General features: G+C 37.0%; 2 protein-coding genes across 3 annotated transcripts; one reads left to right on the plus strand and one right to left on the minus strand.

Annotated features, from left to right (window-relative positions):
• Positions 1 to 11,122: 11,122 nt before the first annotated feature.
• Positions 11,123 to 107,103, minus strand: INTS7 (integrator complex subunit 7). The gene is made up of 20 exons (XM_074222612.1): positions 106,893 to 107,103; positions 97,562 to 97,691; positions 92,799 to 92,945; positions 88,275 to 88,412; positions 86,141 to 86,187; positions 79,148 to 79,347; positions 76,375 to 76,497; positions 71,905 to 72,022; positions 62,595 to 62,729; positions 60,032 to 60,129; positions 57,663 to 57,902; positions 54,523 to 54,660; positions 45,535 to 45,741; positions 38,331 to 38,525; positions 37,435 to 37,538; positions 35,851 to 35,919; positions 27,911 to 28,043; positions 23,112 to 23,210; positions 14,566 to 14,751; positions 11,123 to 12,159 (listed from the first exon to the last, which is right to left on the minus strand). Exons 1-20 carry the CDS (start codon positions 106,984 to 106,986, stop codon positions 11,872 to 11,874), a joined length of 2,889 nt encoding a protein of 962 aa, XP_074078713.1. The 5' UTR covers positions 106,987 to 107,103; the 3' UTR covers positions 11,123 to 11,871.
• On the plus strand, positions 106,893 to 152,346 carry DTL (denticleless E3 ubiquitin protein ligase homolog). 2 transcript variants are annotated; one of them, XM_074222614.1, is made up of 16 exons: positions 106,893 to 106,998; positions 114,135 to 114,260; positions 115,861 to 115,959; positions 117,428 to 117,489; positions 117,564 to 117,684; positions 119,445 to 119,510; positions 120,446 to 120,558; positions 120,985 to 121,058; positions 125,495 to 125,598; positions 125,976 to 126,080; positions 131,443 to 131,555; positions 137,570 to 137,659; positions 140,544 to 140,679; positions 148,745 to 149,580; positions 151,317 to 151,428; positions 151,525 to 152,346. In XM_074222614.1, exons 2-15 carry the CDS (start codon positions 114,218 to 114,220, stop codon positions 151,401 to 151,403), a joined length of 2,049 nt encoding a protein of 682 aa, XP_074078715.1. In that variant the 5' UTR covers positions 106,893 to 106,998; positions 114,135 to 114,217; the 3' UTR covers positions 151,404 to 151,428; positions 151,525 to 152,346. The 2 variants fall into 2 exon arrangements, with proteins under 2 accessions (XP_074078715.1, XP_074078714.1); XM_074222613.1 differs by lacking the exon at positions 106,893 to 106,998 and adding an exon at positions 107,349 to 107,516.
• The last annotated feature ends 101,723 nt before the right edge of the window (positions 152,347 to 254,069 follow it).

Genomic DNA, 254,069 nt, shown 5'->3' on the forward strand with positions numbered 1-254,069 from the left:
TGTGCATATATTTTAGGCATTTCTGTGTTTCTAAACTTTTTCTCTGTTATCTGTAGCATCTGTAAAAGTCCCTCCCAAATTCACATCCAATTTATAATGTCAACTCATGATATAATATAAATGCAATGGGAAAGTTGTTATGTAGACAGGATAACTATTGCCTTTCCATGAACTACTGATGTCTGAGATTTAGTAATTTTCTAGTCTCAACCAAAAAATTGGGAGTTCACCGGAGAAATGGTTGGGGAGATGACTAGAATTAGATGGCTGTATCTAAGAACACTGAATCTTTTTATTTTCCCTTTTCATTATGACCAATAAATTATATGGCTACAATGTGTTGAATTGTTGAGTCCTTTGACTTTGGGAGAGTAATGATCCGAATAAGGAGAGTCTAGATGTGGGGTGGAGATTCTCGAGCTAAGGATTTCACTTTTTTATTTCATATTTTGAACAATATTCCATATCATCCTTTAGTCAAATTCTGAACTGGGATAAATTGTGGATTTAAACTGGTCAGACCTAAGCCAACAACTTGGTGACAGTGGGAGAGCTACCTAAGGGTTTGCAGGCTGAGCATAGTCAGATAGAGAAGATACTGAAATCTTTAGATGGTTAACACTGGAATCTGCCAGAAATAATCAAGGTGGCATCTGGCTAATATAATATACTTCCTCAATAGATAATTAATACAGTGACATGCTATTATCCCATAGACTTAAGGAAAGGAGCCAATGCGCCAATTTAAACAGCTGACACTTGCAGTAATCTAAGTGCTATATGTAGGCCAAACAAGTCATTACATTTGTAACCCATATGGGAAACAGTGAGATATAATGGAAAAGTGAATTGTGAATCAGCAGGCTACATTTCTTTGATTCCTGTCTCTTTCACTAATGCTTTATGATTTTTGCTAAATAATTTTGCTTCTCTGTAAAAGTAAGTGATTAGGCTACATGAGCACTTGGGATCCTCCCAGCTCTAGAACTTTCTAAACCAAAATCAGTAGTGACTTTTCACCAGGCCTCAGGTACTCAGGTACATAAGTTTCATGATGATGATATCTAGAGGCATGGGCATTGATTAGATCTTTTGCAACATGGAGTCCCTTTGGCAGTCAGATGGAGCCTCTAGATCCCCTCTCATAATATTTTTAATTGTGTAAAATAAAATGCATAGGATTATAAAAGAAATTCAATTACATTAATCAAAATATGATAAAAACAAGTTCACAGAATCTAAGTTAAGAAACTCTGGACTTGATGACCTATGAGACCAGGTAAAGATTATGTTTTAATTATATGGAAAATATCACATCACTCTCTCAGAGAGCTGAAGAATGGAGTGAGTTTTTATATTGATTATTAATCAGCTTCTGTCTTTTAAAAGGGGTAGCAAACTAATCTAGAACAGAGGAAAGGCTGGGCTTTTAACAGGAAGACAGCATTACAGAATTGAGAAGACTTGAGGTACAAACCTTCCTGCTAACACAAACCAAATTATTTTTCAATAATAGCCTGGCATGAGCTTTTCTCACCCCCTGCCCCCCCCACCATGCCCACATCTAGCCCAACAGGGGTTGATGGCTTAGGCTTTTATAATTCTCAATTCCTGTTCCAAAGAGCTATTGTGGTTTAAATCAATGTGCTTCTGAAATAAGTATGCTTATTATTCCTGGTCTACATTCTTTGTCATGTTTTTATACCACTGTGACATAATAGTCTTTGTATTGTGGTACAATGCTAGTCTTTTCAAGAAATCTCTAAGGGCTTTCAAATCAAGACCCACAGCCACCTGACAGATGGAGATACTAAGCTGAAGCCTGAGAGAGGAGTCACCAGGCCTGCCTATACCGAGGAGGCTGGGGAATGGAGAAATCTAATCTGGGGCTCCAATGCTGGCTCTACACCATCCCTGACACTAAAGAGTATTTTATATAGGAATTACAGAAAATTCAATTGTAGTTATTAGAACAATATGATTTCTTTAGATGATTATTTTTTTTTTTGCAAGGCAAACGGGGTTAAGTGGCTTGCCCAAGGCCACACGGCTAGGTAATAATTATTAAGTGTCTGAGACCGGATTTGAACCCAGGTACTCCTGACTTCAGGGCCAGTGCTTTATCCACTATGCCACCTAGCCGCCCCTTAGATGATTATTTCTAAACCGATCTATCTTCCACAATCTCTCTCACATTCATCTAATCCTCCTTTCTATTCATGTGACCCTAACTATTAATATAGACTCTTGAAATAGTCTTCTAACTGGTCACCTACCTTGAATCAAATATAAGCTTCTTGAGGGCAGTTATAGCTTTAGTTTCACTCCAATCTTCATGCTACTGTTTGAAACCATACAAAGGCTTTCTTCTTGTCTATCAAAAAGGTAGATCTCAGTCCTGAGACTCTGCTTCCTGACTGGCAGTGACTGCCTGCATACAGCAATATTTCCCAAAGGACTTGGCTATGCTTTATCTCACTCCCAGTTGGATCTCTGGACATCCACATGCAGAGTGGATTCTTTTTGGATGGTGTAATCAGGCAGGGTGAGATCATTTTCTAGTTGCTTTTCAGAAAATATCAATTGCTTGTCTGGGGAAATGCTTTCCTTATCTTGAATTTCTTACTGGGCTTCACTTCAAGTGTTATGGTCTTCCTAATCAAGTTTTTCACAAGAGATCTGCATCCCTAGGGCAAAGGACTAAGTGAAAAGTTAATTGTTTTTGGATATTGTAGTCAGGGTGTAATCAATCATCTACTAGAAGCTTTCTGGCAAAGACTAATCTCTGCAGGTCTGAGGAGATGCTTTCTTTGTCCCATATCTTTTGAGATTTTCAATGGTCTCAATGGATTTGGCTTCATCAATGATGGTAGTGCCAGTTTCCAGTAGTATGCCAGAGAGTCCTTGGTTTTGTCTTGTTCAAAATTTAATCAATAATTTGGCTAAAGAAATGGCTAGTACACTAATAAAACTGATAATGATGCTGGTCAAAGGGTACTTCACTTTGAAGACAGCTACAGAAAAACTACAAAAATACTGAAGGGGTTTATATCTATGCCTTTTACAGAACGGTTAAAAGAATCAAGAATGACCAGACTTGAGTAGGCAGGCTCTTGTGGTGATTGTCTCTGGGCATCTGAAGGGCCATCATGGGCAAGGGGAATTGGATTTCCTCATTGAGTGCAGGAGACAGAGGTGGAAATTATCTAGGGGTATATTTTTGACCAAATATAAAGAACTAATATAAAAAACAAAAATTGAACAGATGACCTTTGGTGAGAGTGAGCTGTAGTCTGTCCTTCCTACCTCATTCCACTTTTAAGCCAATGCCAGCTGACATAGAAGCGAGATGAGGGGAAGTTAGGCATCAATAGAAAAAGTTGAACAAAATGGCCATAAGGCTCCAAGATACTAATGCTGCTAATTCTATGAGTCTTCCCAGATACAAATACTGTAAAGAAATAGTACTGCTTTACACAATACATATTTCGTATCTATACAGGGATAAGTATTCAAAAATAGGACAGTTCTCTACACAAACTCAACCACACGCAAATTGCTTAGGTAGGGAGGCACCTTCTCTCTCACTGCTGCATCAGCACTCTCCTCACCATCATTAACAATCTGTCCTTCCTTGCTTCCCCTGGGCTTAATGCTCCAGCTGTCCCCGTCATCCCCCTCACCCCCCACCCAGTTCCAACCCAGGCAGAGGCTGGAGGCCCTCATTCTAAGGACAGAAATAGCTGTGCCTGGGCTCTGGATTATTTATATCTCCTTCTAACCGAGCACTCTGCCTGGAGGGCATTTACACTGTAGGGAAGCAGAGCCACATTCCCAAACTCTCAGGCACCTCTGAGTTCTTCCGTGGAGGGTTTATAGCAGTGACCATCAGAGAATCATTGATCTGGAAAGGGAGCTCAGGCAGGAAGGTCTCTAGTGGTTAACCAGAGGGTCCTTGGATTTACCCCTTTCAATATTTTGAATGACAATTTGGTTGAAGGTAAATATTTATAATTTACAAATTATAATTTAATGATTAAAAATCTATTAAAATGATGATGACCTGGTTAAGTGCTCAACTCAGAAAGGTCCTCTGTGGGGAAAAAACTAAATAAACCAGGATTAGGATCAACCCTGAGTTGGTGGTATAGTTGGGAAATCTTGGTTATTCCACACCCCATTCCCTTCTTCTGAAAGGATGGAAACTTTCCTTCATAGGATCAGAGTAAGATTTTTAAAAGACCTTCAAATTCATCTGTCTTTCCTGTTTTATAGAAGAGGAATGGGGACCCAAAGAAGGGGTGGGAGGCAGACCTGGAAATGAAATAAAACCCAGGATACCCAACTTCAAATCTCATTTTTTCTTTTTCATCAAACAGAATCTCTTCCTTTAATTCTTCCTTCCTTCCCTTTACTTTAAAGAATAAACATTTCAAGAAATCCACTAGAATCCTTATTCTTTCCAAAGGAACCTTGAGGACCCAAGAGTCTGCTTCATTTTCTCTCTCTCTCTCTCATTTGGTTTTTGATTTTTCATCAATGGGGCAATGGGTTAAGTGACTTGCCCAAGTTCACACAGTTAATAAGTACAAATGTCTGAGGTCACATTTGAACTCAGTCCTTCTGATTCCAGGACTGGTCTCCAACCACTGAGCTACCTAGCTGCCCCAAATCCAAAAAGATTGGATTTCCACCAGAATCACTTTCACTTTGCTTTATTTTCTGAATACAACCTCCACCCTAGACCACCCAAACATAGAGCATCTTCTCACTATTGAAGGGCATTAGTCAAAAGGAGGCAATGTAAGTGAATCAGAAGTCAACCTATCTATACAGAGAAGAAAAAAAAAGATACTCAAGTGCCCCTTTTATTGATGGGAGGAATCAATAATTTTCATATTTATTAAACTTCTATACTGTTAAGGGGCTGGGGTTACAAATACTGCACAAAGAATGAAATGATCCCCACTTCCAAGAGTTTGTTTTCTAATGGGTGAAACATTAAGTACATGTATTAATATAGACATCATAAATTAATGTTTACTCAATCTATAACCAATCTTTATGTTCCTAGAAGTAGTTAAACACAAGATAGAGAGGGAGGGTATTAGCAATTGGATAGATCCAGTTAAGTTTCTGCAGAAAGTAGTACTTGAGCTGTGAATAAAAGAAGATAAAAAGTCCATGAGGCAGAGGTAAGAAGCGAATGCATTCCAGCTATGTGGAATGGCCAGGGCAAAAGCAATGAAGGAGTTGGTATATTGTTGCCAGTTTGTCTAGGTTGTACAGTATGGGTGGAAAAGAAAGGTCTGATGAGACTGGAAAGACAGGTTTAGCTGGGTTATGAAGGGCTAAATAGCTAGACAGAATTTATAGTTTATCTCAGAAGCAATTAGGAAGCCACTGGGATTGAGTAGGAGAGTCACATGGTCAGAAAGGCCCTTGTGGAAAATCATTTTTTGCAGCTTTGTGTTGGATGATCTAGAGTGAGAAATTTGAGTCAGAGACCCCTTACAAGACTTTTGAAATAATCCAAGGGAGAAGTGATGGGGACTTGAACTAAAGTTTAATCTGGGGCCCATAGATTTGAACACATTAGCTATGTGGAAGAAGGGAAGATGAGGAATCAAGGATGATGCTGAGATTATGAACTGGGAGACTAGAAGGGCAGTGAGATGTCTTTGATATAAAGAGGGAAGATGAGAAGAGAGGAGAGTTTGGAGGGAAAATAATAAATTTAATTTGGGATATGCTGAGCTTGAGATGTTTCTGAGACTTCGTTTGAAATGTCCAACAGGCAAATGAGTGATACAGAATTGAAGCTCAGAGGAGACAGTGAGACTGTATGTATATACACATACATATATACCCATATATTTGGTATATGCTTGTGTGTGTGTGTGTGTGTGTGTGTGTGTGTACACTTCACTTCAACCTAAAGTTGAGGCAGTTTTCCTGAGACACAGTCCTGCTATGTACAGGTACAAGACTCCTGAATCTCTGGGAGAATGGTGAGCTGTGAAGTTGGGTCCCTGTATGAGTGAAGAAAGGATCTACAAGAGGCAGCTATATGATGCAGAGGAGAAAGTCCTTGTTAGATCAAACTGAGTTAAAATCCAGCCTCAGATTAGATGACTGACCCTGGGCAAATCACTTAATCTCTGTCTGTTTTCTAATCTGTAAAGAAGATAAAAAATAATAAGCAAAATAAAAAGAAAAGTAATTACCTAGCTGTGTGGTCTTGGGCAAACCACTTAACCCCATTGCCTTGCAAAAGCCTTAAAAAAAAACTCTTTTATTCTTTTCTATTCTCTGGTCTATTCTAATCTGTATACTTCTAATTTCTTTTTATTGTTTCCTTTGATAAAGATATGTACAAGGTATCTGTGATAATCTGTTGGGAAAACGGTATTTATAGTGAGGGAGCTAAGTTGGCAAAAGATCTTCCCTTTGGAAGTGATCAAATTGAAAATGACCAAAATATATGCCTAGACTTCGGATGGTTGTTTTAGATAGCTCTAATTCTAGGCTTCATAATTCTTTTGAACATGGGCAAGGATATAAGCAAGTACCCTGCCATAGTTTCCTTCAGAGGCAGAAATAAGGGACAATGTGGAGCAAATCCAGAACAGATATCTATCAATGCCATATGTTATATATATATATATATATATATATATATATATATATATATATATATATATATAAAGATATTCATGACCACATATTCCACATTTTTATATTTACATATAGAGATGATAGTTAAGTCCATGGGAATTTAAGAGGTTATCAAGAGAAAGACAGGAGAGAAAAGACCAATGACAGACCCTTGGAGAACACCACAGTGATGGGATATGTGATATACATATAGATATATGTATATACATATATGTATATTGCCAGAGAGGCAGTGGAAAGTGGTTTCACAAAGACCTAGAGAGAAAGAATGTCCAGAATACAGTGGTCAGGAGGTCAAAAGTAGCAGAAGTTGAAAACTGGGAAAAGATCATTATATACAGCAACTTTGGAGGTTGTGATTAGAACTGAGATAAGAAATTAGATTGCAATGAGTTGAATGAGCATTGAGAGGAAGTTGAGAAAGCCAGTTAGGACAGGATAGCTTTTTCAGGTCTTTGAGGAAGGGAGAAGCTTACAATCTACTAAAAAAAGGTGGGAGGGAATAGGATTGAATCCACATGGAGAGAGAGAGAGATGGGGTGGCCTTGTCAAGGACAGGCTGCCTTCATCAGAGATTGGGGGAAAGGATGGCAAGTAAGATGCTGTTAAAACTGAATTTCTTCTCAAGCCATTTTCTTTACAAGGGAGGTGACGCTGTGTGTAGCATTGATATATTCTCATAGAAGCAATGGAATGTCCAGTAATACTAGGCTATTGCTGTCTGAACTACTCTTTCCAAAGAGTAACACTTAAAAACACCTAAGAGTCCATTTTGTCAGACACATTCCCTAGAATCAGTGATTTAGCTCCCTAAAGGCAGAAGTTCATATATTCTTCAGACACCTCAGGTCATGACTCCTGGAAGAAGAGCCCACTGCTCTTAAAGCCTCCAGTGTGAACAAATGAGAGAGTAAGATGAAAAGTTAATGCTGCCTAAGTGGCTTCCCACTTCCAGCTGTTTCTATCTTTTCACCTTAAAAAATTAAATACTGAGATTTTTATATCACACCAGCTAAGGGAAAATTTAAACAAAATCTCTGGAAGTCCTTAACACTTTTTTGGAAGTATATTTTGTGTGTGTGTGTGTGTGTGTGTGTGTGTGTGTGTGTGTGTGTGTGTGTGTGTGTGTTATTCTACTTGGAGCTCCCTGAGGAACCTTCCTTTATATTCATTTTTTTCCTGTATCTTCCTTGAGAATAACCTACCATTGGGATACTTGGGCTAATTGCAGAAAAATATCAAATGACCTGTTCCTAAGTACCCAAGGTCTTCTATTTGTTAAGCTACTAGAAACAATATTTTTCTAAGGCAAGAACATCTGCTCCATCCTCAGTCTCTATTCCATGAACTTAACTATATGCCCTAGACTGGTAGGCTCCTCGAGAACAGACTATTTAGGCTTTTTTGCACTCCCTTTCCCAACCATCTCATGGCCCATATCTAGAACAGCCCCTTCTGACTTCTTTCTCCTTTTCTGCCTTCTGCTTCCCATTCCAACTCCCTTGTTTTGTTACCTGGGCAGCACTTTCACACACCTCCCATCATGTAGGAGACAGCTGCCAGGATACATTCTTCTCTTATCTAAGTCTGTCATCTTGACAGTGGGGGAAGAGAACTGGACAGTGGAGGAGAAAATTGGTAAAACAAAACTCAACACCAGCTTGACCATCCCACTGTTTCCTTGGCTCCAGACACCAAGATTCTACACAGCAAACTTAACAGTAGCTATAACAAGCAATTGGTTTTGAAATTTTAAGTAGGGAGAGGTCAGGAGTAAAGACAGAAAGCAAAGACCTTTAGAAGGGAACAGAGAAGGTAACAAGATCTCAATTACCATGATCAGAGGAGATAATAGTTTGATAGTATATACAAATGAAACTGAGACTTTAATGCTCTCTCTTCCTTGTCAAGCCCTCACCTCATTTTAAACTCTTGGAAATAAATTTTGTTAATTGGCTTTATTTCTTAAAATCTCGATTATTAACTCAATTTAATTAATTTTATCTTCCCCTTCCTAATTTTGTGGAAGATAGAGGTAATATGAGAGCCATAGGTACAGCACAGTATAAGGGATTTTTGGATTTAAAGGACTTGAGGTGGAATTCCATAGGTGCATCACTTCTCTTCTCCTGCCCACATGTGTAAAGAAGGGGTGGGGGAGGGTCAGATTTTATGATCTTGAAGATCCTTCCACTCTAAAATCAATGATTCTACAATTAATGAAATAGTCAATAAGCAGAGCAGGGAGAAGAGGCATCAAAGATTTTAGTGTATAATCTCACAGACGAAAGATACTCTAAGCAAAGAGTAGGAAGGGAAAATAGGAAAGCTGTAAGAAGGGGGAAAAACTCTGAATAGGCGATAAAAGAATCATTAATATTTTGCATTTTTAACTTTTATGACCGTAACAAAAGTTGGACTCAGACATTAATATAATTAGGAAAGAAAGAAAATAACTTCTACTTAAATCCCTATTTAAGAAGAAAAATGTACTTAGAATTGTTATTTCTGACTGGGACATATCATAGTAAGGGGAGGATGGCTATGTAATTAAAACTGAGCCAATAAAACAATCTGCTGTATTAAAAAGACCCAAACTTTGGTTTGTACTTTCCTGTTAACATGAGGAACGGTCATACCATGCCACCTGCTGGAAGGGCTTGGCAGACAGGCAGCAGCCGACAGCCACTGTGCATGCAGTAGCCAAGTAGATTCCTGGAGAGAATGGCCAAGTCAAGAGAACCAAGGCTATAGTTCAAATCAATGCTTTTGATTGGAGTTGGGTCCAAGAAGCAACTTTTAAGAGGCAGGGCTGGACAAATTTAGCTGGATAAGGAGGCTGATGACTTGGTATAACTCTTCCCAACCACATTCTTCTACCTTATTATTGCATAGAAATCTACTATAAACATGTCATTCTAGAAAACTTCAGTACTTTACTACCTTGAATCTATCTTACAATGATCCCCCAAAACCATTATTTCCTAATATCCCTTAAGGGTGTTAAGAATTAATCAAATCATCAATGTGAATTCACTCTTGCAACTGTGAAATCAAGGGACTTGTCTACATATACACACACATTCACACACGATTTTCATTTTTTTTAAAAATTATTTTACTTTCAATTAATATTTTCTTTCCTTCTCATCTCCGCCCCCATTGTAAAAACAAAACAAATGCCTTGTAACAAATGTGGAGTCAAGCAAAACATATTTTCACATTGACCATGTTTTAAAAAAAGAAGTGTCCCATTCTGTACCTTGAGATCATCACCTCAGGAAACTGGAAGTTCAATCCATGATGGTATAAGTCATTGTAATTATCAGGATTTTTAACAATAGGATTTTACAGTATTGCTATATAAATGATTTTTGGGTCTGTTCCTTTCACTCTATCAGTTCAAACATCTGCCCAGGTTTCTCCAAATACAGCTTTTTCATTATTTCTTAAAAGATAAAAGCAAATCATCACACTCACATATCACACTTCTTTCTTCAGCTATTCCCCAACTGATGGCTATCTACTTTATGTCCAGTTTCTTTACACTATAAAAAGAGATGCTACAAATATTTTTATACATGAGTTCTTTCCCTCTTTCTTTGATATCTTTGGTGTACAGTCCTAGTAGGGTATCATTGGGTATATACAAACTTAGTGGGGTACCCACAAACTTTTGGGCCAGTTTCAAATTGTTTTTCAGAGTGACTAGACTAACTGTGCATTAGCTTCCCACAATTAACATTTTCCTTTCAACTCTAGAACTATGATCTGGTTATTATCAACACTGATAAAAACTAACACACACCCTTCCCTGGAGCTAATCTTTCTTCTCTCATGTTAGGCCAGGCTCCAAGGGTATGCCTTTCTCTGCCCAAATCCTCATCTTTATTCATACTATGGTTCTACCTAGAATGCCCTCAGTTAACATACCCCTGATAATTTATTTTATCTCTGTTACAAATGCTGTCTCTGTCTAGAAATTACTGCTTTACTTTGTCCTTACTTACTTGTGGACACCTTTTATTTCTCACTCTAAGTAAGAGACTCCTCTTTTCTTCCTCACTCCAAGAGAATACTAAGCTCCAAGAGGGGAAGGGACTGTTTCTTTTCTTCGTTTTGATCCTCAAAGCCTAACTCATGGTAGGCACTAAAGTCTGATAAATTTAATTAAAATTGTTGAATGGAGGGGTACAGCTGTACAAAAATTCAATATTTATTTCTGTGTGGCTTTGCAAATTAATTTTTAATTTTTTCAAAATTTGAAACTGATGTAATTTTTGTTCAATAAACATTCAATTAGACACCATATATATATATATATATATGTATATATGTATATATATATATACATATATATGCATATATATGTATGTATATATATGTGTATATATATATATATATATATATATATATATATATATGTATATATGTATATAACTCATGAAACAGATAAACACACATAGGGATGATAATGTGGCCAAAACATAGATACCCAAATCCTATACTTTGTATAGTATTTACAAATTGCTGAGCTTTAAGAAATGGGATGCCTGGTTCTCTAGATCGAGACTTGGCTCTGAGTCCAAATAAAAGTAATGATAATGTGAATTTCATCAAAATAGTTTATCAAAAAATTATTTTCATTATACTATGAAAAGACATGGAAATATTTCTGGAAGTTTTTTCAACAAGTACTGAAACATATATCCAATTCCCTGAGTTCTACAGCTAAATGAAGTTTTAGTGTATAAGGAGCATTCTTACTAGACAAAAGTCCCATATTCAATGACCCAAAGACATTCCTCCAAAACAAAAACAATACAGTCAATTCACAAAAAATAGGAGTCGTATAGAATGCAAATTCTTATGAAAAATGAATATAAAACTTAGGATGGACTTGTCTACATTAATAAAAAAGAAAAACCAAAACACATACTATCACCTATTTCTTTGCTACCTTGCCTTTCCTCAAGGAAATTATACACATGGAAAAAATTAAAATTAGAGAAACATTACTCTGTATGGCAAATTGCCTTAGACATCTCTACAATGTTTTAGAAATTTTTGATGAACATTATTCTCAATTGATGAGGTAGGCAGGAAAGACATTTTCTTCCTTTTCTCATTCCCATACCATTTAAAAATGGAAGAGAGAAATCAAAAGTTCTGTTACAGATGAACATGTGGTGGCTAAAACCGAGAATATGCATTGCGCTGCTGCTGCTGCTGCAAGGGCTGCTGGGCCTGCTGCTGCTGAAGGCGCACTTGCTGGGAATAAGGGTCTTCAAGAGATTTCACAATGATGGTAGTTTTAGGCCCAGTCTTCCACACAATACCATTGGAGTCCTTTACTGATGACTCAACTGTGATGTTGTGAGTCCCAAGGATAGCAAAGTTCAGCAGAAACTGAGTGCTGAAGTAGTCATTGTGAGGCTCCACATTCTGCTCCATCTCATTGGTTATACTGTCCAAGGGGATCTGAAAGAGAGCAAGCATACATTATGACGAATTGTATTACAGTTAAATTAAAAAAAATTTTTTTCTATGCACAATTCAACTTGTAGGGCATATTTCTTTGGATAAAATATATATGTTTACCAATATTATTCCAAAAATGTGGAACTCCCTTAACAGATTACGAATAAACTTGAAGAAGTTGCCTGAGTCACAGAGTTTCAGGAACTTGTCTAGGGTCATCCATTTAGTAACTGTTAGAATCTGGATCTGAACTCTAGTCTTCCTTATTCCAAGTCTAGAACTAAGGCTATGCCGATAAATGTTTAATATCTGGTTCTCCAGGAGGAAAAAACATACAACAGGACAAGATTAGGTTTAGCCTGCATGCCTCTAGAACAAGTCTCCTGGGGTCCTTGAGGTCCTGGTTGATGAAATTCTGCTCCAACCATGATTTACCACCTTTTAGGAATGACACTCTTCCAAATGCTACTAGTCCCCCTCTCTTTTCCAATTCTGGAACCAAAGTCAAACCAGAACTTCCAGAGGCTACTACAAAGGTTGTATCAAGGTCAATCTACTTTACTAAGGCTCTACTCATTACTCCAAACCAAAACATCTGCTCCTGGCTGCTCCCCCTGCCTCCACTCCTTCACGGGGTGCAGGACCCTCTGTTAAAATGTAAGCCCCTAGGGCAGCTAGGTGGTGTAGTGGATAAAGCACCGGCCTTGGAGTCAGGAGTACCTGGGTTCAAATCCAGTCTCAGACACTTAATAATTACCTAGCTGTGTGGCCTTGGGCAAGCCACTTAACCCCATCTGCCTTGCAAAAATAAATAAATGAATGAATGAATGAATGAACTAATGAATGAATAAATGAATAAATAAATAAGATGTAAGCCCCTAAGGGAAGGGCCTGGCTTTGTCATTTCCCCAGTAGTTAGCCCAGTTCACAGCACAAGAAAGCACTGAATTAGCTCATTCATTCATTCATTCATTCATTCACAAACAGTGTCCATGACAAGCTTTGCTCTTGGAAATATGATTCCATAATATATAGTGGGATACCACTACTACAATCTTTTCTTCAGTCTGGTGCTAGTTTTGAATCACAGAAAATATGCTGATGAGTGTTTCCAGGTAAGTATAACATCTTCCTGGTGATGGAAATAGTACTAGAAGGTATTAGAGGGTGACATCAATTAGAGTTACTGATCTGTTCAAATAGAGAACTGCAAACAAATAGAAGCAGCTGGAATTTCTACTTAATATATGCCTTGAGTACAAGAATTGCACAAAACTGGTTTTATTTCAATACTCCTGCAGAGCAGTGCATTATACATAATAGGTGCTCAACAGATAATTATTAAAAGTGATTTTCTGAGTACAAGAAAACAGGAGAGAAAGTGAGACTACACTTTTCACTATATGAGTTGAAACTTTTAAAAAAATGCGTTAAAAGCTTAAATAAGTGTTCTTGTTTGTTTCAGAATCCATCCTTGTGCTTAGCTTGATGCCCTTGCCATCTCTGTACTGCTCTTTTACTCCATTTCTCATCTTTCCTTTCACAGTCTTTTATTATAATCCTGGATTCTCAAACTACTAGCCCAAATTCACAGAGGTATTCTTATGCCTGCATAAATAAACCTTATTCTCAACTAATTTGAGAATTACAGCAGCTACATCTACAATCACATCTGTTCCTTTACTCCTTTTCTCTATGACAGGAGATTCAAAATGGAGCATGGAAAGGGTTGCTGAGGACAAATAACTTTAGTTCAGAACACTCCTATATCCTAGCTTTGGCTTACAAAGTAAGCTTAGTTTCTAACCAAGTTAGCTAATAATACTAATACTAATATTTATATAACATTGGCTGTGCTAAGCAGTGTGCTAAGAGCTTTAAGAATATTATCTTATTTGATTCTCAGATCAACTTTGGGAGGTAGGTGCTATTATTATTCTCATTTTACAGTTGAGGAAATGGAGGCAAGCAGAGGTTAACTGACTTGCCCAAAGTCACACAGGTATCCAACTGTCTAAGGCCTGATAAAAACTCAGGGCTCCTGACTTCGGATCCAGTGCTCTATCTCTGGGTCATGTAGCTGCTTCTAAGGCTAAGATAGAAAATTCTTAATAAGTTGATTTCCAAACTTATATGTGTAACCTACAAAGAAGATATTAGTGTCTTAAGTTTTCCTTTTGCTAAAAATGATTTTATATATGTTTGTGTGTGTGTGTGTATATGTTTGTGTGTGTGTGTGTGTATATATATGTATGTATGTATGTATGTATGTATATCAAAATAAAACAGAAGGGGGTTCTGAAATTAATGTCAACCAGACCCAGAGATTTTAATATGGTGCTTACACGAAGGTACAATTTGGGAACATAAGTTTTCTTCTCAAAACAGCAATGGGTCTCTCCTTACCTTATAGTCTTGTATAGATTTGCTTTGTAAAGTTGAAGAGACATTTAAACAGACAGACTGAATTTTACGAAAGAGTCCTGGTTTAGATCCGTGCTGAACCACTCCTTCTACTTTTAGAGCCAGTTGCTGATTATTCTGGACTGCAATGGGTTCTGTTGGGTTGCGTGGGGATGGTGACAAAGCAAGCTGAAACATACCAACATTAAGATTAACTCCAATAATGATGAGAAAGTTTTTTTATTTAATTTTCAATTTCCAATTCTCTTCTTCCCCCCCCAACCCAACTGAGACAACAAGAAATAAACAAAAACAAACCCACTACAAATATGTGTATACAAACCAAATTTCCATTTTAGCTATCCTCCTCACCCTTGAGAGAAAATGAAATAAATAAAAGAAATATGCTTTAATCTGCACTTCATATCCAACAGCTCTCTAACTGGAGGTGGGTGGTGAGTGTCATCATGAGTCCTGGGTTACTGTGCTGATTAGTTATTAAATCTTTCAAAGGTGATTAAAATATTGCTTTTATTATACAAATTGTTCTTCTAGTTCTGCTCCCTTTTCTTTGTATCAGTTCAAAGAAGTCTTCTGAAGTCTTTCTGAAGCCATCTCTTTCATCATTTCTTACAGTACAATAGTATATTATCACATTCATACATCAAACTTGTTCAATTCAGTTTCCAATTCTTTGCTACAGCTAAAAGAATTGATATAAATATTTTTTTATATGAACTCTTCTTTCTTTGACCTCTCTGAGATATAGACCTAGTAAGATCATAACTGGGTCAAGAATTATATATTAAAGGCAGAGCCAAAAAGACAATTTGGAAGACTGGCAAGAAGGGCCTATTACACTGGGGTTAGAAAGAGCCCACAGCACAGCCTGGGCCACAGCAAAGCAGATCAGCTCCAGTCATCCAGGAATAGACCCTGGGTCCCTGAATCCGTAACAGTGGTGGCATTTCCAAACCTCACAGCCCAGGGATTGATAAGGACAACTGGTAAGGGCAGCAGGAAAACTCTGCTGCGAGAGAGAGAGAGAGAGAGAGAGAGAGAGAGAAGAGCCCAGTCCAGCACAGGCCCCAAAGGACAGGAGTGGGTCTGGGTATCCACCCAGCAGCTGCTTCCAGAGTAGCCATGAATGGAAGGGGGAACTGGAGAGATTGCAGAGGTCTCTTTGCTATCCCTGAGGCAGGACTCTGATGCTTTGCCTATACTTAGATCCAGATCACAGTCTGGGGCCCCAATCTCAGGAAAAGGAGCAGAAACCACAACAGAGCTCATTGCCTGAGGCAGAGTAGGGACCCCCTCTCATGGATACAGGGAAGAGGAGAGTGCTTGTGATCATTCACAGACTAGAGCACAGGCCAGTAGAGCAGTCAGAGCTTCTCCTAAGACCTTGGAGGAAGTGAAAACTTGCAGGTCCCTGGGGAGTGTCCCTGAAAACAGCTGCAAAAACCCTCAAAAGCTTGGGACAGTGCATCCTCCATTCCTGGAAGCAGAGCCCCACCTTAAAAGAGAGTTTAAATCTAGTCATAGGTTGAAAAATGTGCAAGCAACAGAAGAAAAAAATGGCCATACACAACTACTTTGGTCCTATGCAGGATCAAAATATTCAAAACCTGCATCCAAAAGCCTCCAAGAAAAATATGAATTGGTTTCAGGCTATGGAAGAGCTCAAAAAAGATTTCGAAAATCAAGTAAGGGAGGTAGAGGAGAAATTGGGAAGAGAAATGTGAGCAGTGCAGGAAAAAATAAAAACTGAGTCAGCAGCTTGATGAAGTAGAAAAATTCTGAAGAAAATATCTTAAAAACCAGTTTTTTTTGGGGGGGGGGGGCTAGGTGATGCAGTGGATAGAGCACTGGCCCCAGAGTCAAGAGTACTTTTGTTCAAATCTGGCCTCAGACACTTAATAATTATCTAGCTGTGTGGCCTTGGGCAAGCCACTTAAACCCATTGCCTTGCAAAACCCTAAAAAAACAACCCCCCAAACCAAAACAAAACGAAACCAGTTTGGGTCAAATGGAAAAAAAAGCAGTCCAAAAGGCCAATGAGGAGAAGAATGTCTTAAAAAGCAGAATTGACCAGATGGAAACAGAGATACAAAAGGTCTCTGAAGAAAATAATTCCTTGAAATGTAGAATGGAGCTAAGGGAAGCTGATGACTTTGTAAGAAATCAAGAAACAATAAAACAAAACCAAAAGAATGAAAAACTAGAAGAAAATGTGAAATATCTCACTGGAAAGGGGTGGCTAGGTGGTGCAGTGAATAGAGCACCAGCCTTGGAGTCAGAAGTACCTGGGTTCAAATTTGGTCTCAGACACTTAATAATTACCTAGCTGTGTGCCCTTGGGCAAGCCACTTAACCTCATTGCCTTGAAAAATCTTTAAAAAAAAACTCACTGGAAAAACAACTGATCTGGAAAACATATCCAGGAGAGATAATTTAAAAATTATAGGACAAAAATCTTGACCAAAAAAAGACCCTGGAATTCATTTTTCAAGAAATGCTCCAGTAAAATTGCCCTGATATCCTTGAAGCAGAGGGTAAAATAAAAATTGAGGAAATTCACCTATCAGCTCCTGAAAAAGATCTCAAAATGAAAACTCCCAGGAATATTATAGCCAAATTCCAAAACTCCCAAGTCAAGGAGAAAATATTAGAAGTAGCCAGAAAGAAACATTCAAATGTTGTGAAGCTGCAGTCAGAATTATACAAGTTTTAGCAGTGTCTACATTAAGGGCTCCAAGGGCTTGGAATATTATAATCTATAAGGTAAAAGAGCTTGTATTACAACAGAGAATCAACTATCTAGCAAAACTGAACATCTTCTTTCAGGGGAAAAGATGAACATTCAATGAAATAGGGGACTTTCAAACTTTTCAAAGTCAAGAGCTAAACAGAAAGTTTGCTCTCCAAGTACAGGACTCAGGTGAAGCAAAGAGAGGTGGATAGGAAGGGCAAGTTAAGAGGGATTTAATGATCTTGAACTATGTGTATTCCTGCACGTGAAAGAGATATTGATAACTCCTATGAACTTTCTCATTTATTAGGGCAGTTAGAAGGAACAAATATAGACAAGGCACAGGAAGGAGTTGACTATGAAGGTATATTATATTAAAAAGATGGAGTTGATGGAGGAGAAAGGAATGTACTGGGAGAAAGGGAAAGGAGAGCTAGAATGGGCTAAGTTATTTAACATAAAAGAGGCAAGAAAAAGCTTCTGCAGTGTAGTGGGAGGGGGGAGTAAGTGAACTTTACTCTCATAAGAATTGGCTCAGAGAGGGAATAAAATACATAGAATTCTATCCTACCCTAGAGATAAGGGATGGGAGAAAGGGGTTGGGGAAGGTGGAGGTGGGTGTAGATGATAGAAAAGAGGAAAGATTATGGGAATGGTAGTCAGATGCATCACACTTTTGAGGAGGTCAACAGAGAAGGAGAGAAAAAGAGAATAAATGGGGGTGGGTGGGAATAAGATCGAAGAAAATATAGCTAACAATAGCAACTATATTACTATTGTTGAAACAATTTCTCTGATGGATTGATGATAAAGAATGCTATCCATCCCAAAGACAGAGCTGATGGCATCTGAATCCAGATTGAAGCATACTTTTTTCCCTCACTTTATTTTTCTTGAGGCGTGTGTGTGTGTGTGTGTGTGTGTGTGTGTGTGTGTGTGTGTGTGTAGGGGATGGGTTTTTTTGGCAAGACAATGGGATTAAGTGACTTGCCCAAGGTCACACAGTTAAATGAGTATTAAGTGTCTGAAGCTGGATTTGAACTCAGGTCCTCCTGACTTTAGGGTCAGTGCTCTATCCATTGGGCCACCTAGCTGCCCCTGGTGATATTTACTTTTACAATATGACTATTGTAGTAATGTCTTTCATGGCTACACATTTTTAACCTAAATCAAGTAACTTGCTTTCTAAAAGGGGGGGAATGGGGTGGGAGGAAGGGAGAGAATTTGGAACTCAGGGTTTTGGATGAAACCTACTTTTGCATGTAGCTGGGGGAAAATTTAAAAAAAAGTATATAGAGTTTAAGAGCTTTGGGGGCATAATTCCAAATTGCTTTCCAAATGATTGGACAAATGTGGTGGCTAGGTGGTGTAGTGGATAAAGCACTGGCCTTGGAGTCAGGAGTACCTGGGTTCAAATGCAGTCTCAGACACTTAACAATTACCTAGCTGTGTGGCCTTGGGCAAGCCACTTAACCCCATTTGCCTTGCAAAAAAAACCTAAAAAAAACAAAACAAAACAAAAAAACCCCAATGACTGGACTAATTTACAGCTTATCCAACAGTGCATTAGTATAACTATTTCCCAATATCCCTTTCAATATTTGTCAAAACTACCTATGCATGTCCTTTGACCATTTATCAAAATGAACTCTTCCCCTAGCCATAGATCTGACATCAACCACTAATTTTCCTATGTCATCCTTTATATCTAAATTATGTTCCCATCTTGAGCTATTTTGATATATGATCTTGGTCTAAGCCTAGTGTTTGCCAGATGACTTTCTAGTTTTCTCACTAGTATCAAATAATTATAAGTTCTTGCCCCAGTGGCTAGGACCTTTGGATTTACCAAACACAAATGCCAAGCAAGCATCCATATTCATAAGTAGATACTGAAGATACAAACCAAAATCTCCTTATGAAAAAGCCCTTTTCCAACATCATCCCAGATACAAGCTTTAAGGACCTCTGTTTTGCTTGAGTAGGCTAGTAGAATAGTTACCATATAATATTATTCCCTTTTAGGCATTTAGTGAAAGAGTTACATTAGTGTTCATATTCCATAATGTTCTACTTTTGAACTTAAGTAATTCTAAATATATAAACCTTGAATGACTGTATGGAGACTTAAAATTACAGGGCAATTTTACACACAAGTTGTCATAGTATAGATGACAATTTAAAATGAATGTTTCGCAAGTCCATTTTAATACTATCAATAAGAATAAGTTATCTTGATATTGAATGGGTTACAACTTTTGGGGGCAGCTGGGTATAGAGTGAAGAGAGTGCTGTCCCTGATGTCAGGAAGATTTGAGTTTAAATCCAGTCTCAGACACTTTCTAGATGTGTAACTCTGGGCAAGGTACCTAATTCCCGCCTGCCTCAGTATCGTCACCTGTAAGATGGGAATAATAACAGGACCTCCCAGGGTCATTGTAAAGATCAAATGAGAAAATAAGTATAAAGTGCTGAGAGCATAGCACCTGGCACATACAAAGTGTTACATAAATATTAGCTATCAAGTTTTATTTATATATCACTAAAAGTTTTCAAAGTCTTCTGATTTTTTCTAATGTGAAATTGAATCTATATACTCATATTTTTACATGATGAATTTGAAGAAGGCTTCTAACCAATGAAACAAATGAATATTACTGAATTTTAACTGAATACATATTACATGGAAACCACAAATTCAAATCAGAAACACAAATATGAGTTCCCAAATAGTGAAAAGCTTCTTTAAAATTTTACCTGGTACATTAATAAATTAGTAATAATCAAATTAGCAAAAATTACACATTCCATTAAGTTAAGCAAATACCTAAAGATATAACAATATTTCTTTACAAGGTAAGGAAACAAGACAATTCTTGAACTTATAGTACTAACTGTAATTCTACTCTAATAAGCAGCAATACTTCAATTTGTGAATCTGTTCAGACTTGTGCCAAAAAAACACAATAAAAGAGCATGATGGAGAAAATTCACTATAGAATGCCCATCTCTTAGAAATTTTATTTCCCCCCCCTTCCCCACAATATTTTTTAAAAAGTGAGTTATTAGACCTTATGAGTGGCTAAAGAGAAATCACTCTAATAAGGCAAGAATTTCGTATTCTGTTGAACTGTTTTAGGTTTAGATGCAGCAAAAGGAAGAATATGTCTAAAATGCAGAGATAATTTTTTCCATTTTAGAAAGACTTTCACTCTGGATATAATCTTTGAATCCTCAAGGCTCTGCCAGAAGAGCAGAAGTTTTGACAAAATTTACAATCCAATGAAAGAACTTTGACTGGCCAAAGACTGGAATTTATTGTCCAAGGACCAGACCAGAAGAGCTAAAAATACACAAGCTCTGGCCACTCACTGATGTAATCTTTGGTCCTGACAATTTCAATGAAACAGAAACATTAAAAATGTTAATCTGTGAACCACTGACTATCTTCAATAGCTGGTCTGTACCTAGAGGTTGTCTCTCCTATTAGACATGAGCTCCTTGAGAGCAGGGAATTTCTTCTGATATCCCTTGTATGCCAAGCAGTTAGGTGAGTACAGTGCTTATTATACATGTTTGACTTAAACAATTTAAGGCACTTTATATTACCTCAATACTTGACATACTACATCAATGAATAAAATTAACACTTAAGATGAAATCAGAAAGAATAGACAGACCAGATCAACTACACATCAGTACCAGAGAAGACATCTACCAACCTATAATGCCTACCTTTTTTTTCTCTTTTTGCAAGGCAGTGGGGTTAAGTGATTTGCCCAAGGTCACACAGTTAAATAATTATTAAGTGTCTGAGGCTAGATTTGAATTCAGTTCCTCCTGACTTCAGGGCTGGTGCTCTATCCCCACTGGGCCACCGAGCTACCCCCCATTAGCCTACTTTCTCGTTTCTGTAAAAATTTTTGAGATTGATTGATTATGCATATACTAAAGATATCCTTGATGAAAATGATAAGGTTTTACAGACAATTTCCTAGAGTTAGTCATCTTGCATTTTATAAGCACCTACTTTATGCTGTGAAACAGGGATAGAAAGAGGCAAAAAATAGTCTCTTCTCAAGGACCTCATAGAATCTAGAGACAAACAAGATGCATATTCCCCCAAAAATAAATTGGAGAAAACCAATAAAAGGAAAGCATGAAGATGAAGGAAGACTAGGAAAGGTTTAGTAATTTAACAAACTTTCCTTAAGAATGGAAAGAGTATTGGATTCAAACGTTGGTTCTGATATTTACTATTATAGTAGGCCACATCTCCACAGTTCCACAATGAACTAAAAATCACAGAGAATAGAATACAAGATCCTGTTGAATTTATCATTTAATTACCAAAAGAGTGGGGAAAAAGGTCTTCCAGTTTTGTAACCTTGGCATATCACTATATATATCATGATCTATGCCAAATCTTTTCATTTATATTTTTGTCACCTTTTCAACTCATACAGTTAATCACCTCATTGCCTTTTACTTAGAATGTTGTGATAATTTCCTTCTTAGGTCTTCATCTCAATCCCCCACACTGCTGTCAAAGTGATTTTCCACTAGGGGAGGTCTGATCATGTCACTCCTCTACACTTCGTTAACTACACTGGTTTCCTATATTGCCTCTAGGATAAACTATAAACTCCTTTGTTTAGCTTTTAAAGTCTTTGAAAACCTGCTCCCAACATAGTATTCCAACCACATTTCCACCCTCACTCTATGATCCAGTTGACCTAGTCTCTCTGTTCCTCAAACTCAACACTTTTCTTTTTCTGTACCTTTTTACTGTTGATTTCTCCTTGGCTGTAATGTGGCCCTTTCCTGACCTCTGCCTCACAATCTTGTTTTAAGATACTACCTTCTACATGAAACTTTTCCCAAATCTTCTCTTTTGAACTGCATTTGATTATTCTACTTTGTATTTAATTGCCAAGAGAAATTATCAACAATTTCAGATTTCATCTGCAGATGAGACTACTCTGATGACAGAAAGTGAAGAGGAATTAAGAAGCCTTCTAATAAAGTTGAAAGAGGAGAGTGTAAAAGTTGACTTGAAGCTTAACATAAAAAAAAAACAAACAAACAAACCAGATCTCAGCATCTGGTTCCATCACTTTCTGGCAAACAGAGGGAGAAATGGAAGCAGTGTCAGATACTTGGGTCCAATGATCACCTCAGTCAATAGAATCAGAAGACATTTACTTCTTAGAAGCAAAGTTCTGGCAAATCTGGATAGCATACTGAAAAGCAACTTCATCACTTTGCTGACTAAAGACTACAGTCAAGGCTATGGTTTTCTAGTAGCAATGGTTGGCTGTGAGAGTTGGAGCATAAAGAAAGCTGAGCCCTGTATAATCGATGCTTGCAAACTGTGGTGCAGGTGTACATGGTGATAACTTGGGTCCAATCATACTGGGTTTCTTTAGATAAGAAAATTGCAACTGTTACCCTGCTTGAAGGCTTCCTAGGACCAGAGAGGAAAAGTCTGATTCACTCAAATATTTGTTCAAGAGCCCAAGACATTAACATAACAAGGAAAAGAGAAGAACTAAGTCCCTCTGATCCCCACCCCCAACACCTTGTTATGTCAACCCAAGAGGTAAGAAAAAAAAGGATGGTCAGATCAATCTGTTTGTTGACAGCATAGCTGGAACACTCAAAGAGACAACTGCCACTACCGAATACTTAGAAAACAATAACTTTTATAACTCTAATAGCAAAGCATTAACTAAGTTCAAGCTTTTAACAAATTTACTTAATATGTAACCTACAGCTCCCAAGAAAACTGTCTTACCTTTATGCTGGTGGACTGCAGTTTCTGGAAAAAATATCTCTGAAACGAAAGGGGAACTTTCAGCAAGGCAATGATAGCATTGCAGAGACAAGCTGTGTGCTGCAAAAGAAAATAAAAAGAAGTCAAATCAGATGAAAAGAAATCCAATACTGAAAGAAATCCAATCTGTAATTCTTCCATTTAGAAAATTAAAATGAGATACACATTTTGATTCAATTCAACAGACTTTATAAACTGTATACTACAAGAAAGGTCCTGTGCTGGTTACTGGGAAAATTACAATAAAATCAGAACATGTTCAGCCCTCAAGAAGCTTGCATTCTCTTGAACAACAACAAAACAAAACAAAAGCAGCTTAATTAGACACTAACCCAACAGAGAAACTGTAGATTTCTACTGAATCTTTCTGGTCAAGATATACAGACAGTCATTTTTAGCTAATTGGGTTTTTCTTTCTTTTTTTTTTTTAGGTTTTTGCAAGGCAAATGGGGTTAAGTGGCTTGCCCAAGGCCACACAGCTAGGTAATTAAGTGTCTGAGACCGGACTTGAACTCAGGTACTCCTGACTCCAAGGCCAGTGCTTTATCCACTAAGCCATCTAGCTGCCCCCACTAATTGGGTTTTAAACATTACAGCAGGAGAGAGGAAATTCATATCCCTTCATATCCAAAGAACACACTTAATTTTCATTTACTTCGGAATCTAGTACCACTATATGGGGTGATTATACAGTCAGTCTACAAACATTCCTCAAACATGACAAAATACCTGGCACTGTCCTAAATAAATGTGCTGGGGATAGAAAAGAGGCAGAAGGCAATCCCTGTCTTAAGAAGCTCATAGTCCAATGGGGGGGGGGGGGAAGATAGGAAGCAAATCATTCTGTACAAATAAGCTATATATGGGCAAAATGGAAATAATTAGAAGAGGGAAGGCACTAGAATGAAGGGTTCCTGTAGAAAATGATATTTTTTTGTTGGGACCAAAAGGAGAGAAAGCATTCTAGGCATGAGAGAGATGAGACAAGGAGCAGATGAAGTGTCCTCTTCATGACAGTCAAGGCCAGTATCACTGGTTGGAGAATAAGGTATAAGCAAGAAGCTTGGGGAAGGTAGGAAGGGGCTAGGTTATCAGGGGGTTTGAATGACAATCACAGCATTTCTATATACTCCTGGGGGCACCTGGAAGTCACTGGAATGGGGCAGGGAGTGACATGGTCAGAGCTTTAGTGACTGAATGAAGAGTTGGCTAGGGTGGAAGAGACTTGAGGCCAGCAAGGGCACCGGAAAGTCATCACAATAGATCAAATAATAGGAGTTAGAGGCTCCTAGGACTGGTAACAGTAATAAGGAGAGAGGAAAGTGCACTTGAGAGATATTGCAAAGGTAAAACTAACAGACCTTGGCAACAGTTTGGATATGGGGAGTGATAGTGAGTAATCTATCTGTGAGACCGAAAGATTGAAAGAATGATATTGGTTTTGGCAGTAATACAGAACTTAAGAAGAAGAAAGAACTAATGAGAGATAATGAAGTCAGTTTTGAACATGTTAAATTTAAGATGTCTACCATACATCCAGTAAAATGTTCAAAACTGGAGATCAGCAGAGATTGGGGAGCAGAGGAGATCAAAGTAGAAAGGAAAAGAAAACAAACAGTACAAGATAGGGTTTCATCTACAGGAGGATTCAGCAAAGGAGACAAAAGAATGCTGATAGGTAGGGGGAAAACCAGGAGAGTGGTGTCTTGAAAACCTATTAAGAAGTGATCAATAATATCAGAAGCTGCAGAGATGTCAAGGAGAATGAAGACTGAGAAAAGGCCACTGAATTTGGCAATTAAGAGATCATTGGTTACTTTGGAGAGAGCAATGCCAGTGGAAAAATAAGGTCAGAAGTCAGATTATAAGGGATAAAGAAAAAAGTAAGAGGAGAGAGAGCATGGAGGCATCTATTGAAGAAAGCCTCTTCAAGAAGTTTAGCTACAAAGGGCAGAAGAGAAACAGGACAATTGCAGAGTCCCACTTCTGGACTCCTTTATCTTTCCCAGGCCAGGGTTGGAGGGGCGGGAGACAAGGATTACAAAGGAGACAAGTACTCCATCAAGATCTCCAAGTGCTCCAAGTGCTCCATTCATTTACCAGAATAAAAGTGCTTAAATACATTTCTAGTCTCTAATCCACTCCCACGGTACTTAGCCAAACAAGATTCTGATACTCAAAGGCATTAAGTGATAATAATTTACAGCATTCCCAATACACAACGGTTGCCAACTGATAATGATTAGCAAGGATGAAGGATCAAGTGGTTTTTTTCAGGAAAGGGGAGGCATGCACATGTTTGAAGATAGTGAAAAAATTGGTAGTGGTGGTGGGGAATCTGTTGGAGGAGAAAGGACAGAAGGGTTGTCAAAGTTCATGTGAGATAGATGAAAAAGGATACTGTGGCAAAAGGCATATGGATGACATGAGAAGTAAGAAGGGAAAAAAAAGATGAAAGGTCTCAACTTTTTTCTGTATTTTACAGAAATCCTATTTTAGGAGGCAAGGTTCTTAGCTGAAAAGGTGAATGGAGGGGGACCCATGGGAAGTTTGAGGAGGGATGAAAAGGTGGAAGAACTACTGTGGAGAGCAGAACTGTGAGCTCCAAAGGGAAGCATAGTAGAATTGTCTAGCAACAGTGAAGTTCCAGTGCAGTTGCACAAATATAAACTTGTAATGGACTCAAAATATTGCAAGATTTTCTCCACCTTCATTCTGCAATACATATGTATGTATAAGACTAAAGGTAACAGATGGTTGGAATGATCCAAGGCTAACAGTTACTTGTCAACATAAAAGGCCCAGGGCGGCTAGGTGGCATAGTGGATAAAGCACCAGCCTTGGAGTCAAGAGCACCTGGGTTCAAATCCGGTCTCAGACACTTAATAATTACCTAGCTGTGTGGCCTTGGGAAAGCCACTTAACCCCATTTGCCTTGCAAAAAAACCTAAAAAAAAAAACACATAAAAGGCCCAGCGACTTGAAGGGACAGGGTAGAATTGAATTGGTTCATTAAGTCAAGATGGGAGGAAAGCAAAAAACAGTAAAAGCAGGGGAGATGATCTGGGAGAGAACTGAGATGTAAGTGAGATGACTACAGTAACCCTAGGCAGATAAAAAGGCAAAAAACCCAATAGATTATGGTCAGATTTGGGGATTACAGAATCCTTGTATTTGGAGGTGAGCATTTGTGACTGCTGGCAAGACCAAGGCTATGACTTATCTTTGTGAGTGCGGCAGAAGTAGAATGGAGGAGGGGGTCATGGGAAGTAAGCAGATTGAGGAATTGAGTGGTTAGGGGGCTTGAGGGAGAGTTATTAGTTTGTCTGCTGGAGTCCCTGAGAATGAGGAAAGTAATTGGGAAGGAAAAGAAAATGTGAGGTGGTACCAAACATATTGAGGAAAGGGGGTGGTGACCTGGAGGGGTGTGGGGTGGTGACCTGGAAGCCTACCTACAACAGCAACATCAATGTCAGTGCTCTGGTGTCCATATTGCCTTCTTCCCCACCATACTAAAAGGTATGACAGCTGATGGAAAGGAAGAATGATAGTGGATATGAAAGGAGAAAGAAGAGTAACTGGGATATATTCTTTCAATTCTGCAACCTCAGTCTGGTGAAGTTTTCTTTCCATCTTTTATTTCCATTTCCAGTTCTCCTAAAGTCATGAATCCATACAAGAGTGAGTAAGAAGTGGAGAGAACTGGAGTACAGATTCTTTGAGTTTGTGTATTTCAGCTATCTCCAATTTTGTCACTTAAAATATATTAATATTAAAACTTTATTTCTAAAATAAGGTTTGAAATAATGAGGTTAAATTTTGAGCAAGACATTTTTCTATCCAGGAGAAGTACACAATGAACTGTTCAAATTTTAGGAGTAGATATGTTATTGAATTTTCAAGCTGAAATAACCTTAGAGATTACTATCTATTTTAAGCTCTTCTTTAAGAGATGAAATATCAATAGACACAAATCGCTTAATGATTTCCTGGAGAAAAAAATGTCTAGAATACAATTTCTTGGCTTTCAATTCAGTGTTTTTATTACTAGACAAGCCTTTGGACATTGCCTAGCCCAGAGTTCTGCTACTTAGTACAGAAGTAAATAAGCCTGTCCAGACAGACAACAGATATCTATCCTCACCTGAACAATGCAGAAAGGAAACTCTTAATATCAACCAGGCAGGGTTGATGTAGTTCACTGTTTTACCCTCATTACAAATTCTGAAAAGACAATTTTGAACTGCTAAAATAAACTTTAGGAAGTCTTTAAAAAAGATTTTAAACCACAATTAACTATAGAACTTGTACAGATGGCAATTAGAAAGAATTTACCACTGGACAAATATAGCTATTATTCTAAGGAATTTAGAATTCAGAAACCATGTAAAGATTTTAGGGTCAGAGGATAGCAAATTTTTTGGTTACAAAACTGATACAATCATTTACTGTTCAGAACAATTTGTATTTTTTATCTTTGAGAACCAAAGAGAAGAAACATACAGCTCAAAGAGATTTAGCATTCATTTGCTCCTCCATTTCTATTCACAATATATAGATACTTCAGGGGATAGGATTAAGATAAGAATGAATTTAAATTAGAATGGTAGAAATCCATTCAGGTGTAAGTATTAGTTTTCATATTTTAGCTATATTTATCTGATAATTTGCTAGGGTAAGATGGTTCCATTTAAAATTTATTTAAGGGCAAAAGATCACTGTAACAAATAATTCACCAACACAGTAAAAATACTGCTTACCATATAAGAAACAGGAGCATATTTCCTGTTCAGGGATTCCACCTCTTCTAGGACATGATTATATACCGACATCATTCTTCTTTCATATTCACTATCAGCATGCAATGATCCTGTGGAACCATATTCCTGAAAACTGAAAAAAAACATCCAATCAATCAGCAAATTGATTAAATACTATATAATAAGGCAGAGGTGTCAAACTTATAGGCTGCATATGGCATGGGAGTGAAGAATAAACCAGATAAAAATGTTAACTAAATGTTTAGTAAAAATAAATAAAAATTTCTAATAAATGTGAAAACAGCAGGTATCCATTTCTACTTGAGTTTAATACCATTACTCTAGGAGATAGAAAGATGTATAAATTGCAGTTCCTACCTTCAAGTGGTCTACAGTTTTATTGGAGAGACAAAATAAAATATGCAACAATAAACTGTGCTAACAATACAAGACAATATAGAAATGAAATATGATAGATTCACCTCGAAAATACAATAGTAATTCATATAATGAAAGAATCAACATGGTATCCAGGGCAGAAGGTAGGACTTAAATGTAGCTACTGGGGCAAGGACTCACTAGTCAGTAAGAAGACAAGAAAACTGGGAAGCAACCTGGCAGAAACTAGGTATAGACCAATATCTATATTGTATACCAAAATAAGCTTCAAATGGGTACATTACTTAGACATAAAGGAAAAAATAATAATAATAATAATAATAAACTGGAGGAGCAGGGATGAAATTCCTGGTAGGGCTATGAACTGAGAAGAGTTCATGAAGAGATAAAGAGGGTCACAGAAGCTAAAATGAGAAATCATGATTTCATAAAATTAAAAAGTTTTTGCACAAACAAAAACAATGCATCTAAAATTAGAAGAGAAGCAAGTTCGGTTGTTTCAGTCGTGTCCAACTCTTCATGACCCCATTTGGGGTTTTCTTGGCAAAAATAACAGTGATTTGCCACTTCCTCATCCAGCTCATTTTATAGATGAGGAAATAGGCAAACAGGATCATATAGCTAGTAAGTGTCTTGAGGTCACATTTGAACTCAGGGAGATGAGTCTTTCTAATTTCAGACCCAGTGCTATATATATCTACTGTTCCATCTAGCTGCCCACTAATAATTAGAGAAATGAAAATCAAAAAACCTATGAGGATTCACCTGAAAAGATTAGCAAAGCTGACAAAAGTGATAAGTAAGATGTTGGAGGAACTATGGAAAAACAGGTACATTAATGTACTGTTGATAAGATTTTGTCAAGTCTTCTGGAAAACAATTTAGAACTATAAGCTATGCCCCCAAAGTTATTAGATAACAAATTTCTTCTGACCCAACAATATTAATACTTTGTCTAACAGGTCCTAAAGAGTTGAAAGAATTAAAAGGAGTCACGTTAAATATAAAAACCAAAAAACCCCAACACATGTATATTGCATATGTGTGCTTAAAATGTATGTATATGTAATAAACTTTTTCCTGCACTATTTTATTTTTATAGCAGCCCTGATTGCAGTAACAAAAATTTGAAAACCAAAGAGGTATTATCAACTGGGAAATGGCTGAGCAAGTTAGTACATATTACTGTAAAAGAATACTATTGTGCTAATTAAATAATGAAGAGGATGATTTCATCAAAGATATGTGAGTAGACTTATACGAATGGATACGGAGTGAAATGAAGAGAACTGGGAGAACAATTTATACAAATAACATCAATCTTGTAAAAGTGAACAAGCTGAAAATACTTAAGAACACTTAAATTAAGTGACCAGTCATGATTCCAGAAGACAGATGATGAAGCATGCTACTCATCAACTGACAGATTGGCTCATACAGAATGAGATAATAACAACAATATTGTACAGACATTCAATCCATTTAAAAAGTCTTAGGAACTTTGATCAATACAGTGATAAACTACAATTCTAAAGGAGTCATGATGAAAAAGGTTATCAATCTCCTAATAAAGATGTGATATTCAAGAGTACAGATTAAGATATGTATGTTTTTGGACATGGTCAATGCAGAAATTTATTCTGCTTGCTTTCTCGGGGGCAGAGGGGTGGGGGTGGGGTGGGATGGAGATGGAGTAGAAAGGAAGAAAGGAAGACAGAAGGAGGATAATATTTCAGGTAGAACCTGAATTGGACAGTTGAGGAGCCAGCGTAGATAAGAGTAATGGGTCTGAAGTTAGGAAGACTCTTATTTTACCTCTTTCTGAGGTAAAATCTGGTTTCAGACACTAGCTGTGTGACTCTGGGAAGAGCACTTCATCATTAATTTCTTCTGTTAAATGAGCTGGAGAAGAAAATGGCATACTATTCTAGTAACTTTGTCAATAGAACCCTGAATGGGATCATGAATGGACAACCACTACTTGAAAGTACTGAACAACAAGAAGACTTGAATTTGGCCTTGAGTAATGATAAAAGCTAATGTGTATGTAGTATTTTAAGGTTTGTAAAGTGCTTCATCAACATAATTTTTCATTTTATCCTCATAACAATGCTGTGAAATATTTATCACAAATATTTTTCTTATTTTACAGATAAAGTGAGGCTCAGGGAGAAATGACTTTGGTCATCCAGTTAGTGAAAGAAGTAGAATTTAAATCCAACATTTTTTTCATTCCCAGGCACTTCCAGCTATTCTTATATTAAATGCTCCTGAAGCCATCATCTCCATTTCCCTTCCAATGCAGATGAAACCAGCTTTGGTTCAAGACTTGCATGACCCCATTTCTAAGCTATCTAAAGACAAACTAAGCATAAACCATCTGGTTTCTTTTTCTTTTTTATATTTTTTCTGTTAGAATGTAAGCTCCTTGAAAACAAGGTCAGCCTAGCTTTTTTTTTTGTGTCTCCTGGTATTTAGTACAATGCTTGGCACAGAATAAGTACTTAATAAATGCTCTTTCATATTACTTTTGAAGAAAGGAGTAAACTTTGGTTAGATGGGAGGATAAAGATTGTGTGAGTGAAGAATGAGGGTGAACATTATCCAATGAATATTTGCCCATTCCTACCACCATGAACTAACATTTATGCTGTGGCATTTACACAGCACTTTAAGGCTTGCAAAGCTCTTTATAAGCATTATCTTATCTTATCCTCACAACTATCCTGGGTGTTATCATCACCATTCCCAATGGCAGACAGGTAACTTGTCCAGGGTCAGATGGTTGCTAAATCTCTGAAGTCAGCTTTAAATTCAGATCTTTCTGATTCCAAGTCCAGCTGTCTCTCCATTCAGGAATGGAGATATGAAATGGTACAAGTTTGGGAGACAATTGAGCAGGCAAACCTGGCTGGAATAAATGATTTCAATTGGCAATAGAGGAATATTAAGTTTAATCTAACCCCCCCCATATTTTTTATCAAAAAAATCTTAAACTTAACAACCATCTTCTTACACTCTACATTGGGTTCAAGGTGGGGAGGGTTGAGTACAACACTTGTAGGTAACATGTTAACTTGTTATTGATAGTAACTGATATATAAATGCCACCCATCAATTCTGTGTATAATGAGAGAACACACAAAGATTCATTTATACCACACAATTTTTTTTTTTAGATTTTTGCAAGGCAAATGGAGTTAAGTGGCTTGCCCAAGGCCACACAGCTAGGTAATTATTAAGTATCTGAGACCATATCTGAACCCAGGTACTCCTGACTCCAAGGCCGGTGCTTTATCCACTACGCCACCTAGCCGCCTCTATACCACACAAATTTTAAGGAAAATTCTAACACAAAACCAAAGTGATGAGACAAAGGGCCACTTGCCCACTAGATCTAGTGCACCTTGCTGTTTCTCCTCAGTCAACCTCCCAAACTGTGTTGTGTGCATCTTGGGACAGGCTAGCTAAGATGCCAGTGACAGCTCTATCCTGTGTCATCACTCCTCAACTGGCTGAAGGAGTATAGCTATGCTAAGGCATGGGACTCCATATGTCCTCATCTGGGCTCAAATTCTTGGCTCTATTTTAAAGGACCAGTACAAAAGGGGATGGCTTGAGACAAGAGGTCCTGCTCATTCTCGAAACTCCATTCACAAACATGAAGTTCTACTCTCTTCCTACCAAAAAAAGAAAAATAATGTAGCAGTTCAATTCTGCTGGAAGTTTACTTTGATAGAAGACTGGTCTTCTTTATGCCCTAGGTCTGGTCACAGCTAATGTACTCACACCCTGAATGGCCTAAAAAGCTTTGCCTTTAGGAGTCTGGTCAATATATTTCAAACCTAAATGTTCTTAAACTAAATTAGTTTGGGAAATACTGTTCTGTGGCATTGCCAAAGAAGTTATCTTTTCTGTTTCCTTCTCCCTCCCCAACCAAGGAAGCCAAGACAAAATTAATAAGAATGAAGAATGGGAAAAGAGGGACAATAGGAACTAGTTCAGTCTCCCTAAATATGCAATAAAGTTATAATCAATTTTTATTTGTTTTTTCCCCTGACAAATTCATTATATTTTGTTTTTCTAGATACATTATTGGAAAAAACCATGAGGTAAGAAGTAGATAATAACACTTTATAACTGCACCATGTTCATAAGAACATAGAAGTATAGATACAATGAACTTATGAAGTCACTTAATCCAACTTGTTCTTTTTATAGCCCAAAGGATTTAAGTTTTAAGTGACTTGCTCAAAGTTATATTGACAACATGTATGAAAAGTATTTATTTCAACCCAGGATGCCTGATTCTAAATGTTTTAGGGATTTTTTGATTTAATTATTTGTAAGGATTCAAATAGTCCTTCTATAAGACTCAGTTCCTTTTTTTTTTTTGAGAGTCACTATGTCTAAAAATTCATCTTTATATCTGATTATTAACTTCTTTGAACTTAGATAAGCTGATCCTTGGACAATGGATATAAAGTTTTATGTTGGGTCCATCAATGTGAAATATAGAAGCCAAATAACTTGGCTGAATTGTACTAATAAGTATCATTTCATGATAAACAATTCCATTATTGAAAACACATGTATTCGGAAGCAGCTAGGTGAATAGAGCACCAGCCCTAGAGTCAGGAGTACCTGAGTTCAAATCTGACCTCAGCCACTTAATAATTGCCTAGTTGTGTGGCCTTGGGCAAGTCACTTAACCCCATGGCCTTAAATAAGGTTTGAAGGATTTCTGACATATTTCTGACAATTTCAGTGATAATTAGATGTTACCATGGGACAATAATACTATATTTTATTTTCATTTATGTAGCAGGCCTTGAAATTTAAAAATGTCATTTTGCTATTGGCATTTATATATTTCAAACTGAAGACAATGATAAGAATAATTTAGTGATAGTGTTGCTGATGAGTTGTTAAGAGGCATATCCAACTCTTTGCGACCACTCTTGGGTTTTTATTGGCAAAGATACTAAAGGAGTTTGCCATTTGGTCTCCAGCTCATTTTCCAGATGAAGAAACTGTGGCCAACATGGTTAAGTGATTTGTCTAAGGTCACACAGCTAGTAAATGTCTGAGGCTGGAATGGAATTCAGAAAGATGAGTTGTACAGGTTTCAAGCCCAGGGTTCTATCTACTCTGCCATCCAGCTGCCCCTAATTAGTACAATTCAGCCAAAAGAGACAACCTTGGAGTCAGGAAAGTCTATACTTAATTCCTGCCTCTGACACATATTGTGACTTTAAGCAAATGATTTAGATGTTCAGTTTCCTGGGAGATTATTACTTTATAGAGCTGTTACTAATAATTGTATTGGTAGAGGAAATTGCTTAAGCTGGAGTTCCCTACACGAATGAAAGAGGCAACTTGGAAATGTGTAAAATATAAGATACAGAGTTAAGAACATCTGGGTTCAAACACTGTATCAGATTCTGGGCACACAACCACTGCTCTGAACCTCAGTTTTTCTCAATTGTAAAATGAGGGGCAGAGGTGGATTTGTTATTTTATAAAGGCCTTTCTAGATCTAAATCTATGATTCTACAATACCTCCAGGCTCCCCTCAAACCCTGCTACTCTTCCAAAGGACCATGACTTTAGTCAAACTTCCTCCTCCTAAGGAGGAGAAGGGAAGGAACTAAGTATTTGAACAGGATTTATTATGTGCTAGATCCAGTGCTAAGTGTTTTACATATATCTCATTTGAACATTATTACAACCCTCCAAGATAAGTTGCTATCCCCCCCAATTTTACACCTGAGGAAACTGAGGCAAAGGGAAGCCAGTGACTTTCCCAAAGCCATACAGTGACAAAGTTTGAGAGGCTAGATCTGAACACCAGATTCTCCTGAGCCTAAGTCTGGCTCACGCAGCCTCAGCAGCTCCCATCTCAGGGAAGCAGGTACTTCCAGGGCTTCAGTTTGGCCCAGGAGACCCTGGGCCACCTCCATTGGTCCCAGCAGGGGACCTGGAAGGTCTGGGGGTGGTGTAAAGGCCAATCAATCAAGAAGTGCCTGGTATGCTGTACCATGCTTTAGGAATACAAAGCCAAAAGCCCAAAGAGCTCAGGTGTGGTCTGGAATACAATATATCTGCATATAAGTAGATATCCAAGTAAATACAGGGAAATTCCAAGGGGAAAGAAGCCAGATGTTGGAGAGGATGGGGCCAGGGTGCTTGCTGGGGTGCCCTAAGAGGAAGAGTGAGCAGGTGACAAGAACTAGCAGGAGATGGAAAGTCTTGAGTAGGGACAGCAACATCAAGCATGGCAAGCCCATGAAGGCTGTGAAAGGGAGCAGCGTCAGTCTGGGAAGGTCCACTACAGCCAAATCACAAACATTATTAAATGGGAAAATGAAAGAGTTAGCATCTGATCCTGAAACTTTTTAAGCAGAGAAATGATGTGATTAGGTCTAGTTCTAAGAAATATCACTTTAGCACTGACTGGAAGGGGGAAGGAAGGTTTTTGCAATAACTCAGCTAAGAAGTGATGAAGAACTTTGGTGAGAGAGGTGAGAAATGTTGCAGAAACAGAACAGGAAAGATTTGGCAACAGGAAGTTGGACCAAAACAGAAGTTTAAGTCAACAGCAAGGACATATTTAAGGTGAAGAATGAGGGAGTACAGAAACTGAACAGTCAGAGAGCATGGGAGACATAGTTCTTTACTAATAGATGGGAAAGGGGCAGCTAGGTGGTACAGTGGATAGAGTATTGGCCCTGGACTCAAGAGGGACCTGAGTTCAGACACCTGACACTAGCTGAGCAAATCACTTAACCCCAATTGCATCACCAAAAAAAGAAGGAAAAAAGACTAATAGATGGGAAAGGTTATGTCATTGAAAAGTGAGTTTAAGAACTGCTTGAAATTAAGCAGGGCAGGAGGTAAGTAAAAATGGATTGCACTTATATAAGAACATGAAATAGTTGACTGCATAAAGGCAGTAAGAATTAGTATGACTAAATGAGAATTAGTCTAAGTGAATGAGGCAAGAGCACATAAGCAATGAGACACAATCTGAAGGTCAACTGGTGAAGCCTTATTATGTAGTGATGGGAAGTCAATAACTGAGGTAGAGATGTTGAAATTACTGACGATACTCATATTCTTTTTTGAGAAATTTTAGTTTGCAACTTCAATTTTAAATGCCTAATCCAAATCATAGAATACAACAAAGACAAAACATCGCACAGGTTCCTATTATTCAGGGAAGGAGAATTTTAACAAAGAATTCAAATTTTCTTTTTTTTTCTTTTTTTGTTTGTTTTTGCAAGGTAATGGGTTTAAGTGACATGCCCAAGGTCACACAGCTAGGTAATTAAGTGTCTGAGGCTGGATTTGAACTCAGGGTCTCCTGACCAGGGCTGGTGCTCTATCCACTTCACCACATAGCCACCCCTCAAATTTTTTTTTGATTTGGAAAGCTAAAGGATGTGTTTCAAGCTAAAGCCACAAGAGTATACTTAACTTGATTTTTTAATATTAAAGCTTTACCATATGGTAGATATAAACACTTCCATTAGACTTACCTTGCTGATTCTGGATCCAAAATCAGGGCTTCTATTGCATGAGAGATCAGCAAACAACTCTGCTGCTGTCTAGAGTAACATTAAGGATTTTTTTCTTTTTGTCCAAACCTGCTGATCTGTGATTTCATTGAAAAACTCTCCAGTGAAGGAGGTTTGTAACTCATAAAAAATGGTCATGCTATCACTCAATATTAAAGGAATACATTAAAATAAAGAATTTCATTATGAAATAAAAATCATAAGCATTTTAAGCTGGCAGGAAATGAGTTTTGCTCAGATGAGTCAACTTTTAAGAGATTTACTGGCCCTGGGCAAATTGCTTACGATTTTCTGAGCTTTGGTTTCCTCAGCTGTAAAATAGAAATAATCTCATAGGGTTGTGATGGTCAAATGTGTCTGTACATATGAAGCATATGGTTATAAAACATAGCATTCAGCCCAATGATCTAATTTTACAAACGAGAAAGCTAAGTTTCAAAAAGATTACATCATTCAATGTTATAAGGCATTTGAGAGACTGAATCTTTTTTTTTCTTTTTTGTAAGGCAATGGGGTTAAAGTGACTTACCCAAAGTCACACAGCTAGGTAATTATTAAGTATCTGAGGCTGGATTTGAACTCAGTCCTCCTGACTCCAGAGCTGGTTGGTTCTCTTGTCCACTGCACCACCTAGCTGCCCAGAAAGACTGAATCTTAATGAGTGCTCTAGATTTCTAAATCCCATGCAAGCGCTCATTTGGAATATATCACATTTTCTTCCTGGATATATGAAAAGTCAGTATGATAATGAAAAGTTTCAGTAATACTGATAGGAGCAACATCATCATTCTCTCAAAATAAAACAGGTTAGGGAGCTATTTTCCTTATTAAGAAATATAGGCCGAATAAATAGAAATTATTCTAACCTTAGTTTACAGCAAGGGTTAACCTTTATTATGTCATAGACTCCCTTCTCATAATAGCATTTTAAAATAACTGAAGGGATGTTTAATTTCTGTTAGAAGTTAGTGAAAATAAAAACGCAATTTTCTCCACTCAAGCTTACTGCCTCCTTGAAATCTTTGTACTCACCCCTTAGAAGTCCATGGAGCAGGTTTAAGAATCCCTGGTTTAATCATACATTTATATATTCTACAACTTGATGCACAGTTAACTCAGAAGTTTCAGGGAACAATGATGATTAAAGGATAAGAAATGTTGGATCTTTAAACTTAGAGATCTAATGTTAAATCTATGATCTTATATACTAAAGTTTTTAGTATGAAGTAAAGAAAGCAGTAGAGATACAAAAATGGCTTTCTAGAAAAAAATTTAGCCTTTTGTAGTAGTTTAAGGGACATGACTGATTATCATCAGAAAGAAACATACTTAGGATTCTGACTCCCCTTTTTAAAAGTCCTCAATAAGAGAACAAATTCTCTTATATTCCTAAGGCAGAACTTACTAGAAATAATACCTATTATTTTAAAAATGCTATGCTCCTTTTGATAAGATACATATGTTGTCAAATAAGCATTATCAAACAATACTTAGCATATAAAAGAATGTTTTAAAAGTACAATAACTTTGGGGCCAGCAGGATACAACTCAACGTTCCTCAATGTTGCTGAGTCTGCATCAAAAGATGCTTGATAAAGATCCTCATAACGAGAAGCTAGGCTTCGGAATTCTTCCATAGACTGTTTCATCTATAAAGAAAGAAAAATGCAATGACAACAAAAAATTTGTTATGTAAACAAGAAAGCCAAAAGAAATAAAACCCTTCATATATATATATATATATATATATATATATATATATATATATATATATATATATATATATATATATATGTTCTGGTGAATGTTTAATTCTTAGATCATTTACTTTTAGAAAGTTTTAAAGCAGAATGTTAGCTAAGCATTTTTAAGAAAGGCAAAAAAGTGGAGATGGCATAAATAATAAGTACAATAATCTACATATGAAATAATTATATTATATATGATGTAAAATATTTCTTTCTTTGGTTATTTTACAACTTAAAATAATTTAATGCTTCCTAAATTAAATCTCCACATCCATTAAGTGAAAACAATCTTTCATCACTAAGAAGTTAATGCTTCATTATCTTTATAGAATAAAAAGCACAAAACACATGCACATCTACTTTTTCCACATGAAAGTATTTTCCTTTGTGAAAATCTGAAATAAAAAATTTGCAAAGAGACAAAGGAAAAAGAACATACTAGGCAATTGTAAGCAATAAATAGACCCTCTAAACTTATTTCTAGAATAAAAGACATCACCAACTGGCAAGCAAAAATTTTTTTACCTTTAAAAAACCTTCAAGAGGGAAGCTCTTTTTGGCCTCAAACACTTAATATTTATCTATGTGACCTTGGGCAAGTCACTTAACCCCATTGCCTTACAAAAAACAAAAACAAAAGAAAAGAAAAAACATTGCAAGATAAACCTATTCAAGGAAAGAGCTGAGACATGCCTGGTTGGAGATGCGGCCACATCTCTGAAGGTCATTCCCCAAAGTCATGGCTATGGTTGTAGCAATAGCAGGTGGAGGACTTGTCTTTAGGCTATTACAAGTGCAGAAAAGTTGAGAAAAGGCCTGCAGAAGGTCAATTCTGAGTTTTACAAACTCACACTGAAAACTCAAAGGATTCAATGGTGTGCTGGCAGCCTAGAAAAGTAAATATAAGTTTAAGACATGAGGTAAACCATAATATAACTGTTACAGTTCATGCAATAATAATAATGAAGAATAATCCAAACCATGATAATTTAATTTCCTTGCAGATGTATAAATGCCTACATTTATAAGGAAGAGACCTAATGTAAAAAAACAAAGTTTCCTGAAATAAACAGGAGACATTATTATCCTAAGAAATATGGATCTGAATGAAATATGTGAGACACTCCTCCATTAAAGATTGGGTATGATGTATAGGAAGAACAGGTAGCAATCTATAAGGAGCCACAACATATAAGGTATGATTTGAGGGGTGATAGAGGTTGTAGATATTAAAACTTTTTTTCCTTATCTACCTGTCATGATATAGCATCATCTCTTACAAGTGGAACTAAAATTCATTTCACTAATCAGTAATGGTAGGAAATATAAAAATTAAAGACGAAGGGTATCTGAGGAAGGGTGTCCTTAGGAGGCCATTGCTAACAAGTACAATCACCAACAGAAGATAAGTTATCTTCTCCCCCCCTAGAATGGACTCATTTGCCAAACTAGCTAGCTAATGAGAAGATCCAAAATCTAAAGAAGAATAAAATTTGATATAGATAAGTTTAAAAGTGGATGTGTATATCTAAAGAAATGAAAGGTAAATACCAAGACCAGAGTATAAATTGACTAAGGAGAGCAGGGCCAGAAAGATGAATGACCCAAGGTGAGTGGCTTTGCCAGCTGGGGCAGGAGGCATCAAAGATAAATTTCATTTAGGTATGATCTGAATTAGAACAGCATCTCACATATGGCAGCCAAAACAAATATTTATTGATTTGGTCTATGTAAATAAAGTATATCTCAGGGATTCACCTGTTCTCCATGGTATGAAGGGCTTACAATTCTCTGGTGATATTACTGGGATACAAATACAAATAAGCAATATTCTTTTTTTGCAATAGGATCAAACATCTAACTTCAGGACCCTAGAAACAGGATATCATACTGTCTATTAAGTAAAGTACAATAGATTGAAGACTGCATAGCTTATACTTTAACTTTCACAAACTGCTCTCCTCAGATGCTAATCTCGGCCTCTATAAATTCAACCAATTCAACAAGTATTTATTTACTAAGTGCTTATCACACATAAAAGACAGTGCTAGATTCTGCAAGAAATATCACTGAGGGGCGGCTAGGTGGCACAGTGGATAGAGCACTGGCCTTGGAGTCAGGAGTACCTAAGTTCAAATCCAGCCTCAGACACTTAATAATTACCTAGCTGTGTGGCCTTGGGCAAGCCACTTAACCCCATTGCCTTGCAAAAGAAGTAAAAAAAAAGAAAAAAGAAATATCACTGAAGGGATTCAAAAGATCTCATTGAAAAAATATGGCCTTTAACCAATAAGGGACAGTCCCTCAACTAGAAAATGGATAATAACATCTCTTGAAGGACTGTTGTGAAATAGGGGACAGAATCTAAAAAGGGGTCTTTGCATAGGTTCTCTTAAGACAACAGAGACCCTTGATGAAAACTTCTACTCAATCTAGATTTTAATTTTGCATAAGTTTAGATAAAACTGTAATTTTCAATAGGTTATAGAATTAGGATTCAAAATTACCTAGAGAAGCAGAATCAGTTATATAGTTGAAACTAATAAAATGAAAATTAGGATAAAAATGTGGAGTTTGAAAGCACTCATGTAAAAAACATCTGAGAATTTAGATTACTATACACTCAAAAAAAAAGATACAGTCTTGGGTTAGGTAATTATAAGTATAATATCTAGATCAAAGTAAGGAATAATCCCACAGTACTGAACTTTTAGAGGCAGCAAGGTGGCTCAATGGATGGAGTGCTGGGCCTGGAGTCAGGAAGACCTGAGTTCAAATGGCACCAGACACTTAATAGTTATGTGACCCTGGGCTTAACTTAACCCTATTTGCCTTAACCTACTGGAGAAGGAAATGATAAACCACCCCAGTATCTTTGTCAAGAACACCCATGGATAGTATTGGCATGCTATGTAGTTCATGGAGTCACAAAGACAAGACAATACAACCAAACAACAGCAGCGTAACTGCACCTATGTACTATAGCAGCATTATGTCCAGTTCTGGAAGTCGGAATTAAAAGGCAAACTAAAACATTTTGAGAAAGGGATTGTGTTGGTTGGATTCTTTAAATTATATCAAATGAAGAAATGCTGAAAATAAATGGACATGTTTAACCTGGGGAAACAAAGATTTAACAAAGAAATGACAATTGTTTTCAAATAGCTGAAGAGTAGATATGTGGAAAGCAGAATAAACTTATTCTGTGTTGCTCCTGAGAATAAAGAAGGATAATGATCGATCCTGTAATTTCACTGGTAAGGAAACTCCAACCCATGCTAGCCATAATCTTCTCTGCCTGGAGCAAGGGTGAGGAACATCCAGGCTACAGGCCCAAGAAATCACTTGTCTGGTGTTGCCAAGGTAACTGCAAGGAGGATTCAAAATTCAATAAATCTAGGAGCTTTTTAGGGGTGAATTAATAAAATCTTTGACCAAATATAGCAGTCTAATAAGTTTTTGGTCCTTGGCACAAAAAAGGATCCCTACCCCTGGTCTGGAGCATTGAAAAGCTAAGTGATTTTCCAGCACCATGGAATCAGAGCTTGAACCCAGACTTTCCTGGCTTTAAAATTAGCTCTTTTTCTACTATGCCATGCCACAGAGCTAGGACCAAAAGATGGGAAATGACAAGGAAAAGTGAAAAATTTGATAGGAGAAAATAACTATTTCCAAAGGTATGAGCTTTCCTCAATAGATGTGTTTAGGCAGAAATTAGGTGGTCACTTATTAAAGAGAATCCAATTTTGCCTTAGGATGAAAATCAGACTGGGAACACTACCTTGAAACTCCCTTCTAATTTTCTGAATCCTGATTCTGAATTTTCTTATGAAGAGTTTTCATTCAGTCTATGCTTAAATCAATTAATTAATCTATCTAACTAAACAGTTATATAATATTTCTAGTCTGATTTATTAAAGAAACCCAGGGCTTAAAAAGAATGTTAGAGGATAACCAGGTCATTGCTTATTTGAAACATGAATCCCTTTTATAATATTCCAGATAAGTGACTGCTTGAATTCTAAACATTTTAATTTAAGAGCAGTCCACAGGTTTAGCTTATATGAAAGATTATACTTCAAAAGTATGTGCCTACTTCATTGAAATGGCTAGGATTAGTGTTATTCAAAGTACTTGATGTTATTTCTAAAGAGAATTTTGCAAAACAGAATATATTAATTGATAAAATCATCATTATGTCTCAAGTCCTTGGTCAGCGAATTTAGGTGACCTTCACATACTTAGTTTTCTATTTTTCTAAATGCTTTCAGTAGTAAACTTATTGTTCCCTCAAGTACAATGGATAATAATATCTCCCTTGAAGGATTGTTGTGAAACTCAAATGAGATAATACTTGTAAAGCACTCAGCAGAATACCTGGCACATCTAAAGACTCTTCAATGAGAAACATGGTAATCTTTTAACAGATTATAAATACATTCCCAATTTCCCCTTTTCTGAAACTGTTGTTGAAAAACCAATCATATGACATTAGAATTGGAAGGAACTTTAGGGATTAATTAGTTGAAGACTACATTTTATCTGAGGAATCTGAAATCATATGTGAAGTCATTTGTCTAAAATCATGAAGTTAGCTGCTGCCTAGATAGAATGAGTCTCCTGAATATCAAAAGAGCTCACATTTATTTTATTCATGTTTCCCCTTTTTCTTTTTCTTTACAATATTTTCTTGCCAGGCCACTAGGAGGTAGGGAATAGAATACAGTCAGGAAGATATGATTTCAACTCAAACTGATTTACTATCTGCATGACTCTTAGAAGTCACTTACTTGGGGTGGCTAGGTGGCACAGTGGATAGAGCACTGGCCTTGGAGTCAGGAGTCCCTGAGTTCAAATCCGGCCTCAGACACTAATTACCTAGCTGTGTGGCTTTGGGCAAGCCACTTAACCCCATTTGCCTTGCAAAAACTAAAAAAAAAAAAAAAAAAAGTCACTTAACTGCTATCTGCCTCAGTTTCCTCAGCTGTAAAATGGAGATAATAACAATCTTCAAGGATTGATTGTTAAGGATGAAATGAGACATTTGCCAAGTGCTTAGTATAGGGCCTGGCACAGAGTTGGTGCTTGTTTCTTTCTTCCCCTCCCCCCCTTTTTTTGAGGGGGAGGTAAAGCAATGGGGTCAAGTTGACTTGTCCAAGGTCACACAGCTAGGCAATTAAAAAGTGTCTGAGGTCATATTTGAATTCAGGTCCTCCTGACTCCAGGGCAGGTGCTCTATCCACTTTGCCACCTAACTGGCCCCTCCCTCCCATAAAAAAATAACAAAATCCAGAATTTTTAACATTAGCACATCTGTTAGAATGTTTATGAGAAACTAAAAAGCTGAAAAATACTTCAGGATCTGAGTCAAAGCAATAATTAGAAAAATTTTTTTCAGTGACCTAATTTCACATCACTGTCAATATTATGTACAATGAATAACAATTGTTACCATTACATATGTTCAAGAAAAAATCCTTTTGAAAAAGGAATCATTTATGTCCATATAGAATACAAGTTATTATTAGGTGAAAATAGCTAATAAGTAGCTTTACCAATGTAGACATATCCCCAAGAATGTTTCCCAAATATTGGGGAATTAAACACCTAGAGTTCAAAAAAGCCTCCTAACCCTGAAAACTTGCCAACTCTAATTGTTTTGGCAGAAACAGCTAAAACTCAGTCACTTTCACAGATGTGCTAATAAGGACATGAATGGATCTTTCATTAATTGGGATGTAAACAGGGCTTTGCTCTAATGAATCAAATAAGATGTTTAATAGAGAGCTGTTCAAACTTTTAAATGCTAACTAAATAAATATTATTATTATTATTATTATTATGCTCCTTTCAATTTATTTTTTGCTCTTTAAGTAAGAGACACGAAGGTTCCACAAATCAGGATTTACAAAATGAAATCAATAAATATTAATTTCAAATTTTATAAAATAATTTTTAATAAAAATTTCTTAAGCAGATCAAAAAGGTACCAACAAAAATTTCAATTCATAACTGCCTCCCTATGTTGTTATTCTATTTCACATTTTTCAGTGTCATTATATAAAACAATTAAGAAATTTTCTGCTCTACATAAGTTACACAATACTACTGTAGTTCTGTTTATCCTGAAATAATAGTTCTCTTTACTGAGAAAGATTGATTTTTTTTTACTTTCATTATTTGATTCTTAATCCATTTTCTGAATATCTAGCCAGATTAGATTGTTAAATTAAAATTCTTGGTCATTCAATAGAAATAAATGAATTGCTAAATACCTTTTAAAATGTCACCCACACAGCTAACCTTTATAGAACAGATAATGTACTCCTTTCTTCAATCAATAATGAAAATAAAATTTCAAAAAGTATGGACTGGAATAAAAACCATGTTCTTCCATTTTCACCTGTCAGAGCTTCTAGGTAAGGAAATACTATGTATTCTCCATCTTCTGATTGCTCCTTTCCCACAAGACTCCATCTTCTTACTTCAGCTTGTCCCCTGTGCTTGGAATGATCTTCCTCTTCACCTCCACTTCCTGGTTTCTCTGACTTTCTTCAAATTTAAACTCAAATCCCACCTTCCACAAGAGGTCTTTGTCAGTCCCTTCTACTGATATTGAGTTCCTTAATATTACCTTCCATTTACCCTATAATTCTCATTCTCCCCTTGACCCCTCTTTCTCTCATTCAAACATCTAATTGGCTGTTATTGTGGCAAATAGTCATTATTACTCAAGAACAGCACTATGACTAATAAGTTTTCTAGTTTAACATAAAGAAAAACAGTTAATGCTTCAGTTAAAAATGGGAAGGACTGTTTTGCCAGATGATGAATTCTAGGCTGTCCCCCCCCCCATATGGTATTTTCTTCCTCAAGTCCGAGGTAAAACCCCACCTTCCATGAGAAACCTTTCCCAATCCTCCTTAATTCTAATGCTTCCCCTCTGTTGATAACCTTCTGCTATTTATCCTGATTATAGCTTGTCAGAACATCATGGGGCCATATCAACTCTCCTTTAAGGATTGTAAGCTCCTTCAGCACAGGAACTTTTTCTTTTTTACTTTGCATCAGCAATGCTTAGCATAGTGCCAAGCACATTATAGGCCCTTGATAAATATTAACTGATTGTTTAGGTCTATACTGGAATTCTTTTCAAGAATTTTGAGGAAAGGAAAACAGAATTGGGTATAGGGTTAGCCTACATGACCTGAAAGGTCTCTTAACTGTAAGATTTTGAAATTTCTAGTTATTAATTTTGTTTGGCTCTTTCTTCATTAATTGTAAGATGACTTTGTTTTTTTTAGGTTTTTGCAAGGCAGTGGGGTTAAGTGGCTTGCCCAAGGCCACACACACAGTGTCTGAGACCAGATTTGAACCCAGGCTCCTGACTCCAGGGCTGGTGCTTTATCCACTACGCCACCTAGCCACCCCTCATTAACTGTAAGAAAAGATAACTAGAATAAGCTATTTCCAGTATTTTGTCTTTCCCAACAGGATACCAAGCATAGGTAGATGCTTCACCAATGGAGTTTGCTGTTAATAATACTGTTAATGACTTGGGTAAAGTGCTGTGTAGCAGAATGCTAGAAGGGAGGACTGTTACATGTTTTCCATTCAACCCTATACACATATCTGGCATTCTTCTGACTTGCTCTTAAAATAATTACATAAACTTTGATTCCCTTTGCATGCTTTAAAAGGGGATTCATTATCAATATTCTACTAAATAGTAATATAAATGAGTATAAAGTTGATAAATAATAAATTTCATTCTTATTCATGTATAAGTAATTAAAAATTTATTAAACCAAGTCTTTGGAAAAGGTAATTAAAAGATAATTCAAGATAACTGTCTATTTTCACCTATGCCATCATCATTATAGCAAAAGAGACTTACTGTTAAGGATGCTATCCCTTTGTGGTAGAATTTTAAAGATTCAGCAATGCAGGAAAGTGCTGAACTATAATCCTCTTCTTGCAACCCTGTAAGACACTGCTCTGCATGGGAGAATTCCTTCAAACTGTTTAGCCAAAAGTAGAAATGTTCTGAGGCTACCTGAGTCAGCAGACTTTGATAAAGTTCTCTGGCCATGTCATGATTACCCTAAGAAAGGACAAAAAGGAGCAAGTGAACATTCATAAACTTAAAATAGTTAATGGTGCTGTGAAAAAGAAAACCCCAAATTTGGATAAGTTTCAATGACCTTTATTCATATCATATACTTTGAGTCTCAGTCAAAACATTCCTTTAGGATAAATAAACCAAGTTATTCTTAAATAACACAAATTTAAATAGAAAGAAATAAGAAATATAATTATTAATTGAAGTCTCCAAAAAACCTATTAGATAAAAACTACTGGGAAAACTGAAAAACAGCCCGACAGAAATTAGATTTAAACCAATATCCTATAGTATATTCCAAAAATATTAGAAGGGAAGTATATCATTTACATTTCATAGTTACAGGTTGGAGATGTATTCTTCTTAAAAATATTTTTATTTCTTTTTCAAACTACACGAAGCAGTAGTTTTTACCAATCTTTCTTTTTTTTTTGCAAAGTTCTGAATTTTACAATTTTTCTCCTTCCCTTCTTTCGTTCCCCTCTCCCTCTGACAGAAAGCAATCTGATATAGGCTCTTTATCACCATGCTAAACATAGATCATATTGAACATGTTGTGAGAGAAGAATCAGATCCAAATGGAAGAAAGAAAACAAAGAGGGAAAAAAAGGCATAAACATAAGATAATGTTTTCTTTTAGGTTTTTGCAAGGCAATGGGGTTAAGCAGCTTGCCCAAGGCCACACAGCTAGATAATTATTAAGTGTGTGAGTCTGGATTTGAACTCAGGTACTCCTGACTCCAGGGCTGGTGCTCTATCCACTGTGCCACCTAGCCGCCCCAACATAACTTTTAAAAATTGAAGATGAAGAAAGGATCCTGTCTTAGGCGCTCTCTCATAAAACTCATAAACTAAGGACTCTAACTAAATTTTGAGCAGAACCCACAGAGGGACCCAGTGCGGCAGTTCTCCTACTCAAGGTAACCTGGAAAAGAGCAGAAAGGCTCTGCTCCCCGGGTCGGAGGGGCAGCCCGCCAAAGAATTTCAGCCTCCCAGAGGCAGCACCAGGGCGCTGGGAGCCGCGGCTCACAGCAGCGGGGGAGTCTCCTGAGCTGCACCCTGGGGAGCACCGGGCACAAAGTGGGGGAACAGAGGGGGACCTCTGCCAGAGCGAGCAGGTGGAACCCAGCCCTCAGGGCACACAGGGAGCAGCATGGCCAGCAAAGCCCAGATCCAAGAACAGAAGCAGGCTGAACCGGTAAGCAGGAGCCCCCAGGGCATGAGCCCATTGAGCTGAGGGAGGGGAGTGAAGAGAGAGACACTGCCCAGCTCTGTCCTCTGCCCCTGGAACAGGACTCTGGGGCTCTGACCACATTCAGATCCTGATCCCAGTTTAGGCCCCCCCCATAGAACAGCAGGGCCTCCCCCACCTCAGCCCTGTGGCAGGGGGGGGTGCTTATGGTCATAGGAGGGAGGACAGAGCCTCACACACTGAGACCCTTGTGGGAGTGCCCCAAAAGCTCAGGAAGCATCCCCAAAACAGGCTAAGGCTGGGAAAATGAGTAAGCAGAGAAAAAAAGGAACACCATTGAGAAATATTTTGCACATGAGCCCAAGAAAGATCAAAATACTCAGTCTGAAGATGAGGAAGCACAAGCTCCTACATCTAAAGACTCCAAGAAAAAACAGAAATTGGGTTCAGACTATGACAGTTTCAAAAAAGACTTTGAAAATCAAGTGAGAGAGATAGAAGGAAAATTGGGAAAAGAAATGAGAGAGATGCAGGAAAAACATGACAATGAAGTCAGCAGCTTAGTCAAGGAAATCCAAAAAAATGCTGAAGAAAATAGCATGCTAAAAAACAGCTTAGGTCAAATGGATAGAACAGTTCAAAAAGTTATTGAGGAGAAGAATGCTTTAAAAAGCAAACTTGGCCAGATGGAAAAAGAGATAAGAAAACTCTCTGAGGAGAACAAATCCTTCAGACAAAGAACAGAATTCAGGGAGATTGATGAATTTAACAGAAATCAGGAATCAATACTTCAAAACCAAAAAAATGAAAACTTAGAAGAAAATGTGAAATATCTCATTGAAAAAACAACTGATATGGAAAACAGACTTAGGAAAGATAATTTAAAAATTATTGGAATACCTGAAAGTCATGACCAGGAAAAGAGCCTTGACATCATTTTCAAAGAATTACTACAGGAAAATTGCCCTGATATTCTAGAAGCAGAGGGCAAAATAGAAATGGAGAGAATCCACCGATCCCCCAGAGAAAGAGATCCCAAAAAACCAACCCCTAGGAATATTATAGTCAAGTTCCAGAACTCCCAAGTCAAAGAGAAAATATTACAAGCAGCCAGAAGGACACAGTTCAAATATTGTGGGGCTACAATCAGGATCTCACAGGACTTAGCAGCAACTACATTGGAAGCTCATAGGGCTTGGAATGTAATATACCGGAAGGCAAAAGAGCTTAGAATGCAGCCAAGAATCAACTACCCAGCAAAGCTGAATATCCTCTTCCAGGGAAAAAGATGGACTTTCAATGAACCAGGGGAATTTCAAATGTTCCTGTTGGAATGGCCAGAGCTCAACGGAAGGTTTGATCTTCAGATACAGGACTCAAGTGAAGCATAGAGACTGAAGGAGAGGGGGGAAATATGAGGGACTTAATGATGATGAACTGCATGTATTCCTGCACAGAAAAATGACACTGATAATACTCATATGAGCCTTCTCAGTTAATAGAGCAGGTAGAGGGAGCTTTTATAGTTGAAGCACAGGAGAAAGCTGAATTTGAAGATGAAATATGGTATAAAAATGGAGTCAATAGAAAAAAGGGAAATGTAATGGGAGAAAGAAAAAGGAGAGGGAATAGGCCAAGATATTTCATATAATAAGATTTTTCTTTATTACAATGAGCTATTGCAATGATATGGAAGGGGGGAAGGCAAGGGGGAATGAGGGAATCTTCGCTCTCATCAGAGGTGGCTAGGAGAGGAAACAGCATATATACTCAATGGGGTATAGGCATCTGGAGTAAGAAGCGGGGAGCAGGGGGAAGGGGTGGGGATGTGAATAAAGGAGGAGAGGATGGACCATGGGGGGAGAGTGGTCAGATATAACACATTTTCTTTTTTACTTCTTGCAAGGGGCCGGAATTGGAAGGCCTGCCCAGGACCATAGGGCCAGGTGGATGCTGAACCTAAGGGGTGGTATGGGGGCTCAGGGCCTCTTGGCTCCAGGACCAGGGGTCTGTCTGCTGCGCCACTCAGCGACCCTACAGCAGAGTCAGAGTGAAAGGAGAGAGAAAATATAGTACATGGTAGTGGAGAAATATGAAAGGAGGGAGTTGCAATCAGCAATGGCAACAATGGAAAAATATGGAAGTAACTTTTGTCATGGACTTATCATAAAGAACGTGATCCACTCGCAACAGAGGTGTTGGTGTTGGAACAAAGACTCAAGCACATTTTTTATTATTATTATTTTTTTTGGGGGGGTGCAGGGCAAATGGGGCTGGATGACCTGCCTGGGGCCGCATAGCAGGGTGATTATTGGGTGTCTGAGGCCGGATTTGGACCCAGGTGCTCCTGGCTCAAGGGCCAATGCTCTGTCTGCCACCCTGCCATCCCTACTATTATTACTATTTTATTTTATTTTGGTTCTTTTCTTTTTTTTTTGTTTTTTGCAGGGCAGTGGATTTGGGGTGGCTTGCATGTCAGATGTGGGCTCAGGTGCTCATGGCTCCAGGGCTGGTGCTCCATCCATTGCGCCACCTGGCCATACCTATAATTATTACTATTATTTTTTTAATTTTAATTTTTTTCTCTCCCCTTTACTTTATCGCTCAAGCAAGTCTATATTTATGGGGGACAGGGGGTATTTCATTTACTCTTAAACATGAATATTTTATTAATGTAAAAAAATTATTTGTACAAAATGAGAATAAATATTAAATAAAAAGAATAAAATTTTAAAAAATTAAAAAAATAAAAATTGAAGGTAATAAGCTTTGGTCTGCATTTAACTTCACAAATCCTTCTCTGGACATGGATATGTTTTCCATCACAAGTCTTTGCCACCACAAACAGGGCTGCTATGAATATATTTGTACATGTGGAATTTTTACACTTTTTCATGATCTCTTCAGGCTACAGACCCTGTAGTGGTGTTGCTGGATTAAAGGGAATGCACATTTTTATTGCCCTTTGGGTGTAATTACTAATTACTTGCCAGAAAGCTTAGATAAATTCACAACTCGGAGATGTATTCTTAACCAAAGAAAGGCAATTATGAAAAATAAAAATATATAATTCTGATTGCATGAAACTGAAAATCTTTTGCATAGACAAAACTAATGCAGCTAAGAAGGAAAGCAATTGAATGTGAAAAAGAATTCTTGTATCAAATTTTTCAAATATGGGTTTAGTATCTAATATATAAACAATGAAGATATATACATACATATACTATACAAAGAGCACACACTCACATATCTATGTGTATGTGTAATAATAGATAAATGGTCAAAGGATATGAAGTTATCAAAAGAATTACAAACTATTAGCAACCATAGGAAAGAATATTCTAATTCACTAATAGCAAAAGAAATGCAAATTCAAATATCCCTGAAGTTTCATCTCACCTCATGTTCATCAAATTGACAAAAATCACAAGAGATAGGAAAAAAATATTGGAAGGGCTATGAAAAGATAGATACAGTGATATGCTGTAGGTGGAGCTGTGATTCAGTACAACCACTTTGTAAAGCAATTTAGAGTTAAGCAAATAAAGTGATTGAAATGAACTTTCCTTTTGACCCAGCAATTCCACTAATAGGCTTATACCCCAAAGAGGTCACTGATAAAAACAAAGTCCCCCATGTATATCAAAAATATTTATAGCAGCATTTTTTGCTACCACAAAATAGTTATCAATTGGGAAATAACCAAACAAAAAGTAGCATATGAATGCTCAGAAGATGAAGGGTCAGAATTCCAAGCTCTCCAGATTTCTTCTACCAACAAGCCAGAAACATACCTCAGGGTGAAAGTAGAGCGACAAAACCAAATAAAAGTTGTACTTTTTCTTCTGGGATAGCCTGAGAATATCCAAAGCAAGATTCTAGATCAAGGCTCTACTAGCTGAGTGAAATACAAGCTCCTTGAAACAAGAAGAAGCAAGCTCTAGGGGCAGCCAGGTTGGGAGGTATCCTGTCTCAGCCTCAGAAATTGTGTCCTTTCTGGATAGTGAGGACCACTGGATGTTTGAGCAAGGAAAGAGAGAGAACCTCTTCTGATAAGGACACCAGTCCTAGCTGCGTAGGTAAGATGCAGTTCTGGACATAAGTCTGATGATTGTAGAGGCAATGGCAGGGGGTGGGGAGGGAAGGGGACCAGACAATGGTGATTGTGGACACTTACAATAGAATTGAGTTCTCTGTCTTGTTTCCAGTTCAGAGGGGTGAACTAAAGATTATAGCCACTTAAGAGTTCTCAGAGTTCTTAAGAGTTTCCAACACAGTGTACAGAGACCACCCAGTTATGGCTTGGAGTGGGAAAGGAGTTGCAGAGGTTGGGCCCAGGACAAAGTTCCTGAGGTCAGAGACACCATCCCCCACAATGCAGGACTTAAGGTGAAAAAAAAAGCTGTTAAAAAAAGTTTTTAAGTAACCAAGCAAAGGAGAAAGAAGTCAACCACAGAAAGTTACCATGGGAATAGAGAACACAAGAGTTCATCTTTAGAGGAAGATGCTGAAACAAAAAAATAAAGCCTTTCCTACCCCAAAGAGTAATATCAAATGGCAATGGCTATGGGGCAACTAGGTGGCACAATGGATAGGGCATGAGCCCTGAAATCAGGAGGACCTGAGTTCAAATCCAGCCTCAGACATATATTATCTAGCTGTGTGACCTTGGGCAGGTCACTTAGCCCCACTGTCTTGCAAAAACCAAAAAGAAGGGGCGGCTAGGTAGCATAGTGGATAAAGCACAGGCCCTGGAGTCAGGAGTATCTGGGTTCAAATCTGGTCTCAGACACTTAATAATTACCTAGCTGTGTGGCCTTGGGCAAGCCACTTAACCCTGTTTGTCTTGCAAAAACCTAAAAAAAAAAAAACCCAAAAAGAAAAAAAGGGTCCCAACTCAAAAAGAATTCACAGAGGAACTCAAAAAAGATTTTAAAAATCAAATAAGAGAGATGGTGGAAACTAAAAAAGAAAGTAAGACAATTCAAGAAAAACAAGAAAATTATGAAAAGAAAGTAAACCAACTAGAAAAGGAGATCCAGAATCTTAAGGTAGAAAAATGACTCTTTGAAAATTAGAACTGGGAAGGGGAAGTCAGTGAAGTTAAAAGAGAACAAGAAATAATAAAACAAAATATAAAGAATGAAAAAATAAAAGGTCAAACACTTCACAAGAAAAACAACAAATTAAAAAAAAGAAAAATAAAGAAAAAAAAAGAAAAACAACAAATTTGGAGAAAAGATCAAGAGAAAACATAGGAATAATCAAACTACCTGAAAGCTAAGATCAAAAATGTATGCGGGGAGGTGGAAGGAAAAAAAATAAAATAGTAGGCAACAGAGAACAGAAGAAAACTTATAAGGAAGCAAGAAAAGAGGTCAATTTTGAATAAATGCTTAATATTTATTGTCTTTTTTTGTTTGTTTGTTTTGCAAGGCAATGGGGTTAAAGTGGTTTGCTCAAGGCCACACAGCTAGGTAATAATTATCCATTGTGCCACCTAGCTGCCCCCATAATATTTATTATATAGGCTTTCTTGAAGTTGAAATTTATTACTTTTTATTATGAATCCTCTCTTAGGTTTTATTGTGCACATGACTTTTTTATTTTATAAAATTTTTAAAAATACCTTTAAAGAAAGAGAATGGAAAAAGCTGGATCAAGAAAACACTATAATGACATAAAAATATCAAATGGAAAGAATATTCTCCACAAAATTATAAAAGATAAACAAAGCTCCAAAGAAGAAACACGAAAAGACACCTCAATCCAATTCCTATGAAGAAATGGATTGGATGTGAAACCTTTTATATAATTAAAAGATTTTTTAAATTTATTGGTTTCTTTTCTTCCTCTTTTTCTCTAAAAAATATAATTTGCCATGTACAATGGCTCTCTGGGAGGTAAGCATACTAAAAGAAATTATTAGCGCTATAAGAGCAAAACATAGTAATAAAAATTTGTTTGAAAAAATAAACTGGAGCGGCAGTGGATACAACACTGGCCCTGGAGTCAGAGGGAACCAAGTTCAAATCTGATCTCAGACATTTAATAATTACCTAGCTGTGTGGCTTTGGGCAAGCCACTTAATCCCATTGCCTTGCAAAAAAACTAAAAAAATAAAATAAAATAAAAAATAAACTGAAGGCTAGTTATTTTGGCTTTACTTTGAAAATCAACATTACCTTTTTCTTACCAATCTGGAAAATGAGGAGGTGGTAGGGAATTGTAACTATGATTTCACTTTTGTAAGCAAGTCTCTAGGTAGACAGCTGGTATGTTTCAGAGGTTAAGGCTTGAATTTAGACTTTCCTTACTCCAAAAATCTCCTACTAACTCTACCACTATTTTTTTTTATCTATTTACTATTCTGGAGAACAACTTGTCAAAAGACTCTGGAAACTATTAGGGATAGAAAAATATAAAAAGATGAATAATTCACAATCTAATTGTCTCAAACTTTCCTTTAAGTGTTTCTTAAACTTTATTATCCCAAGACCTTTATAATAAAGATCTCTGGAATGCTGATGCCCTATATTCCCTTAAAACAAAACAGAATAGTAACATTTTCCTTTGGTTTATTTCCACTTTAGACAGGACAGGTGAAGGAGTTTTACTGAGTGTTGGGAAATGACAGTTAGATACACAGAAATTTATTTCTTATATACAGAGATTAATGAATTATTTTGAGCATGGGAAAAGGAAGAGGTGGGGTTTAAGGAAAGTAGAGAGTAATGATGATGCAATAATAAAGAAAGATTATGTTAACAAGATTTAGTTAACTCAGACTCAAATCTTTAGTACTCCAACAGAAGCTCTCAATGACTTGTGGTATATAGGTCAGTATATTACCTATTTTATTAAGAAAAAAAGAGTTTATCAACCTCGATAGACTTGCTCATCCCTTCAGTGCAACAACCAGGGACTATTTTGGGCTATCTGCAATGGAGAATGCCATCTGTATCCAGAGAAAGAATTATGGACTTTGAACAAAGACCAAAGACCATTACCATCAAATTAAGAAAAAAAAACATTTTCCATTATGTAATTTTACTATCTCATACTTTATTTTTCTTCCTTAAGGATATGATTTCTCTGTCATCACATTCAACTGAGATCAATGTATAACAACATGGAATCAATGTAAAGACTAACAGAATTCCTTCGGGGGGGGGGGGGAAGAAAGAATGGGAGAAAATTTGTAAAACTCAAAATAAATAAAATCTTTAAAAAAAATTTTTTTTTAAAAATATTTGGGGCAGCTAGGTGGCGCAGTGTACAGAGCACCGGCCCTGAAGTCAGGAGTACCTGAGTTCAAATCTGGCCTCAGACGCTTAATAATTATCTAGCTGTGTGGCCTTGGGCAAGCCACTTAACCCCATTTGCCTTGCAAAAACCTAACAAAAAGAAAAAGAATTTAAAATCCCTTTCCCCACAACATTCAAATTCTTAAGCCAAGCCTTGAAACTCATATTTTTATCTTAAGCAGTAAACATGGTTGGTAATGCTCATTCTTGAGGGTTGCTTTATTTATCTCAACATAGGCCTTTTGGAAGGTTGGTACCTACCATCCGAGATGCCTGTCTGGCAATCCGATATGCTGTCCAACCATTAGAGACATTCTCAAGTTGTTGCTTAATAACAGTTTTAACTTCAGCTGATAATGTTTTCTGACTGGCTACAAAAATCACAGTAGCCAAAGAAACCTAATGTTAAACAAAAGAAAAAAGTTAATATAATTATCCATATGATGGCATAGATATTCCATGATATGCTCCTAAAGAGGCAAATTACTCCTGAATGTTCCTCTTCCCTTTCTCATTCTGGTATGCCATTTTCATCAATACTTCAAGAATCCATTATTTCATTTTTAACAAGCAGACTATGATTCCTACTATTTCTTAGTAAGCAGTCTTTCTGTGGTTGAAACAAAGCTGGTAACAAGTCTCTCCAAATTTATCTAGAATATCATATAGATTTTTTTACTCAAGCTTGGTCATCCCTGGAAGGGTATGTCAAACACTGGAAGAACCCCCAAGAACTTTGAATCCATTCATCTCCATGTCAAGATGTAAAACTTGCATAAGACTTCAATGAAGACATGAATATCAATAATGTTTGAAGATTGTAATTCCAGTTCAATTTTAATTAAAAGTAACAAGGAAGGCAGTTACTTCTGAGTCATAAATCGTTTTCATGAGAATCATAAAGGCTAAAAAAATTTAAACTACTTAAGCAAGAAGAACAAATATTCCTCACTGAGTGCTTATAATATGAAAGATTCATTTAGTTATACTAGCCGTCAATTCCATCATTAAGCTTACTGAGATGACACCAAATAACAATCATCTGCCAAAATGATTAGGAACATCAGCTGTCTTCAAGATGAAAACATCATTTCAACTAGAAATGAGCTAAGCTAGTTATTTCAGACTAACTACAAATACCAATGTATTCACAGACTGCCTTAACTGGGATCTATCTGTTTTACTACTCAAACTTTGCTACTAGAAAGCACTACTCAATGGAGTGTGGACACGTAGTGCCCTCTTGTGGATGAAACAGCGAATAGTTTTTTTGGTCATTGGTGACCAAACCATTTAAGAGGGTTGTTTCTATCAGCATTTTTTCAAGTGTTCAATTGATTAATTCAATGGATTTAAATCCCTACTATGTGCTAGGCAATGTGCTAGGAGGTGGGGATACAAATGCAATAAATGGATAATCCCTCCTCTATGTGCAAGTAGCAATCATGTACTTCCCACAGACTAGGGAAGATTCACTTACTTGCCCCAAGCTACACAAAAGAGTACAACTGAGCTTTACTAAGAAAAATGGGAGATGGAATGGAATTCAAACCCAGCTCCCTAGTGTTCAAATACAGAACTGGAGATGGGTGGGAGTGGGGATGGGGATGGGGAAGAAGAAAGTAATTAATTTTATGTGGCCCAACATAGTCAGCAAGTTAAACTATATATGCTGCTGCACCAGGACTCCCTGCCCCTGCCTCTTCTCTACTCCTGGTTACGCCCTTCACCAATACCTTCTGACTTTCTGATCTTAGGGAGGTAGAATTCTCCCTGCTCCCCACCCATGCTAACTTTGAGACTTCCTCTTTAACACATTCACTCAGGATTTAACACACTCACTCTAAGATTCAGTCTCAAAATTTCCCACCCAATCTATATTATGGGAGTTAGTACATTCTCATGGACATGATTCCCCCTCCTGAACTCTAATTCAAGCAGAATGAACTTTTCCTTTCCTCACTCGGGACACTCCATCTCTCATCCTTGTGCCTTTGCAATTGATTTTCCACACACCTGGAATGCATTCCCTTTTTATCTCCACCTCAATGATGCATTTTAGGGCCACCTTCAACATTGCCCTCATTCTCAAATTACCCTCTATCTTCTTTTCCTGTTCAATTGTACTTATGAAGATCTAATAGAACTTTGTATTTGAATTTTGTTTATATTATCTTTTACCCACATCTTAAGGGGTTTGTTGTCTCCATTAGAATATAAATTCCCTATTGGTAGGGAATGCTTGGTATGCCCAGGGCTTAGCCATGGCATTTGGAACACACCTGCTTACTATTAATGCCTATTGATTTATTAGTTGATGGATATTTTAGCCCATTGTTTTAATTTACTTGTTTCATATATAGAAAAAAAGTTTTTTTGGTCACTTGGAATTTAAGAGCAACACTATCATGTAAAAAAGGACAATGAGAGCAATAAATGGATAAACTCTCTCACAAGACTGTTGTGAGAATCAAAAGAGATCTTTGTAAAGTCCTTAGCATAATGCCTGTGACAGACTAGGCAATATAAAAATGTTGTTCCCAACTATTTCCCTGAAGGTTCTTAGGAAAAAAGGTAGTTTAAGAAGTAGCCTGATGTGTCCGAAGTGGAAGAAGGACTTTAATGATCATGACTGATCACCAAATTCAAATAATGTACAATATTCACAGTTAGTCATATATCATGCTTCTAATGCCAGCTTCAAAATCAGTTCTCTCTAGATGGTGTTCCTATGGACTTTCTTCTTTCACATACACAATCCCTGACTCTTTACCAATGCCTAATAAAATATAAGATCAAATACTATGAGGTATTTACTTCAGAGCACTGGAGTTAGAATCAAAAAAGACTAGGAGCTGCCACCTAGTCTAATTTCATCATTTTTTATGTAAGGAAACTGAGGCATGACAAGGAATGGAAAGGGTGAAGGAACTTGCCCAAGATCACAGAGGTAAGCTGTGGAATACTTGAAACAGCGTGAGCACCTTGAAGGCAGGAGCTTCTTTGGTCTCTTTTTGTCACCCCAGTGGACACTAAATAAATATTTTCTGACTGTATGTCTATCTATAGTATTTTACAAAACCTTAATATGTTATGCAAATATCATCTTGATTATTATTAATCCATTGGTTTCACTTAAGTTGTATAGTAGTCTTCTTCCTCAACAGTGCATTCCAGGGGCGGCTAGGTGGCGTAGTGGATAAAGCACTGGCCTTGGAGTCAGGAGTACCTGGGTTCAAATCCAGTCTCAGATGCTTAATAATTACCTAGCTGTGTGGCCCATGGGCAAGCCACTTAACCCCATTTGTCTTGCAAAAACCTAAAAACAAACAAACAAACAAAAAAAACACCACAAAAAACCCCCAACAAAAAAAACAGTGCATTCCAAAGAGGTTTCCTACCAAAAGCTCCTGCTGCTTATCTGTAGCTGAACGTCCAATCACTTTGTAGAGTTCCATTAAGTCTCCAAGCATTCCATCGCCCAACACTGGTAGCTGCATGGCAATGGAAGCCAGACAGTGGCACATGAGAATCCGGGATGCATCCTGAGCGCTGTGCAACTGAGTCAGCAGAGACTCCACCACTGACTGGCTGAGATGAGGACGGCACTTGGCTAGCTTCACCATACAAGTCAATGCAATCTGCATGTTAAAAAAAACCAAACTCAGAGTTCGGTCAATTCTCATCTTCGAGTGCCTAAATTCATCTTTTATGCAAGGGAATTATGTGCACTGATTATGAGCAACCTGTGGGCTTGAAGACAGAATTTCATTTTCTTTTATGAATATTTAATGCATTGAATCAATGTACTTCTATAATAAAATTTACCAACTTCACCATGCTTAACACTAAATTAAGAAATAAAAGTAAAGTCAATGTCTTATTGATATATCTGGAACTAAACCTGAGGAGCTACTACAGAATTAAAAGGAAAAGATATTTTATGGCCAAATCTAAACATCATCATCTCTGGGCCTTTCCTCATAGAATCAGAGAAGCTCATGGGTAGAACAGGACCTCAGTAAACTACATGGAATAAAAAAGCTGAGTGAGGAAAATCTTCATCTTCTGGAAACAAAGGATTTCAGAATTGGAGGGGAATCAGTAACCTGGGACGTGTTATCATTTGACTCTCAAAATGAGGGTTGACTTTTCACATCTGTAAGATGAGTTGGATCAAATGATCTCAATGACTTTTTTTAGTGATATGAAACTATTTAATTTAAGTAGACCCTTAGCAATTACTCCAATACAGTAGATGAATAAACTAAAGTGTCTTCTTTATGGCTGTCAACTGGACTTTCTTTTTTTGTTTGTTTTTGTAATGCAATGGGGTTAAGGGACTTGCCCAAGACTACACAGCTAGGTAATTATTAAGTGTCTGAGGCCAGATTTGAATGCAGATCCTCCTGACTCCACAGCCAGTGCACTATCCACTGTGCCACCTAGCTGACTCCTGTCAACTGGACTTTCTTGCTCATCACTATAACTAAGTTTCCACTCTTAGAAATAACAATTCTGAAGGAAGCCATGCTAGAGAGAAATAGTTGTATGTTGTTGGAGTCACTATGTCCCAAGACATGAGCCAAGTCTTATTTTGCTTGTGCTCTTATACCTTGTTTATTCTTCACTCCTAAGTGAAGGTTATCCTATCTCTGGTTGTTAATTTCTGCTTATATCTCTGGATATTGCTTCTATAGTAATATTTGTAATTACTGTACTAAATACTGTAATAGAACCAGATATTTGCAACTCTCTTCCTCTTTTTCTTCTAATTTGCAAGTTTCTTTGTTCTTTCTTTCTTCTACCTCTTTTAAATGATAGCCTATAAACCTAAGAATTAACTTAGTTTTTCTTATAATTTTATTTATTTAGTTTCTATGTTTTTGTTATTTGCAAGTAGAATAATCTACCCATCTTTCTGTTTTGTTTTCAAAAAAATACCTTGAATGATTCTCTTCTGGAAAACTATCAGTGTTGCTTTGATTAAAATGCTCAGGATATCATCTGGGTTGCTTTTAAAAAATTCCTTTCTCTGATTTCTGTGATTATGAAGTCATCTTGGGATAATCAAATTGGTCTCTCTTCATATCTGAATTTTTCTCAAATTGCAAATTTGTTATTACTGAAATTGTGAAATTTGACCATTGTGTCCTTTAAAGTTTGAAGCATGAAAGTTAAAAAATATACCTTATATGACAGTTCTCTCATCATATAGATTCAGCTTTAGGTACTCAATATCTAATGCATAATTCCTTTTTATAAGGTTTTTTTTTTAGGTTTCTGAAAGTTGCAGAAAACAACTGACTAGCTCTCTAAGATCTCTAAGAAGCTTTTCCTAGCTGTTCATTAGCACTACAGTATCAAAATCCAGCATCATGAAACTTCATATATAACAAATATTTATATTCACTTCTTTATATTTATATCCATGTGACTAAATGTAGCATTCCATCAACTGTTATAAAATATAGTTAATATGCCTTTACATATTTAATTGTGCCATCAATGTTGTAAATTTTAGATTTTAAATTTAGATTTTAAACTCCACATCAGAGTACACTGTCAACTTCATTTGCTTAATAGTTTTCAAGACTTTACCAGGTAACCTTATGTTTAATCATGATGAAAAAAGTTAGCTTAAATATTTACTCTGTACATCTTTTTGAGTTACTTTAGATTACAAGACTAGGTTTTTAAAAGTAAAGATTAAAATAACATTTTTTGTTTATGTAATATAAGTAAATATGTTAAGCAAGTAATTTTTTACCTTTAAAGTTGCTTGAGCACCTGGACTATCATCTTGACTACAAAGCACCAGGAGAGATTCAAGGCCAAAGACTGCATCCTGCTCCAGGGTCAAAAGTTCTATAGAAATGAATTGCACATTCTGATGTTATCAAATATTAAAAATAAAATATAAGTATACTGGAAACAAATGGCCTGAGAAACAGAAGGGCCTAAAATTCATAAGGCTACTAACAAAGTAGTAATTAGAACTGCAATCATTTCACAGAAGAAAGTCAGTGTATCATTTCTGCTGAAATTCAACTATTAATACTTTATTTCCTTCATCATTACTTTAATAAAAATAGGGAAAATTCCCCACATTTATTAAACTCATATGTCAATATCACAAAGTTAGAAACTCTTAGGTGGGCAATATGACAAGAAACAGTAAGCATAAAGTATACTTTATGTCTTTTCATGGATAGCATGCTTATTATCTATATGCCTAATAAACCCTCTAAGAGACATAATATGTGCAGATTACACTAATTGTTTTTTGGTTTTTTGCAAGGCAATGGCATTAAGTAACTTGCCCAAGATCACACAGCTAGGTAATTATTAAGTGTCTGAGGTCACATCTGAACTCAGGTCCTCCTGACTCCAGAGCCAGTGCTCTATCCACCGTGCCACCTAGCTGCTCCCACTCTAATTTCTAAGGAAATATTATTCAGGAAAGTTCCTAATGAAAGCTGAATTATACTTGTAAGATATAAATATAAAGCAAACCAGAACCCTTGTAATCTCATTAGCTTGCAATCTCAGAAAAAGAATGAAATTCTTTGTGTTAAAAATGCTATCTAAATACCCTTTCACTACTTAAGAGTGACAATTCTGTAGTCATTTGACAACTCTAATATCAACAATTTGTGATTCTTAACATCTTTCATTGGCAGCTCGGTGGCACAGTGGATAGAGCACTGGTCCTGAAGTCAGAAGGACCAGACCTGAGTTCAAATCTGAGCTCAAACACTTAATTACCTAGCTGTATGACCTTGGGCAAGTCACTTGACCCCCCCCCCCCCCACTGCCTTGCCAAAAAAACAAAACAAAACCAAATGGGCTGCTAGGTGGTGTAGTGGATAGAGCACTGGCCCTGGAATCAGGAGGACCTGAATTCAAATTGGATCTCAAAACAGTTAATAATTACCCGTGTGGCCTTGGGCAAGTCACTTAACTCCATTGTCTTGCAAAAAAAAACCCTTAAAAAAAACAAACCAACACCTTTCATTGGTGGACTCTTACCTCAGATTAGAAGGTTGGAGGTAAGGCACTAAATTCCTCCCTATGACTTTCTTAAAAGGGACCTGAGATCTGAACTTTCTAGGGAACTCTCCACTTTCTTTCAGAAAATGGTTCCACTCCACAAAACATCTTGGCCCTGTGCCTGGTAACTACCCTTCATCCCAGTCCCCACAACCCTATATCCATAACCTTCCACTTTTCAACTTCCTTTTTGTATGTTGTCTTCCCCCATTAGATCTTATGCTCTTTGAGGGCAAGGACTGCCTTTTTTCTGTGCACCAAGTGGTTGCACAGTATCTGACAGGAGGTACTGAATAAATGTTTTTTTTTAAATAAACTTAGTCCTTCTTTTTTTTAATTTTTTTTTTTTTTTAGATTTTTCAAGGCAATGGGGTTAAGTGGCTTGCCCAAAGCCACACGGCTAGGTAATTACTAAGTGTCTGAGGTCAGATTTGAACCCAGGTACTCCTGACTCCAAGGCCGGTGCTCTATCCACTGTGTCACCTAGCCACCCCTGAATAAATGTTTAATGAATTGAATTTTAATTTGGCAATTGTACTTAAGATAGGGTGTTATCTATAATATATTTCATAGAATCTGCTCTGGGCACAGGGATTTTCATATGATCTTGCAAAACCAGTAAACAGATCTGATTATTCAAATCAGAACAACATACAAATCTATAGATACTGGAAGGCCAAATGACAGTCTATGTATTTAAACTTTCTTATGTATTTAAAAGAGGGACTATGTATTTCTAATTTATTAATAAAAGATCAAAGGTAGCAACCAATATAACTGGATATTCTAATAGACACTGATTATGGAAACTCAGTGGCTGTGTACAATGTAGGCATAAAAATAAAAGATTTAGGATCAGGAAAAAAATAGTTAAAAATTCCACCTCTAAAGGAAATATCTTTTTGCTCAGGAAATTTTTAGAAATTTGTATGTAGGAACACTGGTAAAGTTAAAACCAAGAGAGATATTGTGCTGTGGAGTAAGGAGTATTAGACTTAGGACTAAAAGTCAGAAAGATCTAGGTTTAAAATCCACCTGCGACACTTACTAGCTTTGTGACCCCTTTGTGACAAGTCACAACTTCACTGATTCTGCATCAATAAGGTCAGATCATGAGACTAGACAGGCTCCCCTTCATCTCTAAATTTATCAATTACATCCTATGATAGAAGAAACTACTTAAGGTGATAATGACAGGAGGGTAGGGGGAAAAAAGCCAAAAAACAAAACAAGCTCAGATAAATGTGTAAATCAGCAACCCCAAAACTGCTTAAATTTACCTTTCTCTTGACAAGAAGCTGTTATATTAGTTAAGACCCTTACTCCATGAACTGCAATACCTCGGTTGTTATGGTAACAACATTCTTGTGCCAATCTGACTAAATCAGATGATCTTGGTGAAGTAATTGTATTTCCTAAAGGAATAGAGAAAAAACAGTCAAAAAGTACATCTAATTCAGTGTTAATTCCCTAAATATGTAATTCATCAGTAATTTCCTAATATGGATTTTATATCCTTTTTTATTTTTTAAATTTTTATTTTTTTAGATTTTATTTATTTTGAGTTTTACAATCCCCCCCATTCTTGCTTTCTCCCCCCCCCAAGGCATTCTGGTTACATTGTTTCCATAGTATACAATGATCTCAGTTGAATGCTCAGTTCTGCTCATCTCACTCAGTATAAGTTCATGGAAATCTCTTCAGCTCCCCTGAATTCCCATCCCTCCTGGTTTCTAATAGAACAATAGTGTTCCATGACAAACATAGACCACAGTTTGTTAAGCCATTTCCCCGATTGAAGGACATTCATTTAATTTCCAATTCTTTGCCATCACCAACAGAGCTGCTATAAATATTTTTGTACAAGTGATGTTTTTACCCTTTTTCATAATCTCTTCAGGATAAAGACCCAGTAGTGGTATTGCTGGATCAAAGAGTATGCGACATTTTTTGTTGCCCTTTGGACATAATTCCAAATTGCTCTCCAGAAAGTTTGAATGAGTTCACAGCTCCATCCAGGATGTATTAGTGTCCCAGTTTTCCTACATCCCTTCCAACATTGATCATTGTCCTTTCTGGTCATATTGGCCAGTCTGAGAGGTGTGAGGTGGTACCTCAGTGATGCTTTAACTTGCATTTCTCTAATAAGTAATGATTTGGAGCAATTTTTCATATGACTATGGATTGCTTTGATTTTTCTCAGCTGTAAATTGCCTTTGCATATCCTTTGACCATTTGTCAATTGGGGAATGGCTTTTTTTAAAAATTTGACTCAGTTCTCTGTATATTTTAGAAATGAATCCTTTGTCAGAAATGCTAGTTGCAAAAAATGTTTCCCACTTTACTACATTTGTTTTGATGTTTGTAACAGTGGTTTTATCTGCGCAAAAGCTTTTTAATTTAATGTAATCGAAATTATCTACTTTGTTTTTAATGATGTTCTCTATCTCTTCCTTGGTCATAAACTGCTTTCCTTTCCATAGATCTGACAGGTAAACTACTCCTTGATCTTCTAGTTTGCTTATAATATATTTTTTGTATGTTTAAATCCTGTATCCATTTGGATCTTATCTTAGTATAGGGTGTGAGGTGTTGGTCTAATCTAAGTTTCTTCCATACTAACTTCCAATTTTCCCAACAGTTTTTATCAAAGAGAGAGTTTTTACCCAATAGCTGGACTCCTTGGATTTATCAAACAGCAGATTACTATAATCGTTTCCTGCTATTGCACCTAGTCTATTCCACTGATCCACAATTCTATTTCTTAGCTAACACCAGTTTTGATGACTGATGCTTTATAATATAATTTTAGATCTGGTAAGGCTAAGCCACCTTCTTTTTGTACTGAATCCCTGGAAATTCTTGACTTTTTATTTCTCCATATAAATTTACTTACAACTTTTTCTAACTCATTTAAGTAATATTTTTTTTTTTTGGAATTTTGATTGGAAGGGCACTAAACAGGTAGTTTAGTTTTTGTAGAATTGTCATTTTTATTATATTAGCTTGACCTATCCATGAACAGTTGATGTTTGCCCAGGTATTTAAATCTGATTTTATTTGTGTGGCAGGTAGACTCCCAGGTATTTTATTTTGTCTAAGGTTACTTTGAATGAATTTCTCTTTCTAGTTCTTTCTGCTATATCTTGCTAGCCATATATAGAAATGCTAAGGATTTATGAGGGTTTATTTTATATCCTGCTACTTTGCTAAAGTTGCCAACTGTTTCCAGTAGCTTTTAGATGATTTTGGGGGGGATTCTCTAGGTATACATCATGTCATCTGCAAAGAGTGAGAGTTTTGGCTCTTCCTTCCCTATTCTAATTGCTTCAATTTCTTTTTCTTCTCTTATTGTTGAAGCCATTATTTATAATATGATATTGAATAGTAGTGGTGATAATGGGCATCCTTGTTTCACCCCTGATCTTACTGGGAATGCCTCAAGCATATCCCCATTGCATATAATGCTTGAGAATGGTTTCAGATAGATACTGCTTATTATTCTAAGGAACAAACCATTTATTCCTATACTCTCTAGTGTTTTTATTAGGAGTGGGTGCTGTATTTTGTCAAAAGCTTTTTCATTTTTCAGCATCTATAGATATAATAATATGATTTCTGATAGGTATGTTATTGACATAATTAGTTACACTAACAGTTTTTCTAATATTGAACTAACCCTGTATTCCTGGGATAAATCCTACTTGATCATAATGTATTAACCTAGTGATAACTTGTAATCGTTTTCCTAACATTTTATTTAAGATTTTTGTATCTATATTCATTAGGGAGATAGGTCTATAATTTTCTTTCTCTGTTTTAACTTCCTGGTTTAGATATCAGCACCATTTTGGTGTCATAGAAAGAGTTAGGCTGAATTCTGTCTTAACCTATTTTTCCAAAGAGTTTATATAGAATTGGAACCAATTGTTCCTTAAATGTTTGATAGAATTCACTTGTGAATCCATCTGGCCCTGGAGATGTTTTCTTAGGGAGTTCAATAATGGCTTGCTGAGTTTCTTTTTCTGAGATAGGGTTAGATTTTTAATTTCCTCTTCATTTAATCACCTTTTTCATTTATGATACTAGCAATTTGTCTTTCTTTTTTTTAATCAAACTGACCAGAGGTTTATCAATTTTACTGGTTTTTTTCCATAAAACCAGTTCTTGGTTTTATTTATTAGTTCAATAGTTGTCTTGCTTTCAATTTTATCAATTTCTCCTTTAAGTTTTAGAATTTCTAATTTGGTATTTATTCAGGAGGTTTTGTTTTCTCTAATTTTTTTAGTTGTATATTTAGTTCACTGATTTCTTCTCTAATTTATTCATGTAAGCATTTAAAGATATAATATATCCCCTGACAGCCGCCTTGAGTATATCCCTAGGTTTTGGTATGTTGTTTCATTATTGTCATTATCTAGGATGAAATAACTAATTCTTTCTATAATTTGTTGCTTGATCCACTCACTTTTTAAAATGAGGTTAGTTTCCAATTAGTTCTGGGTCTATATCTCCCTGGCCCAGTATTGCATATGATTTTTATTGCATTATGAGCTGAGAAAGATGTATTCACTATTTCTGCCTTTCTCCAGTTGTTCAATAGGTTTTTATGCCCTAGTACATGGTCAATTTTGGTGCGCCATGTACTGCAGAGAAAAAGGTATATTCTTTCCATCCCCATTCAGTTTCCTCCATAAGTCTATCATATCCAGGTTTTCTAAAAATCTATTTACACCCTTAACTTCATTCTTGCTTATTTTATGGCTAGATTTATCTAAATCTGAGATTGGCAGGTTGAGGTCTCCTACCAGTAGAGTTTGCTGTCTATGTCTTCCTGTAGCTCTTTCAACTTCTTCTCTAAGAATCTGGATGCCTAACCACTGAGTACATATGTATATTTAGTATTGAAATTACTTTATTATCTATGGTACCTTTTAAGAGGATACAGTTTCCTTATCTCTTTTAACACTATCTATTTTTGCAGCTGCTTTGTCTGATTTAAGGATCACTATTCCTGGTGTTTTCACTTCAGCTGAAGCAAAATATATTTTGCTCCAACCTTTTTACCTTTACTCTATATGTATCTTTCTGCTTCAAATGAGTTTCTTGTAAGCAGCATATTGTAGGATTCTAGTTTTTAATCCAGTCTGCTATTTGCTTACATTTTAAGGGAGAGTTCATCCCATTCACATTCAAAGTTATAATTACTAACTCTTCATTGCCCTCCATGCTATCTTCCGTTTGTATTTTTCCCCTTTATCCATATTCCCCAGTGTTTTGTTTCTGAATACTGCCACCTTCAGTGTTTGCCCTCTTATATCAATCACCCTCCCCTTTCTTTCCCCATTCCCTTTTCCCCTTCTTCCCTTCCTTCTGTTAGTTCACCTTTTTCTCCCCCTCCCCTTTTAATGCTTGAAAAATAAGATAACTTTCTTAAGTTAACCAAGTATGTCTAAATAAAGCCAAATCTGATGAGATGGAGATTCAGGTGGTTCTCACCTCCTCCCTTCTTCCCCTCAATTAACAATAGGTTTTTTGTACCTCTTGATGTAATGAGATTTACGCCATTCAGTCTCTTCCATCCTCCCTTCTCCTTACTGTCCCTCTTTTTAAGGAGGTATTGTTTTTAAATCATTCTGAGTCACAGAAAAGTCATGAGTGTCCATCACTTCTGGCTATGTATATTCTCTCTAATAGAGTTACAATTCTCAAGAGTTATGAGATTCTTTCTCTCAAGCCAGTTTCATCTTACTGGATAGCAGGTTTTTTTTTTTTAACCTTTTCATGTATCTCTTAAGCCTCCTGTTTGAAGTCCAAATTTTCTATTTAGGTCTGGTCTTTTCATCATAAAATCTTGGAAGTCTCCCATTTCATTAAATGTCTATCTTTTCCCCTGGAAGAGAAGACTCAGCTTTGCCGCGTAGTGGATTCTTGGCTGCATTCCAAGCTCCCCTGATATTCAGAATATCTCATCCCACGCCCTTCCATCCCTTAATGGTGCTGTGGCCAGGTCCAGTGTAATCCTTACTGTGGCTCCTTTGTATTTAAATTTTTTCTTTCTGGTTGCTTGCAGGATTTTTTCTTTAATCTGATAGTTCTGGAATTGGGCCACAATATTCCTTGGTGTTTTCATTTTAGGATCTCTCTCCATAGGGGATTGATGTAGTCTTTCTTTCTTTTTTTTTAAAGTTTTTTTGCAAGGCAAATGGGGTTAAGTGGCTTGCCCAGGGTCACACAGCTAGGTAATTATTAACTGTCTGAGGTCGGATTTGAACTCAGGCACTCCTGACTCCAGGGCCAGTGCTCTATCCACTGCGCCACCTAGCCACCCCAATGTATTCTTTCAATAACTATTTTGCTCTCTGGTTCCATGATATCAGGACAATTTTCCATCACCAAATCCTCTAAGTCCAGGCTTTTGTTTCTCTTAAATGTTTTAGGAGGGCCTATAATTCTCAGGTTCTCCCTTCTTGATCTGTTCTCAAGGTCAGTGGTTTTGCTGATGAGGTATTTTACATTTTCTTCTATTTTTTTGATCTTTTGGTTTGTTTAACACAATCTTGTCTCATGAAGTCATTAGTTTTCACTGGTTCTCTTTTCTTAAGAGAAGATTTTTCTTCATTTATCTTTTGCAACTCCTTTTCCAGTTGGTCAATTCTATTTTTGAAGTTTTCCATTTGCCCAAGTGTAGTTTTGAGAGAATCATTTTCTTTTTGCATATGCCCAATTTAACATCTGAGAGTTAGTCTCATTTTGTATTTATCCAACTATGTTTTCCAAGGATTTGTTTTCTTGTTCCAAAATGTTAATTTTCTCTTGAGTTTCTTTTCCCAATTTTTCCAACTGATTTTTAAACTCCTTGATTTCTTCAAGGAAGTCTTTCTGGGCTGGAGACTAATTCATATTCTCTTCAGCAGTGCTAGATTTCTCTGGGTTAGAATCTGTTTCTTCTAAGTATTTCTCCATGGGGCCCCCTTTTCTCTGACTTTTTTTCATCTTTCTAGGATCTTGTGTTGGGGGTGGGGGGAGCTGGTTCTCAGAGGTTTGCTTTTGAAGATCCTAGAGGCTTTGTTCACTTGGCTTAGTAATTCCATAGGCCAGCCAGTAGGGGGCGCTGGTTGCTTTCTCTGGAGTATTTGAGGTCTAGCAGCAGGGTCTAAGTTGACCTTGAACACTGGGCTGGGCCCTGGGGAGGGGCTGTTTATTGTTTGTTCTGAGCAAAGGGCTCTGCTGTAAGTATGCTGCTCAGGTCCCTGCCCAGCTGGTTGTTCTCCAGGTGTGCTCTGAGACTGTGCTCCCACAGCTCCTCTCCACCCGGCCAAAGGCTCCTCAGCTAAAGTTGGCTCTTGTACTCGCCACTCACTGAAGTCTCTACAGCTGAGGCTGGTCCTCTGGCTTCCCCTAGCTGCTGTCCCCGCTGATCCTCTGCTCTCATCTTCTGGTTCACCCACAGTCCCCTGAGACAAACCTTCTTTGTAGGTGTTCTTCTCTTAGCTTCTCTTTCTAGGTTTTGTTGATGGCATTTCTGTTAAGAGGTTTCTCTCATGTTGTTTTTGAAGGGAAAGCGAAGCACTTATCATAGTGCTTCTCTTCTCTCTACCATCTTGGCCAGAAGTCCCTTTTTTTATTTTTAAATTAAAATCTCTTTCCTTACTTTCATCTCATTTTTCCATTCCTAACAGTATACTATCTACTTTTTTCTTCCTTTGTCAGGAAGAAAAAAATCGCTATGTAAAAGTATTTTTAAAAGGACCTCCCAGCCTAAGTCTACTCTGAGCTTGCCTTCAAAAACAAATCTAACAAGAACTAATGTAAAAACTAAATAATAGAAGTATGAATATATACTGTAGGAATCAGTATTTCACATTTTCAAAATGGACAATATTAAAATAAATGATACTACAAACCTAATACTGGAAAAAGTCTAACAGAATAGAATTCACTGGAAGGCACTTTAGCCTAATTCACTTTGATTTCTAGATGTTGAAATTTAAGCACATACCTGGTGAGTAGGCTAGTCAGATCTACAACTCCAGAACACTATTCCCTTCATGCACATCATGCTTCCCTTATAGTTTACTCTAGGCCATAAGTTACAGCATTTCTTTTGACATATGAATATTGATGGTGAAATGACTGCATTGTATGGATATAGTTTGGGATCTGGATTTAAAGTCAAACTCCAAAGGAAGACAGGAAAAGAGAGATGGATGTAATGTCTTAAAATGGTCCCTTCTTTGAGACTGAGTCAGAACTGTGTACCCTGGCCTCTCTTTCTATCCCCTATGATAGATTTTCAAATTATAATTCTTTGAAAATAATGTCCTTGGTTATATTTTAGGGCCTATCAATAATAATTTTACTATTACTTATATTAATATCTTAATATTGTTTAATAACACAATTATAATTCAAGTAAAAAAATTATCTTGACAAAATGACAATTTCTTGTGAAATAAGCAACCATGCTTACAAAAAAAGCATTGGTATAATGGAAAGAAAACTTGACAGACAGTCCAAAGACAAGGGGTTTTGAGTTCTAGCCCTGACACCTATTAGAGGACAGTCACAATCAGTTGCAAAACTGTGGTACTCTTCCTCCTAATACTTATAGAGCAAATACCAAGTGTTGTGGACCATGTCAAGTCCTTTATAATTATCATCTCATTTGATCCTCATAACAACTCTGGAGGTAGTACTATTATTCTCTCCATTTTACAGTTGAGGAACTAAGGTAAACAGAGGTTTAGTAATTTGCACAGGGTCATAATGTTTCAGATGGCATCTGAACTCAGGTCTAGAAATCTATCTAGTAGCTGGAAAGAAAATACATGTAAACTTCAAAGTGAGAAAAAGTAGAAGTCATTGTTGTTGAGAGATATTTTCTTTTTATTTATTTCTTGTACACAGTTGTAAAATCAAACTGTCTCCTTATCATTGTTGCTCTCCTGCCCTCATAGAAGTATGAGTCAGAAAGATGGCAAACCAAAGGTGACCCATTAAGTGAAATGGCTAAATTTGGTATTTTGTGCTTATGAGAAATGTCTTTCACTTCTAGTATTTGGGAAGTAAAAAAAAAAAAAGTTGAATGGAGAATGAGGCAAATGACTAACTTTCTAACTGAATAAAGCCATTATAACATGGTCTTATTACTAGATTTAAAGTGTCACTTATCTAGAGCACTGGGCACACTAATTATATTCAAATATAAATTAAAAATGTTCAACAAAGTCAAATGTGAATGATTCTGGATGGAAGTCATCATTACTCCCCTCCTTTCGAATGAACAAAAAAAGAACAATTACTAAATAAAAGTACTTCTATAGACTTAAACACACATTTTATACAATGGCAGTTATCCCTTCCACATCTTGACTGTCCCCATCATGGTTTTGGTATATGGTGGGTTGGTATAAGAAATTCAATGGGAATTTTTTTGGCTGTTTTGTGGAAGTTATAGATGACATGTGAAAATGGGCAGAAGACAGAGTCAATGCCAAATATTTAACCCAAATTTTACAATAAGGCACTGTAAACACCCCATAAAAGGAAAAAAATCAGACTTCTTCTCTGGTATAGAGGGGCCAAAAAATTTCATGTGGATTTTCCAGATCTCAAGGGGAATCACACTCCTTTCCTGACATAGTAAAAAGAACCACTGAGTTTTGAAGTCAGAGAACCCAGGGTCAACTCCTGACTATTATTTACTCTTGGTGTGATATTAGAAAAGTAATTTTACATCTTAGGACTCAATTTCTTCACCTGTAAATTGTGGCGATTGGGATAAACTCTTAAGGTCCCTTCCAGTTCTAAATCATATGATAAATGGAATCAACTGAAAGAAATATCAAGCCTAAGTATATTTGACACATCGTTTTACTTTCTCTAGAATATTTTTAAAAAGAATATTGTCTTACATGTGAGTCAAAATCTGGTCTACTGAAACCAATGACAACAGAGGTGTTTAATTACATGACTTAACTGGTCATAAAAGCGAAACCAAACAAAACATCCCATATTCTTGCTGGAAAAATAAATTCAGGATAACACTCTTATTGGTAGGCAAACTACTACTTTTAGAGTACAAGTTAACATGTGTCTTTGTACTGTGCCAGAGATGGGATTTAATACATTTTGTTGGTTATAATATTTCTTTGTAAGTATAATGATTATCCATTTATCAGGTTAAGTATAAAATTACATCACCATTTTAAGCATTCATAAAATTACTGTTCTACCTACAAAAGAAATTTTTTAATAGGTCAGAGGAGGGTAATGCACTTGAATTGTAACCCAGATCCATTGTCAATCATTAGCAATTGATGGCCTATTTGGTAACTATAATGCAAGTTGAATATCATTTCAGGATTTGAATACTTTCTTTTATAAACTCAAGACAATTAAACATAGAATATAATTTTATGGGGGGCGGCTAGGTGGCACAATGGATAGACTGACCTCAGACACTTAATAATTACCTAGCCATGTGGCCTTGGGCAAGCCACTTAACCCCACTGCCTTGAAAAAAAAAAAGAATATAATTTTATGAAAGTGAATAATAACCTGCAGAACACCTCTCATCCTCCTTACCTGGAGCAGCGCTGAAGTAATGCTTGATTGCTATGGTCCCTGACAGTGTGGACAGGACAGAGAGCATTCCTAGCTTCAAACTGTCATAAGGAGTTTGGAGGGCACATTCACAGAGTACCTGAAATTCAAAATTAATATAAATAAAAGGGTTAAACTACTTCCCACTCCCATTCTGGTATAATCCATTCAGTTTAATTTTTCTACATTCTAGACAAATTAAGTAGTAGTTATACCATTTTATATGAGGGAAAATCAGAATCGCTTTGGCACTTTTAAAAAAATTACAATGAACATAATGAATCCAATACTTTGCTTGGACCTCCTTTCTACTCCTATCATTATCATATCTAGTCCTTATAAACCATCTACTATGTGCCAGGTACTGTGTTAAGCATTTTACAAATATAATCTTCTTTGATCTTCACAATAATCCTAGAAATCAAGTGCTATTATTATCATTGTCATTTTAAAGTTGAGGAAACTGAGGCAAGGAAAACTTAAGGGTCACATATCTAGTCCATGTCTGAGGCTGGATGTGAACTCAGATCTTTTTTATTTCCCACCATTGGCTGCCTAGTTACCTACATTTATGGATTAGTATTAATTATGTGTTATATCCATCTATTTATTGGACTCTAAACCCCTTGAAAGCAGGTTCAGTGTCTCAAGATACCTACATCTCTCCTAGCAATGAACACAGTGCCCTGCATAACAGGTATTTAAATGCTTGGTAAGTTGAAGTGATAAGATAAGTGATATAAGAGATGTGAAATATCCCAAAACTTACAGTTTTGTCAATAAGTCATAATAAACTCAAGTAGCAAACATTTATTAAACACCTACCAGGCAACAAGATACTTGCAAGATACAAATCTTTCCCACCAAGTCCCCCCTCTTCCTAACTTTCCCATTACTGTAGAGAATATCACCACATGCCCAGTTATCCAGGCTCACAACTTAGGTATCATTCAAGACTGTCTTTCACTCTTCATAACCAATTATTGCCAAGTACTATCTATCTGTTTTCCAATTTTTAAAAATTAAAAATTTTTTTTAAATTTTCATCCACTTCTACATGCATATTTCTAAGTTACAAAATTTCCCTCCACTCTTCCTTCCCACCCCCCCTCCCCTCAGTAGGGAACAGTCAGGTTAGCATTTTATATAAATATTTTGTTAAACATATTTACAAATTAGTAATTTTTGGCATGAGAAATTATGATTTAAGGGAAAGAGATACATAAGAGATAATTTTTATAAAGTGTTCATAAGATTTAGTAGGGGTTTTTTTTTCTATGTGTTTTCTTTTGTTTTGTTTTACTTTGGTTTGGGGATAATACAGACCATTACCAGTCTAATACAGTTGTCCTAGCTCTCTGGACTGTCTAGAGGAGCTGCCTACATCAAGGCTGTTCATCTCCTAATGTTGTTAATGTGAACATTGTTCTCTTGGCTCTACTCCCTTCATTCAACATCAGATCTGCCAAATACTATCAATTCTACCCTCCTGTTATTTAAGCTCCTTTCACCACGACCCCCAGCCTTGCTTTTTCTGACACTTTTACCACCCTAGTTCAGACTTTATCATCACATTACTACACTTAAGCACTATATAAATATGAGTAAAGATTATCTTAATAGTATGTATATCTCCCCACATAATCCTAATAGGCTTAGAGAGAGAGAATTTGACTTAGGGGAAAAGAAAAGAGTTGAGTATTATTCTAACTGTACAACTTCCTAAATAATAACTGGATAAACTGGATTCCCATACGTAAATTGGGGACAATCAGGTAAAAAGAATAAAGGTTTTTTTTAATGTCCTGATTGGCTGTGATGAATTTTTTTCCTTTTTCTTTTTTTAGGTTTTTGCAAGGTAAATGGGGTGAAGTGGCTTGCCCAAGGCCACACAGCTAGGTCTTTCTTTTTATTTTTAAAAAAATTCTGGAGCAGTTAGGTAGTACAGTGCCTACAGCACTGGCCCTGAAGTCAGGAGGACCTGAGTTCAAATCCAGCCTCAGACATTCAATAATGGCCTAGCTGAGTGACTTTGGGCAAGCCATCTAACCCCATTGCTGTAAATAAAAATTTTAAAAATTCTCTAGGGGGCGACTAGGTGGCACAGTGGATAGAGCACCAGCCCTTGGAGTCAGGGGTACCTGAGTTCAAATCCGACCTCAGACACTTAATAATTACCTAGCTGTGTGGCCTTGGGCAAGCCACTTCACCCCATTTGCCTTGCAAAAACCTAAAAAAAAAAATTCTCTGTTAAAAGGGATAGCTCTCTGAGAATGGGAAGAAGAGCAGTACAGAGGTAACCTCAGTGATGTAAAGACAAATGTTTTCCATAGAAATTATTTTTTAAAAATTCTGCATCACTTGTAAAAAATATTTACAGCAGCCCTGTTCGTAGTGGCAAAGAACTGGAAATCAAGTAAATGTCCTTCAATTGGGGAATGACTTAACAAACTGTGGTATATGTATGTCATGGAACACTACTGTTCTATTAGAAACCAGGAGGGATGGGAATTCAGGGAAGCCTGAAGGGATTTGCATGAACTGATGCTGAGCGAGATGAACAGAACCAGTAAAACACTGTACATCCTAACAGCAACATGGGGGTGATGTTCACCCTTGAAGGACTCCCTCATTCCATCAGTGTAACAATCAGGGCCAATTTGGGGCTGTCTGCAATGATGAATACCACCTGTATCCAGAGAAAGAACTGTGGAGTTTGAACAAAGACCGAGGTCTATTACCTTTAATTTAGAAAAAAAAAAACCTGTTATCTTATTGTCTGGTCTTGCTATCTCTTATACTTTATGTTTCTTCCTTAAGGATATGATTTCTCTCTCATCACATTCAATTTGGATCAATGTATAGCATGGAAACAATGTAAAGACTGACAAACTGCCTTCTCTGTGGGGGGTGGGGGGAGGGAAGCAAGATTAGGGGAAAAATTGTAAAACAAAATAAAATCTTCAAAAAATAATATTAGTTTTGTTCTACTGAGTTTATGTATGTACTGTTCTTTTTATTCAGGGGCAGCTAGGTGGCGCAGTGGATAGAGCACCAGCCCTGGAGTCAGGAAGACCTGAGTTCAAATCCGACCTCAGACAATAATTACCTAGCTGTGTGGCCTTGGGCAAGCCACTTAACCCCATTGCCTTGCAAAAACTAAAAAAACAAAACAAAACTCTGAAACAATGGAGAATCCTCCAGCTAGGAAAGCATTTCATAGAGTTAAAGCCAAAAAAAAAGAGGTCAATTTTGCTTCTGCTGCTTCTAGTATAAAAGACCAGCCTGGGGTATAGTTTATGTTAAAACCTTTTTTTTTTTTGGTTTTAACTCTATGAAATGCTTTCCTAGCTGGAGGATTCTCCATTGTTTCAGAGGTTTTTTTTTTTTTAGTTTTTGCAAGGCAATGGGGTTAAGTGGCTTGTCCAAGGCCACACAGCTAGGCAAAAGTGTCTGAGGTCGGATTTGAAATCAGATACTCCTGACTCCAGGGCTGATGCTCTAACCACTGCACCCCCTAGTCGCCCCTAGAGTTTTCATTCTTTAACTTGTTTCTTTTAATCTTTGATTTAACTGATTTTTAATTAGCTTTTATCTTTTATATGTGTTTACTGTAATTTTTAAGCCTTTGAACCTGTTTTAGGTTTAGTCTAAAGCAAGGATAGGATAGTCTAGTTCACACCTAGTGGCATGAGGATGAAAATTTTGTTCATGAAATATAAAAATCAATTCCCTTAGGATTTGACTAAGTAGTTATATCTGGTTAATTAAACTGCAGCATTCTTTATAATGAATATATAAATTTTAAAGGGACAATAGGTCAACCTGATAAAACATCAAAAACTAGAAATAAAAAATATGATTAACATTTTTGAGAAAATTTGAAATAGAAGCAAAAGAAAATTCCATAACATCTTTTCTACATGAAAAAGAATAATGCCTCTTGGACAGGAATAGAAAAATGTTAGTGAGTACATTTTTCCTCAAATTTGCTCAAAAAGGAAAAGATAAAGGGGAAAAAAATAGCTTTTGCCCAATACTTAAGAGATTAACAATGGCAAACTGCAGCAGAAAGTTTGTAGAAAAACAGACACTGTCTTTATGTCACTGGTAAGTGGTTAGCAGTAGGATGGAGACAGGAAGGGGAGGGTTAGCATAAGAGATGTGATGCTATACAACCAAGCATTTTTTAGATCTTGAATCCTAGCCATATGTTAAATTCACAAATGAAGATATACCTTAATACGTAATACCTTAATACAAAAATTCTGATTTAAGCCTACTGAATTAGCAATTTCTGGCACAAATGTAGATTATTCTCTTAGAAGGTTGATCATAGAGACTGTATCACTTGAAAAAAGGAACAAAAACAACAAAATTATTGTCCCTGACAAAATTTTAAATCACATAAGACTTCATGCAGGTTTTCTATGAAAAATATTGTCTACATGCCTGAATGTTATCTTTGCTCCATGTATGTGGTGTTTTATTTGCAAGTAACTTCAAGTCCTGAATAGCAAGTCTCTTTACTGCTTTCCTGGGATCATTCTTCAAGTATTGTAATAGAAGTTGAATCTGTAAAGGAAGAAAGTTATTCATAAATATTATAAAGCAAATTAAGGTTTAAAAATTTTTATTTAGGAATAATTATAAATCACCAAGGAATCTTTTAATAAAATATTTTCTGTTTTTTCATGCACAAGGCATTAAGAGATTTCATTCAACTTAAAAACACAGGCATACCACAGAGATATTGCAGGTTTGATTCTAGTTTACCATGATAAAGCAAATATCACAATAATCGAGTCACATGAATTGTTTGGTTTCCCTGTGCATATAAAAGTTAAATTTAGACTATACTGTACTACTAAGTGTGATAGTATTATGTCTAAAAAAAACCAATGTAAATACCTTAATACTTTACTGCTAAAAAAATGCTAACCATCATCTGAACCTTTATTGAGTCATAATCTGTTTGCTGGTAGAGGGTCTTGCCTCACTATTGATGGCTGCTGACTGATCAGGATGGTGTTTATTGAAGCTTGGGGTGATTGTGGAAATTTCTTAAAATCAGACAACAATGAAGTTGCATATCAACTAACTCTTCCTTTTACTTGAACACTTAAAGGTCCTTCTAGGATTGTTAACTGGCTTAATTTTTCAATAATTTGTCTCTTAGGGAATAGGTAGACCCAAGGAAAGGGAGAGAGACAAGGGAATGGTCAGCAGAGCAATTAGAACACATACATTTTTTGATTAAGTTGGCTGTCTTATATGGGTGGGGTTCATGATACCCACCCCAAAACAACTACAATAGTAACATCAAAGATCTTTAGTCTCAGACCATCATAACAGACTTAACAGCAATAAAAAAAGGCTAAAATATTTTGAGAATTACAAAAATGTGACACAGAGGCATGACATGAGCACATGTTGGAAAAATGTCATTAACAGATTTGCTTGATAGAGTTGCTACAAATCTTCAATTTGTAAAAAAAAGGCAATAACTATGAAGCACAATAAAGCAAAGTGCAATAAAATGAAGTTTGGCTGTAAGTTCTATTTATTTAATTAATTAGTTTGGAAATCAAGAAAGTCAATTTCCCACAGAAATCTCACTTTAATAGTTAAGTTCTATGGCAAGGCAAAAACAATGATTTAGTTCATGATAAAGATTTAACAGCATACCTTTGCTATGAAACATAAAGACAATTCTGCTATACTATTGATTAAAGCATGTTAAATTTGAATAGAACAGCTTCAAAAAATTTTTTGAATGCTATTAAGTGAGGAAAAATATCTTTGATTAGAGACAGAGGAGGAAGTAAATAGAAACCTACAGAATTTGAAGGGAATTTCTGGGCATTATTAAGAGTGTATAATAGCACAATCACTGTGGAATGGGGTGTTCCCTTCCAACAAGGGATCTGAAGACTGAATTTGAAACTGAAGCTAATGAGAACCAACTTAAACTCACTTAAACTTAGAGGTTGGTTTGTAAATGTGTTTCTGATGAACTAGGGTAACCCTAAAAATAGAAGTTACCAGAAAATTCTAAGTTTGTAATTGTAATATCTGTTATCAAGGACTATATGAAATTGCAGAAGCTTACGTAACTGATAAGGAAATAAAAGGAAAAAATAAATAGTAATAAATTACTAGTATTCATTGAAACACTGTTAACTTATTATCAGTCCCAACTAGAATTGTTTTTTGGCTCACAAATGGTACAAAAAAAAGATAAAATGAAAACTGGGGCAGCAGAGAAAATTTCTATGAAGTAGCAGAAAACAGAAAACAGAAAAGGAGGCAGTTGGTCAAAATGAGATATGAGATATGAGTTAACTGAGCTATAAGAGTTGAATAATAAAGGAAATAGGTAGGTGTATGCTCGAGTGGGAAGAAAAGTAAAGAAATGGGTCAAAGCCCCCTACTCCTGATGTAATCTATGGACCCAGAAACTTTGTTACTATTTGAAGGAAATAGTGGAGTAGGAAGATACCTTCTGGTATTACAAATGCCATATTAGGTAAAGGCCTATTTAATATACCTGCAATTTGGATAATCCTATCTCTATCAATATCTGTACAACCCTCAAGTTATGGACCATAAACTAAATAAAAATTACCAATCTTATTCAAACCTTTTAACTCCCCCATAATAGACAAAGATTAAAGGTCTTGAATGTGCAAAGGAGATGTATGCTATCTTTCAGTATGTCTTTTTATAGTCACTAGAGAAATGAAAATGTTTCAACTGGGAATAAATGACTTTCAAATGATGAGATGTGAAATGACTACTTATTATCTTAAAAATTTACAAGTAGGGGGGCAGCTAGTTGGCACAGTGGATAGAGCACCGGCCCTGGAGTCAGGAGGACCTGAGTTCAATTCTGATCTCAGACACTTAGTAATTACCTAGCTGTGTGACCTTGGGCAAGTCACTTAATCCCACTGCCTTTTAAAAATAAAAAAGAATTTACAAGTAATGGTAAAACAATCACAATGAAGTAAAGGGCAAATCTACGGCAGTTTAACTGACAACTACTAGAGAATACAATGTTAAAATAGAATCATCAAAAATGAAATACCTATTTTCATTGTATCTACAAGGTGCAAAGAACAAATTTATTAACTCATTAAGTGTCTAAGGAAATGACTTTTAAATAAAGAAAATTAAAATTAGCTGCTTTAAAAAAATAAAAATAAAAAATAAATAAAATTACCTGCTTTGGTGTATCAACCAAAGATGAAGCAGCAAGTAGGGTAAAAGTGTGCAGGGTAACAATGACCATCTTGGTGGAAGGATAGGATGTGACCAACTGTTGTAGGAGTTGCCGAGCACTGGAAGCCAGACTTGCATCATGATGCATGTGTTGCAATATGGGTATCAATTTCAGTTTCAAGTCTACTGGCGTGGCTAAACCTAGGTTCAAAAAGAAATGTCATGGTTCCTAGATAACCAAAATTACTCTTTGTCCCAAGTAATTCATACACCATTAAACAGTCAAACTAACTAAGGAGATAAAAAAAATTAGCCCAGACCCTAAAGCTTTAACAAGGCAAAACAAAATTAATCAATAACAAAGAAAGAAAAGGCTTTTATTTTATGTCTCCTTCCAAGTCTAGTCACCTGTAAGTGTAGTCCTAATTTTCTTTCTTCCTTCTTTAAAAAAAAATTTATTGACATTTTCCATTTTTTATTCCATGAATTCTTCTCCCAGCTCCTCCCCAAGAACCATCCTATATGAAAAAATAGTATTTTTAAGAGGGGGGGGAAAATCTAATTGACACATTGAAATTGAAAAGTCCAGAAGCATGTACAATGGATGACATTTAGGAACCCCCCCCCCAGGGGATAGGTTGGGAGTGTCTTCTTTTTCCTTCATTTGAGTCCTACTTGATATTAATAGTTTTTAAATTTACTTTTAATTTTTTTCTGTGTCATTCTTTCAATATACATTGTTATAGTCACTGTTTTCTAGGCTCTACTTACTTCACTCAGCATCAGTGCAAATAAGTTTTCCATGTTTCTCTGTATGTGTTATACATTTCATTTCTTATAGCAGTTATAGTCAATCTACATTCATATATCACAATTTGTTTAGCTATTCTCCAAATGGTCTAAAATGATGGTGTAAAATGTTGGTCTAAGCCCAATTTCTGGATTGCTTTCTAGTTTATCAAACTTTCCCTTTTTTTCACTTTATCAAACACTGTGTTACTGAGTTCTTGTTTCAGGATCTTCCTTGTCCAATACACCAAAAGGTTTTGATGATTATTGTTTTTTAATTCCTTTTTTTTTAACGTCAAAGACTATATGATACAGTTCTGGTTATAGATTCAAACTACAATTTTCAGAGTTTTAATTGAATTTTCAATTCCCTAATGTTTTTACAAGTGTAGCTAGGTGGCTCAGTGGATAGAGTGCAGAGGGTTAACTCATCTTTGATCTCAGGCAGTAATCAGCTGCGTGACCCCAAGCAAGTTTCAATCCTGTGTGCCTTAGTTCTTCATCCATCAAATGAGCTAAGGAAATGGCAAATCACTCCAGTAGCTTTGCCAAGAAAACTCTAAATGGGTCACAAAGAGTAAGACATGACAGAACAATATTTTTTTAAATAATGTATTTATCATTTACAAATCTTTCTTATTCACTGGTTCATTTGCAGGGATCTCTATAGTCTTGATTTGCTTCATTATTTTTTTCAGTACCAGACAGTTCTAAAAATTGTTTTATGGTATGTTTTCATGTTTAGTGGGGCTAGCCTACATTCCTCCCCACTGCTTATTCTGTTTTATAATGGTTTTTCTTGATACTATTTTTCCAAGTGAATCCTGACTTGATAATTTTATGAAATAATTGTATTATTTTATGAAATGCAATAATTATATTAAAAGAGTAAGTTAGTCAAGCATTGGTGTTCATTTACTCTATTTTACTATTTATTTAGTTCTTGGTTGATTTCTAACAGAACCATTTTTAAGTTATTATAGCTACTGGTCTCAGATATTTTATATGTCAATGCTAAAATATTCAATATTTTATTGCTATGTAAAGGATGTTACTTTATCAGTTCAATTCTTGACATTAATCTATAGGAATAAGTAGCTGTGTGGTTTTAAAACTTACCTGCTTATCTTGTGGGCATTGTAAATAAAGCCATTTTAACTTCTTCAGTGCACAAGTTTCTTCCTTTTATTCCGCCCCCCCACCATGACTAATTCTGATTGCTAAGATTTCTAATACTGATAAATATGTATATACACACACACAAATATATACCATACTTTATATGTTTTTATGTATATTTATGTAGATAAATAGTAATTTCAGAGCTTTGTAAAGGTGAGGGATCAGGATGCATTTCATGTAGCTATGGCAAAGAAGCTAAGCTGTGAAGGAAGCTAGGGATTCTGAGAGGCAGAAGTGAGGGACTGCAATCCAGTCACTGAGTTCACTCAAAAGGAGAGTTAAAAAGAAGGAAGCCCAGGACTAATTACTAATAACTCCTAAGTGCCTCAGGAGTAATAATTGTTAGCAATTGTAAAGTACTTTACAAATATGATCTCACTTATCCTCAAGGCTATCCTGGGGAATAAGTGCTATGGTCACCTCCATTTTATGGAAGAGTAAACTGAGGCAAATAAAAAGACTTGCTCACGGTCATACAATTATTAAACCAAGGCAGAATATGAACTTTAATCTTCTGACTCCAGGTTCATTACTATGCACTGTACCAACTTGCTGCCAAGGAATGAAAAGATAAGTAGGAAGAAAACTAGAAGAAAGCAGTATCACAAAAATTTAGAGAGAAAAGTGTCTTCTAATTAGAAGAGGGTGATCAAAAAAAAAAAAAGAGGGTGATCAGCCAAATGCTGTAGAAAGTATGAGGATTGAAAAAAGGTCTTTGAAATCAACAACTGAGAACTCATCCATAATTCTAAAAGGAGAGAAACAGAAAAAAAGCTGGCAGGAGTAACAGGACAAAGTGAGTTTTTTTTTTCCAAAAAGGAGAAGAGGATACAAATATATTTTCCTGGTAAAAGAAAATAAGCTAGCAGATTAAGAGTCTGTAGAAAGGAAGAATCAGTCAAAAGAATGAGTTATTATGAAAGGGTTTTGGTGTGTGGAGAAGAAAAAAACATAGAGGTCCCTGTGAATGCCTTAACTTTCTCAGTAAAGTTCCAAAGGAGGTTTCCTACTAAGAAGATGAAAAAGCCAGGTGGTTTTTGAGTCTTTAGGAGATTCTAGAAGGTATGAACCTCTGTACAATGGAGTCACAACAGTAAAAATATTACCAAGACAGTGAAGGCCCAATTTGACATTAATGTGTATTTGTAGTGGACATAAAACAAGATATATGGGTGATTTCCTCCAACACTGTTCAGCAGCATCTGAATAGAAATGGAGGAGGCAGATGGTGGTGGTCGTAATGACAGTAGAGAGTGCAGAAACTTGCTGGGAAGAAGACAGGTAGGTCTTTTTTGTCATGTCATCTCACCCAGCCAATTCTTCAAGACCACATCTCCCTTGCCCACCACCCCCACCCCCAGTTCTTTCCTTCCTTCAAGAGGCTGATTGAATTAACAATGAGGTGAGGAAAAGGGTACCCATTCAGACCCTGAAGCAAAAGCCTTTAAGTTTTAAGTCTGCTTGCTGTGGTTATGCTCAGGGCTGTGGTGGATATTCCACATTAGGTTCATGTCTAAATATTTTAGTTGTTCATGTTACTTCATGAATTTTTTCTGTATTACATTTGTGGATTTGCCTTAAGTTAAATTTCTCTTTTTTTGTTTCTGAAATGGAGAATGTCGCAGAAAACAGCCACTGTCACCTTGCCAATTACATGATTACCAAACCTTTTAACTTTAAAGATGAAACAACTGAGGCTTATGGAATCTAATTTGTCTCAGAACCCACAGGAGTAGACCTGACAACTGAATCCAGATATAGAGGTGAAAAAAAGCCTCAGGGATCATCTTTAACCATCTTATTTTACAAAGAGGATAATGAGGCCCCAGGACCTTTAAAGGCTTGCCTGAGGTCTTTCAGATAGTAAGATCCTGACTTCCAGGGTAAAGACTCTTTTCACCATATGCACAACATTTCCTTTCTATTTCTGAGACCAGCACTTTTTTTCCATACCATATGAAAGAAACCTTTGCTTGGCTCTTGGTTATTTCTTTTTTCCTTCTTTTTCATTTGCAAGGTAATGGAGATATTTGCCCAAGATCACACAGGTAGGTAATTTTTAAGTGTCTGAGGCCAAATTTGAACTCAAGTCCTCCTGACTCCAGGGCTGGTACTCTATCCACTGCTGCCTCTCTTGGTTATTTCTTAATCAGGGTATTTTGCTGGTTAGTTCCTCTTCTAAATTTTTAAATGCATACTTTGCTAAAGTTTTTTCTTATTTATTGAGCACTTAAAGCTAAGTACTACTTTGGTCAGATTCTGTACCTATGTTTCTATTACTTTTTTTTTTTTTGCAAGGCAATAGAGTTAAGTGATTTGCCCAAGGTCACACAGCTAGGTGTTTGGAACATCTGCTAATGTTTCAAAAATATCTCTTTTTATCCAGTAATTATGTATGAAGTGATTTAAATTTTCCAAGGTGGGGGAGGGGAGGGAGAGAGAAGGGAAGAGAAAAAGTTTCTCTTTTACTAACTATATCATTATTTATTACTAGTTTGAATGCACTGTGGTTTTTACATTTAAGAATGAGTATATCATACTTTTCTGAATTTGTACACATTTTCTTTATGGCTGAGCATGTCATTAATTCTCTACAAGTGCTGAAAATGCTAGAATAAAAAAGGCACATTGTTATTTGTTAAATTGAAATCTTTTTTTCCCTATTAGATCTAATATACTTAATATTTTCTTTAATTCTGCAATTTTTCTCATTGATCATTTTATTGATAATGATATTAAATCTACTTTCTAAAAATCTAGCTCTAATAAAATCTTCTGTTGTGAACTTTGCTAGAAAATCATTAAGTAAACATGATTCCACTGAAAATTGATATTCTCATTTTATGATAAACATTTATGATAAACATATCATAACATTTTCCCTTCTCTCAATATCTTCTCATCTAAAACACATTTCTTTTTTTTAGGTTTTTGCAAGGCAAATGGGATTAAGTGGCTTGCCCAAGACCACACAGCTAGGTAATTATTAAATGTCTGAGGCCAGATTTGAACCCAGGTAGTCCTGACTCCAAGGCCAGTATTCGATCCACTGTGCCACCTAGGCACCCCTCTAAAACACATATGACCAAAAGTCATTAACTCTACAAGAATATATGCTTCAGACACTTATTACCTAGCTATGTGATTCTGGGTAAGTCACTTAACTCCTTTGCCTTGCAAAAACTTCAAAAAAAAAAAAAAAAGAGAAACGAATATAATCATTAGAATGCAGTTCCCCTTATGGCAAAAAACAGAATAATACTTGCACTAGCTCTCTCATTAGAGGTGATTAAATGAGAAGGTAAAGACACACTATAATCCTAACCTATTATATAAATGCGTTACTTTTAAGATAAGACTAAGTTTGACTAAAGAATATCTTATTTCTTGCTTTTACTATAATTAGCAACCATTTGCTAAAACTAACAATATGTACAAAGAATAAAAAATTATATACAAAGCCTCAAACTGTATGTGCATGAGTATACACAAATTCTAATTATTAATAATAAAAATCATCCTATATGCTTCTTTGTCTCCTAAACTCTTTCTTTTGGAAAACATTTTTCATGTTCAAGCACAGAACAATGACACAAACACAATGGCCTTAAAATATTGACACAAGTATACAAAATTATCAAGAATCTAAGGGAAGATATGCTTTTAATGATGATAAGCACAAGCCAAGGTCTAGGAAATGATGGCCAGGGCCACCTCCCAAAAAATGTAAAAAGGTGGGGGTTTTTTACTGTTGACACAAAGCAAGCATGTTTTTATCATTAATGATAATTAAAAAGCTTTGAGCTGCATCTTATTTTAGGATTAGGTTCTAAAGTCAGTGTAAAATCAACAATAGTTAAAAAATTATCCTTGAAAATTCCTTTAATCATCCACAACAGAGATTCTAGTATCTTTAACATTAGTAGTTAGATTCTAGGGTCTTTTTAAAAAGAAGAAAGTCCATATGAAAAAGCAGATGGATCGGAGAGGATGACTATAAAAATAACTGAATGTAAATTTTATTTTCCATATTTTCATTATATCCAGTGAAGGCACTGATTAGGAAGAGGCAGAAGTAAGGAATTCTCCTCAAAAAGAAAACAATAACAGGTAAATATTTAACTAGCATAAAAAATGATGATGAGGAGAAAAATATTTTTGAAGAGGCTCCTTAGTACATAAATGTGATTGTATAAGAGGGTGATCATATCTATCCCATAATTGTTCCTTCTTCCTATTAACCATCAGGCAAGTAAGGACATAAAAAAAACAAAGAAAACATAGCAGATGGTTTCTGGCTGACCAGAAAAGCTAGGAAGACCAAATAAGGCTGTCTTAGTTCTACCATCATAAATAGAATGGACTGTCAGTAGGTATGATAAAGAGAATATTCTAAAATTATCCTTAATAGGGCAAGATGCTTTCTCTACAAGATGTGATAATCTGTCCTTCATTTTCAACAATGACCATGACATTAAGGAGGTGATGCCATGACAAGCACATGAATTGGATTTGAATGAGGGGGTACTGTGCTAAGTCACAAGCCTCACTTTCTCCTCTAGAGCCATCTAGGTTCAGTGACCAGATGTGAATCAGAATGACTGGAGATGACCCTGGATGTGAGGCAATCAGAGATAAGCAACTTGCCCAAGATCACACAGTTAGTGACTGTCAAGGGTCTGAATCCACATTTGAACTTAGGTCCTCTTGATTCTAGGGCTGCTGATCTAGCCATTGCACCACCTATGAAAGGTACCCATTGAGTACTACATAAGTGGTATTATTATCTCCCATCTCATACTTGCTCTGAGGTATATGCTCACAGAGTGTTTAATTTTTTCCATCCCGTTTTTTTTAGCTAGGTGCATGCATACGGGCAAAACAACTACAATATTAAATTATAATTTATATTTACATATAAGTTATAATTAAAGTTATAATTAAATTATTTAAACTAATAGTGCATTAAGTCAATATAAAGAAAAACAGACTTGTTTCTTATTACTATACGGAATGTACACACCTTGAATCATTTCACTGATTTTGTTACAGATTCCTGCAGCAAAATCCCTGTGGAAACAGAAAATAGACACTTTTACTTAAGTTCATTTTCATAGATTTGAAATCACCTCATAGATAACCCAAAACAACTACTGATCCCTAAGATAGAAACCCCCCAAAGATAACCTTTAAGTCTAATATAATGGTATGCAAGAGTTTTCAAGCATATAAAATGTGGACATCTATCACAGAATTGGAAGGAAACTAACAAATTATCTCTAGTCCAACCCATCTAGCAGATGAGAAAATGAAAGTTTGGAGAGACTTCATGATTTGACTGTGGTCAACTAAATAATAAGCAATCAGGAGAGAATTCAAACAAAGTCACTTTAACTCTAAATTCAGAGCTCTTTCCACTGTACTACATTATCTCTTAATTCAAGTCCTTTAATGAAATGGTCTCCTTTCTTTCCTGTCTTAGAACTTCCTCTCTCAAATTGTCAATTTAATTCAACTAGATCAATTTAATTCAACAAACATTTACCAAGTAGCTACATTGTGCAATCTAGTGTTAGGTATTAGGAATTAAAAAAAAAAGTCCCTGCACCTTCAAGGAATTTAGTCTAACAAAAAAAAATAAGACATATAACTAGTAACTATAACAAGTTAGACTATGATAAATTCAGAGAAGTTTAAGGGAAAGGGTTCAGTCTCACTTTTAGATACTTAATAAGCTAAGTATGACAACTCAAGTCAGCCTTGATTTCATTTATAAAATAGTATAACAGCAGCTACACCTCAGAGGATTATTATGAAGACCAAATGAAATAATACACGCAAAGCACTTTGAAACTTTTAAAGCACTTTATAAATAATTAATGCTCTCCGAATTTAAGGTTTCCTCAGCAAATTGGAAAAAAGGAATAAATGCGCAAGAGTTTAGTTTCTTAATTTAAAAAAAACACATAATTAAGTGTTGTTTTTACTTTAGCATAAATTCTATTTTAAGCAGTAAATAATTTTTTCACACAATTTTGCTTTCTTACTCCCAAAAAAGGACTTGTGAATATGTTGGTCAGTCAAATAGTCCTGACACTCTTAACAGTTCAATAAAAATAGATCAACAGGAGAAAAGTATTAAAAATCTGATTAATAAAAATAAATGAAAATTTGGTTCACACCATTATATATGTCTTTTCAAGTTGCTTTAAAATGCCTTTAGAGAGGTACTGTTTTTGAAAGCAGTCAATGGTAGTATTAATATTTCTATTTAAAAAAGGAAGAAATATATTGGTTGTTGTAAGAGAAAGTTCAATTTTTTTGGTGGGGGAATTGATATTTCCAAAAATCATGTACAAAATACAAAGCAATAAAATTTATTTTAGGGGTGGCTAGGTGGCGTACTGGATAGAGCACTGGCTCTGGAGTCAGGAGTACCTGAGTTCAAATCTGGCCTCGGACACTTAATAATTACCTAGCTGTGTGGCCTTGGGCAAGCCACTTAACCCAATTGCCTAGCAAAAAAACCTAAAAAAAAATTCATTTTTAAATTAAATGGAAGAAATGGTTAATTTTGACTGAAGAGAAGATAGAAGAAACTATTTTCCTTTTCTTCAATGAAAGAAATTATTTTACTTTATAAAGTATTTTTGCCCTTCTTTGTATATCTTCTGTATACATTCACACACAGGTGAAGTGTGTTCTTCATTATCTGAAAAGGGAAGTGATGTCATGACAAGCAAATGAACTGGATTTGAGTGAGAGGATACTGTATTAAGTCACCAGCCTCACTATCTCCTAGAACTATCTAGGTGCAGTGGCCAGATATGAATAAAGACAACTGGAGATGGCCCAAGGTTACACAGCTATTAAGTAGAAAGTGTCTGAGGCCGGATTCGAACTCCTGTCCTCCTGACTCCAAGGCTAGTGCTCTATCCACTATGCCACCTAGCTGCCCTATTCACCACACAGAGTTTGGTACTGAATATTTTGTGTATTTCATCCTGAGTGATCTTTTCTCCCCAACTAAACTATTTAATCCTTAAGGGTCTTGATAGTTCTTTTATATTTTCAACGTACTGGACATTTTCTACGTGCTTGAAACTCATTGAAATATTATACTTGGTGAAACCAACAAGTTACAAGTTTGTACTCACTTGGACTGTGCAGAGAAATTGGCAGCCGCAAACACAGCAGCTTCAACTTCTACATTATCATGTGAATCGAGGCTCTGACGAATACTATGATGAGCATTCTTTCTCTCAGGAATGATAGATGCCAAACTTCCCAACATCCTAGAGCAATCACAAGAAAAGAGTAGACAAAGTAAATTCAGAGTTTTTAAAAAAGGGAGGGGTTTAAGCTTTATTAACAAAAATTGAATACTCAAGTATTTTCATAGACCAAAGTTGAAAAAAAATACTAATTTTGGTTATGAAAATGATGCTGTAAATTTCAAATATTTCTAGAAGAAACCAGATCTATCTAGTAGATAAAAGAAAACTTTTGAAACATACTAGGAATCAGTTGTATTAAATTCTTTTTTTTTTTAAAGGCAATGGCATTAAGTAACTTGCCCAAGGTCACAGAGCTAGGCAATTATTTAGTGTTTGAGGTTGGATTTGAACTCAGGTATTCCTGACTGCAGGGCCAGTGCTTTATCCACTGGGCCACCTAGCTGCCCCAAATTCTTTTTTAATAATGAAAATAAAGATGCAAATGTTTTCTATCCCCATCATAGACCCCCTAGGATTAAAGACTGATTTGGTCCTTTAGGATAATCAATTTGGCATCTGTATAAAGGATGGGTTAGAAAAGGGAGAGCCTGGGATACAGGAAAACCAACTGGAAGACAACTGAAAAAAAATCCAGATGAAAGGTGATGAAGGTTTGGATCAAGGTGACTATGATAAGAATGGAAAAAAGAACATATGTACAAGATGTCATAGAGATTGAATCCGCAAAGATCAGCAATTGATTGGATAAGGAGAAAGGGAATAGTGAGAAAGTAAAAAGTCAATGATGGTTTTTAGCTTTTGAAGCTTGGAGACTTAAGAATGAATGAACTGGGGCAGCTAGGTGGCGCAGTGGATAGAGCACTGGCCCTGGAGTCAGGAGTACCTGAGTTCTGATTCGGCCTTAGACACTTAATAATTTACCTAGCTGTGTGGCCTTGGGCAAGTCACTTAACCCCATTTGCCTTGAAAAGGAAAAAAAAAGAATGAATAAAAAAGCTCTTTTTAATAAACATTAAGTGCTTACTATGTGTGAAGTGTGGTAGCCTTGACTGAAAGAAAAAAGTTAGGAAAAGAAATGGGTTTAGGGAAAGAGAATGAATTCAGTTTGAACATGCTAAGTTTGAGAAGAGATATGTAGAGCAGGTCCTTGGAAATTTAAGAGTATAGCTGAGGACAAAGAAAAGGACTATAAAGTAGATATGGAAGTTAAATAAATGAGAGCTCAAGAAATTAGCAAATTTTTAAAAGGGAAAACGAGGGAGTGGAATCCTCCCTTTTTTTTTTAACCTTCTTTTTCTTACTATAGCTAAAGAACCTTGCTGGTTTTCTGTAAGTTCCTCTGAAAGATTGCTCATTCTGACCTTTAGTCTCCTAAAAATATTGTGACAGGGAAAGCACTTATGCTTTTGTACATGCCCTCTGTGACCTGACTATGCTTTCCTCCTTTGTATGTTTATTTTAGATTTCTAAGTTAAATAGTTGAGTCTTCTATACATTCACAGTCTCTTTAGCCAATTTCTGTTTTTCCTCACTGGAACTGTAAATTACTCCTTTATCACACTAAAAGAGTGCATTTGTTAAATAAATTAAGGAAAAAAACAAATTAACCAAATAAAATGTGGAGGCAAGGAAGGCCTTGCTCTCTGAGGCAAGGTCCATAGATCATAAAACAGCGTTTTTCAGGCCACTTTAAAAAATTGCTAATATGATCTGATATTTTTAATAATATCAGATATATTTATATTTCTATATCAGATATATTTAATAATATTTTAATAATAAACCTCAAAATAAATAAAAATAAATAAAATAAAAAATAAAATAAACCTCATCTTCAAAATGACTTAAAATTTGAAAATTTTGAAGATTTATGTTGAATTTATTTTATGTAGTTATAAAGAAAAACTATAAGACCCACATATATAAAGATATTTTAAGCAGCTCTTTTTGCAGTGGCAAAGAATTGGAAATTGTTCTGTAAGAAATTATGAGAGGTCTGACTTCTGAAAAGTACAGAAAGACTAGTATGATCTGATGCTGAGAAAAGTGGACAGAACCAGAAGAGCTGTGTACACACCACCAGCAACATTGTGAGATGATCAACTATGATTCAGCAATTCCTCTCAATAGTTTAGTGATCAAGGACAATCCTGAAAGACCTGTTAAGGAAAATGCCATCCACATTCAGCGATAAAGTTATGGATTCTGAAAGCAGAGCAAAACATGCTATATTCACTTCATAAAACTTCTTTTATATTTTACTTTTTTTCCTCAAGTTCCCCCCTCTTAATTCTAATCCTTCATTCACAATATTACTAATATAGAAATATGTTAAAACATGATTGTACATATTCAATCTATATTAGATTGTTTACTGCCATAGGGAGGGGAGTTGGAAGGTTGGGTGGCAAAAAAAATGTAGAACTCAAAAGTTTGCAAAAAAGATAAATGTTGACAACTATTGTTGCATTTAACTGGGGAAAAATGTTTGGAGTCATTAAAAAATAAACAAAAAACCTTGCAATTTTATGTATAATTCTCTTTTTTCTATTCTATAATATATATGGAAATGCTCATTTTATTTAATGTTTAAATTAGAATCTTAAAAAATTCCAACTCCTACCCAAATTTGGAATAATTTTTAAAATATAAACTTAATTGTTATCTGATGTCAAAAGTCTTGAGTACAAGTTACTTTCCTACTGAGGTAAAGTTTCATCAGAAATTTTAAAAACTATATAATACATAGAATTTTTGAAACATTTTAATACTGTGTATTATCCTTTGTACCATCATCTCCCCACCACCATTCTATTTAAAATTTTTAATACCTTTTCTTTGTGGCATATGTATTCTTCTATAAATAAATCATTGTTCTCAGGACTATCATTGCCTTTTCCCATCATGATGTGAAATAATGTAAGAAGGAATAATATTCTTGGTCTATCTAAAAGGGTCTATATAAGGATCAAATACAGGAAAAGGGACCTCCTGGTGTGCAATCTCATAGCTCAGATAGTGATTAATCTATGACTCAGCAGATGGGCCCCAGAAAATTGTCTAAGGTTCAGAAAACTGACTTTTCCAGGTCCTCAGTCAGTCAGGATGAGGAGAAAAATTTCAATTTGGATCTTCTGGATTAATTCTAGAATTCTTTCCACACAACTCTGTGAGGATTACTTGTAAGACATTATCAGCACCCTGCAGAAATAAGAATAACTCTGGAATATTGGGTCCCAAACATGGATATGCTGGATGAGTCTGCAAAGGAAGGCTACTAGAAAGGTAAAGATTTGGCAACTCTGTTATACAGGAATGGTTGCGATGAATTGGGGCTGACTGACTCTAAGAGAAGATGGGCGAGCACATTAGAGTCATATCAAGATATGTGAAGGTCTATCAGATAAAAGAGATTTAATCCAAAGGGTAGAAAGTTACAGAAAGATAGATGTAGAGTCAACATACTTAGAATTTTCTCTCTTCAGAGTCATCTAAAAATGGAGCAGCCTACCTCATAAAGATAGGAAGTGCTCCCTCACTAAAAAAGGGGAGTAGAAGTTGGATGATTATTTACCATGTTGTAGAGTAGGTTTCTGCTGTGGAAGGAAACGAAGATTTCTCTCCAATGTTCCTTCCAATTTTTAAGCATCTATGATTTTATAAGCTATACTATGACTTGTTTTCACATTTAAATTTATAAAAGAGGAGTATGATTTTGTTTCATTTCAAAACTGGTTTTAGAGTAATACATCATCTACAAGCTAAAGACATACAAACTTAGTTTTACTTTTAAAGCAATACAAGTCTAAATTTGTGACAAAACAAGAATATTACCAGTCAATACTGGAGCACAGATATCAAGTGTCTTCTGTAATGCAACAAAAGTCAGATCTACATAGCAATCTGAAATAGTAATTACAAGCTTAAGAAGCATGCAGCTTTAAATGAAAAAATAACTGGGCCTTCAATAAACAGTTTACATATTACTTCTTGATATTTAATAATGAAGCAATAATAAAACTGATCCATCTAACACACCTGCATGAGAAAATATATACAACTTATACTACTATTTAGATATGTTATATCTGGGGTAGCTAGGTGGTGCAATGGATAGAAAGAACACTGGCCCTGGAGTCAGGAGTACCTGAGTTCAAATCCAGCCTCAGACACTTAATAATTACCTAGCTGTGCGGCCTTGAGCAAGCCACTTAACCCCATTGCCTTGCAAAAACTTAAAAAAAAAAGATATGTTATATCTTAGGACACATTCTAATATATCACAGCTAGAATTAGTTCATCTTCCTTATTACTTGAGCTTTAATTTCACAAATACAAATCCCTAAAATTCAAAAAAGAAACAAAACTCTAGCTTCCTTGTTTTAAACAGATAAAGAATTTAATCATGTGAATAATGTTAAATGTAAAGTGAAACTACCATACCGAAGCGTAATAGCTCTTGCCACAGGGTCATTGCTATGAATCACAGAGAAAATCCTCTTCACAAACTCATCCACATTCAGAATCTTCTCCAAATGCTTTTCACTTTGTTGAGTAACTTTAAGTACACATAGCCTGAGGAAGTTGTTTCTAAAAAAAGAGGAAAAAAAGATGAAATATCTTGTCTGTTTAAGATAGTTTAAAAAAAAACAACAACCAAAGATTGGGGGCAGCTAGGTAGCGCACTGGCCCTGGAGTCAGGAGGATTAGGGTTCAAATCTGACCTCAGCCACTTAATAATTACCTAGCTGTGTGACCTTGGGCAAGTCATTTAACCCCACTGCCTTAAATAAATATTTTTTAAAATGTAAAAAAACCCACAAGGATCAATATATAATCTTTCATTCTCCATTTTTAAATCTATTGTTTTGTCTTATTATTAAAGGAAAAAGAGTAGAAAGAACTAACAATGACCCACTTTTATTTCCTGAGTGACATGAATTTTTTAATCAATTTGACTAGTTAAAGCCATTAGGTCAGTCCAAATTAGGAAGTCTTATTTTTCAGTGTGTGTACACATTTTTGTGCACAAAACTCCACCAGTAGTTGATCAGAATGTATCATTCACAATTCAGCAAGTAATATTTATACATTATATGAAACAAAGAAAATAGCAAGATGGCTATTCATCACATTGTGGGAAAAAAATCAGAATACTTAAGAAAAATGTTTATCATTTGTTGTAGTAAATACATAAGGAAGTTAATTTTCTTACTATAGCTATTTTCACTAAATCAAAGAGAACTGTCCATCAGGTGAGACCAAGGAGGCCATCCCAAGGACTCTGGAATCCTCCACCTTCAGCTACTAAGTTGTTCTGTACTGATAAGAGGAGAGAAGACACTGAAGGACACCAAGCTGCTGCAGCTGGTGTTGCAGTTCATTAGGGGTCACATACAGCAAAAAAGGCTGACAAAGAATAAGATGGAGTAAGTTATATTCTCCCCTCAAAATTCACTTTCAATATATTTCTAACCCATGGCCCCACCAGGGTAGCAAATCATGGAAGAAGCATTCTGTTAGCTAGTGTCCCCTCCCAAAATGTAAATGAGACATACACATAAATAAATGAATGAATGAATGCACACATATCAGCATATACAAACATGTGTACATGCAAATAAGCAATCAGGTGACTGTTTAGTCATTCCCACACCTCTTCAGGTTGTTTCTGTGACACATTTTTCTCCTTCAAAGTAAAGTATATGATAGAAGAAGAAAAGAGAGCCTAAATCAGCATATTAGTTTTTTTTAGATTTTGAAAATTTTTTTTAAGAACAGAGTTTATGTGCTATATTATGTGTTCATCCTTATAATACATTAAGAACTCTTCTATAACCAACATGCATGGAACTTTATGCCTATTTTAAGATATAAAAGCAGAAATGTGCAAACTAATATAAAGCATTCAGTTAGGAATCAGGAGACTTGGACTCTGGTCTCAGTTCTGATACTAATCAGATTTTGGCCAAGTTACTTCAATTCTATGAGCTTTGAGCTCTTTATCTGTTAAAAAAAGGCTAGACAAGTTGGGAGTACAATTAACCAAACAACTACTACCTGTGTATAAGGAATTTTGCTAGCAGTATAAAGACAAAAACAAATTGCTATTAAGTAACTAATATTCTACATAATAAAAGTACATAGAAAAGATGTAATATGAGATAGAGAGTAAAGGAGGCAAGGGTGAGATCAAACAAGATAATCTAGAAAACCTGAGGAGGATGAAAGTGTTTACAAAGAAGAGAGTGAATGAGAGAAGTTTTGGAGGAAATGCTGAAAGGTAGAGGGAGGTGATTTGTGCAAATGCATAGAGGCAGGGATAGAATTGGTAATTCAGAGAACAGTAGCCTAGTTTGGCTAAAAAAATTGGAAAAGTAGATTGAACAGTATTTTCTACTATACTTAGAAAGAAATGGAGAAATTGGGCTAGACAATGATTCACAATTAGATGGAAAAAGAACTGACTAAATGGCTAAATTCATAGAATTAATGGTTTTTGATCTCTCAGCACAAAATCTGTAAGCCTATATAAATATGGTCAGAAGTCAATTTGAGCGGGGCAGCTAGGTGGCATAGTGGATAGAGCACCAGTCCTGGAGTCAGGAGTCCTTGAGTTCAAATTCGGCCTCAGACACTTAATAATTACCTAGCTGTGTGGCCTCGGACAAGCCACTTAACCCCATTTGCCTTGCAAAAAAACCCAAAACTGCTAAAAAAAAAAGTCAATTTGATTGGATGTATTTGGTGGAATGCTCCAAGGATCTGTGTTTTACCTTTTGTTGTGTAGCATTTTATTAGTGACTTGGATAAAGGAATAGATGTCATGTCATCATATCTGTAGATGACTCAAAACTGGATGTAGATGTAGATGACTCAAAGCTAACACAGAAGATGACAGAGATGGGATCACAAAAGATCCAACAGCCCAGAGCACTGGACTAAATATAACAAAATGACATTTTATAACAGCAAACATAAAGTCTTACATTTAGGTAATTTAAAAAAAAATCAACTTCCCAGGCATAATATGGGGAAGACATAATTAGATAGTACTTTGTCAAAAAAGATCTAATTTCAACAAACATTTAATAAGCATTTACTTTGTGCTAGGTATTGTACTAGGCCCTGAGGGTATAAAGACAAAAACAATCAGTCCCAAGGTGGGGGGCAGAGGGTGGTGAAAAGTGGGATGTGGAGTCAAAGAGTGAAGGTGATCTCAAGATGTATTAAAAAGATAGCCTCCAGGAATAGGGAAATGTTACGTCTGAGCTACTGTGGGCTGGCATTTTATAGATGAGGAAAATGAGGCAAAGACATGACTTGCCCAGAGCCATACAACTAGCAAATGGTCTAAGGCCAGATGTGAACTCAAGTTTCTCTGATTTCATGTCCTGAACTTTATCTACTGTGCAATCTATCTGCCTAGAAAAACAACTGACTTTTACCCAAGATGGGAGAATTTATAAACTATTGGGTAAACACTGCAAAGAGATCAATTTAGATTTGTCATCAGGAAAAACTTTCTAACACTTAAGAACATCCAAATCTAGAATGGCTTGCTTTGCAAAGTAGGTTTCTCTTCAATGGACAGTTTTAAGCCTACCTTAGAAGACTATTTCTTTTTTTTTTATTTTTAAATTAATTACTTTTTTCATCCATTTGCACAAGTATATTTTTAAGTTACAAAATTTCCTTCCACCCTCCTTTCCGACCCCCCCTCCCCTCAGCAGTGAACAGTCAGGTTGGCATTATACATACATATTTTTGATAAACATGTTTACAGATTAGTCATTTTCAGTATGAGGAATTAGGATTAAGGGAAGGAGATATATAAGAGATTCTGAAGGGTTCGTTAATAATACAAGACTATTTCTCAGGTTTGGCTATGGATTGAACTGAATTCATTTCAAATTCTGTGAATGACTGTACTTATTTTAGTCTTTTCTTTTAATCTGAAAAGTAATTTCCTTTGTTGACTCTTCAAAATTCTTTTAAGTATTACTTTTATTGTTTTTAAATAGACATACTAACTTCATGTAGATGAATTTTAAGTTTATTACCTATTGTGTTTTACAATTTATTCAGAAGAAAACAGGTGGTAACAGTTGTTCACCTTTAAAAATTGCGTGTACTTTTTTTTTAACATTAACTGAATAAAATAAAAAATATCTAATGGGGGTAGTGGTGGAGAGAAAGGCTTATAAATTCAGATTAGGAAGCACTGATTCAGTACATAGTATATGTTAGATACTTAGGATCAAAACCAAGAGTAAATTATTGTTGCCTTAAAAATTTTATATAATTCTGGAAGAAACAACATGCACATAATGAAGAAAATATAAAATAAATACAATAAAAAAGCAATATGAGAGTAAAGAAGCTCTAAAACCTTGGGAAATAAAGAAAAATTTTGCGTAGGAGATAAGACATAAACTGAGTTTTGATGAAAGCCAGAGGCTTCAAGAGGCAGGGCAGTGTATGGAGAACATTCCAAGCCTGGAGGACAGTCTGTGCAAAGGCTCAGAGATGGAAAATGGAATCCTATAACAATAATAATAATACTGACATTTACAGACTGCTTTAAAGTTTTCAAAATGTTTTACATATAGTATCACATTTCATTATTACAACAAACTGGCAAGATAAGTACCACAGTTATGACTATCCCCATTTTCCTGGAAAGCAAAATGAATCTAGGAAAGGCTAAATACTTTGCCCTAGTACACACATTGAATAAAGGAGGCAGAACTGAACCAGATCTTTGTGGCCTCTATACCAGTCTGCCTCTCAATGCCCTAAGACATTGAAAAAATATATGAATATATAGATTTGAGAGTCACCTGCAAAAAGATGATAATTGAACTGATGAAAGTAAATCATAAACAAACAAAAAAGTGAATCAGATAATAGATTATGGTAAAAGAGAGTCTAAGAACAGAGTTCAAGAAAAAAGGCAATCATCCCAAACCAAAAGAAATAACTTTAGAACACTGACACTTTAGGGGGCAGCTAGGTGGTGTAGTGGATAAAGCACTGGCCCTGGAGTCAGGAGTACCTGGGTTCAAATCCGGTCTCAGACACTTAATAATTACCTAGCTGTGTGGCCTTGGGCAAGCCACCTAACCCCATTTGCCTTGCAAAAAAACCCTAAAAAAGAAAAAAAAGAACATTGTGACACTTTAGAAAAGGCATATTAGACTTACCCAACTCTGAATACATCAGCCAGCTTTAGGAATGCAGAATTGATGAGAATAGGGAATGGATATTTTTGAAAGAGTCTAGGAAAACGTACAACTGCTTCACACTGCTCTCCAAGTTTGCCAGATCTCAATCCTATAAAAAGCAATAGGGAAGGTATACACCTTGCAATGTTAAAAGTACTCTTCAATTTTGGACCCTAAAGAGCTTGCATATTACTAAATGTATGTTAATAATTATAGAAATATAATGTGATGTAATAGCAATATAATAATGTAAAACAGGTTTTAAATTAAATTAATATTTAAATTTAAAAAATTCTAAAGTTTTCTTGAAAAATCTATCAATGAGAACTATTTGGAAACATCCAAGATATTATTACTCACCAGATGAGGATAGCAAAATAAAATGGAAGCACAGAATTAAGTTTTAAAGAATTATTTCCTATGTTATTTTCATCAATGCCTATTCAAAGGCTTCCTCTTTTAATGTTGCTTAGAATCACTAGATAAAGAATAGCCTTCTGTTTCTCTGACCAATTATGATATGACCTATAAATTTTGATCAGGACTATTATATGTGTCATTACTCACATAAACAAATATCACATTTATACACTCCTTTAAGGTATGGAAAGTGCTTTCTCCATTAGGATTCTATGAGTGACGAATATATTCTGGAAGGATTAACTCTCCCCATTTTGTAAATGAGGAAATTAAAACTGGGAGAGGGGAATTAATTTGCTCTATAGATCTATTTAGAATTCTTATCAGCTATCTCTTTTTAAATAGCTATATCTATAAGACAAACTTAGGGTACACAGGTATTACTACCCAATTTGCAACCTGGTTATATAGGGTTAGTAATGTGTATGCTTAGAACTTATTTCCCCATAAAATTAGCATTATAAATGTTGGTAAGGTTCCCAATATTTATTATGTTCACAGTAACCTCTGAACTTTTCTCCCAAAGCATCCTAATGGTGGTTAGGGGATAAACTTCAAGTACTTATCTCCCTCACTTCATTCCCAGACAAAATTTAGAGAAGTGATGTGTGACAAGGGCAAATGGGGGTAGTGGCAGTAGATGGGGACTTACTCAGATACATGAGACTTTTATAACCTAAAAAAAAAAACCAAAACACATTCTTTCTGGAAAAAAGTTTCCAGATCTCTAAAATGGGAGTGGTAACATCATCTCTAGAGTTGTTTCTAACTTCAAATCTACGATCCTAAAATGGATTGCTTGGAGGTAGTGTGATGAGTGGTCAGTGTTGAAAACTGAGACCAGGTTCTGAGAAAGGTAAAAAGTTAGACAGGACCAGAAGTGAGAAATAAAAATAAATAGGGATTTCCCTTCTCTGCTCCAAGGTTGTTATAGCGTCAAAACTGGCCAGGGTGGGAGTAGGAGAGAGGATGGCATAAGGAGTGTAAGTTGGAGATCTACCCATCCCTTCTATCCAATCAAGATGGAATGACAATGAACAAAGGGAGGCAAAAGGCAAAGGAAAGAAGGACCAAAAAGATGATGTAGTAAAAAAGTCACATCTGTATTTTGAGGGTCCCTGTTTTTATCTCCCCTTTAAAACTGACCTTGATCAACTGGTACTGGTGAGAAACCAGGAACATGACAAGTGAAGTCTTAACAGAGTTGTTGGCAAGCTTCAAGTGGCATGGGGAAGGTGGGGGAAGGTGGAGGAGGGGAAATTCCCAAGAGCCTGGGGAAGACAAGGCCTGCAGCCACTGTTACAGGCGTACCCCATCCCCCAACTCTAGAATACCCTCTCTCCGCAACTCTGCCTCCAGAATCCCAAGTTTCTTTAAAAGCAGAACTCAAGCACTACTCCTCCCACAAACTCTTTCCTTATCCCCCACTCCCCAGATTACAGTCTCTGAGGCCCAGTCAGTTACCTCCAACTTCACTATTTGTTCATGTTTTCAATAGAATGGAGGCTCCTGGAGGGCAGGAACTACTTCCACCTTTGTCTTTTCCATTCCCAATGCTAGACAAGTACCTGGCACATAAGAGACCCTTAATGAATGCCCACTGACAGACAGATGCTGAACTGGGGCAGGCAATATGTAAGCTGAATTCTCAAAGCTGATATCCTTTAGTAATGTTTAATAACAGTTATACATTACCTAATTTGAGCCACACAACAGTGTGGAAAGGATTTTACTGAGAGGCTGAGAGAAATTAAGTGACTTTAAGATCACACTTTGCTAGAAAGGGTGTGAGGCAGAATTCAAACCTGGGTCTTTTTAACCACAAGTTCAGATATCTCTCTACTCATTATGCCACACTGCCTCCTAAATAGTATAGAAGTTAAGAGCACTAATCCTGGAGTCAGAAGGATCATAGTTCAAATCTGGCCTCTGTCACTTAATAATTACCTTAGCTGTGACCTTGGGCAAGTCACTTAACCCCAATGCCTTGCAAAAACCAAGAACAAATATATAAATAATAGAAGATTTTAATGAAATATAAACCAATTTTGTTTTAAGTTGTCATGAAGTAAGCAGGAAACTATAAAATTTTATATAAAGTATAATAACTCTGGGAAAAATGACCCAGATTATTAAATAACCTTTAAAATAGGAAAGTATGCTGTCAATTCCTCAAAAAAAGCAAGATACTAGGTTAAATTAATGATTTCCTCAAAATGCCTTTAAAATATACTAGTTAAAAAAAAACTTTGGATACTATACAAGCTTCATTTCCTTCATTTCTGTTATACAAGGTCCCCTCTCTAGCTCTAACATTCTTTGAACATATTTACATATGCATTATCTAACAAAGGAATAAAAAAAATGCATTTTAGGTATAAGACTGAAACTGAGAGAAAGCTGTCAATCTATAAAAATCACAAACTTCCCTTTCAGCTTCCTTTTGTGTGTTTTCTTCCCCCATTACAGAGAGGACAAGGATTACCTTTTCTTTGTAATTATATTCCCTGTACTGAGAAAAGTGCCTGGCACATATATAGGCCCTTAATAAATGTTGATTTACTATTCACTAACTCCCTTCCTCTTAGTCTTAACTCTTTCCAGACTGGCTTTCAGTTTCATCATGCCATTCAAACTGTTCTCCTCAAAGTTACTGATGATCTTTTAAACTGCCAAATCCAAAGGTCTTTTTTCAATCTTTATCCTTCTTGACCTGTCTGTAGCCTTAGACACTATTGATTCCTTTCTTTTCCTAACACTGTTCTCTAGGTTTTTGTGACACAAGTGCCCCGGCTGAGAGAAATGATTCTTAATAACCAATGATTTAGGGAGAGTTCCCCCCCCCCCCAATCTGATCTAAAGTTCCGACTTTTTAAAATACTTGAAAGGCAGTACTGATGATGAGCTAGTAGTATTCAGAGCCCATCCAAATAGGAAAGCCATTATACCCTACTTGGATCTGGGTGGGGATAATGCAGAAGTAAATGACATATCAAAGATCAGTCCTCTCATTTTAATATTCATTATCTCATAATTGTTAGCCAATCACAGTTTAGCACCTGGTGAGAACAGCCCTCTTCCAATGATCATATCAATTGTGAGCCAGAAAGCCAAATGATTATCCTTTTATTAAAATATTGGCATTATCTGTAAAGAGAGGGAGAAAGACAGGGAGGAATAACAGAAATCTTCACCCCTGTACCCTTCTTACTGCGGGCCATTTTCCCACCAATCTCGGGGCAGTCAGTTTACTCTCAGATGACTGATTTTCCTTTGGAGAATGCCTCTTGTCACTCAAAACAAAACCCTTGAAGATGGCGACAAGAAAGGATCCTGTCTTAGGCTTTCTCTCATAAAACTTCAATACTAAGGACTCTAACTAAATTTTCGAGAGACAGAACCCACAAAGGGATCCAATAAGGCAATTCTCCTACTCAGGGTGACCTGGAAAAGAGCAGAAAGGCTCTGGTCCCTGGGGTTGGAGGGGCGGCCCGCCAGAGTGAAAGAACTTCAGCCTCCCGGAGGCAGCCCCAGGGAGCTGGGAGCCATGGCTCACAGAACTGGGGGAGTCTCCTGAGCTGCACCCCAAGGAGCACGGGGCACAAAGTGGGGGAACAGCGGGGACCTCTGCCAGAGGGAGCACTTGGAGCCCAGCCCTCAGGGCACACAGAGAGCAGCGAAGCCAGTAAGCAGGAGCCCCCAGGGCATGAGCCCATTGAGCTGAGGGAGGGGAGTGAAGAGAGACTGCCAAGCTCGGTCCTCTGCCCCTGGAACAGGACTCTGGAGCTCTGACCACATTCAGATCCTGATCCCAGTCTAGGCCCCCCCCCATAGAACAGCAGCGGCCCCCCCACCTCAGCCCTGTGGCAGAGGGGGGCGCTTATGGTCATTCACAGACCAGGAGGGAGGACAGAACCTCACACACTGAGACCCTTCTGGGAGTGTCCCAAAAGCTCAGGAAGCACCCCAAAACCAGGCCCAAGGGGGGAAAATGAGCAAGCAGAGAAAAAAAGAGGAACACCATTGAGAAATATTTTGCATATGAGCCAAAGAAGGATCAAAATATTCAGTCTGAAGATAAGGAAGCACAAGCTCCTACATCTAAAGACTCCAAGAAAAACAGATGTTGGGCTGAGGCTATAACAAAGCTCAAAAAAGACTCTGAAAATCAAATGAGGGAGTTAGAAGAAAAACTGGGAAAAGAAATGAGAAGCAAGGAAAAACATGAAAATGAAGTCAGCAGCCTAGTCAAAGAAATCCAAAAAACTGCTGAAGAAAATAGCATGCTAAAAACCAGCTTAGGTCAAATGGATAAAACAGTTCAAAAAGTGATTGAGGAGAATAATACTTTAAAAAGCAAAATTGGCCCGATGGAAAGAGATAAGAAAACTCTGAGGAAAACAAATCCTTCAGACAAAGAATAGAACTCAGGGAGATTGATGAATTTACCAGAAATCAGGAATCAATACTTCAAAACCAAAAAAGTGAAAAATTAGAAGAAAATGTGAAACATCTCATTGAAAAAACAAGTGATATGGAAAACAGACTTAGGAAAGATAATTTAAAAATTATTGGAATACCTGAAAGTCATGACCAGGAAAAGAAACTTGACATCATTTTCAAAGAATGACTACAGGAAAATTGCCCTGATATCCTTAGAAGAAGAGGGCAAAATAGAAATGGAGAGAATCCACTGATCCCCCCCAAGAAAGAGATCCCAAAAAATCAACCCCTAGGAATACTATAGCCAAGTTCCAGAACTCCCAAGTCAAAGAGAAAATATTACAAGCAGCCAGAAGAACACAGTTCAAATACTGTGGAGCTGCAATCAGGATCTCACAGGACTTAGCAGCAACTACATTAAAAGCTCGTAGGGCTTGGAATATAATATACCGGAAGGCAAAAGAGCTTAGGATGCAGCCGAGAATCAACTACCCAGCAAGACTGAATGTCCTCTTCCAGGGAAAAAGATGGGCTTTCAATGAACCAGGGAAATTTCAAATGTTCCTGTTGGAATGGCCAGAGCTGAACAGAAGGTTTGATCTTCAGATACAGGACTCAGGTGAAGCATGGAGATTGGAGGAGAGGGGGAAAATAAGAGGGACTTAATGATGATGATGAACTGCATGTATTCCTGCATAGAAAAAATGACAGATAATACTCATATGAACCTTCTCAGTTAATAGAGCAGGTAGAAGGAGTTTTTATAGATGAAGCACAAAAGAAAGCTGAATTTGAAGATGAAATATGGTATAAAAATGGAGTCAATAGAAAAAAGGGAAATGTAATGGGAGAAAGATAAAGGAGAGGGGGAATAGGCCAAGATATTTCATATAATAAGATTTTTCTTTATTACAATGAGCTATTGCAATGATATGGAAGGGGGGAGACAAGGGGGAATGAGGGAACCTTTGCTCTCACCAGAGGTGGCTAGGAGAGGAAATAGCATATATACTCAATGGGGTATAGGCATCTGGAGTAAGAAGTGGGGGAGCAAGGGGAAGGGGTGGGAATGTGAATAAAGGAGGAGAGGATGGACCATGGGGGGACAGTGGTCAGATATAACACATTTTCTTTTTTACTTCTTGCAAGGGACTGGGATTGGAAGGCCTCTCTGGGACCATAGGCTAGGTGGATTCTGGACCTAAGGGGTGGTATGGGGGCTCAGGGCTTCTTGGCCCCAGTACCAGGGATCTGTCTGCTGCGCCACTCAGCGACCCTACAGCAGAGTCAGAGTGAAAGGAGAGAGAAAATATAGTACATGGTAGTGGAGAAATAAGAAAGGAGGGAGTAACTTTTGTGATGGACTTATAAAGAATGTGATCCACCCGTGACAGAGTTGTTGGTGTTGGAACAAAGACTGAAGCACATTTTTTGTTATTATTATTTGGGGGAGGGTGAAGGGCAAGTGGGGCTGGGTGGCCTGACTGGGGCCACATAGCAGGGTGATCTTTGGGTGTCTGAGGCCAGATTTGGACCCAGGTGCTCCTGGCTCAAGGGCCAATGCTCTGTCTGCCACCCAGCCACCCCTACTATTATTACTATTTTATTTTATTTTGGGTCTTTTTTTTTCTTCTTTTTAGTTTTTGCAGGGCAGTGGGGATCGGGTGGCTTGCATGTCACATGGCTGGGTGATTGTTGGGTTTACGAGGCTGGATATGTGCTTCGTCCATTGTACCACCTGGCCATACCTACAATTATTACTATTATTTTAATTTTAATTTTTTTTCTCTCCCCTTTACTTTTTTTGCCCAAGCAAGTCTATCTATATTCATGGGGGGAGGGGTATTTTGTTTACTTGTAAAGAATATTTTATTAATGTAAAAAAAATTTGTACAAAATGAGAATAAAAAAAATTTTTAAAAAAAGAATGCAATCCACCCATGACAGAGTTGTTGGTGTTGGAACAAAGACTCAAGCACATTTTTTATTATTATTATTTGGGGTTGGGGGTACAGGGAAAATGGGGCTGGGTGGCCTGCCTGGGGCCACATAGCAGGGTTATCGTTGGTTGTCTGAGGCCAGATTTGGACCCAGGTGCTCCTGGCTCAAGGGCCAATGCTCTGTCTGCCACCCAGCCACCCCTACTATTATTACTATTTTATTTTATTTTGGGTCTTTTTTTCTTTTTTTTTTGTTTTTTGCAGGACAGTGGGGATCAGGTGGCTTGCATGTCACATGGCTGGGGGCTGGGTGATTGTTGGATGTACGGGGCTGGATGTGGCCTTGGGTGCTCCTGGCTCCAGGGCTGGTGCTCCATCCATTGCGCCACCTGGCCATACCTACAATTATTACTATTAGTTTAATTTTTTTCTTTCCCCTTTACTTTATCGCTTAAGCAAGTCTATATTTATGGGGGAAGGGGTATTTTGTTTACTCTTATACAAAAATATTTTATTAATGTAAAAAAATTTGTACAAAATGAGAATAAATATTAAAGAAAAAACAAAATAAAATACTGGCATTATTAATTAAATAATTAAAATACCCAAAAATGTCTCTTGAACTTTTTTAAAGGCCACATGGTTCACTTGCCAATCTATTCCTTTTCTGCCTTTTTGGCTGGCTTTTCATCCAAATCATACCTACTAAGTGAGGGTCCCCCAAGGTTTTCATCCTAGATAGAACCTAACTCCCTTCCTGCTTCACATCCCTTCGGTTATATGCCAATGATTCTCAAATCCATTTATCCAGTCTGCACTCTCAGCCACCATATTAAAATTTTGTCTCTGTCCCCATTCTCTCTGATAATACTACAACCAGCCTGATCACCTGGAGCACTGCAATAATGTCCTTCTTAGTCTCCCTGCCTCCAGTCTCTCCTACTCCAGTCCAACCTTCACTCTATTATCAAATCTGTCTTCTTGAAGTAGCTTGGACTACATCTTCCCCTATTCAATTAACACCAGAGGCTCCCTCCAGGATCAAATATAAAATCCTTTGTTCCAAGGGCTTTTAAAATCTTTTTAAGGTTTCTTACACCTTAATCCTTCCCTTCTATCTCTGCAATTCAATCCTCACACAGGACACTCCACAAATTTTCCTCAGCTCTTTACTATTCCTGGAAGTCTTTCATTCCTCAATTCTGTATCACTTTCTGCAAACAAGCCTTCTCTTTTTTTCTTTTTTAGGTTTTTTGCAAGGCAATGGGGTTAAGTGACTTGTCCAAGACCACACAGCTGGTCATTATTAAGTGTCTGAGGCTGGATCAGAACTCAGGTACTCCTGACTCCAAGGCTGGTGCTCTATCTACTGCAAAGAAACCTTCTCAAGAGTTCCTTTAGTCTTGGTGCCATTGTCTTCACCTATTATTGTCTTCCAGTTCAGAAAACTGGTCTTATTTTTCCCCTAGCCCTTTATGGAGCATGGCAAATGTTTGCCTTGACCTGGAGAGGGAGGCTGACTGTGGAAGGCTTATAGAACCAAAATAAATAAAATACCAAATAGAAAGAATTTTGATTTTATCCTAGAAGTGAAAAGGATTCACTATAAGCTTCTTGAAATGCAGACTTAATAGTTCCAAATCGCTCTGCTGAACGGTTGCATCAGTTCACAGCACCAACATGCTTTATTGTCCCCGCTTCCCCTCCAACATTGATCATTTTCCTTTCTTGTCACATGTTTGATAGGAGGAAGGAGGTACCTCTGAGATTCTAATTTGCATTTCTCTAATCCATAGTGATTTGGAGCATTTTTTCATGACTATAGACAGCCTTTGATTTCTTCATCTGAAAACTGCGGTCCATGTCTGTCTGTGCCCAAGGGTAACTGGGGAATGACTCCAGAAATAAAATCCTGGTTATGATTTCTTTCTCATCACCCTCAATTTGGAGCAATGTACAACATGGAAACGAAGTAAAGACTGACAAATTGCTTTCTGTGGAGGGAGGTAAAATTGGGGGAAAAAATTGTACAACTCAAATAAAATATTTAATAATGAATGAATGAATGAATGAATAAAATCCTGGGGCCGCTAGGCACCGGCCCTGGAGTACCTGGGTTCAGATCCTGTCTCAGACACTTAATAATGACCCAGCCGGGTGGCCTTCGGCAAGCCACTTAACCCCATTTGCCTTGCAAAAAAATGAAACAAAAAGAAATAAAATCCGCTGGTTCCGTCCCGCCGTCCCGGCGAGTCCCCGCAAGAACGGCGGCCCCTCGGGGGCCTCACGGCGTCCGGCCCCGCTTCCACTCGGGTCTCCTCGGCCCTGGCCTCCGACCGGCTGGAGCCCCCCCAGGACGCTCCTCCCGCCTCCCGGGCCGAGGGACCGCCCCGCCGCGGCAGCCGCTGCGCATGCGCCGCCAGGCCCGCCTCGAGGCCTCGACCGGCTGGTGGCGCCGTTCCTTCCCCCTCCCTCCCCCCCCCCCGGACCGCCAGCTTCCGTGATACCTTTATCCAGCTCCATGAGGGCTGAGTTCGCGTCCAGTTCTTGTTCGCCGTAGCCGGCGTCCGCCAAGAAGGACTTGGTCGAATTCGACGCCATGGCGCTGTGACTGTAAGCCGATGAGCCTTTTCAGGATAGGAAGCTCGGCCGCAGCGCGACCATCGCCCTCCAATTTGTTCTCGCGTGTTTTGTTGCCCCCTCCCCCCCCCCACTCCGGCTCGCCGCCCGCCGATACCGCGCATGCGGCCTAGGCGCTTCGCCGTTCGGGTCGTCTTCTTCCCCGGGCGCACGCGCGAGGGGAGCCAATCGCCGCCCGCCCTGGGGTTTCTTCAGTGGGGGAAGGGGGAGCGGGAGATGAAGAGGCGGGGACACGGGGGTGGGCGTGGCTTGCGCCTCGGAGATGGGCCCGCGTCGGCCAATCAGAGGGCGTAGCGTCAGTTTGGCGCGGAGTTTGTTGGCCGGGCCGGGCGGTGGCGGGAGTTAGCCGCTATAAATGAGCGGGCGGCGGGCGCGCGGCTCGTGGTGGCCGGGGACCCGCACCTCCGCTCCGCTGCCCGCCGCTTCCCCGCCGCCCCAGATGCTGTTCCATTCGCTCCTCCGCCAGCCCCGCCTGGGCGCGATCGGGAACGGTGAGTAACGGTTCCAACGGGCGATCGCCGGGGGTCTCCGGGAGCGCGAGCAAGCGCGGCGGCCCGGAGCGGGCTTCGGAAATGGGGGGCGGGAGCAGGCAGGGCGGCCTCGGGGGTCGCCGCCGCGCCCTGGAGCTCCCCGAGTGATGCTCTCACCCTTCTCATGACAATCTGACTCACTTCCGATGCTGGGCGCAGATCCCACCCGGGGGGGGGGGTGTCCTAGACCCCCCCCCGTGCCGACCCTCTCCAGACACCTCGCAGCCACATCTTTGTCTTGTTTGAACGAAGTTTGTGGGGTTTTTATGTTAAAAGCTCTGGGGCGGTGAGCCCCTTGAGGGTCAGGGACCCCCAGCTGAAATCGCAGCTTCTGCAAGAAGCCTTTCTTCATTCTGATGCCTTCTAGATCTTGTTTGTACCCACTTGTGTGCCGCCTCTCTGGGAGTCGGGGGGTTCCTGGAGAAGAGGGGAGTCCGGAGGTTAGCCCAGGCCCAGCCCCACGGAGGACCCAGTAAATGGTTAAAACCGTGCTGAGTGCCTGGTGGGGCTCCCCTGCCTCCCCCAGACTGAGCCAAAGAAGCCTTGTCCTTCCTTATCTGCCTGAAAGATTCCTCCCCAACATTCTAACTCGACTCCCGGGCCGAAAAGTTAATTCTTTCCTTATCTCTTGCCTGTGAAGAACACTCCCTTCCAACTCCCTGATTCCCATGTTCCCACTCCCATGATTTATATACATTTTTAGAGCACTCCTTTAGTATTATTATTATTATTAGCGCATTTATTGTGACATACTTTTGTGAATACATGGCATATCACTCCTTTATTATCATTTTTTATACTTTAGTCATGCTTTTGTGAATATATCATGTACGATTCTCCTTTATTATTATCATACACTTTTTATCCTTAAATCATGCTTTTGTGAAGATATGATAGACCACTCTCCTTTATGTCATATACTTTTTATACTTAAATCATGCTTTTGTATTATATCATACACTTTTTATCCTTAAATCATGCTTTTGTGAAGATATGATAGGCCATTCTCCTTTATTATATCATACACTTTTTATCCTTAAATCATGCTTCTGTGAAGATATGATAGGCCATTCTCCTTTATTATATCATACACTTTTTATACTTAAATCATGCTTTTTGTATTATATCATACATTTTTTATACTTAAATCATGCTTTTGTGAAGATATGATAGACCACTCTCCTTTATTATATCATACACGTTTTATCCTTAAATCATGCTTTTGTGAAGATATAATAGACCACTCTCCTATATTAATACATTTTTATACTTCTACATTTGTGACTAGATGATATCACTCTCCTTTATTATTACCATTCATTTTTATAAACTTAAATCATGCTTTTTGTGAATATATGATATACCACTCCTTTATTAATACATTTTTGTACTTTGACATTTGTGAACAGATGGTATATCACTCTCCTTCATTATTATCATACATTTTTATACTTATATCACGCTTTTGTGAATAGATGATATGCTACTCTCCTTTATTATCACACTTTTATACTTTTATCATAATTTTGTGAATACATGATTTGCCACTCTCCTTTACTATCATCACACATTTATTAGACTTATATACATGGTATACCACTCCCCTCATTCCATTACAAACCTCTTGGAGACTGAGGCCCCCATCATTTTTCATCATTATATTTCTAATTCAGTGACTTAAAAATATAAGGTCTCCTTTGTAAGGTATACTTTTGGAACATCCTATATTAGGCTCTTAACAAATATTTGTTGGATTGATAGATTTATTTAGAATTAAAATATCTCTAGTATTGAGGTGGGCATTTTTTGTTTTGGGCAGACATTTTTACAGGGGAATCAAATGCTCAATCAAATTAAATTAATGCTCAATCAAAAATATGAGATATTTTTGGACAGTTAGGTGGAACAGTAGATAGAATACTGCCTGGCCTGAGACATTTTTCAGCCTTAAACCCTTGGCCCCACAAAAAAAGAAAAAGAAAAAATATAGAATACTTGTTAAGCAAATAGGTGTTAATTTTATGTCACTAAGTACTCCAGGTGCCTGTTTTGATTAATGTACAAATAACTTGTGTTCCAAAAGTTCTTTGAAAAGTGGTTGAGTTGTCACCTTTCCCCTTGGAAAAATATCATAAAAGGCTTAGTTTTCTAGACTAAGTCTTCAAACATTTGTTTAATCTACAATAAAAGAGGAAATAGTACCAAATGATATTATTCTGGAACTTAATAAGCACTATATGATATTGTGTCTATGGGAAATGAGAATATGAATTGTGATAGCATTGAATGAGGGTTTTTCTCTTCTCTTCTCATCATAATGGTGAAATAGAGCAGCTTCGCACCAATCCCAACCAATTCATGGTTGTCCATATTTTTCAGTGCAGCTATAGTGACCTTTTTCCTGTTGTCTACACACGCCATGCTGTTCCTTTTCCATCTTCCATTTCTTTGCCCAGATTGCCCTTTGGGACTGGAATGCAATTCTCATCTGGAGTTCTTCAGAATCTCTACTTTTCAAGGTTTAGCTCAAGACCTTTTCTGATTCTCCACCCCACCCCCTTCGTTCCCTATTCTATCATTGCTTGTGTTTTACTTTGTACATGTTACTTAATAAGTACTGTTGTGGAGAGTAAAGTTGGTAGACTAATACTCCTTTTTCTTCCTTTTTTTAGAGGAAAACTCTATAAGAGAAATTCAGACCACAGCTATATTCTCTCACTGAGATAGCTAGAAACTGGACTTTTCCTCCTTTGTATGAGGTATTATCTCAGCCAAATTGAGATCTGGGAAAGACCTTAGCTTAAAAAAGACCAGGGTCTCCCATTGCATTCAAGTCCATCTCCAGGGATCTTGATCCATATCTGGCCACTGGACTCAGATGGCTCCAGAGGAAAAAGTGAAGCTGGTGATTTTGCACAGATTTTGCACAGCCCTGCCTCACTTAAATTCAATTCACTTGCTTGTCATGGCTTCACCTTCATCACAGTCTTCTTTGAGAATGAAGGACGGGGGTGGGGGGTGGGGTGGCTAGGTGGTGCAGTGGATAGATCTCCAGCCCTGGGGTCAGGAGGACCTGAGTTCAAATGCGGCCTCAGACACTTAATAATTACCTAGCTGTGTGGCCTTGGACAAGTCACTTAACCCCATTTGCCTTGCAAAAACCTAAAAAAAAGAAGGAAGAACAAAAACAATAAGGGAATTATTTGCCTTACAGAATTCTTTCAAAGAAAGGTTGTTTCTGGCACAGTATAGTATAGTATAGATTGATCATTTTTATAGATGAGGGACTTGTGTATCAGGGAATTCTTATTTAAGATATAGGCTCTTGGATCTCTCTCATCTACTTAATCAGTTACAGTTCCATATGTCTAAAATTAAACTTTCATCTTTCCTTAAAACCTACTGTCTAATCTGGAGTTCCTTTTCTTTCTCTAAGTCTCCTCTTCCACTCTTTCTAATCTATTAGAATGTAAACTCTTTGAGGACAAAATCTGTCTCTGCTTTTGATTTTGTATTCCCAAGACAGCACAGTGCTTTGTTAAGAACTGTTAAGGAGACCCCTGAACTTGTCTTTTTGAGTTGCCATATTTTCCAGAAACACTGGGTGCAGCACATACAGGATGCCCTGAGTGTGTCAAGAACAAACTGCTATCACCACCCTCCGCCTCCAACTGATAAAATTTGTTGTTTGCACCCCAAGCTGGATGCATCCTTGGGAGGCAAGAAAAGTACCAGCCAATCTGGAAAAGAACTTATGCCCTTGGGGTCCTTTGCAGATAAATGGACCCTCCCATCTTCATTGTCTAGCAGTTTCCAAGGGGAAAGAATGTTGCTTTTGCCATTGCCTTGATCCTCCCCTTTGGGAGGATTTTTGTCCTTTTTCCATCTTGGCTGCACGTTTCCCCTCCCATACCATTCTCCTTTAGGTGGAAATGCGTGTTTTCTCTTCCTTTTGTTGTACTGTCATTATATACAAACTTCAGTAAGGACTGAACTTTTTGGATTCTACATGCATGTTTCTCTTTTAATAAACCTGGTTTTCACACAAGCCTTAATTGATCTGTCTGTCTCTAGTTCATCCTGTATTCTTTAACTGGTATTCAAAGTCTTCTATCACCACTCTCCTGCATCTATTTAAAATGAAAAAAAGAATTGTATCTTTTGCTTTTAGGTCATGTATATTTCCCAAAGTATCCTTTCTGGAGAATCATCCCTTATAACTAATTTCAACAGGGAAGAGGGGAACAATTCAACTAGCCAGTTTTTGAAGAAAGAGTTTTTGTGCAGTATTCCTCATTGGTAGTCCTTACCTTTGCAAGGAGGACAGGGGGAGGACACACCTCTTAACTTTTTATGCAACTTGCTCTTTTCATGTTGACCACATTCCTGTCTCACTGTCCATGCTCATACTAACATACCTGGGATGCTTCCCTTTTTCTCTTTTTGTCTCAGGGAGGTAAAATTGTTAAAAGATAAGTTAGAAGATGTGCATCCTCCATGGAGGACTTGGTGAAAAAAACTTTCACCTATAATAAGGCAAGGGGTTGGGGAATGGACTCTGTTCTACATTGATGGAGAAACCTCCTGGATCTATATAAAGAGCCAAGTCTTAGGTCCTGACTTTCAAAATGAATTTAAATGGTGTGGTGGATAGAGCACTGGCTTTGGCGTCAGGAGGGTGGTAGCTCAAATCCAGCCTCAGACACTTAATAGTTACCTAGCTGTGTGACCTTGGACAAGTCATTTAATCCTGATTGCCTTGCTTCCAAGGCCATCTCTAATCCTCCAAATTCATATCAGGCCACGGGATTCATATGGCTCTGGAGGAGAAAATGAGGCTGGTGACTTAGCATAGCCCCCCTCACTCAAATCCAAGTTGTGTTCTTGTCATGGCATCAACTTTCAGATATCTTTTTTGAGAATAAAGGACAAACATCATCATCATCATCATCAAATTTCATCTCCCAATTTCTCCAATGCTCTCTTTCTTTTTTTATTTTTAGTTTTGGCAAAGTAATAGGGTTAAGTGATTTGTCCAAGGTAATTAAGTGTCTGAAGCCGAATTTGAACTCAGTCCTCCTGACTTCAGGGTTAGTGCTGTGCTACCTCGGTGCCTCTCCAATGCTCACTCTCACTGCCTGTAGCACGCTTGTACCATTCTTTTGTCATTGATATTCTACTAAGAAATAGTATTTGTTAAAACCAAATCTATCATAATATTTCTTCATATCTATGTGTGTAAGTGTAAGACTTAACGTCATATTACTTGGTATTCCTAATACATGATCCAAAAAAGCTTGTTGAAGATTTCCATTTACTTTGGAAATAAGATTAATAAGCTGCAACTAGTGTAATAACAGTAGTGTAAATAATAAAATAGGGTGTTGTTAGTTTGTAAAATAGAAGAATTCATGAGGAAAAAAAGGAGAGAAGCAGTGGTTAGTGAAGATTAATATCAGATCCTGTACTTTTCTCCTTCATCATTCCTTAAGAATTCCTTAAAGGATTGATACTTTGCTGATGCAGATGAGACATGAGGGGGAAACATAAAAAGGCATGAAAAATGATAGCAGAATTAACAAAGATGGATGATTTTTATTTGGGTATGTATCTTTGTATACCTCCATGAAGATGCAGCAAAGGAACTAGAGAGGGTGACCCACAATGTCAAAGGCTGCAGAGAGGTCAAGAAGAAAGAGGACTGGGAAAAGGTCATTGAAATTGGCCACAGAGAAGTCATTAGTAACTTTGGAGAGAGCCACTGAAGTGGAATCATATGGTCAGAAACTGGATTGTAAGGGATTAAGAAGAGAATGAAAGGAGAGAAAGTGGAGGCATCTATTGTAGATCACCCTTACAAGTTTAACCACAAAGGATAAGAGATACCTAGGAAGATAATGGAGGTGGAAAGATCAAGTGAAGGATGGGAAAATTTAGGCATATTTGTAGGTTGTAAGGAAGGAGCCCAGCTGTAAGAAAAGATTGACAATAAGTGATAGAGTGGTGATGACAGGGAGCACTGTGCTAGGAGGAGACGGGTTGGGATGGAATTGCTTATTGAGCAAGTGGAGTTAACCTTGGTATAAATAATGACATTTCTTCTTGTGAGACAGAAGGCATAGGAATGATATAAGATGAGGTATAGTGGCTCATTGCTTTTTTGTGACATGTATACAGTTTAAATGTGTATGAAAAGTACTGGTTCAAGAAAGTGACCTTTTGTGTGAAATGTTTAAGCATATTATTTATGAAAAGTGTTGACTCTTGAGAAAAGCCTTTTGTGGGAAGGATATGGATATATCTAATCTCTGGAGGAGATGTGGAATAATGTTGTATCTGAAACTGGTAGTGTAGTACAGTAGAATAATTGCTAAATCTAGATTCAGAGCACCCTGGCTCAAAAGTACCAGTTGGCTGTCTCTTGTTACCTTTACAATATCAGGTGAATTCCTTAACCAACCTCTTTGGGCCTAAATTTCTTAATCTCTAAGATTAGGGGGTTTATTAAATGGCCTCTGAGAACCCATTGAGCTCTAAGTTCATTATCTCTTTAAGGAATTTACTGGGTTTTTTTTGTAGGGTGGTCTTCACCGTATCCTCTCCAGTCACTCCTAGTTGGCTACCAGTGCAATTATAATGATGATCACATTTCTTACGGAGAGATGGGAGTTCCAGTTCCTCCTTTCGGATGTTCCTTTTCTACTGGTAAGGCCTTTGCCACCTTAAAGGGGGTAAAATCCAGGTTAGGCCTAAGTCGAAATTGTCTCATTCTTATGCTACCTTTTTTGGTTTGTTTCAAACATATCTCCATATTTTACTAATGTTGTGAAAGAAGAAACAAAAGGAAAAATCACAAAAAAAGAAAATTTAAAAAAATTTTAAATCTACATTCAGACTGGATGTAGATGTTATTTTCTGTGATAAAAGTTATAAATAAATATATATATATATATGTATATATATATATATATATATATATATATATATATATATATATATATATATATATATATATATATTCTCTGAACAAGTTAACTATGTCAGCCCTTTCCTCAGAGCTGGTACAGAAAAAGGTGACACTTTTCTACTTATTTATTTATTTGCTTGTTTGTTTGTTTGTTGGCAAGGCAATGGGATTAAGTGGCTTGCCAAGGCCACACAGCTAGGTAATTATTAAGTGTCTGAGGCCTGATTTGAACTCAGGTACTCCTGACTCCAGGGCCGGTGCTCTAGCCACTGTGCCACCTAGCTGCCCCTATTTATTTTTAAATAAAGGACTTTAATCAAAAAAGAAATGTTAGAAATTGCCAAACTCTAAAAGTCCCCAATTCTTGGTGGGGTGTGTGATAAAGCAAGAGCTTAGCCTGGAAATCAGAAAGACACAAGTCAGTTCTTGCCTTTGAATGGCCATGGGCAAGGGCCCGTCGGTGCTCAAAACAACCCTATGAGCTGGTTGCCAGTCTGTATCTATGAAGGATTCTCCACACTGACAAAATCACAGATATGAACCAAAAAAAGTCTTTATCAGGCAGGTAGATTATTTGGTTTTACTTTTTAACTGTTGGCAAATTTTTAGTGAATCTTTCTGTTCTTGGTCAATTCCATATATTTTCCTAAATCATAATTTATGCATAGGCAAAAACAGATATAGTTAATAGAGAAAAATGGAGGGTTTATAAAAGAAAAACCTGAAATTATAACTCAATCCATGTAACTGAAGTCATAAATTGATTATACCCTGGTGACCCAACAATCCCATTAGAGGGAACGTGTTCAAGGAAAAGAAAAAAATGCCTGTTCTTACCAAGATGTTTATGGATGCATCTGGTTTTTGGTCTGATCAGACTAGAGCAACTGACTGACTAGTCACAAAGAATAGCAAAGAAGAATACTATGATGAAGTAAGGGAAAGTCTTTATAAAATGATAGAAAATAATATATATAATAAAGAATGCCATAAAATTAGATTAAAAATTTATTAGATTTTACAATCTTAAGGATTCCAAGAGGTTATAGTATTATTTATAAATTGCCATCAATAAGTGAGTTCATTGTTAACTGGATTTAGGTTTTATTGGAAATTTGAATAAACAGAAGGAGGCATTGTGGAAATCTAAGGAAACTTAGTCTTCAAATTAATCCCTATCTTAACTCCTAGCATTTGACTTGTATTATATATTATATGTATATTACATTTTTCTCAGTCTCAAGTAGATTTCTTCAGTAGTTTTATTTTATTTGACCATCTTCAACCTATACTTTTGGTGGTAGTGTTCATATTGTTCTTCACCTTTTTCATCTGTAGCTCCCAATGTAGAGCACGTCCTTGCAGTGGCCAATGAAGAAGGCTTTGTAAGACTATATAACACAGAATCTCACAGTTGCAAAAGAAAGTTCTTCCAAGGTAAATCTTTATAGTTCGTAGACTTAAAACACATTGAGAAAAACATTAATTCACAACTTCAAAATTTTGTGGTCCTAAGTACTGAGTGCCATTGGAGATTACAAAGCACATGAGGATATAATAGCTCTCCTTAAGAAGCTTACAGTCTAATTGGGAAGGTGGAGTGGAAAAATAGAAATAGCTATAGATTACAAAGTAGAATATAATAAATGTCATAGATGGTAAGAAAAATATTATGGAAGTTTAGAGGGAAAACTTATGAAAGATAGGACATTTAAATTGGATTTAAAGACAGGTTAAATTTCAATAAGTGGAGATTATTGGGGGCTGGGATACTGCAGAGAGAAGAAATGGCAGGGATAAAGATCCAGAGAAGGGAAAGTGTAGAAAAGTGTCCCCAATAATAAAGGAGCGGTATGTGGAAAGCCTTGCCTGCCAAGGCAGTGAATTAAGATATAATAGCTCCCTTTAACATTGAAGGTTTTTAAGTACTTCAAATATTTGTTAAGGAGTCCATTCATTATTGGATGAATTCAAGAGTGATATGACCATAAATAGGAAATTAGTTAAAAGATTAATACTTTAGATTAGATAATATCAGCATAAGCTAATATGGTCATTGTGGAGATTGGGTAGAAGAAGTGGATTTGAGAGTTTCATTGTTTTTATTATTTAAGACAATGGGGTTAAGTGATTTGCCCAAGGTTACACAGCTAGGCAATTAAGTGTCTGAGGTCGAATTTGAACTCAGGTCCTCCTGACTCCACCAGGCCTAGTGCTCTATTCACTGCTCCACCTAGCTGCCCCTGATTTGAGAGACTTTTGAAGGGATATTTGATAGGATTGGACAATTTTTGCTGAATTATATTTGAATGCTATGGAAATGGTGGAGAGATTGTGCCAGAAATAAGAAATTTGAATTTTAATGTCAAATTTGCAGCAAAATTACAATATAACTTTGATATCATTTGCATTCTGATTGCTCAGAAAATGGACCTATTATTCATTCATTCAACATTTATTTGAATTAATAGTGGTTGTTGCTCCAATTACTGATAGCATGCTGCTTTTCTAATTTTTTAATTAAAAAAATTGATGAGTTTGTCTAGGACAAAGACCAGAGTCAAGATAGTCGTGATAAAATATGACTAATATGGAAATTTGTTAAACCTTTCAGATTACTTGGGGGGGAAGGGGGGAAGGAAGGATGTAAAAAAAATATGGAACTCAAAAGCTTACCAAAAGATAAATGGAAAGCTATCATTGCATGTAATTGGAAAAAATAATGTTAAAAAGATAGTGATGACAGTGGGAGCAAGACCCTAAACTAGTGTAGAAGTGGCATTGAAGCAGTGAGAGACAGATCACCTGTCCTCAGCTTGTCTCCAGAACTGTCAGAATAGTTATTTACTATTAGTGTGGTTCCCAAAATCACTATTCTAGTTTGTTCTCTCTTTTCTTTGTGTAGAGTGGATGGCCCATTGGAATGCTATCTTTGACTTGGCCTGGGTCCCTGGAGAGCACAGACTTGTAAGTGACTTTCTTTTTGGTTCTAAATAAAGACTGGTAAGTCTCTGACTAAACTGGTTCCTTATTTCTGGAAGGTCACAGCATCAGGAGATCAGACAGCCAAGATTTGGGATGTGAAAACTGGTGAGCTGATGGGAGTTTGCAAAGGACATCAATGCAGCCTCAAGTCAGTTGCCTTCTCTAAATTTGGGAAAGGTGAGTGTTTGTACCTAATTTTTCATTGTACGTGATGAACAGTTTGATTAGGAGTCAACGAATTTGCAACTTATGATTTAGGTTGCTATAGGCAAGTCAATTGTATTCTACAACTACTAAGACCGATAACAACATTAAATACAGATAGTTCATTCAACAGAGGGAAGGGACTCACACTGAATCCACTCAGCTTGGGTCTGGTATTCAGCTAGATGGGCTGCAGGGGGAGGTGAGGTTGTCTATAGTAAACAAGAACATGCTGTAAAGGAGAGGCCTTACTTAAAGGACAGAAATGCAGAGAATTTATGTTCAACTCTGTAAACAGTCAACCTCATTCTCCTTTTCTTTCTATGAGCCCTAAATCTCAGAAATTTAAAAAGTCCTTTGGGCTTTTAGTACTGGATTTGTTCCTGTTATTTCTTCCAGCCAAGAGTGAGCTAATTCCATTGCCTACTAGCTCAAATTCCAGCCCCTCCTGGCTTGATCCTGACAGTTACTATTTTGCCATTGCTGCCTTAGTCCATTCACAGGCCTCTCTCTGAACAACTTAATTTATTCTCTAGGTTTAGTCCCTTTCATTGTCTTTCTATCTATATGTTTTTGCTTTTTTAAAAAGTCAAGTCCAAAATTTTAGCCCCTTATCAATGAATCAACCAATCAGGGCTGATACCATGTGCACAAAAATATGTAATATTGGTCACCATCTAATCAATGAGTTAATTTTTTTTGAGGGGTGTAAAGAGAGCACCTTCCCCTAGATATACCCTCCACTCAGAGCAATTTTGAAAGTTTCATTACTATGGAAATGTACTTTTAGGTAAAGATATACAGTGAACTATTATACTTGATTGTTTATGGAAAGGTCACTTCATATTTGTTTGCCTGCTACTGATGTTAACAGCACAGCCCATAGAGGGGCAAATACAGTTTTGATTTTTTTCACCGCTTTTCAGAAGCAAAGTTATTTTGCAAAGTAAGATATACTTACTCCTTAATAGACATACACATCTTTTTTGTAAAAAAAAATTTTTTTATTTTAAAAAATAACCTAAATTTGATCCCTAAAGTCCCTAAGAAGAATTGACAAAAGAAGAAAAACTTGTCTAAAGCTTTGTTTCCTTCAAGATATCTTTTTGATAATTTTCATTTGTGGGGTGGAAAGAATTACTGGTTTTATACTTTTAGTCAGTGGCTTACATTTTAGGATTATTCATTCTCTTGCATTTTCTGAGTACCATTCTTGATTCACTATTTATGGAGAAGATGATAGAAATGAGTCTGGTTTTAAGCAGGTTTAATAGAACAAATCCTGGATTTGGAGTCAGAGAACTGAAATTGAATCTGTGCTCTGAACTGTGGGCAAAGTATTTAATAATTGCTTATTTTGTCCTCATTCAAAAACAAGGTCCGAACTAGATTTCCCTTTCAAAGGAGATTCTGTGATTAAGTGATCTCTTAGATCCCTTCCAATGATGAATCCTGTAATTTCCTTAGCTAATAAAGAACTTGACTATGTGTGTATGTATATATGTATTTATACATATACATAGAGCTCAGTTGATCAGCAAGCATTTATTTAAATGTCTACAATGTACTAGGCACCATGTTGGTCATTGGGAATTCATGTGGAGGAGTTATAATAGCCCATGACTTCAAGAGGCTTAAAGTGTGTACACACACACACACTCACGCGCGCGCGTGTGTGCAAACAGTATTTCTTTAATATTGACATTTCTTTAACAGTGATTTTTTTTTGTTAGCTGTCTTTTGTACAGGTGGAAGAGATGGTAACATTATGGTTTGGGATACTAGATGCAATAAGAAAGGTAACAACTCTTTTAACTTTGCTTAAACATGGGAACTCTTTAATCTAATTACAGTATCTAGAATGAAATGTAGAATAATTTTTTCTAATGACCACTAGGGGGAATGTGTGTTCACATAACTGTTAAGAGATTCCTATTGATCTAGGAGCATCACCAGTTGGAAATTTTTAGATTTCCTTCAGATCCCAGTTTATAAGGGACTACAGTAGATTCAAAATGATGCATATTTTATCAAATGTAGTCACTGTGGGGTGGCTAGGTGGTGTAGTGGATAAAGTACTGGCCTTGGAGTCAGGAGTACCTGGGTTCAAATCCAATCTCAAGACACTTGATAATTACCTAGCTGTGTGGCCTTGGGCAAGCCACTTAACCCCATTTGCCTTACAAAAAAAAACCAGCTAAAAAAATGTATTCACTGTCTGTTAATTTTCTTTTATTGCTTTTATTTATTACAAAGGAAGACTTGTTGGGTAAGAGGTGTATCCAGCAATGACAGTAGTAAAAACAATGACCATCATTAGAACAAATTAATTTATCAAAGCAAATTCATTTTTAAACTGACAAAAGAGTTAAAGTTATAAAATAGAATGAAAAAGAGTAAAAAAATTACCTTAGTTTTAATTTAAATGCTTGCTTTTGAAGATTTGGACTAAAGTAATGCACAGTCAAATTACTTTGTTATCCTCTTAATAATTTAGAAAGCCTCGTAATAGCATCTTTCTGTTATTTTACACCTAGTCACTTTTATTGATCCTATCATTTTCTATGTACCTTTTTCTTTAGTACACTAAGAACATTTCACTAAATGTAATACAGTTCTTTCTAGCACTAATTTCACTTACCTAATCACAAACAAATGAATTCACAGGGAAACCCTTTCTATTTTGTTTTCACTATTAAATATCAACATGAGACCAAATATCAATATTTTACAGATGGATTTTATAGACAAGTGAATCAGATCAGTGGAGCTCACAACACTTTGGACAAATCAACCCCATTGAAATCCAAGAAGAAGCAGATTTCAAGAGGACTTGCTCCTTCTGTGGTAGGTGCTATAGATTTTTAAACTATTTTAGATCTTATGAAGGAATTGTTTTCTAGGTTGTTTTGTTCTTGAATGGGACCAAAATGACATCACTATGTTGGAGTCAAGTCACACGCATATTGTGTCTGACTGTGACTGATCAGACCCATGCAAGAGTGAAATAGTCTACCACAGGATCAGGCTCAAATAGTCCATATGAACATTTGGGGTAGATTTCAAGAATATCTTAATTATAAAGAAGAGCTATTGATAGGACATTAGATTTTAAGGTACTATACTATAAATAGGGTGTAGACTAGAAGCCATTTCTGCCAGATTCTAGTTGTTGAAAGAAGATAAGAGAAAACTAGGTAGTTAATGAAATCATTAATGCTATCAACATCAGAATCAAAAGGAACTATTCGCTTTTTTCTTTCCTGTTTTCAGGATTTCCAACAGAGTGTAACAGTGGTCCTGTTTCAGGATGAGCACACTCTTGTGTCAGCAGGAGCTGTGGATGGGTAAGAATATAGTTTATACTACCTTTGAACCAACAAAACCCATTACAATTCAGTTTGTATCCTCTGATAGGATAGCCTAACTGAAACCAGAGAAACAGTAAATCAATCCAGTTAGGTTTCTTCTACTTTGAGAATAAGAGAGAAAAAATAGTTCACACACTTATGGTGCCTTTAAGATTTACAAAGTACTTTTCCTCGTGCCAAACCTGTGAGGTGGATCACTGAAGTATTTTCATCTTCATTTCATCTATGAGGAAATGGCTTCATAGAGACTTTGGTTGCACAGCTCATAAGGATTAAAGTCAGGACTGTAATTCATTCAGAAATTATGACTCTTTAAGACTAGTACATTTTGATAATCTTAAGTGAAATGGATGACTATTGACAAAAATATAAGTTGCCCAGGTTAAATGAAGAGGAGATTAAATACCTAAACAACCCTATTGCAGAAAAAGAAATTCAACAAGCCATCATTGAACTCCCTTAAGAAAAAATCTCCAGGGCCTGATGGATTCACAAGCGAATTCTACCAAACATTTAAGGAACGATTGGTTCCAATTCTATATAAACTCTTTGGAAAAATAGGGAAATATGGAACTCTGCCTAACTCTTTCTATGAAACCAATATGGTGCTGTCACCTTAACCAGGAGGAGTTAAAACAGAGAAAGAAAATTATAGACTTACTTCCCTGATGAATATAGATGCAAAAATCTTAAATAAAATCTTAGCAAAATGATTACAAGTTATCACTAGGATAATACATTATGATCAAGTAGGTGAAACAAGGGTGCCCATTATCACCACTACTATTCAATATCATTAGAAATGTTAGCTTCAGCAATTAGAGAAGAAAATAGAAATTGAAAAGGAAGTGACAAAACTCTCACTCTTTGCACATGACATGATGGTACCTAGAGAATCCCAAGAAATCATCCAAAAAACTACTGGAAAAAATTAGCAATTTTAGCAAAGTTGCAGGTTATAAAAATAAATCCTCATAAATCCTCAACTTTTCTATATATGTCTAGCAAGATACAGCAGGAAGAGCTAGAAAGAGAAAGCCCATTCAAGGTAAACTCAGACAATATAAAATACCTGGGAGTTTATTTGCCAAGACAGACTCAGAAACTCAGAAATACTTCTCACACAAATTAAATCAGATTTAAATAACTGGGCAAATATCAACTGCTCTTGGATAGGTAGAGCTAATATAATAAAAATGACAATTCTACCAAAACTAAACTACCTGTTTAGTGCCCTAGCAATCAAAATCCAAAAAAATTAATGAGTTAGAAAAAATTGTAAGTAAATTCATATAGAGAAATAAAAATTCAAGAATTTCCAGGAATTTAATGAAAAAAATGCAAAAGAAGGGGGCTTAGCCCTACCTGATTTAAAATTGTTATAAAGCATCAGTCATCAAAACTGTTTGGTATTGGCTAAGAAATAGAGTGGTGGACCAGTGGAATAGACTAGGTGCAAAAACAGGAGACAATTATAGTAATCTGCTTTTTGATAAACCCAAAGAGTCCAGCTATTGGGATAAAAACTCTCCCTTTGATAAAAACTGCTGGGAAAATTGGAAGTTAGTATGGAAAAAACTTAGATTAGACCAACACCTAATACCCTTTACCAAGAAAAGATCCAAATGCTTACAGGATTTAGAAATAAAAAACAATACTATAAGCAAATTAGAAGATCAAGGACTAGTTTACCTGTCAGATCTATGGAAAGGGGAGCAGTTTATGACTAAGGAAGAGTTGGAGAACATCACCAAAAACCAACTAGATGATTTCGATTACATTAAATTAAAAAGCTCTTGCACAGATAAAACCACTGTAACCAAGATCAAAAGAAAATGTAGTAAACTGGGAAACAATCTTTACAACTAATGATTCTGACAAAGTACTCATTTCTAAAATATACAGAGAACTGAGTCATATTTTTAAAACAAAAAGCCATTCCCCAATTGACAAATGGTCAAAGGATATGCAAAGGCAATTTACAGATGAGATCAAAGCAATCCATAGCCATATGAAAAATTGCTCTAAATCATTAATCATTAGAGAAATGCAAATCAAAGCTTCTCTGAGGTACCACCTCACACCTCTCAGACTGGCCAATATCATTGTTGGAAGGGTTGTGGGAAATCTGGGACACTATTACACTGTTGTAGAGCTGTGAACTCATCCAACATTTCTGGAGAGAAATTTGTAACTACACCCAAAGGGCAACAAAAATGAGCATACGCTTTGACCCAGTAATACCACTACTGGGTCTATTCCCTGAAGAGATGATGAAAAAGGGTAAAAATATCACTTGAACAAAAATATTGATAGCAGCTCTGTTTGTAGTGGCAAAGAATTGGAAATCAAGTAAATGTCTTTCAATTGGGGAATGGTTTAGCAAATTGTGGTATATATGTGTGTCATAGAACACTATTGTTCTATTAGAAACCAGGAGGGATGGGATTTCAGGGAAGCCTGGAGGGATTTGCATGAACTGATGCTGAGTGAAATGAGCAGAACCAGAAAACACTGTACACCCTAACAGCAACATGAGGGTCATGATCAACCTTGATGGACTTGCTCATCCCTTCAGTGCAACAATCGGGAACAATTTTGGACTGTCTGCAAAGGAGAGTGCCATCTGTATCCAGATAAAGAGCTGTGAATAAAATTCAAAGACTATTCCCTTTAATTTGGGGGGAGGGGCTGATATCTTATTGTCTGATCTTGTTATCTCTTAGACTTTTTGCCTCTTAAGGATATGATTTCTCTCTCATCACACTCAATTTGGATCAATGTACAACATGGAAACAAAATAAAGACTGGCAGATTGCTTTCTGTGGGGGAGGAGGGAAGTAAGATTGGGAGAAAAATTGTAAAACTCAAATAATATCTTTAATAAAAAAAGAAAAAAAGACTAGTAAATTTAATTCTGTATTGCAGTAATCTTTATTTTAACTGCCAAAGTTCCTAGAGTTTGAGGATTAGACATTTATCTCCCTGGATTTAAGAACAGAATATTTCTGTAACCCGAAAGAAGAAAATTGATTATTTCAGGGTTTTTTTTTTTGTTTGTTTACATTTTTGATTGGAACCCTTACAAAAGCTGACTGCTTTTCCAACCTAACAATAAGGCCTCAGTGTCTTATAGGTATATATATATTTCAGGGATCTGAGATTTTGTTGAGGTGTGTACTCAATCCCCTGATGCAGAGCCTAATCACTTTAATGACTTAGTAAGCCATTTTTGTAAATTATTGACCAGTGTGATGATGAGTCTCTTTACATGGAATTAGATTAATCCTAGACAATTCCACCACTATTACTTTAAGCTTTTTCAATATTGTCGGGAACTTTTCAGACATTCTCTGGAGGAGTAACCTTAGAGAAACAAGGTTTTCTGAGGCCTTGGGTAAGAGTAAAATGTCTACAATAATGCTTTTGCTATTTCTGCATTTCTAAAAAAAAATAGTCTGCTTGGATTTGCTGGTAACTATTGATAATGTTACTCTATTGGGAGGGGGGAAGGTCAAAAATCATTTTACTGCATGGATGTGTATTTGCTTCACTAGAGCTGTGGTTTTTTTTTCTTGCTGTCTTATTATTTGTAGCATCTATTGGAAGACAACATTTTTTTTGTAGTCTCTGAAATGTTTAGACTTTATACCTTCTAAAACTTGGCGTCTTTCTAGAGAAATTATTAGCTAGGTTTGGTTGGCTCCTCTTTCTTAATCAGATTTTGTACAAATTTACTAACCCTAATTATTTCAAATTGTCAATAAGTGGAAGATTAAGACAATTATATCATTTATGATGTTATTTAAACATTTCAAGGGACAGCTTATGGTCTTTATTATTTAAGATCTCATGAATATAAAAATAGCCTTGGCTAGTACTCCATTAACCAGTGTTGAAGGATATATACTGAATATTATAGACTTGGAAAATGCTTGCAGAAAACGATGTATTGGGGCGGCTAGGTGGCTCAGTGGATAAAGCACCAGCCCTGGAGTCAGAAGTACCTGAGTTCAAATCTGGCCTCAGACACTTAATAATTACCTAGCTATGTAGCCTTGGGCAAGCCATTTAACCCCATTTGCCTTGCAAAAAAAAAAAACCTTAAAAAAAGAAAACAATGTATTATCAAGAGCAACCTTCTTCCTTTTCCTTTCCCTTCAAGTAAACTTCAAGGTGACTGCTATCATTGGGTAAGATCACATCTGTTTCCCTTTTATCAAACAGCTTCACAGTGGTCTATCTATATAAACTCTCGGGCAACACTTCTCAATGAGATTTTTTCAGTGTACCTGAAGGAAGATGCCCAAGAAGTTCTGCCAAAAGTCATCCTATACTTAGTAAATGATAAGCAAATCAGAGAGGGGAAGAAACTGTTCTAAAAGTCTCCTGTTTCCTATCTTTTCTTTTAGAGTGGTCAAAGTATGGGATTTGCGCAAGAATTATACTACCTTTCGACAGGAGCCTATGGCTTACAAATCCTTCCCATACCCAGGCAGCAGCACACGAAAACTAGGTGAGTAAACCCTTTCTTGGGCACCCTGACCTCAGGGGAACCAGGGGGATTTCAAGTTTGTTCCAAAGCTTTAAAAGTAAAAATGTCATATTAACCAACCACCTTTATAGTTATATAAATGGAATCATTGCCCTTGGGAATTTTTGGTTTATACACCTGTGGCATTGTTGTATTATTGTTGTTTGATCTTTTTGGAACATGAAAGGCTAATAAGAAATTTCTGAAATTTGGAGATTGTTCTCTTCCCATTAAAGAAAAGATTCTTTTTCCTGGAAGAAGCAGAAATCGGATCATTCTTTTGGAATGATCTATTCATAGCCATGATCCATTTTTAACACTGACCAAGTGACCTGCTGATAGAAGTCTTCTTTCTTCAGGGTACTCAAGTTTAATTTTGGACTCTACTGGCTCTACTTTGTTTGCTAACTGCACAGATGACAATATCTACATGTTCAATATGACAGGATTAAAGACTTCTCCAGGTAAAGTAGTGGTGTCTTCGAAATAGTGTTTCTGGAAGTATTTTTGTTCAAAGTCAACTGCTTGTTTTCATCATAACAGTATACTTGCTAGGAACATATCTCAGATAGGATATGAAGTACGAAATCAGGATTCTAATTTACCTGTTAGTCATCTTAAATAATATCCACCTTAGTCCCAATTGGCTGAGATCAGAGGAATGACTTTTTTTGTTGTTTGTATTTCCATGCTATTTAGAAAAGCATGTACTGTTAAGGTTGCTCTGCTGAGATTAAGGCCCAAATGGCAGTTTCTCTAGGAACTAGGGTACTGACCTCCATCCATGCTCCATAATAGATCTATTTAATTATTAAAAGCATGCTTGATATTTTATTTTCAAAAATCTATGAAAATTCATATTTACAGACCAGATTAATTTTTTAGTACTTACATATTTATGTTTCAGAAGGTTTCTCTCAAAATGAGAAGTTTCCTGCAAGTATTCATTCAAATGGCAAGTTTTCCAAATTTACTTTTAAGACATAATTTAGGGATGGCTAGGTGGCACAGTGGATAAAGTACCGGCCCTGGAGTCAGGAGTACCTGGGTTCAAATCCGGTCTCAGACTCTTAATAATTACCCAGCTGTGTGGCTTTGGGCAAGCCACTTAACCCCATTTACCTTGCAAAATACCTAAAAAAAAAAGACATAATTTAATATACCTTTCCAGGAATGTACCAATTATTTAAAGCAAGATATACCTTTACTTGGACCTGATTAGAGCACAACTCTGCAGGGAGAGAACTTCTAATTCCTTTACCAGTCCTTAGAGCCATACAGTCCTCACTAAAACTAAAATGATAAGAGTAATAAACAAGAAACCTTAAAACAGTAAAGAATGTTAGCGGTTGCAGTTGAGCTCTTAGAAAAGATTCCAGAGACAGAATTTTCTATTTGACTGTTGTTAGGATATTATTATCAAAAGCAGAATCAAGACTGGCACTTAAGATGCTCTGGATTATTTCTGATGTTGTCTAAACACAAGTTAAGAGGATTTTGAAAGAGAGTTTATGATATTTATTTTGCTTATTCCCTAAATAAAACCAGAACTTGGACCCCTAATGGCTTCCAGCTCATTTATATACACAGTAGACTTTTCAGAAAATTTTTTTGTAAATATAACACCTTGACTTTTTTACCAAAAATATTTAAGACTTGTTTGTATGGTACATAATGGTCCACGGAGGTAAAATAGCCTAAAAACACGTTTATTATCTTCTTCTACCATTTATATTATACTCTAGCTTTAAATTTAGACTTAATATTTCATTTACTCTGTTTCTGGGCTCCTGAAATAATTTGAGTGTTTATAATCTCCTTATATAAGAAAATGAAATTATTCCTCAGGAAGCAAATGATGCCCAAACATTTGATTATTCACTAAAAAATTTCTTGAGCATCTAATAAGTACAGTGCACTATTCTGGTACTTTGGACCATACAGAGATGAATAATATATAGCCCTAGGTCATAAGCCCTAGGAGCTTAGAGTCGACTAGGAGGTTCACACTTCTGACAAGAGTGCTGTTAACTTTTTTGATTACTGTCTTTTTTTTTTCTTTTTTGCAAGGAAACAGGGTTAAATAACTTGCCCAGGGTCACATAGCTAAGTAATTATTAAGTGTCTGGGGTCAAATTTGAACTCAAGTCCCCTTCTGACTCCAGGGCCAGTGTTCTGCTCACTGAGCTACCAAGCTACCTTCCTAGAGTTATTAGGAAGATAAAAAAAAATCAGGAAGATTATTGCCTTATGTTATGTGTACATGTTCTAAATACACAATCCTAACTGAAAGAGTCAAGGAAGGCTGAGAAGAGGAAGCAGTATATAAAGTAACCCTTCAAGGAGATGAGTGGAGTTTAAACAGGAGGAGATGAGATAAAGGGTATAGAACAATTGAATCAGAGAAAGTGAAACAGCCAAGAAATAAAAGTGTGATTATGAGTTAGTTTATCTAGTTTGGCTAATATGAAAAGGGGGGGCAGGGTTAAGGTCAAAAGAGTTGTTTGTTTAGATCATGGAAGAAAGACCCTGAATGGTATGCTATGATTTTGGAGATTATTCTATAGTAAGTATTTAAGAAATTTCCCCTGGATAAAGTATATAAAATGGATTGAGGAGGGAGACTAAAAGTGACTCCTTAATGGTCTATTCCCTGAGTTGAATGTAATGAAAATTTGAACTAGAACCATGGCCATGGCAAAGGAGAATCTGGAAATGGGTGTGAAAAAGATTTAGAAGTAAGGACTGGCAGTTGGAAGGACTCTGGATGTTTAGCTAGAGAACAGAAATTTAAGTTGGGACGTGACTGCTATCAGTCATTTTTCATTTATCTATTTTTTTATTTGGGTTTTTTCAAGGCAATGGGGTTAAGTGACTTGCCCAGGGTCACACAGCTAGGCAACTATTAAGTGTCTGAGGCTACATTTGAACTCAGGTTCTCCTGACTCCAGGGCCGGTGCTCTATCCATTTTGCCACCTAGCTGCCCCTGCTATCAGTTATTTAAGGAACTCATGAAGGAAAGAGTTGAAGATTGCCCATAGAGGGCAGTAGGAGTAATTGGTGAAAGCCATAAAAGGTAGGTTTAGATTTAATAAAAGGAAATATTTCATCGAAGTTAAGAGTTTTTCAAAAGTCAATTGAGGGTAGCTAGGTGGTGCAGTGGATAGAGCACCGGCCCTGGAGTCAGTACCTGAGTTCAAATCTGGCCTCAGACACTTAATAGTTGCCTAGCTGTGTGGCCCTGGGAAAGCCACTTAACCCTATTTGCCTTGCAAAAACCTAAAAAAGAAAAAGTGAATTGAACTTTCTGAAGAAGTTGTAATAGGTCCCCTGTCACTGAAAGTCCTCAAGTGGGGATCAGATAAATTACTTTTCAAAGATATCATAAGAGGGGGTGGTGTAGGGATTAGATTATACCTCTATATACTTCTATAAATCTGTGACTTAGTGACTGATTAGATATAAGAGTAGAGGAGAAGGAAAATTCCAAAGTTGTTTGTGGCCTTGATGAATAAAAAAATTTAATAGAAATTGGGTATTTTTAATAAAAATAGGAGTGGCTATTTGGTTTGGAGAAAGAGATTATAATATGGATAGACTAAATTTCAAATGCTGACAGATCATTCAGATAACAAAGTTCAGTTAAAGATACAGTTCTCGAGCTTAGGAAAAAGAATTTGAGAAGATGCAGATTTATGACATTCATATAAAAGAGATAGTTAAAACCTTGAAAATGGATGAACTTGCTAAGAGAATGCATGTAGAGAAAAGGAGCTTATGACTCCAGAACTCTGGAATATATCTCCATTTTAGGGTTAGTGGGGAAAGAAACAGCTAAAGAAGAGAGATAAGATAGAAATTAGGAAGAACAGAAAATTGAAGGAGTTCAAGATCTCAATAAATATGTGAGATCATAGATCTGGGTGGAGAGAAGAAATGTAAAAAAGTCCAGCCTCCACTGAAAATGGTTTCAAAGCAAAATAAATGATGGCTTCAGGAAACAACCAGGTTTTGACAGTCACAAGATGAAGAAAATTCTGACAGTGTTTAACAGTTGAAATTTCTTTCTTATTCTTTTAAATATCTGAGAACCCTTGAGGGCATATTCTGAGGTCAGTATATATTGGGCATAATGTCTTCATCCAGTATATTATAATACTAGCTGATTGAGGATAACCCTGAAAACAATGTTAAGAGCCCAAATAAGCACATGAAGATTAAATTTATCCCAACCTTTAGAGTGAAACAAATGATGTAACCACTTCAATTTTACTGAAATCCAGAAGGGGGCAGTAAACACTTATGGACTTGCTGGAAAGTTGGTTTTAGGGTAGAAGGTGAGAAGAAAATAACAAATCTAACTTTAAAGCTATATTCAGAGCAAGGGAACCAGTTTTTCCATAGTCTGTCACAGTAATTATATTAATAAAAATCTTTGTGCAAAGAAAAATGAAGACTTCTGGAAATTTGTGTGTGTGTGTGTGTGTGTGTGTGTGTGTGTGTGTGTGTGTGTATACATAAAATCTTCCTGAATTAATTAAGTTATATCCTACTTAATTTTCATCTGGAAAATGAAGGTATAAGATTAAGCTTTCTTCTGCCTAAAAGAGGGCTCTCTTAAGTTCTTTCAAAGTAGTTTTGAACTTCAGTATCCCTGCTATGATAACTTAGTGCAGGATTCTGCCAATCCATTGTGTTCGATTTTCCTCCAATAACTGGAAGAGCTTTTTCTAGCCTCCTAGAGTAGAACCCTTCAAGTACATTAATGTTAAAATTGAGTAATATGATTTGCCTGTATACTGGGAAGTTCATTATCTGAAGACTAAGCCCAATTTTGTTTCCTTGTTATGTATTTGAATATACCATTTGTACTTTTCCTACTCCCAACCCCAACTGACCACTGACATTTCTGGTCTCTGAGCTAACCATAACCAGAATTCAAATGATGCTTTTACAAAAAAAAGGAATGTTGTCCATCTTGAAGATGTTTAATCTTGTCATTAAAAAAGACCTGCTTCCTTGGTAGTTGAGCATATGTTGCAGCTTTTTTTTCCCCTACCCTGCTCAGAAAGGTCCCAGAACCCAGAGCAGTCTTAATGTCTATGTCTCTGATCAGCTTCAGTACAGCTAGATGGTGAAGTAGAAAACTCCTCTTCCTGTGGCCTCATTGGTAGTATGTTATACAACTCTTGTATTAGGTGCTTTTCAAAAGATGTTCTTTACTGAACCATGATCAAGTTGTCCAGAAAAGAGTTTAGGGGGGTGGATAGAATCCAGCCTCAGATACTGACTAGCTGTGTGATTCCTTTCACTCTATTTACCTTGGTTTCCTCAACTGTAATGTTTCTGCCCAGAAAGCTCCCATTTGGGAGCCATGAAGGAATTGGAAATGATTGCAAAACAATTGAAATTATTGGCACCAGATTAATTGATAATGACACCATATTAATATTCCCTAGTCTTTTTTCCTTTTGGAAGTGAACTAATAGAGGAGTATGAACTAGTGCTTATACACTGAACTAAATACTTGTTACTAATATTATCTCATTTGATTCTCACAATTACTCCATGAGAAAGATACTATTATATTCCCATTTTGCAGTTGAGACTGAGGCAAAGAAAGGCTGTGACTTGACCAAGGCCACAAAGCCAGTAAGTGTCTAAAGTGGGATTTGAACCCAAGTCTTCCTATTTCCAAGGCTAGAACTTTGACTGCTATACTGCCTGGGGATGAAAAGAGGGGCGTGTTTTAGAAAATGTTAGGCATCTTTAGTTGTCTCCCATGAGTAACAGGAGCTGGCCCTTTTGTTTTCTTCCTTTGGCAGTGTCCGTCTTCAATGGGCATCAGAACTCAACCTTTTATGTCAAATCCAGCATTAGCCCAGATGATCAGTTTCTGATTAGTGGCTCAAGTGACGAGTCTGCCTACATCTGGAAGGTGAGTGACCAAACTTGGCTGCAAATGTAACACTCAAAGAGAATATCAATTACTTTTTCTTCTGACAAAAACATGCTGCCTCCTGTGCCCTCTGTATGGAGCTATTAATTTCTTTACCATGGTTAGGATTCTAGATAATATTCTTCCCTTTCCCAGTTGGGCATAGAAAGATCCAGACCCTGTGGCTACTCTTGCAGTCTTATTGCTACACTTAACCCTAATGAAATATGATTGTTTGGTTTTTAAACATCCAGCACTCACATTAAGCTTAATTGCTTGAGGCCTATTTTTCTGCTTTTTACTTAATTTAATTAAAGCTTTGTGGCAAAGTTATCAGCTGTCAGAATGTCACTTAATAATAAACTTTTGCTGGTTATTGAGGGATGTCTGGGGAGAGGAAAATGGGAGGAAAGACTGGGAATTGGTTACAGCAATATTTTGGTAGCTCAGGCATGGAAAATTACGGATAGACTTTATAAAATCTGAAAATTGAGAAGTTTCCACAGCATTTCCCAAGTATTAATGGGAAATTAGTGGAAAAGAAGTTAATCTAAGCAGTGACTAAAGATTACAGAGTCTAAATCTCATCTTCATATCCTGTCCAAATCCCATCAAGTCCTCCTTCCCAAGATAGAGCTGGGGTGACTTTAAAGCTTTCCAAAGGTGACAGGAGGGCACTGGCCCTGGAGTCAGGAGTACCTGAGTTCAAATCCAGCCTAAGACACTTAATAATTACCTAGCTGTGTGGTTTGGGCAAGCCACTTAACCCCATTGCCTTGTAAAAATCTTTAAAAAAAAAAAAAGGTGACAGGAGCTGAAAATTTAGAACTCTGCTGAATCTAGCCCTTTGATTCATTTCATTTGCTGGTGTTAGGGAATGGGTGTGATCATGTTCAACAGGTGACAATTTATATGTACCTAGAATTGTGAAAATAACCTTTTTAGAAGTCTGTAGCTATATTCTAAGTGTCCACAAGATGATGGTAATACTTCACTGAAAGAATGTCACATTCTATTCTCTGTTAATTTAATGAAGTTGTATGTTGTTCTTAATTGAAAGCTAGAAAAGTAAAATGTCTAAATTTCTTTTGATAGATTAATAAATTGCTTTTTAATTTATGTAATTCTCTTTCTTCCACCTAAGTAAAAAAAAATTCTCTATCCTGACCTTTGAGGTCAGAATGTCTCTTTTGTCAGAAAAGTTATTAGATCCATGTCAGATAGCCTGTGCTTCAGAACTCTACCTTTACCCCATCACTGCTTTATAAAATTTATTTGATTTTGTGTCCTGAGATTTACTCATGTTCTTGACAACAGCAGCTGATTCTCTTATTGAAGTGAAAGTTAAATGACCCCCCCCCCAAAGATTGTATTTCTAACTCAAGGTTAGGTTCCCTTAGCTTCTTATTTTTTATTTGTTTTACCCCCTTCATTTTTCCTTCATTGTCTTATCTACATTCCTTTTCCTACTTTAGTATTATTCTGGCTCTCATCTCCACAAAGTGACCTTTTTTTGGTATGATTTTTTTGCAGGCATTTTTTAGCAGTTTTTGCTCACCGAATGCATGCTGAGTCTTTTTTCCTCCTCTGTGGGTATTCAGGGACTTCTTCCTCTCTTATAAGAATTGTGATAAAAATTATTTTTTATGGGTTTCTTGTAACCCATTTTCAGGGCATTGCATATGTGTGATCTGTGATCTGTTCTGATTTTCATTGCTTGGTCTCACATCAGTGTTGATTGACATGGTTTGGGTGATATACTTTCCCGCCAGTCTGCACATAATTCAGTGTGAGCCTCTGATATTTGAGACTCTGGCAAAGTTTCTGTTCCTAAAATTGAACCTGCCTGGTTGAGTGGTTCAGTTTCTCTTATCCATTGTGAAAAAAAAAAGAAAGACTTTTTCAAGGTCCAAAATTATCTAAATCTAAGGGCAAAGTTTTCCACCTCCTCGATAAGACTTAGAAAACACATAGATGCAGAAGAATGAAGTTTTAAATCTTAGGAACCAAGTTGAACTTACTACTTTGTGAAAATTAGCAAAAGGGAAAATATGATTTTAAAAGACAGTGTCCAGGCTTGTTTCTGTGTTGTGTTTAATGTGAGGGTTTTAGTGATAGTTTTTTCCTAATTTCTTCTCCCTCCTGACTCTTTTTTGATGTAGCCATTGAATAGTATAAAGATGACTATAAATATACTGTTTTTGGCACAATCCCCTGACTGCCACTGACTGGCAAAACATTGAGCCTGACACTTTAGGAAGTGTAAATGATCTCATAGCGGGAATAAAGATTAGTCTTGTTTCCAACTGGACAGGGTAAGGAGATTCAATAGGGAAAGATACTGATCTGATTGCATCCTCAAGTGTGAAAATTGATTTGATGAGGGTTAGAGAGGAGAGTCAAAGTAAGATACTGATGGAGGTAGCTAAGTAGTTCTAGGGGTTTGGAAATTTTGAATCCCTGTGTGGAAATTACACGTGTATGAATCAGAATGATCAGGGAGAACCCTCTGCATTTCCTTTTAGCATCTTACGTGTTCTGAATACAGGTAAGAGTGAAGTTGGGCCTTGGACCTCAAAATGCTTCTCCTTTCAACTTGGAAGCAAAGCATAAAACACAGAATGATTTTATATAATATATATATATATATATAAGTTCAATGTTGTTGAATATTATGTATACAATACATATATCAATGTATATTTAATTAACATATATATGTATATTATATATTGTATATAATGTATATTAAGTTCAATAATGTTGTTAGCAAAAAAAGGACCTATGTTTTCATCAGAGAAAGTTGATCCTCAAGTGAAATGGGTCCCAATCTTACCTTCTAAATAATCAAATATCTAAAATGATGGATCCCTTTGATGTTCAAGACTATAAATATTTGTCAGACAGTTTTTTACAAATCAATGATCCCGGGGTAGCTAGGATAAAACACTGGCCCTGGAGTCAGGAGTACCTGGGTTCAAATCCGGTCTCAGACACTTGGTAATTACCTAGCTGTGTGGCCTCGAGCAAGCCACTTAACCCCTTTTGCCTTGCAAAAAAACAAAAAAAAAAAATAATAATAATCAATGATCCAGAACTCTAAGTTGTTAAAAACAGCCTGATTTAATTTGGGATTGCCCTTTTTAAAAATGAATTTTATCCCTTTATCATCCTGTTAAACATGGATTTATTATTATATTTCTGATCCCTAGAAAGAAAGACTTTACATGAGATATATTTATGCAAACAAATTAAGCAAACATCTGAAGGAACTGGTATTGTTGTTTCCATAGCCTTATAGACTTAAGCAGTGAAGATGTTTGTTATGGATAACATTCAATGCAAAAGCTCCCTTTGAAGTAGCAGATATTAGAAAATCTATTTAGATAATTGATTCCATTTTTTAATTTTTTGATTCACTGAGTAAATGCTGTATACATGGAGAGAAGTAAGTTCATTAAAACTCAACAGGTTCCTCCAAAAAATTGAGTTGTGTATACCCTTTCAAATCAGTGTGCTAAATCCCTCTGCCACAAGCTGCAGGATTCTATTAAGTTCACTTAGTCATCATCACAAATATCCTTTTCACTGTTGCCTACACTTTTTCTTGAAATGAGCTGTGATGGATAGGTCAAGCTAATATAATAAAAATGACAATTCTACCAAAACTAAACTACCTGTTTGGTGCCCTATCAATCAAAATTCCAAAAACTTACTTTAAAGAGTTAGAAAAAGTTGTAAGTAAATTCATATGGAGAAATAAAAAGTCAAGAATTTCCAGGGCTTCAACAAAAAAAAAGTACAGAAGAAAGTGGCTTAGCCGTCTACCTGATCTAAAATTATATAAAGCATCAGTCATCAAAACTGTCTGGTATTGGCTAAGAAATAGAGTGGTGGACCAGTGGGATAGACTAAGTACAATAGCAGGAAAATGATTATAGTAATCTGCTGTTTGATAAACCCAAAGAGTCTAGCTATTGGGATAAACTCTCTCTTCGATAAAAACTGCTGGGAAAATTCGAAGTTAGTGCAGCAGAAAGTTAGATTAGACTAACACCTCACACCCTATACCAAGATAAGATCTAAATGGATACAGGATTTAGACATAAAAAACAATATTATAAGCAAGCTAGAAGATCAAGGACTAGTTTACCTGTCAGATCTGTGGAAAGGGAAGCAATTTATGACCAAGGAAGAGATGGAGGACTTCATTAAAAACAAACTAGATGGTTTTGATTACATTAAATTAAACAGGTTTTGCACAGACAAAACCACTGTAACCAAGATCAAAAGAAATGTAGTAAACTGAGAAACAATCTTTACAACTAATGTTACTGACAAAGGACTCATTTCTAAAATATACAGAGAACTGAGTCAATTAAGGAAAAAAAGCCATTCCCCAATTAACAAATGGTCAAAGGATATGCAAAGGTGATTTACAGATGAGGAGATCAAAGTAATCCATAGACATATGTTCTAAATCAATACTTATTAGAGAAATGCATATTAAAGTTTCTCTGAAGTTCTACTTCACACCTCTCAGACTGGCCAATATGAGCAGAAAGGACAATGATCATTGTTGGAAGGGTTGTGTGAAATCTGGGACACTATTACATTGTTGGTGGAGCTGTGAACTCATCCAACCTTTCTGGAGAGAAATTTGGAACTACACCCAAAGGGCAACAGAAATGTGCATGACTTTTGATCCAGCAATACCACTACTAGTTCTATACCCTGAAAAGATGATGAAAAAGGGTAAGAACATCACTTGTACAAAAATATTTTTAACAGCCCTGTTTGTGGTGGCAAAGAATTGGAAATCAAGTAAATGTCCTTCCATTGGGAAATGGCTTAGCAAACTGTGGTGTATGTATGTATGTATGTATGTATGTATGTATGTATGTCATGGAACACTTGTTCTATTAGAAACTAGGAGGGATGGAAATTCAGGGAAGCCTGGAGGGATTTGCATGAACCGATGCTGAGTGAGATGAACGGAACCAGAAAAACATTGTACACCCTAAACAGCAACATGGGGGTGATGATCAACCTTGATGGACTTGCTCATTCCATCAGTGCATCAGGGACAATTTGGAGCTGTCTGCAAAGGAGAATGCCATCTGTGTCCAAAGAAAGACCAAGGACTATTACCTTTAATTTAGGGAAAAAAACTGATATCTTATTGTCTGATCTTGCTATCTCTTATACTTTGTTTCTCAACTTAAAGATATGATTTCTCTCTCATCACATTCAATTTGGATTCAGTGTATACCATGGAAACAATTTAAAGACTGACAAATTGCCTTCTGTGGGGGTTGGGGGGAGGGAAGTAAAATTATAAATAAATAAAATAAATATAAATATAAAATCTTATAATTCAGAAATAAAAAAAGGAAAGAAATGAGCCATGATCCAATTCCTCAGAATGATAAGAATCTTAGCCTTTGTCCCTGTGTCTCTTACCAACTTTCCTCCTAGTAATTTTCTAAATTCATGTGCTAATAATAGTTACATGAAATTGCATATATTCTTTTCTACTGATTAATTCTCATGACCTGTAAAAAAGGAACAATTGACAGTTATTGCATGAATCAGTTGAAAGAAGCTATCAAAAAATATCACTAGTAACATTCAGCAAAGGAGAATGAATCTCTTAGTCAAAGAAATAGCATTGTACAACATGACCCATCTTTAAAAATCACACTGAAAATTACAAAGATGATGACACATCCTTAGGTATATTAAAATTTGAATAAGAAAATTAGCTAGAATGAATTTTACTGAAGACATTTCTAACCTGCCTAAAAGGAATCTAGGATAAAGCATAAACTCCTAGCTTCTATCTCATAGGATTAAATAATTAAATTTATTTTGCCTATGATAAAATCAATATTTAACTTATTATAATATATAACCTGTCTATCTTATCTATCTCCATCCATCCCTAGATGAATGGATAGATAGATACATTATTGCTATTATTAACTTTGTTTTCTTTTTTGTGGGGAGAATAGATATCTGAGCCTTGGTGTCCTCCTACTTTGCTCCTGGGTCATTCTCAAGAAGTCACATCTGTCTGCTGGTGTCCAGCTGATTTTACTAAGGTTTGTAACTATATCTTCATGGGTTTTTTGAGATTTGGCTTAAGAATTATTTAAAGTTAGTTTCAGCATCTCCTTCAGCATGAAATGTTAATCCGAAGCCTGGATTGGCATTAGTCACGCAGATTCTAATTTTGCTTACTGTTTTAGAAAAACCTTATTCTCCAGTCATGAATAGGAATGAATTCCAAGTCTCTTTGACAGCTCAACCTAAGCAAAAATACCCCCAAATTTTAATTGAATATACTTTCAATAATAATTCAACATTTTTGCTTTTTTGCATATTCTTAGTGTTATGTCAGTAAAAATGACAACTTGATTATTAATAGTCTAATTTGGACTATGAGTTGTAAATATTAAGTGTGTTAGACCTTTCTGAAAAGAGCTAACTATACTAATAGCTTCTTTTATGAAGCCTCATTGTGCTACTAATTATACTTAAGGTAACTCATACTTGAGTGATTTTTAAAAGTTTTTAGGGAATTAATAGGGTTGCATTTACTCTGCACTTCTCAGACATAACATTTGTTGTATGTTTGATAATGGACACCACGTTTTAAGAGATGACAAACTATAGTATATGTAGAGAAAGGTCACCAGGATGACAAGGGCCCTGGAAATCAATTATGAAAACAGTTGAGGGAATTAGAGAGCTCTAGTTCTTTTTGGTTATAAAGAGCATTACCTACATTTTTTCATTTGGTCCTTTCCCTGGCATTGTGAGTTTAAGTAGTAGTGTCCCTATTTTATAACTGGGAACTGAGCAAAGTGATTTGCCCAGTGTGATATTAGGTAGTGATAGGACTTGAATTGAAACTAAAGTATTATGTGGATCAATGTTCTTTCTTCTAGATGAAATTGTTTCTAATATGGACTGTTAAACTCTGAACTAAATATTAAATGCAAAGCCATTATATTTGGGGGGAATTATTTTTCTCTTCAACTAAATTTAATAATCCTTAGAGTCCTTAAAGTTTGGGTTGTATACAAATATCAAAAGGTTTAAACAAATATGGTATCTCTTTCTATCAGTCCACACTGACACTTCCATCTGGTAACCACATTTTAGACATCTCCCTAAGAGGACTTCATCCTAATCCTAGGATGAATAGAGCTAAAGACTACTCAGATTCCAGGCATTTTTTCCATACCAGTTATGGAGTCCTGGAGTTCTGGTAGGGAAAGGAAAAAGCTAACCTTTTCTTGGGGGCCAGAGTTTTGGAGGACACGTGAGGTTCTCCCCCCTTTGGTTACTGAATTAGAGAAATTGTATAAACAAATACTCAAGAGCAGCTTTTGCATTGATGGCCAATTGCCATATTTCTTCCAGGCCAAACTTTCTTTGCCATAAAAGGCCTGGGCAATGGAATGGTCAGATATTTTTAAAGGGGCAAAGATTATTTTTAACTTCCTTAAGTCTAAGGAGCCAGATGTTTTCTTATTTGTTTTTGTACCTATTGGAAGATGGACCTCACAGGAACCTTCTCCCTCTGCCTGTCACATTTTACCAGTCCTGAGCTCTGCTGATGGGTGAGCCTTGGAGAACTGGCCAGGAGTTGGAAGAGAGCTACCTGTAAATACTTTGAGCTGACTTGAAAAGATCTGTGATTTTCTTGGTGTGGGCACTTCCTTTATGGACAAAGAACTCAAATCTCTTAAGATGAAGGAGGCTGTTGATGAGATACTGCTGTCAAAAAATGCTCATCACCTACTACCCCAACCTCCAGGTCATGAATGTGGTTCATGTGGTCCTTGGGCAGCATCCTGTTGCTAATGCTTTAGGTGCTGTTAGCCTTGCAGCCTGGAAGCATTTTCTGGAACTTGTACTATCCTGTCATGGCCTTCAGGAACCTAGGGCTACTTCCATACCATGAGGAATCATTGTAGAACTTGAGTAGCAAGAAGATGTGATGAGTTGTGAAGTAAAAAATACTTCAGAAGAAGCTAGGGAAGAAATTGGATGCCTTGACAGGATTTCATATTGATATAAAAGGTGTTAATATCTCTCATACTATGACTTGACAAAAATGAATTGTAGCATAAATAATTTTCATTAAATTGCAGGAAGAATTTTCTGACTTGAAATGGAATGAATGAATGAATGCAGTACATCTAAGGTAGAATAACATAGTCTAAGTAGTCTAATATAGTTTTTAAAATGAGGGAGAAGTGAGAATTCTCTGTACATTTCATAGATTATCCAATAGAGAGGGATCAAAATTATTCTTCTTGATGCAAAGGCAAACTAGAAGCAAATGGGGAAATCGTAAGTGAGGAAGATTTCTATTTGATAGAAAAACTTTCAAACACTTAAGTGGAATGAACTGCCCCAGGAATAATCTTTTCACTATTAGAGGTCTTTAACTAGAGGTTGGATAACCACTCATTGGAGAAGGTAGAAAGGATATTTCTGTTCAGGCATGGATCATAGACTTAGGTGGCCTCTAATGTCTTTTTTAATTTTGAAAGAAAAGGTATTTAGTCTTTTTGTAGATCAAAAGGAGCAAAGAACTATTTTCATATAAATAAGTTGTCAAGTCATAGACCTACCTGAAAACAATTTAGGGCAAGAGATTTTCAGTCAAGCAAAATGCTACCCAAGTTGGTTCTAAAGACCTAGCTTGATTTGCTTTGTTGCAAGTCTTTGACTCAATTGGAAGATACATAATGACCTGAGTCTCTCAGGAAGACCTGATTCAAATCCTGGCCTTTGACAAATTACTTGCATTGACTACTTTACCTTGAGCTGCAGAATGGAGATGATGATAATAATAATAATAATACTTGTAGTGTTTATTATACAGAACTGTTATGAGACTCATGAGACAATATTTGTGAAGCACTTATAAACTTTAAAGCCTATATAAATGTTGCCTTTCCCTCCCAGATTGCTACATGCTCTGATGATAATACCATGAAAGTTTGGCGATTGAATCCTGGCCTCGAAGAAAAGCCAACACTAGACAAACATACTTTAGTGGGTTGGGCATATCAAAAGAAAACAGAGGAGAGAGCTGGCCTAGGTAGGTATACCATTCACTTCATAATTTGTTTGGTAGTTTGAGGAGGGGAGGTTTGTTTACCTGCTCTTAAAGATAGTTTGAATCCAAACTTCATCTTGTTTCCATTTATATGTAAGTCAAGGAAAGAACTGTTACCTCCTCAGCATAAATAAATCAGTTCCAAGCTACTGAATTTGACCTAAGTACATTCAGTAATAAAAATAGTCATTGTGATGGTCAGAGAATAGCTTACACCTTCCAGGTGCTGAGGAGAAATAACAGGAAATTTTCAGCTACCAGTCATTTGGAAAGGCTCTGTGATCTGTGTGGTACAGTGGCAAAGCAGTTGGTAATATGTCTTCTTTGGTGTCATTTCCATTAGTAAAACCATAACTTTCTGATGTTGAACTATTTGAACGTACCAAGACCTATGGTGACAGGACCTTTCTTTTCTGTTTCTTAAATAGCTCTGACTACTAGGAGGCAGAGCCTGTAGAACTGGCAGAAGTAGTGGCCAGGTCTTTGTTGTGAACGCTTGCTCTTTGGAGAGTGTCTTGGGCTTTTCTACCTGTGGGGGTGGTGCTGAAAGCTCCTGGGCCACTGTAATTCTTGGGTCTCTTGGACTCTTGAGTTCTAAGCTGTTTATAAAGAGGTAACTCCCCTGATCCATCTTCTGTCTCTTCCACAGGACACCTGGCTGCTTCCTTCACAAAGCCTATATAATTACAAAGGTCTTTCAGGAAGTAGAAAGTAAAATGGAAAGATGTATAACAGGCACACACTCATTTTCTGATGTGGGGGAATAAGAATTCACTCATTTGTAAGCAGAGCCGATTAGATTTTCAACCCCGAATTCTTATCCTCAACAGGTTACTTGGTATTGTGTGGAGTTTTGTGCATCATCAAATAACATTTAATGATTTGTAAGATTTGACCTTAATGAGACCTTTATAAATAGCCTAGTTCAGCTCTCCTTTTACAGATAAAGAAAAAGAGGCGAATGAGTTGTCATAGTCACACAGTACATAGCAGAGCTGAGATTTGAATATAGGTTTTCTTACTCCAAATGCAGTCACTTTCCATTACAATTTAAAAGGTCTTTTTACCTTTTAACCAGTTTTACAGCACTGTTCAGTTATTATTTACTAGTAAGGATTTATCTAAGACCTGGGTTCAAATCTTATCTTGTTTCCTTATTATCTCTTTGACTTTGGGCAAATCTCTTAATTTCCCTATTTCTCACCTTTCTCATCTGCAAAATTATGAGGTTAGATTTGGCCTCTGGGGCCCCTTCCTGAACTAAATCTAAGAAATCATTCTGTGCCTCCAGTTGTTTGCTACAGGCTTAGGAAGAAAAGTTGTTTATTCCTATCTGGTACATAATACTTTCTTTGATTTTGTCTCTACTTTGTATTCACTTAGTTTTGTACAGATCAGTACAGTAGAGCGTAAGCTCCTGGTGGGCAGAAGATAAATGTCTTTTCTTTAGATTGCAAGCATCTAACACATTTCTAGCATTTAATGAATGTTTGAAGTGAAATGAATCTGACCCTTTTATAAAAATGTAGCAGAATTCTTTCCTAATAAAAAAATGAATTCTGTAAGAACCTTTAATGGATAGCTGTCATTCAGGAAGTCTGCAAAACCCTTGTCCCCTCTATGCCAGCTCTTCTCCCATATCCAGAACATGCTCAGCCTGGGTTAGTGAGCAAGGGGTGGGGAGGTAGAAAGTGCCATCTTTCATTCTGTGAAGAGCAATCTCACCAACTGTCTCTGGAGCAGGTTTTACACTAGTACCGGACCAGATCAGTCTGTCTTCCTCTCCATCCCCTCGCCCTGTCTCCTTCACCTCAAAAACCCAATAGGCTGTCTTGGGGAGAGAACATAAACTGAGTGCTTAGAGAGCATCAAAGAATTTAAAATCCAAACTACCCTTGGCTCTTTCCCCTTTTCCTAAAATTGTCATATCACAAAGCCCATACAAACTGTTTTAGGACCTTGGTTGAAATGTTCATCAAACTGTTCTCCCACCCACTTGAATGGAACAAATGACTCCTCTGTGGCTGTACAGTGACTATTGACCTGGGCTGAGGCGCCCAGCAAAGGAAAACTTCCTTCCCTCCTGAAATAATAAGAGTACCTGATCTCCAGAACATAACCTCTTACATAACCAGGAAGTTCTGTGGCAAGAGTTCCTGCTAACTTTTAACTCCTTTTTCCTATGTGCTCTGTGTATTTGATATAAACTGGATTTTTAGTTGCCTTTTCTAATTGATGTAACACTGTGCATTTGGCTATAACTTGCAGCTGGAGAGGGTGATTTGGGCATTCATAAGAATAATTGTAAATCTCATCAACTAAAGGAGATCTGGATTTAAGTTAATGTAAGTTAATGTCCTATGGGAAATCTTAAGCTTTTTCCTAACATCTAGACTGAAATATTTGGTTTAGAGGACTCTCACTTTTTCTAGAAATGTAATGTGAGGATTTGTGTTCTATATTGACTGATGGGACTTCTTTGGGGACTTTATGATTTCTGCTTGAACTGAAAGTTAACCTCTTTTCTTTCCATATAAATTCTCAAAAGGTATTAGTGGCTAGAAAGAGAATTGGCAGGTATCTACTCTTAGAGGAAAATCTACCTAAATAGTAAAAAAGTTTGTAATTCAAGATGGCTAAGTCCTGTCTGGTTCGTTCTAATTTAAATGTTCATTTATTTAGACCAGGAGGAAAAAGTCATGCTTGCATATTAACCTTCTTGCAAATCCAGATCTGTATGGGTCCAATTCAGTAATTAAACTAATCTAAGTTCTAATTCAAAAGCCTTACAGCTATAATATGAATAATCCCTTCTGCATGCCATTTAAAGCAAGAATACAATTGTAGAGTCTGAAGTTGGGGGGAAAAAATTTAAAGGTTGAATGAGTGTGAAGAAGACAAGATGATGTATAGAATATAGATTTTTTTCAAAGTAATTGCCAAGCTTCCGCTCCTACTCCACACCAGAATATCAGAACACAGGACTTGCACAGAACTGTTGCGTCAAAACCAGAATTGCATGGCTTTACAGAAAATAGATAAACTTTAAAGCACATATTCCCATATCACTGGTAATTCCATCAACAGCTTGACATTTCTTATAGGCATTAAAGACTGACTGACCTGTATTATAACTCCCAAGTGCATGAACTCTCGGTGTCAGAACAAGAGGACCCCCCCCCCCCACAAAGAAAAAGAAAGTTAATATGTTCAAGGAGATTTTTGTTAGACTCAGAGTTTCTCTACCTCCTTTTAGCTTGAAGGCCATCTGTACCAAAGGAAAAAAAAGTTAACAAACAGGTTTTTCAGATTTCCATTTTGCCTCTTAGATCACATTCTTGCACAGATTTCTCTAGCTTCTCCCTTGATGCAAAGCATCCTGGACTACTGCCATGTGACAAATGCAAAAGTTGAATGCAATTCAATAAAGATTAAGCACCTAATGTGTTTCAGGTACTGTGCCAGGGAGGCAAAGGTGAAAACAAATGAGCCCCCACCCCAGAGTTGATGTTGTAAATCAATGTAAAAATAAGATAGAGGAGCAGAGAGTGTGGTGGAGGGGGAGGAGAGGTCACAGGCAGACTTGAGGAGGAGCTGGTATTTGTCATTGATCCCTCCTTTCTGACTTGTGATTCCCATTGGAAGTTTTCTTGGCAAAGATATTGGAGTTATTTTCCATTTCCTTTTTCAGCCCCCTTTACAGATGACTGGAAGTCAGGAAAATCTGAGTTTCACTCTAGCCTCAGACACTTAATAGCTCTGAACTTAGACAAGGCATTTAACGTACTTGCTGCCTCAGTTTCCTCAGTTGTAAAACAGGACTAATAATATCACTTATTTTCCAGTCTTGTGAAGATAAATGAAATGATAGTAGTAAAGCATTTAGGACCAGTGCCTGCTACTGCACTTAGTAAATATTTGTTCCTTTCCTCTAGAAAAAGGGAAGTTTGGAGGAAGGGTTTGTCCAATTAGTAAGATAGAAGATACCCAATAGGCAGCTGATGACCTGGGAGTTGAGGAGAGACATTCTAGATTGATTTGAGAGTCTAAAGTATATATCTGATATTTGAACCTTTGAGATAATGAGATGATAGGGCAGAGGAATGGCATCTTCAGGGATGACCATATTCTCATGTGGTCCTATCTGTCACATCTTCAGAACTCTTGATTTCCTATAGATCATCATCTAAATCTAAATTCTTCACCCATCTCCATCCCCAAAGTTTCAGCATAACTTCACCTACTCCTTCCACTTCACATTCTGGAATGCCATTCCATAGGCAACAAACTTCCCTTCATCTTAAATATTTTCCTCTCCCTCTCCTTCGATCTGCCAACTTTTATTGAAACCTGACTTTATTCTGATGATACTACGTCCCTGACTGCCCTTTCTGGTCCTGGCTGCACTTTTCACTCTCTGGTTGAGGCAAGAAATTGAAAGATTCTTTGCCTATCATTTTCACTTCCAGGTTCTCCCCCGCTGTCATCTCTTTTTGAAGTATGTGCTACTTATGTCATCAAAATTCTAAGAGCTGTTATTTAAAAACCCCTTCACACTTCACCTCCCTACTCCTCCCCTCTACCTTCCCAATGAGTTTGATACTTGGATCACAATTTTTTCCCTCAACTTCTCCCCTCATACTTGGGTCTTCCAATTTACATATTGGTTCTTTCTTAAATACTCTTAACACTCACTTTCTCAGACAACTCATTTCCCACCAATTGTTCTTCTACCCAACTCAGCCACCTACAAAGAAAGTCTTATCTCTTTGATCTTGCCCTCCGCCATAAATGTATGTAGGGTACAATAATTTTGAAATCCCTGACTGTAATCTAGGATCACAGTCTATGATATTTTGACTCCCTTTGCCTTTCTTTACATAACCCTGCTCTTTATCTGCACCATGACCTCCTGACTTGTATTACCTCTGAATTCTCTCTCAGGCCATCTTTCCTGCACTAGCCATTTTCTCCTCTTCTCCCCATCTTGATCCTTGATGAACATTTTCAACTCTGCACTGTCCTCCTCTCTTAAATCCCTAGCTCCCTTATGTCAAGAGTCTCAGCTTTAGATGACTTCAATCTATTTTGTCTCCTCCACATGTGCTCCTGAACAAAGATGGAGAAAAATGTCCTACTTCCTACCAAAATGCCCATGTCTCCCCATCCTGAGAAAGCCCTCACTTGATCCCACCATCCCCACTATTGTCCTATAGCTCTTCTGACCTTTGTAGCTAAACTCCTGAAAAAGGCCATCTACAATAAGTGCTTTTTTTCTCTCCTCTCACTTCTGACCTTGCCCTCTCCAAAGTTACTAATGATGTCTTAATTTCCAGATCCAGTGACCTTTTCTTAGCCTCATTCTTCTATCAGATCTCTTCTCTCTCTCTCTCTCTCTCTCTCTCTCTCTCTCTCTCTCTCTCTCCTTTGCTGGACCATCTGCTAGATTATGTCTTCTAATATCTTTCAGGGTACTGTCCTGGATCCTCTTTTCTTCTCTCTGAATACATTGTCACCTGATTATCTCATCAAGTCCTGTGAATTTAGGTACCATCTCTATTCTGATTACCTTCAAATCTGCCTATCTTGCCCCCAATATCTCTGCTGACTTCTGATTTCCCTTCACCTGCTTTTTCATACATCTCAAACTAGATATCCAGCAGATATCTTGAGCTCAGTATGTCTAAAATAGTTCTTCATGCTTAGGACACTCTGTCTTATTTCTCAACTGTTGTCCTTCTGGCTTTTTTTAAATCCCAACTAAAATCATCCCTCCTTCAACAGGACACCTTCCCAACCTTTCTAATTCTGTTTTTTCCCCTATTTATCCTGTATTTAACTTGTCTTGTATATATTTGTATGTTGTCTCCCTTATTAGATTGCCTCTTCATGTATCTCGAGTGCTTAGCAAATAATAGGTGCTTAATAAATGTATAGTGATTGATAATAAAGAGAAAAGAACCTAGGACAGAACCTGATTTTAAGGAGGTTGGAAATGGGTTATGTTCTACCAAAGTTAACTGGAATCAAGAAAGGGCAATGTCAGAGAAATCAAGGAAAGAAAAAAGGTCATGGAGGAGTGTTCAGCAATCTTAGTAGCTTCAAAGAAGTTAAAGAAAATGAGGTCCAAAAAAAATGAAGTCATAAAAAAGAAAGAGACCATTGGCATGTGCAGTGACTTTTTTTTTGTTTTTGCAAGGCAAATGGGGTTAAGTAGCTTGCCCAAGGCCACACAGCTAAGTAATAAGTGTCTGAGACTGGATTTGAACCCAGGTACTCCTGACTCCAGGACCAGTGCTTTATCCACTTCACCACCTAGCCGCCCCTGCAGTGACTTTTTGAGAGAACAAACCTAAATATATTTGTAGGCATCAGAGAAGAAAATTTACAAATGAAACACAAAAGAGGAATTGTTAAAAAGATTGAATCAAATTCCTGAAGAAAATAGGATTGTGGATATATGTAGGGGTGTTGAACTTGGCATGGAGAAGGGTCATTTCATTAGAAACAGAGATAGGGAAGGACAAGATGGAGGAGGAATTTTGGGTTTCTCAGTGGGAATTCAAGATGGAAATCCTCAGTTTCCCTTGTAAAGCAAAGACATCTGCTAAGAGAGGGGTGACTGGAATGGCATTGTTATCAACTCTGCTGGTTATATGCCAAGAGAAAAGAAGGGAAGATTTTGAATAGGTCCTGGGGAGAGGAGAAAAATCAATCAAAGCAGAATCAAATGTGCAACACTGAGGTTCCAGTGAAGATTAGATGATGAATTTGTAGTGGGCCTAATTTTTCATTTCTTACAGGGCCATTCAAAAGAAATGTATGTTAAAAGAACTTTGGGAAATTTAAAATACTTTTATATGCCAACTATTATCATCATCATCTTCATCTTCATTATTGCGCCAGTGACATTCAATAACTTAAGAGTAAAGGAAGTGGTGACCCAGGATTGAATATTGATAAAGTATGCCATGACTACAGAACAGGGTGTCAAAGAATTGAAGACTGGAGTATTTTGTACAATAATCACATAGCACATGTAAGGGTTGCTGCAGAGCACCTTGTCTACATTCACTCCTTTGAACCTCACAATCACCCTATGAAGTCCCCATTTTTGGATGGTTAAGTGACTTGGTTTGGGTCACTCAACTAGTGAGTTGTTCAATTCAGTGGATTTAACCAAGGTTTTTCTGACTCCAAGTCTAGCATTTTATTCAGTTACTAAATTGAATAACTTAAATAAAACTGAAGAGAGAAACATGAGACTAAAGTAGAACTAGAAGATTAGGAATTAATGGAAGAACTGAAGGTCATAGAGATGAAGGCCTTGAAGCAGTAGAGGGAGAGATAGGACAAAAGATAGTGATCAGAACATGATTTCAGAGTTCAAAATCATGGAGTTACTTACACTAAAGTATGACTATCTCTGTGGGTGGCTGGGATGGAGTAAAGTTTTAAGTCATGGGAATTGAGGAGGTTGGTTCATGGGGAGGTCACAGCATTTGAGAGGATTTGTATTTTGAAATTCCTAAGTATGAAATAATGGATTTGGGGAAGATAAACTGTGAGTCAGGTCCTGAAATCCTTGATAGAAAAGGAAGGTGACCAAATACTGGTAGATCACAGCAATGCATATCTGTGCCAACATAAGAGAGATAAATGGAATGAATCTCAAAGGACAAGAGGATTCTGAGTGGTGACAAAGGGAGGATCTGGAAGTGTTGGTAGTGAAGCAGAGCAAGGAGGAGTATATTAACTCTTCTTCCTGTTCCAAGTAATACACCCTAAAGTTTGAATATTTCTGATCTTAGGCAATTCTTGCTTACTAGTTGTATGTGGGCATAAACGTGGATAATGGAGAACCCGAGGAGATCTCATGCTAATTTTTAGTAACAATCTCTTTACCTCCTCAGTCTTTCATTAGAGCACCTGATAAAAACCCTTTACTTACTCCTATTCCCATATTGCTCTTGTATAAAGGAATAGGAAAAAAATTACTCATTCAGAAAAGATTTGATGTTTGACTTGTGACTTATCTCTTCCTCAGGAGCAATGACAAGCAATCAGATGACTCCTGCCAAAGCTCCTAGAGTAAAGAGCAGTCCACTCATTTCTTCTCCATGGTCAGCAGCTTGTGCTCCAAATTGTGCAGGGGATCTTCCTCTCCCTTCTAATACCCCTACATCCTCTCTGAAAACCCCTCCTGCCAAGGTCCAGACCAGTCAAAAGGACTCTCTCTATTCCATTTCTCCCAAGCCACCTTCATCTTCCAAGATTTTCTTTCAAAACTGGGTGAACAAAACACCCTCTTCATCTCCATCGAACACACCACCTGTCCCTGAGATCCTGATTCCATCTCCCAGAAAAGCCCTCATTCCTGTGAGCCAGACTCTATCCCAAGCAACGAGCATTCCTGAAACAGCAGCCTTATCTAGAAATAAAGCGAAGAGGAGGCTGGATTCAAGCTGTCTGGAAAACACAGAGCAGAAGTGTATAAAGAGCTGCAGCTGTGTCACAGAACTGGAGGGGAAGGCTAAAAAATCTCATCTAGATCTATGCTGCCTGTCGGGGAACCAGGAGACCAGTGGTAAAGACCTTCTTGGACTCTGCAAATTAAATGAAGTGGAAAAGGCCAGTGAGACTGCTACAACTCCCTCATCTCCTGCCATTGCCAGTGCTCCAGCAGGCTTTGGATCCCCCCCTCTTTCTTTAAAGCCTTGTGGAGGAGGGCCTGAAGTGGTGGACAAAGAGAATAGTTCCCCTGAGAGAAAAAACTGGTTGTTGGCTATGGGGGCAAGATGGAGGACTGAAAAAGGTGGGACCCGGAGCCCTTCCAGTGGTTCATCTTCTCAACCTAAGAGACAAGATGGAAAGACTTCTCCAGTAAGTCAATCTGGCATCTTGGTTAAAGATGGTTAAAAAATCTTCAATAGGTTTTTCTAAGCTTAAATGGTGCTGCATACAAATCTTTTGGGGAACCAGATTCATTAAGGAAAGAGAGCCCATTTACCTCCTTTGTTGAGCTGTTTTCCACAGTTAATTGCCTTCCCTTGTATATTAAGGGATTGTAGCCTCGTGATAACTGACATGGAAGAGACTTCCTGGCAGTTCAGGATAGGAGATGGATTTATTATCATTATTATTATTAATTCTTATTTTAGCAGTAGGGGAAAAACTACATTGAGGTCTCATGCACTAGGAACAGGGCAGAGAGGAATTTGTTTTGATAGACTGTGACTGAGCACGTTGCAGAGAGAATATTTGCCATAATCTCTACCCTGTTCAAATTTAAATACTCTTGCATATAATAGACATTTTTCTATATCTTCTAGCAAATAAATTGGTCAGAAATATGTCATCTTATAAAATTTCAGACTGTTCTCAACTCCCTACCTTGTTACTCTAGTACCATTCAGCTCCTTAGTAACTAGGTCAGAATGAGCAAAAGAAAGCTAGTTCCTTAAGTGTAAAACATTTGAAGAAGCCCATCTTGAAATTTCTTTGTGCCATGTTATAGAAAGGGGCAAAGGGCAAGTAATTGCAGAAAGCACAGAACTCCATCTGCTCCCAAGTCTTATATTAAGAAGGGGGGGTTTGGTGATCAGGCTTTGCCATTGGTAGCTGCCTTGCCAGAGAAACTTTTAGCTCACTTGTGTGGTTTACAAGGTTCCTGCAATCCTGAAAGGTCAAAGAGACTTAGCCAGTCTTTCAGGGACTCCACATTAAGGTTTGCAAAGTGCTTTAAATATACATGTGTGAATTGTATGTGAACATATATATACAGTTAGCCAGTTTGTAATAGAACTAAGTCCGAACAACTTCATAATTCTTAATTGTCCGTAATTGCTTAATTGTCCATAATTGCTATAAGTATGTATAAGACTAACATAGAACTATCAGTAATATCTTCCAACTAGTAGTTTTGTTCTCCACCCCAAATAGTAAAACTAAGTGAAGTGAAATAAAGGTGATAAAAGAGCAAAAATTCAAGAAATAAATTCCAACTCAGAGATAAAAGGAAGAGTTAACTAGGACTTGAATTAAGGAATCATTAACTCTGTATGATTAGCAACTCCAAGTACAGTGCTCTATCCATTAGACTATGCTTCATTATAATATAGTATTAGCCTGAAATCTGTTACCAGAGGGCCATGTGGAACAAGATGGGGAATAGTTTCCTCCCCATTTCCTGGCCACAGGGCAATCTAATTTGATTATATCATGAGCCAACAGTCCCATAAGCCTCTCTAAAAGTTTTTTTAAAGGTTGCTTATTAAAATGATTTGTCCATTGGTGGAATTTCAGGCAGTATAATGCAAGGGAGAGGGACAATCAAGCAGCTTCAGGAAATCAAACGTATTTATTTGAAGGTATCATAAGGTTGTTAATATTGGTCAAATGAGAATATACATAAAACATGTTGCAGATCTTCAAATACGAATACAATAGCTGGGTCAATCTTTGATCCACAATTTTTTTTAAGATATTTAATACTGAAAACTGAGAGGGTAACTGACCATATCAATATCAAAGTTACCTTGAATTTGCTTTTTTCTTAACTTACTGAGAAGATTAAGAAGCATTGTACAAACAACAGACCCTATATTTGCCACTTTCAGGTTTCAACTACACCTGGTTCCATGAGGAAAATCTGTACATACTTTCACCGAAAATCCCAAGAAGAATACCGTAGTAAGGAGCTGTAGATCATTCATTCAGAACCTGAACATGGTGAGTTTTTTAGTTTTCTGCAGGAACAATTCTGATGACCTAAAGCAATTATAGTCATTGATAAAACTAACTCCCCCCCCTTTTTTTTTTTTAAAGGAAATACCTCAACATTGAAAATCAGCACGAAAAGCTATGTCCTGGAAGTAGCTAGCACCTGGTTCTGTTATTATAGTGTAGATTCTGCATCTGTAAGGGGAATGCAGGCCTGTATTCTTAAGGCTTGTTTTCACAAAAATTAATTACTTGGTATAGAACATATTTGAACATATTTCTCTTTGGAGAAATGACGTAGCTGCTCTGTAATGACAATTTAGCAACTTCTAGTCACAGGACCTAGCCATCTAGGTAGCACTCTGTTCCAAGGTCCACGTTGCCAGGTGAAATCCTCTGAAGCTCTCTGGATCTGTTCAGTGTTGTATACCTTTGTATAGCAAAAATGCTTGGCTATCTGTAAAGAAATCTTGTAATTTGTTGTAAATATGAAACTTCCATTTGGGTGACTTTTAGTATTACCATCCCCTCTGCTTAAATTAATAAATAAAAAGTATTTGATTTTTACATTTACCTTGACATAATATAAAATACTGGAAAGAGACAGAATTTTTTCTTAAAAGTTTGAATTGGTAAATTATTCTTACCATAAGGCTAATGATCAGTAACAATTTCATCTGAGTCTCACTTCCTCTTTAATGAAATAGAGATCAGTTGTTGTAAAGAAACTGTTTTGAAAACCTTAAAATATCCAGTGAGTTCTTTTTTGAAACAATAAGAGGAAGAGAAGTTTGAGATTTCTTTCTTTGCTTAATTATTCATATAGAAGATAGTTGTTTTAATGCTGCTGGAGTATTCCAAGAGCTGGGATACAAAGACAAAATTGTTCCTGCCCCCATAGAGCTTATATTTTATCGGGGGGGGGGGACATAAAACAGATCAACAAATATGATAATATACAAATTAATTTCTGAAGGATAAAGAAGGACTCTTAACAGCTGGGAGGATCAGATCAGTTCTTGTAAAGAAGATAGTCCTTGAGTGAGACTCAAGAGGGACAATCTGGACAAGGACCCAGAGGGAAGTAGTCAATTAGTCCAGTTTGAATGTGAAGCAGAATCATGTGTATTAAGCCTGAAAAGATAGATTGCAACCAAATTATGAAGGACTTTGAATGATAGAGATTCCTGTATTTTATTGTAGAGGCAATAGGGAGCCATTGACAATTCTTTAGCAAAGGAATGACATCAGCCCCACCATAATCTAACATTTATGTGGGCTTACTATTTGACTGGAACCTGGGCTGAGTACTTTACAATTAATTCATTTCATCCTCACAACCACCCTTAGGAGGGTAGGTGCTACTATTATCCCCATTTTACAGATGAGGAAGTTGTGACTTTTTTTAGGATCACACAGTATGTGAGGCCAAATTTGAACCCAGGTTTTCCTGGCTCCACATACTGAATTTTAGCTACTGTGCCTTCTAGCAGCTCCTAGTTGAAACCTTGGTTGATACTTGATCAATAGCAAATACATGTTCATCTTGGAAGTAAACATTAGAGTGCAAAATGTTTAAGCATATATACAAAGTAGTCTACTTCACTGTTGTACCTATATTGCTTTTATTTTTAGTTCAAAATTCTTCAATACAGGAAGAATATATAATGCATAAATCACATGGTGAAACTGGATTAGAATATAGCTTTATTGCTTAGCTTTATTGGTGAATTACAACCATCCCTCTTCAAATCTGAAGTCTGATTTTTGGGAAAAAAAAAAACCCCAGGTAGCCAAGACCTGGTTTTTCAATCAGCTGAAGGCAAAACCCTCAGACTCTGAGACCCTATTCCAGTCAAATTCTAGTTTTCTTAGCTAGGTATTATATTTCTAACTTTCTCCCTACTAAGGAAGTTTGCCTGCAGGCTAGACTACTTGCCTGTCATGTCATATAATTTTCTTTTTTCTGGTTTTCTAACTTATAATGCCACCTTGACCTCAGGAACACAGAAGTTATAAAATTTGCAAAAAATGTGTTAAATGGACATAACTTCTTAATAAACTTAATGACTTAACTGAGAAATTGATGCTTCTTTTACTCTGGTATGTTTTCAACAGGTAATTTATAGATATTTAAACTGTCATCTTCTATCAACAGGAACCATTTGATTTTGTGAAAAGGTTATGCTAGCTCTTTGTGTTTACTGATAAAATTCTGAAAATGTGCTTCATTTCAGAGAATGTCTGTCCCCCCTCAGTTTGAGAGTCCTAGGAATTAATTTTGTTCTATCTCATCTCCTAAATTTGTTTATAGACTTTGTTTACTTTTCTTTGTTCTTTTACTGTTTATCTTAAAAATAATCTCAGTTCTACTATTTAGCAGGTTTGTGTTTTTAAGTCACTTACCATTTCTAGGTCTTAGTTTCCTCCTCTCTAAAATAGGAATAATATTTAACATAAGCGTTGTGAGAATTCAGTGAGGGGAATGTGTGTAAACACTTTGTAAAGTAAAGCATGATATTAATGACATCTATTAATTTTAATTGTCCTTTTTTTAATTCTATTATATCTAGTTAAAATAACCAGTACTGCACATTTAACTATGAAGGAATATACTGAAAATGATCCAGTTACTATTCACCTTATACGTGCGCACACACACACACGCACACACACACGTCATGTTAACTGAATCTTTTTGTTAGGTTTCTGGTATAAGATTCTTCCCCTTTATTTACATTTCGACCAAGCTCACCTACAATTTCCTGACTGGCCTTCCATCTCCCCCCCTCTGCCTTTGCCCACACTGTCCCTGTGCCTGTATTCATTTGTACCAGTTTATCCTGGTTTCCCCTGAGTCTGAGGGCATGGACCACCTTCTCACATAAACCTCTATATTCCTTGGTTTTTATATTTTCTACCACCACAGTAGAATGTAAGTTTTGTATTTGTATCAGTAGCACCTAATCAATGTCTGCTACATAATAGGTTCTTAATAAATACTTGTTGGATTTAATTTATGGAAAATGGTTATTAGTTTCTGTTAGGTCTTTTTTCTTGTTGGGGAAGGAGTGATTTACCAACATTTGCCCAGGGTAGTAGTTGTCACTGTTTTCAAAAAAAGGTCTAAGTAAGAAGAAGAACAGAAGATAATTTGACTGATTCTAGAAACATGACTAAAAATTGGGAGGAATGAGTCCATAACCATGCCTGCAATACTGTTTGGAAAACAAACATTTTAATTGGTTGGCAGAAATCAGATTTAATGAAATGTTACCCCAATTGTGTTGGTGCTAGACTTTGAACCCATCAAAAATAATGGTAGTCATAAATCCTCTTACTTGGTTAGTGTCCCTTTCTGATACTGCATTTAGTTTAAAGAGTCCTGGGTTTTACAGAATAGCAAGATCTTTCAATAAAGTTGACTCATTTCTAAGGATATGATCTAAGGTTGAATGAGGTTTCAGTAAAACTTAACTTGCCTAATCAAGATTTGGACAATTAAGATGCTTTTTACTTTATCCCCATTATGCTGACAGTAGGGCATTTGTCATGTCCTCTTTATAAAGGACTGTGGTAACCCAGGAGAGGAGAGCCAAATACTTGATTATCTAACCAGAAACCTAGCTATTAATGTTCCTAGCTTCCCCTGAGCCACCAATGCTCCCTTCTACAGTCTCCTGCTGACTGTCACACATTTGGTAGGTATTAGCCAAGGATGGAGAGAAAACTCTACCTCCCATGCAAGTATTTCTAGGTTGTAAATTACTTTTATCAGCCTCAGACTTGGGTCCCTGCCATCTCCCTGGCAACCATCCATCCATCTAGTTGTGGGCCATTGATGGAGACCAGTTATTTTCTCTCTAATGTTGGGTGATTATAAGCTATGCTCCTTTAGCATCTTATTTTCCTATTAGATGCAAGATGATTTTTTGACACTTTATGATACTAGTTGCCAAGACTTGGTTAGAATTTTATTTCTTTGTTTCCTGACGTGGTGGGAAGACTGGATCAATTCCTGGGCTAAGTTTTGAGTGAACACTAGAAACTAGGGGTAGAATTGTGGAGAGAGTTAAGATAGCTATATGAAGAATCTCAAATTTATTATAACTAGGAACAAGTGAGATTTTTACAATAAGAAGAGGAGGTGAGTTGGATTCTCATAACTTCTTGATGACCTAGGGGAGAAAATTTCAAGAACACATAGAATCCCTTTTATTCTGAGTTTCAAAGATATAATCGTGTTCTATTTTTAACATTTCTGTAATCTCAGAATTGATTGCATTCTATGTACCTTCCTAGTTTGGCCTATTGGATTTATGTTCAGGCTATTATAGGAAATGGGAATAACATTTATTCCCAAACATAGCTTTCGTGAGAGTCTTTTTATTAAACACTTATACTTAAAGGTACTGTGCTAAGAATTAGGCATTCAAAGAAAGATTAAAAAACCAACAAATCTGTTCATACCACATGGAGCTCATATTCTAATAGAAGAAAAAGAATGTGTAAATGATGTTCAGACAAAATATATACACAGTAGATGGAAGGTAATCTTAAGAGAACACTAGCAGCAGAGACAGAAAAAGACCTAGAGGGGTGGCTAGGTGCCACAGTGGATAGAGCACCGGCCCTGGAGTCAGGAATACCTGAGTTCAAATCCGGTCTCAGACACTTAATAATTACCTAGCTTTGTGGTCTTGGGCAAGCCACATTTGCCTTGCAAAAAAAAAAAAGACCTAGGATGTAGGTTTTTAGTTGAATTTCGAAGCTAAGAGATAGAGAACAGAGCATTTCGGACATTGTGGACAAACTGGACAAAAGCATGGAGTTGGGAGATAGTGTCAAAGCAGCAGACCTGTGTGGTTGTATTCTACCTGGATTGGGCTAAAACAGAAGTCTGGGCAGGCAAGAAGGGACCATGTTGTTAAGGACTTTAGATGCCAATGAAAGGACTTTAATTTGAGCGTAAAAGTAATAGGAAGTAATAGGGGCTTACTGAGTGTGGAGGAAGGGGCTGGGAGAAGGGGAGGGACACAATGAGACCAGTACTTTAGGAAAAACATTTTTGTAGCTGATCAAAGGATCAATTGGAATGGGAAGAGATGAGGCAGGAAGAACAATTAGAAGATATTGCAGTAGTCCAAGTGAAAGGTGATAAGGCTCTGCATTAGGATGATGGCTGTGTGAGGTAGAGAGTAGGGATGTATAGGAGGAAGACATAACAGTCAGTAGATCTGTGGGGTGAGTTCAACTGAGGAGCTGAAGATGAAGGAGAGGAGGGAGATGAGTTGTTTTGAACATAATGAGTTTGTGATGCCTGCATAACAACCAAATCCAGATGCCCAAAAGGCAGTTGACAATTAGGGACTGTAGCTCTTAAAAGAAATTGTGTTGAGTATAAAGATCTGAAAATCATTTGCATAGCTATAATTGAACCCAGGGGAGCAGATGAGATCACCAAGTAAAAGTCTTTCTAGGACAGAACATTAGTGGATATGACCTGGATGAAGATACTGCAAAGGAAACCTTTTTCTAACGAGATAGTAGTATACAATCTCCATATGTTCCTTCTGTTTCCTCCTCCCCATGCCCTCTCCTTCAATCCCCTTGTTGTATTTTTATAGAGGGGCAACAAAAATTGCACTGTAGTGGTTAGAGCACTGACTCTGGATCCAGGAGGATCAGTTCAATCTAATCTCATACATTTGACACATACTAGCTGTGTGACCCTGGGCAAGTCACTTAATCCAGTTGCCTCGGGGAGAGAAGTTTATTTCCCCTTCATTACATCATCACCTCTCAATGACAACCACTCTCCATTTCTTCTTTCCCATCAAATCTCCCCATGTCACCAAGTAATATGGTTCACCTAAGAGTTTTCAAGTCCACCCAATCCTGCTGTAGTAAAAAGAGTAATAATGCAACAAGGCCATTAGGAGGAGTAAAAAATCTATATATAAAGGGAAATAATTTATCACAAAGGATTTGTGAATCTTTGGGACTACATTTCATTTGGTGAAGAGATCAGGTGTTCCCTTTGTGCAAGGTAAGGTCTCTGTCTTTGAATAGTTTTAAGGTAACTTGCCCCAGTAGTTAGATTTCATGGAAGAAAAGGTAGAGATCCAACTCCTTGCCTGCTTGATCAAATTAAAACTCTAACTCAGTTTCCACAAGGTAATCAGGCCTGTTGTTTGGGTTGCTGTCATTTATATTTGAACATGATACTGCAAACCAATCATTGAGAGTGATGAAGTCACATTGTGATAGAGGGAAATGTGAGACAGATTTTAGAAAAACTTGAGCTTATACCCTAAACACTTATTTACCTGGTGATTATGGGCCTGAGAATCATTTTCTTCATGTTTAAAATGGAAACAATAATACCTGTACTGTCCAGCCTAGAGTGCTGTAAGCATGAGGTTCTTTGTACTATATAAATGTGGCCTATTGTTTTAACTTCACCCTGCTGTTTATTATATACATTATCTAACCCGTCATCATAAGCCTGTCAGATTGGAAGGGTTAGTATTACTACCCCTGTTTTAACAGCTGAGGGAACAGACATAAAGAGTTTAAGTACTAAAGGTGGGTAGGTGATTCAGTGATAGAGAACTGCAATTGGAGTCAGGAAGACCTGAAGTCAAAACCAACCTTGGACACTTAAAAGCCATATGATTTTTGGCACTTAAATTTTGTCTGCCTTCATTTCCTCATCTGTAAAATTGGAATAATGACAATAATGATGATACCTCATGGGTGTTTTGAGAATAAAATGGGATATTTATAAAACATTTTGCAAACCTCAAAGCTCTATAGAAAACTATAAACGATGATGTTATTAATTATTGGGCAGCTAGGTGGCACAATGGATAGTGTGTCAGTCCGGAAATTCTCATCTTTGTAAATTCAAATCTGGCCTCAGACACTAGGCAAGTCACTTAATCCTATTTGCCTCAGTTTCCTAATCTGTAAAATGAACTGGAGAAGAAAAATGGCAAATCTCTTCAGTCTCTTTATCAAGAAAATCCCAAGAAAAATCAGACACAAGTGAAACAAAACAAGCCTCATAAGGTTAGTCATCCTCATTTATAGGAGGATTGCTATGCATCAGTCTTCCTCCTATATATCCCTATTCTACTAACACACATCAGATCATGGATCCTTAAAGGATTAGAATGTGGAAGCTGATTATCTGTTATATAATTGTCTAGGCACCTTGGTCTTTCCTCCTCACTGCCCATTGCCCACTCTTAACCCCTTTTTCCCAATCAATAAAACTGACTAGGAAAAGAAGTTAAAATTTGTGGTTAGTGAAAATTATGTTATTAGAATGTTATTATTATATCACAAATTTATATTAGAATTTTTATTACATTATGTAATATTAATTACAAAATTATAATTATTTTGATTTCTTGGATTTAGATAGATAGGCTCTTAGAGGTCACCTCATCCAGTCTCCCCATTTTTCAGTTTAGGAAACTTGAGGCCCAGAGAGGTTAAGTAACTTGCCAAAAAACAACACAGGCAGTAAATAGGAACAGGAATTCAAACTCAGGTCCTGTGACTTCAAGTTCAGTGCCCCTATTGCCCTACCACACAACTTCCCCATTCAGCCCTCATTGAATGAGATCTAACCCATGCTCTGCTTTTCTTATTTTCTCTCACTACCCTGTGTGCAATATATATTGGGGCACACTACAGAGCCCACTCTATGTTCCAAGTCATGTTTTCTCTGATGTACCATTTCACCAGATCAGCAATGGTAACTCGGACTCCTGCTCTGATTCCCTTGGCTCTGACCTCCACAGGACTTCCCAGACAGACCCACACACTGTCGTATCCCCCCTTCCCCCCCCCATGCCACTTGAAGCTCCCCTTTATGTACTGTCTTTTCCTTCATTCCATTAGAATGTCAATTCCTTCAGCAGAGAGTAAGGCAGGGACTGTTCTTGCTTATATTTCTATCAGTCTTAGCACAGTGCCTTAATTAATGTACTTAATAAATATTTTTTCTATCAGAGCTAAAAATGCCTGTCATGAAAGTCACTTTAACATCTTCCTGGTAAAACCCCACCCTGGGGACTTGGTGGGCAGGAGAGCCTCTATTACTGCTGCTGCTGCTATTTTAGGACCTTTGGTTCCAAGTTCATAGGGCAGCTCCTGCAATGTGACTCTTATCAGGAGGCAGGATCTGTAGCTCTGCAAACAAGGTGGGGAGCCTTCTCAAATTGCCTTCCCCCGAACTATTGTGATAAAGTTATCCTTTCAAACTGAGGACTTAAGGGTTGAATATTTTTTCTTGCTCCCATTCCTGATCAGAGTCTAGAAAAGTTATCCCACAAACAGTATTGCCATAGAATAGAGTTCTATGCTATTGAAATAGTGAACTAGAAATAAAACCATCTGGCCCTGCTGTGTTGACAAGAAGTTAGCAAATATTGTCATACCAAATCACTCTGATTACTCAGCACCACTCTCTTCCTCTTCATAATTTCTTAAGGTTTCTGCCCTCTTACACACAACATACTCCAGAGTGGAAGTACCTGAGAAGGGTGAGGAGCTTGCTAAATGGGACTGATAAACCTTTTGTATTTGGAAAAACAGTCTGAGAGTCTTTGAGGAGGGAACCATGCAGAGGGGAAAAAGCCATCCCAGCAAGCATTACTTGTGGTGTTGCATGTCTCTGGCTCCAGGTGCTTGAAGGTGGCTAATTGTAGCTACAGCTGCCTCCAAAGGTTTGCTTAGTTTGGACAGCTTAATTTAGTAATAAGGAGCTATAACATGAAAACTGATGTCTGTGATGAGGCAAGCAAGACCATCCTTGACCTCAAACAACTGTCCTGGGGAGAGATAAGACATTAAAGGGAGCTAGGGAAAAGGAGGGGATGGAATAGGGTGTGGGAGAACCTGGTGGTAAGATGACCAAGAATTCAAGGGCAGAGTCCAAAGTCCTGGTGGGAATGAAAGTTAAAGAGGAAAGCCAGAACTGAGGCAGCGTAGAACAGATGTCTGGGAAGTGTTGGCTCTGGACAAGAAAAGATCAGCTATCAGAGCATGGAATCCAAGATTCCAAAGGGATTGGGGTTGGGTGATGGGGATGATGGCCAAAGTAGATGCAATATGGTATAAAGATGCTCAGGAATTAAATGCAAATATGATTTTCATCTCGAGGATATGTAATTTTGTTAATATATAAATATGGGGGGGCGGCTAGGTGGCGTAGTGGATAAAGCACTGGCCCTGGAGTTAGGAGTAACTGAGTTCAAATCCGGTCTCAGACACTTAGTAATTACCTAGGTAATTACCTAGTAATTACCTGTTTGCCTTGCAAAAACCTAAAAAAAAAAATATGTAAATATGAGGGACCAAGGTATCTAAAAGAAGAGAAAATACAAAGAGAAAAAAAAACTCAGATCCTTTTAACACTGAAACAGGGACAAAGAGGTCGTTAAAAAGTTCTATAATCACATCTTACCATCACATAATTGCCTGAAAGATGAAGAACATAAGAAACCATTGTGCTTATGATTTATTGGTTATCTAAAAGGCATTAAATGAGTAGAGCAAAATGCTATCTTAAATATGCTTTTCTCCAGGAGGGATAAGAATTCAGGGAAGTCTGGAAAGATTTGAATGAACTGATGCTGAGTGAGATGAGCAGAACCAGAAAAACATTGTACACCCCAACAGCAACGTGGGGGTGATGGTCAACCTTCATGGACTTGCTCATTCCATCAAAGTTACCTTATGTAATTTTGCTATCTCTTATACTTTATTTTTCTTCCTCAAGGATATGACATCTCTCTCATCACATTCAACTTAGATCAATGTATACCATGGAAACAGACTAACAGAATGCCTTCTGTAGGAGTGGGGGGGGAGCCAGATTAGGGGGGAAATTGCAAAATTCAAAATAAAAAAGTAAATTTTTTTAAAAAAATGCTTTTCTTTTAGAGTCTCACATTCATACATCAAAATGATTCCAGGTTCATTTAAAGACATAATCTTATTAGATGGCCCCCTCCAATCATAAATATTAGATAAGGCATAAAATAGGAAATGTATATTTGTCAAAGTTGTTTGCCACTATTACAAAGACTCAGGGCAGAGTCCAAGTTGAAGAGGAATTTTATGTGGACCGAAAGGCCATGTTTGTGGAAGACATGCTATTTGCTTTAATACTGCAGGGTCTTTTGTAAGAGATTTATGACCACTCAAAAGAATTGGATCAGATCATCCACACAGGAAGAGCCAAGCAGAAGAAGAATGTTTGTTGCCCGATTTTGATTCTATTCGATAGATAAACTTTAGAATAGCAGGACTCTTAAACTTTTTTTATCCTAGTCTCTAATGAAACCTATGGACCCCCTCCTCAGAATAATGTTTTAAATGGATAAATTAAATGCATAGGATTACAAAGGAAGCCAATTACGTTGGGAAAACATTTATAGAAATATTTTTTGAAAACCCAGGCTTGAATTCAAGAAGATCTAATTTCAGGTCTGGCTTTAGACACTAGCTGTGTGACCCTGAGCAAGTCACTTAACCACTGTCAACCTCAATTTTCTCAACTTAAATAATAATAGCTTCTTTCTTCTTCCCTCCCTCCTGTCCTTTCCTCCCTTCCCTCCCTCCTCCTTCCTTTTCCCTTACTCCCTCCCCCCTTTCTTCCTCCTTTCCTTCTCTCCCTTCTTTCTCTTCCCTCCTCCCTTTTCCTTTCTTTCCTCTTTCCTTTCTCCCTTCCTTTCTTTCCTTCCTTCTTCCCTTTCTTTCCTCCTTCTCTTCCTCCCATCTTAAAAAAAGAGAAACCTATATTCTGTTAATGTAAAGTTTTGAGTTAGCATTATCATTGCCAAAGAATTAAAAATAAATGTCTTACAAAAGGAAATGGAAACATGTATGGTGGGTGTGAGCAGTTTGCAAAATAGAACAAAGAAAGGACTTCAAAGAAGAACTGGAGTAAAGGAAGTTATTAGGAAAGTGTATAAGCAAAAAAAAATGAATTGGTTGGTCCCATGATAGGAGTAAAGAGTAATAAATAAATGAAAGCCAGAGGCTCCCCTGGGTGGTAGCAGAAAGGAAGATATGGCAAGAGTCTTATGGGATGGGCAGATATGAATGGATTAGCAATCTGCATCACTGGGGTAACATTCACATCATCAGGATTTCACATCTATTTGAATATTTTAGAATATTTGAGTACATTGAGTACATTTACCTGTTCAAAAGTCTTCAGTGATTCCTCATTTCCTCTGTTCCAGCATTCAAATCCCTTTTTAACCTGCCTCCAAACCTACTTTCTGGTCTAATGTCACAGTACTCCCCTTCATGCCCATCAGATTAAAAAGAATGTACAAATGTTAGCTCTTTGCCTTCCCCATCAAATCAAAACCACTCTAGGAGAGTTCATTTACTGAGTCTGTAGAAAGCAAAGGATATAGGATATGTACCAAATTTTTATCACTGTTCTTTGAATTTGGAGAAGACACCATAAACTGATACCATCAGCTAATTGATCAACCTCTGATATTTTTACCTTCATTTACTCCCTTCTTATGACAAAAGCGAATGTTCTATCCCATTGACCCCCCGCATCTTCACCTGTCAAAATTATTTTAATGCCCAACATGGGTACAATTCCTCCATGAAGTCTTATTAGAACCTTAGCTGGAAGGGGTCTCGTCTCTCTGAGTTTTTCTTAGTATTTAATATGAACCTTTCCTTTGTACTTAACTTTATAAATACAGTCAATCTTCAAGTTTTGTGGAAATAACATTCTTAGAAAATGGCATGGAAGTCTATAACATGAATATTAATACATGGAATCTATGGGAAATAGGGGATCATGTTCTCATGACTGACAAAAAACTTCAAATTGCTAGTTTGCTGAAAAAACTTTTTTGCATGCAATTTTAATTCTGGTAACAGGCACTTTTCATGACACAGTTACCATGAAGTAACCCATAAGAAGATGCAGCACACAAAATAAAATTGGTAACATGCAAAACATTTTTCCTCTCTGGTAATTCCCTAGAAATCTGTGACCTTTTGTCCTAATATCTCAAGAGAAAAAAAAAATTGATTTCAGATAATATTCACTTTTCATAAGACATGAAATCTACAATGTTATAAATATTATACAGTAAATGAACTTAAAACTAAAGCATTTTTTACCCATATCTTACTCTCCACCATATCAGATGGTGGTCTGAGGGGGTTGTAACATTATTATACTGCTGTAAACCTCTGAAAACCAAGAGAGATGTTGCTGGAATTCCCTGCTATCTGAAGATTCTGAGACTGCCAAGGGCTCTACATCTTCTCTATCTGACCTTCTGTCCTTCACAGTGGATGAATGCCACTGGAGATTGTAAAGGATGTACCATCTTCTTGTGCTGTTTGAGATCCCTGTGGGTCTTGGAGTATGGCAACATAGCAAGAAGTTTAACCTTGGCTGCAGCCATTGTTGGGACTGGCGCCTGTTTGATTAGGCCACCAGTGGCTCTGGACATTCCTACATGAAGTTTGTCTAATACCTTTATTTTTTCAGTAAACCTCATCACTGACTTTGCACAAAGGACTTGCACTAGGCTTTAGGGACATAATTGCAACAAAAACTTGAGTCCTCAAGGCAAACATTGAAAATATGGAACAAATATAAGAGGAACTTTTTACAAAGAAAGATTGAACAAGACTAGTGAAGCACTGACTGCCAGTCACTCTGCAAGTTGGGCACATTACCCCTCTTTATTTTTCCCTACTGTGTTAAATTAGGAACGTGTGGGGTTGCCCACTTGAAAGTGAAAATGAAATTACTAATAAAAATCACATGAATACTTGAAGACACAAAAGTAGAATGTGTGTTGAAAATAGATTGTACTTTGCATTATCTTGTCATCTGTATATAGATGTCTTACCTCCCCCACTAGATTACAAGCTCCAGAAAGAACTGTTTCTAATTACATCTTTGTGTGTTCAGAACTAAAACTGTATGGCATAAACGTTTTTTATGTAAAGTTGAATGCATTTTAGAATAACTCATTGATTCTTATTGTCCTATGGTGGCCTCTTCCTGTTTACTCTGACAGTAGTTCCAGTTTCATTCATTATCTCCTTTTCTATTTCATTTTGGCCATTGAAATCAGTTGGTTTGCATATGAAGCCAAGCTTTGACTTCAATTCCCCAGTGAGACCGGTTAGTTTCATTCTGTTTTGCTGCCTGAGATGTCTCACAAATGCATGTCATGGCCCTAGTCCACATTCTTGGATCCCAAAGCCACTGCTTTGGCACAATAGAATCATTCTGGCATCCCCAGGACTAACTGGGCTAGTCCATATAAAGATCACCAGCATCTGACCTGGCTCTCATTTTGCCTTAAATAACCCCACTACTAAATGAGTAATGCTAAGGAATGGCAATCTCTGATGGCAGGTTGGTCTGGTCCACTCTTCACCCATGTCTGTTTTTATCTCCATATTTAGGGGATATGTTAACCTTGTCTTCCACTCTATGCTGTTATGAGACATTGCCCTTTTTTCATTATATTCCTTTGAAATAAATGATTGTCCTGTGTGACTACTGTTTGTTAGATACTTCCTTTTCCGTATTCCTGGCATTAACTTTCTAGTCAACTAGGTATTACATTGGGCGATTAAAATGAAATTCTGAATTCAAATCCCTTCTCAGACACTTAATAGTTTTGTGATCCTGAACTATTCACTTCAGTTTCCTTACCCCTAAAATGGGCAATTTATGGGGTTGGTTTTTTTTGGGGGGGGGATGACAATATTTTCTTTTAGATATGGTGAGTTGGAGATGTCTCTAGGACATTCAAATTGAAATTTATAATCTGCAGTTGATGAAAGATTTAGACCTTAGAAACAAAAACTTGGGCTCAGTGTATGAATCTAGAAATCATTTACATAGAGACAGTTATTGAATCCTTGAGAACTAATGAAATCACCAAAAGAGAATATAGAGAGAAAAGAGGAGAGGCATAATCTGACATGAATAAGCAAAAATTGAGAAGGAACAGATAGAATTGAACAGATAACACTAGGGAATTGGGGGTTGTAAGATTTAAGTCAGTAGCAATTACAAATGAGCTATGGAAATAATAAGGTGAAAATTATATGGAGACAATTCAAAGTTGAAAGCACTCGTAATGCAAATATTCAGTAACATCAAGTAAAAACTAGATTGACTTGGGGTTAAAAAGAATTTATTAAAAATTTGGTTACATTCATTAAAAAAAACTTGTTTACAAAGATTAACATCTGATGTACAGGTAATTCTTTCCCAACTTTCTGTACACACACCTACAGAATTACTTGCATATATAAACAATATACCAACAACTAACTGATGTCTCTAAACCAGCAACCATCAAGTCTTTAGAGAAAACAGTATACTCAAAATGAAAGCTCATTTTTCAAAATAATATTAAATCAATTATTAAACTGGGAATTTTTTATCAAAGCCTGTATAGTAAACAAGTTTTTAATATTCTGAGTTCCATCATTAGTTAGCAAACTAAGTATTTTTTTATGACACCCCAAATATTTTTGTTAAGCTATGCAGCTTCCTAGAAGAAAAGGAAATAGGCATAAATTACTTAGTCTATTCTGGAATAAGAGTACAAGTTTACAAAAGAGAAGAATTTTCATGGAATTCCTAGCTTAAAGTGGCTGCATCATTATTAAAAAAAAGTTGTTTCAAAATACACTACAATTTATTTCATAATTATTGGGAAACAGGCAAGGAAGGAACACAAAATGAAAATATGACATACATATATGAACTATAATCCCATAGTGACAAGTCACTAACCAGCTACCTACACATACTGATATAGAACTGAATCTCTCCCAGAGTTCTATTATTTCAGTCAGTAGAGGGCAAGGACATACCAAATAAAGCAATATGCAATACTCAGCATAGCCGTTGCATAATTCACTGATATAAAAAATTGTCATTATTTTTATACCTATAGTCCCTTTTGCTATGGGGTTGTTTTTGAGGTCCAAATGAAATGACATGTATATAGTGCTTTTCAAATCTTAAAGAGCTATATAAATTCTATCATTATTATTATTAAACTTCTTAACTTTCTAGTGATTTCCCTTCATTATTGTGTTAATTAAACTCAGGACCTGAAAATTACTGCCTACTTCTACCTTTTGTGGCTCAATATCATCAGAATATGAGAATTGGAAGGGACTTCACTGACAATTCAGTCCAACCTGAACATGAAAAGAATCCTTACCATAACATACTGACATATGGAGGCAGAGAGATGGTCATGGTAATAGCTCAATATCATAGAATCATAAATCTAGGACTGAAAAGGTACTTAGATGTCATCTAGTCAAATTCCCCATTTTACAGATAAACTAGGTCCTACAAAAGTCCTACCCAACATCATATAGTTGGTAAGGACAGAACTGGGTGTCTCCTCCAGATTTAATATTTAGTCATTCAATTCAGATAAAACTGACTAAGTATGATTGAGACACCCTGTGGTTGTGAATGGTTTACCCTTCTTTGTCTATGCCAGCATATTGTCCTAGATGGAGGTGGTGAGGAGAATGCCAGGGACTGCCAAAAAGGACCCAAGACTTAAGAGAGACAGGATATGCTACATTTGCTGACGTCTGTATCCTGTTCTATTGCATTTCCCAAATTTTATCTCTATATTGACAACTCATTTTCCTGCTTATTGTATTCAAATATTCAAGTGGATGTGATACATCATTGACCAGGAAACTCTCTACAACAAAGCATTTTACAATTCTTCCATGCTTTATCCTGTAAGTTGCTTGACCATGTCTTAACAAAAGTTCTCCACAATGGGTCTTCCATGCAGGATGCCTTCCTTTCTTCTGACACTGAAAATACTAGTGGAATACTCACAGAACCTACTTATAATCCCTCCTTGTCATATGATTAGCTCATCTTTTCTTCCCTTCATACAAGTCTTTGATGACACCTTTTACTCCTGTTCTTCTTCAGGGTTTTTTACCACTGATGTTTCAGCCAGCTCACATTCACCATGGGCCTTTTCCTTACCCCTTTATGAAATGGCAATTTTTAGTTCTTTTTAAGACAATTTTATATCATGTCTTAGTGCCATAGAGAAATAGAGTAGAATGTTAGTATTAAAGAGATAAGTCCTTGTTTATATGGTAAGTTTGGGGTCAGTAAAAGAGCTTTGTAATTTCCCGAAGGTAGTCCAGTCCAATCGTTCAACTTTGGAACTCACTCTCTACCTATGTTGTTGTTGTTCAGGTGTTTCAGTTGTGTATCACTCTTCATTTGGAGTTTTCTTGGCAGAGATACTGGGCAATTTGCCATGTCCTTCTGTTGCTCACTTTACAGATGAGGAACTGAGGGGACAAGTTAAGTGACTTGCCCAAAGTCATACAGTTGGTAAGTGTCTTAATGTCAAATTTGAACTCAAAGTTGAAGCATTCTATCCACCAAACCAACTAGTTGCTCTTATTTGGGCGGCCCCCCAGAGTGAAAGAACTTCAGCCTCCCGGAGGCAGCCCCAGGGTGCTAGGAGCTGAGGCTCACAGCAGCAGGGGAGTTTCCTGACCTTTGCCCTGGGGAGCACTGGGCACAAATTGGGGTAACAGCTGGGGGACCTCTGCCAGAGCAAGCTCATGAAGCCCAGCCCTCAGGGCACACAGCAAGCAGCATGGCCAGCACAGCCCAGATCCAGGAAACAAGCAGGCAGAGCAGGTAAGCAGGAGCCCCCAGGGCATGAGACCATTGAACCTAAGGAGGGGAGTGAAGAGAGACTGCAGAGCTCTGTCCTCTGCCTCTGGAACAGGACTCTGGGGCTCTGATCACACTCAGATCCTGATCTCAGTCTAGGCCCCCCCATAGAACAGCAGCCCCCCCCCAACCTCAGCCCCATGGCAGAAGGGGGCACATATGTTCATTCACAGACCAGGAGGCAGGACAGAGCCTCACACACTGAGATCCTTGTGGGAGTGTCCCAAAAGCTCAGGAAGCACCCCAAAAACAGGCTTAGGCTGGGAAAATGAGCAAGCAGAGAAACAAGAACACCATTGAGAAATATATTGCATATGAGCCCAAGAAGGATCAAAATACTCACATGAGGAAGCACAAGCTCCAGCATCTAAAGACTCCAAGAAAAAACAGAAAATGGCCTCAGGCTATGACAGAGCTCAAAAAAGACTGAAAATCAAATGAGGGAGTTAGAAGAAAAACTGGGAAAAGAAATGAGAGAGATGCAGGATAAACATGAAAATGAAGTCAGCAGCTTAATCAAGGAAATCCAAAAAAATGCTGAAGAAAATAGCATGCTAAAAACCAGCCTAGGTCAAATGGATAAAACAGTTCAAAAAATTATTGAGGAGAAGAATGCTTTAAAAAGCAAAATTGGCCAGATGGAAAAAGAGATAAGAAAACTCTCTGAGGAAAACAAATCCTTCAGACAAAGAATAGAACTCAGGAAGATTGATAAATTTATAAGAAATCAGGACTCCATACTTCAAAACCAAAAGAATGAAAAATTAGAAAAAAATATAAAACATCTCATTGAAAAAACAACTGATATGGAAAACAGATTTAGGAAAGATAATTTAAAAAATTATTGTAATACCTGAAAGTCATGATCAGGAAAAGAGCCTTGACATCATTTTCAAAGAATTACTACAGGAAAATTTCCCTGATATTCTAGAAGCAGAAGGCAAAATAGAAATAGAGAGAATCCACCGATCCCCCCAAGAAATAGATCCAAAAAAACAACCCCTAGGAATATTATAGCCAAGTTCTAGAACTCCCAAGTCAAAGAGAAAAATATTACAAGCAACCAGAAGGACACAATTCAAATATCATAGAGCTGCAATCAGTATCTCACAAGATTTAGCAGCAACTACATTAAAACTCGTAGGGCTTGCAATATAATATACCGGAAGGCAAAAGAGCTTAGAATGCAACTGAGAATCAACTACCCAGCAAGGCTGAATGTCCTCTTCCAGGGGAAAAGATGGACTTTCAATGAACCAGGGGAATTTCAAATGTTCCTGTTGGAATGGCCAGAGCTGAACAGAAGGTTTGATCTTCAGATACAGGACTCAGGTGAAGCATAGAGATTGGAGGAGAAGGGGAAAATATGAGGGACTTAATGATGATGAACTACATGTATTCCTGCATAGAAAAATGACACTGATAATACTCATATGAACCTTCTCAGTTAATAGAGCAGGTAGAGGGAGATTTTATAGTTGAAGCACAGGAGAAAGCTGAATTTGAAGATAAAATATGGTATAAAAATGGAGCCAATAGGAAAAAAAAGGGAAATGTAATGGGAGAAAAAAAGGAGGGGAGAATAGGCCAAGATATTTCATATAATAAGATTTTTCTTTATTACAATGAGCTATTGAGGGGCGGCTAGGTGGCGCAGTGGATAAAGCACAGGCCCTGGAGTCAGGAGGACCTGAGTTCAAATATGGCCTCAGACACTTAATAATGACCTAGTTGTGTGACCTTGGGTAAGCCACTTAACTCCATTTGCCTTGCAAAAACCTAAAAAAAAACTCAAACAAACATACAATGAGCTATTGCAATGATATGGAAGGGGGGAGGCAAGGGGGAATGAGGGAATCTTTGCTCTCATCAGAAGTGGCTAGGAGAGTAAACAGCATATGCATGCACTCAATGGAGTATAGGCATCTGGAATAAGAAGGTGGGGAGCAGGGGGAAGGGGTGGATGTGAGTGATGGAGGAGAGGATGGACCAAGGCGGGACAGTGGTCAGATATAACACATTTTCTTTTTTACTTCTTGCAAGGGGCTGGGATTGGAAGGCCTGTCCAGGACCATAGGGCCAGGTGGATTCTGGGCCTAAGGGGTGGTATGGGGGCTTGGGCCCTCTTGGCCCCAGGGCCAGGGATCTGTCTGCTGCACCACTCAGTGACCCTACAGCAGAGTCAGAGTGAAAGGAGAGAGAGAAAATATAGTATATGATAGTGGAGAAGTACGAAAGGAGGGAGCTACTATCAGCAATGGCAATGGCGGAAAGATAAGGAAGTAACTTTTGCAATGGACTTATCATAAAGAATGTGATCCAGGGGCGGCTAGGTGGTGTAGTGTATAAAGCACCAGCCTTGGATTCAGGAGTACCTGGGTTCAAATCCGGTCTCAGACACTTAATAATTACCTAGCTGTGTGGCCTTAGCCAAGACACTTAACCCCATTTGCCTTGCAAAAACCTAAAAAAAAAAAAAAGAAAGAATGTGATCCACCCACAACAGAGGTGTTGGTGTTGGAACAAAGACTCAAGCACATTTTTTATTATTATTATTATTTGGCGGGGGGTGGGGGGGGTGCAAGGCAAATGGGGCTGGGTGGCCTGCCTGGGGCTGCATATCAGGGTGATCCTTGGGTGTCTGAGGCCAGATTTGGACCTGGGTGCTCCTGGCTCAAGGGCCAATGCTCTGTCCACTACCCAGCCACCCCTACTATTATTACTATTTTATTTTATTTTGGGTCTTTTTTTTTCTTTTTTTGGTTTTTGCAGGGCAGTGGAGTTGGGGTGGCTTGCGTGTCACACGGCTGGGTGAGTATTGGGTGTACGGGGCCGGATGTGGGCTCGGGTGCTCATGGCTCCAGGGCTGGTGCGCCATCCATTGCGCCACCTGTCCATACTTACAATTATTACTATTTTTTTATTTTAATTTTTTTCTCTCCCCTTTATCACTCAAGTGAGTCTACATTTTTTGGGGGGGGTATTTTGTTTACTCTTAAGAATATTTTATTAATATATAAAAAAATTTGTACAAAATGAGAGTAAATAAATATTAAATAAAAAAAGAGAAAATCTGTACAATGTATCTTTTTCAGCTACTTGGTATTTCCTGAGTAGACAGAAAGGTCAAACTTCTTTAAGTGATTATAGATTTCTTTTAGGATGCTCTTTGGTGTTCTGAGGTTTAATGAAATCAGGACAATATCATCTGCAACCAGAAACATCTTCAGTTCTTCCCTATCATCTACAAGAGATTCCTCTTAGACTTATCCATTTAACAATGATCAATCAATAAGCATTTATTAAACTTTTTTTTTTAGGTTTTTGCAAGGCAAATGGGGTTAAGTGGCTTGCCCAAGGTCACACAGCTAGGTAATTATTTAAGTGTCTGAGGCCAGATTTGAACTCGGGTACTCCTGACTCCAGGGCCAGTGCTCTATCCACTGTACCACCTAGCTGCCCCCCATTTATTAAACTCTTATTATGTGCTAATAACATAAAGACAAAGCAAGGAGAAGACATTATCACGAGGGAGACAAAATAAATGTCAATTGGTCTCTACTAAATAAAGTAGATTCAAAGTAACAGACGGAGAGGCAGTAAAAGTCAGGGGAGAGGGAGGGGACTGGGAAAACCTGCAGAAAGTGATTTTACAATGGAGTTTTTGAAGGAAATTAGGCATTCTGGGTCATCTCCAGTAATCCTGATCTCTATCTGGCCACTGGATCCAGATGGAGGAGAAAGTGAGGCTGATGACTTAGCATAGCACCCAATTCACATGCTTTTCATGGCATCACCTCCCTGATGTCATGGTCTTCTTGAGAAATGAAGGATAAGCAGGAAGCAGAGTTGAGGAGGGAGAGAATTCTAGTCAAGGGATAGCCCTAGTCCAGAGGCACAGAGATGGAGATGGAGCATGCTATATAAGGAATTATAAGGAAAAAATATCTGAAGGGGAATAAAATGAATCTAATATAGGCTGAACATGTAAAATCACTAATATTTCTATATTAGTCAAGCTATGAAAGAACAGCTAGAAGTAAGGGGCAGGGGGAAACATGAGAAAGAAAAACATAAAAGAAGTTACAAAAAGTGATCATAGTATGCTTTGCTCTGAATTCAGAATCCATAGCTTTTTCCTCTGGATGTGAAAGGCATTTTCCTTACCAGGTCTCCCAGGATTGTCCTTGATCACTGAACTGCTGTGAGGGGTTGCGTAAAACATAGTTGGTTTCATCACAGTGTTGCTGTTGGTATGTAAAATGTTCTCCTGGTTCTGCTCACTTCACACAGCATCAGTTCAGACAAATCTTTCCAGGCTTTTCTGAAGTCAGATCTCTCTTGATTTCTTTCAAAACAACAGTACTCCATAGTATTCATATACTATAACTTGTTCAGTCATTCCTCAATTGATGGGCATCCCCTCAATTTCCAATTCTTTGCCACTACCAAAAGAGTTGTTTTAAATAATTTTGTTCAGGTGGGTTCTCTTCCCTTTTTTTATGATCTTTTTGGGATATAAACCTAGTAGTGGTATTGCTGGATCAAAAGTTATATACAGTTTTATTGTCCTTTGGGCATAATTCCAAATTGCTCTGCAGAAGGGTTGAATCAGTTCACAACTCCACCAACAGTACTTTAGTGTCCCAGTTTTCTCACACCCTCTTCAGATGTTGGGATTATCTCAAAAGAAGATTGGAAAGGTGAGAAAGAGGGATGCACTCGGAGAAGGGGGAAGAAAAAGTAATAATCAAAACATTATCTCACATAAAAGTGGTACACAAGAAAGAGTTTTTACCAACAGAGAGGAAAAGGGCAGGTGGAGTGGGTAATGTTTGACCCTCACTCTCATCTCAGTTGGTTCAAAGAGGGAATAAGATATATTCATACACATTTAAGTATAGAAATTCATCTTACCCAAGAGGGAAGGACTAAGAGAAAAGGAGGAGTGACATAGGACAAATAGAGAGGATAAGGACAGTGATCAGAAAGATATTTGAGGAGGGGACAGGGTTAAAAAAGAGAAGGATAGAGACCAGAGCCAAGGTGGCCAAGAAACAGCAAGGACTCACCTGAAACCTCACCAAAAAACTTTGTATGTGACCCAACCCACAAAAAGAGGGGATGAAACAACTTTTCAGTCCAAGACAACTTAGAAAGTCAGTAAGAAAGGTCCATTGCATCAGGGTAAGAGTGGAGTGCAATTGTGTCCCAAGGAACCAGCACTCGGCTTTGGGGGCAGTGGAAATTTCTGGACCTCTTAGATCACAGGTTGGGGGGAGTCAGATGACTGGTAGAAGATTACGGGGTTCTCTGTTGGCACAAGGGACAGGACGCTTGTATTTTTCATATTTGGATCTGGGTCACAGTCACCCTAGGCTAAGGAGGAATACTAGCACACCAGAGCTTGCCACTGCAGGGGAGCAGATCACAATTCTAGGCCAGAAAAGAGTGCTTGTGGTCACTCATAGACCAGAGTGCAGGCCAAGAGAGTAGTAAACATGTTACTTTCCATGAACCAAAAATGTACAGTTCCCCAAATTTACCTGTGAAAATAGCTGCTCAAAAAACCTGAAGCTTAGGATGGTTTCTGCTCTGCTCCAGAAGCAAAGCCTCACTTTAATATAGAATTAAAGGTCAAGAAATAGGCTAGAAAAATGAGAAAACAGAACAGAAAGGATTCTGACTATGGAAAGCTCCTATGGTAATAGGAAGATCAAAACACAAACTCAGAAGAAGACAACAAAGTCAAAACTATTACATCCAAGACCTCAAAAAAAAGTATGAACTGGTTTCAGACCATGGAAAAACACAAAAAGCATTTAAAAAATCAGGTGAATGAGGTAGAGGAAAAATTGGAAAGGGAAATGAGAATGGTACAAGAAAATCATGAAAAAAAGAGTCAATAGTTTGGTAAGTGAGTCAAGGCATACAAAAATAATGAAGAAAATGACACTTTAAAACATAATAAGCCAAATGATAAAAGAAGAGCAAAAATTAAATGAAGAGAAGAATTCCTGGAAAAGTATAACTGGCCAAGTGGAAAAAGCAACACAAAAATTCACTAAAGAGAATAAACTAGGGACAGCTAGATGGATGGTGTAGTGGATAGAGCATTGGCCCTGGAGTAAAGAGGACCTGATAATATTCACTTAGCTGTGTGACCTTGGGCAAGTCACTTAACCCCATAGCTTTGCAAAAATCAGAGAGAGAGAGAATAAACTCTTTTCCAAAAGTTAATGTGATATCAACTGGTTGATTTTTGGAAAGCATATTAGATTGGGGGATTCAGGAGTAACTGAGAAGCCATGATTCTTTAGTATTATCTCTAGAATCATGAGGAGAGAATTGCCATTTCCCCCCCCCCGGGAATCTAACCTATTATGAAGTGCAATCTATGACCCAAAGGAAATAAATAAGGACATTATATTATGCTAAATAGTTCTATGCTGGGGGCGGAGCCAAGATGGCAGCATGAAGGCAGTATTTCCCAGGAACTCCTTCCCCAAAATACTCCAAAAGCCATCAAATTATGACTCTAGCCATAATTTAGAGGGGCAGAACCCACAGAAATACTGAGTGATACATTTTCCCCCAAGATAACTTAGAAGTTCTGCAGGAAAGGTGTGTTTCACCAGGACCAGGAGTTGAAAAAAGTCACAGTGCAGCCCAGGAACAGCTTGAAGGGAAAGTGAGGGAATGAGTGTAGAGTGAGGAAAACTGGCCACAGAACCTGCAGTGAAAATCAGTAGAAACCAGCCTGCACCTCCAGAACCCAGCCCACAGATGGTAAGGGGTCAGAGGAGACTGTAGAAATTTCTCTGCTCTCCCTGGGGCAGGACTCTGCTGTTTGCCCACACTCAGATCCAGGTTGCAGTTTGGACTTCCGTACTAAGATAGTTGAACAGGGCTCTTCCTTACAACTCCAGGGCAGAGGTGAGTACTGTGGTCATCTACATATCAAAGCACAGGCAAGAGAGCATAAGACCTTGGAGGAATAAAGGCCCCAGTGGGGTCTCCTAAAAAACTCCCAAAGCCTTGGAAGTGCTATAAATTAGTCTTGGGCTGAGGAAATGAATAAACAACAGAAAAAGAAGAATCTGACCATAGAAAATTACTTTAGTCCCATGGAAGATCAAAACACATACTCAGATAATGACAAAATTGAAGCTTCCATATCCAAAACCTCCAGGAGAAATAGAAAATGGGCTCAGACTATGGATGAGCTCAAAAAAGACTTTGAAAAGCAATTAAGGGGGGGTGGCTCGGTAGCACAGTGGAAGTACCTGAGTTCAAATCCAGCTTCAGACACTTAATAATTACCTATCTGTGTGGCCTTGGGCAAGCCACTTAACCCCATTGCCTTGAAAAATCTAAAAAAAAAAAGAAAAGCAATTAAGGGAGGTGAAGGAAAAATTGGGAGGAGAAATAAGAGTGATGCAGAAAAATCATGAAAACCAAGATCAAAGACAAACTCAGAAGAAGACAACAAAGTCAAAACTATTACATCCAAGACCTGAAAGAAAAGTATGAACTGGTGAAAGAAATACAAAAAATATATACTGAAGAAAATAATGTGTTAAAAAACCAGTTTGGGTCAAATGGAAAAAGCAAAACAAAAGGCAAATGAGGAGAAGAATGCCTTAAAAAACAGAACTGGACAGCTGGAAAAGGAGATAAAAAAGTTCTCTGAAGAAAATAACTCCTTCAAATGCTGAATGGAACAAAAGGAAGCTGATGACTTTGCAAGAAAGCAGGAAGAAATAAAACTCTTCCAAAAAAACAAAAAATTAGAAGAAAATGTGGAATATCTCCTTGGAAAAGTTCTATGCTTAATGAAAGTAGATTTGTCTTAAAACTATATTCACTTATCTGTAGAAAAACTTATAAAGAATAATATCAGGAAGGAATATATTTTTAAAGCCAATAATAGTGGAAAATTTTAATGCATCACTTTAAATGCAGAAAAATTAAACAAATATATATATATATCAGAAATAAATCATTAAATAGAGTACTAAACAAATTGAGCTAAGATGTGTGGAGATAATTTAATGTGAAAAACAGAAAATACATTTGAGTGTTCATGAAGCATCACATGTCACAAAAAAGATAAAGGTAAATGTAGAAAAGCAGAGCTTGAATATGATACATATGTATTCCATAATGAAATAGCACTTTAAAAAACAAATAAAATAGCACTTTAATATTGTTTAACCCCTTACTATCTTTCAAAGCTAAAACTCTTGTGGAATTAGTAGGTTATTTCTCATCTCTGAATGTGCCAGTTGGTCCTTGGGTCTTAGTTTCTTTACATAAAACTTGAAAAATATGTTTTGTTAACTTCTACCTACCTTGTTGGGGAAAAGGTAATAATTTCTAAAAGTATTTTGATACCATGATTCCAGAGAATGAATTTTGAAGCATGTTATTCCTAACAAAGAAATCATGATATACATCTTCAGCCCTGACCAATATGGAACTTTGCTTTCCTTGATTTTACATATCAGTTTTAAGGGCTTTTCAGAGTTGTCTTCCTTTATATTGTTGTGTAGATTATTCTCTGGTTTTACTTAATTCACTTTGCATACAAGTTCATACAAGTCTTTCCAGGTTTCCCTCAATTTTTCATATCCCTCATCTCTTACATCCAATAATTTCCATTCCATTCGCATGTCACAAATTGTTTATCTGATCCCCAATATCTTAAATCATTCCAGAATAGTTTTTTTTTAATTTTGGGGGGTCTAAGAACTTGGGTTTGTTTTCTTAAAGAAAATATTTTTATAATTCTATTTCAATATAATTGAGTTCCTTTGTGATCTTGCATTTTTATTTTGTGCGTTCAAAAAATATTCTTTGGAGAAGGAATCAATAAGTTTTCCCAGATTTCCAAAGGGACCTATGACACAAAAAAGATTAAGAAAGTCTGGCCTAGAAACACATTTTTTTTTTTGTAAGAGGGAGTGGAGACAGCTGGGTGAAGATGCAGTGTATAGAGCAAGGACTCTGGAGTCGGGAAGACCTAAATTCAAATTGGACCTGACACTTGATACTTATTAGTTGTGTGGTCTTGGACAAATCCCTTAACCCTATTGCCTTACCAGAAACAAACTAAAAAATTAAAAGGGGGGGAGGGGAATTGTTGTAACCAGGGGCTAAAATCATTGGGGAACGTAGAAGAGGGTCCTTGAAGTCTGGGGAGAAAGTGATATGAACTTCAAAATGGGAGAGTTTGTTGAAAGGTAGGGAGAAATCATGGCAGCTCTAAAGTCTAATGTCTTCCTCCTCTATGAGTGGAGAAGGGGTAATAGTGATGAATGTGGTAGAAGAAGACTCCAGTGAAAATAAAGTCATGACTATAGTGGCATGATCCAAAGAAAATGGGATTTCAGGTCAGAGAAATGATAGAAGCAGTAGATGTGGTAAAAATGGAGGACAGATTTATAATGGATTTAGGTACCACCCCTAAATCATCCCAGAATACAAGTTTTAGATTTGGGGGTCTTTGAATTTGGGTTTGTTTTAAAGAAAATAGCTTGATAACTATATTTCAATATAATTTAGAACTTTGTAATCTTGCATTTTTGCTTTATGCATTTAAAAAACATTCTTTAAAGAAAGAATCCATAGTTTTCTCCATACTTCCAAAGGGATCTATGATACACAAAAAGATTAAGAAGTCCTGGCCTAAATTTACAGCTGAGAAAATCAAAGCAAACCATAGTCATATGAAAAATTGCTCCAAATCATTACTTATTAGAGAAATACAAATTAAAGCTTCTCTGAGGTACTACCTCACACCTCTCAGACTGGCCAATATGACCAGAAAGGACAATGATCAATGTTGGAAGGGATATGGGAAATCTGGAACACTAATGCATTGTTGGTGGAGCTGTGAACTCATCCAACTTTTCTGGAGAACAATTTGGAATTATGCCCAAAGAGCAACAAAAACATGCATACCCTTTGATCCAGCAATACTACTACTGGGTCTGTACCCTGAAGAGATTATAAAAAAGGGCAAAAACATCACTTGTACAAAAATATTCATAGCAGCCCTGTTTGTGGTGGCAAAGAATTGGAAATCAAGTGAATGTCCTTCAATTGGGAAATGGCTTAACAAACTGTGGTATATGTATGTCATGGAACACTATTGTTCTATCAGAAACCAGGAGGGATAGGAATTCAGGGAAGCCTGGAGGGATTTGCATAAACTGATGCTGAGCGAGATGAGTAGAACCAGAAAAACATTGTACACCCTAACAGCAACATGGGGGTGATGATCACCCTTGATGGACTTGCTCATTCCATCAGTGCAACAACCAGGGACAATTTGGGGCTGTCTGCAATGAAGAATACCACCTGTATCCACAGAAAGAATTATGGATTTGGACAAAGACCAAAGATTATTACCTTGAAATTAGAAAAAAAAAACCATTATTTTATTATGTAATTTTTCTATCTCATACTTTATTTTTCTTCCTTAAGGATATGATTTCTCTCTCATCATCACAGTCAGCTGAGATCAATGTATACCATGGAAACAATGTAAAGGCCTTCTGTGGAGGTTGGGAGGAGGGAAGCAAGAATGGGGGGAAAATTATAAAACTCAAAATAGATAAAATCTTCTTAAAAAATGATAAAAAAAAAAAGTTTTAAAAAGTCTTGGCCTAGGAATAAGCTGCAGCTTGGCCCCATTTGGTTTGCAGCATCAAAGTATTGACAAGAAGAGAGGGAAAGAGTAGTCACCTTTTGATTGGATATGTCCCTTCCTCTTACTGGGTCTCAGTTTCTCATCTGGAAAATGAAAAGGTGAGATTAAGTAGCCTTCGAGTTCCTTTCCTGATCCAATGAGCCTTTTGGAATGAATGAATGACTGCTAAAAACTCACCTTGATATAAAACCTTCCAGGCTTTCAAAGTGCTTTTTCTAACAATGGCTTTAAAAGTGGGAGTCATAGGGGGGTGGCTAGGTGGCTAGGTGGCATAGTGGATAAAGCACCGACCTTGGAGTCAGGAGTACCTGGGTTCAAATTCTGCCTCAGACACTTAATAATTACTGAGCTGTGTGGCCTTGGGCAAGCCACTTAACCCCATTTGCCTTGCAAAAATCTAAAAAAAAAAAAAGTGGCAGTCATGAACCAGCATCATGATCCTTCTGTAGATGATGAAATGACCAGGTCATAATGGCTCCCCTTTCCTATGGAACTACAGGATTCACAAGACGCTGTACAACAGCCATATAAGATTAGAAGGTAAAAAGAGTATTACCCTCAACTTATGGATGAAGAAGTAGGAGATAAATTCAGTTTGGTGGGACACATTTATGTGTCTGTCCTCAAAGATTTACATTCTCTTGGAGCTATTTCCTCTCTGTCTCAATGACTTGCCCATAGCCACTGGGTTACTTTTGATGGATCTGCTATCTGATAGGTGGTGTGGTGAATAGCATACTGACTATAGAGTCAGGAAGATCCTGGTTCAAATTCTGCCTCAGACAGTGTGTTGCAATGGGCAAGTCACTTCTGCTGGCCTCAGTTTCTTCAACTATAAAATGGGGATAATAATAACACTTCCCTATCTCCTCGAGTTATTATGAGTCTGAAATGAGATAATATTTGTAAAACACCACTGTGGTGTCTGTTAAATAGTAGATGCTTAATAATTCACAAGGGTGCATTGTGCCTTTCAACAAAGAAGATAGCAACCCATTCAATCTCATCCTCTTTTACTCTTGTTTGTCTTCTTGTCTTCCTTTGTAAGGGTTTGCTCGACGTGTTTGGGGACTTTTTCTCTCAATTATTGCTCTTTAGACACAAGAATACAGAGCCAGCTCTAGAATTCTTTAATTTCTTGCCCCACCATTTCTCATGTCCCATTTGTTGTACCCCCTGCCAGAAGTAGACATTTTCAACACAGGCATCCCTGCTGTTAGCATGGAAACATCGAGGCCTCCTCTTCTAGGTCAGCAGCCCTGTCCTATTTCTGCACATTCAGTTTGCTGACTAATGGCTTGTCCATCGGCGCCAGTTTCCCATACTGAAGCAAGGGGGAAAGTGAGAAGTCTGGATCGGCACCTTATTTTGGGAGCTGTCGTCAAAGGCCCAGATCTTGGGTTTTGCAAGCCTGGCAATCAGCAGCAGCTATTACTGCCAGCCTGGACAACTAGTCTTTGGGCTTGGCTGGGGAACCTAATGATTTTAATCCCTAGTTACAATGTTCCATACACAGCAAGCACTCACTAAGTGTTGGCTGGCCAGTGGATGCATTGCCCAACTTCATTGGTGCCTTGACACACACGCACACACAAATTATATATCCATATATACAAATATATAATGTATATTTTGTTATATTAGTATGCATCATCATATATAATATAATATAATAATAACATAGCATATTACCTATCTTAATTTATTTAGATATACACATAAGTTGTATAGCCTGACATCGCACAGATTCCGAGGCAGGCTTTGAACTCAGGTCTTCCTTACTCCAAAATCAGTATTCTAAAACCTCCATACCATCTGGCTGCCTACATTTTACATATGGGGCAATTGAGGCAGACAAGTTAAGTGACGTACTCAGGATCACATAGCTAGTCAGTGCTTGAGGCCAGATTTGAATCTAGGTCTTCCTGACTCCAGGTCCTAAGCTCTATCCACTGTACCACTGAAGTGACTCTAATGAGGACAAATGATGATGATGACAACTATTAGAATATGTTACCCCTGTGTGATGACACTTACTCTTCATCTGATCTGACAGTTGGTTTTCTGGCTATTTTTCTCTAGCAGTGGAAATGATTCTCACACTCACCTACTCCCCTCTATGTCCAATGACACACATTTTCAAAACAGCTGGTGAAGGCTAGAGAGTGTTCTGGCTGGATTTGGAAATAGAGTAGAGTTAATTGTCCTATATAAGGATCAAACCTGTGACCTTGGCCTGATGAACACCATGTTCTGACCGACTGAGCTAACTACCCATGGACAGACTTTAAAAATAGGTTTGTAGGAATTGTAACAGAGTATATCTGTATAACCGACTATTCTAGGGACACCATTAGGCAGATGGCTCTTTGATTTCAGGGGCAACAGACTCATTTAGATTTCCTTTGAAATTTACTCGTCTCCCTCAAAAAACTGTTTCAAGTGGCTCTCCTGCCTTGATTTTCATTTCCTTATTTCACTCCCTTAAAAATGAAATCTTAAAATTACTTCTTACCCCCTTTTGCAATATTTCATTTGGTATTTAGTATTAGTATTCAGTGCCTCAAAAGATTTTTTATTTCATTGGTATGCATTTTTCTTCCAATAGAAGAACATATCCATAAAATAAAGAGATTATAGGAGATGGGGGAAGCAGCATAAAAAAAAATTGGATTTAGAGATAAAAGACCTGAGTTTAAATCCAGGCTGTGCCATTTGTTAATGGGAAAGTCTCTTCATATCTCTGAACCTCAGCATTCATCTATAAAATGAGGGGGATTCAATTATAATTTCAGTTTGCTGACCATAAAGCATATCTTTCTTTAAAAAAGGGAATAGGGGGTGGCTAGGTGGCGTAGTAGATAAAGCACCGACCTTGGAGTCAGGAGTACCTGGGTTCAAATCCGGTCTCAGACACTTAATAATTACCTAGCTGTGTGGCCTTGGGCAAGCCACTTAACCCCGTTTGCCTTGCAAAAAACCTAAAAAAAAAAGGGGGCATAGGATATTGATTGAAAGCTAGATCATTGAATCCAATGGCCTTAGAGATCTTTGAGTCCTATAATCTCATTAGAGACTTATTAGAGAAATGAGGAAACTGAGACCCAGAGAGGGGAAGTGGACAATCCACTATCACACAGCTAGTTAGTTTTTGAGGCAGGAAATGAACCCAGGTCCTCCTAATATCTAAGTCAGGCTCTATCTACTGTACTGCATCTGTCTTGGCAGATATTCATTCAGCAAATATTTATTTGTTTATTTTTAAAAAGATCATCTTATTTATTGTCTTAGAGTGGGATGAGGGAAGGATGGGAAGGAGAAAATTTTACAAAAATGAATGTTGAAAGCTATTTTTACATATGATTTGCTAATTAATTAAAAAATAAAGATGATCTACAAAACAATAAATGAGGGAACTTAGACTGGGTGACCTCTAAGATCCTTTCAGCTCTAACTTTACTGTGAAGCCTTCTAAAGGTGTCTTGCTGTTCTGACATTTAATGAATCTAAGTAAATGGTCCTTTGTTTATATTAACTCTGTCTCTGCTGGAATTTCACACAGACAGAAAATAATTGTCCCTAAATCCAAAACCTCTACTAAGAACTTCATTGTTTCCCTTTCACTGACAAGCAGGAACTACCCTAGGGGCAAGGCAAGCTTACACGTGGTGCAAGTGTCTATCTCAGGCCAGGATGTACTGGCTTCATTCCCCAGAGACCTGGCTTTGGGCTTTGCTGATGTACAATGACTGTATGCATCCACAATTTGTACATTTGTCCAGAGGAACATAATAACCTTACCACAGGGTCTGCCTGCCTCTTGGGTTTCTATGGCATCATTACTCTGAAAGGCCCAAAGTATTTCTGGGGCCATTTTGCTTGCTCAGTTTCAGTTCTAAGATCATTGTGACTGGGTGTTGACTCTACCTGTGTATGGAAGCAAGTTTTCTGTCTCTTAGCTATACACTAATTCTAGGATGGCAGAGCTGGAAGATAATACCAATTCAATTCAATTCCACAAACAGTTATGTACAATTAATATATTCAGAGTTAGATTCTTAGTTATGGTCTTAGACCATGATCTTAGGGACCACATACTCCCTTGGAGAAGAGGGATACATAGGAGTTATTTCAATGGATCCAGGAATCCATATGCTCACCAAGCATTGTCATTTTTGTCTTTATTAAGCAAATATACTTCCTGTAGACTATGGAAATGTTTTCCAAATTGCCACTTTTGTCTTTATTAAAAGCTTTCTGTAGCCTAAAGAATGTCTTAGAAATTGCTGTTTTTTTCAAATATATGTAGAAGCTATTGAAATTAATGTATTAACTCAAAAACTGATGTCACTCTATTTTTTTCAACATCCTTGATATTTTTTGGTATTAAAAATACAAAAAATTGGGAAGCAAAGTGGCAGTCACTAAGGGGATAGAAAAATTAGAAAGGAAAGAGGAAAGAAGGAAGGAAGGAAGGAAGGAAGGAAGGGAGGGAGGGAGAGAGGGAGGATGAGAGGAGGAAGGATGAAAGACAGAAAAAGAGAAGGGAAGGAAGGAAGGAAGAAGGAGAAAAAAAGAAAACACATCCTCCTGACTTCATGGTGCTTACAGTCTAATCAGGACTTACACAAATTCTCTAGGAACTAAAGTCCCTAGTGATATAAATAAAATACTATCTATGGTCCAAAGAAGGGAAGACAATTTCCAACTAGGAGTATCAGGGAAGATTTGATAGATATGCCCAAAGTTCAGAGTCACAAACAAGAACAAGAGATCATAAGACAAGTCAATAAATTTGACCTCAGTGGGATGAAACCAATGATCTAAATGGGTCGACACACTTATAAAAAGAAATAGGATAAATAAAGGGGGTGAAAGTGGGGCTTCTATAAGCAAATCTAGGATCAAGAGTAAGAAAACATGATGGAGAATATTGAGGTGAAGGTCAACAGAAGGAGAAACAAATGATTTTAAAATTAATATATATTACAGACTTATCTGGGCAGCAAGAGGAAATGATTAGGAGTTTGGGAAACTAACCTGGCACAGACATAGGATATAGTAGAGCTGAGAAAATTCAGTTATCCTAACGTCATCTGGAGCTTTCTCTCAGCCAAAAGCAGGGCAGCTAATAACTTCTTGACTCACCTTAATGATGATTTCATCTTTCAAAAAATGAAGAAATCCACAAGAGGGGAACTCTGCTCTAGATCTGATTTGCCCTAACAGAGAAAAACTGGTTATTGGAGTAGAAATGATGGGAAATAGATTTCAAAAAGTTTAGAAGAAAGATGGGTAGGATCTCATGGACTAAACTGTCTAACCAAGAGGGATGGGAGATCCTCAGGAATGAAATTTTGAAGATACAAAGATGAAGAGAAAGAATGAGCTTTGTCCCAAGAGATTAATGTGGTTTCACAAGGAACTAACTCAACAAATAACTTAAATTTGAAAGAAGAAATGTAGAGAAGATGGAAGAAGAAAGACCAACCTCCAAAATGATTTTCCTAAAGCACAGTTCTGAAAACATCACCTCTGTAACTTTAATCAATTCCCTGTGACCTCCAAGATCAAATTAGGAAAAAATTCTCCATTTGGCATGTAAAATCCTTAATAACCTAGCATTCTCCCATCTTTCTAGATTTTTTTCAACCTAAACCTCTCTTTACCATGACTTTTCAGTTCAGTGACACTGGCCTCCTTGATGTCTCCTCACTCCAAGCATTTTTAGCAGCTTTCCTTCATGCATTTTCCTCTTTCTCTTTGCCTTTTGGATTTACTGGCTTTCTTCAAGTTCCAGCTAAAATCTACAGAAAACCTTTCCCAATCTCTCTTAATTCAAGTGTCTTGTCTCCATTGGTTATTTCTTATATATCCTGTAATAGCTTGCTTGCATATAGTTCTTTGCCTGTTGTCTACCCCCATTAGGTTGTGAGCTCCTTGAAGACTGGAACTACCTTTTACTTTCTTTGCATCCCCAATGATTAGTATAGTGACTTGCACATAGTAGGTGTTTAATAAATGTTTAGTAGTCAGCCAATAAACATTATTAAACACCTACTATTTGCCAGGTTTAGAGAAGTTGCCCAGGATCACACAATTAATAAATATTAGAGATGAAATGTTAACTGTTGCTTCTGAGTCCAAGTCTCCAGCTATTGGGTTGTTTAGAGATGTTATAGATGTGTTTCCTATTCCTTTATGGATTGGCTCTGAGATCTCTTCTAAATATGAAATTCTGTGACATACTGAGGACTGAACTTGATTTATTATATATTCTGATCTTGCGGAAATGAAACGAGACTGCCAGTACATCAGCAGCCCATGTTTCCTGAGAGCTTGTACAAACAATACTGTGAGGGCAGGGGTGATTAAAAAAAAAAGCAGAATTTGCTTCAGGGAAATTAGAGCCTGGATGAAGAGACAGAAGATGTAGAAGGCAGACTTAACAAGAATGAAATAGTATCAATAAGAGCACATTATCAAGGCCAGTCCAGGAGGAAAATATGCACAATGAATATAATAATAATAATATAGATCAAAATCACACTAAAAAGAAGTCAAACTCTTAAGTAATTACGATAACTGCTGAAGGCCATTGAGCACAAATAAACATATTCTCCTCTTGTCAGAGCAGTGAAGAACTTTGGGGGTAGATTGTGACATACTATCAAATATGGTCCCTGTATCATTGGGCTTTTTGCTGTTGTTTTATTTTATTTTTGTGAGGTAATGAGGTTAACTGATTTGTCTAAGGTCACGCAGCTAATAAGTATCAATCATCTGAAGTCAGTTTTGAATTCGGATGCTCCTGACTCCAGGGTCCATGTTCTCTCTTGGTGTGCTGCCTAGCTACTCCCTCATTGGTTTTTTAAAAAGCTGTTATTTTCCTTTAAAAAAATGACCTTTTTACAAAATTATTTATAATAGCTATCTTTGTGCAGACAAAGTTTTAGAAATTGAAGCAATGCCCATCAATTGAGGAATAGTTGACTGAACCTTGGTATATGTTTGTGAAGGAGTACTATTGTGTTATTAAAAAAAATGATCAAATCTGGCCTCAGACACTTAATAATTACCTAGCCATGTGACCTTGTCCAAGTCACTTAACCCCATTGCCTTGCCAAATAAAAAAGAAAACAGAAAAAATGATGAGCAGTAAAACCTGAGATTTATATGAACTAATGGAAAGTGAAGTGAGCAGAACCAGGAGACTATTGTACACAGTAATATCAACAATATAGTAATATCAATTGCAAAAAAGAGTTATCTACTCTGATCAAAACAATTGATATAATTCCAGAAGACCCATGATGAAAAATGCTCTCCATTGCCAAAGAGATCTAATAAACTCTGATTGTAGATTGAAACATACTTTCTTTTCACTTTTTACATTTTTCCTTGTTTATGTGCATTTTCATTTGCAACATAGGTAATATGGAAAATGTTATGCATGATTTCACATATTTCATCAATATCATATTGCTTGCCTTCTAAATGGGAGAGAACAGGAGTGGGAGGTTAGAAGAGAATTTGGAACTTGAATTTTTAAAAAAAGAATAGATTTTTTTAAAATTTCTGATTTCTACATTGGGAAAAATTTTATCAAATAAAAACATTTTTAAAAGAGTTTATTTTAAGGGAAGGTTCAATGATGAGGTAATAGTTATAATTTTTTTGTAAAAGATATCAAAATTTATTTGGAAAATATATTTATATATATAAACATAAATATAATGTTAAATATTATTATTTATAGTTTACTAGTGTTACTAGTCAGAAGAGAGGCCAAAATTTAGGGCTAATCAGGAAAGAAATTCAAATGATAGTTAATTTATCAAGTCAGTGTCTCTTCCAAATCATCTGCAGATAAAGTCCCTTTGGCTAAATCCACTTGATATTTATACAATGATTCCAGCCAGCCTTAAAACAATGTCAAACACCACAAACAAAAAGCAAAGTCCCATCTATGTTCTTTGTAGCTAACACAGGAAAAGATGGATTTCCTTACACTCTTCAAATCTCTTCTCTGTTTAGCTTTAAGATTAAACCTTTCATAGCACATCCTTAGCAAGGAGAATTTGTAAAGCCAGCATCCCCTTTTATGGTGTCTCTAGTTAGCTGAACATCACTTGTCATTGCATTAGGAATTGGACTGACTGCAGTTAGGACTCCCTTAGTCATGGTTGTGAGTCTGTTCTACAAAGAGAGAACAGTAGAAGGTAAAGTCCATTTTATGGCTGTTTGATTCCAGACAGGCTCAAGGGGAAAGAAGTGGGAGGAAGTACCCAAAATTAGTTAAAAAAATAAATTCATGCATATTATCCTGATCATTGCATATACATATATATGTGTATATATATATATATATATATATATATATATATATATATATATATATACATATATATATATATATCTTACTCCTTTATCCATCTCACAAATTCTTAACATCTTAAATTTGGGAGGTGCCTCAAAAGCCATCATTCCTGATGTAATACACTACTATTTCTTCTATACCAAGCTTCCTTTTAGAAAATACTTTGGTCTCTTGGTCTTCCACCTTGGTCTCCATCTTTTCCCTACTTGAATTCACTTTCCAAATAATTGCCTAGTTGATAATTGTTAAAAAACAAATGTCTGACCCAATGACTCTACTGCTCATGATTTGCTAGAATTGTCCTAAGTATGAGATTACAAATAAGAAACAGTTCCAACACTTAAGGAGTTTACAATCTAATGGGAGAAGATGAAGTATATCATGATGATGTTGTTTGTCCTTTGTTCTTGAAGAAGACCATGACTTCAGGGAGATGATGCCAAGACAAGCAAGGGATTTGGATTTGAGTGAGAAGTGACTAAGTCACCAACCTCACTTTCTCCTTTGAACTCATCTGGGTCCAGTGGTCAGATATTGGATCATGATGACTGGAGATATACCTTAATACCAGTTGGCACAGTGGATAGAGCCTTCATTAGATAAAGGCTTTGGGAGAATTTATTTCTTTTGCTTTGCTCTTTAGCCCTCCAATCAGAAGGACTAAAGCAATTGATAATACTAATGAAGTAGGAGTAACAAAGTTAATGCAATCAAAATGATAAATTTGTTGGTGACAAGGTCTTCCTTCTCCACCAGAGGCCCCTTTCCTGCTTTGAAGCTTCTTTATCACTCAGCAAATGGGCTAAACACAACTTGTCTTTTCTGAATCCCCTTCTTCCTCTTCCTCTCTCTGGACTTCATATCCACTGCCATCATAAATAAGAAACATTGGGGATATTCATCAAAATATAATGGTGTCTCTTGGGGAGGCTAGGTGGTGCAGTGGATAGAGCACTGGCCCTGGAGTCAGGAGTACCTGAGTTCAAATTTGACCTCAAACACTTAAGAATTACCTAGCTGTGTGGACTTGGGCAAGTCACTTAACCCCATTTGCCTTACAAATTATATATATGTCTCTCTCTCTCCTTTTCTTTTTTTTTTTTGACTTCTGTTCTCCATCCTCTTCCTAAGCCTAGCATCTGAGGACAGGATAGAGAAAAATACAATTGTGGCTTTAGGGCTTTCTTGGTACTGTAATGCCTTCTGTGAAGGAGATACCTGAAGAGCCTGGAATCTTACATGTGGCCCAATAGGCAATAGTTGTGAGTTTAAATTCCATATTCCCAAGTAATATTGGTTAAAAATTCTTCTCCCCTCCATCTTGGTGAACGAAGGGACTTTCTATTAAGGATTTCCCAGCAGAGGCAACTTGTGTAGGAGTGGCACCCATGTCTTTGGGTCTTTGGCTGGGTGCAATGAGTTTCTGTGAAGTAAAAGCTAAAGGAAAAGTAAGAAACCATTTCTTTTTTTCTATGCCTGTAGACTTCATTCTGTTCTAGGCAGTTCCCCTTTTCTGCAAAGTGGAAAAGGACTTTATTTACAAACCTCCACTCCTTGGGGGACCTGGCCCTTAGTTTGATGGATTCCCCAGGTAGTACTTCTTCCTCTTGTTGGACCTGGGCCCATGATTTGATGTATACTGCTTTTGCAGGCTTCTCAGGGTTCAATTGTTTTTCAGTTGGAATAATCTTTTAACAAACAAAGCTTCTTAATTCAAACAGGGTGTGTGTTGGGGGAGGGGGAGTCCAACTTCACACTGAGTGAATAATACCTTATTTGCTGATGTGGTAGACTGAGAGCCTGTATCACAGAATCTAATCCAGATTTGAATAATTTGTTGATTGGTTTTGCTGAAATGGTTTCTCACCACCCCCCATTTAAAAAATTCTGTTTTAAGAGATAGCTGTCTGAAGGGAAAAAGGATATATAATGGAAAAGGAAAGTGAGGTGAAACAAAAAATTATCAATACGACTTTAATTAAAAAATAAAATCATGTGTTAAGAAAAACACCTGGCAAGGTTATTTGTTTGACCTAGATTAATATTTCTGTTATAGTTACCTTCTAGGGAGCCTTAAACATAAAAAGATCTACATTTGAATTGCAGTGCTTCCATAGCACCAGATTAGCAAGAAGTTCTGAGTTTAAGATCAAAGCCAATGGTAGTTCAATATAAAATCTTGGGGAGTGAAACCAAGGATGATTCACACCTCTTCCCACCTTGGCAAAGGGAAAGGCAATCTGGGTAGAGTAATCCTAGTAGCTTCTTTTCTATTCCCCAAGGACTCTGTGATATCCAAGATTATCCTTGTGACACCCTGTCAGTCCTAAAATAGGAGTGTCGAGAAATAGGAATCACAGAATTTCTAGGGTACGCTGCTACCCTCTCCAGCTTGTAGTGAATAGGAATACTCTTTATATTGCCCAAAAATGATCATTCAGTTTCTACTCCAAGATCTCCATTTAGGAAGTTTTTATTTTTGTTTTAAATTTCAACTTTTATTGATGTTTTTATTTTAACATTACAAACATTTATAGGTTACTGTCACTTCAAGAGAGATCTCTTGAAATGAAATAAAACAGAATCAAAACTATAATATATAGACCTCATTTGAAAGTTCATGCAATACTTCACAAGAAGCAACTCTCACCTTTACTTTTTAATTAACAGAAATCAATTTTCTCTTCTTCCCATCTCCAACTAAATTAAAAAAAAAGAAAAAGCAAACAAAAACCAATTTCTTATAACATACATGCATAGTCAAGCAAAACAAATCCCCTACACAGTTATGGAAAAATATAGGTTTCATTCCATATCTAAATCCATCAGCTTTCTGTAATGGATAGCATGTTTCCTCCTCAGTTCTCTAGAAAAGAGGTGTCAGACATGCCTATCTATGGTCCACAACACTCCTGGTGCAGCTAGAATAAGATTATAAGATAATTGGGAAATGTTTAATAAAATAAATAAAAATTCAATAAAGCATGTGTGGTTTTCTAAGTCAATATGTCCCCAAAGGCAGTCTTTTTACACAGTTTAATGGCCCTGTTTCTATTTGAATTTGATACCACTGCTAAAGAATCATGAATGATCTTTGAATTGATCATAAGTATTACAGTTTCCAAAATTTGTTTTACTGTATGACTTGTTTTCCTGGTTCTCTCCTGCAGTTTTATATCACTTTATAAAATTTCTCAAAACTGTTCATTTTTATAATTTCTCAAAACTATTCATTTTTATAATATTGATGTCATAATTAATTTTGGAGAAGGAAATGGCAACCTACTCCAGGAACTTTGACAAGAAAATCCAAATGGGGACACAAAGAATTGGACACAACTGAAAATAACTGAACAACAACAAAAGTATTCACTATTCTTCTGTTCTTGCTCATTTTACTCTGAATCAATTCCTATGTCTTTCCATGTTTTTTTGAAATCATCTATTATTTAATTTCTTGCAGCACAATAATACTCTCACTTTCATTTGCTACAACTTATTCAAACATTCTTCAATCATTGGACATTTTCTTAGTTTCCAGATTTTAGCTACTTTAAGCTGACACATTTTCTCTTTCTTTTTTTGGGGGGGGTGGTGGAGAGTAGGCCTAGTGATGGTATAGCTGAATCAAAGGGCACATATTATTTTGCTTTGTTTTGTTTTGTTTTTTTAGGTTTTTGCAAGGCAAATGGAGTTAAGTGGCTTGCCCAAGGCCACACAGCTAGGTAATTATTAAGTGTCTGAGACTGGATTAGAACCCAGGTACTCCTGACTCCAGGGCTGGTGCTTTATCCACTCCGCCCTGGCACATATCATTTAGTAATTTTTTGTGTATAATTCCAACTTTTTTCCAGAATGGTTATGCTCATTTCAAGGTTTGCCAACAGTGATGCAGCAATATACCTGTTTTTTCCTTAGCCCTTCCAACTTTGATCATTTCCCCTTTATGGTTTTCTTTTGGCTACTCTGATGAGTATGAGGTAGAATCTCAGAAATGCTTTAATTTTCATTAAGTAGTTGTTCTTGACATTAAACCTTAATACATTCCCTTCAGCTTCCACCAACTCCTAGCTCTGCCCTTGGGTCATGGTTGAATACTCCTAATACCTTTTCTTTATTACAGGTCTGTGAATCCTTAACACAAATAAGATAGTCACCCTCCACTAACTTCCAATAATCTGGCTCTTCTTTATGCTAAATATCCTTCATTTCTTTGACAAATTCTCCCAATCTTCCATCTCTTCACCATTACTCCAACTTATCAATGGTCTTTTAAAAATGTAGAGTGCTTAGAACTAAATATAATATCCCACAGGTGATCTGATCAGAGCATTGGAAAATGGGGCTATCATCTCCTAAATCTTAGGAATTGACTTTCTTAATGTAGTCAAACTTTACTTCTTTTTTGCTGCCATATCACCCTGTTGGTTCATTACCAACTTTCAATCTCCTAAAAAGCCCAACTCTTTTTTAATGTATCGTATTGCTGTGAATGGATGGATGGATGGATGGATGAAAAAGCATTTTTCAAACATTTAAGAGGTGGCTAGGTGGCACAGTGGATAGAGCACCGGCCCTGGAGTCAGGAGTACCTGAGTTCAAATCCGGTCTCAGACATTTAATGCTTACCTAGCTGTGTGGTCTTGGGCAAGCCACTTAACCCCATTTGCCTTGCAAAAAAAAATAGCAATAGCTAAACATTTACCATGTGCAAAACACTGGGGATATAAATGAAAAAGGAAAACAGTCCAACTTTCAAGGAGTTCACATTCTAATAGGACAAGGGTTCTTAACATGAGGTGCATGGATAGATTACAGGGGACCCATGAATTTGTATGAAGAAAAAAAAAGGCAAATCTTCACTTTAATTAACTGTTAATTGAAATTTAATATTTCCTTCAATTATTTTAAAATATTATCCTGAGAAGGGAATTCCTAGGCTTTACTAGATGGTCAAAGGATCTTGTCAAAAGGTAAAAAAAGGTAAAGAAATCTTGGAACAGATTTCAGAGGCAAATCAGATGGAAGTCCTATGGTCCTCAGAATCCACTAGTAAAGCAGTGGTAATGTACTTTCTTCAATGTCATTTTCACTGATAAAACCATATCTATTTTTGATGTTAAATCATTTCACAGTGCCAATGACTTTGGGGGGGGGGCATGTTGTAGAACCTGTAGAAACAGTTGCCTGGTTGAATTTTCATGAGGGTTGATTCCCTAGTTGATGGCATACTAAGGATGATATGGAAGCAGGCCAATGGTTTAGAGATACTGAAGTACTTACTATTCCTGGATCTCTTGGGTTCAAGGTCTAGAGCTGTCTTCAATGGAAAGTGATAGTTGAGTTGGTTGCATTTGTTTGACTTGCTTGACCTGTCTGTCTCTTCTTCAAGGTGTCTATTCTTTGGGTCAAACTTTAGCAGACGTTGAAGGTGGCTAGTCATGCCTATTCCATCTTGTAGGAATACAATTTTGATAGACAATAATGGAATAGACCAAGGGAAGTTATGATGGGAATCAAGCAGACCAATGGGATTGATAAAAGTCAGAATATTAGATGGAAAAGGGGCATAGTTGTAGAAGGTCTTCAGCAATAGAGAAGATGTATGAGTACCATACAGGAGTAAATAGGTCACAAACCCCAGGTAAGTAGAACAAACTCTATGTCCGTCATTTGAATTGGGTAGCAGAATGAAGACAGAAAGTAGATTCCTGCTCTGTAAGTTACAGAATTTAAAATTTTGTAACAGGTGGTAGGGGGAGAGGGGAAAGGAATAGAACAGATATTGGACAGGTGAAGAGAAGGATGGTGAGGTCTAAGTGAACAGTCTGATTAAGACAGTCAAACAGAGATCAGCACCTAGGCAATTTGGAGGAGGGTTTGAGGACACAGACAAAAGACCAATGGAAACAGGCATAGGGATACAATTACACAGGTTCTAAGTGATAAATGAGCATTTAGGATCTGGTTCCAAGGCAGCTAGGATACAGGAATTAGAATTCAGACCTGAAATTGGAATGATAGACCATAAACTAAACGGCAACTCACAATTTTTATAATATTTTAATTTACAAAGTGAGGCAACATGACCAACCTTAGAGTCAGGAAGACCTGAATTCAAATTTTAGGTCTAATGCATATGAGCTGCATTATCTTGGCTAAGTCAGTTCACCTCTTAGTAGTTTAATACTTGAAGTTTCTGAGGAGGTCCTCTTCTGTACTGGTAAAGGGAATTTCCCATGCCAGTAACATCACAGGTCCAATCCCATCCTGTTCTATCTCCAAGCTTGCAAAGCAGTTTTTCACCACAACTTCTAAGAGGCAAAGATTGCAAAATGATCATCCCCATTTCTATAGAGGAGACACAGAGAGGTTCAACAAGTTCCCCAAGGTCACACAACAAGCAAGCCAGTATTTTTTCCAGGACACAATGCTGCCTCTCAGACTTCCCTGGGCATGTCGAATCAAAACCATAGACAATGAAATCAGCTCTCAGGCAAGACTTGATAACAGATTCCAGGGCAGTTGTCTTCTGAGGACCCTTACCTCAAGAGCTGCTTTAGCCCCAGAGAAGAATTGACATTGAGAGGAGAAAGGTGTGTTTAGTAGAAATCGAATCAACATGCTCTCTTTTTGAATCAATATTGACAAGTCAAGGATTTGGGGTTTTCCCTGCTTTGTTCTCTAGCTAACTTGAAGTAAATTCCAGCAGAGGTGATCTTGTTCTGCATTCCACCCTCACAAGACTCAGTTAGGAATGGCCTTTGGAGCCAGGTCAGTCAATAACTCTTTTCTTACCCATCATCACACCTTGATTCTCCACCAGATCTGTCATGGAGATGGAAAACAGTTGTGTTTGGTTCCCTTTGAGTACAGGGTAAAAGAGTGTGTGTGTAGAAAGTGGTATACAGCCACAAAGACTCAGGTTAGAGAGCAGTAAAACTAACCTTGGAGTTTCATGAGACAAGAGATTGAGTTCCCAAGGTAGAATTCCCATAATCTTTAAGAGAAAGACAGAATATTAATTTTAGTAAATGGTGTGAGAAAGAATGAGATACAGTGGGAAGAACTTTGGATTTAGAAGACCTAGAGGACCTGGATCAAAATTCTGGTTCTGGTTAGTGTTACCTAAGTAACTTTGGGCTTAACCTCTTTGAGTCTCAATTGATGATAAAGATGATGTTTGTCCTTCATTTTTGAAGAAGACCATGACATCAGGGAGGTGATGTTGAACTGAGTGGACAACAGAGGAAGTGGTGCTCTGCTAAGTCACCAGCCTCACTTTCTCCTAGGGTCTCAGTTACCTCATGCAAAAAATGAGTGGATTGAACTAAATAACTTTTTTTTTTTTACAAATGGGGTTAAGTGGCTTGCCCAAGGCCACACAGCTAGGTAATTATTAAGTGTCTGAGACCGGATTTGAACCCAGGTACTCCTGACGTCAGGGCCGGTGCTTTATCCACTATGCCACCTAGTCACCCCTGTTCTAAATAATAACTTCTAATGTAATTTACTACTCTGAATTTGTGGTCCTATTAAGTCCTATTTAGAGACTATGGGTTGTACTAGATATTCAATAAAGTCCCATTAAAGTTAAAGGATTCCATGAATGCCAGCAATTTGGGGCTGACAAAGGGCCCTGGTAGTTTATATTAGATTTTGAAAATAAACAGGGAAATAATAGGTTATTCAACAGTAAATAAAAGGAAATTTTACTTAGCCACAGAAGAGAAGTCTATTCAACAAGATGACAACACCAAGTTTTTCAGTGTAGGTCCAAGTAACTGTTTTGATTCCTCTGAGTGATTGACATCACTCAGGAAGTAAAATCAATAATAGTCTGACTTTTAATTCCTCTAGTTAACTAAGTCTTGAAGATTATTTTAATATTTTTTAAAGGAAAAGTTAGTTCAACTTTCACTAGTAGAGTTAGGATATTTCTCCTTAGTGGTAAGGTCCTTCTAGGGAATCTTTCATCATTTAAATGATTTTAGGGCTGTTACTGTTAACCTTGACTTTGGGAATTCAATAAACCTGATATAAATTAATTAAAAGAGAAAAGAAAAACTTAAACAGAAGTATAGCTCACACAACAATGTAATAGATCCTTGCACTAACTAAAGATCTGAAACCAGAAGCTTCACATTTTTTAGTCTCCTTGGTTTTATCCCTTCACCTCCCTCACTCCTTCCTGATTTTGAAGGATTAAATCCCTATCTGATCCATGTGGTTGATGCAAAATCTTTGCAGTTCATAGTGGGGCTCCTAAGCAGGAAGTAGTGCCAGGAACAGTAGCAAAGATGATGATATTCCAGGAGTGGCTAGGTGGCGCAGTGGATAAAGCACCGGCCCTGAAGTCAGGAATACCTGGGTTCAAATCTGGTCTCAGACACTTAATAATTACCTAGCTGTGTGGCCTTGGGCAAGCCACCTAACCCCATTTGCCTTACAAAAACCTAAAAAAAAAAAAGATGATGATGATATTCCATAACCAGTGATCCACACCACATGTCAGGAAGATGTACCACCATCTACTTAGTCTTCTCTGACACATGAGTTACGAGTTCCTCTCTAAGAGTCCCCTGCGAGAGGGAGAAAGATATATCAAGTCTTTACTCCATTAGATGTCTCTGAGGGACCATTGTCTTTTGTGGTATCTGGGTAGACATTTCCACCTCCCCTTTGTTGTTAAAAAACAAACCATCTTCTAGCAATGCCATCTCTTGTTCCCCAAGTCCTCTAGCTGTCAAGTCAAAAAGAATGGGAGATACCCAAGAATGAAATTCTGAAAACCCAAAGGGAAATTATTCTAATGAAGAGGAAAACTAGCATTGCTGACATCAAATCTAGGAATGCTGGGGCTCAGGATTGCCCTCAGATACTCAGGGAAGCTAGTAATGGGGCAATTGGAAGAGACCTACCGAAGGTAGATACTTAGGGCAGATTAAGGAAACCATAAAAAGTATGCTGGGATGAGGGTCATGATGTTTGTCCTTCATTCTGGAAGATGACCATGACATCAGGGAGGTGATGCCATGACAAGCACATGAATTGAATTTGAATGAGGGAGGCTGTGCTAAGTCACTTTTTCCTCCAGAGTCATCTGGGTGTAGTGGCCAGATATGAATCGGGATGACTGGAGATAGATGGTCCTGGATATGAGGCAGTTAGCATTAAGTGATTTGTCCAAGGTCACACAGCTAGAAAATGGTAAGTATCTAAGATCAAGTTTGAACTCAGATCCTTCTGACTCCAGGACTGGTGTCCTAGTCATTATACCATCTCCCCTTGGGAGGAGGGAGAACATGGGGGCTGTCTCATGAAAAAAAGAGATTAAGCATCATGTCTGAAGAACAATTTAAAGCCAGTTTGACTATTCTTTAGATTTCATTTGATATTAATCAGATGAAATAAATCTGATGCTTTTTAAAATAACCAATAAACACACTAAGATCTTTTGTTCACCATGTCTTTCAGGTGAGTATATGACTGAAGACATGGTTTGCTATAGGTGATATTTTGTGAAAGCCTGCCTAATTCATTAGAGAGACCATATAAAGCATTGTGTATTGTTATGTTTTTCAAACATCTCTCAAAAACTTGTTAACTAGACAATGATTTGATTATACAGACAATAAATGCAGGAACGACTTCCATATCCAAAATCAGTCATATCTTATCTGTTAAAATATAGCAAATTTTACTTTCTTGGGGAAGTTAGAGCACTGGCCCTGGAGTCAGGAGAACCTGAGTTCAAAGCCAGCCTCAGACATTTAATCATCTTGCCCCGTGATCACCTTGAAATCACCAAGTATTGAAGTAAAGACAGTTCTCCCTTTATGAAAGTAGATTGTCCTGCAGAACTGTATGCAAAACAATTTTTATATAATTCAAATTTGCCTGGGGAGGTGGGGAAGAGAAGCTAGAAGGGTCCCTCTTCCCCCCCATCCCAATCTATGGAGGGAGGGGGCAGGGATAGAAAGGAGAGAGCAAGAAGAGGGACATGGACTGGAACCAGTCACTTGGAACTTGGCCAGAATGAAGAGGAAGAACATATGCAAAGGTAGGCTCCCAGGCTGGTGAGTGGAAGGGGCAAAAGTCTCCTCTCTGAGTGAAGGTCTTAGGTCGAGCTCCTGAACCTATCCTTTCTTCAGCTTTCACTTGGAAGGATTTTTTTTAGGGGTTGGAAGGTCACAAAGCACAGATCAAGGAGCAGGAGACAGAGACAGAGAGAGAGACAGAAAGAGAGAGTGCAAAGAACTGTACAGTAAAAGTTAACATAGCTGTTTTTTCTGGAATGCAGATTTCTTTCAGATTACTTTACATAATATCTAAATCTAATTCCTGTAATGTCAGTTTATATAAAGTGAGAAATGTCAGTACATATTGACTTGGTTTGAAGGATATTATAGAATTTCTGTAGTAGATTTTGACTCATAGGCTGCAATTATCTTCATAGAATTCTTTTTTAGCTTGTGTTCATAAACACTACAAGAAGAAATAAATGTTTCCCATGAAATGGTGTTTCTTGTGGTCTTTGTGCACACCATCAAACCATTCCCCAAACTTTTCTCTTTGTCTCTCCAAAGAGAGCCAGGGAGCAATCCTTCCAATAACTTCCTTATGTCTTCTAGTTTCCTTTATTTCAAGAATATTAATATTGGTGTGGGTCAGATCTTCCAACAGTAGAGTATTTGATTGTCTTTGGGTAGAGCTCATGTTTAGAGTACAGTGAACTAAATGTTTGCAAATGGTCTAAAAGCTTAGTACCCCTGCCTTCTTTTTCAGACATGCTGCCACCATCCATATCAAAACAAAAAGGGCCACATAGAACTAAGGGTCATTTTGTATTTTTCTTTGCTTCAATGCATGGCCTTAGCCGAAGAATTCATTAGGTAGCAGCCAACCTGCTGATGATTAACTTTTCTATTTTTAGCTAGGTTGTTCTTTGGCTTCTAGCATTAGTCTGTTGCTAGGGCCATATTCAAAGCATTTTCTACCATAGTGAAACCTGCCAGAGCTTATATTCTGCTGGCATAGCTACCAAGAACCTCAGATCAACTCTGTGACATGATAAGGCATCAGAATACAACTTTATAGGATGCATAAACTGAGTAAAATAATAATTTATAAACCAATATAGATGAAGCTGATATAAAATTTTCCCAGTATCTATTTTTTTAAAATTATTTATGAAATGTAATGTTTCACAAAATATAAACTACTTGCTTCTTACCATAGAACTGAGTCCTGGTTGCTCTGTTTTGTTTAGTGAAAAGCATTCTGGACTTAAAATCAAAAGATCTGGCTTCAAATTTTGACTCTAATATTTACTAACTTAGCAAGGCACCAACTCCCTAAGCTAAGGAATCAGTAAAATGAAGAGAAAATGAATTCTACTCTCTACTCAGTAAGAAAGATTTAGAGCTAGAAGGGACCATAGAGGTTGTCAAGTCCAACACCATTATGCTGTAGATGAGGAAACGAAAAAAAGCCATTTCCTTCTCCTCCAAAAGCAAAGAGAAATTGACTTGCCAGGGTCATACAGCTAGTTAAGGGAACTAGTTAAGAGATAATTTGCATAGGATAACAGTAAATGTCCAAGGCTGGATTTGAACTCTGGTCTTCTTGACTCCAGACCCATGTCTTTATTCTCTAAGCTACTCAACTTCCTCTTATCTAGTTCATACTATTTGAAAACAAAAACAAACAAAAAAAAAGCAAAAACTGTAGGATTGGAGAATTGTTTTCCAACTTCAGGCTACCCACTCACTAATTCTTTGACTTTAAGCAAATCACTTTCTATCATAGACTTCAGTTTACCATCTGAAAAGTGGAGAGTGTTCATTAACTTACTTATCCTACAGAAGTTTTATTAGGATAAAATAATAGATGAAAATGAAAGTAATACTATAATCTAAATTCAAGGGTTTGGTATTTTTATTCCTTGGACTATTCTAATAATTAGCAAAGGCATTAACAAAGTTGGTATATTATTGAATAAAAAGTACTGGATTTGGAGTCAAGAGATCTAGATTCAAATTATAGCTTCACTACTTATGAGATGACTCAGTTTCTCACTCCTTGTCTGTGAAAAGTATTTTTTTTTTTAGATAATCCCTATAGGATCCTTCTAGTACTGAATCACTCTAATTTTAAATTGGGACAGCTGGGTGGTGCAGTGAACAGTGCCTGAAGTCAGGAGGAAGTCAAAGCTGGCCTCAGACACTTACTGGTGTGACCCTGGGCAAGTCACTTAACACTGCTTATCTCAGTTTCCTCATCTGGAAAATGAACTGGAGAAGGAAATGGCAAGCCACCCCAGTATTTTTGCCAAGAAAACCCAAGAAGGGATCACAAAGACCTGACCAACTGATAAAAAAAAAATCTAAATCAAGAATATTAACATTCTAAATCAAGAATATCAACATTAAGGTTAACCCTGGGCAACTAGTACAGTTAACAAAGTTTGTTTTGGGTAAGCTTCTACTTCTCTTTTAAACACTTTTCCTTCCTCATGATGTTTTTACCTATAGCCAGATGGGGGTCCATGAATTTAAAAAGAAATTTTTCTTTTAATAGCTATATTTCAATATAATTGATTTCCTTTGGAATTTTGTGTATTTTATTTTACAGACCTAAAAATATTCTTTTGAGAAGGAGTAGATAGATTTAACCAGATTGCCAGAGGGTTCCATTGACTCAGAAAAAGCCAAGGGTTTCTGTTTCTTTGCTACAAAAGCCTCTATCACTCAGCTAGCTATCTTGGTTCACTTGGTTCACTTACTCATCCACTCAACAAATCCCACGATGTTTCTCCACACCATACAGACATTATGGGACATACAGGAATAAAACTGGAGGACTTTTGATGTCCCAAAGGACTGTGATCAAAGGCAAACACACAAGTCATATATAAAAGTAGCAAAAGTGGAATAACTGGATGGTATAGTGGATGGAACCCTGGGATGGGAAACAGGAGGACATGAATTCAAATTAAATCTTATATACTTATTAGCTTTGTGACCCTTGCAAGTTGTCACCCAACAAGTTTCCTCAATTGATAAATGGAAATAATAACAGCATCTATTTCACAAGGCTGAGACAATACAGTTAACCTTTCCATATTGAGACTTTACTGATGGTTTATTTCAAAATATTGTCACATAAGAAATTAAATGAGAATTTTAGGGGGAGTTTTTGTAGAAGTTGCAAACACAGAAAAAGTGAGAAAGTCCGGAATGCACAAACTTTATGTATAGTATAGTATAATATCAATGTATATTTTAGTACTATAATAATTCAGGCTTCTTCTCTGGTTTGAAGGAAAAGTTAAAAATTTTTACACAGATTTTCCAGATCTCAGGTGCACCACATCCCTAACCCCTCGTGATGTGTAAAGAATAATTGTATCTGTAAAACCTATTTAACATCAAGCCTGCACATAGTAAGGCACTTGAGGAATAACTATTTCTTCCTTATTCTCTTCCCAAGCATCAACATCCAACAACCTCTAACAGTTTGCAATCAAGTGCATCTGACACGCTGACAAGGAGAGAGAGAGGGCCTGTCTGTCTCCATGGTTGTTAACCTAGCTAAACCCTTCTTTGGTTACCCCAACACCCTTGTAGGTTAGGTATTATTATTATTCACTCTTTTTTGTTGTTTTTAAGTCATTTTCAGTCATGTCTGACTGTGATCCCCATTTGGGATTTTCTTGGCAAAGATAATAGAGTGGTTTACCATTTTCCTTCTCTAACAGATTAAGCAAACAGAGATTAAGTGATTTGCCCATGGTCACACAGGGAGTTAGTATCTGAGATCTGAATTCTGGCCTTCCTGACTAATGGGCTCTGTCTACTGGACCACCAAGGTACCATTTCATCCCCTTATTTCACAGATGAGGAAATGAAAATTCAGAAAAATTAAGTGACTTGTTTAAGGTCACTCAAATAGTAAGTCACTTCCCAGCCATCTCAGAACCATGCTGCCTGCTCTCTAGCCATCATCCCCATGACCTTATTGCTGAAAACTTGGATTCTGCCTCTGGCACCACCTTAAGTTTTCCTCCTCCCTATTTTTAACTCCCCCTTTTTATGCTATCTTCTTCCTTTAGAATGTAAGCACCCAGAGGATGAGTAGGTAACCATTCATGTAATATGATTGTAAGGGGCTCCAGAAAGATATCCCTGCTTTCAAAATATTGCTTTTTACATTGTCACAATGCTTGAAAAACTATTATTAAGAATGAATTTCTTTGACTCTTAAAGGATTTTTGTTTTTTGGGGGGAAGGAAGCCCCTTTAAAAATTATCAATAACTACCAAAAAATTACTTTATTGAACTAGAAAAATAGTAACTAATTTTTTTTTTAAGTTTTTCTTGCCCAAGGCCACACAGCTAGGTAATTATTAAGTGTCTGAGGCTGGATTTGAACTCAGGTATCCTGACTCCAGGGCCAGTGCTCTATCCACTGGGCCACCTAGCTGCCCCAGTAACTTAGTTCTTATGGAGGGACAAAAGATCAATAATATCAAGGGAATTAATGAAAAAAAAATGCAAAGGAAGGTGCCCTAGCCATACCAGATCTAATATATTGTAAAGCATAAGTCATCCGGCTAAGAAATAGAATGGTAGGTCAGTGGAATAGATTAAGTCAAAAGAAACAGTAGAAAATTATTATAGTAATCTGCTGTTTGATAAATCCAAAAATTCTGGAATAAGAACTCACTCTTTAATTAAAACCTGGGAAAACTGGAAGATAGTATAGCAGAAACTAACCATAGACTAACATCCCACACCCTTTACCAAGATAAAGTTGAAATGGATACAGGATTTGGACATAGAAGATAATAAGCCAATTAGGAGAACAAGGAATAGTTTATCTGTCCGATTTGTGAAAAGGGGAGCAGTTTTTATGTTCAAAGCAGAGATAGAGAACATTACAAAATGCAAAATGAATAATTTTGATTACAGTAAATTGGAAAGTTTTTGCACAAATAAAACCAATGCAACCAAGATTAAAAGGAAGCTAGTAAATTGGAAAACTAGTGTTTCTGACAAAGGACTCATTTCTAAACTATATAGAGTCAAATTTATAAGAATTTAAGTCATTCCCCAATTGATAAATGGTCAAAGGATATGAAAAGGCAATTCTCAGATGAAGAAATTAAAGCTATCTATGGTCATATGAAAAAATGCTCTAAGTCATTATTGATCAGAGAAATGCAAATTAAAACAACTCTGAGATACCACCTCATACCTATCAGATTGACCAATATGACTAAAAAAGGAAAATGATCAATATTAAAAGGAATGTGAGAAAACTGGACACTAATGCACTGTTGGTGGAGTTATGAACTTATCTAATCTTTCTGGAGAACAATTTGGAATTTAGAAAACCATGCATACCCTTTGATTCAGCACTATCACTACTAGGTCTGTATCATAAAGAGATCACAAAAAAGGGTAAATCACATTTATAAAAATATTTATAGCAACTCTTTTTTGTAATGGCAAAGAATTGGAAATTGAGGAGATGCTCATCAATTGGGCAAATGACTAAACAAATTGTGGTATATAAAAGTGATGGAATACTGCTGTTCTTTTAAAAAATCATGAACTGGGGCTGGCTAGGTGGCGCAGTGGATAGAGCACTGGCCCTGGAGTCAGGAGTACTTGAGTTCAAATCCAACCTCAGACACTTAATAATTACCTAGCTGTGTGGCCTTGGGCAAGCCACTTAACCCCATTGCCTTGCAAAAACCTTAAAAAAAAAGAAAGAAAGAAATCATGAACTAATGCTGAGTGAAATGAGCAGTACCAGAGGAACATTGTACACTCTAACTGCAAAACTGGATGATGATCAATCAACTATGATGGACTTGTTCACTTCAGCAGTACAATGATCAAAGACAATTCTAAAGGACTTGAGATGGAAAATACCATCCATATCCAGAGAAGGAACTATGGGGTTTAAATGCAGACCAAAGCTTAGGATCTTCAATTTTTAAAAGTCTTATGTATTGTTTTTTCTTTCTATTTTTTTCCTGTTTTAATTTGATTCTTCTTTTACAACATGATTATTTATATGGATTTATGTTTAGCATGGTTATACGTGTATAGCCAGTATTAGATTGCTTTCTGTCAGTAGCGGGGGAAGGAAGGGAGAGAGAAAAGTGTGGAAACTCAAAACCTTGTAGAAAAATGATTGTGGGGGAGTGGCTAGGTGGTGTAGTAGATAAAGCACAGGCCTTGGAGTCAGGAGTACCTGGGTTCAAATCCAGTCTCAGACACTTAAAAATTCCTAGCTGTGTGGCCTTGGGCAAGCCACTTAACCACCCTGTTTGCCTTGCAAAAACCTAAAAACAAACAAACAAAAAAAATGATTGTGGAAAAGCTCAGGAAGCACCCAAAATCAGGCACAGGCTGGAGAAATGAATAAACAGAGAAAATAAAGAGGAACACCACTGAGAAATACATTGTCTATGATCCCAAGAAGGATCAAAATATTCAGTCTGAAGATGAGGAAGTATAAAAGCTCCTGCATCTAAAGACTCCAAGAAAAACAGAAATTGTGTTCAGGCTATGACAGAGCTCAAAAAAGATTTTGAAAATCAAGTAAGGGAGATAGAAGAAAAAATCCTTTCTTATTTCTGGTTCTGACCCTATTCCTGCATCAGAGATTGCCAACTAACTGATCTTTCTCTATCCATGACTTTTTCAGCTAGTCACAGAGACCTACTTGGGGCTTCTTGTGCCCATGGCAAATTCATTTGAATGGGTGGTGATGGTGGGAGGAAGGATGATGACCCAGAGAATAGTATTCTTCATTTCTTCAATGGAGTAGTTCATTCCTCCAGGGAGTTCAAACCATGCCTTTGTGGTTCAATCAATGCTGACTCTTCTCTGTCCAACCCCTATTCTTTCTCTACTCCTCAGAAGGTGGTGAAGGGGCATGATGGTAGAACTCAAGCTTCAGCCCTAGAAAAAGGTTGTCAAGCATCACACTAAGAAGTATAGGCAAGTTGGCTCATCGTTTCTATGCCTCATGTCTTCTGGCAAGAGGGTTATCATGGAGAAGATTCTTCTCGGTGGGTGTTTGTATTCTCCAGCTTCCCCATCCTAGTTATGGGTGTCAAACCTGCTCTTGAACTTGGCTCTTTGGTGCCAAGATTCTTACCCTTACCTGCTGAGATTTTTTTAGGCTTTAATTCCTTTTTCCTTCCCAGAGAATGTTCACTACATAACATAGACTCTGCCTTCAAGGACTGAGCTCAGAGTTATTATTGAATCATTTCAGTTGTGTCCAACTCTTTAAGACCCTATTTTGGAGTTTTCTTGGCAAAGATTCTGGAGTAGTTTGTCATTTCCTTCTCCAGCTCATTTTATAGATGAGAAACTTAGGTCAAGAGTTAAGTGACTTGCCCAGAGTCACACAACTAGTAAGTATCTGAAGCCAGATATGAATTCAGGAAAATTAGTCATCCTGGTTCCAAGCCCAGTGCTCTAAAATCTTTGTTTTTCAAATACCCCAACTAGTATGAGGAAACATCCTTCCAACAAATACACAAATCAATCTTAAGGGTCAAAAATTAGCTTTGCTTTGATAGCTTTTCAATAGTCACATGTGTTTCAGCTCTATGGCCAAACACATATACTTAAATCATCTTTTATCAATAAGCTTTACTTTAACACTATTTTAACCACTACCTGCTATTGTCTCCCCTGCTCCATCTTCTTGGGTCTATTTTCTATCCCTCTTGGGTTCATACTAGTGTTAATCCAATTACTAAATCACATTGGCAGGCAAACTGTTGATTGTGGTAATTATTTACCTTCTTGGGCATCAATCAAGATTCTGTCTGGACTAAGGAAGGACCTAGAGACAGGAGAACCCCAAGCCAGAACATTTCTGGTGGGAATGCATTTGATTTATAAAAGAAAATGTGGCCCAAACAGCCTTGACAAGGAATGAGGAAATGGGAAAGTTCTTTCATGAACTTTTAAATAATCCATTAGATTACTAGCCCTAGAGTCTGGAGGACCTGAGTTTCAAAGCTAATTTACTAATTGTGTGACCTTGGGCAAGTCATTTAACTCTGCTTTTCATTCAGGGCCATCTCCAGTCATCCTGATTCATATCTAGCTACTGAATCCAGATGGCTCTGGAGGAGAAACTGTGGCTTAGCACAGCATGTGCTTCATGTGCTTGTCATGGCATTATCTCCCTGATGTCAAGGTCTTCTTCTAAAAGGAAGGACAAATACTTAGTCACCCAGAAGAGGACTTAACTTACTGAGTATGTGTCCCTCTAGGTTTGGTGGAGGGTGCTAGTGATGGAATTGGTCTCCACCCTCTTGAAATCCTTCAACAGAAGGATAGAGGCATCCCTGTATCAGCAGGAAATGAGTTCAGTTGGTAATGGGAACAAAAGGGAAAAGAATCTCACCCAGTTAGTTCCTTTCTTCCTTGGGGTTAAGCTGAGGCCTGTGGGAAGACACCTTGTTACTTAATGAGTACCATTCACTGGGGTAGAATATCGCTAGCTGCTCCAGCTCTCCTGGCACAGTGACCTAAAATTTGGAGGCTGGAGAGAGGGATGGATGAAGGTGGGGCTGGAGTTTGACATCAGAAATAGGGTGGGGAAGGGGTTTGGGGCTTAGAAAGGCTGGGTGGAGTGAAGTGACTCAGGGAGGGGTGGGAAGCCTGTCTGGGGTTGGCCTTGGCAAGCAGGAACAGATCCCTGTCTGACTCCGGAGTCAGTCATTGGAGATCTGCTGAGCAGGACAGAGGCAGCCTCCTCCTTCTCCAACTGGGGCTTCAATGAATGACATCAAGGAAGACAGCAGGCCATGGTCCAAAATACTAAACAGTCTGCTCCCAGTCTTTCTAGAAGACTCCCTGAAACCAGAATGATACTAGAATTCTGCATGCTGAAATATAAAGGGTTGACTTCACAAACTCTTAGTTTTGATGAAAAGTAAGAGATGATTACTTTTCAACAAATCTGTTTAGAATAAGATCATACTAGTCTGTTAACCTCTAGTTTCTTCTGTCCTCCTTGGTTCCCTATTCCTCATTTTCACTGCCCCCTCCTCTTCTTTAAGCTTTATCTTCCTTTCTAGGTTTTCAGTACCCTTTAGCTGGGGACTGCTAATCAGCTCATTCATGCAAAAAGTCCCAGGAGGATTTGCATTCTAAAAGAGGCTCTGAGAAAGAGAATGGGGGTGGGTGTGGGGGTAGAGTAAATCCTACTAATGGGATTTCAAGCATCAGCCAGGAGATATTTTGGATCAAAAATCTTCCCTTCCTTCTATTCATATGGGCACTCCCTGGGACCAGGCTTTCATCACTGCTTTAACTGGGACTTTTTAATGGTCTCCCTGCTTCAGGTCTCTATACTCCAATTCATCCTTCACAGATTTGCCAAAATGATTTTCCTAAAGCACAAATTGACCAGTCATTTTTCTACTCAAACCTCATTGGTTCCCCTATAATTCTGTTGTTATCATTCAGTAGTTTTCCAATCTTGAGGCCAGAGTGGAACTCATGAAGATGAGTCTTCTGGATTCCAAGCGCAGGGTTCCATCCATGGGGCCACTGAGCTGTGGTTTCCTGTGATGTTTAAGATCAAATACAAAACACCTCAGTTTGGTCTTTAAAGACCTTCACAGTCTGACTACATACAATCTACCTTTACGGTCTAATTATACATTATAGCCCTTGTGGTCTAGTCAAAAGACTTCCTGATGTTCCTCACATATGATGTCCTACTTCCTCTCTCCATAATTTTGCCCAAGCAGTTCAGGCTGCTGAAAAGTACTCTTTCCTCAACTCTACCTCTTAGAATTCTTAGTGCCCTTCAAAGCTTGGCTCAAGATCTACTTACTACGTGAAGCATTTCTATGTTCTCCCAGTTTTTAATGTCTTCCTATCACCTCCCCCTCTCTACTTCCCATTGCCTGGTCTATACTTCTCTAAAGGATACTAGGTGACAGTGGATAGAACATAGATAATATAAATCTATCATTTTCTAAGTCAGTATCTTCCAGCACAAATCCTTATGTAGGGTTAGTGACCCTTTCATTTCTATTTGAATTAAATCCCATTGACCTAGAAATCCCTAGAAGTCATGAGGACATCTAGGTGGTGTCATAGTATCCCCATTACCCAGTCTGGAGTCAGGAAGAATCATCTTCCTGAGTTCAAATCTGATCTAGAACACTTAATAGCTGTGTGACTTTGGGCAAGTCATTTAACTCTGCTTCAGTTTCCTCATCTGTAAAATGAGCTGGAGAAGGAAATGGCAAACTACTCTAGTATCTCTGCCAAGAAAATCCCAAATGGGGTCACAGAGAGTTGGACAAGACTGTACAAAAACACCAACCACCCATTTATCTATGTATATGTTGTATCTTCACTCTGAGAGCAAGGACCGTTTTGTTTTTGTCTTTACAATCTCAGCTTCTAGTAGAAGGCTCTTAATAAGATCCACTGAGGTAGGGATGAGGAGATGGTGAGGGAAATTTTCCTAGGTCCCTCAGATCTGTACTATAAATCTGGAAACTAGGGATTTGACATTGTGATGTCAATGACTAACTGGAGGAGTTCAGACAAGTCACTCCTCCTCTTTGGGTATAAGTTTTCTCACCTGTGAAATTGGGGAGGAGGGATTAGGTTGAATTATATAAATTTTAAAGTCCCTCTAATTCTAATATTTTAGAATTTTCTGGAAAGTAGGTAAAAAGAGGCTTAATCTCTTCTAGGGCATCTGAAAGATTTTGGTATAAAATCCAAAGTAAAGTTGGAAAGTATCTAACCCCTTTATTTTAAAGATGAGCAAAACAAGGCCCACAAAGGTCAAGGACATATGTATAATAAATAAGATTCAAGATTCAAACAAAAGTCCTCTGATTCTAATTGCTCTGGAATGATATTCCTATTTCAGTATAGCTGAAGTAAAGCCATTATTCCCTTCAAGCCAACTTGCCTCAATAGACAATCAAATCTAGCCTGTTGTACTTCTCTCTTTCCCCCACTAAGACCTGCATCCTAGGAGCTATAATGAGGCCATTATATTTACTCCATGTTTAAGTTTAGACCATCAGGAAAATGGGCACACATTATCCACATCCATGCAAGAATGAAAACTAAAAGAATCTGGGAGACATATAGGAATAGGCAGCTTGGAGAATGTTCTGGGTCTCTTGGATTGGTTTCTACATAATCCCTTCTCCACCCTGGAGTTTAGGTGCCCAGGGTCCCCTGTGAACCAGAACAGAGGGAGTATATTCTTGGCTTTGTTCCTGTGTTTATGCAGCAGTAGAAAAGGATGAGGATTTCTGCTTTGGCCCTGGGGCAGAAACACTTGGGCAAGGCCAGCTGGAATGTAAACATTGGAATGCCAAGGTCCTGAGCTGGCACTGGCCTCTGGGCCAGGTAGGTACAGTGTGACCTTCCTGCCTACTCTTCCTTCCCTGACAGTGGGATGGGGAGGCATCCAGCTCCCCCTTGTATCTAGTCTTTTCCTTTTCTTTCCACTCCTAGTTCCAGTTGGATCCTACTTCTCAGTCCCCATAGATGGGAGTGACCTTTAGGGAAGTGTGCAAGGGGAATTGCTGAAGTTGTAGAATTAGAGGTGTTTGTGTTTGTGTTTGTGTGTGTGTGTGTGTGTGTGTGTGTGTTCCAAGTTCTCCCAGCCAAACCCATCGTCTAAAAATCATGCATATTAAATATATGATATTCTGCTCTTCAAATTGAACCATGCCCCAGATTGGGAAGAAAAATATCTCCAATGACCATGCAATAAGTACCTCTCTATGGGGAAGGGCAGAAAGTCTTATCTACTTGGATAGTCAAACCTTGACCTAGGATAATTGCCTAGTCTTGCTGCTCTAATGACCAAAGTCTATCACTACTGACAAAAATAGAATTCAATGAAGCACATTCTTATCAAGGATCTATAATTATAAAAAGCCTAGGACTATAGACAACTTTACAGTTTTCAGTGCACTTTCTTCATAGCAAAGAAGAGCTAGGTAGTACAGGTATTATCTCTATTTTAGAAAAAGGAAAAGTGAGGCCCACTACTGCCCTCTGATTTGCTAATGTTTAGGCTACCACAACCAATAATGCTCAATGTGTGACAGAAGAAAAGACAATGGATTTGAAGGCTGGAGAGACCTTTTTCTAATTCTACCTTTGCTGTTTACTATCTATGTGGTCTTAGTCAAGTCACTTTACCTCTGCATGGCCTCACTTCATCTGTAAAGTGGGTATAGCACGTAGCTCTAACAGTATTATGGAGTGGAACAACTAAGATCAAATATATTGAATGCAAAACTCTAAGTCATATAAGCAAGATATAAATTATTCTTGTATCTTTCTGGAAAGAAATATACAAAAAGGTCATGCTATCTCTAAAGTCCCCAGGAACTTATCCAGCTCCTCACCCCCCTGTTCACCTTCTCCCCCCCCCCATCATTTGCACAGGTGTAGTTTTTGACTCAGAGTTACAGGAGGAAATAACTGGTTTCTCCTTGGAAAAAGAGGTCCATTTGTGTTTGTGGCAAAACAGATTGAAATGTGATGTGCCAATGAAAACACACTTCCCCTGTGCCACCTCCTACCAACAACCTGGTTCCCACCAGGGTGGTTTTGATCCTGATCCAAAATGCACCTCTATCCACTAGGCTGTCAGTCTGTTTGGCCTGAATTCCTGCCTGGATCTCTATATGAGTTATATCGATCAATCCCAGAGGCTAAAAAAATAACAAAGCCTAAATATTATCTTCTCCTTCTGGCAAGACCTCATGAAAACTGGTGGCTCTTCATTTCAATTAAATCAACAAGTATTGCATTATCTATGGCTCAGCCCTGAGCTTCACTCTCTAGGAGATAAAAAAGAAATGTAACACTTCTTCCAAATTCAACTGTCAGATTATTAATAATAATGACAAAACTAGCATTTATATGGTAATTATTATGTGCCAGACATCTAAGTGCTTTACGATCATTATGTCATTGGATCCTTATAGCAACCCTGGGAGGTAGGTGTAATTATTATTCCCATTTTTTACAGTTAAGGAAACTGAGGCAGATAAATGAGGTGACTTATCCACAATCACTATGCTAGTAAGTGTCTAGGGCTGTGTTTTAACTCCAGTCTAAACCCAGTGCTCTATCCACTGGGTACATAAGTGCCTATGAAGGGAGATCACAAGACCCAAGACTTATGCAATTAATAGTTAAAGTAAGCAACAATGTTAGACTGTCTCTGAATTGTCTAAGTTAAGTAAAAGCATAGATCCCCAAATCTTTTACCACAGCTTTGGATTATGATCAGATCTGAGTCAATGAAGGGAATTTGTCCTAAAGCTGTTACCTCCCTCCTGAATCATACCTTCATTAGTAACTTTACTTTGATATCCTTAAAGCTAAATTTTGCAAACCCCTGCCACTATCTAATGTTTCTCATCTAATGCCCACTTACTTCAGCCCCTTCTCTACATATAGAAGCTCAAAGAAGGTTTGAGAGAATATTGTTATTGTTGTTGAATCATTTCAGTTGTGTCCATCTCTCCATGACTCCATATAGGATTTTCTTGGCAAAGATATTATAATCTAGGGCAAGTCACTTAACCATGTTAGGTCTGTTGCCTCAAGTATAAATAGAAGGGGATGTGTTAAGACAGTCTCTGAGATAGTTTCTACATCTAGACCTAAGATCCTATGGCCCAATACAAAACATGCAGAGATCTTAGAGATTATAAAAGTAATCTTGGTTAGGATAAGCTATCACCCCATATCCTCTCCTACTCTTTGCCACCAGAATGACCATTTCTTTTCTTCTTTTTTAGAACCTTAGAATGGCTCTGGTTTCTAGTTTCCCTGGGCTTTAAAAACAGCAGCAACCCATATTAATTTCAACCATTTGGAAAAGGCCACCACTGGATGGTTGGACAGTGGTACTAAACCCATATTATTCCATTTGGTCTTTATCTACTTTCTTGCCTATTTCATTGTCCCTTCCCTCAAAGGAATAGTACTCAACCTAGAGCATGTCAGCCTTCCAAGATTAATATAATTTCTCTATCAAATAATGCCATAGGAGTCTAGAGACAGAGGAAAATAATGATTTATGCTAACAGCTTGAATGAAAGATGAAAGGAATAGCTTGGCTATTAAATACAGTGGGAAGAAAAGTAGAAGCAACAGAATAGATGTGAGGAAACTGATTGGAGTGGGGGATTCCTGATGGGGAAATAATGCAAGATAAGACTGAACAGGTAAAGTTGATCCTTTCTTTGCTCCTTCATAATAATCTCTTATCTAATTCTTCATCTTCATAGGAAGAGAAATTGATTCTAACCTAGGTTCAGTGATGTGAAATAAAAAAAAAGATTAGGAAGGAGATTGTGATAGTATTTACTTATCTCAGATGACCTATTCAGGGAAGTATTCATATCACTATTATCTTTCTATCCCAGAATAAAAAAAAAGAAAAAAGAAAAGCTTCTATTTGAATTTCCTGCTTCTATCCTAGAGGATGATTCCAGACCAGGAAACTCATTAGATCCAGCTCATTCTCCTTTAGGGTTTAACCTTTTGGAGGTAAAGTTGTCCATATTTTCCAAATCAAAGGTCTTAGTAAATGATCTTCAAATTTGGCAGTGAACCAAAATTCTGTTCTCCTGAAGCCAAATTAAAGATGAGCCTTTCTAACCTAGCTAGGCTGATCAGAAGTTGGTATTATTTTTCACCCCATAGTAGCCAGCCATGTATTTATGTATTGTCTACTTTCTTTACTCTTACTATGTTTTTCCATATTTCTGAGTTTCCATGTAGATGTTAAAATCACATAATATTTCCTAAAAGATACAATCATAGAAATAGGAGAAATAAATAGGAGAAGAAATATGGAGACACATACCTAACATATACTTACTAGTTTAAGGGAGGATGTCCTGCAAAGAATACAAATGAAAGAGATTTCTTATGAATTGTGAGATTATCCAGAGTGACCTAGTTTCACTGCATGAAGCTATGGGATATTACAGAATTGCCTAAATGTGATCTTCAACTATTTATAAGAGATTAGTTGAGTAGACCAAGAAAGAAAAACCAAGTGAAAAAAGGGCTATTGTTTAAACCATGCCTTAAAATTGGATCAAAAGATATAATATAGGCAAAGTACTTTACAACCTTAAAATCCTGTAAATATGAATTAACATTATTGTTATTATAGCATATGAACTCAGGATTCATTTTCCCAATCCATGCTCACACTAGCAGGTTAAGTCCCTAGAGCCAGGCAACAAATTTGTCTATGTTATATGTTGTATCTCTAATACATTCTATCTGGAGATACATCTATCTATCTATCTATCTAGAGATAGAGATTAGATAAAGATATAGATCTACTCCATTTCAGAACTCTAGAGATAAGTCTGAGGTATTGGATTTCCTAATACTATTGTTCATGAGCCCCCATCTGATATTTCCCTCCTCTATCAATTGCCTGTAAAAATAATATTACCCAATTAATATCAATTAGATTTTATAAAGGGATATTTACTGAGAAGATATAGAGAGGATCAAACTACAAAAACTTCCCAAACCAGGAACACATTTTCCCTCTCAATACCTCAGTCCCTAAAGAGAAAGAACTCAAAATACTACTATAAAACATTCCCCACCACCACATTCACATAAGAGTATAGCACAGCCAACTGATGAGTTGCCCTCTTGTTTGTAGGATATGTTTCGGTTGCCGGATTGAATGCTGGGCAGCAAGCAAAAAAGGTTGTTTGCCTGTGTCTCATTTTCCTCCCTGGTCATAACCTGGTCTTTGATATTATCTATCTTTGATATTCATCCACCTAAGATCAGGAAGGAATATTCAATAGAAGGAACAGGGATGCCACCCATTCATAGCAAAATGTTGGCTAGATGGAAATAAGGCAGCTAGTAGCAGGAGACAAGGTACTTCTACTGCTGCAGCTACAGATATCCCTCCCTCTATCAAAAGAATAACAACAGCTTTTACCTCAATTACTACCAGGAAGAGAGTTGGTCTAGTTGAAACTGTTAAATGCATATTTAGTTGATGATGTTTTGTTCTTTGTTCTCCAAGAAGACCATGACATCTGGGGAGGTGAGGCCATAACATACATGGGAATTGGATTTCGGTGCTCACTTTCTCTTCTAAAGTCATAAGGATCTGGTGACCAGATACTTTGACTTTTCCTTGAAGTTTTTGGAAACTTAGGAACAATTGTGCATGTGATAGAGATACTGGATGAGAGGGGAGAAAGGTAACCTATGTGAAGTGTACAAGGTGGGCAACACCTCCTCCCTTGGGGCATATCTGCTTCAATCTCTTCCACCCCTGTGCTGTTTCAGCAGATTTCTCCTAGACCTCACCTTCTTGTCTTTGAAATACTCTTCTCAAATATCCCTTCTGCTTAAGCAATTTCTAGAAGTCTCTCATTTTAAATGCAGAATAGCTTTCTATAGTGGAAAAAAAAGGTTTAGGGGTATGAATTTTATATTGTAGGATTTAGAGAAGTTCTAGATCAGAAATTTTTAACCTGGGATCCAGGAACATGTTTTTTAAAAATATTTTTATGGGGGCAGCTAGGTGGCACAGTGGATAGAGCTCTGGCCCTGGAGTCAGGAGGACCCGAGTTCAAATCTAATATCAGACACATAATAATTGCCTAGCTGTGTGACCTGGATAAGTCACTTAGCCCCGTTGCCTTGTAAAAACTAAAAAAGAAAAAAAAATTTATAGCAATATTGCAATATAATTGTTTTCTTTTTAAATTCTATAGCTTTTATGGATCCTGAAATATTTTTCTGAGTAAAGGTCTATAGAGTTCACCAAACTGTCAAAAAAAAAAAAGTTTAAAATTCCTATACTAGGTCTCCTTTAAGTTAATTAGCTGGATTGGGACTAAATCATTTTTCATTTTCCTAGATTTCCTGTTTCCTCCTAGGTAGGCTAACTCTTTCTATAATTCAGTCCTGGAGGTTCTATCCTGCCTTGATCTCCCTGACTTTCTTCCCCTGGAGCAGAGTTTCTTTTTTTAAAATTTGTTATTTATTTAAGGCAATGGGGTTAAGTGATTTGCCCAAGGTCACACAGCTAAGCAATTATAAAGTGTCTGAGGCCAGATTTGAAACTCAGCTTCTCCTGATTCCAGGGTTGGTGGTCTATCCACTGTGCCCCCTGGGGGGTAGAGGTTCTTAATGGTTTTTGTGCCATAGACCCCTTTGTCAGTCTAATAATGGCCAAGGACTCCTTTTCAGAATGTTTTTTAAAAGAACAAAATAAAATACTCAGGATTAAAAAGGAAACCAATTATATAAAATTGATATTGTTGCTCAGTTTTGTCCTGCTTTTCGTGACCTCATTTAGGATTTTCTTAGCAAAGATACTAGAATGGTTTCCCATTTATTTCTCCAGCTCATTTTACAGATGAGAAAACTGAGGCAAACAAGGTTCAGTTAGGGTCACAGGGTTAGTAAATGTCTGAGGCCAGATGTGAATTCAGGAAGATGAGTCTTCCTAACTTTAGGACCAGTACTCTAGCCATTGCACTATCTTGCTATACTAAAATATATAAAAAATTAGAAACTCAACATGTTTATGAACACTAAACTAAGAATCCTTGTTCTAGACCAAGACAGTTATTTCTTCTTTTTTCAATAGATTTTCATTTATATATATATATATATATATATATATATATATATATATATATATATATATATATATTTAACAGAACCTAAGTTCTCTCTATATCTCCCTTTCTTTTTCCCATAGCCATCCTTTACAACAAAGAACTTTTCAAAAAAACGAAAAGGGGGAAGAAAATTTTAAATGGAAGAAAAATCAACAAATACATTAAGAAAGACTTGACCTTATATGCAATGCTCTGTATTCATGGACTGCTGAGGCTCCCACAACTGCAAGAGAGCTAGGTGAAGTGTCTACTCATATCTGTTCTTTGGGACCAAGTTTTCTCTTTATATTTTTTAACGGTTTTTATGGTATTGTTTTTCCATCTACTTTGTTGTAATATCTGTCTTTATTATTTTCCTACCTCTACTTATTTCATTTTGCATCAATTCATGTAAATATTTCCATGTTTCAGGGTAAATGATTTCATTCAGTCTTTTAAGTCACTAAAGGAATGACATCCTCTTCTGTCTGGATTTCAGGGGGGCACTTCTCCCTTCAAAGTCCCCTGAATCTCACTTGTTGACAATGCTTAGAGTTTGCCCATACAAATCCCCTCCTCTAACCCTCCTGTGTTAAATGCACACAGCCAGTCTTTCACAGCTAGGTCTCTCCAACTTCTCAAATCCACTGAGGCTCATAAAATCTTTTTCTAGCTGCTTAATGATTATTACTCCAGTCCCTTCAATCTTGGGAACTCATTTCAGGTTGACACTTCATCTTTCAAATGTTCTATTTTCTTTTGCAATATTTTTCTTTTATTTTAATATCCTTTGCTTTATTTAGTAGTTTGGTTTCCCAGTTACATGTAAAAAGAATTGTAACATTAATTTTTGACACTTTGAGTTCCTAAATTCTCTCTCAGTCTCCCTCCCCATCCCTACCCTCATCGAGAATACAAGCAATTCAATATAGATTAAACATGTGTAGTTAAGCACATTTCTATAATAGTCATGTTGTAAAAGAAAATACAGACCAAAAAAAAACCCTCAAGTAAAATAAAGTTTAAAAAAAAAAGTATGTTTCCATCTGTATTCAAACACCATCATTTCTTCCCTTGATTCCCAAGGAATGGATAGCATTTTTACTCAGAAGTTCCCTCAATGTCTTGGATCATTGTATTACTGAGAACAGTTGATTCTCTATCCAGGCATTCACAGTTGACTATCTTATAGTATTATGGAAATTTTGTACATAGTACATTTCACTTTTTCAATATTTTTTCTAAAACTTATTTTATCCTCTTTATCAGTTAATTTGTTTTGCTAGTTCAAATCTAGTGGGTAAGGTAACCAAATTTTGAATTAATATTTATTCAAAGTTCTTATCAGCCATTATCTATTAAAAACTCATAATAGGCAAATCTCATGCTGCTTTAAAAGATACAAATCTTCTCTTTTAATGCTATACCTTTCTGGAGTTTTAATCTGTTTCACTGGAAACTGAAAAATAAAGTTTATTATACTCCACTGTCACCATTTGGGTCTTCCAATTTTCCATTTGGAATCACCTTGTCAGAAACCATTGTCCATCATACACTGGAGAATTGGGGGTCCTCAACACTCTGGGTCCCTTAGTGTTCCCATTTCAGCCAGTCTCTTCATCTGTAGACCCGCAATTCATTTGCATTATCTTCTCACCACCAAGACACAGAGGAGCCTGAATAAAATCCCTGCAATGAAGCACAATTTATCTCCCTGGTTTAAAAAAAAATCTAAAGAAATCAGTTTCCATTCCGATCAGCCTCTCCCCACTGGCTCAAGGAGTTCTTTCTTATGCGAGAAATCAACTGCACCCTCTCCAATCATTCATGTCTCATAGTGCCCCTTCTCCATATTACAATGGCATCTTTAGGGATTCTCTTCAGAGTCTCATCTTCAAAGTTCTTTTTTGAGAACATTTGAAAATAACACATGTTAATTCAGTCACATTTGAATTCCTCTAGCCCCAGCTAGACTGGAGATATTCTCCACATAAGAATATTTGGAAAGAGATGTGTCTCTTACACAGTCAGGCCTTATTTACTGTCAGAGATAACAAGAAACAGGATGAAGCTGGCTGGAGAATCGGGTGTTGTTGGTTTTTTTTAAAATACAATATTACTTCACTCTCCCCTGGAGAAAAAAAGACCAAGACGTTGCACATATATACTGATTATATTTCTGATGATGGAGAAGGATTCAGGGATCATTGAGAGAAGGACATAGTGATAGAGTGCTGATTTTGGAGTTAGTGAAACCAAAGTCCAAATTGCACCCATTACTTTTACTAGCTGTATGACCATATGCAAGTCACTTCATTTCTCTGAACCTCAATTTCCTCATCTAAAATGGGAATAAGAATATTGGTTGTGAAACCCCAGTTGGATAATGTATGTAAAATGCTTTGTCATTAAAGCATTATGCGTTGTGATTGTTCAGTCATCTTCTCTCTAGGTAAAGATAGTGTAGTGATTTATCATTTCCTTCTCTAGCTCATTTTACAGATGAAGAAACTGAGGCAAACAGGGTAAAGTGATTTATCAAGAATCACACAATCACTAAGTGTCTGGGTACAAATTTGAACTCAGGAGGATGAATCTTCCTGAGGCCTGGCTCAGTACCCTACCCACTGCATCATTGGATCTATCATCTTCTGGTTGTGAAGGTTCCCTTCCCCTGCCCTTTCTATGCAAATCATATCTGACTTGATCTCTATGATCTTACTTGATTAAATAATCACTCATTTGCCAAAAAGGATCCACTGAAGATTCTGGGAGCTTTTGTTTTTTGGGTTTTTTTGATATTACGAGGATGCCATTGGAGTACACAAGTTGACTCCTGGTTCTCCCTCACCCTTGAGAAGTGACCAGCTCCTTTTTTTCCAAGAATATATTTCTTCAATGACAATAGGTGTTAAAGCTTGTTCATATCCATTGTCCTTTGAGCAAGTCCTTGTTTTCAATTCTTTATGCTCCATTCTCACCATCTGATCCTTCCGACTTTCCATTTAGAATGAGATTCTGTAAAGTAGTGGCTTTCAAACTTTTGTTTACCATTTAGTATTCTTTGGGGGAACAAAGAGGAGCCAGTATTTATCATGCATTTCAGATGTGCTAGACATTCTGCTCAGCATTTTACAAATAATATCTCATTTGATCCTCTTAGTCACTCTGGGTGTGAGCCATGATTATCCCCATTTTACAGTTTAGGAAACTGAGGCAAACAGAGGTTAAGTGAATGGCCCAGGATCACACAGCTAGTATGTATCTGAGACTGGCTTTAAATCCAGGTGTTCCTGATTCTAGCCCACTGCATCTCTTAGCTGCCTCCAAAACTTTTGATTACTCCAAATATTTTGAATCCTACCTCAGATACTTACTAGCTGTTTGACCTTGGGAAAGTCACTTAATCTTGCTATCTGCCTCAGTTTTCTCATCTGTAAGTAAAGTAATTGTTTTTACCTCTTGGAGTTGCTTTGATGTTCAAATGAGATATATTTTGTAAAATGCTTTGCAAGCATTAAATCACTATTGGGGCGGCTAGGTGGCTCAGTGGATAGAGCACCAGCCCTGGAGTCAGGAGGAACTGAGTTCAAATGTGGCCTCAGACACTTAATAATTACCTAGCTGTGTGGCCTTGGGCAAGCCACTTAACCCCATTGCCTTGCAAAAAAAAAAACCAAACTAAAAAAAATCATTGTAGAAATATTATTATTATCTTCATTATTTCCTACATCATGTTTTTAAACAGTATGCAATAATAGACAGAGCATTGGACTTCATCTGGTGCTCTGAAAACCAGAAAAAGTGTCTTCATTCTCTTGCTTCTAGGTTTCTTTCAAGGGAAGGAGAAGGTATGGTAACCCGGACTTTGATTAGAGGGGGACAGTGTTGGGGTCAAGAATACCCTTTAATCTAGGGAGAGTGAAAGAGTGACTTGGTTCAGGCAAAGTCCAATAGATAAATGTGAGTGTACAATGAGCTTGAGGTCAATGAGTGTTCAGAGGGAAGAGTATAGACCTGTGCTAGCTTCTGAAGAGAATAGAACTGAATTGTCTGCCTATCCTTCTTACCTAGTCATGGCCCCTTGAATGACCTCAGGTACTCTCAGTTTGAATAGATAGTATTATAATTGTATAAGCTAGGGCCTCTAAGGTATAACCCACCTATGAAGTTCTTTTTCCTCATCTAATAAACATGTTCAGTTCTTCCTTATTTTAAAATATAAATATTTGCCCTGCAATACTACTAATCTACACTCCTTTAATTATACTTACCCTCCCTGCCAAAATAATGACTATAATAATAAAAGCAAACATTTATGTAGGTTTTTTAACATTTGCAAAGCCCTTTATCAATATTATCTCATTTAATCCTTACAGCATTTGAGCACAATTAGATTGTGAGCTGCTTGAGGGCAGGGATTGTCTTTTACTTCTTTTTGTATTCTTAGCACTTAGCAACACCCATCTAGGAAAAGAAGGCAGAATTGTTTGAAGTCAAGGTGTGGTGAAGGGTAGTGTGGGGTGGTTCTTCTCCTTGTTTTCATGGTCTAATAAGTAGCTGAAGCTGTATTTGAACTCAGGTCTTCCTGATTCCAAACCCAGTACTCTATCTACTGTGTCATCTAGAGGTAGAGTTATGGAGGTCTTTTTCTAGACTACTGATTCTTTCTAAGCATATTCAATCCCTCTCTTCTAATTTACTTTCTCTGAATCCCCTTAGGTTTGTATATAACCTCATTTTATTTTTTAAAATTTTGAAATATTTATTCATTTTGAACTTAAATACAAAAAGACAAAAATAACATTTACATATATACAGCACAACCATTTTACTGTTTACTTCAAAAAACTGGAATATATACTAGACAATGTTTTCAAAGCTACACTGGCTTTCTGTGCTTCCTTCTAAGTTTTCTTTTGTTCTTTACTATGCACTTATTTATTTTTCTCCCTCCCTCTCCTCCCCATCCTAGAGAAGACTACCATTAGACACTGATATGTATACAAATACACATTTACATATATATATATATATATACATATATATATGTATATATATATATACACACACACACATACTTGTATTTATCAGTCCTTTCTCTGGATGTGGATAGTATCTTACTTCACAGGTCTTCTGTAATTGATTTCAATATTTATAACACTCAAAATGTCTCAGTTGTTCTAAGTTGTTCTTAAAACAATATTGTTGTTCCTAGCTATACTATTTTCTTGATCCTCATTTCACTCTTCCGTTATTTCATGCAAGTCTTTCCCTGTTTTTCTAAAATCAACCAGCTCATCATTTCTTATTGCACAGTGATAGTATTCCATATAACCTCATTTTAAAAGCTCATTTGCAAGGGGCTTCTTCAAGAGCATGTGAATTCTGTGAACTTAAGTCACAAGTTTACATCTTATGTAGGATCTTGTTAAGAAAGCAAAAGACCTAGGTGAGACTTATCCTAGAGTATTCCTGGGTCTACTTAGTTATTTAAGCAAAAAAACCAATCAAGTGCAATGGCCAAAAGTTCCACTCTGATAGGTGGAAGATCAGATGAGAGGACAATATTAAAAATGCCAAAGTTGGCAGCTGAGGTATGAGGTAGGAAGAGCACAAGTTATCCTAAATTGCTATCTTTCACTGATTATTTTTCATGATAAAACCTTTCTTGTGAGCTGGTGATGGATATAATTCTTTATCATAAGTCCTTTAGAGTTTTCGTGGGTCACAGCATTGCTAAGAAAAAATAAGTCATAAACAACTGATCATCCTACAACATTGCTGTTATTTTGTATATAGTACATTTCCTGTTGCATCTGCTCACTGAAGATTTTTACTGAGAGCATCCTGTTCATCAATTCTTATAAAAGAGCAACATTTCATTTTAATCACATACCACAATTTGTTCAGCCATTGATGGGTATCCCCTACTTACCAGTTCCTTTCCACCATTAAAGAGTTGCTATAAATATCCTTCTCCTTCCTGTTCTTCATTTCTTCTGGAGTATAGACCTAATAGTGGCACTGATACATTAAAGGGGAGGCATGGTTTTATAGCCCTTTGGGAATAGTTCCAAATTGCTCTACAGAATAGTTGAATCCTTTCACAACTCCTGTAACAGGAGAACAGTTTATTCTTGAGCACAGAATAGGACATTTGAATGCCAACTAGGGAAGTACTGTGAGACAGTGAATAGAGTTGCTAGACCTGGCATCAGGATAGTCCTACCTTGGACAGTTACTAGCTATATGACCATGGATAATTTAACCTTTGTCTGCCTTAGTTTCCTAGGATGGTTGTCAGGACAAAATGAGATAATAACTGTAAAGATCTTTATAAACCTTAAAGCACTTTATAAAAGCTAGCTAATATCCACAGAATTAGACAGTCAATGTTATACATGAATGAAAAGAAAAACCTGCTAGAGTGAGAGAAAATTGTACATTTTATTCATGAACCTTGCAATATACACCTTACAAGATATGGGTACCTCACTCCTAGATGTGAGGCATACCTTAGTCTCAGGAGTCAGGTAATTTATTGTCCTCAGAAACTCTTTCCCCTCCCTCTTGGATGTTCATAGGCTCTCAGAGTTTGAGTTGCAATCTAAAAGGTCTGGCCATTCCATGATATGCCCCTAATATGATCCTCTCCACATCATCCAAGGCATGATATGCTAAAGAACCCTAATGGTCACAGGGGGTGTGTAGGTTAATATTCAATTACCTAATTGCACAAACTCAGTAGCATTAGGTCAAGATCTTTGACCTTTGGGGTTTGGTATCCCTGGAATGGGATTAGGAAGACTCTTCCATTTTGTGATTGGCTGGGCCATTCCCCTTTTGTAATGGATTCCCTAAGGGTTCCCCTCCACATCTGTGAAGACCTTCACCCTATATTTCTCACAACTTCCCCTTTTATAATGGATTCCCTAAGGCTCCCCTCCACACCCTGTGAAGACCACCACCCTACATTTCTCACAGTCAACGAACTTATTCTGTACCAGACAGCTAAATTCTGAAATTACAAAAAAAGCAGCATAAATAAATGTGACAATTTTGAAGACTTTTCAGGCCTCATAGTCCTGCTCATTCTGTTTCTTTATTTTTTTTTTCAAGGCAATGGGGTTAAGTGACTTGTCCTAGGTCACATAGCTCAGGTCCTCCTGATTCCAGGGCCACTGCTCTATCTATTGTGCTACCTAGCTGCTCCTTATTCTGTTTCTTAAAGGCTATTAGCTCAGAGAGCAGGTAAGCAAATCTATCTGACTAGCTAGTAGTGTGAAGTGGCAGTTGTTTAAAGGAGATTATGACACTCTTATTGTCTTCTTCCATGCAGAGCATATGAGGCAACAATGACCCATGTTCTAGTAGATTCAGAATCATGTTAGCAGAGCTTCCTTCCTTTCCTCTAATGACAACCTGCTTTTCAACAAAAACAATCCTATCTGCTCATTATTGGCAGCCATCCACCCTCTAGACAGTAAAAATAGACTGGCCAGTCTCTGTTGATGCTCTGTCTTCGTTGATGAGAAACAATCAACCATTTGGTTTACTTTCCCTTGAAACGTCCAGGAAGCCTTCTGACAAACAACACTGGGGAGGTTTTAGTGAAAGGAAAGAGTTTAAGTTTTGGTCTAAATCATCTGGCAGGTTCTGGAAAGGTGATGAAAGCCAAGGAACTCACATTTAAGCAGAAACTCTTGTACTTCCTGTCTCATTATCTAAATCTGGTAGAACATTTATCATCTTTACCAATAGGAAGATTTCAGATCTACATAAAGGCTTGCTTATTCATCACAAGGAATGTTTCGAACCTTTCTTTTTCCTCCAACCCCCAAAATGTTCCTCACCTTAATAGATAATTTAGCTTTTTTTTTTTCCTAGTTTTTGCAAGGCAATGGGGTTAAGTGGCTTGGCTTGCCCAAGGCCACAGCTAGGTAATTATCAAGTGTTTGAGGTCGGATTTGAACTCAGGTACTCCTGACTCTAGGGCCGGTGCTCTATCCACCCCGCCACGTAGCCATCCAATAACTTAGTTTTTACTTTGAACTGGGAGAAATTTGAAGCCATGGGATCTAGTTCCCTCAGATTTCTTCTTCCAATCCTTAAAATGTCTTAGAAGCATTATTCAATAATCCTTCTCTCTGGTCACAAGAGATGAAGTAGTCTTACTCCTCTCTCAGATTAGTCTTTCTACCCTTGATTGCATTCTTTCCTGCTTTTTCTAGGATCTTACTCTTATAGTCATTCTTTTTCTTCCTGTATGTTTTTTTTAGGTTTTTGCAAGGCAAACAGGGTTAAGTGGCTTGCCCAAGGCCACACAGTTAGGTAATTATTAAGTGTCTGAGACCAGATTTGAACCCAGGTACTCCTGACTACAGGGCTGGTGCTTTATCCACTGCGCCACCTAGCCGCCCCCTGTATTTTCTTTAAAAAATTTTCCTTTTATATGATTACAACCATTAACAACCATGAACATAACTTTATATGAAGAAGGAAAAAAAGAAACCATCTATCTCTATTATATACAGCTTTAAAAAAAGTTTAGAGATATGAAATATCTACTCACAGGCATGTATATATGAAGACTTGTTTATATGCATATATGAACAAAATATACATGCATGCACATAGGAACACACACACATACATATGATTTAACTCAGTAGGTCTCACACTGAATCCCCTTCTGAATTTTCTTCTGCTCTCTTTATTTTTAAAAGTTTTCATTGATGTTCTTTTCTTTTTTTTTTGGTATTGCTCTCACTTCCCATTCTTCTTACTTCCCTCCATAATTCTCAAAGCCTTCTCTACAAATAAGTAGAGTAAAACAAGACAAATCTATACACTGGCCATGCCGGAAAACAAGTTTCATTCTGTTCCTCTAATTCATCATTCCTCTGCCAAGAGATGGGAAACACAATGCATCATGGGTCTTCTGGAAAGATTGTTCATTTCTTAAATTTTTTCCCTCATTTTCTTCATTTTACTCATTGGTTCAGTTTTTCTGACTTCGTCTCCTTATGCATTTTCAATTTCATCTTCTCCCAACTCTTTCCTATTTGCTCAGTTTAGGGGAGTCCTAAAAATAATAAAAAGCTTTCTAATTTATCTTTTCCCTCCCCTTCAATGAGAAACTTCTTGAAAAAAAAGCCACACCTTTACTTCCTTACCACCCTCTCTCTCACAAGCTCTTGTTTTCAGGTCTTTCTGCCTTACCACTCTACAAATTTAGATTCTTAAAGGTCACCAGTGACTTCCTAATCATTCAATCCAATAGCTTTTTTATTTAAGCCTTATCTAATTTTACCACTACAGTTTTTGATACAGTTGGCATTCATTTTCTTTTTTTGGTTATAGAGACATCACATGGTCCTGGTTCTCCTACTTTACTACAGTTTCTCCCATCTCCTTTTGATGATTTTCCATCCCTTTTGGATCCCCCAACATTCTATTCTTTTCTGGATCTCCCTTGCCAATCACATTCATTCCCATGGTTTCACATACCAACTTTTTGCAAAAGACTTTCCAGTCTGTGTCTCCAGCCTTATTCTCAACATCTCCACTCAGATTGTAGTGGAAAGAGTACTGGATTTGGACTCAGAAGACCACAGTTCAGTTACTTACTTACTATTTAAGTGATCTTGGGTAAATCAATTAACACCTCTGGGCCTAGATTTCTCAACTGTTAAAATGAGCTGGAGAATTATGAAAGTGTTGCACTATATGACCTCTCCAGTTGTTTTTTGAGCTCTAACTCTACAATCCTATGTTCAAAACTTAATTTATTCTCTCTAGATTAGCTTGTACTGACTGTACTATTTCTCTCCATAATGCCATCATTATCCTATTTTGGAAGCCTTGGTTTTGCTTTTGATGTTTCCTCTCTTTCATGTCTCATGTTTCAATCATTTTCAAAGTTGTCTCATCTTTGCTTCTGTATGTCCCATGTCTGTTCCTTCCTTTCTTTTTTTTTTTAATTTTAGGTTTTTGCAAGGCAAATGGGGTTAAGTGGCTTGCCCAGGGCCATACAGCTAGGTAATTATTAAGTGTCTGAGGCTAAATTTGAACTCAGGTACTCCTGACTCCAGGGATAGTGCTCTATCCACTGAGCCACCTAGCTGCCCCTATTCCTTCCTTTTGACTTCTACTACTACCACCTCCTTGATGCTAGTTCCCATTATCATCGCCCTGGTGTAAGCTCCCATTACCTCCTATAATTAATTTAATAACTTCCGAATGAAGGCTCTGGGTCATCTAAGTAGTAAAATGAAGTGCTGAATCTGAAGTCATATATACTCATCTTCCTGAATTCAAATCTGGCCTCAGATATTAGTTATATGATCTTGAACCAGTCACTTAAACCTAAACTAAGATGAACTGGAGAAGAAAATGGCAAACTTCAGTATCCTTGCCAAGAAATCTCCAAGATCAAGAGATGGATATAACTGAAATAACTAAATAACAACAATCAGCTAATCTCTACCATCTATACTTTATACCAAATGCAATCAATCTATTGGGTTGAGGGGAATCTGCTTCAAAGAGTATATTGATTCTCTATTGCCTACCAAGAAATGTTCAAATTCTTTCTCTGTTTAGTGTATAATGTCCTTCACAATCTGACCCCCAGTCTACTTTCTAGATTACTTTCACATTACTCCCTTCATGTGTTATACAAATATATTGGTCTACTTGCTATTCCTGGTTCATGATGTTCTATCTTCCACCTTTTTGCCTTTGTGAAAACTCTTTCCTATGCATCAAATGCTTCTCCCCCTCGGGAAAGCTTTCAACCCTTGGAATCTCTACATTGCTTTGAGTCTAAACTGCCTCTCAGGAAGTCTTTTCCTGATTCCTGATTGTTTGTTGCTGAAATAACTTTGTATTCACATTGTATTTATTTATCTGTGAACTTTTTTGGATTATAGAATTTGAGAATTTGAAGAGAGCTCAACAGCCATTGATTCCAAACTATACACAAAAGAAACCTCATTATAATGGACCCAGCTAGTGATCCTCCAGCCTCTGCCTAAAGACCTCCAAAGATAAAGGACCTATAGCCTCTTGAGACAGTCCAATTCATTTAGATACCCCTAATTATTATTTTTCCATCTGAGGCCCACCAACATAAGTTTAATTCCTTCTTCACATGAAAACTCTTTTAAGTCTATTTCATTCCTGGTTGAATATTCTTTTCTCTAGACTACACATGCCATGTTACTTCATTTGATTTTCAAGACTTCATTATCTTGGGCATAACCTTTTACTAGATTTCCTCTAGCTTATCAATATCCTCCTCAAAACACAACACTCAGAACTGAAGACAATACTCTAGATGAAGTCTAATGTGGATAGAGTATAGTGGGATTAATATTTCCCTACTCCTGGCATTGTGGACTTATAACAAAGCCCCAAATCAATTTAGCTTTTTGACTGCCTCATCACATTGCTGACAATATTTTTTGTGGTAAAGATAGTAAGATATGATGATATAGATGATTATATAATTATATGGAATTTGCCATCCACTTAAGCTCCTAGATCTTTTCCTTTCTTTCTACTTTTTCCTATTTTTTTTTGTTGTTGCAAGGCAATGGGATTAAGTGGCTTGCCCAAGGCCACACAGTTAGGTAATAATATTAAGTGTCTGATTTGAACTCAGGTACTACTGACTCCAGGGCCAGTGCTCTTTCCACTGAGTCACCTAGCTGCCCCCTCCTAGATCTTTTCCTAAACAACTGCTATCAAATTATGTTTTCCTCATCATACACTTGTGAAGCTAATTTTTTTTATAGGGGCAGTTATATAGTGCAATGGATAGAATGCCAGAACTGGACCAGGAAGAAAATTACCTCTTCAGATATTTACTAACTATATGACTCTGAAGAAGTTACTTAACCATTTTTTGCCTCAGTTTTCCCATCTGTATAAAGGGGATATTGATAGCACCAATCTTCCAGGGTTGTAAGAATCATTGAGTTAATAAATTGTGAAGTGGTTGGCATAGTGCCTAGGACATAGTGAATGCTTTGTAAATGTTAGCTAATGTTTTTTATTATTTTGTTTCAAAGGGTAAAATTTTATATTTTTTCCTATAAATTTTTATTTTATTAAGTAAAGTGCAACATTAGGACTTAAATCTTTTTGGACCCTAACTTAATTATCTTATATGCTAACTAGATCTCTCGTATTTGAGAGAGCAAATTTTGTAAGCATGTTATGTATGCCTATATCAAAGTTACTGATAAAAGATGTTAAAAACAAACAAACTCTGGACCAAGAACCTGACATAAGCCTCTGGAGACTTCTGCCATGATGACATTGAACCACTGACTACTCTTTGAGTCTGGATATTCATCCAATTCTGAATTAATTTAATTGTCACCTAGTACACATTTCTCTGTCTTCTCCACAAAAACAGTATGAAATACCTTTATCAAAAGTTTTGTTAAAATTTTGGTTTAAGCTATACCCATAGCATTGCCCTCATCTACTGGTAAGATGAACCATTCAAAAAAAAAAAGAAAATTAAGGTTAGTCTGGCATAACTTGTCCTTGATGATGTCATGTTGGCTCTCAGTTTGGCTCTCAGTTTCTAAATGTTCATGAACAATTGAGAATACCATCATCTTCCAAGTCACTGAGGTTCTCAACATAGATTCTCTCCCTCAACTCCTCACTTCCTCCCACTCCTAAATTCAATTATTTGCCAAGTCTTGGCAATACTATCTTCCTCAAATCTCTCTCCTATAAGCCCCTGTTTTCCCTATGACATTGTCATCACTATGGTCTCACCTGGACTTTGCTACAATCTACTTTTTAATTTCCCCAATTCAAGACTCTCCCCAGGCTACTCCATCCTCTTCTTAACTACAAATTGGTCTTCCTAAAACACATATCTGACCATGTTAAGCTGTATTCAATGAATCCAAGTGACTCCCTATCACTGCTAGGATCAAATATGAAATCCTCCATTAGGCATTCAGAATTCTTCAAAAACCTAGCCCTTCCTCCCTTTCTAGTTTTCTTAGTCCTTTTGCTTGACCCTGTCCCCTATATGATCCAGCAACAGTGGCTTCCTTGCTGTTTCTCAGAAAAGGCATTCCATCTCTTGAATCCAAGAATTTTCATTGGCTGTCCCTCATACTTGAAATTTTCTCCCTCTTCATCTCTTTGACTTCCTTTATGAACCAGAAAAACTCCCATTTTATAAAGGAAGGCTTCCGGATCTTCCTTAATTCTGGTGCCTTTTTCTACTTTATCTCCCATTTTCCCTGCATATAGATTATGTACATAGTTGTTTGCATATTGTCTCCCTGATTCGATTTGAGTTCAATGAAAAACAGGGATTGTTTTTTAATGTTCTTTATACTCAGTAGATATTTGAAAAATGCTTGTTGATTTGACAGCTAAATGAATTGGATTAAATTTAAAATGACAGGGGCAGCTAGGTGGTGCTGTGGATAGAGCACTGACCTTGGAATCAGGAGGACTTGAAATTGCCTAGCTTTGTGATCTTGGGCAAATCACTTAACCACATTGCCTTGCAAAAGTAAAAAAAAAAATTAAATGACATCCAGTAGGACCAGAGAAGTATACACATTTATATATTCGTAACTCTCTCTCTCTCTCTCTCTCTCTCACACACACACACACACACACACACACACACACACAATTTTTTTTTTTTAGTTTTTGCAAGGCATTGGGATTAAGTGATTTGCCCAAGATCACACAGCTAGGTAATTATTAAGTGTATGAGGCTGAATTTGAACTCAGGTCCTCCTGACTCCAGGGCCAGTGCTCTACCCGCTGTACCACCTAGCCACCCCTTAATTTTTTTATTAAAGATATTATTAGAGTTTTATAATTTCCCCCCCAATATTATTTTCCTCCCCACCGACAGAAAGCAATCTGCCAGTCTTTACTTTGTTTCCATGTTGTACATTGATAGAAATTGAGTGTAATGAGATTGAAATCATATCCTTAAGGACGAAGCAAAAAGTATAAGAGATGACCAGATCAGACAATAAGATATCTGTTTTTTTTTCTAAATTAAAGGGAATAGTCCTTGAACTTTGTTCAAACTCCACAGCTCCTTATCTGGATACAGATGGCACTCTCCTTTGCAGACAGCCCAAAATTGTTCCCTATTGTTGCACTGATGGGATGAGCGAGTCCTTCAAGGTTGAACATCACTCCCATGTTGCTGTTAGGGTGTACAGTGTTTTTCTGGTTCTGCTCATCTCACTCAGCATCAATTCATGCAAATCCCTCCAGGCTTCCCCAAAATCCTGTCCCTCCTAGTTTCTAATGGAACAATAGTGTTCCATGACATACATACACACATACATACATACATACATCACAGTTTGCTAAGCCATTCCCCAACTGAAGGACATTTACTTGATTTCCAATTCTTTGCCACCACAAACAGGGCTGCTATAAATATTTTTGTACAAGTGATGTTTTTAACCCTTTTTCATCATCTCTTCAGGATATAGACCCAGTAGTGGTATTGCTGGGTCAAAGGTTATGCACATTTTTGTTGCCCTTTGGGCATAGTTCCAAATAGCTCTCCAGAAAGGTTGGATGAGTTCACAGCTCCACCAACAGTGTAATAGTGTCCCAGCTTTCCCACAACACTTCCAACAATGATCATTATCCTTTCTGGTATTGGCCAATATGAGAGGTGTGAGGTGGTACCTCAGAGAAGCTTTAATTTGCATTTCTCTAATAATTAATGATTTAGAGCATTTTTTCATATGGCTATGGATTGCTTTGATCTCCTCATCTGTAAATTACCTTTGCATATCCTTTTACCATTTGTCAACTGGGGAATGGCTTTTTTATTTTTAAAAATCTGACTCATTTCTCTGTATATTTTAGAAATGAGTCCTTTGTCAGAATCATAATGCTACCACTTTCATTAAGCCTTTCCTGATTTCCATTGTCAGTAACAACCTTTAGTTGTTTGTTCATCACAGAGAATTTTTTTGGTACCTCTAATACATTTATGATATTATTATTGTGTCTTTCTCTCTTCTAACTTCCTTAAAAGCAGCTACTGTATGTTTGTATTTTCCCCAGTGTCTAGAATGGTAGGGATACTTAATTCATATCTGTTGAATTGAAATGTTAAATTCCTCAGTGAGCAAGAGGTTGGATGAAATGGTCTTTTGAGTATCTTCCAGCAATAAAATAACAGTTCTATGATTAATATGACAACCATATGTTCCAAAGCATACATGTGGTGGGTGGTTAGGTGCTGAACAGATACTTCAGTAGATGTGGTACCTATTCTGAGGAGTTTCCTATTATAAATAACATGATTAAGAAAGAGGCTGGTAGGCTGGAATGGGCTGACTCACTTGGAGTCTGCAAGGCAAGGCTGAAGTGAGAAATTCCCTGCAGAGTTATGGGTCGACTCTGAGATCTTTCCTAGTTCTAAGATTATTCAGATTGACTAAAATTTATCTGGGTCACCAGGGGTCAATAGTCATGTTTGCAGATTCAGAACATTGATTTTATTAGTGAGCGATTAGATTCTGGAAAATCAATTCATAGAGAAGATTAGATATTGAGCTAGAAGGAAGCTCAGAAGCCATCAAAACCAGCTTCTCATTTTATAGCCTCAGCGAAGTTACTTGTCCAGGGTCACACAGCTAGTAAGGGGCAAAAATTGCTGAACTCACATCATCTGACTTCAAATTCAGTTTAGTTTCCATTTTACTGCAGTTGCAAATGGGACATGTTATATTCCCTATTAGTGAAAGCAAGCCTCTATTCAGAAGATCAAACTAGAGAACAGAAGGCGACCTAATGAGCAAGAACTTAGAACAATGTGAGTTGTATGTTTTTCAAGGATTCTTAGGCTAAGAAGGTAGAATTTTCTTTCTATGTTCTAGGAATTTGTTGGTGGTGGTCAGTAGTTTCGACCATGTCTCACTCTTTGTGACCCCTCTTTGGGGTTTTTTTGACAAAAATACTGGAGTGGTTTGCCATTTTCTTCTCCAGTTCATTTTACCAATGAGGAACCCAAGACCAACAGGGTTAAGTCCAGGGTCATACAGCTAGCAAGTGCTAAGATCAGATTTGAACTCAAGAAGTTTGAGTCTTCCTGACTATAGGCTTGCTACCTCTGTCTAAAGAACTGGGACTGGTCATGTAGAATTCACCTCTTATTTATCCATTTATTTATTATTTATTTGTTTGTTTATTTTTGCAAGGCAATGGGGTTAAGTGGCTTGCCCAAGGCCACACAGCTAGGTAATTAATAAGTGTCTGAGGTGGGATTTGAACTCAGGTACTCCTGACTCCAGGGTTGGTTCTCTATTTACTGTACCACCTAGCCACCCTGAATCCACCTCTTATTAACAGCAATATTGACAACATGCTGACAAATTCATTTTGCTATCCAGCTTTCTATATTCAATATTTCTTGTTATTTAGCAAGAATTTCAGCCAATCAATGATCTCATGATAGATATTATATATTTTCTAAGATTATAGCTTATCTACATTAAGTATATTTTAGATTTGTTTTCCTGAACAGACTTTAAGGAAGCCCCCTGTCTCTTCAGTAAAATACTTACAAGGCAACTCTTAGGGCAGGTTATTTCTGGAAAGATTTCCACAGGTGACTAATCATGTATCATATGAATTATTATTGCCTTTAATTAATGCTGACTAAATGAATGGGTGTTCATATTAAAAAGAGCAAACTCCATTTGCATGGTGGCTTTCATTATAGTCATTCAGTTATATAGATTCATTTATTTTCACAATAGCTCAATGAGGTAGATAGTGTGTTTCATTCAAGAGTTGAGAAGGGAAGAAATTTATCCAGTTTTACAACTTTTAAGTGAAGGATCTAGGGTTTGGTTCTTCTGACTCCAGAGCACATTGTACTACATCATGTTCCAGCTTCTTATTAGTATCAGTTTCAAAGGGTATCATTTTCTGACAAATCCTTAAATCCAATAGATATACCTAGAAAGTACCTACCACTCCTGCTCAAGGCCATTAACTATACTTACCATCTAAAACCAATTCAGTTAATTATTTATTTAAAGTGTTACTGTTGCTATAGAAATAAAATCATAGGATGTGGGCTTCATGTAGTCAATGACACCTCTATTCTAGGTCAGAGGATTTAGTCAGGTGGTTGTTGCTTCTAAACATCATGCCAAATGGAAACCAATGTATGTCTTGTCTACAGGCAGCTAGGTGTTGCAATGGATAGAGCTCTGGCCCTGAAAAGAGTTCAAATTCAGTCTTAGATAAGATACTAAAGTGTGTGACCCTGGGCAAGTCACTCAGTCCTGTTTGCCTCAGTTTCTTCCTCTGTAAAATGAGCTGGATGGAGAAGGAAATGACAAACCATTCCAGTAAAGAAAACTCAAGCAGGATCATGAAGACTCAAAATGAGTGAACAACAATTGTTCCTCTTAATGCAATTAAATGTTCTTTTAAACGAGAACATTTGTGAGTAATGATGTTTCTCCTTCATTCTTAAAGAAAACCATCAGGAATGTGAATTCTTGCAGTGGTTATTTCAATAGTAATTTCATCTATGCATTTCCCTTTGATCTTTCCCATTGTCCACACTCAAAAGAAATACAGTAGAAAAAGTGTAAGATTTATGGTCAAAGGAATATTGTTCAAATTTGGATTCCACCATTTACTATTCATGTGACCTTGGGTAAGTCAGTCTCTAGGACATAGTTTCTTCACCTGTGTAATGAAGGAGTTGGATTAGATGACCTTTAAGGTTCCTTTCAGCTCCAAATCTAGGCTATCTAGCAGTAAAAAGTCATTTTAGGACAGAGGGAGTGACTTGAGGTCTTATTTCCTGACCATTTTTTGATTTAGGGCCAGAATTACTGTGACTATGCACTTCCTTTAGCTCCATTATTATGAATTCACTAAAGGGGAAACACCTGCAACCTGTAGTCTGTGAAATTCCTGCATGTATATAGGGGAACTTTTTCCCTGATCTAACTCATGAAAAGATCACAGGTCCAGTGGGACCAGGTAAGAACCACATCAAGCTTTTTCCCACCTATCATGTGCATCTTTGATTAAATTACACAAAGTTTATGCTTGTGTAATTTTTGTCCTAGATGGTGTGTATGTGAACGCATGTGTGCATGTGTACACTTGGTGTATCTACCCTTCCTTGAGCCCCCCTCCCCCTTTTATATTAGAAACATGTCAGGTCAAACATTATTCCTGTTAGCCTGGGTGTCTCTTAGAGCCATAGACCATTTTTCTTCCTTATAGAACCATAATGTTTAATATTTGTACCTAGGGTAAAAAGAATGAAACTAGCTCTCAAGGGTTTCTGGGGAAGAGGAAATAAGTGAGTAGCAGTTTGGAAAAGGGAAAATTAGCCTTCCCCCTGCATCCATGACCATCCCCAAGTTTTCCTGATTTATATTTGGTCACTGAACCCAGATGCCTCAGGAGGAGAAAGTGAGGCTGATGACTTTGTTCAGTGCCCCCTTACTCAAATCCAATTCACATGCGTGTTATGGCATCTTCTTCCTGATGTCATGATCTTCAAGAATAAAGGACAGACAACATCTCATTTGAGTACAGTGGAAAACAGAAATACCCAGTAGCTTCATATTTTAACCAATATTTGATAACTACATGCCATATTCAATGACTTTTCTACTGTCAAAATGCAAGGATTGTTGTCTTCCTCTAAATTTCAATACCCTGAGGACAAAGTCCTAGTTACAGCTCAATTTCATATATCCTCCTACCTTCCTTCATAAAAAGACTTGTTGATTTGTGGTCTTCATGGATTTACTCAAAGTAAAAACAATAAAAATAAAACAAAAACTCTTCTCTGAAATGTTTAGAGACTTGCTCAAACCAACAACTCAAAGTCACTTTCCCTGTCATAGATACTATAATTGAATTGCTTAGGTTAAGACACAACTGAAACAAGACAAAAAGGATAACTTTGTTCTCAAAGTGCTCAGTCTAATGGAGAAAACAACATGGAAACAACTATGTACAGGATATATCTGAAATAATCAACAGAAGGAAGGCTCTAGAATTAAGGAGGTTTGAGAATGGTTTCCTATAAAACAGAAGTATCAATCTCAAATAAAGATAGGGACCACTAGTTTCCTTTTTTAGTCCCTAGAACTGCATATTGATTTAGTTTTAAAATATACTTATGTGTTCTGTTGGATTTGTATTTGTGTTAAATATGTCCCAATTATATTTTATTTTGGTTTGGACTTCGTGGGAGTATTGTTGTAAATGATGACCCCCAGGGTGCATGTTTGATATCTTTGCTTTAAAACATGGAATTTTAGCTGGAACTTGAAGCCAGGGTAGGAAAGAGGTATAAATGGGAGGGGGAGTTAGAAAATTCCAGACAAAGGGGACCATCAGTGAAAATGTAATTTGCATAAAAGGGAGAAATTACCTCAGAGGTAGAGGAAAGAGACTGAGTATGTGACCAGCATGTAACAAAGAGAGTACTGTGTGAAATACAAAAAGTTTGAGAGATATAGTAATTAATAATTTTGTTAATTATGCTAATAATAATTAATAAAAGGATAGTTATTTGGCTAATTCTCCTAAACCAAAGACCCCTTATTGAACCACTCTAAAGCTTATATGCCCTTGGAAGAGTGGGTGTTTCTGAGGGTAAAAATCAGCTCTGATTGGTTAACAAGTAATGAATGAATGTTATAAGGAGAGGTAGGTTTTTTCTTTTTTTATATTTTTGCAAGGTAATAGAGTAAAGTGACTTGCCTAAGGTCACACCTAGGTAATTATTAGGTTTCTGAGGTCACATCTGAACTTGAGTCCTCCTGACTCCAGGGCCAGTAATTTATCCACTGCACCACCTAACTGCCCCTTTCTAATGAAGGTCTGAGGAAATATGACTGATCATTCAGTCTTGGTCAAGGAGATTTATCTCTTCCTAGATCACTTGAGGTTAATCTAGACAAAAGGGGGAATCCATTTCTACCCAGAACTGACTAAAACGCAACACGTCAGAATCCAGCAATTCACCTACACTAAAATTTCTTTACCTTTTGATTAAAGCTAAACTTTTCCAACTGGGCAATCTTAACTAATATTTCATCTCATTATCAATCTTGCACTTGCACTTCTGAATAGCCTTTTGAAGTTGTTTCTATGTGAGAAACAGGAAGGAGAAAAACCTTAGTCCTAATTAAAAAACTGACTATTAATATAGGAGAAAAATAATCATTTTTTCTCAACTGTACAGTGTCAGATAGTAGATATTGAGGAGATTCATTGGCTCTACCAGTATATGAGTAAAGGATCCAGACTGAGGGAAGTTCAAAGAAAAGGTCAGCCCTTTCCCTAATTTCCCTTCCCAATATCTATCTTGCCACTGTAATATAATCTGTTGTTTCATTCCCAAATATTTTGAGTAAACTTAATTTTACCTCACTTATAAAAAGGTCCATCATGGAGAAATAAAAATAAATGTAAGAGTAAGTCAAGAGGGGCAGCTAGGTAGCACAGTGACCCTGAAGTCAGGAGGACTGGAGTTCAAATTTGGCCTCAGACAAAATAATTGCCTAGCTGTGTTAATTTGGGCAAATCATTTAACCCCATTGCTTTATAAAAACAACAAAAAAATAGGCCAGGAGACTATTTTTGAGTTAGGAATTTTCTTAACTGGGGGCTCAGAGCTAGTATGATTAAATTCAGAACTTTATCTAAAAACAACTTCCTAAAGTCAAAAAGGAATGAACCTTAGGGTTCACTTTGCCACAAAAGTTTAAACAAGCTAGTTACTGCACATTGAAAAGTCTTATTGTTTTCTATGTTCCCAATATCTCTTATATGTGCTCTCCTCTACTCTGGCATAGCTTTGTTGTTATTCTTGAATCTGACTTTTCATGATCCCACTTTGGGGTTTTCTTAGCAAGAATACTAGAAAGGTTTGCCATTTTCTTCTCTAGCTCATTTTACAGATGAGGAACTGAAGCAAAACAATGAAATCTTCCTGACTGCAGGCCCAGCGTTCTATGCACTGTGCCACCTAGTTATTCTAGCATATTGTAGGCACTTAATAAATACTTATTGACTTAACTTGAAAGTTCTCCCAAAGGCTACTTGACATCACCCAGGGAATGTAGTAGGTTGCCCAGCATTTACATGCATACTTCTATATTCCTTGACCTCAGCAAGAATGCAGAAGATGACTCTAGATTGAAATCATCATCAAACTGGAGGCCTTATGATTATAAAGTACTATGACTATTACTACTATTATCTGGCATTTATGTAGCTCTTTATGGTTCACAGAATACTCCATATCCATGATCTCATTTGAGACTCACAACATCCCTGAATATGCCCCTTTGGCATAAGAATAAAGAAGAATTTTGCTTGAACTTCCAAGAGATAACATATGAGAAACCCTTAAAGATATTTTTGTATGCCTTATGATAAAATGGACAGTTTTTCTCTGGACCACCAGTTGATTGATCCTGTGGATGCACTGGATTTAATCCCCAAAGAATTTTTGATTCAAGATATTTTGATTTCTTACGTACTGTAAGGTGAATAGTGACAATATTATCATCCATATTAAATGGACAAGAAATATCAGCCCTGAAGTTCTGGTCATACATCCTTTAAGTCAGAATTCAAACTCAAGTCATTTAAATACAAGTCTGATGTTCTTTCCACCATATAAAACTACTTCTACTTGAAAGGAAATTCCTTTTATACTATAAATTAGCAATTCACAAAGTATGATACACGTACTGTCCCTTAACCTCAAACCCTTTGGAGGGGGTGGTCAATGAAGTCAAAATGATCTTTATTATAAAATGAAGATGGGGGTGGAGCCAAGATAACAACAGGAAAAGAGCCTCTCTTAGGTGCTCTCTCTCTATAATATTTCAAAACTTATAAAATAAGGACTCTAACTAAATTTTCGAGACAGAACCCACAGAGGTATCCAGTAAGGCAATTATCCAGCCCAAGGTAACCTGGAAAAATAGAGGAAAGGCTCCACTCCATGGGGTTAGAGGGGCAGCCTGCCACAGGGAAGGAACTTCAGCCTCCTGGAGATAGCCCCAGGGTGCCTGGGAGCCGTGAGCCACGGCAGCCGGGACAGTTTCCTGACTTACACCCCAGGGAGCACCGGGCATTACTTGGAAGATCAGCAAGTGTGAAGCCCAGCCCTCAGGGCACTCAGTGAACAGTGTGACTGTGGCAACCCAGATCCAGGAATGGGCAACAAGCAGAGCTGGAGCCAGTAAGCAGGTGCCCACAGGCAACTAAGCCTTCAGTGCTCAGCTGACCAAAGGTAGGGGAGTGGAGAGAGACTTCTGAGGTCTATCCTCTGTACCTGGAATAGGACTCTGGGGCCTCCCATAGAACAGCAGGGGCCCCCTCACCTCAGCCCCATGACAGAGGGGTATACCTGTGGTCATTCACAGACCAGGAGGGAAGACAGAGCCTCACACATGGAGATCTTTGGGGGGGAAGGGGTCCCCAAAATATTCAAAAGCTCAGGAAGCACCCCAAAACCAGGCACAGGCTGGAAAAATAAGTAAACAGAGAAAAAAGAGGAACACCATTGAGAAATACATTGTCTATGATCCCAAGAAGGATCAAAATACTCAATCTGAAGATGAGGAAGTACCATAACCAACTCCTGCATCTAAAGACTGCAAGAAAAACAGAAATTGGGTTCAGGCTATGACAGAGCTCAAAAAAGATTTTGAAAGTCAAGTGAGTGAGATAGAAGAAAAATTGGGAAAAGAAATTGGGAAAAGAAATGAGTAAGATGCAGGAAAAACATGAAAATGAAGTCAGCAGAAGTCAAGGAGATCCAAAAAAATGCTGAAGAAAATAACATGTTAAAAACCAACTTAGGTCAAATGGCTAAAACAGTTCAAAAAGCTATTGAGGAGAAGAATGCATTAAAAAGCAGAACTGGCAAGATGGGAAAAAAAGATAAGAAAACCAAGGAAAAAAATCCTTCAGAAGTAGAATGGAACTAAAGGAAGCTGCTGACTTTATGAGAAGTCAAGACACAATACTTCAAAACCAAAAGAATGAAAAATTTGAGGAAAATGTGAAAATGTGAAACATCTCATTGAAAAAGTAACTGATATGGAAAACAGATTCAGGAAAGATAATTTTTTTTTTTGCTAGGCAATGGGGTTAAGTGGTTTGCCAAAGGCCACACAGCTAGGTAATTGTAGGTAATTATTATGTGTCTGAGGCTGGATTTGAACTCAGGTACTCCAGACTCCAGGGCTGGTGCTCTATCCACTACACCACCTAGCTGCCCCCAGGAAAGATAATTTAAAAATTATTGGAATACCTGAAAACCATGATCAGGAAAAGAGCCTTGACATCATTTTTAAAGAATTCCTACAGGAAAATTGCCCACATATCCTAGAAGAGAGGGCAAAATAGAAATTGAGAGAATGAACCAATCTCCCTCAGAAAGAGATCCAAAAATACAACCCCCAGGAATATTATAGCCAAGTTCCAGAACTCCTAAGTCAAAGAGAAAATATTATAAGCAGCCAGAAGGACACAATTCAAATATTGTGGAGCTGCAGTCAGGATCACACAAGACTTAGCAGCAACTACATTAAAGGCTCATAGGGCTTGGAATATAATATTCTGGAAGACAAAACAGCTTGGAATGCAACTGAGAACCAACTACCCAGCAAAACTGAACGTCTTCTTCCAGGGGAAAAAGATGAACTTTCAATGAACCAGGGGAATTTCAAATGTTCCTGTGAAAATAGCCAGAGCTGTACAGAAAGTTTGATCTTCAATACAGGACTCAAGTGAAGTATAAAGATTGGAGGAGAAGGGGAAAATATGAGGGACTTAATGATGATGAACTGCATAGAAAAATGATACTGATAATAATCATAAGAAACTTCTCATTTAATAGAGCAGGTAGAAGGACGATTCATAGATGAAGCACAGGAGAGAGCTGAATTTGAAGATATAATATATTATAAAAATGGAGTCAATGGCTAAAAGGGAAATGTAATGGGAATAAGAGAAAGGAGAGGTGGAATAAGCTATTTCATATAATAAGATTTTTTTTATTACAATGAGCTATTGCAATGATATGGAAGGGGGAGGCAAGGGAATCAGGGAACCTTCGCTCTCATCACAGGTGGCTAGGAGAGGAAACAGCATATATACTCAATGGGGTATAGACATCTAGAATAAGAAGGAAAGAAGGGTGACAGGGGAAAGGTTGAGATGTGAATGATGGAGGAGAGGGTGGACCATGGGGGAGAGTGGTCAGATATAACACATTTTCTTTTTTATTTCTTGCAAGGGTCTGGGATTGGATGGCCTGTTGGGGACCATAGGGCCAGGTGTTTGCTGGGCCTTAGGGGTGGTATGTGGGCTCAGTGCCTCTTGGCCCCAAGGCTGGTGATCAGTCTGATGTGCCACTCAACTACCCTACAGCACATTTAAGAAGAGGGACAGAGTGAAAGGAGAGAGAAAATATAGTGTGTGGTAGTGAGGAAAGTATGAATGGAGGGAGTTACAATCAGCAATGGCAACAGTGGAAAAATATGGAAGTAACTTTTGTGATGGACTTATCATAAAGAATGTTATCCACCCATGACAGAGCTGGTAGTGTTGGAACACAGACTGAAGCACATTTATTATTATTTTTTTGGGGGGGGGGTTGCAGGGCAGATAGGGTTGGGTGGCTTGTCTAGGGTCACACAACTGTGTGATTGTTTGGTGTCTGAGGCTGGATTTGAACCCAGGTGCTCCTGACTCCAGGACCAGTGCTCTGTCCATTGCACCACCTGACTGCCCCTATTATTATTATTGTTATTTTTATTATTATCATTATTATTATTTTATTTTATTTTGGTTTTTTTGGTTTTTTGTAGGGAAGTAGGATTGGGGTGGCTTGCCCAGGGTCACACAGCTGGGTGATTGTTGGGTGTCTGGCACTGGATTTGAGCTCAGGTGCTCCTGACTCCAGGGCCAGTACTCCATCCACTGTGCCACGTAGATGCCCCTATTATTATTATTGTTTTTAATTTTAATTTCAATTTTTTCCTCTTTCCTGTACTTTATTGCTCATGAGGGTCTATATTTCTTAGAGGGAGGCGGTATTATGTTTACTCTTAAACAAGAATATTTTAGTAATATATAAAAAAATTGTACAAAAATAAAATAAATATAAAAAATAAAAATAAAAAATAAAATGAAGATGTTATTTACCTTTAAAAAAAGATAAAGTTGGACAAATCCAAATGGGCAAAGTTTCCCCTACTGATTCAATTCTCCCTGACCAAGCAACATCTTCTTATATTTTATACTTATCATGATATAAGAAACAAAAACTCATACAATGAGATAAACAAGGAATAAAATTTAGGTCCATGGTTTTGATTTGTTTATATAGAACATAGTCAATAGTAAAGCCAATGGTACAATGCCAGTGTACACAAAAAGAAACATCTTCCTAAAACTCTTCACTCTACCTTGAAACGATTCTTAACCTATTATTCATGAACTTATTTTTAAAAATATTTTGATATTTTTATAACTATTTCAGTATAACTGGTTTTATTTATAATCCTATGCATTTTGTTTTATGTGTATAAAAACTTTATTCTGAGGAAGGGTCTGTAAGGCTACAACATACTGTGAAAGGGGTCCAAAACCAAAAAAAAAAAAAATCCCTAATTTAATGATTTATCTCTCATTCTGGTCAAAGAAGGATCAGGAGCTACCTCTTTTAATTGAATTAAATAAAGACACTTCTATCTTTCAGTCAATAGGATACACAAAGTATCACCTCTATGGTCTTGCTTCATGAAATTTTCTTTGATTAACAAAGTGACATTTCCTAATCTTGTAGGGAAACAAATCTCCACCTAAACTTAATTATGTAATCTCTTCCAAAAATTGTGAGACAAGTGAGACAAAAGACTTTATTTACACCATAATGCTGTCCTAATATTATTTCTTAGTATCTTATTATACATCTGAGGTCTTAGTGCATATACTTCTGACATTACAGGAACTGTGTGATCATGTGCCAATTATATGACCTCTCCTGGGTCTGAGGCAACTCTTTAATACTATAGATTTTAGTTTAAGCTCTATCAATGGAGAGAATTTCTACTGAAATAACTGATCCATAAGCAAATGAATCAACAAATAATGCCTGGCACATAAGAGCTTCATAGTTGGTTTATCTATTTATCCATCCATGAGAAGTCATAGCTCAATTCCTGTCCTTTAGAAGATTATCTCATTGAGCAGCCTGTCAAAAACAACTAGTAAAGAATATAAGATAATGTGTCACTATCTGCTAAACCATGTCAAGTTCAGAGAAATAACAAGAATTAAGCTCTTTTTAAATTGCTTCAGAAGGAAGAAGGATAATATTTATGTCCATCATTTATGTCCATCCATATTAGAAATCTTTTTTATCTTTTTTTAATCTTTTATTTATTTTTCTAATTACATGCAAAGATAGTTTTCAATGGAGTACAGATGGATATAGATAGTAGTATTCATCATTTACAGGTATTTATTGAGGGGACAAAAAGAGATAAAAAATTAATTCTTGCCCTGATTTAATTGGGAAAACAGTTCCCACTACCCCATAAATTCCAGTAGAACCATAGAAAATCTACTGATAAGGATTGGAGAGAGCCCCTTTTCCTGTAGAGTCTGGTTGAAGAAGGCCACAACAATCTTAGACATTTTCCAGTTGAAAGGTATTTGGAACAGTCAGGAGAAAGAGACTGCTTCTAAACTGAGCTTAGAACTCACATTTCAGCCCTTGTGCCCATACTCATCTAGCTTAACTACCCGTTTATTACCCAGCAATGAATTTTTGTAACATAAAACTTGAACTTTTTCTCTTGCTAGCCCTACTCTCAAACTTGGTTGCAATGTTCTAATTCTGATCTTATTTTCATCTCTGATGTGCCTCTGGCTTTTCTGAGCTTGTTGACTTATCCCCACCTAAAGTTATCCCTTCCCCATCACAACTTTCCCACCTATGGTTTCACTGGTCAATAAAAGAATTTAAACGGGAATTTTGGGGGAGTTTTGTGGAAGCAGCAGATTATGACACACAAAGGTCAACAGATGACACCAAAAAAGGATAGAAACTCAGAAATGCATAAAATATATGTAGAGTATGGGTATAATATCAACATATTTTATCTTTTAATACCATAATAATTCAAACTTCTTCTCTAGTAACAAGAAAAGGCCAAAAATTTTTACATGGATTTTCCAGATTTCTCATGGAATTTCAAGACTTCTGTTGCTAATCCCCAGAGATATGGAAGGAATAACTGTAGTTCCTATTATAGACTTGTTGTACTCCTCATCTTCACCTATGCTAATTTCTCCCACTCACTCAAACATACAAGATAGGTTCTTAACCACTACTTTCAGGAGAGAAAAAATTCTATTAATGATTCCATTAATGCTATAGATAAGACCCAGAAATGGTCTTCACCATATTCTGAGTCTTAAAATAAACATGTAACCATCAGATAGTGTTTACTGCCACTCACCTGATCCTGTGCAGTTCTGAGGATCTGATCCACCTAAGTGGTTTATACTTTTATGAGTCAAAGTGCTGAGAAACTCTACAGAAAGTGACAGAGATAGAAAGGCACCATAACTAACAGTGACAATATTGGTAACAGAGAGATATAGCAGAAGGGTGCTGTGCTTAAATTAGGAGAAAAGGATCCCAGAAATGATGACAATAGGTCTAGATACAATGGCACAGTCTCAGCTCTGAAGTCTTGCATTGGGTTTTCATTGTCCTCTCCTAACCCCCACCTGTAGTCCCATTACTGGCAGATCTCACCTCCTTTTATAACAATAAGATAATTCAGTGAGCCCTAGTCATGCAACATCAGACAAAATGAAGCCAGTTGAGGTAGATAAACATGCATGGATATTATATGTATTATGTACTACTCAGTATAGACTTGAAGAGCAAATAAATAGCATAAAATAACTAGCATACAGTACATAATAAGATAATAAAATATCTATGAAGTGACTAAAAATATGCCACTCTTCCAAATCCCTAAATTTCAAATAGAGCATTGATTTGGATCTAAGAGGTTTAGAAAATGTTTAGTTTGAATTTCTCTAATTTGCTTTGGCTACCCTCCTGCAAGCCTGGAAAACAAGAGCAAAGATTTTCTTTCCACAGCAGGTTTGACTTACAATTCCAGCATATTGGCTCAGTTTGAATTCAAGATCTGATGGGAACTAGAAACTCTTTGGAGAAGTGCTCTACCTCATCTTAGCTGTCCAAACACTGGCAGAAACATCTGAATGCCTCTAGCTTCTGCTTGCCTAGTGTGGAGTAGGTCTGGCCAGAGACAGTGCTGCCATCATTGATTCTGAGATTCCTTTCTCTTAATTGCATACATTTTGGGCATGTTTATCTCCTTGACCCCACCCCAGCCAAATTCCTGTTACTATAACTCTGAAGGCAGGGTAGGGACAGAATGGGAGGGGGTGTTAGTGACATAATAAGATCATACAAAGTAGTATATGCTTGAAATGAGATGAGTGATTGTGATTTACTATCTAAATCAGATTGGCTGTAGGACAATCAAATCCATTACTGTATTTGGTAATTGTAATAGTGCAGAAAACCCAAGCCCAATGAGCTTTAGGGGATTCAATCAACTAAATAGGTTACATATTTTTTCTTGGGGCCTCTCTGAGCTAAGACTAGTCTATAGAGTTAAGTTTTCTAGGAGCCTTTGAGCTGGCATAGAAAACAATTAGAATGATTCTTTTCTCCTTATTTAAAGATAATACTCCCCATCCCTAAAGATTGCAGCAAAGATGGCATACAACCTAGGTATCCTTAGACCTACCTTATCTATAGGATAATTAGGATCCCTGGAACTGTGACTTTGACATAACATCAGAAGAAAGCAATGCCTTAGAAAGTTCAGTCAAGATTTTCACTTCCATTAACTCTTTGAAACAGATACACGACTACAGTATCGCTTTTGGTGCTTGCTATTTATAAGACCCTTGGGCATCCCAGCAAGCAAGGCATCCTCAGGGACTTAGTCAACGCAAGGAAAACTCCAGTAGAAACACACAGGAGAAATGATTTAAGAAAAGGAGACTGTCCCAGCCACAAAACTCTCCTATTGCAAGGTTGCCTTTGATTCTTACGTTCATTATTCTTCCTCAGAACATTATGATTTGATCTTCAAACACCAACATGGGAGAACTGAGTCTCCCTGCTTTAAAAAGCTGGCTGTATATAGCCTTAGCAAGAGAGAACTAATGGTGCAAGCTCTAAGAATATTGCCAGTATCTGCTATCTTCCACCTCCTAGTCACCCCCCCCCCCCATAGCTCAACTACCCTGCTTTTAAAAAAAAAAAATCTGGTAACACAACTAAGTTATAATTTTGCTAACTAAACTTCATCCCCACTCTGTAGGGTTTGGGAATCTTTCAACAAAAGCTATTACCAGCTTTTCTCTGGTCTTTCTCCCTTTTAGAAGCACACCCTATTGCCAATCTCTGACAAATCAAAGAAGACATATTAGGGTCAAAACAAACTTTTTTTTTAAAACTAGACAAAGGTCAATCAAAAGGAAAACAAGTCAAAAGAAAACAAGACGTGCAGAGCTTAGGTTAACATTGGCACAGAGCACTATTTCTACTTTGACCTTACACTGTTTTTTCCACATCTGGCTCCCTTTTGTGTTCTCTTTTTTAAACTCCAGACTTGTAAAACCTCATCCTGTGATCATCAGATCTCCCTCCCCGCCTTTGTCCTAGGAGTTGGCACCTGTCAGACCTAGTAACACAATAGGTCATTAATTCTAGTTATCTTCTTCATTTCTGTGGGATATTCTGGAGTATAAAGGACTTTTCTAGACTTTACAACCTAGTAAAGGAAAAAAAAAATCTTTCCACACTTCAATTAGAATCACAGTCTTAGAAAGTCTTTTATTTTCTCCCTTTATTCTCTAGGCATTTCTAAAAAAAAAAAAGATAGCACCTGATTGCTTCTTAGTATAACAGTTTTAAGTAGATTCAATAAAGTCAAGTGGTCTGTCTGGGGAACATTGGACCCCAAAGTCCATTTCTAATCATACTATGAAAAGTTGAAGAAAATACTTGACAAGGGAAAAAAAAACAGGAAAAGGCAGATGAGATAAGATATTGCTTCATTAATTTTAGCTTAACAGAGTTGTTGTCAAATTTTTTTATCTCTGGATTTGTTTACATGCTTAAAAATTGTTGAGGACCCTCAAATGACTTTTGCTTATATGTGTTTTAGCCATGATACTGCATTAGAAATTTTTTACATTATTTTATTTTTCTAATTACATACAAAGATAGTTTTCAATATTCCTCTTTTTTGCAAACTTGTGAATTCCACATTTTATACCATTTTCCCTTCCCTATACCCTTCCCATGGCAGTGAGTAATCAATATATAATGGTGTTTAACATATTTCTATATTAGTCATGTTGTGAAAGAAGAATTAGAACTAAAGGGGAAAATGAGAAAGAGAGAAAAAAACCAGAAAAGTTTAAAAAGTGAATAGAATATGCTTTGGTCTGCTTTTAGAGTCCATAATTTTTTCCTCTGGATGAGGATGGCATTTTCCATCACAAGTCTTTTAAGGATTGCCTTTGATCACTGAATTGCTGAGAGGAACTGAGGCCATTATATTTAATCATCTCACAGTGTTGCTGTTTATGTGAACAATGTTCTTTGGAACATTTTATTCAACATCAGTTCATGCAAGTCTTTCCAGTTTTTTCTGGTTTATGATTTCTCATAGTACTACATCACATTCATGGATGTGATCATTTGTTCAGCCATTTCCCAATTGATGGACATCCTCTCAATTTCCAATTCTTTGTCACTACAAAAAGAGCTGCCATAAATATTTTTTGCACATGTGCTAAACAATTGATTTTATTTGTACAAAAAATTTTAATTTAAGGTAATCAAAATTATCCAGTTTGCAATTTATAATGTTTTTTTATCTCTTGTTTGGTTAGAAACCCTTTCCCTCTCCATAGAACTGACAGAGAAACTATTTCTTGTTCTCCTAATTGACTTATGACATTATGACTTCATGCCTAACTCCTATACTTGTTTTGACTTTAGCTTGGTAAAGGGAGTATTAGAAATTAAAATGTCAGTATTATTATGAAAATAGCTTTGGCTATGGGATCCCAGAAAGGCCTTGGTGACTGTCCCTTTGAGAACCACTAGCTTAACTCAACTAAACTGTCTGGAGTAGTAAAGAAAGGTTTGAATAATTTTAAAATGGCATCAGAAGTTACTGGATGCATATTTCGATACAAAAAAAAAGAGGATGGGTCTTCAACTTCCCCAACTAGAGGCTGGAGGCAAGACTACACTAGGACCATTAATTCACTCTGTCATTCATTTATGCTACCTTATGTATTCTATGTTTTACTGCCAAAACCCTTAAGTTATTCACACATCCACTACCTTATCTCCCATTCATAACTCAATCCCAGGTAACAGGGTCACTATTCTAATTACTTTCTTGGTCTTTTTTACATTCTTCCTCCTTGGTCATTTCTCTGTAGCTTAACACTGTTGACTATTCTTCATGGCATCACTCTGTTCTGATTCTTCTCTACCTGCCTAATTACACTTTCTCAGTCTTCAATTGCTTCCTTTTGCCTCCAGGATCAAATACAATATGCTGCCCTTTTTGGGGTGGCAAAGAATTGGAAATTGTTCTTTAAGAAATGATGAGCAGAAAAACCTGGAAAGACTTACATGAATCGCTGCTTAGAGAAGTGAGAAAAACCAGGAGAGTATTGTACACAGTAATAGCAACACTCTGTGATGATCAACTATGATGACTTAGTTCTCCTCAGCAAGACAATTCCAAAGACTTGATATGGAAAATTTTCTTTTTCATGGTTTTCCCCTTTGTTCTGATTCTTCTTTTACAACATGACTATATGGAAATAGGTGTAACATGATTGTGCATGTAAAACCTCTGTCAGATTGTTTGCTGTTTTGAGGAGGGAGAGGAAAGGGAAGGAGAAAGAAAAATTTGGAACTCAAAATCTTACAAAAGTGAATGTTGAAAACTACATATGTAATTGAAAAAATAAAACACTATTAAGATAAAAACAAATTGAAATGCTCTGTTTAGCATTCAAAATCCTTCATAACCTGCCTTCTCCTATCTTTCAAGGTTTCTTATGCTTTACTTGAAGCATTCTCTTGGATACAATGATTCTGGCTTCCTAGTTGTTCCACAAATAAGATACTCTATGTCTCGCCTCTAGGAATTTTCTCTAATTGTCTTCCATGCTTGGGAATGCCCTCTTTCCTCTGCTTAACCACTTATCTCCTTGGCTTCTTTTAAGTCTCAACTAAAATTCTACCTTCTATAGGAAGTCTTAACCCTTATTAATTCTAATACTTTTCTTCATTTAAATATTTCTGATTTATCCTACATTCGGTTTAACTTGCATATATTTGTCTGCATTTTTTTTTTGCATTCCTTTGTCCTTAGCATAGTGTCTGGGATCTATTATATTTCCCTTTCAATGTCTATCTGAAGTTCTTCTACTTTTGTCTTTGACTTAACTTCTTCTTCTTCTGTATTTTTTAGAGAGAGCTATAACAATTAGAGATACTGGGTCCTACCAGTTTTACTTTGCATCATTCATATAGGTTTTCTGGTGCTCTTTATATTTACTAATTGTATTAAACCATAAAAGGAGGAAATGGTATTGAGTTGGTCTGTAAAGGACAGGCAGTAAATCAATGGATACAAGAAGAAAAGGAAAGACATTTTAGGTTTAAGAAATGGCTTAAGCAAAGGCATAGAACCTAGCACAGACCTTGTTTTTTTGCTTTTGTTTTGTAGAGGAAAGAGACAGTGATAATCCAGTTTGCCTAGAGAGAGGAGGGCATAAAAGGAAGTACTATAGGTAACAGGTTTGAAAGGGTAGAGTGACCCCAGGTCACCCCAGGTTATGAAGTGCCTTGAATCCCAAATTCAAGATTTTGAACTTTACTTCATAGATGAAAGGGAGCTAGTGAAGATTTTTGAGTAGAAGAACATGGCCATATCTATGAGTGAAAAAGATTATTCTGGTAGGGTTTTGAAGTATAGCAGTAGTAGGGACCAAAAAAAAAGCACCTAAAAATAAATGATTATTTTTTGCTGGATGGTTAACTGCACACAGTTGATTCCCTATGGGTTATTTTGTCTCAATAGTCAAACACACAGCTGCCATACAAATGGAATAAAAATGTTTTTGGAAAAAAGTAAACAAGTAGTTTTTAACCTGTTCTTAGGGTCATAGATTTAGAGCTAAAAAGGACTACAGAGGCCATTTTCCCCCAACCATTTCATTGTACAAATGAGAATACAGGAGCCTGAGAAGGTTAAGTAACTTGGCCAGTCACATAAATTGTAGAAGTCAGAACAGTATTTGAACAGATCTGATCATGCTAAAGCTAATGCTATTTCTATTATACCATGTTGCTTCCCTGCAGTTTATAGAGGTGCCCTCTGCTCCCCCCCCCAAAATCTGGAAAATATCTATAAAATTTTTGACTCTCCCATTCATATCAGTGAAGATGTCTGAATTATTATTGGATTAAAAAATAAAATATGTTGATATTATAAAATACCACACATATATTTTGTACATTTCTCAGTTTCTAAACCTTTTCTGTATCATTTGTGACTTCTGCAAAACTCCTCCCAAATTCCCATTTAATTTCTTATGCTGACCCATGATATAGCAAAATCTCAATAGAGAAGGGATATTATAGTATATTTAGGGGTTCTAAGCTGAAGACAGAACTGGCTTCAGTTTGGGGATAGGTATCTAGGGAAGGGTGGCAGGGATTCCAAAAGATGCCTTACTACTGGAAGAACTATTTGGTACTTTGGGTAAGACCCTCAAAATTACTTATTTAGTAGTAGATATTTAGTAGTAGTAGTAGTAGTAGTAGTAGTAAGGAAAGTAGATATTTAGTAATAGTAGTAGTAGTAGTAGTAGTAGTAGTAGTAGTAGTAGTAGTAGTAAGAAAAAAATTATTTAGTTGTAGTAGTTAGGAAAAAAATCCAAACTGGCAAATATCAGTGTCTTATTCTTTCAGTCTTCTTTCCGTTCTTGCAATGAGGAAAGCCTCATCATACAAGATGGTAGCCACTTTAATATACCTTCTCTTCACTACATTTTGCCCCTCTGATTGGAGGGTGGAACCATGAATTTCTAGAATATCTATTCAAGATCTATTCAAGTAGGGATCTCAGCTGGCTGTATTACTTGGGAATTTCTCTGACTTTTCCACTATGCCTATGCAATAGGACCATTCTTCCCTTCTCTGATCTCTTCCCCCCTGCTTTTTAGCTTCCTTTTATATGTTCTTTTTCCTCCATTAAATTGGGAGCTCCTTGAGGCAAAGAAGGACCATCTTTCTTTTTTTCATATTAATAAACTTGGTTCTTAGCATGGTATCTGCAACATAGAAAGCATGTAATAAGTATTTATTGATGGCTGATTGAGAAGAGGGTATATTCTTCTTAAGATACACACTTCTTCTAAACTCCCACCAGGATCTAATCACACAGTTCATGGCAGTCTCATGTTGGACCTCTGCAGTGATGCTAACATATTGAAAGCAAAGAGAGGAGGGAGTGCCAAGGGATAGGAAACATTTGAGAAGATGGAAAGGAGGAGCATTATAAAAGTAGCTTCTTCCCTATCTTTGTCTGGGCAACCAATGAATCATACTTTCACAATCTTTAGTATTGTAATCCAGGAAATCCCAGTCAAGAATCTCTATCCTTGAGACAAAAGAATGAATTGCCAGCCTGAGGTGAAAATTGTTCCTGTTACAGATTTCACCTTTTACTCCCTCTTTTCCACCTACCCTTCTCTGTTTTTCTCTCTGTCTTGGTCTCTCTGTGTGTCTTTGTAGCAGGCACTTTATGTTTATTGAATAATGACTACCTTTGGCTTTAGTTTCTTCATCTGTAAAATGAGAGAGGTTGGATTAGATTGCCTCTTTGGTCCTTTTGGTCTCTCTGAGTATCTTTTTGTCTCTTTTCCCTTCTCTGTCTAGTACCATGGCTTTCCTGGTTCAACTCAGTTTTCCATTATCTTGACTTTGGCTGGTTGGATTCGGTGCAGTACAGTGGAAAAAACACTGAGTTTGTAGTCAATGGATTTAGATTCAAATCTACATCTGATACTACGATCTTTGTAACTTTGAACAGGTCATTAATCTCCCAGTGCACCATTTTTCTCATCTATAAAATGGACTAGATGGCTTTCAAGGTCCCTTCCAACTCAAGATCTATGATGGTAGAGATCTATAATAATAAAGACTGATGGGTAGTTGAGATGTGGCTGTTTTCTGGGCTCATACATTTATGTCATATCTGAGTATATGAAATGCTATATATTTCTTTTTTTCTTTTTTTAGGTTTTTTGCAAGGCAAATGGGGTTAAGTAGCTTGCCCAAGGCCACACAGCTAGGTAATTATTAAGTGTCTGAGGTTGGATTTGAACTCAGGTACTCCTGACTCCAGGGCCAGTCCTCTTCTGATGCCTCATTGTAGGGTGAAGGTAACTCTGGGTTCCCAAAGGATTTACCAATAGGGTATAAATTCTCTTAGGTTGTATCTTGCTATATGGTTTCAAGTATGGGTCTTCAGGTGGACTATGTATTTCTCTCCTCTAAAGATTGAATTTGCTAATGAACAAGGCTACTAACTGGTCCCAAACTCAACATTAAATCTTCTACTTCTGTGCATTATTCATATGACTTGTCCAGCTTGCACTCCTGGAATACATTGCCTCTTTATCTCTGCCTTTCAGTTGGCTCTTTCCTCAAGGATGACTTGGGTATCATGAGAACTCCTGAATTCCCACAGCTGAAAGTGAGCACTGCCTTCTTGAACTATTATAGGCCTTTTGTCTGGTCTCTTTTTTTGCTCTCATCACAATCTCTATCAAATTATATTGATATTATAACCCTGATCCCTTTCTTTCCCTATATGAGCTTCTTGAGAGCATTTTTTTTGCCTTTGTTATTTCAGGTTTCGAACACAGTGCCTAGATCCTTAATAAATGTTCATTAAATTGAATTGGGGGGGGGAGGGAATCAAGATTAGGCTAGATAAATTTGGAAAAACTCATTACCAGATTAAGTACCCAATAACAGAATTTTCCTGAAGCCTCTCTACTAATTGTAATAGGGGTTGCAATCTGTATCTGAAGGAGCATCTACCCTGAGGAAATCATGGATCATCAAAATAAGTATGCACTTTTCACACATAATATAAAGTGGTAAAAACACCAGCCTCAAAGACCAAAATCCCAAACTGTAGCCCAGGTGCTGATATTAGCCTTCTGACACTTTGGCAAAATCATTATATTTCTGAACTTCAGTTTTCCCATACATAAGAAGGACATAAGAATAATTGCCCTATCTACCTTGCAGGATTGTCATGAAGCAAATTACAGATAAAACTTTATGTACATTATAATCTATTATGATTATCATTTTTATGATTCTTTTATATTTTCTTTTTTCTAATTACATATAAAACAATTTTAATATTAAAAAATTTAGTTCTAAATTCTTTTCCTCCCTTACTTCTTCATTGAGAAGGCAAGCAATTTAGTATAGTTTATACATGTGGAGTCATGTAAAATATTTCCGTATTTGTTATAAAGTGAAAGAAAACAGACCAACCCCCCCCAAATCTAACCCCTCAAAACAAGTAAAAATAGTTTAAAAAAAGTATACTCAATTTGCATTTAGATTCCATCAGTTCTTTCTCTGAAAATGTATAGCATTTCTTATCATTACTTTGGAATTGTCTTGCATAATTGTAGGACTATGAAAAGTTCAGTTTTCCACAGATGATTATCATACATTATTGCTGTTATTGTTACAGTGTTCTCCTGATTCTTCTCACTTCATTTTGCATCAGTTCATGTAAATTTTTTCAGGTTTTTCTGAAAGTTTCCTGGTCATTCTTTCTTTTGGTGCAAGAGTATTCCAACAAAATCATATACAATTTGTTCAGCCACTTCCCCAACTAATGGGTATGCTTTCTATTTATAATTCTTTGTCTCACAAAAAAAAAGCTACTATAAATATTTTTGCACATATAGGTCTTTTTCCTCCCCCCCTTCTGCCTCTCTTTAGGATATAGATCTAGTAGTGGTATATCCCTTGGGGCATAGTTCCAAATTGCTTTCTAGAGTATTAGATCAATTCTTAACTTCATGAACAATGCTTTAGTGTTCTAATTTTCTCACATCCTCTATAAAATTTGTCATTTACCTTTTCTGCTATATTAACCAATCTGATAGGTATGAAGTTGTGCCTCAGAGTTGTTTTAATTTTAACTTCTCTAAACAATAGTAATTTGCAGCATATTTTTTCATTGACTATAGGTAACTTTGATTTTTTCATCTGGAAATTGCTAATGTCCTTTGACTGTCAATTATTGAATGACTTGTATTCTTAGAAATTTGATTCAATTCTCTATATAGTTGAGAAATGAGGACTTTATTAGATATTAAATTTATTTCACAGTTATGATTATTAACCGTGTATTTCCCTCCCTCCTATCTCCACCCCATTTATCCTTTTCTCTCTTTCCATTTTTTAAAAAGTTTTTGCAAGGCAATGGGGTTAAGTGGCTTGCCCAAGGCCGCACAGCTAGGTATTTATTAAGTGTCTGAGACAGGATTTGAACCCAGGTACTCCTGACTCCAGGGCCAATGCTCTATCCACTGCACCATCTAGCTGCCCTCTCTCTTGCCTTTTTATTCTGTCCCTCCTCAAAAGTGTTTTTCTTCTGACCACTGCCTCCTCCAATTTTTCCCCCTTCTGTTCCCCTTCCCCTTTTATTATCCATTTCTTCTCCTACTTCCCTAATTTTTATACTCAGCTGAGTGTGTGTTATTCCCTCTTTCAGTCAATTCTGATGAGAAGATTCAAGGGTTGTCCACCATCCACCCTTCCATATCCTCCTCTCCCCTACTATATAGGCTCTTTCAAGTCTCTTTTATATGAAATAATTTGCCCACTTTGCTTCTTTCTTCTTCTTCTAAGGCATTTATTTCTTAATCTTTAACTTTATTTTATGTTTATATCATCCCATCATATTGAACTCACACCAGTGCTCTCTATGCATACTCCTTCTAACTGTTCTAATAATGATAAAATTGTTAAAAGTTTAAATCATCTTCCCATGTAGGAATGTAAATAATTTAACCTTATTAAATCCTTATGTTTTCTCTTTCTTATTTATCTTTTTATGCTTCTCTTGAGTCTTGTATTCGAAAGTAAAATTTTCTATTTAGCTCTGTTTTTTTTTTTTTCATTTTCCTCATATTCAGTTTTTCTGGATAGGTAATTATTGTTTATAATCCTAACTCCTTTGCTCTCTGGATTATCATAATCCAAGTCCTCTGATCCTTTAATGTTAAAGCTGTTAAATCTTCTATTATCCTGATCGTGGCTCCATAATAACTAATTTGCTTCTTTCTGACTGCTTGCAATATTTTCTCCTTGACCTGGAAATTCTGGATTTGGCTATAATATTTCTGAAAGTTTTTGTTTGGGGATCTATTTCAAGGTATGATCCATGGATTCTTTCCATTTCTAGTTTACCTTGTGGTTCTAGAATAGCAGAGTTTTTCTTCAGTAATTTCTTGAAATATGATATCTAGGCTCTTTTTTTTTAATCATAGTTTTCAGGTAGCCCAATAATTTTTAAATTTTCTTTCCTTGATTTATTTTCCAAGTCAATAATTTTTCCAGTGAGGTGTTTCAATTTTTTTTCATTCTTTTGATTTTTTTTTTTTATTGCTCCCTGATGTCTCATGGAGTCATTAGCTTGCCTAATTTTAATTTTAGGTTTTGTGTTTTGTGTTTTTTTTTTTTGCAAGGCAATGGGGTTAAGTGGCT

The sequence above is a fragment of the Macrotis lagotis genome, chromosome 2, assembly GCF_037893015.1.
Source record: "Macrotis lagotis isolate mMagLag1 chromosome 2, bilby.v1.9.chrom.fasta, whole genome shotgun sequence".
Classification (NCBI taxonomy): Eukaryota; Metazoa; Chordata; class Mammalia; order Peramelemorphia; family Peramelidae; genus Macrotis; species Macrotis lagotis.

What these genes read in the sequence shown, in the direction of transcription:
- DTL (XM_074222613.1), top strand. Translation starts at nt 107,381, where the DNA reads ATGAGCGGGCGGCGGGCGCGCGGCTCGTGGTGGCCGGGGACCCGCACC. An exon ending in CGGATGTTCCTTTTCTACTG is followed by an intron (nt 114,261 to 115,860) that starts GTAAGGCCTTTG and finishes TTTCATCTGTAG; the next exon opens with CTCCCAATGTAGAGCACGTC. An exon ending in GTCCAGCTGATTTTACTAAG is followed by an intron (nt 137,660 to 140,543) that starts GTTTGTAACTAT and finishes TTTCCCTCCCAG; the next exon opens with ATTGCTACATGCTCTGATGA.
- INTS7 (XM_074222612.1), bottom strand. Translation starts at nt 106,986, where the DNA reads ATGGCGTCGAATTCGACCAAGTCCTTCTTGGCGGACGCCGGCTACGGC. An exon ending in AATTTCTCTGCACAGTCCAA is followed by an intron (nt 86,188 to 88,274) that starts GTGAGTACAAAC and finishes CTGTTTCCACAG; the next exon opens with GGATTTTGCTGCAGGAATCT. An exon ending in TTGGATCCAGAATCAGCAAG is followed by an intron (nt 28,044 to 35,850) that starts GTAAGTCTAATG and finishes GTTTTTTTTCAG; the next exon opens with TTTTCAGGAATATGGTTCCA.